The following is a 277,810-nucleotide window of genomic DNA, read 5'->3' as shown; positions in this document are numbered from 1 at the left end:
CCTCGGGGTGGGGAGCTTTGTGGGGCCCCCGGTTCAAGGGCACTGACCCCATTCAGGGGGCTCTGCCCTCCCACCCTCATCACCTTCCAAACACTCCACCTGCTAACCCCTCTTCACTGTGGGGTGAGCATTTCACTGTGTGAGTTTTGGGGGCACATCCCAGGCGCCCACCTGAATCCCTGGCTGCTAAGGAGTGGAGATGACATTCTGCACACAGTAAATTAGACTGAACTGAACCAAATCCTTTAAAAATTTTTATTGTATTGTTTCCATTGCCATTTCCCCTCCTGTGCCCCTCCCAGCTGTAATCACCACACCGTGTCCACAGTTCCTTTTCCTTTTTGCTCGACTGAACCAAATCTTTTTGTGAATTTCAAGTAAGTTTTCTTCTTTGGTAGAAATCTCAGATTTTTATTTCTATCCAGCAGCAAAGCCTACAGTCCACAGACTGAAAAGGAAGAACGAGTTGTGAGTGAGGCTGAGAGTGTCGTGTCCAGGGCCAGGCGGCCGTGTGCATTGCCTGCCGGGCCGTTAGCAGCGCCGTCCTCGGTCCAGATCCAGCTCTGCCGACAAGAACGCACGTGGATTTGGGCAGGTAACTGAATTTCGCAAGCCTGTTTTGTTGGAGAAGTAACATGGAGACAGTGCCGCTGTTTCCCGGGTTGTGGCGCAGAGGAAACGGGGGCGGGTGTCTGGAGACCTGGCCCCTTGAGCTCAGTCCCGAGGTCCCAGGGCAGGGGAACCAGCGCCCAAGGATCAAACGCCCTGGTGCACTTCAGCCCCCGGGGCATTCTGTCCACTGAGCCTGCGCCTTGCCCCTCACACCTATAGGCAGCCAGAGGGGTCCGGGCAGGGCTGGCTGTGCAGGCCCCGCCCACCGCCCTTGTGAGTAAAGTGCAGGCCCCGCCCACTGCCCTTTGTGGATAAAGTTTTACCGAACAGGCCGTGAGCACCGCCTTGCCTACTGCCCTTGCCTGCTTCTGTGCTGCAGTGGCAGCCTGACCCCGTGACCCGTTCTCGTTCCCTGGCCCCGACGGCACGCTGCCCCAGCCAAGGACTCCATGTCTCCCCGCAGGATATTGGGTGTCCCCCAATCCACACCTCTGTCTACGTTCAGTGTCTCTGGTGGTGAGAGAGGACCGGCGGTGATTACTCAGAGCAGAGACGGAATCGCCCCTCTCTGTTGCCGCCTGCCCCCAAAGCCACACTCTGCTCGGCCGTGTGCCCACAGGGCTGGTAAACTGAGGCAGAGGAGTGCCTGTCTGGTAGCTGCCCCTCTTCCTCCTGCCACTGAAGCTGCCCCTTGCTGGGGCTCGAGTCCTCCCAGGCAACTTCCCCTGGCCAAGGGCTCTCAGGCACCTGCCAAGATGGAGATTTGGGTGGTATTTTAACTTCCACTCTTATTTCCAGGGTCCTGACTTGATAAAGAGCAAATCAGCCTTCCTGACCCTCAGGCCATCACTTCTGCCTGCCCCCTGGGAGCAAACCCAACGCTGCGGGTGTCTGGCCCCCACCCTCCCCTCTCTCCCTGAATCAGTTTTCCGACGAAACCATCTACTCGCAGGGTGGGAGTGTGTGGGGCTTGTTTCTTACCTGGGAAGACAGTGATGTTCAGCTTTCAAATTCTGAGTGTGGGTACGTGTGGCAGGCAGCTGGCGCAAAGGACACACATAGGGGGCCCTGCTGGAACCTCGTCACGGGAAAGCCCAGCAAGAGGGTGTGCACAGTTGCACGTGGGGACGCAACAGCGGACGGCCCCACCTCACGGGACATTCCACAAAGTCCCTGATCCACACTCTTCGCCATGTTGAGGTGGTGACAGGGGGTGACACTGAAGGACCATCTCAGACAGAAGGAGGCCACACGCGATGTGGACAAGGGCCTCGGTGGAGAGGGGCGCAGGTCCCCTCAGAGGTACCGGTCCGGTCCCAGGGCTGCCTCGCTCCTGCCCACACCCAGCACTGGGGACGCCGGCGGTGGGGTATGGACACGCGGCTGCATTGCTCTTCTCCAAGACGACACGAGTGCCACACAGCGAGTTAAGGAACAGAGATGGTCCGGCCTCACTCCAAGTCTCCTTCTCGTCCAAGGGAACCGGACACGGGCGACGGGGGTGAGCTCCCGCACCTTCTGTGCGTTCACCTTGGTCGGGAAAATCCAAAGGGACCACTCGCATTTGCTCCTGCTTTGACTTCATTCTGGTGGAGCTCAGGTGCACAGTCACCTGCGTCTCCGAGATGGGACCCGGGTGGGGACCCCAGAGGGCACGGGGCACCCACATTTCTGTAAAACTCCCCAGGGCCCCCGGGAAGCAGAGGGCCGGTCCTGCAAAACGTACCCGAGCCTTCGGGGAAATTCCCTGAAGACTTGAAATGTGACCGATGTCAAGGTGATGGCCTGCGCATGGTGCCTAGGGGTGGGGAGGCCGTGGAAGCCCGGCCGCCGCGTGCGGTGGAGCGAGCGGAGCTGGAAAGGGCCAGCGTGGTCCCGTCACACTTGCTTGGTGGCCCTGGACCCCTGGAGCTCAGACAGGGGCCAGGCAGGCCCGGTGGTGCTTCTTCAGTCTTCGTCTCGTTCCAGGGTCACCCGCAAACGTGTCCTTTGCAGCTCGTTCCTGAAGCGGCGACTGTCCAACCCGACACTCGGTGCCCTCCTGCCGTGAGGGGCTTCCCCAGCAGGAGACACACCTGCCCCTCCTCCCGGGAGGCCCTGTGCCTTAGGCTCCTGAGGGGCCCACTCTCTTAGTCTCTGCCCCCTCAGACTTCTGGGTTCCCTCCTCATCGACACCCTGGGGCCCTAGTCCTGTCCCCTCGTCTCTCGCTGAGCACAGTCCCTGCCACGCCCTGTGTCCAGCGGTGACTCCATCCTCATCCAGATGGTGACGAGTCATGTCTGCCCACTAGGGCCATGTCTGCCCATAGACCAGGAGCTCCGTGATGGTGACCTGCCTGTCATAAGCAGAGCCCCCCCCGGCCCCCCCCCCCCAGTTTGCCTGTACCTCTGCCTGCCTGCTCACCCAAGACCCAGGTCACCTGGGCTGTGTTCTCACTCCCGGCCTCGCCCAGGGCAGGGGCCACACTCTGTCCTCCATGCTGGGTGAGCGATCGCGCCGCAGCCCCGCCGCAGGGCCTCTGCTGTGGGCTGAGCGGGACAACTCACTCTCCTGCCTTCTCCTCCCCCGCAGCTGCAGCCCCTCTCGCTCTGTCTCTGCCAGGGCCTTCCAGGCCCCTCACAGGTCTGCCCAGAAGTACCACCTGTGCCCCCTCTAGGCAGGGTCCCCCCAGCTGTGGCACTGGGACAGGCCAGTTGGCTAGAGCACCTGCCCGGGCAGACGGGGACGGGGCTGGGGCTGAGGATGGTGACGGTGCCTCCCTGCTGCCGGGGCTCCCACACCGCTCCCATGGGCGGTGTGGCCGGTCATCCAGGGCTGTCCCCGGCTGCACAGGATGCTGGAGGGCAGGAGGCGGTCTGCGGGTCAGCCACCCGATGCCCGAGGGCAGTCCTCAGCCCTCAGCTCACACGGAACATCGTCGACCCTCTGCCCCCGGGACAGTGACCAAGTGGCAGGAAGCAGCTTCTTGGGGGTTGTTGATGAACACCAGCTGTTCCTACGACCATGGAGGTGCCAGACTCTGGGTCATGCTTGTGGAATGGAATGTTTTAATTGAGATATTTATCTGAAATAAACAAGACTTTTCATAACATCTTACTTGCTGGAAAGTGAGGGTCCTGGAAAGCTTCGCAGGGTCAGGCACCGAGAAAATTCTCAGAACACCACAGTGTTCAGCCGGGAATGGGCAGTGGGGTGGGGGTGGGGGGGTAGGGCGAGCTCGGTGAGCCCCAGGCTGATGTCCTGGGGCGGGGCCTCCTGCTGAGACGGGTGCGTCCTGGGATGGGTGCTGAGCCCCCAGCCTCTGCCCACCCTCACCCTGGGCAGGTGCCGCAGGCCAGGCCCTGTCACTGGAGGCAACGAGAGGAGCTGAGGGTTCGAGCCATTACTCTCACCTGGGCTTGACACGCTGGGCAGGCTGGGCTGGAGGCTGCCGGTGGAAGTCGGCACCCCGAGAAGGCGCCCACGCCGCCTCGCTCCCGTTGCGAGCTCCCCCGGTCCCTAACTCAAACACAGCCAAGTGCTTAGGGTTATTGACACATAGTGGGTTTTCTCACGTTATTAGTGAAAAGCAAAGGAAACTTTGTATTGCTTGCTTAATGAGGAGCTATGACTTTGAGTAAAGGTCAGGTTTCAATGAGCTTCATGCTGTTTCTTCAACAAGAAATCAATAGAAAGAGACTGTTTGCCACCCGTGACTTGCTTTGAGCCACCTCGCAGAGCTGGTGGGGTTTTGTGGTCCACCCCAGGGAGCTGCGTGCTGACGAGAGGTGGGGCCGTGAGCTCTGCACTGGACATCAGGAGCGCTGGCAGCAAGGCCTTTGGCGGAGGGTGCTTGAGATACCCCCGACTGGGCGTTGTGTGGCGTCGGCTCTGAGGGACCTGTCTTCCTGGCACTGACTCTGCCCCAGGGACCGGAGGGTGTCGAAGGCAGGCCTGGCCGTGAGCCCACCCGATGGGCTCCTTCAGCTCCTGCAAGGGTCTGGTCTCCCTCGAGCCCTGGACACACCAGCCATGCTCCTCAGCCTAGGCTGTGGGTGTGGCTGGGCAGACACACAAACCTTGCCTGCCAATGACACCCAGCTCCCGGGTGACTTGCTTCCTCACCTGTGGAGCAGGGATGGCCTTTCCCTGGGTGACACAGAGGTTACTTCCTTCCGGGCTGACCCATACCCACGGCAATGGGTCCCACATACCACATCTGCCCTCAGGTTCTGGGAGCCCCGAGGACCTCATGTCCTGTGCCTCGGACTCTGAGGTGGGCTCAGAGCGGCTGTGGTGTGGGAGCTCACACATGCACACAGACCAGGGACCACTGGGCGGGTGGCTGGGGGCTTAGTTAATGGTGCAAAAATAAAATGCGTTTGAGACCGGGAGCTATGACTGGCAGTCTGTGGCAGGAGAGATGATGGGGTTCGGCACCCCTCAGTTTACTGACGGTGCTCGAGAACAAAGGGGGTGCTGGTTGTTGGGGTGACGCAATCTTTATTGTTTAGGGGAGCGGATCAGGGATGCTCCCAGCACCTGCCCTCGACTCCCAGCCTCTGGGCCCTGAGACGCTGCTGAGCAGGGTAGGGGGCTGGGGCGGGGGCAGGGGTCCTAGTTCCTCGGACCGAGTGTGCGGCTGGGCTCTGGCTCCTGAGATGCTGCCTTGCCCCCACCCAGCAGGCAGGACCAGCTGCACAGGGACGGCTCTGGCAGCCGGGCTCTGTAAATATTTAGGGGACATTGGGGCTGTCCGATGTGGGGCTGTTGCAACATCGCAAAATAAGCTAGAAATCGACCTGGTAAGTTCCCGAAAATCAGATGGCAGTGGCAGTGTGGGTGTGTGGGTGTGCGCGTGTGTGCACGCACAAAAATGCACACACATGTATCTGTGCATAAATGTGTGCATGTGTGCACATGTGTACACCCACATGCTTGCATGTGGACGCACTGGTGTGTTCTGCCACATACGTCTGTCATGAGGATCATCACTACCGCAGGGGCCTGGCATGGTGTACAGCAGAGAGCTATAGTGGGGGGCGTGGTGTGCAGGGGTGATGTGGGGCACTGCCCGCCTGAGCCATCACGGAAGTGCTTCGAGGCATGGAGATTGGGTGGGCTCAGGGATGAGTTTGTAAATCCCAGGGCACAATCCCATGTACTGATGTGTTAAGTCTCACACGCGCTCACAGCTGCATGGAGGCGCCATCTCCTGCCCACACTAAGCATGCGTGCACACATGCACGTCCCCACCCAAGCAGCTGGGTCCGGGGCCAGGTGTTGGGCGGCGGGCGCCATTGCTGTGGAGTTGGGCTCCGTGGAGGTGACTCAGCATCCAGGCGCTGGTGGAGGTGGGGCTGAGCCCCAGGCCTCCAGGCAGGTGGGTCGTCCCAAGACACACAGGAATGCTGCTTGTGGCTTCTAGAGGTTTCTAGACAAGGGGCAGGTCTCTCACTGTAATGCAGACCTTCCAGGAAGCCCAAGCCAGGCCTCCCTGCTCCCTGGCCGCTGTGAGGGGGTGCCTTGCCCACCTCCCCACCCACCCTGCTGGGGTGGGTGTGCAGCCTGGAAGGACAAAAGTGAGAGAAGCAAAACTGAAAGCCAGTCTGACCACCATGAACAACCAGAACTGAAGGGAAGCCCCTCCCTACAGCGCTGGGGTGGGGGGGCGGCCCCTGCCGTGGGCGCGTGCTGTGCTCATGCCCTCTTCTCTGGTGGTGGCGTAGTCACTAACTGACCTGCTGACCAGGACCCTGTGTGCACACACTTGCGTGGGCTTACGAGGTCAGAGGGCACAGCAGCCATGGCTCACCGCCTGGAGGATGAAAGTTAAGGTTCTCGCAGCCTCATCCTGCTCAGGGCTCTCAGCTCCTCCGGGGCTTTGGGGAGGTCCCAGACCTGCGGCCCCACCAGGCTATGTGGCCGGCTCTCTGCCCAGGCCTCCCTCAGCTCCCTCGGCCACGCTCTGTGCTCTGCTCCGTCCCCTGGGCAACCAGGGCACCAGGCGGGGTGGGCATCGCGGGGCAGTGGGTGGCAGCTGCTGGGGGCCTTGGCCTCTTCAGAGACCATCTGCTCCCCGTGCTCGCTGGCTCAGCTGGGCCTTCACCCAGACACGGGACGTGAGGCTTCAGGTCAGTCAGGGAGGCTGTGTGCACAGAACTCTACGTGGGGAACCGAGATCAAATAGGAACCGAGACCCTTCTCATACAACAACATTGCAGACCAGAGATCCAATCCTGTATTGACACACACACCACCCGGGGCCCCACACGTGGACTGTGGTTCCACACGTGACCTGCGGTCCCACACATGAACCACAGTATCACATGACCAGTGGCCCCACACGAACCATGGTCCCACACAGGACCCATGGTCCCACATGACCCGTGGCTCCACATGTGACCTGTAGTCTCATACGTGACCTGTGGTCCTATGTGACCTTCGGTCCCACACATAAGCTGTGGTATCACATGTGACCAGTGGTCCTACATGACCCATGGCCCCACACATAACCCATAGCGCCACATGTAAACTGTGGCATCGCACGTGAACTGTGATATCACGTGTGACCAGCAGTCCCACACGGCCTGTGGTCCCACGTGACCTGTGGTCTGCATGGGACACAGATGCTGGTCTTGGGCTGAACCTGGGTCAGGTCAGTGCTGCTGTCACCAGGGCTCGGCTTGTCCCAGAGGGGGGTGGGGCCACCAGGCAGCAGGCTGCTCTTTAGTAACTAAGTTACTGATGAAACTTTGAGTGACAGTAACCAGTAACTGATTAAAATACTATTCACGGTTACCAAAGCGGTTTCATACCCAGCTCCTCATCATCTGTCCCTACGTCCCGGCGAACTACGGTATTTTTATCCCCATGACACAGTGGAAGAAGAGGCTCAAAGTCACCCATAATCACACAGATGACTGAGGCCTTGTCTTTTGGTCACAGCCCTGAAGTGACATCCGTCATGACAGGCTGACAAGCAGAACAGTCACCCACGGGCTCAGCCAGAACACTTGGGAGGCCGGCGTCTCCTTCTCCGCCCCAACCTGTGAATGTAAACTGTGCTGCCTGAGCCGTCCCAAGTGCCTGGCCCACGTCATCAGGCAGCCCCACACCCAGCCCAGAGCACGGGTCGGCTGCTTTGTGGGGACACGGCAGGTAAACTGAGGTGGTGCCAAGGCGGGTCCCCCACTTCGGGGGACCCCAGGCGGAGGAGGACCTGAGCCCTGCAGGTTCACGGAGGGGAGGGGCTGTGACCGTTCCTGATGGTGCTGTGGGCAGGGCAGGGTGCACCACCAGCTCTGCTGTCCTGCCCAGACCCTCTGAGCCTACGGCAGCCACCCCCACATCCAGACAGAACCCCAGAGCTGAACTGCAGGAACACTGAACACGGTCTCCAAAGGGCCCTCAGCCCCCAGCACCGTCTGCGGGGGGCTTGGCCTCCTGCGTCATGCTGGTGGGTGGGCTTGAACCCATGGATGGAGCCTCTCCTGGCGCCCCTCCCCAAGGCTGCTCCCCAAGACCCACTTGTGGCCCCCTGTCTGCTCACACCCCTGTCTGCTTGTCCTCAGAGACAGGAGCTACCTTCTGGTTCCTGGCAGGCCTGTGTGCCCCCAGGACCCACCTGTGTCCCTGAACACCCTAGCCCTGAAGCCCTTCCTTTGGCTCGTCCGTGTCCCAGGTGGCACAGGAGCGGCTGGAGTGCTGCCGGCTGGAGCCTGCAGACCTCAAGTTGGGGCGAGTCAGTGAGATGTTGACTCTGAGTTAAACACTCAGCCTCAGGGAAGGTGGAGATGGCAGCCACGTCACCTGCAGCTGCCGCAGAGCCCGGGGAGGGGCTGGGAGAGGGTGGGGCGCGGGTGGCATCCAGGAGGGGCTGGCCCTGCCAGGGGACCCACCTGCCCCTCAAAAGGACAGAGCTAGGAAGTGCCAGCAAGCCCCTGGGTGGAGCCCGGCCATGAGCGTGCGGCCAGCACGGGCTGGGTTCCGGGGCGTCGGGGCAGAGCTGATCGGGTCCCAGGAGTCCGGTTGGTGGGCTGACCTGAGAGCTGCGGCTGCCGGAGCCTGGGTTTCCGGGCGAGCCGGCTGCTCAGAGCCCAGAAGCTGCACATCTCGGAGTTAAGAGGGAGACTCTGCTGGTGTGGTCTTGCCACGCGCCAGCCTCGTGTCTCTGACGTGGGAAGAAAAGCCCCCGCCCTGATTAGACCCTCACTGGGTTCGAGGGCCAAGCCTCTGCTGTGTAGACACCGTCCCAGGGAAGCCCCTCCTGAGCTGGCCCCCGCCCTGGTGAAACAGCTCGACCGTGCCAGTCTGTCAGGGTCCGGCTGCGTGGCCCTGCCACGTGGCCATGTTCCAGGTGGAGTGTTGCCAGTACCCTTTGTAACGTGTAAAGGGAAGGGGGCACCAGAGGCCGTGGGTGTCTGCCTGCAGGTGCCACTGGAGTCTGCCTTCCACGCAGCTGCTGGGCCAGGGCAGGTCCCTGCGGGGGCGTCTGTGTGACTGGCCCGCCTGCACGCAGTGTCCACGGCGAGTGCAGACGGCTACAGCTTGCATGGGGGCCAGAGTTGAGGCTTCCAGACGCAGTCCCGTAAGCTTCCTGTGGCCACCGCGAACCTTCGCTCTGCCCCTGGAGAAGGTGGTGGGGTGGAGGGACTGGGCAGAGCAGAAGGGAGGTGGGCAGGTGGGCACTCAGCAGCCAGACGACCGGCCACCTGCTCTTGCGCCTGAGTCTTGGAGCCACCTGGAGGGACCACCCACTCATCTTTTCTGTTTGTCCTGCAAGTCACATCCGTGTTGCGTGCATTCCAGAAAAAACCCTCTTCCCTCCTCAGGGCATCACGGTGCCTGGACACCCCTGTCAGAGTGGACCAGACGTGGCGCAGAGGGCAGAGGGGGTCTCTACTGCATTCTCAGCAGCCGGCGCGGCTCACCGCAGTGCTCCGTGGGTGTGTGCTGGATGGATCAAGGGACTTAAAGAAGGAGGGGGGGACGGGTGGACGTATGGTTGGATGGGTGGACACAGGGGTGGACGGGTAGACGTATGGATAGATGGGCGGATGTATGGACAGGCGGGTAGATGTGTGGACATTTGGGCAGCTTCACAGACACGGGGACTGGTGGGTGAGTGTGTGGGCCGTTGGTGGTGGGGCAACGGGTGTGGGGAGCTCATTCGTGCTGACCCTGAGGCGGCTCAGTCGGCTGAGGGACTCACGGCGGATCCTCACAGGCAGAGGTCCTGTCCCCCCACACACACGTGGCCACAATTCCCCTGCAGTTTGTCAGGCCCCTGCCCAGTGGCACGCGGGTGAGGAAGACTAAAGGGATCGGAAAAGGACAGACGGCGTAGAATCAGAGGCCATGAATGTGGTCCCACGGAGCCTGGCAGCGCTGCCGTTGGCCGTCCGAAGCCTGAGCTCCAGACCCAGTGAAGCTCCTTCCCACACGGGGGGCCCGGGAGCCTCCCGCTGGGACAGACATTCCACTGCCTCCCGTGGGACCCGCGGCCCTGGTGCTGGGTGCAGGGCCCAGTACCCATGAACTGATCAGGAATGAAGCCGCTTGCCAGGTCCTGCCGTGCAAGGTCCTTGGGGTGGCCACCCACGCCCTTGTCCGGGTCACCTGCACCCAGCACGACGCCTGAGCTCTGAGGGGGTCTCGGGAGGGGGTAGGGGGTGACTCTCTGCTCCTGCTGCTTTTCTAGGGAAGCCGGAGGCATCTCTGAGTCACAGCGCCACAGATCAGCGGTGCTGATTCCTGCACGGGCTGGAAGCCGAGTGTCGGGAAGTGAGGAAATAAGGCCACTGGGTCTCCGAGGGGATTTCCAAACACCCCAGAATTAGGAACTGCGTGCCATTTCAAGGAATGGTGGAGTTTTGCCTTGGCAGCGGTGGTCTCCCAGACGGTCATGCGCAGCAGCGCCCGCGGCAGAGCAGCCTGGAGCGGCTTCTGGCAGCCAGCTCCCGGCTCTTAGCGAGGAGGAGGCCCGTTCCTGGGTTCGCTGTGCTCCACCCACTGTGTTTACAGGACGGGCCCTTTAGTGTCGCCAGTCCCTAAGGCACGCTCGCCATCCTGCGTGCACGGTCGGCCTGTGGCGTGGGTCCTTCTGGCGTCCCAGTTTCACCGACGAGAAGACGGGCACCACCACGAGAAGCTGGCTAACTGCCAAGTCCCAGAGGAGGGGGTGTGCCGGGGTTTAACCCCCCCCCCCCCGCCCCCTGCCACGAGGTTTCCTGCAGGCCCCTGTCGAGGCGATTTCCAACCAAGGTCATCATGCTTTTGTAAAAGTGGGGCCTGCAGTTTCCCTCCAGGACACCTGGGGGTTAGTGCCCTCGGGAGGGAGACGGGGCTCCTGCTCCTCCCCCCCTTTACCTGCAGCTCTCTGTTCTGTCACCCTACTAACACAGGCCCCGGCACTCACAACACCCTTTTGTATCACGCAGTCACAAGCGCGTTGTTCTGTGACATGACACTCCTCACACTCGGGCACACCACGGGACATTCCAGGGGGCACCTTCGCACGTCTGTCCATCTCGTGTGAGGCATTTGATGGCGTCACTCGATGGTGGCACTCCTGCCGGATACTGTGTTCGGGTGTCTGCTCTCCTGTGCTCCTGGAGATGCGCTCGCACCCCCAACACCTGTCGGGCCCTCCCTGACCTCTGGCCACACCTGGGACCCTCCTGCTCAGCCCCTGAGGGGGAGAGTCCGTCTGTCTCCATGGTGCTGAGGAAAGAGGACCCTTCCTGCTCCTGCTGACCCAGGTGGGGGCCACCCCCCCCAGCACGGTGGCTGAAATACACGAGTGTCCTTCCTGGCCCGGGGAGGGCTCCCCAGGTGGCCTTGTCAGCTGGTCACAGTGTCATCTGTGGCCCAGGCAGGCTGTGTACCAGGGTGTGTCCCTCTGACCTGCAAGGGCCAGCGGACGCGCCAGCCCTGTCCCTGTGGACACAGGTGACGTCCCAGCACGGGTCACGCAGGTTGCTGACTCAGGCGGGGCGGGCCCTCTAGGTCCTCACTTACTGTCGTTTTCTGGTGGTAATAATGTGCTGTCATGCTCAGTGTGCACTGTCCTTTCCTGTCCCCATCAGGCAACAAGCTCCTGCTGCAGCGAGCCCCGTCAGGGACACGAAAGCCTCACCTCCTTCCTCTCCCCCCGAGGTCGCCCCCGGTCACCACGGCGTGCCCTGCACTCTTCCCTGTTGGCAGCGCCCGTGTGTTGCTTGTCTCCCTGCCAGCTGTAAGTCGGGACTGTCCTTCGGGGAGGAACTCCTGGGGGAGGGAGCAGCTTCCTCCCCCCCGGGACCCCCCTGTGCAGCCCCAGCCCTCACTGGTGTGAGCGGCTGCGTGACCTCCCGCCCATGGCTGGCCCTCCTGGTGTGAGCTGTGGTCTCTGAGAGCAGGTCCCGAGTGGCCTGGGGCAGGTGGGCAGGACGCTCCCTTCCCGAGACGGCACAGGCCGGCAGGTGGCCTCAGCGGGTGGGGCAGGGAGGTGGGGGAGGAAGCCAGGGGTGCTCTTCCTCTGTCTGAGAGGCTCCTGAGGGCAAACACAGTCAGGCCCTGTGAGCCCTTGAGGCCTCGGGCAGAGGCCCCTGCGGGCCCAGCTTGGCCTGTGGTTGGCACCTGCTCACCCACTGAGTCCGTCCATCCGTCCGTCTGTGTCTCCCTTGGTGCTGGGTTCCCGGGCCGGGCGGTTCTCTGCCTGCCCCTCCCTCCTCCTCTTCCTCCTTGTCCCTCACTCCTGTCTCCTGTCCCCCTCCCTCTAGGGCCTGTCCTCGTCACTAAAGAGCAGACAAGGACTGACCCTGTGTGAGCAGAGGCTCCCAGAGGCCACGGTGGGGCATCATGGCAGCTTGGTGGTGGCAAGGGGTTCGAGGAGGCGGCCTGGACCACCCCTGAGGAGGAACCAGACCTCAGAGGGGCACCGCCCAGCCTCCGCCCATGAGCCAGTCCCAGGTGCGTGTGTGTGCATGTTGGGGTGGGGGGTCTGCACCCCGAAGAGAAGATGTGGAAGAGTGGAGCCAGCGGCGGGGGGGGGGGGCCTCCGACAGGAGGAAGGAGCGTCAGCGATTCCTGGCCTTTTCTTCCTTGCAATCCAACAGCTTCCTAATGCAAAGCCCACACACACGCAAGATGAAGAAATCAGGCTATGTGCACACAAAGCGTCACGGAGGAAAACGGCTAAACACACTGGGTCGATTTGGGCACTTCCTGCAGGGTGGGGGCGGGGTCTGTCTGTCTGTCCATGTGTCTGTCCACCACAGAGCGCTGCACCCTCTATCCCACCGTGTGAGAGGGCTTTTTCACTTGGCACAGATCATAAACGGCTTTATAGCTTCCTCTGTTTTAGAGTAAAGTTGCGAAAGAACCACTTACATTTCACAAAAACCCACACAAAATGGGAGGAGCGGGTCGCATTCCTCAGCGGCAGAGCCTGTGAGAGGGAAGTCCCGCTCCCAGCGAGTGCGTGCGTGTGCGTGTGCGTGTGCGTGTGCAGTCTGGGCGTGCACTGGTGGTATCGAGTACACGTGGGAGCCAGCGCTGTGCTCCAGGACCTGAGAATACATCTGAACAAGAATGAAATTCCCGTTCCTGAGTGTCCGTGTGGCCATTTTTTGGACAGAGAATGCAGATTACAAGGAAAAACACATCTATTTGGTGCAAAAGTATTTTTGCGTACAGACAACTTTTGAAACATCAGTGAAGAAAATCAGTGCCTTCTGTTGTACCTGAGCCTTCAGGTGCTATGCTCTGACTTACCTGCTCTTTACCCATTCACTCAAGATTTCCCTGAATTGCTCTGTGTTACCTCAAAGAAAGTGGCACGTGAATCCAACATACAAGAACTTCTTCTTACAGCCTGAATTCCATGCATGAACAGACTTCATCTTTAAGACTTTAAATCTGTATCTAACACAAGATTCAGGGACCGAAGCGATGAGTGAGGAAGCTCAGCGGATGCTGGTTTTCGCTGAACCCCGAGGCCCAGGGAGCCCTCTGAGGAGGCCCCACCCCTCGGGAGGGGACGTTCTGCACCACTCCCCCCGCCCAGGCTGACCCCTGGAATCCCAGGATTCCAGAATTTTGTTTCATTTTACCAGAAACTTAGCAAATGCAGAAACGTCCGTTATCTGAAACCTCCGGAGGTCAGTTACTATCTTCCTGTTGACCAACCAGCTGCGAGTGTCCTCTTTAAAGCCTTCCTGACTCAGCTCAGGGCGCCCTTGGACTTCCCAGGACTTGGAAGTGTGGGCCACACATCCCCCTCCGAGGGGGGCACCGGGCATGCTCGGGTCCGCCTTCGCAGTGGGCGCATGCAGGGCTCGGCTCCCTTCTCGGGGGCTCTCACAGTGACCCTGAGAGTCTGAAGCCCTTGTACTCTTTGCCGTGAGACCCTTGGACACATAGGTCCAAGGCCAACCCATCCGGCGCTGGTGTGGGCAGAGGAGCCCTGCCGGTCTGCACCCAGGCTGAGGACAGGGGCGTCTGTGCTTTGAGCAGATCCAGGCCCTGGGGCCGCTCCCTGTGGTTTGCACACACCAGCCTCGCTCGTGTCCAGAAACACACCTTCTCCGTGGCTCGCATCACTCCTAGATCCTAGCACAGAGCTGCCTTGTGGCCCTGCCCACCCACCTGCTGCCCGCCTGGCCCCCTCCTGCTCTCCCCGGGGTCTCGGAGACCCCACACCCACTTGCTCACCAGACAGGGTCCCAGCAGGTCTCTGCCTGGGGCAGCTGGGCTGTGCACTGAAAATTAGCCTGTCCCTGTACGGGGCTCTCACACACTGGGAGATAAAAGGCTCGGGGCAAATACCGGCTTCACTTAATAAGCAGTGATCAGGGAGAAGGAGGGGGGAACGACCCAGCTCATTGTCCCCTTAAGGAGCAGGGCTGCGGGGCCTGATGGGTGAGGAGTCTGCTGGTATCCAGAGCCCTTTGGAGACACGTCTGGGGTGACTGGGGTGACTGGGGTGACTGGGGTGACAGTCACAAACCACACCTATTTTGAGCACGAACTCTTGCTGCTTCTTTCAGGGCGGGAGCCAAGGCCTGCAGGTCCTCCCTAGAACAAAACAAACAAACAGCCCCCTGAGTTGGGGGCGGAGCGGCCCCAGGTGGCAGCCCTTTGTCATGCTAATGTCCAGGCAGATTTCCAGGGTTTCCACCTGAGGCCCCCCCAGGGCTGGGGGGCAGGGGGCTGTTAGAGCCGCCACCCTGGAGCTCCCAGGAGACCGTCCTGACAAGGGGACCGGCTCATTAAAGCACCTGGTACATCTGCCGGTGTGACCATCTGCTTGTCACTCGTGAAGAACTGTGATTTCTGAAATCTTCCCTCAGTGTCCGAGTCCAGGAGGGACACTGAGAAGCTCCCCTGTCAGGTCCCCGGTGGTTACCCGTGTTGACGCCCCCACCTCACGTCCCAGGGCCACGTTTTTCATTTTCAGTTAAATAAATAACAAAAACACAGCCCCGACCCCTCAGTTCACGGGGTGCTGATCAGCGTTTCGTTCCGAGGAGGCTGCCCAGGTGTCAGCTCAGAGGTTGCACCGGATCTCGGAGAAGTGAACCCTGTCGGGGGCGGGGCATCGGGGCGTCCAGCGAACACAGAGCTTCCAGCACTTCGGAAACACGCGTGGCCCACTGTTCCTTGTCCCGCATTGTCCCGCCTCCCCTCACAGCCTGCCCTTAGGTCAGGGCCCGAGTCTGGGGCTCCGGGAGGGCCTCCTGCTCCGGCGCCTTCAGCTGAGCTGGTTCTGCAGCCCTGCTCCTTCTCCCTGCGCCGTCTGTCTGTCCATCTGTCCAGCCGCCGAGGAGGGAAAGGCCCCGGCAGCTGCACCCCGCGTGCCCCAACACAGGACAAGTGTCTGGCTGTAAATTAGTCCTGGGAAAGCATTTGATCAACGAGTGAATCAATGAAGTGAAGGTTCCAAATAAAATTTTATACCAATAAGACAAAATATTTCCCCCCGAGTTCACCCGCAGTGATGGGAAGTGACTCAGAACCCCATCCCTCACGACCTGACCCCATGTGCACCCCTGCCATCTGCTGCCGCCCTGCCGAGCTGGTGCCGTGTCCGTGGTCCGGGCGTGAGGCGGGGCCCCGCTGGGCTCTCCACGCGCCCCTCCCTGGCCGTCTGTGGGTGGGGCGCCTTTCACGTGCTGGCGGGGGATCCGCACTGCGCTTTTGGGAGGTCTCTGTTCAGGTGTTCGCTCTCTAAAAATCAAGTGTTTGTTGGGTCACAAACGCCCTTTGCGGGTCTAGACGTCAGCCCTTCGTTACATACGTGACTCCAAGTGTTTCCGCTGGTCCCACAGGCCCTTTGTTCGGCCGGCAGGGCCCTGTGGCGCGCAGTTCTCGCCTCGGCCAGTCGGACATTCCCGTTCCCAGCTCCGCTTCTCTGGTCCTCCGTCTCTGTGTTTTTCTGTGGTACTTTTGCAGTTTCGGTCTCACGTCTGGTCTCTAACTCATTAGTTTTTGCGTGTGCTGTGACTCGAGAGCCCCTTTGCCCCCTTCGTCTGCGTGTGGCTGTCCCTTCCCCCAGCACCGCCTGTTAAAGAGACTGTCCTTTCTCTCTGAGCGGACTTGACCCCTGTCAGAGGTCGTGGGGCCACATGCCCCAGGGTTTGTTTCTGGGGTTTCTGTGCCCATCCCGGGGGCTACAGGCCCGTCTCTGCATCGGCACCATGCTGTTTGGACGGCTGCAGCTTCGTGGTTGGCAGTGAAATCGGAAAGCGTGGGGCCTCCACCTTCGTTCTGCTTTGTCAGGTTGTTTTGGAGGTTCCTTGAGGCCCCCGTGACTTTTAGGGTGGATTTTCCTGTTTTTTGGAAAGCTGCCACTGGGATTTGGAAAGCCGGCCTCATGTGCGGGAGGCTCACGGAGCGGGTGCCCGGGGTTGGGGGGCTGTGCCCCAATCCCCGCCCGCGGACGGCCATGCCCTCCCCGTCAGAGGCCCCTGGACACGCGGACCCCGACCCGCACTCACCCATGTGTTTCTTTTGTTGTCGTCGCTTTTGTTTTTGTTGTTGCTCCGTTTGATTTATGCAGAGTCCCTTCAACCACCATCTGGAACTGCAGTTAAAAGACATTTAAAAAGGTCTTTCAAATTATTGTGTCTGAAACCCCCCAAGAGCATCCTGGGGGATCAAGGGCGTTTCATCTGGTTTTAATACCCCAACACAAATAGAAGTGAACACCCGTTAGCACAGCACTCAAGAGAAATTGCTCACAGGCCGTGTAAACCAGCAGGAGCCCCCCTTCGCCCAGCAGGACCCACGCTCAGGGTCGAGGCTCGGTGGGCCCCGGGGCCGTGGGAAGACCGGCCCCTGGGTCCCAGGGGAGGCTGTGGCCACGGGAGGTCCTGGGGAACCGTTGGCGCTGCCTGCACAGGAGAACTAGGGTGGCACTTGGGACCCCGCCAGCCACGGGGGCTTCTGCCACAGAGCAGGCAGCCCTGGCTCTCAGGGCCTCAGTTCCCAGTGGCTCTCAGGGACTGAGGACTGGCTCCCTCCAGCTTCTCGGGACACAAGTCCGCCATGGGCAGGCTGGCTGGGCTCCCCGTCCTCCGTGTGGGCTGCATGTGGCCCTGGCCGGGCCTGGGAGTCCCCCTCCGTCAGGGCACCAGCCAGGGCCAACAGGGTGGCGGGGGACCGCCCAGAGGCTTATGCCCCGTGGGCGAAAGCAGCTGCTCTCTGGCACTTGTGGGGACAGAGAGGCAGGCAGAGGACGGGAGCACGGCTGCTCACCGAGTTCTCACCACGTTGTTAGCAGCCCAGCCAGCTGGCCGTGGGTCTGGAGCAGACACAGGGTGGGGTGCCCTGGGGCCGTGGGGTCAGCACTGACCTGCACAGCTCGGGGCAGGGGGCATGATGAGAGCCACTGTGAGAGGCTCTGGTCCTCGGCCCATGCGGCTGAGAGCCTCTCTGCGGAAAGTGGACACGGGGCAAGAGGTCACTCTCTGAGGATGTGTGGGCCCAGGGTTTGCAGACTCACACCTCTGAGCCCACCTGCTGGCCCCTCCAGACACAGGCAAAGTGGGCTCTGAAGACACAGAAACAGCCGAGATGTGCAGGGAAGGAGGAGCCAGGACGGACGGTCTTCCTACACTGTATGCAGGGCCTAGGGCAGCTCCGTGAGCGGGTAAACCGAGGCTTGGGCCCACACCTCAGACGGGGCCTCTGCAGACACAGCAGGGTCAGGCTGCACAGGAGGGCCCTGGGGGGGAGAGGGTACTTCTGGGGTTTGTGACGGGGACTCTGCAGCAGCCACCCTGTGGCCGCCCCAACGGCCCCTCGGTTTCGATTTCGGGGTGTCTGCGCCTGGTGCCCAGCGTTCCCTGCCTTGAGGCCCAGGGAGGGTGCTCGCCGTGGGGACTTTCTTTGGGGTCTGATCCACTCAGAAGTCACTGCCAAGCACAGAGATCCTCCACGGGCCTGCATTTGGAACTGCACACCCAGGTCTGAGAAGGGGAGGTACAGGGTGATGGAATTCATTACTTTATTTTGAAGAAGTCCTCCTGGAGGGCCTGCGGTCTCAGGCAAGGGTGGTCGAGGCCAGGCCAGCCCCCTCTGTCCACCCAAGGCTGCCCCAGGGGCCCAGAGGTGTCCCTCCGAACACCCTCACGGGGGCATGACTAGATAACCGCTCTTGGTTTTTTTATTGAAATGCCTGAACCAAACCTACAGCCCCAATTTCTGTCTGTATCCCCTTGCCAGGCTGCCCGAGACAGCGGCGAGGGTCCCTCCCTCTCAGAGTGGCAGCCCGCTTCTGCGAGGCAGCCCATGGCCAGGGAGGAGGCAGGCGGACCCTGACCAGCAAGGCCGGCCCCCGGCCCCCAGCTCTCTGTCTGTGACGGGGCCTGAGGCCTGCTCGGCAGAGGCTTTGCCGAAGCCTCTAGTCTCTCAGTCCCTGGTTCCCTGGCCTTGTCTGGGGACCACTGGCCCAGAAGCCTGTAAGAGCCCCCATGCCAAGACCGACTCCGCCCTGTTGCCTGGAGCCCCTGACGCCCTCTGACTGACAGGTCCCTGGTCACTCTCAAACCTCTGAGGGCCCCTCCCTGCCTGGGGCAGGTACTGGACTTGGACACAGGTGAGGCCCCTGTCCAGCAGCCCCCCTGCCCTGTGGGCCCAGCCAGGACGCCAGCCTCCGCTGCTGCTCCGTCGGGGCTCCGCAGCCCGGGGCCCATTCGTGCTGCGCTTGGACATGCGACCCCACAGGACCCTCACTCCCAGGCGCCAAAAGACACAGGGACTCGGGACTTGCGGCCTCATTCGGCGTCAGAACCGACAGAGGGCCCAGCTGCCTCGCTTTGAATCCACGATGCTGTTTCGGCCTCCGCTGTCCGGGGCCCCACCCTGGGTGGCCCTGCACCGCCCCTGGCCTGGCCCTCTGCTCCGGGGGACAGAGGCGGTCACTCGATACTTCTCGATTAGCGGATTTCACAGAGGCCGGAACCAAGTCCTGAAGGAGGTGACTTATGTTCTCCAGCCTGGACGCTCCCTGGACAAGGCGCTGGGCCGGCCGGCAGCCCCCACGGCCCCCACAGCCCCCACGCCTGACGCCAGGCGGGCCTCCCTCCCCCTCCAGTGAGCTTGCAGGTTCCCGGTTCTCCGTCGGGGAGAGCGTGGTCTTGCCATCTGTGGGGACGTCCTGGGACCCGCTCGTGGCTGTCGGGCGGGTGGGCCCGGCTCAGCTGCTGCCAGGGCGCGCCCTCCACCCCGCACAGCTGCAGGCCTTTGATCTAAATCCTTCCTGGACGCAGCCGCCACTTGCAACAGCTTCTGACCGGTGTCGTGTTCCCTGGCGGTCAGTCACTGTGTCCTCGCTCCCACCAGGGCGCCGGGGGCCCCATGAGTGACGACAACACGTGGGCGTTTGCCTGTCCTCCCCACCCCCTGTGCTGAGTGCTGATGGGTTCCCCAGTGGTGGCCACAACTCATCGCTGTCAGCCTGGCCCTGCCTGCCCCCGGCCACTCTGTGTCTCCTGGGCGGAGCAGGGACCCTCGCCGCTGTCTCGGGCAGCCTGGGCCACCGGCCCCACGGGGGTGCAGACTGACGGGGAGGCGGGCGAGCTGGGGTCGGGGTCGGGGCTGCCTGGGCCCGGCTGCCAGCCCAGGCTCCACCTCAGCGCTTCCCTCTGGAACTTTCTGTGGTCCCTCTCAGCACTCAGTCCACTCCTGTTGCCCCGGAAACTGCACAGGCAAAGGGGCGAAGGCAGCTTTGGATGCCGCCTGGAAACAGCAGGACTGGCCCGCTGCCCCTGGACGGACCACAGGACAGGTCCACACATCGGTCCGTCTCTCCGTCTCCCTTCCTCCTTGGAGTCGCAGGCCCAGCCACACTGCGCTGGCCGGTTCTGCTGGGACACAGTGCAGAACGTGGACAGGCCAGGGGCCAGGTCTGGGAGCCTGCCCGTCCTGGGTTGTGTGAGCAGCCACGGCCGTGAGCTGGGAGCAGGCGTGGGCGTGGGGGCTGCTCCTTCCCGTTCGGGCCACATTCCCATCCCCTCCCTGAGCCCCACTCGGGCCTTCCTCGCCCCAGCCCCCAGGTCGTCTGTGGGCGACAGATGGCAGCTGCCTGCTGCCTTCCTCAGGAGTACGTCTCCATCAGCTTGTTCAGGGTGGACGAGTGACCGATTGTTCCCGCGCAGATGGCCCTGGAATGTGGGCTGGAGGGATGAGGGGCGTGACGTTCACAGGCACCTGTGTTGCAGGTGCCTGTGTTTGCTGTGAGGCCAACGCTGGCCATGACCCCCCTCCAGTGGCTGTCCCGACACAGAAGGCCTGAGTGCCTGGCGAGGTGGCACTCCCAGAGACATGCAGCCAGGTCACCATGTCTCCCTGTGGCTCCCTGTTGGTCATCTGCCTGAGCCCAGGCTGGCTTTTGGGAGCAGCCCCGGCCACCTTCCCACAGGGGCTGCATCGGGACCCTGCACCACCCCTCAGCCGGAGGAACAGGCCCCTGACCTCAAGGTGGGGCTGGCTCTCCCGGCCACAGAGCTGCATCCAGGCGGGGACTCCTGTGCAAAGGGCCCGAGGAAGGGCCGGCTGTGGCTGCCCCACCTCAGTTCTCCTCAGAACGCGAGAATGCTCTGCCTCCATTTCTTCTCCCAAGTGCATTCTCTTATTGTCTCCTAATTAAAAACATCTATTTCTTTTCAGAAGGCAAAGACACCCAGACTTTTGTTTTTCTTCTTAAAACACCCTGTCAAGGTGGGGAGGCGGCCCCCTCCTGGATCTCCTGACTAGACAGCGGGCTGCCTCCCCGCAGGGTCACCCTCAGCTTACTGGGCTGCACTTTCCTGCAACACGGCGTGGACGGCAAAACAAAAACGGGGTGAAATGGCCGAGTAGCCCATCGTGGGCGCAGGCTCCGGGTGGGAGGCAGGGGGGGCCATGGGGGAGCCCAGGGCACAGGCTGTTCATGGGCCCAATGGCCTGGGCGGCCCCGTGTAACACTGTGCCGAGTGCCTGGGACCAAGGGTGTGGCCCTGAGGTGTGGCTGTGGGTGCGGACACAGAGACGGACAGCCCAGAGCGTGGGGGACGCAGATGAGAGGGAGAGGCGGGTCCGTGCCACGTTCCAGGACTGAGTGAGGTGAGAGCCGAGAGCCCAGCGTGAGGCCTGGTGTTCGCCTCGCACGGTGCTGGGCTCTCGTTAATCCACCGCCCATACCGTATCTGACCATCACGTGACGCTGGGTTCTGATGAAAACTTACAGTAGATTGAAATTATGAGCCAGGCAGGGAGTCGAAACGAAACTCACACTGATAACAACTTGAACCTGACAGCCCATTGCTCCTGCCCCGAGGGCACTGTGGTTGCCGTGGGATGTGTCTTGGTGGGGACTGGGGACGGAGGCTCTGGGAGGGGACAGAAACCCTCTGCAGCCTACAGGCCGACGGACGCCCCCCAGCAGGGCTGGCTCAGACCTGCCCTCAGAGGGTTCTCTGCCACTTGCCACTGGCCCCTGTGCGGCCAGTCCTGAGCTGTCTGCCAGGGAGTCTGCTGGGCAGTCCCAGAGCCCCCGCCCCCAGCATGGCCTCTTAGAAACCTGGCTGTTGACCTGCCTCTCCGGGGCCGGGGGCCCGGGCCTCAGAGACGGGAAGGGGGGCCGGCCTCCCTGGACAGTGCATGGGTTTGCCCGGGGGCCGCACTGGCCCCTTTGTTGCACTTGGCATCACTGACCCTATTCTGTGCGACTCTGTTAATCAGAGAGACAATGGCTTCAGGAAGGAGGGAGGGCGGGGGCTGAGGCCAGGCCAGGGCAGGGGACACGGAAAGCGACGTGGGGGCCGGTAGACGGCTGCCACGCACAGGGGCGAGCGAGCCCCATGCCTCTTCAAGTTGAAGACGTCTCCGTCTCAGCCTCGTCCTGCCACTCTGGGGGACACCCCCAGGCCTCCAGCAGGAGGGGACCGGAGGAAACTGAACCCTCATAGGACATCGGTTCCCACTAAAAACAAGGCTGTGGAACTGGATGGTCTTATGCGTTGAGCTCATGGATGGAATGGTGTTGCTACGTGTCTGCTGTGCCCAGGTCTGCCAGCAGGCAGGCACGCCGGCCTTGGCCGGCCTTGCTGGGAAGGTTTCCCTCCCTGCACCACGCCGGAGATGGGCAGGTGCCGGGGCGTTAGGACTACGAGCATGGATGCTCCCTGCCTCAGAGAGTGCTTGGCGGGAGAGCCCAAGATGGCCTGGACCCAGGAAGGGGGCCAGGGACACTCTGGGAGCCATGAATGCCATGGACCACACGAGACAAGCACAGGGGGGAAGCCCTGTGNCCTGCACAGTGCATGGGTTTGCCCGGGGGCCGCACTGGCCCCTTTGTTGCACTTGGCATCACTGACCCTATTCTGTGCTACTCTGTTAATCAGAGAGACAATGGCTTCAGGAAGGAGGGAGGGCGGGGGCTGAGGCCAGGCCAGGGCAGGGGACACGGAAAGCGACGTGGGGGCCGGTAGACGGCTGCCACGCACAGGGGCGAGCGAGCCCCATGCCTCTTCAAGTTGAAGACGTCTCCGTCTCAGCCTCGTCCTGCCACTCTGGGGGACACCCCCAGGCCTCCAGCAGGAGGGGACCGGAGGAAACTGAACCCTCATAGGACATCGGTTCCCACTAAAAACAAGGCTGTGGAACTGGATGGTCTTATGCGTTGAGCTCATGGATGGAATGGTGTTGCTACGTGTCTGCTGTGCTCAGGTCTGCCAGCAGGCAGGCACGCCGGCCTTGGCCGGCCTTGCTGGGAAGGTTTCCCTCCCTGCACCACGCCGGAGATGGGCAGGTGCCGGGGCGTTAGGAATACGAGCATGGATGCTCCCTGCCTCAGAGAGTGCTTGGTGGGAGAGCCCAAGATGGCCTGGACCCAGGAAGGGGGCCAGGGACACTCTGGGAGCCATGAATGCCATGGACCAGACACGAGACAAGCACAGGGGGGAAGCCCTGTGGCTGCACAGGTCCGAGGGGCACAGGCCCAGGACGACGGATGCGGCGGGTCACAGCCTATTTTGTGTGTCACGCGTGGTGGGCACCTGGGCCCACACGTTCTCTCTGCAGCTGCGTCTGGGGACAGCACAGTTGGAGCCACGACACTGACAGATGGCCCAAAGCCCAGGTGTTTGCTGCTGGGCCCTAGAGAGCGAGCGTCTGTGACCCCGGAGAAGACCAGGGGACCCAGGTTCTGGGCCAGGAGAGGGTGTGAGCTCTGCTCGGCGGCTGGGCTGCCTCGGCCGCACCTGTGGTCTGGAGAGAGCCCTGAGATTCCGTTCACTCACCAACAGCGAATAAAACACTTGGAGTCAGAATGGCGACCGCTGCGGAGACGGAGACGCCGCGTCCAGTGAGTCTCTGGCTGGTCCTGCGTCTCAGGGTCAAGTGTGCTGACTCTTTACAGGGACCTGCGGGGAGCGAAGCGCGTGGCCTCCAGGGGCACAGGAGGCGAGAAGGAGGGTCTGGCCCCCCATCCCTGGCCTAACAACAGCCAGAGAGGTGGATGGGGCTCAGAACCTGCCTCTCGGCTCCCACTGCCCAGGGAGGTGAGGTCAGGGTTCAGAGGGGAGAGTGGGAGCTCGTCTGTGAGGGAGGGGGCAGCCCTGCAGAGAGAAGTTGCTGGAAGGAGCTTGGGGGCCTGGTGACACCTGCGATAGTGGGACACGCTCCTCGTCCATGCAGACGCCCCAGAGACCTCGGCGTGCATAGGCTGAGCGGGTCCCGGGACTCAGGCTCCCAGACTGGCTTGCGCTCCAGGAGGGGCGCGGGGCCCTGTGCTACCCAGGCCCAGTGCCTCCCCGAGCCGCCCCAGGGCCCCGGTGAGCAGGGGCTGCCGGAGGAGCCTGTCCGCACCCAGCCAGGCCACCCTCCGGGAGCTCGCCGGACACTCCCAGGTCAGGACAGCATGTTGGGGAAGTCGCAGGTGTCCAGTGACCAGCAGCCTGAGAAGTCAGAGTAGGGGCTTTCATGTTTGTCCTCCGGGAACCCGCTGATAATGACACCAGCGCAGTGAGACCAGGGCCTCTCTGGGGACAGGACAGGGCAGTGGAGGAACAGGTGGCTTTCTGCCCAGGGTCAGAAGCTCCTGGGCCGAGAGGAAGCTCATTGTCGGAGCCGGGCTGCGGGTCAGGATTCCAGGGAAGCTCCGAGCTGCTGCACGTCGACAGCTTCCAGTCGATGCTGAGATAGATTGGACCTTGAGGTCTGCTGGGCGCTGGGGACCTCAGGGAGGGGAGAGAGCCTAGGCCCCGGCCGACTGGCCTCACAGGGCAGTTTGCAGGCAGGAGGGGCCCAGGGCCCGGCAGAGGTGAGGAGGCAGTGCGGGGTGACCAGCCCCACCTCCCTGCAGGCACCCCAGGGCCAGCTGGGAGTGAGGGGCCCTGTGGGAGGAGGAACATGCAGACCGGGCTCCTGCCCTTGTGTGGCCGAGATGGAGACTCCTCGCTGGCTCGGGGACCGAGGGGATGGCCGGGCATCTGCAGGCAAGGATGCACGCTGGGAGCCAGCCTCCCCCAGGGGAAGCTTCTCGGCCCCCAGCCCCCAGCCCCCAGCCCCTGGACTGCCCCCTCCCTCCGTCCTAAGGAAACTCTGAAGGATGTCTGGTCAGCAGGGCTGTGTGACTGCAGGGCCGAGTCCTGTCCCTGTCACTTGTGTAGGGGCAGCAGTGGCCTGTCCTGACCTTGCCACACCCGAGAACTCCCCAGGCCACATGGTCGCTGCCGGTGTCCTGGCAGGTGAAACACGAGGCTGGTGTGAGTGGGCTCTGTCAGTCATGCTGCCTCCACCCCCTCCGTCCTCGGGGCCCACGGCAGGTGGGCGGTGGGACCCCCAGCACCCAGACTTCAGGCGGAGCTGGGAGCTGCCCCCATCGCCTGGGCTCTGCGGACCAGGGACTTCTCCGCTCTGTCCCCGGCTGCTCCCCAGCACTCCCTGGAGCACTGACCACCCAGGCTGAGACAAAAAGGGACAGCCCTGGGCTATGTCACCATCCCCTACAGACGCCGGGCTCCAGGCCTCCGTGGGGGGCCCACATGGCCGGGAGGCTTCACAGGCCGCCCTCGGACACACCCCTCGCCCTCCATTCCCTGTGCCTTGTCCAAGTGGCCCTGGCCGGGTGCACGCCCAGTGTACTGGGGGATCCGACAGTACGGCATTTTGCTGGGGTCCAGCTTCTGGTCCGGGCCACCCTCTCAGGTGACAAACCCCAAGTGCACGCCTCCCAGGCCCGTGTCTGTCCCCAGACTCCGACTCCACACCACTGTCAGCGTCCAGAGCCCATCGGGCATCCTTGGGGCAGGTATCACGGTGCACGCCCAGCCTCAGTGCCGGCTGCACTGCGGGGCCTCAGTTTTGGCAAGGAGGTGCTTCCATGCCGTAGTCTCCCAGGACCGAGTTGCCCCCCTCTTCCTGGACAGGGCCTCAGGGTCAAATGAAAGTCAGACCGGGCCTTTGTGACCTGCCTTCCCTTCCACAGCAGCCCGCCCTCTGTCCCCAGTGCTCCTGAGTCCCAGAGGCTCCGTCCTGATGGCTGAGGGAGGTGGCAGCTCCTAGTGTGGCACCGGATGCCAGGTGCCAGCAGGGGCGTCACCAGAGAGGGTCCATCTCACAGCAGAGTGGGAACCGCTCGCCAACCCAGACAAGTCCTGGCCACCCACTCAGCTGGGGCTGCTGGGCCAGCCCAGGTCAGCGTGCAGAGCTGGCACAGAGGGTCCTTGCTGAGCCAAGCAGGGCGCTCTCCTGACGGTGCCACCATGCTGCCAGGGAGGGTGGCGAGCTGGTGGCCTGGAATCATGTTGGGGCCTGATGCCCCCAGTGCAGAGGCAGGCCTTGGGAGCCCCAGGCCGAGGGGCCGCAGGGGTGCCTGGCCACACGTCAACTCAGCCTCTGTCCCGGGGGAGCCCCCAGGGCTCGGGTGCAGCGGGGCGCGGGCGCAGAGTGCGAGAGGCCCATTAATCACACGTTGCCGCCCCGCGAGAACAGGCAGATGGCTTCGAAGAACAAAACCTCATTAACCAGAGAGAATCCACATTCCCACAGAGGAGGGGCTCCCTCAGTCGGCCGAGCTCACAGGGGATGGCGAGGTGAGGAGGCTGCGTCCAGACAAAGCCCTGCAGCCGAGTGTCGGGGAATCTCGGGGTCTGTTGTCAAACCTGAAAAATGGCAGAAACACGGAGCCAGGCGAAGTGAGGCTGCTCTTGGGGCCGAGGGCCCAACGACCTGGGTTTCCCCTTCCCAGTCCCTCAAAGGTCCCTGCAGGGTGCGGCCCGACCTTGCCACTGGCCTGGCCTCCGTGTCCCAGCAGCAAGCACTGGCTGGGCAGCTGGCCCATCCTGGCCCACACGGCCAGGTGCTGGGGCCCCTGAGCCCAGCCGGCCGTCTGACAGGCAGGTCCGCAGGTGGTGCAGACCAGCAGCTTTCCGTCACCCGTTGGGAACATCCCGCCCAGCGCCCGAAAGGGGGGGAGGGTGCAGGTACTGGGAGACCCTGTTCCACCCGCACCTTGTTTGTCACCGATCCCGGCAGGGCATGCTGCCGGGTCCTAACTGCAGACACCATGGGGCACTGCGGAGAGGGCAGGCCGGTGACCGGCAGACGGTGATGACTTAGACACGCAAAGGTCCTGTCCCTGTTCAGGTTCATGGCGGGGCTGTCACCGTTCCTGCATCACCCTCCCAAGTGCACAAGTCCCCGGGTGTCCATGCTTCCGTCACGCCACCAGGAAAACAGCCCTCCATCTGCACAGGTGGGCCGGCTGCGGCTTGTGTGGAAAAGGACAGGAGAACAGGCTCCGCGTCCCACGCTCTCCTGCTCACAACCGCAAGCCCCCATTCGCCCCACCCTGGGTCGACACGCCGTGGAATTTATCTCCGAAGGTCCATTTTCATGTAGTTCAGCTCCCGCTCCAACTCCCCCAGTAAAGGGGTGGCACACTCACCACACGGCACGGCCGCAGGAGGAGCACCGACCGGGTCCCACTGGAAATCCCGCCTGCGCCCCGGACGCTAGACAGCCTACAACCGCTCGGGAGTCTCCCCCTCACCGGGCCCTGTGGGTGAGGTCGGCAGGAACCCCACGACCTCTCCCCTCCAGGGCGCAGACAGGGAGCGTGGCTGTCGTGGCCCCGGCGATGTAGGCGGGGTTGGATTGGAGACTTTGTGTAATTTAATGTGTAGCCTCAGCCGGTTCGTCACATCTTTAAAAAGTCGAGGTGTGTCCTTCTGTTCTTGGGCTGACAACACGCTGGGAAAGCCGCTGAAATGCCCGTGAGGCTCGCCCTGGTGGACTTACTGCACCGCCCGGGGAATGGCCAGGAAGATGCCAGGCCGGGCGGGGGGGAGCCCATCTAGGTTCCTGAGCCGCACCTGGAGTTCTCATCCCACCCCCCAGCTCCCGGCCCCGTCAGGGCATAACTGAGGGCTGACAGGTGTGGGCAGCGAAGGGCAGCATCTGACCAGTGTCACCGGTGGCCAGTGGCAGTGACCACCCAGAACCGCCACCCACACCGCAGACACTTGCACCCCTTTGGCTCTTGTGGGGTGAAAATCCAGTCTGGGCTGTGCAAGGCCACTGCTGGGTCCTCATAAGGTGGCATCTGGGGACTGGAGGGAGATGGGGATGGGGGCCCAGCAGAGCTGCACCTGGTCCTCCGAGGGGGCCGCCAACCAGCAGCCCGGGCTCAGCCTCCCGAGCAGATTTCTCTTATCGGGCGGCCACTGGCTGAAGTCACAGGTCCTGGAGCCCAGGGTTGTGAGGGGCAGGAGGCCTGGCCGGGAGTCACACCCCTGGGCAAAACCTCCGTTCTGCCAGTGGGCTTGCGGGGCAGTCCGACGGGACGTGGATGGTGGATGCTGAACGGGGCTGTCCAGCCCCCTGGCAATCATCACCACAGAATAGGCAGAAAAACCCCACGGGGGCCTTGGGGTCCAGGGTCTGCGCCCCCAGCAAGGACAGGCCAGTGCCAGGGCAGCAGGGCTGTGCCAGCCCCCCAGTGGGCGCTGTGCCCGGGAACCGACCCCGGGGACTCCTGGTGTCCGAGTTGCAGCCCTACTGAGAGACGGCTGAGGCCTCGGGCTCCCCCGAGTTGGCCACCCTTATGGACACGCAGTCTCCCCTCACCTGCCAGAGAACAGGCACACCTGAGGGCCCAATGCTTCCACCTCCTGTGGTTCCGGGCGGGGGAAACACATAGGGCTTAACCACTAACACGGACAGCGGGGGCATTTTTATTCAAACTGACCTTTTCTAAACAAATGTCGGAAAAGTGTGGGGAGTGAACCTCCACATGGTCACAAACGGAGGGCCTCCATCGCTCCTCCTGGAGGTGGTCGAGGCCCTGCAGCCACGGCACCCCTGCCCGCCTCCCCTGGACTCTGAAAGCCACGCCCCTCTGGGGAAGACGCCCAGCACACCGAACGCCACTTTGGGGACACGCAGGACGGCGCGCTTCTCACTGGCGGCCGTCTGGGACTCCTGAGCCCCCAGGTCCAGCTGTGACTCCCTCTTCTTCTTTTCTAAGCAAGTTAAACGCAACTGCGTTTCTTGTCCTGGTTAATTATTTCTCCTCGTTTCCTGCTCATCAATCTGCTCTGTTTGCCACCAGATCCGGCATTAATTCTGACGATCTGGATGGATGATAACAGGGTTCCTGTCGCTCTTCACACCAAACCGATCACTTGAAGTTCAAAAGCACCCTCGCTGCGCAAAGAGCCCTTTGTCTCAGCCTTTTCAGAGCTGCAGTTGGAGTGGGCACTCAATAAATTTTTGCCAAATTGATTTAAATTGAATTCCTTTTAATTGAACCCCGTTAATGGTCTTCAGGACACACACAAGACGTGTCCAATTAAGCTGCTCAGAAACCCACCCCCCGCCCTGCACTTGGCAGATGTCTGGGGCCCGGAGCCCTGAGGGTTCGCAGACGCACCCTGGCGGGCCCACGTGAGTGGGCTCCTTTGTTCCGAGCCTCCGTTGCAGCCCGGCCGCGTGGGTGTCCGGCGAGGGCCCGGTCCTGGGCTAATGATTCCAGCAGCCTCGGTGATTGGCGCAGAACCGTGGAAGGGCTGACATGCGAGGCAGCATCTTGAATTTTCCCCCAAGGCAGAAAGGTCGGCGATTAGGCTTGAAGATTAATTACTTGTCACTCCCTCCAAGTCCCCGGCCCAGGACACTCAGTCGCCTGGTCTGCAGGGTGCAGAGGCGCGTGGCCCTGGCTTGTCTGCACTCGGGGATGCTCGGGCCCGAGCCCCAGGGGCCCGACACACCCGTGTCCGCTTTCTGCCACACACAGCCTGACTGGCTCGGCTTTTCTTCTGTATTTACGCCTTTCCCAGAAACGCCTTTTCTGAGAGGACTCTGTGCCTGCCCCCCCTTCCTCCTGGAGTGTTTGCCAGCGTGGACTGTTCAAACAGCCCGGGGGTCTAATGGGCTTAGCAGCTGAGGCTGCCCGAGGGGTGAGGGGTGCATGGTCCTCGCTGTCCTGTCACACCGTGTCAGGTGGTGCGACCCAGCCCTGCACACGTGCAGCCCAGCAGCTCTGAGGGGAGGGATACAGGGGGTGGCAGCGGGGGTGTCCTCTGAATTCCTGTGGAGCTCAGGGCCCGGGCGGGGGCTGGGGATCAAGGGCAGGGAGGGATTCACCCTCCCGTGTGAAGTTGGCACCAGAAAGGCCCTCGGCCGCAAGGCGAGCCACAGAACTGTCCCCTGCACCAGGATGGGGGGATGCCCCTTCGAGACCTGCCTTCAAAGGGGGTCAGTCTTCATGGCTGCCGATCTCTTTACGAGATGGAATCTTAGAAACTGACCACAGGGAGACTCTTCTTCAGTGGGCCTGTCCCGGTGACTCGGAGACTGGAGGGTATTTCTGACAGCCTTCCTCCCAGGGGGCTTTCACGCTCTGGCTGGGTCTCCCAAACCACCTTTAGGCCAGGAGTTTCCCTCCTGGGCGCCGGTGGTGGGGGCAGCCCAAAGCCACGGCCCGGGGCAGCAGGTCTGAGGCTGGGCTCGGGCCCCTCAGAACATTTGTAAATACCTAACTGAGGGGAGTCCACAGAACAGAAAATCAGCTGTGCTCCAGGGAACGGTTTGGGGGCATTCCCCTTGTCCCCAGCACCGGGCAGTCGTCACCTTGGCCCAGTTCCGAGGCCTTTTCCCCGCCCAGAGGCCCCCCTGCCGCCCCCTCCCCCCCGCAGCTCTTCCCCGGCCTAGCCGCCCAGCTGCCCAGCCGCCCAGGGCTGGTTCCGAGGGCCCTGCAGAGAGTGAGTGTGAAGGTCCTGGTGCTCAGAGCACAAGTTCAAAGAACAAATTGCCTACGGTATCTTTTCTTTCTAAAAAAATGTCCACCTGACCTAATAATTCCAGATCTCCACTGGCCCGACTCCCACTGAACACAGGAGGTGGGAGGGTGAACAGAAGGAAGGTTTAAGAAGGTTCAGAGGACACCTGGAAGGAGGAGCCATCCGACCACAGGGGGCTGGACGGGCGCTGAGTCCGGGGGCGCTCAGGCGAGGCCCGGGGCCCGGGAGCCCTGCAGGACAGTGGGGCCGGTCCCACTGATGACCGACAGCAGCCACCACGGGACCTGGCGAGCCGGTTCCTCCTCACGGCCACCCAGCGAGACAGCAGGTACTGCTGTCACCAGCCTGTCCCCGGGGCACTTTTCTGAGAAGCAGCAGCAGTGGCTCTGGACCTGGCTCCGCTGCTCAGGATGCTGGATGGAGATGGAGGGGCTGCAGGTGCCTCAGGCTGGTCCAGCAGCCGTGTGGGGAGTGGGCGTGGGACCAGCTAAGAGGTGTGGCGGCTGCCCATGAGGAAGGCGTCCGGGCGCCCGGCAGGTTCAGGCCCTGCCAGGAGACGCACCGAGCCCTCCAGAGCTGCCCATGGCCGCCCCACGCCCCTCGTTCTCCCTGCTGCCCTTCGGAAGCTGACCGACCCCATCCACGAGAATTCCAGGGAACATTTCACTAAAACGGACCAAGGGAGATGTCATGTGATACAATGGATCCGGCCTCCCGGGTTGTGGCGGGTTGTGGTGGGTGAGCCCAGACTCTCACGCAGATGTTCCGTTCTCTCAAACTGGGACACGCTTGGGTTCCACTGCCTCTGGGCCTCAGACCCGGAAACTGGGCCATGCCCACATGCCCACGGGTCTTCTGCGTGTGAACCCCACAGCACCACCCACAGAAGCGCCCTGGCATCAGCCCCCCTACCCGCCACCAGAAGCCCCTGGTTAGGGGGAGGGGCTCAGTTACAAACTAGAAGAGTCAGCTTGTAACCAAGGGAGACAGGAGTCTCCGGTTCACTCCCCCTGAGTTTTGGGAGCGATCTTTCTGAAATGCGGGCGCTGTGCCCCGGGTGCTGCTATGGACGCTTCCCAGAGGCCCGGGGGCCACCGCAGAGTGGGGTCTGGACTGCCAGGGACCGGCAGAACAGCAGGAGCCTGGCTCCGTCCTGCACCCGCTGGGCTCCCCTCGAGCCTGTTCTTGTCCTGCACCCCCTGCCACCACCCACTCGGCCCAGGGGAGGGCTGCATGAGCCCCTCCTGCCCGGGGGCCTTCGGGGAGCGCGCTATTAGCAGCTTGCAGCCCCCTCACCACCCACAGCCTGTGCTTGCCCGTGGGACAGGATCTGCTCTCCCCAGAGCCACAAGCTGCCCTCCTGGGGAACCCCCAAGTCTGGTCCAGGGTTGGGGGGAAAGCCAGCAGCTGCCCTGCTCCCCCAGGGTCCCCACCAGAGAGAACTTGCCTCTCAACAGCCCCGCCCACCGCCGGACACCTTTAACCAGCCCTCCTGGAACTCACCTCTCGCTTTGCAAGACACACGTTAACATTTGGCGAAACACTCGTGTTCTTTTAAAAACAGTTGTAAAGACTCCTGCCTATAAATATTTTTGAATTTAACAAGTACTATTCAGTGAGTTTTTTAACAGCTTTATTGAGATGTAATTTACATGCTGTAACATTCACCCACTTAAGATGCACAGTTCAGTGGCTTTTGCAATGAGATGTGTGCCGCCGTCATGAGCTAACTGAGAATTTCCAAACCTCCTGGGAAGAAATCCTGCCCCATGAGCCCCCGCCACCTGCCCCTGGCAACCACCCAGCCCCTCTGGGTCTCTGCACGTCAGCCCCTCTGAACACCAGGCACCGGCGGAACAACCTACTACGCGGCCTTCGAGACTTGTTACTCGACATTTCTGAGGTCTGCCCTGCTGCGGCCAGCCTCGGCGCTTCCCACCTTTTTCGTGCAGGACAGTGTCCTTCAGGGAGTGTGAGCCCTGTTTGTTTCCAGCCCCCCAGCAGGTGACAGCAGGGAGCCATACACTCGACGACTTGAGGAGAGCCGTGAGGCAGGTGAGCCGGGACCGCAGTGATGGGTCCGGCTCGGCGCAGGGGGCAGGAGCTGAACGCCCAGCAGTGCAGACGGGGGTGAGGAGTCCTGCTGAGGAGCAGAATGGTGAAGCGTCTGGCCCAGACAAGGCCCCCAGGAGGTCTCTGAAAATCCAAACAGTTCCCTTCCACGTGGCCGCCGAGGCCTGGAACGGCAACACAGACACCCAGCGACGATGACGGGACCACAGACAGAACTTGCAGAGTTGGGGTTTGGTCACTTTGCATCAGACACCCCAGAGTGACACACTCATGGGAGACACCCAGCGGGAAAAGCTGTGTTCCTGGGCCACGCGCGGACGGATGAACACACGGCTTCACGAGACCATGGGGTGCTGTGGGCCTTGCAGGTGAGTGGTGGGGACGACACTCACTTTCGAGACCTCCCCAGCTGCTCAGGCCCCTCACGCCGCGTGGCCACCCCAGCACGCGGTGGCTCCGAACAGCAGGGTGGCTGTGTCTCGCAGACGTGGGGGCTCCATGTCGCGGGGGGGACGGCGTACCTCTCGCCTTGGCTGGCACCGCTCAGAGCCTGGAGCCGAAGCCGCCTGCAGGCTCCCTTGGGGGGCTGGTGTGGAGGTTTCCAGGCGTCTCTCTCTTCACAAGATTTTTCCGCGGATGAGCCTCTGGACGCGAGAGCTCCTGGACTTGTCACGCACCAGGCAGAGAGCTTGCCGGGAGAGCGCTGCGTCCTGCGGGAGCATGGGGTCGGCTCTGCCCGGTTCTGTCTGCTAGGACGCAGCCTCTGGGGCAGGGCAGGCGTCAGGCTCTGAGTCGGGCCCTGGGGGCATCTCAGGAGCTGTGGATGTGCTTTAGAGCCCCTGCCAGCTCTGTGTACTGTACTTCCTGAGTGCACTTCGGGACGGGGCAGCTGGAATAAAAAGAGGGTGGATTGGCGACAGGGGCGTGCACACCAGGAGAAACCTGGACTCACCAGATCGGGATGACCGTGAAGGTCCGAGGTCGTTCTGGACCCCGAGGGGAGGACATAGGGAGTCGTAGGGGGGTGGAGCCAGTGCGGCTGGGGCTCCTGGGGAAGGCGCGCAGGCTGCCTTCCCACCTGCAGCAGGGCACGGTCCCTGTCACGGCTGGATGTTTTCACGCTGGCTGGGACGAGAGGGCAGCACTCCCTGTGGGCCCCTGGAAGCAGCACTGGACACAGGGGATGGGGACGCCGCATCTGGGGACACTGCGTCTGGGGACGGTGTCAGCAGCACGAAGAGAGGGCAGCACACCCTGCAGCTGCCGGAAGACGTTGGGTTCTCGGTGTAAAAGTGGCCTCTTCCCTCTCTTCCCTCTCGGCGTTTCTCTCCTACGGGCTTATTTGTGTCTGCTGTTCGCTTCTGAGCCGCCACGTCTGTGTTTCACCATTGGAGGTGGCTCTGAGGGTCCCCGTGCTCGCCCTCCGCGTGTCCCAGCCGTCCAGGCAGGGGTAGCGTGGGGGTCACAAGGGAGGAAGAGCGTGTGGCCCGATGGCCTCCCTCCTGCTGTGCCCAACCATCCTCACACGTCTCGCCTGGACCTGGGTGGTTGGCCAAAGAGCAGCATGTCATTGTCCTGGGCTTGGTTTCATTGCAGACACACTGCAGACAGGGCTGCACACAGGCACACACATGTTGGCAGAGATGCACACACGCACACAGGGACACGGACACCCACCCACATATGTGCACACGTGTGCACACACGTGTGCACACACTGAGGTGCACACACATGTGTGTGCGCACACACAGACACACATCTGTGGGATCCTGGGTGGGACCCTAACTAATACGGGGCCAGAAAAAATACTTTTCGTTACCTAACCTCCTGTACCTTTACAATTCCTTTAAGACTAAATTAACATTGAATTGCTTTTAAATTTGTTTTAAATTTAATTTTACATTTCCCTTTAGACCGTACATTGAGCCCTGGCCTGTGTGGCTCAGTTGGTTGGGCTGACCTACAAACTGGAGCTCCTGACCGGCTCGAACCCAGTCAGACCCGGACGGGTGGTGGTTTGGCATTGGCCGGTCATGCGGACGCAGCTGACCAACGTCTCCCTCTCTCTCCCTTCCCTTCCCTCTCAAAAACCCACAAATAAATGAAAAATAAAAACAAAGTGCATAAAATGCAAATTAAATTATGTTCTACAGCTGAAACTAATATTATTTTATATGTCAATTATGTCTCAATTAAACATGCAAAGCAAATTCTTTTTTATGCTTACTTTTAAACTGCACACAGCTGTAAAACTGTGGCTCGCTCTCCCCGAGGAGTGGCCGAGCCCACCCGACTGCGGCAGAGGGTCCTGAGGGGCGGGCGCCCAGCCCAGGCCTTTGGAGAGAAGTGCAGGGCAGAGGCATTTGGTGGCTCCGGTGATGCAGTGACCGGACCAGGCAGCAGGCAGCCGAGGGCAAAGTGCCAGGACCCCTCTAATTTCTTCTCCCAGATTCACTTGCTGATCCCCTGACCTCCTGTGCGAGCCGCGGAGGTGTGGAACATGCAGCACTCTCCCGCCTCGCCTGACACCTTTTTCTCTGGACACCCGTGGACATCTCCGAGGCCACCAGCACCCGGGGGGCAGGGTCTGGGATGCAGCTCAGAGGCCTTTCCTGGAGACCAGAGCTGCAGAATCACAGCAACGGCCCCCAGGGGCTGTGGGGGCCGCTACTGTTTCTGAGAGCTTGTCTCTTCCACAGAGAAGCAACCTATACCCAGACTTCTCGAGGTTTCACCCCCACCTGAGTTCCCACCAGGAGGGCACGGCCAGAAAGGGGTGGTGCAGGTCGGGTCAGAGCCGGTGCCCCGGGACCCCGAGACCACACTAGAGGCCTGGGCGGGAGGTGGCTCTCTTGGCAGGCCCTTGTTCCGAGATCAGAGAGACATGGGGAGACGAACAGGAAAGGGCCGCCTTTCTTCTGGGCAGGGCCGTGGGGAGGAGGCTGCCCCCAGCACTCGCCGCACTTCCCTTCTCTCTTGTCTGGGAGGCCGCGCCCGGCTCCCTGGACCTTCCCGGGAAGGTGCTCAGAGCCCCATAAACGTGGCTCCGCAGAGACCCCACGGTGGGCCGGCCGGCTCCGCCCTGTCTCAGCGCAGTACCCCATCCTGAAAGAAGAGGGGTGTGTCGTCTAGGCCCTGCTGAGCCCCGTGTCTCACGACACCCACACAACCACGGCCCCCTGGGTTTGCGTGGGCGGGTCCCCTGCCGGTCATCCAGGGTGGAGGCTCCTCCCACTGTTTCCGACGTCAAGCACCAGACACGCCGCAGTGAACTGGCCTTGGTTGGGGTGCCGGGCCACGGCCCTGTGACCCCAAGACATGGGGGGACCATGCCAGGCCAGGGGCTGTGTGCTGGCCGGGCCCACAGAGAGCGAGCGTGGAATGGACTGCGCGTGGCTGCAGTCTGAGGCCTGGCCAGGACGCAGAGGGGGCGGCGAGAGCCCTCGAGTTCCTCGCAGGCCCCGGGGGTGCGCACAGACCTGCTGTGTCCCCAGCGGCCAAGGGGACTTGCCCAGCTCTTACGTCCCCCGTGACGGCTTCCAGAAAAGACACAACTGCCTCGGGGGCTGCTCAGACGGGAGGTGAGGTGGGGTCAAACCGGTGGTGGGGGCTGCGCCTCCTGGCAGCTCCCACTTGGCCTCTTACCTGCTCATGCCCTGGCTCCCAGGCCACGAGGCACCAGAGCTGCCCACCCACTGCCTGGTGCTTCACTTGGAGAGCCCCTGGTTGTCACGGGCTTGTGTCTGCAGTGACTCCCTGGGGAGAGCCCTAAGACGCCCTGGTCGTGGGCGCTCAGTCTTGGCCCTCCCTGCACGTGGGGGCCGGGTCTGGAGGTCCACTGCCCTGCCTTCACCCTGCCTGCCCGACGTGGGTGCCTCGGGCTGTCCCCACACACCAGCCGTCCTGTGTCTGGCACCCCGACACACGATGTGGGGGGCCCGTGAGACCTGCCTTATGGTCTGCAAAACACCCAGCCTCAGGTCCTGCTTCCTGGTCCCGAGAGCACGTCCAGGCAGGTCCCACGTCCCTGTGCAGGTGAACAGACACTGTCTAGCCCAGAGGGCGGTTCACGTCCTGGCTGGCAGTGACCCACAGCTCGGGGCCTCAGAGCGGAGTCTGTCACTCCATCCCCCAGAAGTGAGGGCTGTGGGTGCCAGCCCTTCCCTAAGGTGCCCCCTCTCCCGGCCCCCACCTCCCCCGTCCCCCACCCCATGAGTGGGGGTGGGAGGTGCAGGGTCACCAGAGGGAGCCGAAGAGGCTCAGGACACAGGGACCCCAGAAAGTGCAGAGATGCTCTCTCTGCTGGTCCTGGGCCACAGGGACACCTTCCCACGGAGCAGGGCAAGGAGGGCAGCATGTGGCCTGGACACACCTCACTTCCTGCCTGGGTTTCCCCATCTGTATCGTGTGGAGAGTGAATGAAGACAGAGCCTGGGTGCAGCGCCACCTGTCCACCCAGGGGACATGTGTCTAGGATGTGCCTGCGGCTGTGACGCAGGCCAGGAAGGCACGGGGAGCCCGCACTGGGAGCCAGGGAGGCAGAGGCCAGGGTGAGAGAACAGGTCCCTGTGGGAGCCGTGGCAGGTTCTCAGGGTCAAGTATTGGGGGCTGTGGGTGTTTTACAAATGAGGATAAATTTGCAGGACAGGACGGGGGTGGGTGACCCACCCAGGGCAGATGGTACCTGCTCGTTCATCTGAGTCCAGCTCTGCTTGCAGCTGGCCAGGTGCAGCCACGGCACTGTCCCTGCCCCAGTGAGGCCCTCTGTCCACCCCCTGCCAGTCCTCGCGTCCTATCTGTTTAGCCCAGCTCTGGTGAGGGGGACACTCCGTGCTTCCACAAGGAATCCCAGGGAGCTTGTCACCTCCTGAGTGACGGACACACTCCCGAGCTGGCTGGGGCGGCTGCCTGGGGCTGCTGAGAAGCTGCAGCTTCCTGTGCAGTCCTTCCTGTCCCTCCTCCCCGTCTCCGGGTGGTCCTCGCTCGTGCCCACGCCCGGGCACTGCCTCACTCCTGAGGGCAGGCCGGGCGGGACACACTTGCAGGGCCCGTGGGGGTGGCCTCTGTGTCCAAGGGGCGGCCGGGGGTCCTGTAACTCCAGCTCAGATGAGACATTTCTGGGCATTCAGGCTGCTCCCTCCCTGGCTGGCTGACCAGCACTTACCCAGAAAGCAGCTGTGGGGGGTGGGCGTGAGTGCTCAGCAGGGCTGCTCGGCAACCCCCCGCCCCTGTGCTCAGGCACCCGGAGGCTGGTCTGGGAGGGCCGGGGTCCAGGAAGGCAGCCCCCTGGCTGGGCGTTCAGAACGTCCCACATCCTGCCCTCCCTTCCCGCTCCATAAACTCCCTGCTCTCGTCCTCGGGCAGATCCGCTGCCCCCACCACCCCCTCTGCCTGGGTGATGGCGGGCGCTCCAGAGACTGCAGGGCACGAGCCAGAGACCCGTCAGCCCAGTGAGGCCGCGGACACGCCCCTCACTCTGTCTGCGTGGCGCCCAGCGGCCTGCCGGGCCCCCGAGCTTGGCCAGGCCCCTCTGCCTTGCAGTGTCGACGGGGCTCTGCTCCCATTCACCAAATAGTAGCTCCGACGAGAAAAACCAGGACGAGGTGCTGGCTGCCGGCTGGACATCCCCGCGGCTGGACGTCCCCGTGGCCTGACCTGAGGACGGTCCCTGCACCCTCCTCACGTCCTTGAGGCCTATGACCCCTCCAGGCGTCACCCATGAAAATCATGGCCTCGCGAAGCCCCTCTGGGTCTCCACGCTTCAGGAACAAGGAGAAAACTGCCTTCGCAATGTCCCTTCTGAGGTTCAGACGTGTCGGGAATTTATGGTTGTGGTCTCCAGGTCCAGGGTCGCCATGTCACACGCAGCATGACTGACGGTGTTCGAGAATGACACGGTGAGGCTCTCAGGTTGCCGCCTTAAGAGGGGGCCACGCCCGTCAGGATTTGAGAGGACGACAGCCTGGGGTCCCCGTGCCCAGCAGACTTTCCTTCAGCAGGAAGTGAGCTTTTCTTCCCGTCGGAGCTGTGGGGCGTCTGTGTCTCTGCCACGTGTAGAGTTGACAGCGCCCTCCGTGGATGGGAGGGGGCCTCCCACGCCCAAAGCACCGAGCAGCCGCCAAAGGGAAAGTGCTGGCCAAGGGGACCCTTGCCAGGGTTCTCGGACCTTTGCTCCAGGGCACAGCCCGATCACAGGAGGGGGCACCGGGAAGCGGCCCTACCCCCCAATCCCCCCAGGGCCCAGTGGGGTCCCCCTCGGCAGACTTGCCCTCCCCAACCCCTCATTAGCAGGAACACGCCTCTCTCACCCGTGGAAGCACGTGGCCATTTACCAGGGCAGAGGATGGCCTTCCACACCCCTGAGTAAGAGAAGCAAAGGGCCGAGGGGTGCAGGTCAGAAAGCCACTGTCACACACACATGCACACTAGTCACACACCAACGTGTGCACACACGGACACATGGACACACACATGCAGCCACTGGAGCTTGCTCTCTGAGGCCCTTCACAGCCGGTCCTCTGGGGGGACCCCGCTTCCCTCCAGGCGGGTGAGCGGCCTCGCCCCGCCAGCCGACCAGACGACTCCTGTGGACCCCAGACAGAGCCTGCGGGATTCTGCCGGCTGGCCGGAGGCGCACACCCCGCCAGTCGCTGCCCCGCGGCCCCGTCTCCCAGCGCCACCGCGTCAGGCTTCCACCCGCGGATCTCGTGCCCTGACCTGGCTCCCGTTCCCGTTCACCGTCTCGGCCAGTGGCACTCACCGCCCTGTGCCCCGTCCCCACTGAGAACCATCCCCCCCACTCAGGACACCACTGCCAGGAGAGGCTGGACGGGCCAGGGACGGTGCCCGAAGACCCCGGATGGCGGAAAGAGACACACAGCTCTCAGGCATGAAGCAAGTGCGAAGCTGGAAGCTCCTCCCTGCGCTTCGAGCTGCACCCATTTTTCTGACCTGTTACCAATGGGACGTGAGAACCAAGGACTTGCTGGAGAATCGCTTCTCCTCCCGCCCATGCACGGCCGAGGATTCCCTCGTGACCACAGCCCACTGGGCTAGTAAATTAGTCAGGAGGGCCCCTCGCTGGCGGCGTTATTTATTAACACCGTTTTCCGGGAAGGCGTGGAGGAGGGTGAGGACCGCTAAGTGGGGGGAGCCGGGGACGGGCAGGCCCTGCTGCTCCATCAGCCACCATCAATCATTACCAGGGACACTCGAACAGGAGGCTCAGTGTGGGACCCGAGGGACGAGCCCAAATAAATAAACAAGGTGTCAGAACGTGTCCTGGAAGCCTGCAGTGGTGGCCGGCAAGCCCACCCCCTTGTGGCCCTGGAGCGGCAGGAGGGAGCCCCTGGCTCCTCTCCCAAAGGTCACGCGAGAACCGGGGACCGCTGCCCTGCGAGGTGGCAGGAAGGTCTCCGTTGCCTACAGGTGACAGAAGACCTGAGAGGTGGCCCCCGCTTGCTCCACATCCACTCTCCCGTCGCTTCCTAGAGTTGTGTCGGCCGTCCCACCCCTGTTCCGGCGTGAGGACAGCCACGCGGCCACACACTGCAAAGTGAGGACGAGAAGATGCCCCTCCCGTCCCTCTCAGGCACTTGCACCCCGGAGTGGGGGGCTCACCTGTGACTCGCCCCCGCCCCGTAGAATCTGGCAGAGGGATGGAGGCGCCTCTGCAGGCACATCGTGCAAAGTTCTGCTGTGCTGAGATATTCTCCCAGTTGCTGGTTCTGACCCTCCTGCCCGTGACCCAGCTGGGCCGTGGCCTGACCCCACGCCCGGACCCTGGGAGGCGGGGGCACCAGCTGCTTCAGGCCCCACACCTGTGACCCCGTTGCACGGTGCAGGTGACCCACGCCCTCACTGTGTGGCCGCGCAGAGGGGCTGTGTCCGCCGCCCGCGGACTCGGCTCCAGGCCCTACACATGATTCCCTCACACCTCCCCCCACCTCGGAGCCTGAGCTTCGCTGCACTCGGCTCCCTCCAGCCACGGAGAGCCGGACGCCACGAGGGAGGGTCACGCTCTGAGTGGGCACGCCGAGCTCTGCATCTCTGAGGCGCCGTGTGGCGGCTGGGGGGCTGCGACCCAGGGCAGGGCTGTCTCGGACGCATCCCTGCCACCACAGACTTGACTCCCTCAAACCAGGTCCGAGCACAGGGGACAGATACGTGGCTGTCAGGGCCCGGGAGGGGGCACGAGGCTCATACTCTGGCTCCGAGCGTGTGGTGACGGCCCAGCAGGGGCCCCAAGTGCCCTCCTCAGTCTGACAACTGAGGTCCCCCAGTGTTGCTGGACCCAACAGACGGGTTTCCCAAAACAGAACCTGAAAGACGCTCACTCACACACCTCCCTGCGTGACGGTGTCTGTGGGACGAGCCCAGGTCTGTACTCCGCCAGCTGAACACCCGTGAAACCGGCTGAAACCCAGGATAAACCCGCTGCTGGGGCAGCTGAGGGCTCTGGAGGAGGGGCATGCAGGTGTGTGCACACATGTGCATGTGTGGATGAGTGTGTGTTAACATGAGTGTGTGTGTGCACGTGTGCATGGTGTGCACACGCTGGTGAGTGTGGCTCTGTGTGTGTGTGTGTGAAAGCGAGTGTGTGCCAGTGGGAGTCAGCTGGGACCCGGTGGGACCAGGTCGGGGGCCCTGTGCCCTGGACGGCCGCGCGCGTCAGAGCCACACGCGTTTGTCCCCAGCCGCCCGCCCGCACTTTGAAATTAAAGTGCACGAGATGTTGCTGTGTGAGTGTAAAGAGGAAGAAGCATTGTTCCTTTGAGACTAGGCTGGCTCTCTGAACGATCTTTCAGAAGTGAGTGTGGGCCCTGGCTGTTGTTGCTCAGTGGACTGAGCACAGGCCTGGGAACCAAAGGACTGAGGTTCGATTCCCAGTCAGGGCACACGCACAAGAGGCAACCAGACATTGAGGTTTCTCTCCCTCTCTCCTTCCCCTCTAAAGATAAATAAATAAATAAAACGTTAAAAAAATAAGTGAGTGTGTAAAAAACCCGTGAAACCAGACGCTGGCGCAGCGCCGTAAGCCGGAGGGGCCACCCCCACTTCAGTGCCAGTGAGGCTGGAGCCCTGGGGACGCGGTCAGTGCTGAGACTGCGCCGTGAGGCCCCACAGGACTGGGGAGGGTTTGAGCTCCTCTGAAAAGATTTGGCAGTAAGTATGGATGTTTTCAGAGAAGTTAAAATGTTACAGGAAGTCAGAGTTTGACTCCCCGCCCTCGTACTAACCAGCCAGAATCAAACCCCAGTGCGCGTGTGGCTGCCCAGGGGGCGGGGCCCAGGGACCGGCCACCGGCCACCGAGCAGAAGAGCAGCCTGGGACCCCAGTGATTCCCTGGCCCTGACACTGCAGGGCGACCGCTTGGGTCCTGGGAGCGCTTCCTGTTTGCTGAGCCCTGGAAAGGCCTTTCTTCCCCCTTCCCAGGCGGCCGTGGCTGGGAACGGGCAGGGCAGGAGAGAAGCAGCAGCCTGACCGGTGACCCTTGGTGACAGATTAAACAGGCGTGTAAAAATTAGCCGTAAGATAAACTTCCTGGGCCCCGGTGAGGCTCCCCCGACGCTGCCTGCCCTGACCCCCCGCCGCAGCCCCTGTTCCCATCACTGTCCCCGGAGCTGCCTCCTTGCCAGGGCAGCAGTGCCCAGGGTACCTGTGGGCGTGTGGCAGTGGGCGCAGGGAGCCCTGGGGCCCATCACCTCCCTCCAACCTGCTTCTTCACCTCCTGCGTATGACACTGGCCCAGCTGGACTTTCTGAGCCTCAGTGTCCCCTCTACGAAAGGGCTTCTGCCTTCCTGCCCCGCGTGCCCCCTGGGCAGGCAGTGGGGGTTGGGTGCTGGCTGCCTGGCTCCCCGTGTGCATCCCTTGGTTTTGGCTGCCCTCACAGAATGGCACGGACAAAGCCTGCAGTGGTACGAGGGCCTGGGGCCACCCCTGTGCCTGCCTGTCCCGCCTCCCTGTGTCCCTCAGGCAGGACTGCCTGGTGCCGCCTCCCCCCTGGTGCCTCACACGCACCTGGCGCTCTGCTGGCACCTCGGGTGCAGCCTGGGCTCACTCCCGCTCAGGCCTCCAGGGGCCCCTCACCCGTTCCCCCGCCCCCTGCCCACACGGGGGTCTCGTGGGACCTGCTGCCTGCACCTGCTCTCAGCACCAGTGACCGCGAGCTGAGGAAGAGCCTGTCTTGTTGTTTGCGTTTACTTGTTATTTCTAACTGGGGCGTCACTGACCTGGAACATCGTCCCCAGTGTGACCGGACAATTTTGGGAATGGTTGCCGCCTGCGTCCGGGTAACTCGATGTCTCATCTCTAAGGTGTGACGAGTTTACCAGTCAAGGTCCTGCTGACATCGCGTAGCCTCGTGGGTGCAGCCCTCCCAGCGTCCGTGGGCTGCTCCGTTGGAGGCTCCAGCTGCCTCACCAGGAGCTGCTCAGCCGATGGTGGGGGCAGCGTCGGCCGTGCTGGGCCAGTCCCCGCGCCCAGGCCCTTCCGGACACGCACGGGCCATTGGTCCCGTTTCCTCTGAGACTCAGGGACAGTTCCCAGGAGCGGGAGCCTTTCCCGGGGCCATAAATTTGGCGCTGCGGCACAGTGCCGGCTGGAAGGGCGAGCCGTGAAATCAGAGGCTCCGCGGAGAGGCCGGCTCCTGACCTCGCTTGGCCCCTCTTCCTGGTGTTGGGAGGAGGGGTGGGCAGCAGACACCTGGCGCTTCCCTTCGCTGTCCTCACCAGACCCTTTCCTGCTGGGATCGTGAGATGGACATCTGCACACATGTGTGGGGGAGGCGGCCACGCGGGTCACAGGCACACGCACACTCTGAGCACGCTGTCTGACCCTGAAGCTCGGGCCCACACCGGAGCCCCTGGGCGAGCTAGTTCGCTGAATCCCTCACGGGGCGCGGTGACCGGGACCTGGTGGGCCACGAGTGAGGCGCATCCCTGCCCGGCTGGCTCCAGCCGGCAGCGGACCCTGCAAAGTGCAGCTCACAGTGGTGAGCAGGTGTCCTGCCAAGCATGAGGGCTGCCACGGAGCACACGGAAGGAGCTGATTAGAAGACACGGACACGTGAGAGCCAGCTCTGGCACACGACGCCTGGCTTCAAGATCCGTGAGCTCGCACGAGGCGGGCGCGGCTTGTCCGTGGTCTCCGAGTTGTGACCTGGGGGCCAGGGCAAAGGTCAGGATGACAACTACCAACTCCAACAATGAGGTGGGAACTGAGAGCCGGACGGAGAAACGGCCGCGGGGCCCCGGCTGCCCCCGTTTCCAGCCGGACCCGACTTCCCGCCTGCCCCCACGTGGCGGCTCTGGCGTCTTTCTGCCAGAACCTCCCCTTTTGGGTCTTGCAGTGACTTTAACCATGTTTTCTGGGCAGAGCTCTCCTCCTGGCCATCGGGGAATTCCAACAGTAACAACAAATGTTTACCTTGTATTCAGTGTTTGGTGGCCAAAGCCAAACTTACCATTTTAAAATTCCAAATCCATTCTCCTCTTCAACCAGGAGATGAGGCAGTTCAGGCTAGAGCAGTGCACAGCGTCTGGGCGCTGTGGGGCGAGGGGCAAGAAGCCAGGCCCCGGCTCCATGAGTCTGCCCCCGACCTCGGCCGGGAGGTGAGCAGGACGGGCGGGCACTGTCCACGTGCAAACAGCCACCCTTGCCGAGCAGGGGCCATGAGCGGGATGGCGGCAAAGCAACGCCCCATGGCAGTGCCCGGAAAACTGCCCTGGGCTGGTTCCCGCTGCCCGGCCCTCTGCTCCCTCACAGGGAGAGGCCCCGGTCGCCGGAGTGGAGGACAGTGACCCACACTCAGGAGCACATTCGAGAAACAGCCCTTCCTTCCAGAACGTACACGTGTGCACACGCACCAGGTGGTGTCCGGAACCTTCTCCAGCCCGCAGCGTTTCTCTGGCTGGTAACTCCTCTTTGTCCTCAGCTCTCGGCTCCACAGCCTCCCAGGGAGCCCATGTCAGGTCAGGTGCCCATGGGCTCTGCCAGCTTGCAAGGCGACAGCTGCCCACAGTTCTCATGGCAGGCACACAACATGCTTGTGCACACATGTCCGCAGCATGCACATGTGTGGAGGCACACGGACACACACATGTGTGCACACATGCACCACACGTGTACACATGTGCACAAATGCACACACACAACTCTCTCTCACTCCTATCCGTCTTTGGCCTCTCTCTCCTTTGAGCTTGTCTTAGGACTCAGGGTTCTCAGGCGCTCCCACCGCCCTCGTGAGGGTCTCACACAGCGCGGCTTGCTGAGACCCGCGGGGGTGCGAGGTTGGGGGGTGTCACCTGCAGGGCGTGGCTGCCCACAGAACGGGAGTGGATCAGGTCCCCCCATGACTGGCAATGTCCACAGAGATGTAAGTTAAACTCTGGGTTTTGGTTATTTGTGTTTTGAAAGTTTTTTCCTGTTCATTCTGAGGAGTAGAAAAAGGTGATTTTCGTGAGTTACGACCGGCTGCTGTTACCATTAAAAGCAGCCCACACCCGTGCTTCCCACTTGGCTAGGGGAGCCGCCGGCACCCGGCTCCCTCCTGGTCAGTGGCACCTGTGCGCCCGTCGGTGCTGCGGCTTGCGCATGGCTGAGTGCAGGCGGACCTCAGCTGTCCCGTGGGGTCCCACGGTCCCTCACCTTGTCCACTTACGATGCCAGTGGGGCCGGAACCCTGCCTGTCCTGAGAGTGACATCAGCCCCGAATTCTCGGGCCTGGAGTGAGTGTGAAGCAGAGACACTGCCCACAGGTGGGTGACCGAACACCGGGGTTGCCCGACGAGTCACCTTCCACGCTTCTCTATCATCACCAGGGTCGGTTAACGTCGCTGGGCACTCAGCGGTTGTTTCTAGTGTCAGCGAGTGGAGGCAGTGAGACTGCACATCACGCCTCCCTAGACCCCACCAGGGCACAGAGCAGCCCTGTTTGGGTACAAGAAGTGCTCGAGGGAATATTTCGGATGTTGAAGGGAGGCGGCAAGTGGAACCCTCCCCTGCACATGGGCAGGTGGAGGCCCAGGCCACTTCCCACCGGGCAGCCAATGCTCCCCAGGGCCAGGCAGGCTGGGAAGACCTCGGGCAGGCTGCCGGGGGGCCAGGGCGTCACATCCCCACAGGAAAGAGGGGCTGTGACTTGTCCTGCCTCACGTTCGCTCCGAAATGACTCAGGACAACTCCCTGAGAGGTTGCAGCCGACCGCAAGCCGAGTCGGCACCTGGCCCGCCTGCCACCCGCCTGTGAGGCTGAGCTGGTGGTGGGGGTCACGCCGTCCCTTCCCCTGTAGGTTCTGGTGTGGCTGCTCGGCAGCAGCAGGAACCCAGCCATGGCCGACCACGAGGGCGCCTCCAGGACAGGCTGGCCTGGCCAACCCCGTGCTGCGGGCTGCTGTGCCCAGTCAGAGCCTCGTTCTGACCACCGACCGACAAGTGACCCTCAGACTCGGGTTTGTGTTGAGAAGCTAACAAGCCGTCAGGCATGGAATAGGAAGGAAAAATCACCCGAAGCCAGCCCCGCGGCAGCCCAGTCACGGCGGTGGTGGCCACCAGGTACGGTCCGTCCCCACCCATATGGCTCTGGGGGGCAGGAGTGCCCTGCCAGCCACACGTGGTCACGGCCGCAGTCTGGCTCCACCCGGCTCCCCGCCCCGCCCCCGCTCCAGACTCCCACCCATCCCTGATGCTCCCTCGTGCCGAGGAGCCACACGCTGTCCCACATGTGCACACGCATGCGTGTGCATAAATGGCGTGGACAGGGAGCATGCGCCAGGGTTTACAATGCAGAGTTGTAAACACGATGTTCACGTCTCCCACACGGAAGGCCCGGCTCCAGGTCTGCGGGCCTGTGGCCACTGGCCTCTGTCCTGGGCCCTCCTGGCCAGGAGGTGTGCCACCGCAGGCCGCCCCTGTGTCCATGGGGGCCCTGTCTCTTCCTCGGAGCAGGTCAGGAAGCAAGTGTCAAGGAGCCAGAAGATCCCTGTTTGCAACTCTCATGGAACCGTGGGCCCAGAGGGCCACGGCGGAGGGTGACACAGCCACAGAAAGAGGAACTGGCCTGCACATGCACATCCCATGGGTGTGCGAGGTCCCCCTGGGCCAGCGCTGTGGAGCCCACTTGAGTGTCATGGATCCCGCGGTCGGCTTCAGGGCCGCACCGGCACGGATGCCCCGTGGGACTGAGGCCGAACTTCCCCACTGGCGTGCGGCCAAGGCCTGTCGCCGGTTTCCTCGGCCCAGGACCCACTGCACGGGGCCTGAGTCGTCCTCTGATCACGTCTCAGAGTGTCTTGGTTTGCAGCCCGTTTGGGTGGCAACCAAGATGAGTTGCAACTTGGCTGGCACAGCTGCGAGCACACGCACTTCCAGGCATTTCTGCTGAGGGTTGGACCGTGGGTCCAGGGCCCAGCACCGCGCCCCGTCCTCACTCAGCGAAGTGCAGACAGGAAGCACGCGGGCCGCGGGGTGTGGCCGCTGGAGCTGGGCGCTGGTCCCGTGGCCCGGCTCTCCCAGAGGTGCTCGGCGTGCCAGGCGGCGTCTTCCACTCCCGCTCTGGATGAGGGTGCCGACAGGCAAAGAGGGAGGCCCTCCTGTCACGAGCTGCCGTGGGACATGCAGATCTGCACAGACGCAGTCACCAAAGCCAGCTGCCCCTCGCAGTGGGTGCGGCCAGGCTCCCCTGGGACTCACGCTGCTCCTGGGGTCCCGGGCCCGCAGGGCTCCCTGTTGTCAGCAAAACTTATGTCCTCGAGGTTGTGGGACTGAGGGTCCCATCCTTTGTCCTGCCGCCAGAGCACGCTGCCCAGTGCCCCGAGGCCCCCGCTGCTCCTGGCCAGCAGGAGTGCTGTCCGTCACCAGGCCAGCGGGTCTCAGACTGACCCTCAGCTGCAGGCCAGAGGGACTCTGCTCTGGGCGGCGGGGGCGGGGGGGCGGGGGGGGCAGCGATTAGGTCAGGCCTCAGGGATCACGTCCCTGTTCCTGGCTCAGCAGCTGGTTTGGACAGAAACTCCAAGCGGAGCCCTGCCAGCAGCAGGCGCGCTCTCACCGACCGGGGGATGGGCTGCAGAGTGCTGTCTCCCACGGTGAAGGGGCACTTTCACAAGCTCACGCGCCTCAGGTGGGACCCGGGGACGGGGGCTGGGGTCCCTGGGCCCCAGGAGGCACTGCTGCTCGGCGTGACTGTGCTTCTCCGCCACCCCCACGGCCAGGCCAGGGGTGTCGCTGCAGAAACTGATTCTCAGAATCCACAGCTTCGGAAACCCACTGCGGCTCAGCTGGGACGCCCACACAAGGGCGCCCCTGCCCCCTGAGCACTCTCACCCCACAGTGACCCCCAGAACTTGGCAGGTCACGGCAGGGACGGGGCTGTTCCCGCCTGTGGTTCTGACAGATCATTGCCTTGCGTGATGATGCTGAGGCCACCTGTGTGAGGAGCAGCCGGAGCTGCCACGGGACACGTCCGGGTCAGAGCCCTGAGCAGAGGTCCCGGAGGAGGAGGGGCCCAGGTTCCCCTACGAGGCCAGGGACACAGAGGCCAGCATGGGGGTCCTCTGTCCAGGGGCTGAGGAGGGGAAAAGACCGTGGTCAAGGAAGTCCCGAGGAAGGCCATCAGGGCAGGCCATCAGGGTGTGGGACGCGACACCGCGAATACTGACGAGAAGCCAAGAGTTACTGAGAGGACAGGGCGCCACTCGCCCCGCTGACCCTCCGTGCGCGCGCCCGGCCCCGGCAGCCCTGAGACTGGCAGGCGCAGCTGCGGGCGCCCCCGGCTGTCCTGGCAGATGTTTTAATCTGCTGTTCGAGGAGCAACTGCTGCTGGAACATCTGTTTCTGTTCAGCCGGCGGAGGCGGTTCGCTCGGCGCTGCTCCCCCCGCCCCCCGCCCCCCGGGGCTGCCTGCACCATGCTGGTCCCTCGGCTGGGGAAGGATTCACGGCAGGAGGCGGGACACACTCGCTGCAGCAGCGAGGGGCGCAGCTCCCTGAGTGTGTCCCTTCCGAATGGGGCGTTCACCGTCTTCACCCAGGAAACGTCGGGGAAGCACGGAGTTTCCGGAGGTGCTCGGTTCGCCCCTTCGCCCCAGGTGTGGGAGTGGTTCTCCAGCTCCACCCCCCGCTGCTTCCCAGCCCTCCTGCGCTGCCTCAGGTTCCGCCACGCAGTGGCCTGTGCCCCAGGAACACGATCTGGCCTCAGGGTGGCGTGGAGGCGGCCGTACCCCACAAGGCCAACCCCGAGGGGGACTCAGGCTGCTCCCCTCCCCGGCAGAGGCCTCATTCTGGCCCCAACCCACTCACCGCCTCAGCGTGTGAGGACGTACTTGAGTGCTGGGCTCGGGATTCACTCAGAGGGGCCTTTTCCTATTTGTCTCCATGTCCCCCGAATCTGGCACCTGCGAGGCAGGTGACAAATGGCTGCTGAAATAACGAGAGCTGTCCACACACGCCTGGGGGTGGAGGCACCAGGAGGTACTTGTAGGTTAGAAACAATTAGAGCTTATTGTTGAGAGCGACATTCCCACCTGGGAACTGGGCACCGGAGGAGAGAAAGGCACCGAAGGAACGCGTGCTGGGTGCCGGCCTCCCGCTGCCACACAGGGGTGATGGCCCGGGCCGGAGCCCCCTCCCCAACGCCCCGGAGTCACCTCCACTCCACACCGAAACGCTGGGGCTCAGAGTACAAAGCCACCAGGTGCCAAGGGGCATCGCGATGAGATTCCTCGGGTGAAGGGAAACGACCCAGGGCCGGGGGGGGGGGACACAGGCCACATTCCCCGGGAAGGGACGGTCCAGCCAGAAAGGGAAGTAGCCTGTCCACTAGCAAGGTGGCTCTGAGAGCGACTCTCGTGGACTTGAGCACTGGAGACTTGAGACCCGACTCAAGGGTCTGCCTCGAGATCCTGGCCCTGGTCTGCAGCCAGCCGAGGGCCGGCCAGCCCGGCCGGCATCCCCAGACCCCCGCTGTGGGGCTCGTTTTCCGTCCGGCTCTGTGTGTTGTTGTTCTTCAGTGACAAGCAACTCACTCTATCAGAAAATGAGCTTTTTAGGAACAGAGGGAAGGACAGCGGAGAGGCTCGGAGAGGGGCGGCGGCACCCCAGGCCAAGGGCACAGCCATCCCTGTGAGGGACAGCTCAGGACATCTTGTCACAGAGGGGCTGGGCCGGGTCACGGGCCCCGGATGACCCAGGCCAGCCCCTGCCCCAGCAGGCGTGCCCCTGGCCAGACACTGTCCCCTGGGCCACGACAGACGAGCACAGGAGTGGAGGCAGCCACTGAATGGGGACTTGTCTTTGGTGTGTCTGTGGGTTTCATTTTTCCTAGTGGCCCACCTTCACCGGCCTCTTCAGAAGTGCACGACATGTTGAAGATGCGATTTTGAAAAGCACTCCATCTTCGCCACAGTTGTTAGGGGGCTTGACCGAAGCAGCAGGAAGTCTTGGCAGAAAGCGAAGCCTGGCCCCCGGGTCTGGCTGGTCTCCCGGGGGGTCCTGAAGCGCTGACTGCACCGGAACCTGCCTCCTCGTCCTCGGGGCTCGTTCTCCGCTCCCCAGTGGCCTGCCCAGCAGTCGACCGAGTGGGTGGCACCCCCAGCCGTGAGGGAGGCGGATGGCGTGAGCAGCTGGCACCCTGATCTCTGTTTCCAGGAGCAACTCAGATGAGGACCCGACCTTGGCCTCGGCCGCTGTGTGGGCAGCTCCAGGGGATTACAAGTTTTGTTTGTTATAAAGTATTTAATCTGGTTAAATGAAAACAAATTTAAAATGCAGTTTTACTTAAATAGGTTTGAATAAAAATTGGATATTAAATGTAAGTAACTGATTTGCATTTCTTCTTTTTTATATCACTTCGAACGCTGAAAAGAAATGCATACTTTAAAACACAGTATATTTGAAGCTTTGTTTCTTTATGTTTATTTTTTGAAGTTTACTCAAACTTGGACTTTATAAATACAATTACATTTTGTGTCCTAACTAGATCATTCACGTCAGCAGAACGTAAATGACGTGAAAACGTTGATTTTTAAACAACAGACACTGCACAGGGCAGCAGAATGGGGGGCTCCTGCCCGGAGGTGTGCACGACCGGGACTCGGGTCTGCTGTCTCCGACGTCTTCTGGACTCTCACCGCAGGGCAACCCTGACCTTGGCCATTTCTCATCATCTCTGTGAGTGAGCGGCGTCCAGTGAGGAGGGGCAGGGGTGCTGACTTCGTGGTGCGTTCGCTCAGCTCCTGACCCCGCAATGTTCGGAGGGGCTCCTCGGTGGTCTCTGTGCGGCAGGGCGAGCGCATGAGGCGTGGCCTGGCGAGTAGGCGTGGCCAGCGCAGCGCCGCTGGTCACGTGCGCGATGGAAGCAGACACGGGGCGGGTGCTCCTGGGCAGCAGTTGCTGGCTGCTCTGGGGCCACAGGAAGGGACAGGAGGGCTGCAGGCCGTGGCCACCACTGTCTGGGCAGCGGCGCCCCTCCCAGTGGGAACGTGGCTGGGTTTCGTGGGCCATAGTCTCGGGGCTCAGTGTGCAGGACCCGATGGGGGCCCCGTCACACACGTGGGCACGTCTCCTCCCGCCCTCTTACTCACCAAGGCGGTTCACCACCGCCAGCTCACGGTCTTCCAGAGCCTGCTGTGAGATGGCACAGGCCGGCCTTGCTCTGAGAACTCACCAAGTCTGGGGGTGCGCCTCCCTGAGTCCAAGATGCTGGGTGCGCGGTGCCAACCTGGCCTCTGGTGGTGTGTCTGAGAGCTGGATGGTGTGGGTTTCCCCTGGGCGTATTGGTGGCTATTTTTTTCCCCGGGGGTAAATGATGTTAAGATGAAACGCATGCTTCAGAAATGTCCAGACTATTCTGTAGGAAGAAGCTAAGCTCGCTTTCTTTTCATGCTTAAACCAGTGGGACTTGAGAGCAGACTGGCACAGAGGGCACAGTGCTGGCCCCACGTGGCAGGGCAGAGTGGATGGTGGGGAAGCGGGAAACTCACGAGGGTCACCAAGGGGGCGCAGGCAGACGGTGATGCACGGTGGGGCTTCTGGGCCCCCTTGGCCCCGGCCTGTGAGATGCGTCAGCTGCCGCGGTCACAGAGCAGGCTGCACCCTCCACCTTGAGAGGCAGAGGGCTGTGTGTCCAGCTGCACAGGGCCCCTCGGTCCCCCAAGCCTGCGCCTCGGGGGCGTGCGAGATGAACGGCATGACGCACTGGCCCCGGGGCTTACCGGGCAGAACGTTGTATACAGAAGTCTCGCTCCTGCAGCCTTGGCCTCCGGGGTTTGCTCTGCGGGGTCATTAACTTGTCACATGTCACCCAGACAAATGCTGCAAAGTGGCCCCGTGTTTATGAAGTTGATACGTGGCTTGTAGGGAATTCCTCGGCGTTGTTTGCACGTGGTGTAAATATTTTAAGATTGCACCAGTCACAGGAGTCTCTGTGTATGTGACCCAGAGCTCTCTTTTATCCGGTTGGAAGGAGCAGCATGAGGCAGCGGATGTAAACTGTCCAAACAAACATTTGTTTCCTCCTCCAGCTGGGTGGACGGCACTACTCCCTCCCAGGCTGGGGTTGGGGTTGGGGCTGCGTGGGGCTGTTCTGCTGTGTGCCACGGCGTGGGGTGCAGCGTGGCCACGTGTGGTGTCGTGCGGTGTGGGGAGAGGTGTGTGGGGAGCGGCTCCTGGCTGCCTCCCCCGTGGAGCCGTGAGGATGCCAAGGGTCCATGTGGAGCCCTGGAAAGCTGGGAGGCCCCTCAGCAGAGGGGGCACAGAGCTTGGGAGGAGGCTGGGTCGCCTGGGGCTGGGGACACGCGCACTCTGGTGCTGAGTGGCCGGCCTTCACCTCTGTCCTCGGGTTTCCTCATCTCTGTGTCCCCTGAACCCAGAGTATGCCAGTTCTGTCACGGGTATTCTGGAGCAGCAGGCCGGGCCAGGACGCGGGGTGGAGGGGTGCGTGAGCCTCGTGGTCTCACGTCGGCGCCCGGTGTGGCCCATGCATCACGAAGCTCTTCACCACCGTGACAGGGGCTCGCTACGCAGGGGAGTCAGCGCACCAGGGTCGGCGAGGCATGCGCAGCACACAGAGGGAGGCCGTTGGGGGGGGAAGGCCCCACCTGAAGCACCCAGACATGAGAGGGCCGGGTGTGGGCTTGCGGAGGGCCGGCCGCTGGCCCCCTTCTGTCCCGGGGCTCCGACTAGCGAAGCTGAGACGCGCAGCATCTGGTGCTCCTGAGCTCGCCCACGGAGATCAGCTCCGAGGCTTCAGCAGCTGCAAAGGCTCCCTGGGAGGAGGAGGGCGGGCTGGGGGCACAGTGCCAGCCAGAGCGCGGAACGGAAACATCTGGAAGGCGGGCTCACGGCAGCATCTGGGCACTTTGCAGCAAGAGAAGCCGGTGGCCAGGAGCTGGGAGGGCGGTAGGGCAGGTGAGCTCCCACCATTGCATCCACCTGTGACGTCCTTACACATGCAGACCAAGGGGACGACCTCGGCCGACTGAGTCACAAGAAGAGTTGACCGGTCTTGTGCCACAACCTCCTCATCTCCCTTCTGTTCTCCCAACTGAGACGGCGCCACACCCAGTGGTTGGAGTGGTCATGGCCTGTGCTTGGCCGCAGGTGCAACCAGGCTGGCGGCAGCTCTCCGAGCACGTCCAGCAGGGGCAAGAGGAGCCCTGCTGCCCATCCCTGGAGCTTTTGTGCTCAGAGAACACAGCGGAAGCACTCAGCTGTCCACCCTGCCCTTACAGGCTGTCCCGGGCGGGACCTGGCACCCCCAAGGTCACATTCTCCCAGGGTTTGGTCACACACTTCACTCCTTCACCCATTTGTCAGGTTCTAACATGCAAGACCGTGTCCCAGCTTCCCTGTGACCAAGAGACAGTCATCTGCTTCCACCTCGAGGACAAACCTGTGTCGTCTTCCCCGGCAGCTCACACGTGGAGTCAGCAGGTCTGACCAGGGGCCGCTGGGATGCAGCCAGTATTCCAGCCTCACTCGGCCTGCAGGTGATGCAGCTTCCCAGTGCCTCAGGTTCCTCATCTGCTAAGTGGGCACACAGCAGCCGGCTGTGCGCTGGTGTCCTGAGTCCGCCTACATGAGGTACCACTGGTGTCCCTGCCCAAGGGCACCGTCCTCAGGCTGAGCACCTGCCAAGCCCCATGAACAGCCGTCTGTTCCCAGGTGGCAGTGACGTGGCTGTGCAGGCGCCTGTGAGATGGAGGGAGAGCACGGGGAGGGGACGGAGAGACACCTGTGAGTGGAATTTTGATTCACCATGAGGGCACTGAGTACGTCCACAAAGCCCAGCCCCCCCCCGGGAGCCCTGTGCGGGGGATGTCAGCCAGCCTCCTNCTGCCAAGCCCCATGAACAGCCGTCTGTTCCCAGGTGGCAGTGACGTGGCTGTGCAGGCGCCTGTGAGATGGAGGGAGAGCACGGGGAGGGGACGGAGAGACACCTGTGAGTGGAATTTTGATTCACCATGAGGGCACTGAGTACGTCCACAAAGCCCAGCCCCCCCGGGAGCCCTGTGCGGGGGATGTCAGCCAGCCTCCTCCCCTGGAAGGGGACCGTGATCTCCGAGGAAAGCCCCCCAGGGCCAGAGGGACAGTCAGGTTCTTTCCGCAGGAGAAAAGTGACTTGAAGAGGGTCAGGACACACTGTGGGCCTGTGCGCCCAGCGGCCACCAGGGGAGCTGCTGAGCGGGCCCACTTCCGAGGGCGCTTCGGGGTCCTGTCTTCTCAGCACCCAGGGCGCGAGGGTGGACCCACGCCCAGGGAAAGGCTAGTGACAAAGCTAAGCGGCCACTCGGAGTTGAAAACGAGGCCTGACTGCCCAGGACTGGACACGGCGGTCCGTGAACCGAGGCTCCAAAACGCCCGCGCTCGCTGCGGGGCCGCCTGCGTAGCCCTGTCAAAGGCGCGGTGCCCAGGGTGCCGCCAGGCTCGGGCACGTCTCTTCACACCGGCCTGGTCGCTCCCGTCTGGTCTTGTTCGGCGCCGTCTGCCCGCGGGTGAGGGATGTTTGGGCTGGAAACAGCAGCGTGTGTAAGCTGCCACTCCCGGGAGGCGCGCGCTTGCCACGCGCGCTCAGCCCGCCGCGCCCGCGCGCGGCCCTAGGTGACCAATGCGGCTCTCCCCCGGGCGGCCCGCGTCTCCTCTCACTGCGGGGTGGGGGCAGCAGAAGCACCTCACTGGTTGCTCCTGGGGGAGAAGCTGGAGTAACCCCCACCTGAGGGACGGAGGGACGCGGGGAAGACAGGCCAGGCTCAGGGAGGCTCTGAGGGCGAGACCCACCAGAAGTTCCCCTGTGAGCGCCGAGTGACCCTTTCTGCCGGGAGAGCAACGCTGTGTCGCCTCCCAGAACGGTGCGGGGGTGGGGCGGGGGGAGGCTCACTCTCCACCCATTCTCCCGCCGCAGGGAGCTCAGGCCGGGCAGCTGGACACGCAGGGCCTGGGGCAGCCCTGTGGGCAAATGCAGCCACCTTCTCCCCAGCACGGAGCAGGTGCCCCGGCAGAGCCGCGCTGTGGGTCTGCAGGCCCGCAGGCTCCCTGCCACTGGGCAGCAGGCTGGGGGACCCGCAGAGCCAGAAAGGCCTGCTCCCTGGCCCCCACGGAAACCCTGAGCTCCACCGTTTGGAGTGCCCCCGAGTCACGCAGGCATCGCGAGCTCACCCGGCCAGGTCGCCCTGGTGCTGCGCGGGCTCAGGGAAGCTGCTGGGGCCCTGAGGGTGGGGAGGCTGGGCTGTGGCTGCCACCTCTGGTCCCTGGACATGTCTGCCCGTGGATGCCATCAGGCGTCTCCAGGTGACCCTGCAGGATGGGACATCCCCTCGTGTCCCTGAAACTCAACCGCGAGGACTAGCACCAAGCAGTGGGCTGGTCTGCACCCTTCTGCCGCCACCTGGCTTCACCTGCGGGTCTGTGCCTGGGTGGCTGAGCGCTTGTGGGGCGGGGCCTGAGACCTGGGGCGGGGCCTGGAGTGCAGGGCGGGGCCAGTTAGACTCCCCAGCAAAGGTCGGGAAGGACTGCTGCCTGAAGGGCCCTTCTCTGGAGCCGGAGGTGGGCCGGGCGCCTTCCTCCAGGTGGCAAGTGCCCGCTTGTGCCCACAGCTCCTGTCAGCTCACACAGTCAGTAGGCACCTGGCTCGCAGGTTCCAGGAGAGAGTCAGGAGAGGTCGGGCAACCGTGCCCGACCGGGCTCATGTCCCCGCGGGACCGAGAGGGGCCAAGAGAGCAGAGCCGATGACCCACATGGACGTCCGGGCGTCCGGGCGTCCCCCCAGCCACCTAAACCCTGCGTTCACTGGCTTCCCGTGGTGTGCCCACAGGTCTGCGGGCCCCACCCCCGGGCACGCCCTGGGGCCGTCTCCAGGAGACGCCAATCTGACCTGGAAAGGTGACCTTGGGACCCAGGGACTGTGGGTGCCAGCCCCCTCCCCACCTTCTTTCTGTCCCCGAGACAAGCTCGAGGTCCGGCCATCAGGAGCCACCTGGGCATTTCTGGGACGGCTGCTCCACTCCTGTCCTCTGCAGGGGTGGGGGGCAGAGCCTGCGCCTGGGGGTATGTGCCCATCAGACATTCACCCTGCACCTCCCGGGGACAGCTGGGCCACCGGGGTGCACCTGCCGGGGCAGGCGCTGACCCAGCGTATGGGATGGAAGGAGACCCGTGAACATGGCAGCCGGTTCTCAGGCATGCGCTGCTTGTGGAGCCAGCGATGCCCAGAGGGTGTGGCCAGAAGCCGGACCCGCCTGCTGGCCGCCAGCACCCTGTGCCGCCCCGTGTTCCGAAGCTGCCCGGTGTTCACCCTCCGACTGGTGCCCTGGCTCGGGATCAGGGCAGACGAGACAGTGACTATTTCCTTGGTTTCCGCTGGTCCCTGAGCAATGGCAGCCCATCAGGCACAGAAAACCAGAACCGTGGTAGTGACCACATATCATACAGCCAACAGGGACTTGTCCTTGTCACTTGGGTTTTTGCTATTGCCCAAAACAGGGGAAAGAGATTGAACGTGGAGGCATGACTGTTTCCTCAGACCAAGCGGCCAGGTGTGGGGCTCGGGTCCCGGAATGTCGCCCTCTCCTTGTCACACCTGTAATGGGGACAGGAGACACGCGGAGCCGGGTCTGAGGGCTGTGCAGGCGCGTGGGTGTGACATGGGGCCGGGCCACACTGCCAGCATCCACGGTGGGGCCCAGACTGGAACCCACCCCAGGACACAGGGGGCACTGCCCGTGGCATTTCTGCCCACTCCCATGGTGCCAGCCCTGCTGTGGGCACGGGGACCTGTGAGGGCGTGGTCCCGGGGCCTCGCCCCCCCTGCAGCCTGGACCAGAGCAGACCAGAATCCTGTGCTCCACGATCGCCGGGCAGTGAGGCCTCCACACCCAGACTCATCACCGTCAGCCCCGGGGGCCACACTCGCCCTCCCTGTGAGCAGAGGAACCACTCTGGCTCCCCGGGTTCAGGGGGAGGGGACTGGGCAAGGAGTCCCTCGCAAGGCCCATGCCCTGTCGGGTAGCTTCACCCTGCTGGGTGGGGGAAGGGGGCAGCCCTGGCTGTGGTTGCAGTGGCCGTGCACCAGAGGGGCCAGCAGAGCCTACTCCCCGGGCCTCTGGGAAAACCCCGATGGTGTGCATGTGGGTGTCCACGTGTATGATGCATGTGTGTGCATGTGGGTTAGGAGAGGTGAGGGTGAAGGTGCGGGCCAGGGCAATCCTGGAGGCCGGCAGGTGCGATGCCGGTGGCTCGGGCAGGAGGCTGCAGTCCAGAGAGAGCAGGCCGGTCCCTCAGCTGGCGTCGGAGGCCGTCCGGAGGGGGTTCCCTCCCCCCACCCCCAGGGGGCGCTGTTGTCCACCAACGGGAGTCGGCCCACCACGCCCCAGGAGGGGAGACTTGCTGCCTATCGCGTCTTGGAGGCGAGACTCGGGCGGAAACACAGACTGGAGCCACGGGCCACGGCTCTGCGCTGATATTCTGGGGGCCAAAGGGGCGCCCCGAAAGGATGTGCCGACACCGGAGAGGGGTCTTCAGGGGCATCTGGGGAAACACAACATGAGGTGCGTGCAGCAGGCAGTGCCGGGACCAGCAGAGCAGAGGGCCCCGGAAGCTGGAAAAGGGGCGTCGTCCCTGAGAGCGAAGACCTGTCAAAGCCACGGCCGCTGAGACGCCCTGGGTCCTGGCAGGGGAGGGTCAGGGTGGCCTTGGGGGCAGCAGCGCGGCTGGTCCCCGGGGGGAGGAGGCGGGGGCAGAAGGCGCCAACACAGGCCCTGCGGTGAGAGGGGGTCCCCGCCCGTCTGCGCAGGGAGAGGAAAGGCCGCAGGCGAGGACGGGACCCACTCAGGAAGGGGATGCGTCTTCCTGGGAGGAGTAGGCGGCCCGCATTCCCTTAGCAACCGCCTTCCGTGTGGCGGCTGCGTCCATGTTACGAGAAAAACAACCCGGTTTCTTCAATAAAGGGACAGAAACTGCCGAGGATGGAGGGACGTGTCCCCCGAACACAGTGCGTAGCAGGTGTTCAGGGTCCGGTCGCACCTGCCCACGAGGGAAGGGCTGTGCAGGATCGTGGGGGCTGCAGACTCGGTCCCTCGATTGGTCATTCGCTCCGGCGACACGAGGTGAAGAACAGTGCGTGAACAGGACACGTGGGTGAGGTCCCACCCCTGTATCCTCGGGATTGATTGGCTGTGAGTCCTGCCCCTCCCCCAGCGTGGGGGCGGGAGCTGAAGCAGGCCCCAGGGCGAAGTCTGGGTGGCGGGCCCACTGAGTCTCTCCCTGCGCTTGAGGGCACGTGTGACCCAGTTCGGACAATGGGCCTACAAGGAGAGGGCTGACCGCTGCCTCCCCACCTGGCCTCTGTGTGGTCTTGGTGCCCAGGGCCCAGGCTCGCTGGTTCTTCCTCTTCACTGATCGGCCCCCACAACCCTCAACCCCCCTCCAAGGCCCTGGGGGTAGACCTGGCTGCGGAGGGGTGGGGGAGGGGGGTGCAGCAGGCGCTCTCACAGCAGGAGGCCTCCCATCCCAGACCCTGGTCCCTCCCCCACTTGGAGATGCAGCCCGGAAGGTGGGGGTACAGCCCTGGGGGCATTTGTCACCCCCACAGGGCTGGCTGGGCGTGGAGGGTGGTCGTCACAGCCGGAGGCCTGCGATCCGACAGGAGCGTGATTGGAGATGTGGGGGAGGGGAGAGGGGAGGGGAGGGGGCAGCGTGGGAGCCGAGGCGCCAGGACAGACATATTTTAATGAGCTCAGCTGTGTTCTTTGTGCCCGAGATCAATAGGCAGCAGTGTGAATGGCCATTGACGAGCAAAGGTAACAGCTGTTGAATGCGGTGGCCTGAGTGCGCCTGCCGCATTGGGCGCGGCTTGCTGCTGTTGGAGAGATTTGTCACACATGACAAAGTGACATCACAAGGCCCAGCCTGCAGGGAGACTGGCCTGCTCCGAGGCCACAGCCCAGAGCTGTGGGCGGCCCGGTCCGGAAACCAGATGAGGGTCTTTAAATCCCGCCCGTGGATGGTGGGAAGCAGGCATGCGGCCCAGCCACGCTCAGAGCCTGCAGAGGAGGGAGTCACCAGCCTCAAGGACGGGGCTCGGGCCCAGCCTGCTGTGTGGAGAAAGCAATTCCCTGTGAAACCCGGGTGGAGGTGGTTTGACTCTGAATGATAGCTGCTCCACCTCCAGCTCGGTGCCCCTCTGTGCTGCCGTCCCTCCGGGCGAACACCATCCTCTCTCTGCCCTTGAAAATGTGGAGGAAAGAATGGCAACCCTGCACAGACTGGCTTTGGGTCAGAGCCGCAGGGGAGGAGGGGCGGCGGCTCAGACCCGTGGCCGCACCTGGCACCAAGCTCCAGCCCGGCAGGTGTTCCTGCTCCTCGGTGAGCAGGTGCAGCGGGGGGCTGGGGGCCAGGCAGCGGTCAGAGCTGTCGTCCAGTGGGGGACGCAGTGCTGGGAGGTGGGGCCGACTGAGGATGGACCTGGGGCGCGGTGGGAGGCCCAGGAAGGGACAGACTTCAGCTAGGAGGTCTCGTTTCCGAACTCCTTACAGAGGCAGCGGGACCCTGTGTGTGTGCGCCAAACACCGAGGGAACGCCAGCCAGAAGGGGCGGGTGGATGGGCCGGGAGGGTCCTCCTCTCTCATTCGGGTTCCCTTCTGTCAGCTCTGGTGTGTTTACCATGGACTCGGTTTCCGGGAGGGAGATGGAGCCACACCAGCCACCTACGGAGACGCAGCCACAGCTGGGCTCCCTGCGGGAGGCATGTGGGAACCGCAGACGGGGGCACGTGAGCTGCCGAGGTCTCTGTCGGCCCCGCAGCCCTGCCTGCCCCCTACGCGATGCCTTCTCTGCCCCCATCCACTCCTGGCAGGGCTTCAGCCTCCGAAAGGTCCGGCCCCTGCCCAGTCTCTCCGTGCCTCCTTTTCATCTCTGCGGTTTTAGACACTTGATCCCGCGGGTACTGCTCCCAGGCCTCCGGGGTCTGTCCAGGAAATGTGTCCTGTGGGCTGGGTGTGGGCTCCCGGTGCCCACAGGGTCCCAGCTGTTCCTGCTCCGGTGTCCGAGGCAGCCTGAGATGCAGCAGCCCTTGGCATTTAGTGATCTAACTGCACCTGGCTCACAGATGCGCAGACTTCGGGGTCAGCAGGGCGGTCCCCCCCGTCCACTTCAGGCAGCATCGGACAGGCTCTCCCTGGGGACTGGTGGCAACATCCCCTCCCCTCTGCCAGTGAGAGGCTGGAGGTGGGGACGCAGGAGCTGGCAGAGCACCGGGGACTCAGGTGGGACCCGGAGGTGTCGGGGACATGGGAGCCGTCCTTGGGGACCCACCCAGCGCAACGATCAGTGAGGTGGGAAAGCCTGTCACAGGCAGGTCAGCCTTGTGGTGACGGGTGACCGACAGCATGTGAGCGAACCGGCTGCGGACAACTCAGAGCACCTGGGCCTGGGGCCGGGGAGGCTGGTGCCCGCGTCGTCACAGGGAGACGGACACGCCTGGCCAGGTGTTTCAGCCCCCTGCCCGGGGCAGCCCCAGCATGCCGAAGTGGGCTGTCAGACTGCCGGGTGTGGGGTAGAGCCCAGGGCAGTGGCCACCCTGTCTCTGGGCCATAAGTCTGGACAAGCCGGGGGCCTGGCGTCCCCGACCGCGGAAGGGCTCCAGAGCTGATGGCTACGGCCACTGGGGAGAAACTGCCGAGAGCCAGTAGACGAGACTCTCACTGTCAGCAGCTGAGACTGGTGCCAAGCACTTGTCTCGCTGTCCAACAGGCCAGGAGTTGTGACGGTCGCTCGCTGAGCTCAGAACTCAGTGTGAGCAGTGCTGTGTGCCCGGGAGCTTCTCAGCCTGCAGCCCTGGGCGCATGCCCCTTCCCCCCCTCCAAAGCTAGAGGCGGCCAGTCGGTGGTGCTGTCTCAGGTGGCATCTCTCTTACCCCCTCTCCTGCCACCCACCCCTCGCGGGGCCCCTCGTGACCACAGGAGGTCACCCCCACAATCCAGGGGCACCTCCCTAGTTTGGGGCCAACTGACAGCAGGGCGTCCTGTCGGGACTCTGTCTCCTTTGCCAGTAAATCGACGCCTCCCAGGGTCTGGGGGTTAGAATGTGAAAGTGTTTGGGGCCATTATTCTTCCACCCACACATCCTAGAATTTTTTTTTTGAGGTGAGATCTCTTAAAACCTCAGAAGGAAAACTGTCTGTGACGGCAAAACCAGCATCCGAGAGCCCCGAGCCTTGCGCCCGCAGACGCCCCACGGCTCCCCGGCACAGGAAAAACTGCAGGCACCCCCCATACGGGAAGACGCATCTCAGCTCAGTGCGTGACAAAGAGTAAGTCGGAGCCTAAGTTTTTAGGCTTAAAAAGTAGATTTTTCCCAATTTGCTGTGTGCTTATTTTTATAAGCCCACAAATTTTTACTTACACACAGTAAAACACACTTCTTTTGCACAATTTTAGTTTAAGTTGACGAAGGTTTTTACACTCAACGGGGTTTCTTGGGCTGGCTTTGTGGTGGGCACCGAGCTCAGGGGGTCCACATGTAGGTCCACACGAAGTCTCTTCTCAGAGCAGGGCACACTCAGGAGGCGCCACACGGAGGGTCCATAATGGCACCTGGAGGTCTGCCCCCACCTGAGTCCCTGCGCAGAGCCCGTGACCAGGGGCATGCATGCCTGGAAGGGGCTGCCACCAGGGGCTTTTAGGTCTCCCAGGCATCTTGCCACCGCTTCCCCATCTCGCATGTCCACGCTGCACAGCGGCTTCTCTCCTTGAGCCTCCAGGTCCAGCCCCCGCCCGCCCCACCCCCTCCCCCTGCAGCCCCCTCGCCGCACTCAGCCTTCACAGAGTGCAGAGAGCGAGGGCCCGGCTCACGGTGTCGGGAGTTGGCGTGAGGGAGTGTGGTGGCCACTGTGACCCCTGATCCAGGCCACAGGCACTTTTGACACATCACCCACACGGCCATCCCGCTCTCGTGTCCCCCAGGGGCGGCTCCCCAGGACGAGAGGCGGCTCCCTGAGACGAGGGGCCTCGCTTCAGCCTGCCCGCCTGGCCGAGCGCGACGCTCCTGGTGTCTGGGTTAAAGTGGGAGACGTGCGGTTCTTTCTCTCGCTTGAACTCGCAGAAGCTGTGGCCGGGTGACTGCTGACCGGCCGGATGCCAGTCCCCTCGGGTCTCCGGGACCAGGGAGGCCCAAAGGAGGGAGGGAGAGGGGTGGCTGGTCCGTGGGGCGGTGGGCAGGCACTCAGCACTTACGGATTGATGTGAATGGGGGAGGGGAGCGACATTCAGAGGCCCTCGGAGCAGTGAAGTCCAAGATCGCTGACCACAGACAACCTGGACAAAAAGGCAATCAAAATGTCTGAAATGCTGAGGAATTCCCACCATGTGGCAGAGCCATGTGTGAGACAGACCTGCTGGACATGGGGTCGCTGTGACCACCAGTTTATAAAAGTGCAGGGGAGCAAGGTGGGCACTAGGTTACGGACCCCGCAGACATGACCCCTCTGGGCCTGGGGGACTCTCTGCAGTCCTCAGGGCTGGGGGGTGCCACAGACCATTTCCACACGGGGGAGGCAGCCACACGGGGCAGCTGAGGGGATCAGGCAGCAGCTCTGAGTCCCTGGTGGGAGTGCTGGGGGCGGGCTCCAACCTTAGCCGGACCTTAGCAGAGCCAACGCACGAGAAAGGCAACAAGAACAAAAAAAGATGGAGAAAAGTTCCATTTGGACAAGCTCACCAAGAACGCTGCAACTGGAAATTCTAGGGGACTTTCTAAAATGCTGTCATAATTTAAAGCTCATCTTGTTCCAGAACATGTTTGCATTTGAGTTACGTGTGGGACGGGCCTCATGTCTGTCCCAGGACATCCACTCCGGCCTGCTCACTGAGACAGAGGCCTGTGGGCACCTCATCTGCCAGACGGGCGGTCACCCCTCCCTGGTGGCTCTCCGGCCTGGAGCTGGTTGCCAGGGGAGGTGCCGTCCTCTGCCCTCAGGTCCTGCGGCTCCCGAAGCCTTTCCTGTCGGGCACCTGGGTCCAAACCTGCCTGACTTTTCACTTTGATCGCTTTGTTCTCATCCCACCGCACACTCCACCAGCCCTCTCTCAAGTTCACTGCTGAACCAGCAGCCCTCCACCGTCTACACCACGACTCTGGCCAAGCCACCAGAGCTGCGGCAGGGATGGGGGTGGGGTGCTGGCTGCTCCTTCCATGGTCCTATCGTTCCTGGGCACCTGTCCCTCCCACCCCCACCTCCAGGGGCCTGGGCCTGCCTTCCCTCCTCTCCCTCGGATTTCTGGAAATCTTCCATGTCTTACCCATGGCGGAGATGGAGACACCAACTGAGAGCGGCTCCAAATGAGGGGAGAGCCAGCCTCCTGTCTGCACCCGTCTGTCCTCACCGGTGCACTGGGGACCCCCTGGTGGAGTCTGACGTTGGGCATGGAGGACCATTTGCGGAGCCTGGGCTGATGGGAAAACAGGATGGGGAGTCTGGGCGTCAGCAGGCTCACGCCCTGGGGCCAGAGCGGCCAGAGCCCTGTGTCCGGAGCTGAGGGACAGAAGTAGGATGTGGAGGACACTGCCCTGCAGGGACAGGCGGGTGGGCTGGTGGGGCTGGGAGGGTCTGGAGCCCGTGAACACGAACGCCAGGATAGACGGAGCCGCGGCAGGCGGGGACACAGGGTCAGGACAGGTGTGTGATGCATGATGATTCCAGGCGGCGTGGCTGCGGCAGGGACGCCGTGCACACAGTGAGTGGAGCAGAAGCTGTCACCGCAGGACCAGAGCTGGGCCAGGCACTCTGCTGCTCTGGGGGCCACTCACCTTTCCAACAGCCCTGAGCTCCCGGGGTGCCGTGTCGGGAGGTCAGACGGTAGGCTTCTCTGCAGGGAGCTGAGGGCGGTGGGGGCGGGGGGGGGGGTCTGGTTGAGGCTTCAGCAGCCCTGCGTGGGCCTGGTGGCCCGGTCAGAGACCCTGTGGGCCTGGCTCTGCCAGGGAGATGGGTCCGTTTGCCACCAGGGTTTTCAAACTCCGTCTTCACACACGGCCGCAGCGAGTCTACTCCCTGCCGTGCCTCGTGCGGGCGAGCTGCTCCGGGTGGCAGGTGCCTCTGGTGGCACGCGCCTTCCTGTCCAGGCAGCGTCTGTCCTTGTCCCCCTGTCCTTGGAGAAGCCAGGCCAGACTTGACACCTCGACCTCCAACTGTGTGTGGGTGTCGTCACGGAAGCCGAACTTCCAGCCTCAGGAGAGTGGTGCACTGTTTCCGTGTGTCGAATGCGTGGCCACGTGTCTGCAAGCGTGGAGACTGAGGGGACAAGCGGACAGTACCCGTCTGGGGCCCCGTCTGTGCTGTTGTGTCGGCACCTCGTGTCTTCCAAGGGCGCAGGGTGGTCACACCTTGCGAGATCCCGGGACACAGCCGAGCGAGCACAGACTTGGGGCAGACGCAGCCCTGCCGGCTTCCTGGTGGTGCCGGCTCTCAGGAAGCCATTTCCTGTCCCTGCCTCCCACCTCCGCCCGGCTGCCCTGCCCTGGGATACCCAGTTCAGTCGCCTGGGCTGCTCTCGCCCCACAGTTCCCGCAGACACTCGACCTTCCTGGGAGGATGTCACTGTCCTGATGCCACTCCCTGGGGTGGGGGCAGCGACCTGGTCCGGCACCGCTGTCCCTGTCCCTCCAGTTCAGTGCTCTCTCCGGTTGCTCAAGGGCCAGCTTTCTGCTCCTCGCCCTGTTCAGAGCTACCAGGGCACCGCAGTAGACGTGACACAGTGAGGGACCTTGCACAGGGCTCTGTTGGTAGCTTCTGTCACCGCGGGCAGTGCTGGCTTGACTCTTTGGCAGAGGGCAGTGCAAGGCTTTGAAGTGCACGCCACCCTACGCAAGTGCTGGGGGCTTCACAGAAGACGGTGAACGTTGGGCGCCTGTTGCTGACCCCGGGCGAGCTCCGTGCCCCCTGTGAGACTGGCACCACTTCCGACCCCGCTGGGGGCACCGCCCTGTCCAGCCACTTTGGGCTTGGGAGCTCCGGGGAGGGGAATGCCCTGTTTAACAGGCCTCGGTGCGGCAGCTGCCCCCACCTCCCTGGTGAGGGGTTCAGTGCCGCTGCTCTGCAGACGGACAAATGCCCCAACTGTCAGCGTCCTCAGGCCGCTCACAGGCCCCTCCGTCCCTGACACACGCTGCATCTTGGGATCTGGGTGCTGGACGTGGGGCGGTGAATGGATAGGTTCCAGCACAGCGTGGGCTTTGGTACCTGCAGAGGCAGAGAGGAATTCGTGGGGCGGAACGCCCGTAGACTGCTCCCGTGAAGGAATGCGCCTGGAGGTGGAGCTCCCGGCCGCCACTGAGTCATCACTGAGCCATCATCTGCGTCTGCAGGACTGACAGGTGACAGTGGCCCCAGGGGTGACACGTTTCAGGAAACAAAATGGGCTCGGCTTCGGCTCAGCCCTGCTTGGGCACTCTGTCACCATGGAGACCGGCGAGGGCAGGTTGGGCCGGAAAGCGGGCATCTGTGAGTGTGGGTGGCCTACCTGCTCACCTTCCTGTTTATTTTGTTTTGGGGAGGATTTGAACAGTGTGCACCTCGTCCATTTAAATTTACTGGCAATTTTTATCCATTCTGCCCACCTGCCTGCACACCAGCCTGCACCCACACCCACACACCTGTCTTTGTTGGGAAGGATGTGATGCTGTGCTTGTGCTTCCTGCATTTAAAAAACACATTCTCTTTCAGATTCAGGGAAAACCATAGCTTTTCAACAACGGCACAGCCGCACCAGCAGCTCTGCTTTTCTGATGTAGTTTTTTGTTCAGCCAGTTCGAGGCACCGCTTCGGGGCGCCAGGCTCGGCCACAGGGAAGGTCCCTATGCAGCCAGGGCCTTGAGCCCCGCCCCCGCCCCGCCCCCGCCACGCCCCCACGCCCCGCCCCCACGCCGGCACAGGGTGGGTACGCGCTGAACTCCACAGGGGCTGGTCCAGAAGCTGCTGTTGGCATTTGTTGTTTGTTTTATCTTTCAGCGGATCAGCAAAAGTAGAACCATTTTTTTTTATAGAGGCTGAGAAAGATAAAACTCAGCAGTATAAACTTAAGTAAAATAAGGTTAGATAAGTATTTCCTCACCATGGTAAAATACGGCCCCAAAGGGAATAACTGCAAAAATAAAAGAATTGAATAAGATATCAGGGTATGAAATTTACACTGAGAAACCAATAGCTTTAGAAACTCTAACACAAACAACTGCCCCCATTTAATGGGCCAAAAACTCCAGATAAACTAAAGTTAGGACCTGTAGGGGAAGCATTTTTAAATGCCCTTAAACGTTCATATAAAAAATCATACCAGGGGAGACACACTATGCGGCTCATTAGGAAGAGTCGACGTCTAGAACACTGACTTCTCCAACTTCTCTGGTAAGTCAATGCCGTCTCCATGGAGGGAACAGAAACCCAGGCTTTGCCGCACCTGTGTTTTCATGTCTGCTGAGGGGCGAGGACTGGGCGGTCTGACCCTGGGGTTCAGACGGACGAGGAAACAGACAGGAGCAGACGGAAGACCCTGCGATGGCCGAGTTGTGGGAGGAAGGCCCCTGCCAGCTCCCAAACTGCACGTGAGTCCAGACCGAGACATGGCCATGCCAGCTCCCGGGCAGACGCACAGACGATGGTGGGCAGCACAGAGGGCGGCAGCGGACCCCAGAGTCCCGGGAATCGGCGTCGAGTGAAGGCGCCTCTTGGAGATGCAGTCAAACTTGGCCGGGGTTTGGGGGCCTGGGCTCTTGGTTCCTCCCACTGGAGTCGAGTCCCTGAGGAAAACCCCCTGGTCAGCTCCAGGTCAGTGACCGCCGAAGCCCTGAGCGCTCCAAGGTTAGGGCTTTGAGCTAAGTGACAGCTACAACGCACTGGAGCAGACAGAGACCCTGTGTCTACGCCATGCCTTCTGCCGGGTGGGTCGCCTGCAGTGGCTGCCGTCCGTGCCCCTTACTATGGAAGCCAGCCCGGTCCTGGGCTGCCAGCCAAGCTCTGTGCACCGTCATTTCCCCTCTGCTGCCTGCTGGCTCTGCTGCTCGTCTCCTGACCACGGTGACTTCTGCATCCCGAATGAAACCGGGCCTGCCCTCCGGTAAGTTCTAGAACAGGTGGGGGTGGGGAGAGAGCTCTGAGGGCCACATGGAAGATGCCCAGGGGATGGGGGGCAGTCAGCTGTTGCCTCCCTGGCTCTGGGTGGCACCGTGTCCACTTGGACCCCCAGGGGGTGCGGATGGCTAGTACCTGCCAGGTGATGCTGAGGAGCAGGGCCTGGAAATGCCAGGTCCTAGGTGCCTAGGCTGGGGGGTTGGCCTTTGCTCGCAGGACAAGGCACAAAGCAGGGCACCCAAGGGGATTCCTGCCAGGCAGGGGGAGGAAGGCCAGGGGAGGGACGCAGTAAGGCCCCCAGGACATGTGAACAGTGATGTGGCTGGTGTCCTGGGGGCCATCTGGATACAATGGACTTTAAAGGAGGCCACCGTTTGTCCCTGTCTGCTGGACACTGCACCTCCAGGCCCCGGCCCAAGTCCCTGCGACTTACACCTTCCTGTTTGTCCCCAGTGGGTAAACATGACAAGGCAAATGGGCTGCCGCCCCCCCGCCCCAGCCTGACAGCCTCGTTCCGGAGTGCGTGGGGCCCTGCTAAAGAAAGCCCGCCACGCCCTGCCACCTCCAGCACCTCTCCATCTGTGGGTGAGCGAGTGTCATCTTAGAGACACTCAGGCCCAGGGCCAGCGGATGGATCCCTTCCTGTGGGGAGATGGAGGGACAGACACACGCAGAGCAGCCCACACCCCAGGCCAAGGTCTGGTTCTCCCCCCACTGAACCCTCGCCTGGTCCCTCTACTCCTTCAAAACCAACTCTCCCGCTTTGTCAGTTCAGCCCCTTGACACGTGCTCCTCCTACTCCCCACTGATGGGCCCTGCCGAGGTCGGCCCCGGCACATACAGCACTCTCTCCTGTTGCCTGGCCCAGGACATCGGCTCTCCGGCTGCACTTTCTCCCGAGGGGAGCCCCCACTGCCTCTCGCAGCGCTGCGCTCTGTCCCCTGGGGCAGAGGGGCCGTGAGCAGGCCGTCCACATTCCCGGCCCCTCTCGCTCAGTGTGCCCTCTGACTGCGGAGCCCACGGGGCCCAGGGCTTGCTCAGGCCCTGTCCCGTCCCACTCCCAGGGCCTGCCTGTGGCTCGTCCTTCCCAGGCTCCCATCCTCGTCCCTCTTCTCCGGTGCAGATCTGTGGGGTCTCCTCTGGGATGACACCAGGTGCCTGGTCCTGGCCGCAGTGGAGGGAAGGGGAGCCAGGAGCAGCCGCGGTGGCTCCCAGGCTCCCCAGTGTGGCCTGCCGCTCCCCACGGACTCACGGACGCCATCTGCCTCAGGGGTGCTCCCTGACGGGAACAGTTCACGAGGGCCGTGAACCTGGGGCACAGGTGACCTTGCGGGGGATGCTCGTGACGGCGGGTCTGGGCCCACCGGCCTCATAGACTGGAACCGTCGGTGCAGCTTGGCTCAGTGGCCGGCTTCTCTGACCTCGCCCTGAAACACCCTTGTTTTGGAGTGAGCACCGGACACGTCAGGGGGCTGCCCACCTCCGCCCCGGGTGTGATCTGGTCGGGCGGCCTTCTGTTCACGCCTGCCACCCTGGCCCCAAACTGGTTCACCCGGGTGATGCCCCCTCCCCTGAGGTCCCTACTGACTTCAGAGGCACCGGCTGCCGGACGTGGCCTCAGCTGACGTGCAGTGACTTCATTGTATCAGAATCGCTCGCAGTGGCCACGGACCAAGCAGAGCTCGCCCTGCCCCCATGGGGTGGCACTCACACCCCGAGTGGGTTCATGGGGGTCCCGGCTCTGCAGTTGGTAAGGGGGACAGCGGCTTGAAGACAACTTCCACAGTGAGTCTGTGCCCGGACGCTCTCCCCCCAGAAACCCCTCGTGTTCCTTCAGACAGACAGCCTCCCCGTGCGTCCTGTCCTCTGAGCCGCGTCATGAGCTGACTGCCCAGCACAGCAACCTGGCGGCAGGGGCCCCACGGGCCCTGCAGGGCCCCACCTCACGCACCCACAACTGGCCCGCCCTCCGAGCCGGGTGGAGCTGGACAGTTGTCGCCTCTCGCTGACAGCGAACCAACCAGCGGGCAGTCTCCACTGCAGCGAGGCCTATCTGGCAGCAGTGGAGCGGGAAGGAGCGCATCTTCCAGGCTTCCTCCAGCAGGCTGGTATCGGTCGGTGCCTTGCCAAAGGGCGCCCCCCGGCGGCCGGCAGAGAAAACGCAAGCACGGAGTCCCCGCAGCTCCTGCGGAAGGTATACAGGTCCCAGGGCATCGCTGGGAAACCACAGGAGCCTCGAGTCACCGTGGGTTTCACCATGGGCGGTATGGAGCCTGTGACCCGGGGGGCTCTCCTTACACACCCTGCCCTGCGTGCGGCGGCAGGCACCGGATGCCCATGGTGAGGAGCGCAGTACCATCCGGATCCCACTTCTCAGGGGGACCTCGGGTCCTCTCAGCTCTAACTGGACAGACAGCTCTAACTGTGGGGCGGAGTCGCCCAGGAAGGCCAAGGGCCCAGGGGCTGCGGGAGCAGCTGGCTCCTCCGGCCTTCACGGCCTGGGTCTCCCCTGGCCTCCCAGCACTGCGTTCTCCCCAACGCTGGTGCTGACCGCGCCCAGCACAGCCCTCCTGGCCACGAGTTGTCCTCTCCTTCCGGCTGCAGCTGCTCCTGCTTTTAGAACCTGTTCTGCGCCCCAGATGGACCCCCGCTGCCTGGCTCACCGTTTCTAGAACTCTCTCCCACATGGCTGCTGGGCTCGCCCCACAGGTGTCCGGTGGGGGCAGAGACAGGCTGGGATCCCAGGGCTCACCGTCCACTGGGAGCAGACCCGCACGCCAGGGCGCAGGCTGTCGGGTTAGGGTGTGTCTTTGGGGACTGAGCAGGGCAGCCCGGTGCTTGGTCCCGAAAGACAGCCTCCTGTTCTTTGCCCACTTCCTGCATCTCTTGCAGGACGGGCCAGACGCTGCTCCCAACGGAGACGTGGAGCCGGCCTGGTCCACGCTGCCAGTGAGCTGGGGCGGGCCAGAACGTGTCCCACCCCCCACGGCAGCCCATCAGGAAGTGACTGTCCCCCCTGACCCGCCTCACCCACGCATGTGCCGAACGGCAGGGCCTTTCTATCACCTCAAATGCCCCTTCTAACACGCTCAGCATGGCCAGAGGGAATATGTCTTCACAGAAAAACGGTAATAAAGACAGAAGACAGGGCAAAAATCGTATCGTTTTATACAGACCAATGCTGGTTCAGTGGGACTCATTGATTGGAGCTGAAGGGCAGGAGGAAGTGTCCGTGGGCACGGTCACTGCTCACCACAGACCAGCATCCTGAGTGGTGAAGTCCAGGCCGCCCGCCTCGCCCATGAAGCCGGGCCTCCCGGCACCCGAAAGGCGACAAGCTGACAGAACGTGGCCCCTGGTGCGCGGATCGTGGGGGACATGGCCTCATGCAGGGGGACCGAGTGTCCCAGGAACTGCCACTCTGCATTTCCAGTCGGCCCGCCGCGGAGGTCTGGTCCAGGCGGGGCCCTGACTTCCTGGGACCCTTCACTTGGGTTTCCCAGCTGAGTGGACCAGCATCCGCTTCGTCTCACTGAAAGCCTGGACCTTCAGCAGCGCTGCATGCGTGAGCGCCACCACCCTGCCCCACTGGTTCCTCCCGCCGCTGCTCTGCACCTCCAGGTTCTCCATGTACTGCAGCAGCGCCTTCAGGAACCTGCTCAGAAAAACATTCAGCGCTGTAGTCCTCGACGACGTGGAAACAACCGCACGCTCTCTCTTCCTCTGTGTCTGCGAATCCGAGAAGAAAGCATGCACACGAGCGGACAGAGGACACAAGTCACGTGGCGGCGGCCCCTGCAGAGGCTGTCACTGGCAAGGCGGGTGGGGCCCAGGAGTCCCACGCTCCCCGCCTTTTCAGACGTGCTCTCAGGTCTGGGCCGGGCCTGTGTGCACGCTAGGCCTTAACGTCCCACGTGGTGGTGAACCGCCCTCCAGGTACCGAGAGGCCCGTGTCCGCCCTGCCCATCAGCTCTCACCCTCCAGGAGGGGGGGTGCCCTGGGAGACCCCTACTTGGAGACAGCTTGTGGTCTGTGTGTCCTTAAAGGTCCCACCAACCGCCCACAGAGGGCGCTCTCTGATGGGGGCGGGGCTCCTGCGTTTTCTGAGCTCTGCTCACAGCCCCCAAGTAGTTAGTCCCCTGAAGTTCACACGGACTTCTGAAGCCTTGGACGCGCTCTGAGAAGTTGGAAGAAGAATGGACGACTGCCCAGACTTTCCTGTCACGTGAGCACTTCCCACCTGAGAGGGATTTTCAGTCAAGGGGACAGTGCATCACCTAAGCCACCCTGTCGTCACACTGGGGGAGCTGGCGGCACCTGGGCATCCTGCTATGCACACGACGGCCCGAGAGCTGCCTGCTGCCCTCAAGGCTCAGAGCCAGGGAAACACAGGGGCCCATGGGAGCAAGAGGCGGCTGCCCCTGGACACCGACCCGTGGCCACATCACGGGGCTGCCTCTGCGCTGGCATCGCTGCCTGTGAAACCTGTCACACGAGGGGTGTCCTGCTCTCAGACCCAGACCTGGGCCCCTGCCGAGTGGGTTCTCCACAGTGGGGGGTATTCCCCGTGAAGAGCAGACTTGGTTTTGAGCCCTGACCCTGACCCTGACCCTGACTTGGGGTGTCTGCACGGTGTTCAAAACAGTGGCGGCGTTGGCTCCCCTTGGGGAAAGATGGCTGGACGCTGCCAGGGCCGCCCAGTGTGTTCTCCGGTAGGTCGCCGAAACTTTTGGACGAACAGCGCACAGGGGAGGCTCTTGACGGCTCTCGGGCTCCATGAAACCCGTGAAGACGAGGGCAGGGCCAGGCAGGCGATGGGTCTTTCCCTTCACCCTCACCGCGGGGGGGTCTTCTGTTGTTTTAGGGAGAGAGGCAGGGAGGCAGGGAGACAGCGGTGCGAGAAGCATCGCCCGGTCGCCTCCCGTGTGCGGCTGGGCCAGGGGTTGGATCTGCAGCCCGGGCGTGCGCCCTGACTGGGACTCGAGCCCACAGCCCTTGGGTTACAGGACGCACCAACTGAGCCACAGCAGCCCGGGCAGGCAGTGGGGTTTTTAGAAAATCGCCAGAGAAGAAAACCAAGGGGAGCACCGACTGTGCAGTTCCCAACACTGGGCGCTTGCCCGGTGGGCAGGACGCACGCACCTGAGGTACTGCTGGTGCTCCCGGGCCGTCTTCCCGAGCACCTCCCGGACGCTGAGCAGCTCCAGAGCGACCAGCAACAGCACCAGGGACAGCACGGGAGACAGCAGCTTGGTGCTGGAAGTGCACAAAAGAAGCCGCGGTTGGTCAAGTGCAATGGTTTTCAGTCTCACAGAGGAAACGGTGCTGCACCAGCTGGCCCTTGTGTCGAGAGTCTGGAAATGCAAGCTTTTCCAAAGAGCCCTCCACGCCTGCCGCCGTCTCCCCAGGCGGCACGGCAGGAATGCCCGTGGTGTGCGGGGAAGCCCCGCTGCCCACACCTCTGCCCCAGTCTGAGCCAGAGGCCCCTGCCTCCGCCCTCCTCGACATAACGCTGGGACCCCAGACCCCCGCACGCCCCCTTTTCTCTGCACCTGTCAGCGTCTTTCTCGCAACCTGATGGGCAGTGGCGCACACGGGAAGAGCCGGAGGCGGCTTCCGTGTGGAATGGGCCCCATGCCTCTGTGGCCCCGAGCAGCCCTAGTGGACGTGAGATGCCACCTTCCCCGTAGCACTGGCAGAGGCTTAACACCAGGCTGCCAGGGGAGGAAGTGCCGTCAGGAGCACCCTCTGCAAACTGCCGGGCGGAGCGCGACCCGGGAGCAGAAACTCCGCAGACACCGGCCAACTCAAAGCCATGGGCATCTGTCCAAAGCGGCCATGTCCTGAGGGGGCCGTGCCTTCTCGGGCCGCTGGCACGCCCCGGGTGACCTGCTGTGACGTTTGCGCTCCAAGTACTGGTTCGGGCCGAAACGATGGCTGCGTTAAACTACGCCCCGTAACTTTCTCTAAAAGAGGCACTTCTTCTGAAGGGAGAACCCAACCTGCATCCGAAGGCGACCCCTGCCCCGGCGTGAGCCTCCCACCTGCTCAGCATGCGCAGGAAGTTCCGCCTCTGCCGGGAGCGCAGCGCCTTCTCCGCCCACTGCCGCTGTCTCTGCTCCAGGGAGGTGGCCACCTGCAGGGCCACGCAGGCGCAGTGGGAGCTGATGCCTCTGAGCAGGGTTAGCACCTCCAGGGCCGCTCTGGGCCAGAACAGGGTTGGGACGCGGATGCTGCAGAGCCCAGGGAGCAGCTGGGGCCACCTGCGGGTCAGAACCTGTGGCTGCTGGTCGCACCACAGCCACCGCCTGGGGCCGCCACGCCTGCACCTGCAGCTAGACTGGATCCGGGGAGCGGGGCCAGCTCACGCCTCCTCTCGGTCACTAGTGCCCCGGTAATCACAGCTCAGGCACAGCCTGCGCAGGCGTGACCGTGGCTAGCAGTCGCCAGGCAGACGGGTGCGGGCACAGAGACCCCACACAGGCTCCCCTGTGGCTCCTCTTGGGGAGCAGCCATGAACACCGATGCCACTGACACGCCCGTCAAACGTGCCGAGGAGAAAGCAGCTAAGCTTTGGACCCTGGCCTGCTCACCCACTTTCCAGCGGTTTCTGGGGTGGCACTTACCTCTCGACAGGAATGTCTTCCAAGTCACCGAAGACACGGTGGTTCTCAGGGATGTGGCCATACAGTTCACCCATGATTTTTATAATTAAAGAGTTGCAGGCGCTTATTTCAGAATTCTCTTCTAACCTGAAAAATAGAAAATATTTAAGTTACACGACAGTAACGAAGATGACCAATTAGTGCCCATGCAAATTAATACAGGGTCCGGCACAAGTAACGCCCCTCTCTTAGCCCCAAACCTTTTATTCCAAAGTCACAAGCACGTCATTCTGTAACTAAGCAGTATCCCGCGTGAGCACACCCTGTGACATTTCAGGTGACACATCCGGACCACAGCTGTGAGTCATGACACCCCTGTGCTCACCCGACCAACCACGCTCCAGCAGGCCCTGCCCCTCCAGTCCCTGGGTCCACGTGACTGGGTTCTGGGCAAAGCACTTCACCTGCCACTTGGTTCTCCTAAGTGTGAGCTGAGGAGCCGCTGCTGCAAGCGGTGGGGGCAACAGAGCACTGCGTGCTGGAGGTAGTGCGCTCTGCCGCCGGCTCTGCGACCTGAGTTTCTCCCCAGCCCCACGACTCTCCTATGAGCCAGACCCCGTGGCCCCACGGCCTCCCTGTCCCTGCGGGGCGTTCCCCCACCTGGGGCCTCAAGTGCGGCCACTGACGACCTCGAGGTCTGCACCTCGTCGGGGGCGGCTCACCTGGCTGCTTCCCCCCCGGCTCCGTTGGGCAGAGGCGGCAGGGACCAGCACCGGATACACTTCTCACAGCCCAGCACCTGAGAGCAAAAGGTCTCTGTGCTTGTAAAGGTTTAGGGTGGAGTTCCAGAAAACACTTTCACGTTGTCACAGGCGCTGCAGTCACTCTGGAAGCGTGTCTGTGACACTGTAACAGGCCCTACACTTGAAAACAAGGCCGCGGTGTCGGTTACCCACTGTCTCCAGGTAGGAAGGGCAGGGTGGGTAACGTCCAGAAGTTCTCCCAACGGCCCTGCGGCCAGGCTGCGAGGCGAGTCCCACCGCGGCCAGGGCTGGGTTTAGTGGGCAGCCAGTCCCCAGCGGCCGACAGAGGGTGCCAGGCCGTTGGGGGGGAGCTCTCCCTGGGGAAGCCGTGGAGGCCGCGGCCAGCACTAGCTTCTGCCATGAGGTGGGACAGCAGCATCCACAGCCCACCCCAAACACTGGATGCACGGAGGGCAGGGAAGTTAGGTGGCTGCTGTCGGCACCACTGAACGTAGTGACTCGTGAGGCAGCCGTACACACCCGAGCCATCGCCTCGGAGAGGAGAGGGTGCGAGAGCTTCTGCTAAACAAGCAGCAGGTACCAGGTGCAGTGAGAGCCACAGGAGAACTCGGTGGCCTGAGATGTCCCCATGGGGAAGGGGAGGGGTGGGGCAGGGGGCGGGAGGCAGCAGCTGCAGCAACAGAGCCTGGTGGGGCTGAGGGACGGACCCTCCCTCCCGAAGCTCCTCTCCCTCCCGGTCGCTCTGACCCAGGAGCCCTCGGGCAGGCGCACGTGTCCTCCCCGGGGTCAGGGGCGGGCTGGAGGTCTCGGGAAGCTCAGACTCTGCCAGGCCAAGTGCAACAACCGGTGCGTCGCCCCAAGAACCCGACATGGCCCACGGCCGAACCCCTCACACCACCTGGGCGCGGTGCCCGCAGTGTGCCCGTCTCTGCGTGTCCACCGAGGAGAGGCCCTTCTCCCTGGTGTCCCTGCTTGTCAGTGGTTGCTAGGCCAGGGCTTCACAAGGCGCCTTTCCCCTCGTCACCTTGGCAGACGACCCCGGGCCTCTGTGCCGACCCCACAGCGTCTGGCACAGCACGGTTTCCCCGGTGAACTTCCGAGCCAGCGTGGGCCCAGCCTGCCTTGGCCCAGGGGCCACCTGCACGCTTTGCACTGCGCAGAGTGAAGCATGACCTAAGCCAACGTCCAAACTGGAGCTGCCTGGCAGGAGCGGGTCACGTTTTTCTGTTTGCTTGTGAGTAAACAGGGAACGTACAAGGCAGCAAAAGCTGGTAAGAAAATTTGACGTTCTTCGTCACAGACGAGCAGCCGGTCCGGGCTGATGATAACAATCGGAACAGCCCGCCAGGCACTGTCCGCAGTCGCCCACTTAGTGTGAGAGCCACCCGACCACACATATGCCACTGTCATTTCAGCTGCGGCACGCGGAGCCCACAGCTCAGAAGGACCGGAATGCTTGTGGCCGACGCCACGCAGCTGAGCCAACACATGAGGCCAGGGACCGAGTGACACGCCCCGGTTAGGAAGCCAGATCTGCTGCCCCCAGAGCTGCCGTGACAGGGCAGCCTGCCCCTTCAGCCTGTGCAGCAGGGGACGGGCACAGGCCCCCTGCCGAGTGGCCGCTGCGCAGCAGGGCTGGGTCCTTACCTGCTTCCGGAGCAGGGCCGCGGGGTGGAAGCGGGCGCTGTAGGCTGCCGCCGTGCGGACCAGTGGCTGCACCGCCGCTCTTTCCTGGTTGAGAGGAAACAGACAGGAGTTACTGCAGCTTTGGGTCTGGCTTCCTGTTCTGTCTCGTCCTGAGTGTTTCCAGCCTCGTGGGAGCCCGATCTCCCATCATTTCCCTTCATGTGACCCCACTGTTCTTTAGAGAAGGGGTAAGGCGGTAGTCCCGTCACAACCAATAAAATGGCTTTAAACGAAGCCACAAACAGCGACAAAAGGCCACGCCCACTCTCGTCCACAGTGCAAGATGACCAGAAATAAACGACAAAGAGACCCTAAACATTTGGAAAATTGAACAGATCCTCCTAAAGACAGCATTAAACATTAAAAAATCAATACAGCCCTGGCTGGTGTAGCTCAGCGGATTGAGCACAGGCCTGTGAAGCAAAGGGTCACCAGTTCGATTCCCAGTCAGGGCACATGCCTGGGTTTTGGGCCAGGTCCTCAGTAGGGGGCACACAGGAGGCAACAGCACACTGATGTTTCTCTCCCACTCTTTCTCCTTCCCTTCCCCTCTCTCTAAATATAAGTAAATATATTATTTAAAAAACCCAATACAACTGAGAGAATTACGTGGCTCTGAACGTGTAACTGCTAAACACACAAACCCTGGAAAGAGTGAAAACGCCATCGAGTGCAGCCGGCACCCCCGGGAGCGGAAGGCCCAAGTCAGCTGAGTGGAGACCAGGGGAACGAGGGGACGGCGGAGGGGGGCGGGGTCAGCGGCCGTCCTGCGTGTGAGCGGGGAGTGCCTAAGTGGCCGCCAGTTCACCCCAAGTCCCTGAGGCCGCACAGCGGTGGGAGCAGGGCGTCCTGAGACAAGGTCACAACATGCAGAAGGCGCCCTTGGGGTCCCCATGTGGGGGGCAGCCAGGACCCATGGCAGGAAGGTCCAGGACGGTGCAGAGAGCCAGGCACCGCTCTGCCAGGGGTGACACCCGGTGGCTCCCGAGCAGAGAGGCCCCGTCTGCCCGCTGCACAGAGGGCACGGTGAGTGGGCGGCCTGTGGCAGCCACTGGTGCTCCAGGGCCCGTCAGAGTGGTCTTCCGGGGGCAGGCGCAGGCTGGGACGTCTCCCTCCAGTGGAGGGCGGGACGTGGGAGGCGGAGGAGTGGGGAGAGGAGGACCCCGGGCCTAGCGCCCCGGTGGGCAGTGGCGGAGGAGCCTGCGGGGAGCGCGCTGTCCGCGCCCACAGCGAGCCGGCCGGCGCTCCTTCCGGCCTGTCCTCCCCGCCCCCTGCCCACCCCCACCTCCCCTTCCACCAGAGGATTGTTTCTGCCTTGCTGGAGTGGCGAAGCGGCTTTAACGATACCCACGGCACCGAGCATCTGAAAAGCTGAAAGTATCAGTAGCACTGTAACCTAAATTATTTACGTTACTTCCGGAAAGAATTAGTTTCCTGATGGACACCAATACTGCACCCCACCAATACAACAGACGTCGGTAAAAACTTCCATTCTGAATACTCAGTGAGTCCTGTTCCCTAGTCTGGTTCTTCAGTTTGCAGCTTCCCATACGAGCGTGTTCTTGAGAAATGGGGTAAGTTATTCCAGACCAGGTCAGCCGACTTACTTGCTGCAGAGGGCAGGGGTCCCATGCACATCTCTAACCAGTTCACACCCATCTGTCCCCAGGGAGGCACGCTGCCAGCCACAGAAATTAGGGTGGCGAACAGTCAATCCCATTAAAAATGAGCTCTCCCTCTCCGAGCTGAGCGACAGCCATCAGCTTTCTCCCTGGCACGGTACCTTCAACTCTGACGCAACATCCTCACCCAGGAACCTCAGCAGAAGCACGATGGAGAATGACAGCGGCTGAGCAGCTACCCCCTTGGGGAAGCTGGGGAAGCTGACCTCACCGTGGCTCAGGTGGTCTCTGAGGCGAGGGCCCTCCTGGTGGTTCAGGAAGTCCCAGAGAAACTCCTTCCAGAAAGCAGATGGAGAAAACCGGCTGTTAGTGGTCTCAGCAGAGGGGAAGGAGGCAGCAGGGCCCCACCCAACTCGGTTAAGGAGCAGAGTGCAGACAGGAGCCAGCCTCAGAGAGGTGCAGCTCCCAGCCACCGGGCTGCAAAGAGCCAGCTGAACTCTCCTCGGGACCCTGTCCCCGCTGCACCCCACTGTCTCGGGCAGGGCTCTCCCGGGAACCCCTCTCCTCGCCGCACCCCGCCACCAGGGGCCAGGCTGGAAAGGAGACTGAGGAGCCTGGTGCCCAAGCCCTAGCACAGAGCTGCGTGGGCGCGTCCAGTGCTAAGTGAAACTCACCCTTTCTTTTCCTTTTTAATTTTTACTTATTGATTTGAGAGAGAGTGGAAGGGGGTGGGGAGGAAGAAAGGGGCGGGAAGAGAAGAGGCACCGGTTGGTTGCTCAACACGCCCATGCGCTCATTGGTTGATTCTCACCCGTGCCCTCACCGGGATTGAACCTGAAACCGTGGTAACCAACTGAGCTACGGGAGGTGGGAGCAACGCACCCTTTCCCATCGTCACCTCCTGCGAGGGAGAGAGAGCTGCTGTGCCTGCGTCTGGGAGCCAGGCCTCCGAGGCAACAGAGGACCCCCCCCTGCCCCGGAGCTAATACAGCCCTTGTTTCTGCCCCCCACACCCCCCTCAGGCACCCTCCTTTCATCTGCTTCTCTCTGAACAGCCCAGTCCTGGGCCTGTCCTGCAGGTCTGAGGGGAAAGCGGCTGACCCAGGCAAACTGCAGAGCACGGAGGCGTCCCAGGTTCAAGATGGAGAAGGTGCTGGCTAGGAGCCTGCCACCCTGATTTCCCGAGAGCGGGAGCGGGCACCCAGCCCGCGTGCGGGTCTGCGCGACACGGCAGCGTCACGGCCCGCCAGCCCGGTTTGGAGGAGCGAGCACAGAACTACTGACGGTCCAAGGAGTTGCCCCAGCACCTTCGTGAAACACGAAACAGCGATGCCACGGCTCTGAACGGTCAAGGACCCCCCTCCACCCAGCACTCTCGCCTGACTGACGCCGCTGCCTCCCAGAGCACAGTCCACGCCACCAGCCGGGCCACACGTTGCCCGGGCGGGGGCCGCTCGGCCATGGCGCCCAGGAGCCGGGCCTGAGCCGCCAGCACCCCTGCTGGTGCCTGCTGCAGACACGGCGTGGCGATGTGGACTGGGACCGTGCGGCAGCTCAGCAACTCTGTGAGCCTGGCACGAGCCACGGAGCCTAGGCCGGGGTGCAGGCTGCGTTGGGGACCGCTCATCACCGCACACAGACGAGAGCAGTGGACGGAGGAGTCTGACACTTTACCATCGCAGGCTCTCCGAGGAGCAGAGGGAGCTGGTTGAGCTTGCCGTCACTCAGGTGCTTTGCCAAGATCTGAAACAGCACAAACAAATTCCGAATGGCCCCACGAGCCCCACGAGGGCCGGATGAAACAAGGTCGCACAGGCCGCCAGGACGCTCAGGGGGCTTCTCTCCACCTGCTCGGCGGCCTTAAGTGCATGCAGGTCCTTAATTGTGTGGGCATGTCTGTGTACGTGTGTTCAGGCATGTGTGTGTACATGTATCCACACGCACACACCTCTATACTGCACGTGCACATTTCCAGACACACACACGTGTTCTCACGTACTTGTGTGTGCCTGTACACATGTTCGCTTGTATGTTGGTGGATATAAATGTGTTTGTGCGTATGTGTGCACGTGTGTTTACATGTTCTTGTACCTGTGTGTACTGGTGTACGTGTGTTTGCATGTATACGTGTGTAAGTGTGCCTAGTATCTTCCAGCCACTTCCTGAGCCACACAACACTGGGACGGTGGAACCGCGGCCCGGTCCGACCCTACACCCGCACTCCCACAAAGGCCTGGCTGTGCTGCCTGGTCTAACCCCACAGCACCAAATGTGCACTTACGAGTGGTGAACCGTTCACCTGATAGAGCAGACTGCAGGTAAGCACGTGACCTCCTTATCCCTGCCACCTCTTCACTGAGGACCCAATAACTACCCGGAGGCAGCAAGGCCTAGATGCCTGCACCCCCAGAGACCCCCCCTGCTTCCTCCGCAGGCTAAGTCCAAGGTGCATGGGAATTACCACCCAGGACGGAACAAACAAAAGCCTTTACACTCTAGGAGTGAGAAAAAATGTTTCCAATGGCAATGTTACCTTCTGAGTCCCACCCCCAAAGCACGCAGACCGAGTGCGTCCATGCGCAGTACAGTCTTGCAACAGCGGCTGGTGTGCAGTTCATGTACAAAACCAGGAAGCAAAGCCCTCCCACCCGACTGGCGCGTCTCTGCACGGCCATCGCAGCTCACAGCATTCGCCCTGTGCCTGCTGGTGCCCTCTGATGTCAGAGCACTGGCCTCTGATAACTGCAGAACCTGGTGAACAACATCGGGCCTTGATTAGCCCGAAAACTACATTGAACCTCCCACAAGGATTTCGGTCTATATGACTGTCAGTGCGCCCCTGCAAGCCCGGGCGTTAGGGCCGATCTCGAATTTTGTTTTTGTCTGAAGATACCTTATAACTTACAAGTTTACTTACTTCGTCAAAGGTGGTGTAAAGAGCTGTTGACTTCAGAAAAGGAAAGAAAAGAAAAGAAACAATTAAAGCAAAATACAAGCACAATGGTACTTTTCAAACCAAGGAAAACACTACTACATGGCAACAGATACGAAACCCTTTGGAAAACAAGGCGTCACTTTGGGAAGAATGTCTGGACAAAGCACGCGGCATGTAAGGACAGGAGAACGCAGTGGGCCTGGCGCTGCCTGGCTCAGACGCCCTCGCAGCTGTGGCCCCACAGCCTCGCAGACCACCGCACACACAGACAGAGCCCCTGCAGGGGGCCAGGCCGCGCAGGGAGCCGGGACACCAGGGTGCCTCCTCCAGCCCTTCCGGGTGCTGTCAGTGGGGAGTTCAGACGCAGGCTCTGGCACCCTCTGCACCCCAGGGCGTGACGCGGCGACCCGGGGGCTCAGGAAGACTGCACGCATCACGGGAGAAGTTGGCACTTTGCGGGGGCCGGCTATCACGAAGCGTTCTTACTTACTAAGGCTTCATAGTGCGTTTTCAACCACACGTCATCAAGTGCTCTTCAGGACCCCCGACTGTGCCGGTGACTCTGGAGCCTGTGCCTTTGGCTCCCAAACCCGGTCAGTTCTACACGTCCGGGGGCCGGCCGAGCACACCGAGCACGCCCGCACAGAGGCGGAGCTTCTCGTCTGCCCCCGTCGGCTGCGTGCAGGGGCTTCTCTCTTCCGCTCCTGAGTGGCAGGAGCGCCTTCGCTCTCACCCCTGAGACCTAAAGCTCCCAGGAGCTGAAGTCTCGCGACCTTCAGGCCTCCCGTGGAGCTCACACGGACCCACTGCCGTGACGAGCTCTCAGTGAGAACAGCAGCGACCGCCTGGCACTTCCCAGTTTTACACAGTGTGTTCACATGCGCATCGCCTCGCAGATAAACCGACGCTGAGCTCTCTCTAGAGAGAAGCCTCGGTGGACATCTGAGATATTCCTCGGAAGTCACATGGTCTGCAGGCACAGTCCCACACTTGTGCAGTCAAATGGCACGCAACCCGACGGACTCACACTGCACAGCCATGCTCCCCTGGCGTCAGTCCCCAGTGGCTGTGCTCCCCACCCAGGGTGCCAGCTCCTTCTGCTGCAGCTTTGCCACACTGACTCAGCACAGCCTGCGTGACAGGCTCTGGGCATCAGCCCCGGGGGACAATGTGAATGCCCCCCTCTCAAGGAACCTGCACCAGAGAGCTCCACAGAGCACACAGGAGGCCACGCCAAAGTGCGTCCACATAAAGCAGCAGGAGGACCTAGACAGACAGCACTCCCGGTGGCCATGGTCACGGTCTCACAAGGTCGGGCAGGGGCGGGGGGTAACCAATGAGGAGAGCCATGTGGCTCAGGAACTGAATAGTGGGGAGCCAACGCACCAGGGAAATCAGGGGGAAGAGGCTGGAGAGAGCCTGGGCTGGACGCTGAGACCCTCCCACACTGTGTTGAAAGCGTGAACCTTGTGTGTGAGGCCCTGGGGTGCCGTCGAGGCTCCCGAGCAGGCGGGACACAGATGACACAGGCACACTCATTAGTTGGGAGACAGGCAGTGGCAACGTGAGAATGGGCACAGGAGGGAGGGGGCCGTGAAGACTGGCTGGCAGGCCAGCCCAGGTGAGCGTGAGGAGCAGCCAGGGGAGGCTTCAGCATCGAGGAGAAAAGGCACAAAGTCTGACATGAGCAGCGTCAACGGGCAAAGCTGATGGGCAGCGTGGAAGACCCAGCAGCCGGCCACAGGGAGCAAAGTGTAGGCAAAAGCACAGGAAGCACCAACGTGTGGGGCCAGAGTGACAGGGAAGGTTGAGGACAAGAGGGAAATTGCGGGAGACAAACAAGTTTCTTTGAAATAAAGCCAGTTTGAGACGCTGGGCGAAACCCACACGAAGATTCTCAGGACACCCCAGGGGCTGAGAGGCAGAGCCTGGGGACACGGGGCCCGAGTGCTGTCCAACTGCTGCTCCCACCGCGGCGACATTCTGAGCGTGCCCACTGCGGCGACATTCTGAGCGTGGCTGTGGGGGCTCCATGGGCAAGTGCAAAGACGGCACAGGACTGGGGACGGGACTTGGAGGGACATCAATGTAAAGGGGCTCCAAGAGGAAGACCAGCTGGGCAAAGAAATGAGGAAAGGGGGAGGGGCTGGTGCTGCTGTTTGTCCTGTGCCCAGGGGCCCCCTTTTCTCGCCTGTGGGCTCCCTGATGGCTACCCAGAAACAGGGTGCAGCTAGGTTTTGGCCACAAGGAAGCCATGTCCTTAACAAGGACCACCCCATGGGGTGGCAGCGAGGTGCCAACAGCTACAGCTACGGAGAGAGAACACGAGTTGTGAGTTTTCCGACACGACTGAGTTTGGGAGACGATTTGGGAATATTGCGGAACTACCGAAAACAGCCGGAAATACGACAAACACAAACCGTGAACAACCAAGAGGAAGAGGAAGCGACCCAAACACGGGAGCTTGTGGCTAAGAAGCTCATCTGACGCCGACACGGACGTGCCTCTGGGAGCCGGCGGCCAGGCCCGGAGAACGCCACGCTGCCATCGCTGCCAGTCCCCACTGGCGTGCACGCACCTCGGCCGTCAGGAGTCTCTTCGGGCACTTGTTGACGGCGGCAAACACGTTCCGGAGGCCGGCCTCCAGCTGTGTCAGCAGCAACACGGTGCAGTCAGCAAACCTGCGAGACGGCAGGACATGCGCGCCCTGGCCCCTCCACCTCGGTTTGGCGTTCTGCAGACACACGGCCGCGTGTCCCACACAAGGCCGGGAGGGGTGTCCCTCGCTCCGATGACACAGAAGGAGCATCAGAGTGGCTCCAGACCAGCAACTGTAAAGCTTCCCAGGGTCTCAGTGTGAGATGGGCCTTTTTAGGGGCCTCAGTAGGAAAAGCGTCACCAAAATCTGCTTGATTCGTTCCCGTCTAAACGCCCCCGCACCCCAGGGCTTCGGCGGTCCTCAAGGTCGACACGTGGCTCCATCAGCAGACGTGACAGGAGGGACCGAAGACCTATGACCTCCCGAGGGACATGCATGCTCGCCCGCCAGGGCCCACGAAGGCAGCAGCCCTGGCCCCCTCCCGGCTCCCTGGTGCGCTGACACCGGACACAGAAGAACTGGGTGCGCTTCACAAAGTTGGTTCTAGAAAATGGTCGCCCCCAACTGCTCACAGCACTGGCCACAGGATGCCAAGACCTTCCCCTCGCCGCACCGGGTGTGTGCCTGGTGAGTGGCCCTGCTCTCCAGTCAGCCTGCGCCGACTAGCTAGATGCCAACAGCAACAAGGGGCGGGGGCGGGGTTTGGGGAAGGACCCGCCCCCAAAGTTTGGTCCCCACCCTGTAACACCACCTTTCCTTTACCTGTGGGACTTGAACTTCATCAATGCGACTTCCCAATACGGCAACATGATTTTTAATATGAAAGGGGACTTCTTCATCGCTTCTTCCAACACCAAAAGTGTCTCATCAGTAGCCTCTGCAGAACAACAGTGACTCAGCGCACAGCCTCTCCGACCCACCAAGTCCTACCCACTGCGGGAGTGAGGCCGGGGAGCCCCTCTCCTGTGGAGGTGAACTGCCGCCCCCAGGACCCTGTGCCGGCCGAAGGCAAAGAAGACCACCCTGAACCAAGCCCCGCTGCAGGTGACTGCAGAGGCTGGAAGGCAGCAGACGTGGGCGGCCGCACCTCCCCAGGGATCTGGGCTAAAACATCCTGCAGAGGAGTCCAGGGTTGACCAGCTGAGCACACGGACCAAGAAAATGTAACTTCAGAAGGTGCAGGAACCGGGAGTGAATGCTAAGACAAACTACAAACTTTGGGAGCCTGTGACATGTCAAGGCAGGTTCATCCTTGGTGACTAACATCCCAGCGGGGGGGGAGGTTGAAAATACAGCAGCTGGGGAGGCCGTCCTGCCAGGGGTGAATGGGAAATCTCTGTACCTGTCCCTCACTTTTGCTATAAACTTAAAACTTTAAAAAAAGTCTTAAAAATAAATACGTTACTGGCAGTCCAGACCATGAGAAGGGCCCACAGCACACGCAGGCCAAGACTGCGAGGGCAGCAGGAGCCACTCTGTTCCTTCCCCAGGCCTCACGGGCAGACATGGCCCTCACAGCACGGCCACCAACACGGAAAAGACGAGCTTGGGGCAAACACAGAGTCAAACTGCTCTTTCAGAGTTCTGGCCGCCCACCCACACAGTTTGGTGAGCTGCTGGGTCGAGGGACAGAAGGAGAAGGGGCGGCAGACCACAACGTTACTGGCACCATCGGCACGGCACCACGAGAGTAAGTGGTGAAGAACAAGTACGCGGCACAGTGGTCCGAAGCCACATGTATGTGAGTCCATGTGGGGGACAACCTGAATCCACCACTCACACGGACCCACAGATGCCCCCCGACAACCTGGGTCACAGCACGGAGAGGGCGGGCCGTATGCCACCTACGGAGTTCGAGTCTGGGTGCCACCTGTGGCTTAGACACGTGTATGGAGATGCACTCGGGACGGTGCCAACTGCGGTACTTGCCAGGGAAAACCAGTAAATCCTCGGACTCCGTAAGAGTGAGGAGGGGCCGAGGGGCCAGCGTGCATCCAGTCCGCTGAAGGTACGCCTGCAGCAGCTGACCCAGTCCAACCGTCAGCAGCACCATCGTTGAACAGTACCTGGTGGGAAATGCCAGAAACCTGCTAAGAAGAACTCAGTCCTGAGTACAGAAAGCACCACTTTTAGGAGAAGTTCAAACTTAAGAAAGCGAAGTGAAGTGGTGCCGTGTCGGTCGGTCAGAAGAGACTCTCAGATGCCCGTGAGCTGAAACTGTGGTGATGTCCCCCCGCCAGGCAGCTGGTGTGTGTGCACGTCCCCCGGTCCCCCGCTGAGCCGCCCTCAGGGTGCCCATCAGCCTGGCAGGACTGTCGCCGCTGCAGGGGCCCTGCCCCCACTTCCTTAAGATACAGGAGTCTGGGTGGTGAGAGCGCAGACCGACAGAGTCTGGGTGAGAGACGCACTTCGGCAGCAACCTACTTGGCAGGCACCTCCCCCGGCGACGCGAAGCCGTGCCACAGGACGTTGCGCAGGTTGAGCCCACTCGGCGAGCCCACGAGGACGGTCAGCACCTGCATCTGGGCAGGGGAGGGACGCCGGGGTCAGTCAGGTGAGTCGTCATTCAGATGCTGAATAAGAAAAATGTTCTCCTTCTTCCTCGGAAGGAGCAGCACCAGGAGCAGCTTGGTTAGTGTGGCGCCCCCGTCACTGCTGCCGCCGAAGTAACGGGCACCACCACCGTTCGCTGAGCGGTCGGCATGCACCTGTCACCCTCTCGCCCTCAGAACAGCCCCTGTGAAGCGCCAGGGTGGCACTGTGCAGATGGGAGGGGCTCAGAGAAGCAACCTGGAGGGCAGGCTGAGGTCTGTCCCGGGGGTGCTGGGCATTGTGGAGCCTCGCGTCTCCAGAAAATGACACCAACCACCACTCAGCACAGAAATACCACTGGGGGGCACGGGCACTTGTGCGGTGGGACAGGAAGGGCCCATTGGAGAGGCTGAGCCACTGAGACACTGGCTGGCCTCCCACACTTGAAGCTCCCGGGTCACCTCCCCTGTCAAGTGAGAACACACCCATGACAGGGACCCTGCACAGGCACAGTTACGAACATGCATTTGTGCTCGCGGGGGCCTCCGGGTGTGCAGCATGCACTTCCAAAGGGACTGAGGAGACGGCAGGGCCCCGACTCAGAGAGCACAGCGCCAGGTCTAAGAGCCACGCCCGTGGGAACCCGTGAAGGAAGGAAAGCCCTCTCCGTGCCCCTGACGGGGGCCCTCCAGTCCCGCCCCCAGGTGGAACCCCATAGAGATGCTTCTGTGCCACTGGAGGACCTCACAGCAGCTCCCCATGCTGCTTCAGGGCTGCTCGCACGGGAGACCTGGACCCTTCAACATCAATCGTCAGTGACTCTGACAATAGAGGTAATTTAATGTTGCTGATTTTAACTGAACGTTAAGTTTATTTAACTGTTCACACCGCCCGAGCAAGCAGAGACTGGTCATCTGGGGGAAGCTGTTGCAGGCCGACAAGAGGGGGGGCACGAAGGATGGGTGGGGCCGAGGCACTCAGTGCTCGTTTGCCATGTCCATGTGGTGGCCAGACATTTGTACCCTACCTTCCTCCGTCCCACACTCTCCACAAAAAAATTAAAAAGTAGAAAAACACAGAAAGCGGTCCTCAAGATGACAAGGGGTGAGGAAGCCCTGAAAAGACTGGGAAGCTTTCCTGAACCCTGGAATAACTCAACAAGCCTGCAAGGTGTTATTCAATTGTTGCAAACATCTTCTGGCTGAGCAGGCTCCCTTTCCAGGCGTGCTGGCGCCTGGTCTTCCTTCCCCTTGACCCTGCCTCTTCCTGGGGCCTAACGGTCAGCCTCGAACCGTGCTGGCCGTGGGCCAGCCGGAAGGTTCTGGCACAGTACGGAGCTCTGCAGGTGTCCTAACTGACCTTTACACTCTGTCCACCACAAATCTGTAGGGTTGCAAAGGGCATAATCTCATGTTAAAAATACTGACGTTTCAGAATAAAATTGTAACGTCCGTGAAGAGGGAGAATATTGTTCCAGAACAAGTCAGTGTTACAGTCATCACACTAAAGTAACGAAAGCAGTGGACATAAATGTAAAGCGGCCCAGCCGACTGGCCGAGGCCGTCACACCACTCGGCTGAGCGTCCAGGCTCGGGAAGGGCAGGGGCGTGTCTTCTGGCTTCCGGAGCAGCAATTTTCAAAGGAGAGGTGGGAACAACTGTGCTGAAAACACTGGTATACCTCACTTCCTCCCATAATCGGCAGCTGTTTCCGAGGAACAAAAAGGCAGCTACCTGAACCGCCGCATCTGCCCTATGAGCGCGGCCCGCGAGCTTACCACAGGCTTCCCAAAGACGTCGGCCAGCTCCTCCGAGGCCAGCAGGTCCCGCAGGAGAAAGGGGCACTCTTTCCCAACCAGCAAGAACACCTGGAACCCAAACAAAAACCGCGTAACGGCTGCATCGCAAGGAGCCGAGTGACGCTCAGAAAAAAGCGACTCACGCTGCACGTTTCCACAGACGTGGGGAGGGTGACAAGTACTGGGGACACCCGTGTGCTCACTTCACAGTCATCCAAAAGACAGTAAAACCTGTGCCAGGTGAGTGCCCGTTATGGGGGAATGGCAATTAAAACCAGGGGGTCTGAGGGCGAGAATGGAACAGGCGACTTTCACCCGGACACTCTGAAGGCCTGAGGACGCAGAGTTCTTGCACGTACGTCACCCAAGGCCCGCTCCAGACAGGATGTCAGCTTCATTAAGCTCAGAGAAATGGCAGGAGCATGCCGACTCGCCAAGGCATCACAGATTTCTGGAAATAACTGTTCAGGATAAGAGGCATGTTAGAATTTATTGGCTGAATAAGAAATGTTTCTCAAAGTAACAAGACTATTCATAAAATTCAAAGCTCTAAAGATTTGATTGTCATAATTTGTACTTAGAATATTTGACTTTCTTGGAATCGGTAAACATTTTCTGCATAAGTATGACAATATCTAAATAATGAAAATGTACTATCTAAGGAGTTCTTTGACAGTCCTTTATTTAAATGTTTACTGAAAGCAATAAATGTGGCCTAATTGTGAACTGAAACGCCAAATACTCTGACCTACATCTCATTTCCCGTTTTGATTAGTTCCTAAGGACAGTGCCACTGCAGAGGGGGAGGCAGTGACCCTTCCACACCGAGTCACAGGTCGGAAGGTTTGTGACCGGACATGTTAGGGTTTCTGCCGCACTGTGGGGGTTTGATGTGCCAAGTGTGACGGCGGGTTTGCGTCAACCAACCAACCAAAACAAGGTGCGGGCCCCGAACAACCACTCTGTCCATGACACCTTGCACCAGGCCCAGGCCCCTCTGCTCTGTCCAGGCCTTTCTTCTCTCTGCAAAGGCCCACCGGACTTCTGTCCCAGAACCAGCACCCACAGACCAAGCCTGTCCTGACACTGCGCCCCGCACCACCCTCGGCCACAGGGCTTGCTTCTCAGCTCAGGCTCGGAGACACTGAAGGGCAGCCCTGGTTCCCCCCACAGGCCTCTCGGCTTCTTCACGGTTAGAGGAGGCACCTTGAGGAGACCCCTTTAGAACTAGAAAGTAATAAAGGTTTCTAAGAGGGACTGCAAAGGCGGACCTCCGGGGAGTGTGTCCACTGGAGCCAGGGTGTGTACTGAGTCCCAAACTGCTCCTCGGTCAGGGACAACAGGTGTGAGTGGATGGCTTCACAGACAGGCCCCAGCAGCCGCACGCTTTCCCGGAAATCCAGACCCTGGGCTTCAAGGGGTGAGAAAGCCAGTCAGTGTCACAGCCCAAGGCACGGGAGGCGCGTGTCAGAGTCATCAACGAAACAGTGCTCTAATTACAGAATTTCCACAAAATCAATACCTGTCTAGAAGGGAACAACAACAAAGATACACCTACGTTGGAAATAAGTGCTTAACTGATGAGAGAAGAAAAATATGCTACCAACAGAGACTTTGGAAATACAGAACAGTTCACACAAGAGAAAAAATATTTTTTTCAGTTCCTTTACCTGTATATAAGTTTTTACAAAATCAGATTCATTCTGTATATGTAATATTTTAACTTGAATTTTACTTAACATTGTTAGACTGGGAAATTTCCAATGACCTCAGTTACTTTAGAACATATTTACATTACGAACTTCTTAAATATGCTTGGGGCTGAGTATCCAGATGGTTCATGATCAGAAAATGGAAAAGGGTAGGTCCCCTCCTGGCCACTGAACTCTCTCCTTCCTGGAGCTGCTGCTGTTACTAATCCCTTGCATATTTAGAAATATTTACACATATGAAAGCAAATACAAGTATATGATCCTCCTTTTTTCTCTTAGCAATGTGGCTCGGAGATGCTGATACCAGAAAGCTGGGCTCTCATCCTTCTTCTCTGCTGCCTAATATTCCTCTGAAATGGTCATGGTTTTCCTCACTGATCCCTGCTGCCTGACACATGGCTGTCTCAAGTGCTTCGGTCTTCCTAGTGGTTACAAACGACATGGCGAGGAGACCTGCACGCCCACGCTTTCCTGTCTGTAAGTGTGCCAGTCTTATAAACTCCTGTAACAGACCTGCTGGGCTAAGCACATTTGCCTGTCATTTTTAAAACTATTGTTAAAAATCCAGGGCAACCCCCTGCTCCAAAGCATGCACGCAAATGGGTGGAAGAGATGTAAAACAACTGTGCAGTGTGTCACTGGTCATTCATCCCTAACCCACGACTGGTATTTTCTCCCCTTTTTGGCCTGGACTGAGGGCCTGGAGCTGAGACCCGAGCCACCTGCAGCCCGCTGACCCTCGCTGCCTCCTGACCTCTCACTGCCACAGGAGGTCTTCTCAGCCTGGTGTGCCCGAAACTCTCCTGTGCCTCTGCAGCCTCATTCCCTCTCTTCTCACCCAATGCCTTCCCTCTCTTGAGTCAGACCAGTTTAATAACATCCTCTGACCAAACAGTGTAATCGTCAGAAGGGGCGTCTCGCACGTCAAGCCATTTCAAACGGAAAGCACGACAGAGGCCTGAGGGGCGGAGCAGGGGCAGACCTGGTCCTGCGTCAGTCACACACTCTGTGATTGTCCGCCAGCACACTTCCCCATCCCGAGTGACAATGCTATCGATGTCTCGGTTTTCTCTGAGTTCAAAGCCGAGTGTGCAGATCATATCATAGACTGAGGGCGAGAGACAGGTGGTGAGAGAATCTTCTAGTGCAATCTGAAACAGAGAACGTCAAAGATGCTGTTTCACAGAAGCAAAACCAGAGGAGCACTAATTATCCATTTAACATGAGAATATTCTAAGTACAGAATATACTCAGGTATAACTACTGTTAACACTGGATTTTACAAGAACTGTACGATCAAAACATTGTGATTAACCTGGCTGGTGCAGCTCAGTGGATTGAGCGCAGGCCTGCGAACCAGAGGATCGCAGTTCGATTTCCAGTCAGGGCACATGCCTGGGGTGCAGGACAGTTCCCAGCAGGAGATACACGAGAGGCAACCGTACATTGATGTTTCTCTCCCTCTCTCGTTCCCTTCCCCTCTAAAGATCAAGGAATAAAACCTAAAAAACAAAAAAGCCATTGTGATTAGATAGTAATTAAAGATCCCTGGCTGGTGTGGCTCAGTGGATTGAGTGCTGGCCTTTGAACCAAAGGGTCGTGGATTCAATTCCCAGTCAGGGCACACGCCTGGGTTGTGGACCGGGTCCCCAGTAGGGGGCGTGTGAGAGGCAACCACACATTGATGTTTCTCTCCCCCCCTTCCTCCCTCCTTTCTCCTCTCTCTAAAAAGAAACAAAGTCTTTAAAAAATAAATAGTAATTAAAGATAACTTATGTAAATATTTTCAAATAAATGATGAAACATTTAAATTTTATTTAATCATATTTGCTAAGCATGAGTTTACAAACACTCAAGTGTTTTAGGGATAGTGCACTATTTTCTTCCTTTCTGCCCCAAAGTTACCAAAATAAGCAACTTTTTAAAATGGGGAAAGGAAAAGCAGGAAATCAAGCATAATGAACCAACATGGAAAAAGCAGCAACCCACACTGCTTCTCCATGAAAGGTCCCCATAACCATCCCACATTACACCAAGGTCACCTGGGCCTTCCACATGCTGGCTCAGGTTTCGAGGTGTCACCTCTAACATTGGTAACAAAGCCCTGGGGAGCTCCCTAAGCTGGCAGCTGGCCAGTTTAAGTTCCCACCCTGCTCAGTATCTCCCTGCCATGCTTCCTGTCCTCCAGGGGGTTCACTTCTCTTGGCGCTGGTGCAGTGCCTGCAGGCCCAGCAGCTGGGGAGCTACCCCAGACAGCTGCACGAGTCACTCCAGGTTCTCTCTGGCTCAGCGGAGCACTGCAGGTAAGATGGCAGGGAACATGGGACTTGCTTCTGCAGCCTGGGGACTTCCTGTCCACTTTCTGGTCTCTGCTGTCACCCCCCTGCACCAGCAGCTAAGTGGTCTGCAGGTTCCCAACCTGTTCAGGCCTGGTGTCACCCTGACCCCACCAAACCCTAGAGTCCAGTGTGTCCCCTCAACAGTTGCTTCCAGATGGCCAAGCAACTCCACCTCCTCCTCAGAGACCTGAGCTTCAGCTGTGAGGGACCCTCCTCTTCAGTTCTAAGTTGTAAAACCCCACCCCTCTTCCGTGGCCCCCTGGTGCTGGGGGAAGGAAGTACTGCTTTCTGCGGTGTCACCACCTGGTTTGGAGAGATCTTATCCTTATCCAGTTAACTTTATTATTACTTTTTAAAATTTTTGGACAGAGGGGAAGGGAGGGAGAAAGAGAGGAAGAGATACATTAATGTGTGGTTGCCTCTCACGTGTCCCTCACCAGGGACCTGGCCTGCAACTGAGGCATGTGCCCCGACTGGGAATTGAACCAGTGACCCCTTGGTTTGCAGGCCAACGCTCAATCCAGAGCCACACCAGCCAGGGCCAGTTAACTTCTTGGTCCAAAAACGAGTGTGGTTTGTCTCCTGACTGACACAGAAACATAATACTCTAGGGCTATGTTCACATCAAAAGGGACTCTGCAGTCTTAAAAAGCATCCAAACTCTAAAGGAATGAGTTGCACCCCTTTGAATCAACAAATATTAGGTGCTGCAATACTTAAAACTGTCCGTTGTGACAGATGCCGTCCTGTGCAAGTTACAAGCCCGCCTCTTTCCCACTGGACATGGAGCCCCCATGACCACATACATGTGTACAGGTGCCTGCACCAGCTTTGCCCTGTACTCCTTTGGGACTTCAAAGTCTCGATCAGGGCAGCATGGGGTTGTGCAGACACACCCTATTTCGGACCAGAAAGGCTTAAATTTAATTCATTCTCAGAAATTTTGTACCTCTTGCCTTGAAACGGCTATCTCTTGCTCAGAACGTGTCTGAGCCTCAATTTAATTGCAAAGTGGTGCAAAAATAGTATCCCCTTCCAGCACAGCAGGCATTAGAGATAATATTTGAAGAGCATCCGGCACGCAGTGCTAACTAGTAGACACATCTGAAGCTGATGATAGATGTCTGACAAGTAACTGCGTGAAGGGAAATGAATAAAATCCTTATTTCGTGGCAACAGCATAGAATCCAACAGCATAGGACCTACAGCCAGCAAGGTCCTTGTGACTAAGTATTTTGTGGCCAAATTGGCCTAAAAAGGTCAAAGATGACTTTAGTGTGCAAGTGTGAGCCACAGAGGCCGTTGCACGACGCAGGACTGCCCACATTACATTGCTTGGTGTACGACACAGATGGCCGCTGTGGGAACAAGCAGCAGGTGACCTGGCTCTCGGCGAACAGCTCCAGGTCCCCGTAGCCACCAGGCTCTGCCCGCGTCCGAGCACCGGCGCCCCGCCCTTGCATGGCCTTTACACCAGGAGCGCAGAGGGGAGTCGATCCGGGCCCAGGACAGACCCGGATCGACTGGTTGGGTCTGCGCTCTGGGGTCGAGGCAGGCGCCCGCCCTCAGGCTAGTTGCCGACGAAGAGCCGGCGTGGCCGACCAGACTATGCCCCAGCTCCTGAGGGCGTCGCCTACGGCTGGGATCTGGGCGGTCACTGCCGCGCGCCCCGCCGAGGGGACCTCTAACGGAACGCGAAGGAACAGCCCCCAACCCACTCTACCTCCATGACTTCCGGCTCCCAGCCGCCGGCGCCGCGAGATGACGTTACTCGGCCCCGCCTCCTCCGGGCCGCACTCTCGGCTGGAGCGGCGCAGGCGCGAGCCTTGAGTTCTCGCGGGAGGCGGCCTCGTCGTTTGTGGGCGGTGGAGACGCGCTGCTGGGCGTGTCGCCGAGGAGGGAGGGATGGAGAAGCGGGGCCGAGGGGGGAAGGTTCCTTCGAACCAGCCCGCTCCGCAGCCCGCGACGACGCCTCGGAAAGACAGGCGGCTTAGCATGTTCGAGAAGGAGTCTGTGAGTGCGCGGGCGACGGTCTGCCCTACCGGGAGGCAGGCGTCCCCGGTGGGGAGCGAATGCCCGCGCTGGAGCGGCGCGGCCGTGGCTGGCGGGGCCGCGGTTCCGTAGCTTAGAGCGGGCGGTCCCACGGAACCTTAGCGAGAGCCTCTCCGGGCTTCCTCGGGTCTCCCCAGCCTCCCCAGAAGGCACGTTTCCTCGTCACCGGAGCGGCCGGAGTTCTGCCCAGACACACACGACGGCGGTGCGACGAGTGCGCCCCCGCCCGGACACCGTGCGCAGGCCGCAGGCGAGGGCGCGCTGCGTGTAGGGAGAAAACCGCCGATTTACTGAGCGGAACAAGGAGATGCTCTGAGGTTAAAGACAGCCGTAGACTCAGTGGTTGAAAAATGTGTCCCTTAACGTATTGTCTAAAACGGATGGAAAATGCCATTCGGTTCTGCCTGGCGGTGTAATGCCAGGACTTCTCTATGACCGTAGTTTGAAAACCTGTGTTGTAATCCAGACTTTATTTTTCATTGACACTTTAACAGAAAAGTAATTTTTCCAAGGACACAGATACATATGACCCAAGGATAAAGCTGAGACTAGGAACTGCCCCGTTCCCTCGTCCGTAATGGTTTCTTCTGAAACTGCTAGAGGACGCGCAAGTGACAGGAAGGGGGGAGAGCGCGCAGAACGCTGACTGAAGGCGCTGAAACAGGGCAGACGAGAGGAAAGGACGAACTAAGGGAGGAAACGAGGCCACATCTGCACAGCTAGGGAGGCCCAGCAGAGCGAGGCCGCAGACCTTGGCCGGTCGTGTAGTGCCTTATCGTTCATGCCCCCAAAACTGCTGCATTGCCCGCGCGTAATGGCAATGTCTGAGTGTTGAGGCAGCGGAGGTTCCTTTCATGCACTTCACGCCGGGTGGTGAGAAGGACCTTGAGGAGGGAGTGGGCCCCACTCCCAGAGGAGGAGGTGCCCAGCTGCACGGCGTGTTTAGGCCGAAATCTGGAACCAAGGGGACGTGGACCAAGGCAGTTCTGAGTTATGTGATGTGGCTGTGATTATTAACAGCTGTCTTTAAAATCCAGCTTTCAGGGGTAAGACGTTGGAAAGGGCCCGTAATTAGGGAGAGACTAAGAAAAGTAACACGACTGCTCACCAGCCACAACTGAGGACAGTGAGTGCACCAATGCCTTGGTTCTAACTTGCTGGCCGCTGAGGATTCCCCTGTTGCAAGCATAGGAAAAATTCGGACCCACAATTTAATCCGTGTAGAAATATTTTGATATTGTATGTCCTGCATCCTTTTTCCCTCCTTGTAGTCGCACCTCAGTTTTCACTTGTAGAGTTAACTCATGCTCCCCTGGATGGGGGTTTGGTGGGGCTGTCAGTCACTGCTTTAATATTGTGAAGATGAGACCAAAACACGGTTCAGTGGATGCCTTGTTCTGTAGTTCAAGGAGATGGTGGAGAATAATTCAGAATGAGGGGGACAGACTGGAATGCCTCATGTGCTGCCTGGTCCTTTAGCCTTTCATTCTGTGGGACTCCTTCCACTTCATTAAGTTTTTGCTTAACAAGAAATCAGTTCCTATAGCTTGCAACCAGAGATTCCAAAACCTTAGATTACCAAAAATTGGAAACTTATAACCCTTGTGTACATACATTTGAAAACCTTACATTCTAGCAGGTAGCAGTTAGAAATGCATTGACGGCATGGCCAGGCTCACGTTTGTGCTGGGATTGTAACTGGGCTCAGTGTGGGCAAATGCTGTACAATAGGTTAAGTAGACCAGGTTTTATTTGAACAGTGGTCATATGTAAAGCCTGTTCTGACTTTCAGAAGTGATCACAAAGATCCTTAATAAAGGTAAGGCGTTCCTGAGGAGGACACAAGGAGGAAATGGCAGAGACGTGAGTTTCCAGCAAGCCAGCATCTCCTGAGGTGTGCCCTGCAAACTACACCTGCGTGTCCTGTCCTCAAGGGAGGCTGTACTTGGGAGCGACTGTCACTTACACAGTGTGGCTGTGTCCCTGAAGGATATTGTGTGTGGGGGGGAGATAGTGATTACCCTGGGAAGAAGCATTCCCTCAATGAAAATGGTAACGGCTTTGTTTTTTAAGTGGTTTAGGTAGCTAATAATGCCTCTTCCTCAGCCCAAAACAAAGCAGTTTGACAGAAGATGGAAACAGATTTATTTCTGATGAAGTACTTCTAGCAGCCAGCATGGAAAAACGAACTCCTATGAAAAGCTACTGAAAATAATGCAGAATTTAGGAAGCAACTGCTTCCATTGGTTGGCTGTAAGGCAAGGCAGGACAGAGCCCTCTGAGGGAGGAGAAGCAGGGAACGTGAGCCAGGGCAGGGCAAGGGGCACGACTCAGCAGAGCACAGGGTTGGAAGAGAGCTCAGCTGCCAGTGCCTATGGAGGGCTTTCCTCGGGTCTCCTGTCTCAGGGCCTCTGGACAGGAGACTGCCCAAAGGGGCAGAAAAAGAAACCCTTTGTGGCACCCAAACTAACTTGTGTTTCCACTAGCAAGAGTGGAAACCCATGTAATCAGAGGGCACTGGTTAGTGTGCTGGGTATGTCATCTCAGGAGTGGGGGGTGAGAATAGCCTGATCGTGGATTCTTCTGGTCCGGCCTGTCAAAGCCGAGAAGCAGGCCTCAAGAAGATGAAACTTTCCAAGTTACTGTGTTCTAAACAAAGGCTCGGGAATGCAGAGGGGACTGCCAAATGTGCAGCAAAGAAGGTAGAATTTCTGCTTGCTGTCACAACTCAATATTAGCAGACCTACCACAAAGCAGGAAAATAAAATCCAAAATGAGGACAAGAAACGGTAAATGCACCCAGAAAAAAAAAGATAGAATTACTATTGGAGGACACCAAAGTAGTTACTATAAAACAGTTGTATTACATAAGTTTTATTAAATTAAAGCACCTACATAATTATTAAACATCATTACAACCTGTATGTTCAAGTCTGTAGAGAAAAGATTGAGCATATTAAATCCAAATCAAACTGCTGCAGATGAAAATAGGATGTCAAGGGATGTAAAGTAACAATTAGCAGATCTGACACTGCTAAGGATTAGTGAATTTAGAGACAGCAGTGATAAAATCTAAAAAAATTAGGATATATCAATGAGATGGGGAAAACCTCAGGCACAAATTTTATTCTTATATTTTGAGATGAGAGAGGAAAGACAAAAAAATACTTGAAGAATTAATGATGTGCAATTGCCAAATTTGTTGAAAGCTGTAACCCCACAAATCCAAGAAGCTCACTGAAGTTCTAGTAAAAGAAACAAAATTCTGCCCAAAACCAGTGATTCAAAAGTTTAAAAGCAAATAGAAAACATTTAAAGTACACCTGAGCCCAGATGAAATGGCAAGACTTCTCACTAGAAAAAATACAAGGCAGAAGACATCGAGTTACCTTTCCAGTTTTGAAGATGCTGTAAAGTACATTTAAAGGGACAAACACCACCAGCCCAACCCTGACCTGTGGGGCTCCACTGGGTGGGCTTTGTCCTGCACAGTGAAAGGTGGCCAGCTTCGAGACGAGGCGTGGGCCTGGGTGTCAGGTTTGGTCCCCATGTATGAGAGGCACCCGATCCATGTTTCTCTCTCACGTCAACTTTCCTCTTCCTCCTGCTCATCTGCTCTCTGAAAATAAGTAAATAAAGTCTTTTAAAAATACCAACCTAGAATTCCATACCTAGCGAACATATCTTCCAAAAATAAAAAATACTGAGTTTAATTCATCAACAGACCTACACTGTCAGAAATGTTAAAGGAAGTCCTTTCAACAAAAGGAATATATGAGATACAAATTTAGGAAGGAACAGAAAGCACTAGGAGTTGTAAGTTGAAAAATGTATAGATTTTTATTATTTTTAAATTTATTAAAGATGATTGAGTAAATCAAAAGTGATAACATCATTGATTTTAAACGACATAAGCCAGAGAGAGGTGGAGGAGAGGAAGGACGTACCCTGTTGTATAAGGACTTGAAGGGAGCTTGTGGTGAGGTAAAGACACACTACAGGCCTTGAACCACCACAGGGAAAGGGTAAAGCTGGTGGTTTAACAAGTGACAAATGGAATCCTTAAAAATAATTCAAAAGAAAGCAGAAAAAGTACAGGGAACAAAAACAGACGGGACAGATAGGAAACAAATATTTCTAGAAATGTTTTCTAGAAATCATGGTAACCTCATTAAATATAAAGAGCCAAATTAGAATTCAGAGATTGTTGGATTGGTTATAAAAGCAAGATGAAATTATATACTGTCTGCAAGAAACACCTTAAACACAAAGGCACAAATAGGTTAAGGAACGAAGAGGATGGAGAAAGGTGTACTGTGTGAACACTAATCGAAAGGAGGCTGGAGTGTATATATTAATACCAGAGAAGGTGCAGTTTTAAACAAAATTATAACATAAATAGGGCATTTTATAATCAGGGCAGTTCATCAGAAGGACATAATCCTAAATGTTTATGTACCTAAGCTTAGAGCTTTGAAATACAGAAGGCAAAAGTGTATTTCTTGCACAGACATCCATGATTACAGTTGTAAATTTTAACATGTCTCAGTAATTAATAGAATAAGCAGACAAGAAGCTACTAAGTACTGTAATCCAAGTACAACTATGGGTGCTCAGCAGAACACTGCAACTGCAGTGGAATGAGTATTGTTGGAAGTACACATGAAACGTTACTGAGATACACCATGTCTTGGGACATGAGATAAATTCCAAGGACTTTAAGTGGGTTCAGATAATGTAAAGCATATTCTCTAGTCACAACGGAATAAGGAATCAGTACCAGGAAAACATGGAAACTCATAAACCATCTGAAAAGTCAATGATGTGCTTTTAATATAACCCATGGGTAAAAAGAAAAAAATACCCTAAACTGAATGAAAATAAAAAATGTTTGAAAAACTGTTGGGCCCTGGCTGGTGTAGCTCAGTGGATTGAGTGTGGGCCTGTGAACCACATGATCGCGGTTCGATTCCCAGTCAGGGCACATGCCTGGGTTGCAGGCCAGTTCCCGGCAGGGGACACATCGGGGGCAACCATACATTGATGTTTCTCTCCCTCTCTCCTTCCCTTCCCCTCTAAAGATAAATAAATAAAATCTTTAAAAAAAAGAAAGAAAGAAAAACTGTTGGATGTAGCTAAAGCAATACCTGAGAAAATGTATTGTTCAAAATACCTTTATTAGAAGGATTTTAAATCAGTATTTCAACCATCAGCTGGAATTAGTAGGGGAAAAATGCAAACTAAAAGCAAAAGGAAGGAGGTAATAAAAACAGGTGGAAATTAATAGTGAACAAAAACATTAGAGAAAGCGAAACCAGTGATATTTTGGAGAGAATAAAGTTGGTAAACTTCTAGCCCAGAGGTTGGCGAACCCAACTGGTGGGTCAGATCTAGCTCACAGCTGGTTAGTACAGCCCATAAGCTAAGAAAGGTGTGTGCATTTTTATAGGGTTATTTAAAAAGAGGGAGGGCGACGGGGGAGGAAGAGAAGAGGGCTGGGGGAGGGGAATTGACAGAGACCATATTTAGCCCACAAGGCCTGAAATACTAAAAAAGAGGAAAAGTTTGTCAACCCTTGCTCAAGCTAGGCTAATCAGGAAAAAGTAAAGACAACTCAGTACCAAGAGTGACAAGGGGGAAATCACTACAGACCCAATAAATGTATAAAAGATCAGAAGAAAGTACTAGAAATAACAGGGTCATATGTTCATCAACTTGGATGAAGTGCACAAATTACTTGAAAGACCCATTGGGTGGATTTGGGTGCCCCTGGTTTTTGTATGGTGACTTTACCCCGCACCTCAGTGTGAGTGTGTGTGGAGACAGGGTCTTTAATGACATGATGGGGTTAAATGAGTGTTAGTATGTGCCCTCCAACTCTGTCGGTCTCATGTCCTTGTGAGAAAAGATGAGGACAGACCAGGGCTGAGAGCTCAGCGTAGGGCTTTCCCGTGAAAAGGCCGCATGCACTAACAGGCACTGCGAGGAGCCAGTGTGCAGGGGGAAAGGGCTTGTCGGCCAGCTCAGTGGTACTGGAAGCCCCACACAGTGAGGCAGGAAAAAGAAAGACGTGGAATCCAGATTTGGTAGGAAACAGTGGAACTACCATTATTTGCGTGTGACATGTTATACAGAGAAAACCCTAAAGACTCCACCAAAAAGCTGTTGTACCTAACAAAGCCAGCAAATCCAAAGCCAATCTACAAAAATCTGGTGTGTTTCTGTGCTCTAGAAGTGCACTTTAAGAAGAAGGAATTAATTCCACTTCAAATTGCATCAAAAAAGGATAAATATCTAAGAATAATTGAGAAGACGGACAACCCATTCACTAAAAACTGACATTGATGAAAGAAATGGAAGACGGGTGTTGGGCTGGCCAAATAGTTCCTTTGTTTCCCATATGATGGCGGTGGCGCTAGTCCCCTTAGTTGTCTTTTGTTTGGTTTTGTTTTTTATTTTAATTGTTCAAGTAAAACGCTTAGTTGTCTTTAACTGGAAACAATTTTGTTAGATTGTATTGTGACAACTTCAAGAAACACTAAATATTAAGTGCATTTAAGAAAGACATCAAAATTGGTGAATTTTTGTGCAGCCACTTTAATACTGAAGATGAAAAAAGATATGGAACATTTTCAGTGTATTTTACTTTACTAAGAAAGGTAAAAATGCAACTGAAATGCAAAAAAAGATCTGTTCAGTGTATAGAGAAGATGCTGTGACTGATGGAACATGTCAAAAGTGGTTTGCAAAGTTTCTTGGTACAACTGACATTCTGACCAAACAACCCTTTGCTGTGGGGCTGTCTGATGCATTGGAAGGTGTGCAGCAGCACCCCGGCCTCTACCCATAGGCAACATACTCAAAATATCCAAATCAATAAAGTTATTGGTGAAAATTTAAAAATGTGTGTTTTATAGAAAAAACCGTAATGGACTCTGGCCAACCCAGTATATGGAACTATTTTTAGAAAAATCAAGAGGTAATAAACATTAAAATGAACAAACTTTTAACATCTGGTGCAACAGTATTGCACAGTAAACTCCTAGAAACAAAATGTGCCTTTACGTCATCAAAAGGGAGCATCAAAATGACACGTAGAAAACAGAGTAGTGTGTGACATAAAGAATCGCTTGGAAAGAAAAAATTCTTATATAAAGTCAGAAGTAAAGCGTATTCTGGTTAGAAAAACTATTAAAAGGTTATGAGGTTAAGTCTAGTTAACACTGTTTGTAAAAGGCATCACAAAGCTACTACCTTCTGGCCCTGACTGCCCTTTAATGGGTCCACCACCCAGCCGCCAGCACGACCTTTGAAAAGAATTTGTAACATCAGTCACCTGCTTGGGCCTTCCAATGGCTCCCCACTGTCCTGGGAACAAAGTCCAAGCTCCCTCCCAGGTGTTCTGCACAGTCCCCGCAACCCCCTTGGTCGCCTTCCCTGCCTCCTCAGGCTCGTCTCACGCCACACACAGGCGCGTGCACCGAGCTCAGCCCTCTCTCTGGGCCCTGCCTCAGAGGGCCGTCTCCGACCATTCCGTTCAGGTGGTCCCTCACAGCCAGGTTCTGTTAAGTCACGTGACTTATTTGGGGAGCAACCGCCACTACTCACACTAGGTTAATCGTCCCCTGTGCTTGTTCCTGCCATCCCTCAGCGCCCCCCACTAGCACTGCTGCTCCCCGCTGGGTTTCTGAGACGGGGTGAATGCAAGGGCGATGGCTGACACCTGGCCACAACGATGGAGCTCACAGCCGTCATTCAGGGCCCAGAGCCTTTGTCTGGACAGGGTCAGGCACTAAAGGATTTCCTTAAAGCATGTTGCCTGTCACAGAACGCACGAATGTCAGGAAGCACAGAATGATGTGTGCACCAATGTAGTGCACTTACTGCTCAACTTTACACTTAGGAAAGGATTCTCTTGGTGACTCTGTCATTTATTCAAAGATGAAGTGAAATGATTAAAGTTACAAGGAGACAATGAAGAATACTGTTTCATAACCTCAGGGCACAGAACAGGAAAGGTGCCCCGTGTACACGCGTCTCCGAGCCACCTGGCCACTGCCTCTGGAGGACACTGTCACCTCTGGTTCATTTGCACCTTCTGTGGATATTCTGAATGTGTTTGCAAACTTGTGTTCATGTGTATTTGTGTTTACAGACTGTACATGACAGCTAGCTAGGTACTCTTTTCTTACCAAATTGGTAGCAAGGGGTGAGTCAGTCCACCTGGGATTTGATAACGACATTGTCATACAAGCGGGTTATGATGCGTTTCCCATGCTGAGTCAGCCTCTGCCGTCCCACCGGGGTGGTGAGTCTAAACTCCACCTTACTGTTTGAAAAGCGACCTGCCCACCTGTCTCCCAGTACGCGCAGATTTTGAAAGAGAGGCTGAGAGATTCGCTGCATGAGGTTCAGTACGTGGAGCCCCCGCTGGACGACTCCGCCGCTGACCTGGGCAAGGAGTGGAAGAGCGCCTTGGCCAGGCTGAAGTTCGCCAACACGTACCGGATGGAGCCGCCGAAGAAGTTCCGGGCCCATTCCGTGGAAACCAAAGTCCAGCGGATACTGACGGTAGGCGGGCAGACACACCCATGGAGCGTATCCCAGCTTCGGGGGGGTGACGTGCCGTGCTCTCGTGCATGGCAGTGTCACCTTCCTGATTGGTCTTTCCGTGGCCCTTGCCTCTGAAAATGCAGAAGAACTTTGTAGTTGGTGATCTCCACGTCGGTGCCATGAGCTACCCCACATGGGGCCGCGTGGTGGTGTTTCATTTAGCTCTGAATTACCCATAATTATTTATCCCTGTGGTTCTACATGTCTCCCATGGGTGCAGGGATGAGTGACCAAGGACACACGGAACCTGCCTGTGTGTGCATGTGTGCGAAAACGGGTTCCTGGCTGTGCCCAGCCATCCTCAGACGGGCCCCCCTCCCCCACCTGGATCAGCTGGCCACCATCGGGATTTTCCTTCTTCACACCAGCTGGGGTGTGGAGTTCATCCAAAACAGTTCTTTGAAATCAGGCACATGACTCCAGGCTCATTCGCAAGGCTTCCCCACCCCACCACACTGGCAGCAGCCCTAACATTAATGCCAACACAAATTTTACGGCGTGGGGGCCTGGAGGCTGCATGTTCAGACGGAGAGAATCCCCTTCACCACCTTTCCTGACATAGGACCAAATCACGGGTTTTCAGTCACAGGAATCAGCTTGAGGACCACCTGTTCTGCACCCCCTTTCTGTCTTTGGTCTCTATTGGGGGCTGGGGGAGGCACCTGGCAGCCAGAGTTTCTGATGCCCAGACCCTGCTGGCGCTGCACCCAGCCTGGCCCCACAGTGGAAGTGGCCATGTTGGAAAATGACCCCTCCAGTCTGTAAGACTCACTCCTTCAGTGACGGCTGGTGTGAGCCCGTCGCTGGGGACAGCGTAGGTTGAGTTCGGTTTGTATAAGTGAGGACTGCCTCTTTAACTCTCAGTGGATGACCTCTCATCGATGCTGAGGAACGCTGAGGCGACTCGCTCTCACTTCCCCTAGCATCACAGACGCAGCTGCGTCTCTGCACTGGGCTAGTGGCCGTAGGTCACATTTGGTGAGGGTGTCAGCTCCCAGCTTTAGGAAATGAAGAAATTTCACTCAACCTAGTAATACAGTAAAACACTCGCTGATTACCTTCTTCTCTGACCTAAACCCTGACTGTGAGCCTGTGTGGTGCAAGACGCTACGTTTCGGTGTGTCTCGCCCACAGCCCTGCCACCGGGCCTGAGTTCAGACCCACCTAATGTGGTAGGGGTTCACGTCATATTTACGTGTGACGACTCAGAGACTCTCATGGCGTGATGGGGCCGAAAGCAGCTTGCTGGATGTCAGGTGGATGGCAAGGGTCTCAGGGCAGGGGTCTTCCCCTTGAGTTGCGGGAAGACTGAACATCGTTCCAGACATGGAAAGAGTGTATCTTTTTAAAAAGATTTATTTATTAATTTTTAGAGAGGAAGGGAGGGAGAAAGAGAGGGAGGGAAACATCAGTGTGTGGGTGTCTCTCATGTGCCCTCACTGGGGACCTGGCCTGCAACCCACGCATGTTCCCTGACTGGGAATCAAACTGGTGACCCTTTGGTTCACAGCCCACGCTCAGTCCACTGAGGCACACCAACCAGGGGGGAAATAGTGTATCTTCATAGAGCTGTGGGTGTCTTCCTATAGGATGTGCCATCATTCATTGGAAATAGAGCCCTTAAGGCCCTGGCCAGTGTGGCACTGTGGGAGCGTCGCCCTGTGTACCAAAAGGGGTGGGGGTTTGATTCCTGGTTGGGGCACGTACCTAGGTTGTGGGCTCAATCCCCTGATGGGGTGCCTGTGGGAAGCAACCAATTAATTGGTGTTTCTCTCTCACATCAGTGTTTCCCTCTCTAAAATCAATAAACATATTTCAAAAATGTTTAAAGCGCCCTTAGGGAGATAAAATGTTAGGCAGAGTCAGAAGAGAGGGGATGTTGCCAAGTGTCCAGAGGCTAGAGCCACAGCCAAACGCTGGAGAGAAACAGATGCTCCCAGACCCAGTGTTAGACCCGGGAGCACTTGGGACGGGAACTCAAACAAAAGGGCCACCTCCTTGGTGTTACCTGAGTGTCGAATTAGCTAGGAGCCCGTGTGTTGTCACTCAGAGCCCAGGACGTGGGTTAATTTATCCCTGGTGCAAGTCAATTATTCTGGATCATGTGCATCTGCTCGCCAGCTGGCCGGTGTGGCACTCCGTGGCCACACGTGTGTCCCGGCTGCACACCAGCCATCAACACCCAGGATGAAAAACCCTGGTTTCCTTGGCGTTCACCCATCAGCCACAGGAGGCTGCAGGAATGAGCGCTGAGTGGGCAGCCACAGCGAGGAACTGCAGAGTGGCAGACTGATGGCAGGGGGCCGGGGGAGGTGGGCAGGACCAGTGCTACGCTGGGGCGACGGAGTCTGGGCCCTGGCAAGCCCTGAATCTGGGTTTTAGCAAATAGGTCATTTTTAAAAGATCTATTTCCTCTACCTGAGAATTCCCAGGGTGTTCTGTTAAAATTCCTCTTGCGTCTCCTTGGTTGTTTGATAAGAAGAACTTACAGCTTAATGAAGAATAAGTGAACATAATTAAAAAAACCAAAAGGAGTTTTCTTCAAAATTCTTACTGAAATAAATGGGTAAGCAAAACATGCATTTTATATTATTTGGTGAAAAAGTTATATGTATTACTTAGACAAATGCTTTTTACTGGAATCTTTCGAAAAGATTTGGTTAGAAAATTAATTTCTACAAATTTTTTAAAGGAAAGTCTTAAAGATGTCAAGTATGATGATAAAGTCTTCTCTCGTCTGTCGCTTGAATTAGCAGACTGCATGTTGTTAGCGGTCAAAGAATTTGGGTACCAGCGCTATAAGTTCATTATAAAGGTGTTATTTATTCAAAAGACCGGCCAGGCAATAAACGTAAGTAAGTAACCCGCCGATCCCTGTCTGTGGCTTAGCGCCTCTCTGGCCTCTCTGGTGGCTGGGGCGTCTCTCCCTCAGCCTTGTCACACGGGCTGTGACGTCCCCACAGTGTGGCAAGGCCTGGTGGTGCTGCGGAGTGATGAGATCACTGTGCCCCATTTCTGTGCTTTTCCTGTAAATTATTTGAAAAATACTAACCTAGAAACGACAGCTTCCTATTACTGGTTTATTAGGTTGTACAGATAGCCAGTTTCTCAATGGTACTTGTTTCGTACCATTTAGCAAGTAAGCAGTGACTTTGTTTTAGGTAGGAAAGGGTGTTAGGCATCACTGAAGAAGTGACAGAGTGACAAGGCTTGGGCTTGCTCCCCAGCGGTGCTGGCCCCAGTCAAGGGGGCAAAGCGACGCGGCTCACAGTCTGAGGAGGTGAAGGGAGACGGCGGGACAGCTGGGCCCATGTCTCTGTGGTGCGGCCTTTGCTGGGTTCCCACCCAGATCGGGGGTGGCGAGACCTGCCTGTCAGGGCGGCTGGGAGGGCCCAGTGGGACTGGTGGCGTTGAAATCCTCCCCGTCTTCTCCAGCACAGAGTCCCCGGTACGCAGCAATGGTTATTGTTATTTACAAGTAAGAATGCAGGCCCACAAGGCGGGCAGGGTGCCATCTGCAGGAGCTTGTCTGGACTGTGTCCAGGAGAAGAGTCCCCACCTAAGGGATCGGAGGCTCCTCAAGGGCGATTAGTGCTCCAGAGAGGACGTCCAGGCTGGCAATGTGAGCGAGCGACTGAGTGACTTGCTGGGGTTGCAGGGACAGGGAAGACCCCTGATAGCCGAAGGGTGAGGAGAACCCGGCTGTGCTGGGGATCTGGCAGAACTCCCACGGAGAGGAAACTGGGGGTGTCCACATGTGAGGGCAGGGGTGCATGAGTGTCCCCCAGGGAGGCCACGGTGCCTGCCAGCAGTTGGGGGTGGGATGCTGTGTTTGCAGTAATGTCACCAGCACTACAAGCCCCCCCTTCCAGCCCCCCCGCCCTGACCCTGGATTCGGGAGCACGTCCTTTGTTCTTTGTCTTTTCCGTTGTTCTCACCAAGGTGCTCGCAGCCACCTGGCCACTCACTCAGCTGGGTCTGGGCATCCCAGGGGATGCCTTGGCCCCGTGTCTGACGAGTGGTGCTGGTGGCTGGTGGGGCCCTGGGCTCTCCACACAGGAGCCGTCACCCCCAGGGACTGAGGGCCTCCTGCACACCAGGTCTCCTCCCAGTGTTCCTGGAAGGTGCGGGCAGACAGCCTCAAAGGCCTGGCTTGGGACATGTGCAATGCCACATTCTTTTGCTCAAAGCAAGTCCCGATGCCATCTAATATCCAGAGCAGGGAACAGCCTCAGCCTCTTGATGGGAGAAGCCAGAAATGGTCTGCAGCCGTCTTAGATGCTGCACAGAAAGGTGGGCCCTACTCAGACCACAGAGGGCTTTGTCAGCAAAGCCCAGCAGTGAGGACCGACTCTGGCTGCCTGCTTGTATGGTCAGTGCCCTTCCTCCATTTCCAGACAAGGCCCTGACACATTTCCAGTTGAGATCGTCCGTGGGTGGGGAGAGGAGCTCCTCAGGATGGACTGCAACACTGCAGGCCGCCCTGTGCACAGGGCTACTTGACCCCACCTATGACGGCCGTCTGCTGCCGCAACCAGCTGTGGTGAAGGAGAAGCTGGGCAGGGACATCACTTCCGGGTCTCCTCGGGACAGGGCACTTGCTAAATGCAGCTTTCCAACGTGCGGGTGCATCTTTAAGAAACCAAACTTGTGCAGACTTGAAAGTCACTTCTTCACATGCTTAATCTAAAGTTAAGTTTTAAAAATGCCTCCAGGTCGCCAGCCAGTGGATCTGGGACGTCGCGTGGGACAGCTGGGTCGCCGTGAAGCACGAGACGGAAACCTACATAGCATTGGCCTTGGTATTTGCTCTTTACTGTGAATGACTCGTCCCGGACAAGGCTTGCTGCTCCGCTTCTCAAACACGGAGTCCACAGACTTGTGCGTCTCTGCAGTGTTGATAGGCTGTGTTTTTATCTCCAGCTGACCTGTCTTGGTTGTATTCTTTTAACGAGTAAAAGCCGCATTTTTACCTTCATACTTCCAGTTATATTTATTAATACTCCATTACCTGACAATATTAAAAGATATATTCACATGTGAATACACGAGTGATTATAGTAAATTATAGTATGGGAAAATTATCATTCTTGGATTCAAGATAATTGTAATTGACTATAGGAAATTATGACACAACCCTGTAAAGTATCAAATTAAGTAAATGTTCACATAAATTTTGGAAAATGTGTAAAGGCAGAGGTCTTCTGAGTGGCATTTTAATACATTACATGCATTCTTTTGAAAGGAGTGAATGACCAAGTTTTAAAGAAAAATGTGAATATATTTAATTCTGCCCTAACTAGTGCCCCACACCCCAGTCAAAATGCTCATGGATGTGTGGTCTTTCTATTTGTCAGTCAGTTAGGCTCTTTTTAGATGCCAGATCCAAAGACCTAATATAATTGGGTTTTTCTAAAGAGGAAAATTGTGTTTCCCAGCATTTGATCAAGGACCCAGATTCTTTCTGTCTTCTCGCTCTCCCCACAGACTTCTGTGTGCCTCAGTGTGAGTTGGTAGGATTAGTCACGTCCCTGTAGCTATACTGGTTGTCCACTCCCCGGGGGAGGCTGGGGCTGGTCTTCCTTGAACACTGGCCATGAGAAGACAGTGGGTGCACTGTGATTGGCGCTCTTCTGGCAAGGAGGCTGGGCTTGGGGGAGGCGCCGCCGCCGCCTGTGACGATCCATGCGATTTTCCTCGCGATACAGTCACGTGCTGCATGCAAAGTGGTGCTGTGAAATGGCTCCGTGGGATTAAACACAGTGAACACTTCCCGTCACCCCAGGACGTGCTGCGGCGCATTATAGCCGCCCACAGCACCCAGCACGGTGACGTGCCGCGCAGGCTTGTGGACCAGGAGTGCTGGGCTGTACCACGTAGCCCAAGTGTGCGGTGGGCCCTGCACGTAGCCCAAGTGTGCGGTGGGCCCTGCACGTAGCCCAAGTGTGCGGTGGGCCCTGTATGTGCATGCTGGTGTCTGCACAATAAAATCGCCTAATGACGCATTTCTCGGAGCGCAACCGGTCTGCCAGCAGCACGTGTTTGCAGAGGCAGCGGGTGGAGATGCTGCGGGTCTGGCTCCAGACCAGGGTGATGAAGCAAGTCCCATGTCTGGTTTCCCAGTGCCTACAAAAGTTATATTTACACTATACTCCACTAAGTGTGCAGTAGCATAACGTCAAAACAAAACAAAACGACGTAGTTAGTTAAAAAACACTTATTGGTAAAAAATTGCTGACCTTCAGCATGTGAGCCTTCAGCAACTCGTGATCTTTTTGCTAATTTGGAGGGTCTTGCTTTGATGTTGATGAAGACACAGCTTCTGCAAAGCACAATAAAGCAAAATGCAACGAAGGGAGGCGTGCCTGCACTCAGAACTTGAAACACCATGTCAAACTTCATGCTCAGTAAAAATACCCATGACTGGAATAATCTAGAAACGGGAAGATGGGAAGGGAAGGGGGAGGAGAGTGTTCACTGAGGTGTCGTAATGACTGGATGATCCAGGCGACACAGCAGAGACTCCATAGTCGCAGTCCCAGAAGTCTTCGCAAAGGGAGTGAGCAGTTGCTACTCTGCTGTAGAAAACATAGCAAAGTGTTTTTTTTTAAATTTACTTCAGATGGAAAGGGAAGGAGAGAGAGAAATATCAATGTATGGTTGCCTTTCCTGCATCCCTTGCTGGGAACTGGCTTGCAACCCAGGCATGTGCCCTGACTGGGAATTGAACCACGTTCCTCTAGTTGCAGGCCAGCACTCAGTCCACTGAGCTACACCAGCCAGGGTACATAGCGAAGCTTTATAATGAGGATGAGCCAATCCACAGGGATGATTTGGAGCCCTCATTTGCATGAGGACAGACCAATCAGGGCCCGGGGTGGAGACCTGTTTCTATAAGCCTGTTCCCTCTGGCACTGGGCAGTGGGTTTCCATTGACTACAGGGGTTTCTGAGCACAGACTGAACACCCGAGAAGATGCTGCATCCTCCTGAGGCTGCGCATTTCACAGCAGGGCCACTGCTCCATCGGTGGTGACACTGCCAAGCCACCCCCAGCAGCTTGTGCTGTGACTGGACTATTTGCACTGTGCCTGGAATTGGGGTCTCTGTGGGTGTTGAGTGGGCAGGTTCTTGGCAGGGAAATGGGGTCTTGGTGGAACCGAGAGCCCAAAGTCTAAACTGGGTGCATTCGCAGGTGGTGCCACTTTGGGACTGACCCTAGTGGGAGGTTAGGAGAGGGCCAGCCGGCCTGTCTAGGTGGCCATTTGCATTGATGGCCCTGCCCGAAGTCATCCTCTGTTTCCCAACTTGTTTCTGCAGAGCATAAGCAAAAATAACGAGTGAAAGGGAAGCGTACTGGCCCCTCAATGCAGAACGTTCCCCAGTGCCCCCAAAGGAGTCGAGTTCTGACATGTAAAGTTTGTGCCTCTAGGTCACCCTGAACGAGTTCCTGGCACCTTGTCATCACAGCTGTGTGCCATGCGTTAAGGTTCAGTTCCTGAGTGGGTTTTTTTTTTTTTTTAAGATTTTATTTATTACAGAGAGGGGAAGGGAGAGAGGGACCACGTGTGGTTGCCTTTTGCGCGCCCCCTAGTGGGGACCTGACCCACAACCCAGACATGCGCCCTGACTGGGCTCAAACTGGAGGTCTTTCCGTTCACAGGCCGGTGCTCAATCCACTGAGCCACACCAGCCAAGGCTGTTTTTGCTTGTTTGTAAATGAAGTCCCAGAAGTGACTAAATGCAGCCTAAAAAGTTGGATTAATAATAAATTCCGTTCCAAAGAAACAGCTCCCATTCTCTGGATGCCTTCGAGGAGCCCACCATACACAGTGCCCTCTACAGGAATCCTGGAGTTTCAGAATTTCTCCCCACTTTACAGATAAGAAAAGAGGTTAAGAGATTGTCAAGACTGTAGCGAGTATGGAGCCAGAACCCAAACAACAACGTGGTCCCCAAAGTCCTGTGGCCGCTGCGGTGTCCCCCCGTCGGACCCGCGTGAGGAAGCCTCCTGCAGGCCCTCGGTGGGAGCTGAAACTCCAGCTACTGCATAAACCACACCCCAGCACAGACTCCCAGATGCAGGCGGAATTTCAGCTGCCTTGACGCTTTACGATTTGCGCACCCGTCGCTGTGTCTGTGGCGAGTCCACATGTTAGGGCAGGTGGCTCACTAGCAGAGCCAGCGGAGAACAAAGGCGGGCGGGGGGCGGCAGTAAGGGCTGGAGCCACGAGGGACAGGGCGGGAGCCTCCCGGGCCGGCGGGCGCGNCTTCTACAAAAAAAACACGCTCCATTCATTTTTCTTCAAACAAGTAGACATCCCTTTTACTCAGGACAGAAATCTGGGCGCAAACAACAACAATAACAACAATTCCACCGCCACCTTACCTGTCATATGAGAAACATCTGCCCAGGAACAAAGCCACACTGGCGCGCCAGAAGGGGACGCTGGACTGCCGCTTATTCTTCCGGGCTGGCGACGACCACTTCCGGGGCGACCGCTAGCGAGGCGGAAGTGCGGTTTCCTGGAGGCGGCTGTCTCCGGACCGGCAGAAAGAGGTTCCCGTGGCGCGGGCCGGGCCACGATGGCGGCGGCGGCAGCCGGGACCAGGCGACGGCGGCGGCGGAGGCGGCGGCGCGGGGCGCTCGGGCTGATGGCGGCGGCGGCCGGCCCCGGGACGGCGCTGTCCCCGCGGCCGTGCGACAGCGACCCGGCCACTCCCGGAGCGCAGTCCCCGAAGGTGAGGAGGCGGCCAACGGCGGCGGGCGGGGGCTCGGGCGGGGCCGCGCTCTGGGCGGGCGGGCGGCCGGCGCGGAGGGCGGGAGCGGACCGTGGGGACCCCGGCCCCGCTACCTGCCGCCTGCCTGTCGCCGGGTGCGGACAGCAGACCCGCGTCGCGGGCCACCGTTTTCCGGCGCTGTGTGCGTCGGAGCAGATTCGGAGCTCACTTCCGGAGGCCGCGGACGCACCGACAGCGGGACGTGCGGGCTCGGGACGAGTCTGCGGGTCCGCGCGGGCTCCTCGCGCCTGCTCGGAAACGTCCTGAGGGTCAGGACTTGTGTACTAGTATGGAAAGACGGGGTCCGAGGAGGAGCTTAACCCCTAAATTCGCGCACAGCCATCCTGATATGTTCGGTGAAGCTGCTTAAGTGTAGTTTGTACTGTTTTCAGGAGGTAAAATGGTGTAGTGTCTTTAAAGCCAAAGACGAGTGGAGAAAAATGAAGACGAGCAGAATGTGCTGCGTTAAGCATTCTGCTTTTAAAGTGTGTTTGGTGTGACGGAAGGTGGGGATGCAGGAATTTCAGCTGAAGGAAGAGTTGTGCACCGGGAAGGCGGCGGGGCCGGCGCACTTAGGGTCCGCTCTTCCCGGAAGTCTGGCGTCCGCGGGGTCGGGGGGGGGGGCAGTGCTCGCTGCCGTGGAGCCAGGCGCTCCCCCGGGGACTCCGGCGCCCCGGGCTGCGGGTGGGACCGGTCTCTGAAGGGCTCCCAAGTGCCCGGCCCCACGCGTGGCTGTGAGCGAGTTGCTCGGCGCGCCGCCCCGCCCCGCGGGGCGTGACGCTGGCCCGGCTCACGGTGCGCACGCGCGGGCGGAGGGCTCGTCTGCTCGCCGGAGCCTCAGCTTCTGCCTTCGGGACGGGCCGGGACACTGCGTCCCAAGCGGGAGCAACCGGACTCGGGGCTGATACGTGCAGCGGCCTTAACACATGCACTTTCGGTCCATGCAAATTGTTTTAATTGAATTGTGTCCCTTCAAATATTAGGAAAAATTGGTAAAGCTGACTAATGTTCTTTTTAGCGAAATGATGCGTTTGCCTAGAATCTGTAGTAGTTCAAACACTAGGTACAAAATTGTGGTTTCAGCTTTTTTAGGACATTGCATTGTTAACTTTTGTCTCTTTGAGTATCTCCATTTTTTAGTCAATGAGAATGTAAACAAATTGACAGAAATCCTTAAAACCTCAGAAACAAGTAAAATAGAAAGAAATGACACTTGAATGCTTAAAAGGAGTTATACTTCAAGTAGTGAATATGAAATATTTCCGTTGTGACACGGTTAAATGCAAATCTTTGAAGAATAGATTCAGCCTGTTCTCCATCGCCTACCTGGTTGCTCGTCCTAATAGGAGCATTCAGAGCTCTTTAATTGAGTGCTCATTGTATAGGAACTGAAAAGGAAAATGAATATTCCGTGTATTTTACTGTTTGGGAAAATCTGAGTAAATTCCTAAGGGTTGGAGCCGTTTGAGGCTTTCCGATTATCACCATAATCATATTAACTGACTTCTAACGGGCACTGACTATTTGTTAGACCTTGCTTTTAAGTGATTGCTCTGCATTGACTGCTTTAACCCTTGCCTTGGCCAAGGTCTGGAGGAGCCATTATTGTCTCAGTTCTACAGAGCAGGAGCAGCTCACTGAGGATACCCGCTCAGCCAGTGAAGGGCAGTGCCCGGAAAGACCCGAGGCCCCAGCTCCGGCTGCCTGTCCAAAATACCGTACGAGCTCTCCGTGCTCTCCTGCAGGGTTGTTTCCCCTTTAATATGTAGCAAGAGGGCCATGGTATTTAACAAAATATTAGTCTTAGCAAGCTACGTTACCTTGAGTTTTGTTTCTTCTTAGAACTATTTTTAAGCCTTTTACTCATTAAGCCTTAGCTAATATGTGAATAGACCAATTTCCTAACACTTTATCCTTCATTTATCTTCTTAACATAACGGTCCATCTTTCAGCCAGGATAATCATTGTTACAATGGATAATGTGAGTTCAGTTTTTTTTTAAGCCTCTCTTTCTAGTTAAACACTAAAAGATCTATGTACATTTTTTGTAGCTGAGGAGGAGGGTTTGCTTTAACTTTAGAGTGTTACAGCAGTTTTATGTGTTTGTTTGAACAAGGAGGCATTTAACCGGGTTGTTGTGTTGGTTGGTAAGGAAGTAAAAGTAGATTTAGAGTTAGAGGTTAATTGAAAGGTTTTTTTAACTTTAATTGTGTTGAGAATCAGTGTTTAGCTCTTCCTGGGTTTCACCCATGCCACATTCTTGGCCCTTTTTAAAATTATCGGACAAAGCTAACACTATCTAACCAGGTGTCCTTAGAAACTCTTGGTGTTGAGCCTTTTGACAAGTTGGGGAGATACCTTCTTTCCTTATTATTCCCATTATTTTAAAAAATCTTTCACATATTCAGGATGATAATGAAGATAACTCCAATGACGGGACCCAGCCGCACAAAAGGAGGCGAACGGGCTCAGGAGACAGTTCCAGGAGCTGCGAGACCTCAAGTCAGGACCTCAGGTACCGGGACCCCTGCTCCGTGACGCCCCGCATCAGCGCCCTCCTCTATTCCCCTTGGCCCAGGTGCAGGCAGTCCCAAGCGGCTGCAGGCTATTTCTTGTCATGTTTTATGGTGTGACACTACAGTGGCTTTTGCTCCCAGTGCAATTCAATTTTGTAAAGATTTTGGTAAAAGACAGGTAAAGTGACCATCTTCCTTGTAGTTCAGTGGCATTAACTGCATTCGCAGTGTGGTGTGGCTGTCACCACCGTCCATTTCCAAAACTCTTTTCCTACTGGGAACAGAAACGCCGTGACCGTCCAGCACTAGAAGTTTCCATGTCCCCCTGTCTCCAGCCCCTGGCAACCTCCACTCTACCTTCCGTCATTGTGACTGTGCCTTTTTCAGGCATCTCCTATGAGTAGCGTTTTCATTTTTCTCCAAGGCTGAATCACATCCCATTGTATGGCTATACCATCTCTGCTGGTGCGTTCGTCTGCTGACGGCACCTGGCTTGTTTGCACCTTTGGGCCATGACTCAGCCGGGTTTGTCGGCCAAAAGTCGTGGCATCAATTCACCAGCAGGAACCCCGGGTTCCAGGGTCAGTGAAAGGGGAAGCTATCCAGTGCGGGGCACACGCGGTGTTTTTGTTCTGGGTCACTGTTTCCGCGTAGTGGCCGCTCTGGAAGGTGTGAGGTGCTGTTGCCGTGACTCTGATTTGAACTTCGTCAGGCCTAACAACGTTGAGCATCTCATCATGTGCTTCTTGGCCTCTTGTGTATCTTCTTCTGACAAATGTCTCCTCGCGGTTTTTGTCCATTTTTAAATTGGGTTGCTTATTTTTGATTTTGTTTTTGAGTTGTAGGAGTTTTTAAAAACGTATTCTGGATGTTAAGCCCTTATTAGATACATGATTTGCCAGTATTTTCTCTTGTTCTGTGGGTTTGTTGTTTCATTCTGTTGATGGTGCCCTTTCATGCACAGGTGTTAGATTTTGCTGAGTCCCTTGGTCTCCGTTTCCTTTCTGTTGCTCGTGTTTTAGTGTCAGTTGAAACCCATTGCCTGTTTGAGACCAGGAAGATGTACCTCCTGTGTGGACTTCTAAGAGTTTGCCAGTTTTAGTTCTTATATTTAGGTTTTTTGGTCTGTTTTAGAGTTAACTTTTGTGTGTGACATGAGGTAAAGGTCCGGTTTCATAGTTTTGCATTTGAATATCCAATTTTGATACTCATCTTTGAGAAAACTGTTTTTTGTTCTTTACTTTTCACTGGGTAGTTTCATGAAATAGTGTCCCTGTCATCCTGCCACTGTCATCCATCGATGACAGTCAGAGGTTGGACCCCCCTAGCCCTGGAAGCCATGGTCTGTTTGCCACTCAGGCCTGGCATCGGTGGGCAGCGCTCTGCCACCATCGGACAGCTCCACCCCGGGGACAGCGACCAGGTGGGGTGCACGGCCCTGTTCACTGAGAGACGGGACTTTCGAATCCTGCCTTCGCAGCCTCCTGGGGCTCACTGGGCTCCTTGGGACGGTGCAGCCGTGGCATCAGGCCTGTGAGGAAGAATTCAGAACCAGCGCCTCCGGCCTGTTGCGGCCTGACTGGCCTCTTAAGCTCAGAAATGCCTTTGGTTCCAACACTTGTGAGCGTTGGTTCTTTACGTTACGTGGAAGGTGGTGTTGCCCTCGTCCCTTTTGTTGGGAACGTTCAGCTGGTTGTCTCTTCCACCCGGCTGCCCTGTGCTTCCCTTGGGTGGCACAGGAGACCCTGGCAACTTCTTTGTGTTGCTACATCACACAACACTGACCGAGGACTTACAGAAGTAAAATGGTTTTTCAAAATCCTTGAAAATAAAAATGCTTACCACGCCGTAGAAGGAAGCCACGTGGAAGACCTAACACGCACCTCTGTGTCTAGCTTCAGCTACTACCCGGCAGAAAACCTGATCGAGTACAAGTGGCCCCCGGACGAGACCGGAGAGTACTACATGCTCCAGGAACAAGTCAGCGAGTACTTGGGCGTGACCTCCTTTAAACGGAAGTATCCAGGTACCCACCCAGTCGTGCTCTGTGGGACAGATTAGATCTCCCTGTTAACCAGTAGCATCTGTGTCGTAGCTCGTTACCTTGTGAATGTTGAGTGTGGATGACTGACAAGTCACCCTCCTCTGCTGGCAGGCTTCTGTCACCCAGCGCCTCTCTCTGCGTCAGCTTGTCCTTTCGCTTTGTGAACCGATTTAAAAGCAAAACGAGGAAGATTAATTTCCTGGGAAAAGTTTTAGAAAAAAATCCATTTGCACCAATATGAGCTGAGGATTCTTCCGATTCTTCCCGTTGCTCCTTGCCCCGAAGCGCGGAGACGGCTGTGCGAGCCGTGGCCACCCTGAGAGTGGCCGTCCTTCCCAGTGTGGGCATCGTGGCTATGTCTCTTTCTGACTTTGAATTACCCGGTTTTCAGTTTCATTCTAACTTTTGTTTCTTGAATTTGTCAGATTTTTTGTGTATTCTCTTTAACAGTACTTGGCGTATGTAATGTGAAGTCCTTTATAAAATCCACGAAGGTGCTATCTTTTTAATAATTTTTAAAAAGTAACTTTAGCTTTTAAAAGTTTTACAAACGCATGATGTTACAAACGCCAAGACCATTTTTAACAGTCCTTGCTCTTGTTTTCTTTGGAGACCTAGAGCGACGGGACCTGTCCCACAAGGAGAAGCTCTACCTGAGGGAGCTGAACGTCATCACAGAGACCCAGTGCACACTCGGTAAGGCGGCCGGGGGCGCGGGCTCTGCCAGCTGCGTGGCTGTGAGGGCACGAGTGTTCCTCTTTGTTGAACATTCGTGAAGCAGATGGACTGATGTTATGTGTGGTTGCTGTGAGCCTGCAAAGGAGACGGATGCACAGAAATGCCGTGTTTCTAGTGACGTTCACAGCAGAACTGTCAGTGTGTGTGTGTGTGTGTGTGTGTGCGCGCGCAAAGCCTGTCTGGTGCTTCTGGCAAGTATTGATCCTTGCCTCTTAAAAGGCAGATTTTGTTCAATTTTTGGTTTTGAGTGGTTGTGTCCACGTTCTGTTTGTAACTTCACAAACATTTAATGCAACGCGGCTACTTCTTAACGTGAGGTGAGGGCAGGGGTCTCAGCCGTGCTCGCTCTGCCGCTCGAGGGTCCCAGGTTGCCCGTGCGGCCGTTGTTTGCGGTTGACGCTCCCGGTGGAGTTGAGATGATCAGATTTGAGGATGAGGACTGGAATGTATTTGGACTTCTTTGTTTTTTTCGCCCGCTATTCTGTGGTGTTCCCAGAGCTAGTGAGCGTTATCAGTTGTTTCTGGTAACGGGATGTGTGTTTGTAGCACACAGAGTCTCAGGAGAGAAACATTCGGTGAGTTGATTTCTTAGCCTTTGGAAGTCTGATAATTTTTTAAATTGACTTCACTATGAATTTCTTTTTATTATTTTCAAATGCATCAAAACATTTTGCTTTGATTGATGGGAAACATTTGAAGGGCAGCGTAGTTTGAAGGAAAGGCAGGTTTTAGGAAGTGGCTCTGTTTACTGAGCCTCCGCCGGCTGCCGCCCCCCCCCCCCCGTGGCCCGCACCAGGGCTGACCCCCCCCGTGGCCCGCACCAGGGCTGACCGCGCTGCGCAGCGACGAAGTCATCGACCTGATGATCAAGGAGTACCCGGCCAAGCACGCGGAGTACTCGGTGGTTCTGCAGGAGCGGGAGCGCCAGCGGGTCGCAGACCACTACAAGGAATACTCGGTGGGTGTCTCGGGGCCGGCGCCTGGGGCCTGGGGCCTGGTTTGGGGGCGGCAACGCCGTGTGGAGGCGCATGTGACTCCCGACCGTGGGGTGTCTGTTCCAGCAAATGCAGCAGCAGAGCACACAGAGGGTTGAGGCCGGCAAAGTGCCCGAGTACATCAAGAAAGCTGCCAGGAAAGCCGCCGAGTTTAACAGCAGCCTGAACCGGGAGCGCATGGAGGAGAGGAGGGCCTACTTCGACTTGCAGACCCACGTGAGGACCGCCGGCCCCGGTCCCCCGCCTGGCCGGCTGCCGAGCAGCGGGGCCCTTCCCCCAGAGCTGGAGACACCGTGTCCGGTGGCCTGCCAGCGCTCAGTTTGCCTGAGCGTGTGCATGTGTGGGGGGCGTCTCTTGCTGTCTGGGGTACGCTGATTCCTGCTGTGTGCCCCGAGGGTCGTTGTCCGAGATTGCCACGTCAGCTCCCTTAGTTCTCTCGGCTCTGTGAGGCTGAGACCAGCGGTGTCCCCGTGCCACAGACAGGCAAGTCGAGCAGCAGAGGCTGGACTGCAGCTGGGGTCACAGTGGTCTCAGTGTGAGAACACTGTCCTTCCTCCGGGCAATAATGGCCGTGGGGAGAGTCAAGCAAACCCCACCTGCAGGATGGAAGTCACCACTGTTCTCTTGGGTGGCCGGCTGATCCTGACGTCTCCTGGGTTTGGCTCTTTGCAGGGTGGGGTGGCCGTGTGGTGAGATTATTTTCCTAAAGCCTCGATTCCCGGCACGGGGTCAGCCTGTGTTTCTCCGCGTGCTCGCCAGGTTATTCAGGTGCCCCAAGGGAAGTACCGAGTGCTGCCGACCGAGCGCACCAAGGTCAGCTCCTACCCAGTGGCGCTCATCCCCGGTCAGTTCCAGGAGTATTACAAGAGGTAGGCGGCCCTTCCGCTCATGTTCGTCCCTGTTGGCTGCGACTGAGGGAGTGTCCTGTGTGGGGGCCTCCTGGAAGGCCAGCTCTGTCAGTTCCTCCTGGAGGTGCCTGTGGTCTGCGCCCAAGTCCTCAGTCCCTGGGCTCTGGTGAAGGGCGCCCTTCAGCCGAGATGTGGACGTATCTGGCGGAGCTTGGCTGGCTGCACCCCAACCGCCCACTCCCCGCCTAGCCTCTGTGTGTCTGGGGCAGGTGCCGAGGCTTCTGGCTCCTTGTGCCCCAGGGCGTGGTCCCAGCAATGGCCCTGATGTCCCATGTGCAGCCCCAGCCCTGCAGGCTGCAGTCTGTCCCCACTCGAGGCTCCTGACCGCACGGCAGGGGAAGCAGGGCCTGCGGGGAGTGGCGGAGTGCTTNCAGCCGAGATGTGGACGTATCTGGCGGAGCTTGGCTGGCTGCACCCCAACCGCCCACTCCCCGCCTAGCCTCTGTGTGTCTGGGGCAGGTGCCAAGGCTTCTGGCTCCTTGTGCCCCAGGGCGTGGTCCCAGCAATGGCCCTGATGTCCCATGTGCAGCCCCAGCCCTGCAGGCTGCAGTCTGTCCCCACTCGAGGCTCCTGACCACATGGCAGGGGAAGCAGGGCCTGCGGGGAGTGGCGGAGTGCTTCTTCCGCAACTGTGGCCTGCGGAACTGGAGTCGGTGCCATCGGGGTCCCTCTGTGCCCGGGTCTCTGCCTCTCCTGCCGCCGTAACCCTGGTGCTCCTCGGGACGGAGACCAGCCTTTCCAGACTAGCACTGAAAGCAGAGCACGGGAAAATACTATTCGAAGGTTCAGCTTAAGTCGTGGGTCAGCACGTTTTAATTTTCTAAGTTCCTGGGTCAGCAGATTACTAAACGCAAGGGGCCAGGGTCCCGAGCCCTGTGGTTTCGGGTGCGACATCTGGGTGGAGGGAGCGGCAGGTCCGGCACCGGCTCCTGAGCGGGGTCCCAGGGTGCACTGCAGGGAGGGCGGTCGGCAGGGCACAGGCCGGCACACCCTACACATACTGCACAGGTCGGTTTACGTAACTTGTTCCCGAAAGTTCGTTCCTAACTGACGTCGAGGCCCAGGCTGCTGTGGCTCGTGTGTGTCCGCTGGCTGATCACGTCCTCACGCTGCCGCTGCGTCACGTGGGCAGCAGTGAGCTCACGTGGGCCATGGCCGTGGTCCCCGGGGCGTCTGTCTAGGATTCTGTCTTGCTGCAGTTTTGCCGGTGTCTGCCGACATTTTCATTTTGGTTATTTCCTTGGGTTTAGGGTAAAGGAGAGAGGCAGCATTTTTGGATGATTAATAATCAAATGGATGTTTTACACTTCCAGTCTTGGGAACAAACATTTAGGCTTTTTGCTTATTGCCCCTCCTCGACCTTCACAAGGAAATGTTGTTTTCTGCCTCTGGTCCTTCCTCACAAGTACTTGGGGTCGACTGGGAAGCTTTCCAGGCTGCTCCCGTCGTCGGGGAGGAGTTGCCGTGTTTGGCGATGAGGGAAAGCCGAGCCCCGCTCTGAACCGCAGGTACTCCCCGGATGAGCTGCGCTACCTGCCGTTGAACACGGCGCTCTACGAGCCGCCCCTGGACCCTGAGCTCCCTGCCCTCGACAGTGACGGTGACTCCGACGATGCTGAGGACGGTCGGGGCGAAGAGAAGAGGAGAAATAAAGGCGCCTCGGTGAGGACCTTCACCCCTCCCCTGGCATTTTTGCTGATTGCTTTCCTGGGATGTTATGTTCAACCTGTGTCACCGTCCTCTTTTGGGGACAGGACAGTTGCAGAAGATGTCCAGAAAACGTGCCCCGAGAGCAGTTACTCACTGTGGCCATCGGTGCAGATGAGCTGGGCATGTTTGTATTTGCACTTGCCTGTCAGCACAAGTGGCCAGGTCACAGCCTGACACTGATCTTCTCGGTGTGGGGGAGCACCTTCACTGGGGTTCCTCTTGCTTAAGGAATAATTTTGGGCTTCCTGCAGGACAGTGTTCGGGTCACTGGTCCTCTGTTGTGCTTGCTGGCGGGTTTTCCGGATGATTTTTTTTTTGGCAGCAAACTGCAACAGCAAGTCATTGGGGGAGTGAGTACGGCCAGGACGGGAGGGGGCAGACCTGGGGTGGTACCGGGCTCTGATTTGGTTCAGCTTGGTGGCGGGCCCTTTGTCCACTTTGCTCCTTGACCAGCCTGAACCTGACAGTTTGCTGCTGTCATGTGGCAGGGCATCGCTTGGTCGCCGGAAGCTTCTGAAACACAGTTCGTGACTGTGCGTGTTTTATCAAACGAGATGCTGTCACATGGGTGAAGGGGCGTGTTGTCTGGTGAGGGGGTGAGGCTGGCGACCTCGGCCCCCCACGCTGCCAGGCACGATGGAAAGTGATCCTGCCCTTCCAGGCAGTGGCATGGTAGTCTGTGCACAGACCAACGAACGATTGCCGTAGACGGCCTCTCCGACACCCTGACGGGACTCACGCAGGACCCGACTGGGTGCCAGCACAGCTCAGTTAGAAAGCAGTGTTCCTGGGGTGCTGACCGTGCCTTTTCTGGGTGGAAATTAGAGATGCATCTGACATCCACAGTGGGGGGTAGGTTAGATTCACGTGACAGAAACTCAGTTCAAAGACCGTTTGGGATCACGTGATGGGATATGTGCAACACAAAGTACCGAGACATGTTTGCACACCTGCACCTGGAATCATCCGTTTTTGTGTTTTAACTGGTGAGGGTGTGCACGGGGCGGGAAGAGCGGGCGGCCGTGTCTGCGCGAGCCCAGGCGTGTACTGCGGGGGGGCAGGGTCATGCTGGTGGCCCCAGTGTGGATAGCCTGGTGCTTACATGAGCATAATGTTTTCATTTTAACTAGAAAACTGAAAGTTAAAAAGTGAGCTGGGTGATCAGATGCTGAACTCCTAAACTTGGAGCCTCTGAAATGTGTCTGATGTCCAGCGACCCAGGGCCACCCTGCATCGTCTGACACGGAAGCCGGAGCGTGTGCGGCCCTGTTTGTTCAGTGGCCCCTATTACTCCACCAGACCCCCGCACGGATCCCAGCCTTTGTTTTCAGACAGCCGAGGGCTCTGCCGTGCGACCTCAGCCCTAGCCGCAGCAGCCCGAGGAGGCTGCAGCCCGAGGAGACGGCCCTGCCCTGTGGCCTCGGCCGGGGGTGGAGCTTGGCTTTGACCTTCTTCCACCTCAGTCTCCACTGGAGAGCACGCTCTCCTGTTAGAATCACCTTTCTGTGTTTGAGTTGGTGGAACTGGAAGGAGTCTTGTGAATAGTGTCTGTAGTTTCAGACTCAAACCTGTGTGAATTCCAAGAACACTTGTTCCTTTGACCTGCAGGACAGCTCCTCGGGCCACGCGTCCGAGGGCGAAGGCCTCCCCGACGGCCAGGAGGAGCCGCTCCAGGGGCGACCCAGGCCCAAGGACAGAGCCGTCACTCCCAGGAAGGATGCTGCCAAACGCTCTGGACTGTCCAAGTCAGTTCCCGGGTACAAGGTAGAAGAAAAAAGCCCCTGACTCAGCTTCCTTCCTGACCAGCTCTCTCCCTGACATGTTTTACCTTTGAACCTCCGAGTGGCGGAGCCCCTGCCTGCCGCGCCTCTGGCCTCTGCCCTCTGTCGGCCCCTCCGCTGGCTCTGTCTCCTGGTGGCGCTCTCCCTGCGGCTGCGGTTCAGCTTCTCTTCCCCGTATGTGCACATTTTATCAGAGGATTTGTTTTCCTTCTAGGTAATAACCAGGCAAGTATGGGTTTTTAAAGGTTATTTTATAGGCAGAACCTTGTACTTGGTTTCCGTGGAGTGACGGTCGCCGTTGTCAGACCCCTGAAGGCCTCGGTGTGCGGGCAGACGGCACATGCTGGTTGCGCCCGGCCGGGCTGCGGTGCTGTGGTGCCTTCGCAGAGGAGGGTCTGGGTTTGATCTCGGAGTCTAGGACCGGCTTGCCCAATCCAGCTCAGTCTGACGGCCTGGATTTAGGAAGTAGTAAAAACTCTGATTTCCACAGCGAGGCTTGGTAGCCAGTCCTCGGCAGATGGGCCGCCGTATGGCACTGTTTCGCGAGGGCCTGGGCTCTGATACTCCAGGTAATTTTTTGATCTGGCTGCTCTCAGGGGACTGTCGGCCATGTTGTTGTTCGCCCCGTTTCCTGCCGGCATCGGCCCCCCTGCACGGGTCAGGAGCCTGCACGTAGGGATGTGGGAGCGTCGCGGTGGGGCGGGGGTGGCTGCGGCTTTACGTTGTGGGCAGTAACAGCAGAACAGGCAGTGTCTGGGTCTGGGATGCGATGGCGTTTTGGAGGCACGTGTAAGAGTGAGGTGCTGAGAGTTTTGTGGAGCAGAACAGCTAGTGTGGGTCGGGTGTCGGAGCTAGGACTGGGGATGGGGAGGGCCGGGCCCAGGGGGCTGCAGCCACGTGCCTTGCCACGGTGAGGGGCCCCATGTGTCCCTCCAGGGAGAAGGTGACATGGTGTGTGCACACTGGGCTAGAAAACGCCTTTACACAGTCAACCCAGAACTCGTGTTTTCCGGCCCAGGGTGGACAGTCAGGCTTCGTTCAGTGGGGCTGGCCTCCAAGGGTGTCAGCAGGCCGTAGCTACTTGATTTGGGGGCCTGTTTTCACATACATAGCTTATCTAGTTTTTTAAACTAAAGATTTAAGTCCATGCTTAATAATTAAAAGCAAATGAACTCCAAAGATAAAGTTCTAGAAAGTTCGCCTGGCCTGTGTCTCCCGGTGGCTGCGGGGTGCTGGCTGTGGCCAGGGTGAGGCTGGTGATGGATTGGGGGCTGGAAGAGGATGTGGAAGGGCTGGAAACGGAGCGCTTCAGTCCCGGTGGCGCCTCCCCACGGGGGAGACCGCAGGCCACTACGGGGCATGGCGTTTGGAGGACAGGCTCGCAGCCCATGCACCGAAGACGTGTCGGGGCTTCGCAGTGGGGACGGCCAGTGCTTAGACATCCTGCGTTAATGTGAACGTGTTTATTAAAAGCTGACCTCTACGAAAATTATTAATAAGCCGTGATGTGCCTCAATATTAGGGAACTCCAAGCTGAAGGTCGTAGATATAAATGTTCTAAAATACGGGAGTCAAGGAAAGTGATGTATCTAATGTCGTGTAGGAGAGTTTAGGTTACATTAACCTGAAGTCGACGCGCCATTGTCAGGGTCTAGCCGCGAGGTCTGTGCTGTGTCTGTGCTGCCACAGAAGCCTCACTGCTCTGTGGTTGTTCTTGAAGCAGGAAAACGAGTGTACGGGGAACCTTTCATTTCAGATGCTCAGAACCATTGGGACGAGTGCTGTTTCTCTGGCCCCAGTGAGACTGTGACATTGTGGCTTTTAAAGCAAACTTGACTGTCTCCGACAGACATGCCTAGGGCTCTGTCCGTCAATCCTTGGGGGGCTCTGCACACACTTCCTGTTCCCTTCCCCCAAGTCCGCAACCCCCTGAGACTAGCTTCCCAGCCTGCTGCGGCTGCCGTCCCCCGTGCCAGGTCCTGGTGCGGATGTGCGGCTCCCGATGGAGTGCCGTGCACCGGAAGGGGCCTTGCGTTTTTGTCCTGAGCCCTGGCAGCACCTCAGGCAGTGCTGGGACGAAGCACATCTGTCCACTCTCCCCTCTCTCCGCCTCTCTGTCCACTTCTCTCTCCCCTCCTCCCCCCTCCCCCCTTCCCCCTTTTCATCCAGATGAAGAACATTGGGTAAGGAAAATTGTAAGTGGTTTAACAAAACGTGCTTTTAAGCTTAGATGTTAAACCTGGAATTTCCTTGGCGTCACAGGTGTCTCGTGTATTTTAATGATTGTCGAACTTGAATTGATCTAGAATGTGAATGACTAGTCTTGTGTTTTATTCCTTTTGATTTTTGTAAATGATCTCCTATGAGGAGTTCTTTTTAGGACTTAATGTCGTGTGTTACTTTCCTGATCTTAGTGGGAGATGATAAGAGCACTTAGTGTGCCAGTACCTACCTTCAAGTACAAGTGTTAAGTAGGTGTCTTTCACATTCGGCACACGGACGTAGCCCATGGGTGTCTCTCATTGCGGTGGACGGAGGGGCAGCTTCCGGCTGCGCACTGTGGCAGTTGCAGACCTAGCGTGACCGAACTAGAGCTTGGACCCCAGAAGTGCACTTCCTAGCTGTCGTTACTGAGGTGGAGGAGCCAGGGGGACCTCACACTTAGCACATCCCAGGGACAGCGGAGGGGCAGCGCTCCAGGCCCGAGGGTCAGAGCGCGTGGCAGGGCCCTGCTGCGGGGGAGAGGGGGAGCACACGCAGGAGATGCACACTCGGGAGATGTAGGTTAGCTCACGTGCAGTTTTATATGTATGTCTGACTTCACGATATTTATTATTTTGTAGAGATATTTGTGACTGTTTAGAGTTACTGTTTTTATTATATTTATGTATAAGGTTGACTTTTTAAAATAAATAAGCCAAAAATTATTTTTGAACGCCTCTGTCATCTTTTGCAAAGAAAGACAATGGAACAAGTAAAAGTGCTGAAGGAATTGAGAACAAGGTTTTCAGGCCACAGGTCTTGGAGGCGGCAAGACATTGTGGAGAGGGGGCTTCGTGCAGGCCTTTCTGGGGCTCCGTCACCGAGGAAAGGGAAACGAAGGCCGCATGTGGCCAGGCTGGCGTAAGAGAGAAATTGAGTAACTCTGTTCCGACTGATTTTTCTCTCCGTCCACCTTGTGAGGCCATGGCCCGCCTCATGCTGGGCCGTGGTTCCTTTGCACTCTGCCTGTGACGTCCATGTGCACAGAGTGCAGGGGGCGTCGTTCCATCAGGGCCAAGGCCGCGCTGTGTACATGTCCCTCCCCTGGTGGTTGCAGGCGCAGCGACCCCCTTCCACTTTGTTCTACTCCATGTGTTGCCAGTGTTTTTTCAAAGCCTCCTTTGGATTGAGATGTTTTTAATATGAAAAATGAACGGTACTCCAAATGTAAGGATGTCTCTGTCTTTTTTAAGTGACACTTTTTTTGGCTGAAAACTTTGATTAGCGTCTCATACTGAATGCTGTCTCCATAAGCACGGGCTCTCAGGAAGGTGCTGGGCACACAAAGGGAATAACGCCTCGGTTCCCACTGACACAGGTGCACGTCTGCATGAGCCGTCTTTCAATTAAACATGGTAAAACCTTGGTTTTGTAACTTAGATTTTGTGGATCTGGTTTTGCAACTTTGGAAAATATCGGTGTAAACAAAACCGGTAGATAAACTGCTTAACACTCTCTCTCCTAATGAGCCTAGTTGGATTCTCTTCCGATTAATAGCATTTGGGCATCACGCTTAGTCGCCCCCTCATGACACAGCTCTCCCTACACCTGTGCACAGAGGGCACTCCCCGGGAGTCCTGACACGGGGTCCCCGTGGACGGAGTTTCAAAATGGAACCCGAGGCTTAGCAGGCCACTGTGTGTCGGGGGCAGAATCAAGTTACGTCTCTCAGAAAGGTCCTCGTTAGCCAGTTACCGAAAGTAAAGACGAGGCAGAGCAGTGAGCAAGGTCCTCTTGCCCCCGCCCTGGGTCCTTCTGGCACGAATTCATAGCCCTCTTCTGCCCTTCCAGCCCAAGGCCCCTCCCAATGCCCTCTGTGGAATCTGTCTGAAGGGTAAGGAGTCCGGCAGGAGAGGCAAGGCCGAGTCACTCATACACTGCTCCCAGTGCGGCAACAGCGGTGAGTACCACGCGCCCTCTTGCCGCCTTCACCACCCTCGGTCTGGTGCTGCGCCAGCTGGCGCTCTGCCAGACGTGCACCAGAGAATTACCGGTTGTGCAGGGCAGGCGGTGAGGTGTCGGTGAAGGCCAACGTTTTCTTCCACGGTTTCTCCCTCTGGCGGTTAACCGTTGTGGCTGCTCTTGAGAAGTCACAAAGCCACGAGCATCTCATTATGCCGTGTTAAGTTGAAAGTTCCTGTGTGAATTGGTGACTCCTACTAACACTGGTTTTGGTTTAGGCCACCCTTCTTGCCTGGACATGACCATGGAGCTTGTTTCTATGATTAAGACCTACCCCTGGCAATGCATGGAGTGTAAGACGTGCATTGTGTGTGGACAGCCCCACCACGAAGAGGAGATGATGTTCTGTGATGTGTGTGACCGAGGCTACCACACGTTCTGTGTGGGCCTCAGTGCGCTCCCGTCAGGTAAACGTGGCAGCGGCGGGCCTGCAGCTCCGCGGGGGGAAGGGAGCCCCCCAGGCGTGCTCTCTGGCCCCCCGCCTTTTTTGCCTGCATCCCCCAATTACAGGACAGAGGCCATGCCAGGGACCCAGTCTGAGTTTGGGAGTAGAGCTTGATTAAAGAATGAGCCTGTTTTTCTGCTAAAATAGCTAAAGCAACAGCATCGGTTTGATTTTATTTCTATGCTGTTGATACAGAAGCTTAACACAGTGAGTGCTGTGCCTCTGTACACACCAGACCAGGCTTCTGTGCCCTGGGGCAGCATGACAACCCTAGGGAACTAGAAGAGGAAGGAGACCCAGAAGGATCAATCTGTAGCTTAGCCAAAACATGACATGCACAATTGTGTAACATTCGCACTGACTTGCAGAGTTAACACTATGTGATGCTTTGTAAAGTAACATTAGGACTAAGTTTCTTGGGAGTCACTAGGAAGCAAGCAACTGAAACAGTGGTCTGGAGTCCTGCAGGAGCTCAGACTGAGTGCGCCAGGGCACGGCCATGTGCTGTGTCAGGCCTGGGAGCCGGCCCGATGGGTGCTGGGACACAGTTGCCAGTGAGCAGCAGAGAAAAGGGCTGAAAATAGGCGAAGCTCAGGAACAGGTTTTGTAACGATGTGTGTTGCTGACACCTGGGAGCACAGTAGTGTTGGGATTTCAGAAAGGATTCCACTTCTAATGGCCCATGTCTTTGCTCCGGGCCTTTAAAAGACACAGCATTACTGTGCTCAGCCCCCACCTGAGTGTCACGTGGCATCAATCCCGCTGATCACCTTCCCACCACAAATGCACAGGAGTGTCATTAGTGATAGCTAAGGACGGAGAGCTGAAGGGGTTTAAAACTCAGTCCTCCGTGAGTTTCACTGTGTATTAACTAACAATTTTTCTCCTAGGTCGCTGGATTTGTGACTGTTGTCAGCGAGCCCCCCCAACACCCAGGAAAGTGGGCAGAAGGGGGAAAAACAGCAAAGAGGGATAGTTTTATGGCCCCAGTATTGTGATATGCATTTAAGTGAATTACTTGGTGCCAATTTACAATTCTCATTTTTATGCCAATAAAAGATTTTTGAAGTTAACTATGTTCTTAGCATCTGCAAGTTGATTTATTTTTGTTACAAGCTACTTTTACCCTAGGAACCAGTTTCAGGGAGAGAAATAATTCAACTTAAAGGTTTTTTCTCTGTAACTCAGCTTCTATTGGCAACTTCGTTTGAAGGAATTACACCCCCTCCCCCCCCCCCATTATTTTCCTAATCTCTGTTGTTTCTGGGCCACCCTGGGGACCAGCACAAATTTATTTAGTAATGGAATAATTTCCCTAGGCAGCCAAAGTGGAAAAAACCCCAGGAGTGCCAAGACCGAGTGGCCGGGGTACAGCTGTCCTCCCCTGCGTGCGCGGGAGGCCTGGGTCGGTCCCGCAGGGGTGGAGCCAGCACCATACTCCAGACCCGGGATCCCGGCCTTCAGCATTTCTAACGAGTGGAAGGACGCTGCCACCGCCTCTCCGTCTGCTCTGTGCACCCGCAGGGAAGGTGCTCTGCTCCACTCGGATTCCTTTCCTGCAAACCTAAGCCACCGCAGTCGTCCTCTTGGCACCAGACAAGCTCATCAGAACCGAGTTCAAACGTTTTATTGTACAGACTCCTTTTACGGGAACTTTCATCTTTGAAGGAAAACAGATCTCGAACAGGCTGCTGCTCCTCCTCTGCGGTAACTGAGGTAACAACTGTATGGCTTTATTTCCCATCCCCCAACTGGAGAAAGTACGAGCTTCCAGCCAAGTACGAGGAGCCCATTTAAGGCGCAGGACGGCCACCCGCATAGGTTCAGTGTCACTATCCAGGGCGTGCTCCAACCATCAGAAAAGGATTTCAAGGACCAATTTCAAAAGACTGATGAGAACCGTCCAGAGCACGGACTCCTCCTCCCGGGGCGCGCCCTCGGGGTCCTGTGCGTGCTGGGGGCCGGTGCCCGCGCCGTCCGTGGGGGCGCCGTCCCCGAGCGGCGCCGTGGTGTCCAGGTACACCTTCATCTCAAACTCGCTGTCGCGGTGGGACGGGTGCCCGTACACGCCGATGCCCACCGGGCGCTGGAAGTGCGCGGGCACCGCCACCACGTCGCGGCCGCAGGTGGCAGCCTGCAGCTCGTAGTCGTCGAAGCTCGGGAGCAGCGTGCGGTCGGACACGTAGAGGTCCGCGTCGCCCCGCACGCTGCGCATCGCGAGCACGATCCTGCCCTCGTGGTTCAGCCGCAGGTAGCTGTAGTTGCCGGCGCCCACATGGCCAGGGAGGACGTGCAGCAGGACCCATTCCGCCGGGACGTCCTCGTCCTCCTCCTCTGAGGCGCCGCCCCAGGACGCCGCCCGCGCCGCCAGGAGCAGCAAGAGGGCGCCCTTCCAGGCGGCCGTCATGGCCGGCGGGGCAGGCGCGGGGGCCTCACCCGCTCGCCCTGCAGAGAAGCCACCGGACGCGCCGAGCGCGCTCCGGGTAGCGCGGCCACATCGGGGGCGTCCACCGCCCGTCGAAGCCTCGGTTGCGGGAGGTCGCCGGCGACCCGGGGCGGACGGAGGGGTCCGGCTGAGCAACGGTGAGACAACGAGGGGAGCGGCCGGGGAGCCGAGAGCGCGGGTGGCGGCTTGGCCCGGGACAGGCTCGGGGCAGGCGGCACGCGCGCGCGGCAGCAGGAGGGCAGCGCTGGTCTCCTGTCCCAGACGCAGCGCACCGCTCCGCACAGGGCCCACGGCGGGCGGCGCGCCGGAAGACGAGGAAGTGCGGTGGCGCCTGAGAATGAGACAAGACCCGGAAGACGGGTGAAGGCAAGGAAGTGAGGAGTAGCCGGAAGTGATGGGTATCCGGGCTCTCGCGAGAACAAGGAGAGGGACCTTGCGCTAGGCGGGGTTGTAACCACGGCGACGGGAAGGGGGCGGGGCGCAAGCACGAAACTCGGCGAGTTCCCGTGGATTGCGCTCCCACCTCAGGCTCTCCAGTTGAGAGACTCGTCTGTAGAGGGACCCTCATTCCGCGCTCCCCTAGACGGAGCTCCCCTCCGCGGGCTCTGCGCGAGCGACAGGTGCGCTGAGGGGCCCCATTACCTGCTCGCTGTTCCTCTTGAGAACGTGGCACGGGAGTCGGCGTCTTTCAACGGGTTGCAAGTTCGCCCGGAGGGGATTGTGTTTACGCGGAATTGGTGTTCGGGGACCCCTACTGAAGGGGCCACTGAAGCGGAGATCCCGACGACAGACGGTGTGCAGTCTAGGGTCGCACCGTTGTGCAGCTTTCAGGGCTTGTGCTTGCTTCGGAACCTGCGGGGTCACTTGGGCGGACACTGGTGGAGTACAGACACCTAAACACGCAGGGAGTGGCACGCGTGGGGCTGAATACAGAATTGTCACACCTGTGGTCACCAGCGGTGTGTGGCAGTAGCATGACAGCCTTAGGCTGGTTGACACTGCTCTCTGGCTGAGGATGGGGTGGCACTAGCGGGTCTCCCATTGCTCCTGCCAGAAGGATCTGGTGCCGGTTCTCGGCGCGACTGCCCTGTACTCCCCGGCTGACAGAGCGTGTCGGGCTGGAGAGCAGAGAGTGGGCCCAGCACAGGGTGGCCTCTGGGTTGGCGTTGCATCCCTGAAAGAAGAGGCGAGTTTACAGCCTCCGCGTCCTGCTGCCCGGAGCGGATGGTTTGTGCTCGCCTAACAAGCCACGGCACCAGAAAGGGTGGAAGCCACGGTTTGAGGGCTGAGTCCACGAAGTAGGGCATTCCTCAGCCAAACCGACAGAGAGAGGGGGTTGATTTTTCAGAAATTAAAGCAGCAAAATATAACAGTGCTATCTTTAAAAATATTGACTAACTTGGGCAAGAACTTGAAGGCAAAGTATAGCTGGGCACTGTTGCCACCCCTCTGCCATCAGCTGCTGCTCTGTGTCAGGAGCTCTGCCCTCCGCACTGCTGGCGTTGGGGTGTGGGGAACCCTACGTGTTCTCTCGCTGGAGAGCAGACCATGGAGGGTGTCACCTAACCTTTTACCACGGAAGTTCCGCATGTTGCAGATCAACCTTGTCCTGTTTCCTAACTCAAGAGTAAAACTGCCCAGGCCTGGCTTGCTTCGCTTCCGAGAGAAAGACTTGACCTTTCCTAATCACGTGGCGGTGATTGGCCCTTCCAGAAAACAAACACCTGTGCACACACGTGTTTTCAGGGGGAAAACCTGGAAGGCGGTGCATGGTTTTCACCAGTGGCACCGATTGAGGAGCAGAGAATGATTATGCTTTTTCCTAGTGTGGATTTTCTAATTTTGTACCATTTACAGGTGCTGCTTCTGTATCAACAAAAGGGCCTTGGACGTGCAGTCTGCAGGTACCTGGGGCTGCTGTCTGGTTGTGCTTTCTGACACAGCTTTGAAACAATGGCCTCTGTGGCACCTGCTCGTCCAGCCTTTTCCTGCCATGCGTGCACACAGCCTTGGATACACTAGCATCTCACTGGAAACCGACTCGAGTGTAACCTCTCAGACGTGCTCCTGGGCCCCTGTATGTCCGCCTGGTGCACTGGCCGGGCGTAGGAGTGCACAGCAGGGAGAGTGGCCTGAAGGCGAGTCTAAGCTTCTCCCACCTTCTTTGAGTGGCCTGAGCTGTGTTGCTTTTGTCAGTGTGGCTGACGACCCCAGCTGGTAGTGGCAGTGGCTGCTGCTTCTCGCACAAGCCCTCGGGCAGCCACGGGCAGACACGACTAGGGCATTTCCCTCCATGCCAGGGCCCGGAGGCCCCCTCCTCCTGGGGTTCCCCCTTCCTGAGTGCTGCCGGTCCCTGTGTTTAGCCAGTGAGTGGAGGAAGAGAAGAGCGGACTGTGCATGGGAGGGTTTTACGGGCTGGGTTGGTAGGCGCCCACGTTACTTAGGCCCCCAGACTCCCTGTCCCTGCTGCCCTGGCCAGCCCCTCCCTGCAGGGAAGCTGGGCCTCATGGTTTCCAGAGGCAAAAGGAAAGCTCAGTGGTCAGGGGAAGCAGTGGTCCTCTCCTGGCTCTGTCCTCACATGGGGTGGGCAGTGAACTCTCTGGGGTCTCACCCCGAGGGCCCCACCCTCCTGACCTCATCGCTTCCCAAAGGCCGCACCTCTGTGTACTCTGAAGATTGGGGAGTCGCCATATGTGTTTGGAGGGAATGGGACATTTTAGGTGGTGGTGTGTGTGAGCAGTTAATGGCAGCTCTGGGACACTTAGACACGAGTGTTTTAGCTGCTGTGTATTTTCTCGTCACTTGAGGTTATTTTCCACCTCTCTGTGCACTCTCACCCCCACCCCACTCAGGCCCCCACACCTTGTCCCAACTGAGGGATCTAGCCCCATGTCATCACAGTGGTGCCAGGCCACCCCCTGCCATGTCTGGGCACGAGCTCCTGTCCCCGTGCGTGTGTCCTGCAGGGTCCCCAGGGTGGCTGGAGCACAGTGTGCAGACCGCTGAGCCCTAGACTCTGTTATCTCCAGTTCCGTGCCGGTGGGGAGATTTTTCTCAGCTAATTATAGTGAAAATACTCCATTGCCCTGCACATTAAATTCTTAATCACGATGTTAGATAGCACATGGTTTTGGGTGAGGCCTCAAAGCAGGCCGTGGGTGACCAGGGCCTCTGCTTCTAACGTGCCAGGCTGGGCCCTCTCTTTTGCCTCCAAAAGGCACACATGCAGCTACTCGGGGGGCCAGCCTCACTGTCTTGGAAGAGCAGAGGGTTCCCGGTCTCCTCTCTCCGTCTCTGGTCTCACCCAGCCTCCTGGCGAAGGGGGATGAGGGTCCCGGGAGCCTTGCACGCAGCTCAGTGGGCCGCCATGGCGCTGCCGTTCTCTGGAAAGAGCCGCACCCAGAGGCCTGGCTTGGCACTGGGAGCCAGCAGAAAGGCAGTGTGGGAACGGGGTGCTAAGGTCCCTGGGGACCCTGCAAGGAAGGGCCAGCCTTTGACCCCGGGGACACCAGCACCGGACAGGGACACAGACATAAGCCTTGGCACCTTGGTCCAGGTGGGAAGGAGGAGAGACACTTTAAATTCCGATTTAGGTCCCACTTTAACACACCGGGAGATAAAGGGGTTTTGGCTGGGGACAGGGCACCAGGACTGGGTGGGGGGTCGTCTTCCTCTTGCCTGGGTACCATGAGTCCATGTGCTCAGCAGACCAGGGTGGCTTGGGTTCCTTCTGCAGCGCCCCTCCTGGCTGTGTGGTGATGCGGTGCCAGGTGTGGTACGTGGCCCCAGGTGGCAGGCTGGGATGCCAGTGGACTCTGCAATTGTGGCCCCACCCCAGAGGGTGCTACCTGGGAGCCAGGGAGCCAGGGACAGGCAGGGACTCCTTTCCTGTGCCACCGTGGGGTGCCCAAGGCAGGCAGGGGCAGAGACTCGAGTCTGGGTGGGGCGACCCCACTGCTGCTGCCATCTCTGAAGAATGTCTGACTTGGAAAGAAAACACCGACTTTGAAGGCCTGCTGTGAGAATTAGAGGCTGTGATACACTTGCTGATGTTCGTAAGTGTGCGTGCTGACATCTACAGAAGTGACTTGTGGACTGTGAACTGGTTCAGAGTGGCGTGCTTTCCCAGTGATTGTGCTCAGCTCTGCAGGAATCACGGGGGTGACCCAGGCAGTTGGCGTTAAAGTAAGACAGCATTTTGTCACAATTTTATGTGTGCATCCTCAAAAACCTTTTTAAAGTCATACGGTTTTGCACGTGGCCCTTGGTTCCCTGAGGTACCTGATGTTTCTGAGCAGCAGTGGGCGCAGCCAGGGGATGGCGCTCGCGCTCGGGGACCTGCCCCCGTCCGCCGGGCAGACAGGCCCCTGTGCACTTCAGCCCCTGTGAAGGGAATCATGGGAGCTTTGATGCCTTGGCCATTTTGTTTTTAGCGTAAAGCTCACTGCCTGGCCTGGGCAGCTGTAGAAAACGTCAGCAGAACCGAGCTGGAGGAGAGCTTCCCACGTCTGACACACGTGTGCTGTGTTGGTGTTCCCAGCCTGGGCCCGGGGCTGCTATCTGCTGCTGTCACCTGACTGGCCCTGCAAGCACACGGTCCTGTGCACCTTCGACTACTCAGGGGCCTGCGTCTGTGCGCCCGGCTGTCGGGGTGATGGAGTGAGGGGTGAGCCCCCGTGTGACGTGGCCTTGGGAGGGTTTGTGGACGTGGGGAGCTCCGCCAGGGTGGCCCCGGCTGCACAGGCCCCACTCCAGCGCTGCACACCAGAGGCAGGCTGCTCCCTGTGTCCCTGCAGGGCAGGTGGGGCTGAGCCTGCGAGTGGTGCGCCGCCACCCCGCCCCGGGGCATCCGGGGGCCTCCTTCCCCGGGAGCGGGGGGGGGGGGGGAGTCTGGGTGATGTGCTATGTGCTCCCATGAATAGTCATGCACACACGCCTGACGGCCCAGCGTCTGCCTGGGGCGTCACCCCCGTTTGTGTGCTGTGCTTTCAGACTGAGATGGAAGAACCACAGACTCTCTCTGAGAGGCCCCGTGGCGGCGGGGACATAGTCACCGAGACCCGCCTGGCCGAATCCTGGCCCTGTTCTTCACCAGTGCCGCTGGCCTGCCATGTGCCCCTCTGTGCCTTCCCTGTGCGTGACCGCGGCCTCTGTGTGTGGAGCAGCGTGGACCCTGTGGGCCAGGTGCGCAGCCCCAGGGACCCAGAGAACCCTGTGTCCCTCTCCGACCCGAGACGCCGGGGCCATCTGCCCTCCGTGGGTTCCGCTGACAGCCAAGGGGAAGACGTGAGCACATCTGGGGCGTTCTGTGAACTCGATTTTCATAAAATGAGCTGTCCAGATCCACCTCATTAAAGCAGTTCTTCAGAAAGAACATGAGCAAGAATAGGTTCATCGTAACACAGGCAGGACTACTCAAAATTTTATAGATTTTTACTATTAACACATTTAAGGGAATTTACTATGTTTATCGCAGGCTCTTTTCCATCAGAGGGAGAGAGTTTTGAGAACATCACCTTTTTAGAGTGGTTCGTGACTGATGTAGTGATTTGAGTACTCTTACTAAAAACAGGTTTCGTTGTGCAGAAGGGCAGGTGGATCCTACCAGCTTTGGCGGCTGAGTAACCTTTGCCTTCGCTCTGGGCTTCGGGGGCTGGAGGGCTGCGGGCGTGGCCTGTAGGAGTCCAGCTGTGTTAGCTTCGAGGCCGTCTGCCAACCTAATGGCAGTCGCTTTGCTGATGGTGGGGACTATCTGTCACTGACAAAGGACATGGGTGCTCTGGTCGTCCCCCTGAGTCTGCAGCTCTGCGTGCAGGCCCTTGGCCGGGTCTGTCCTGCTCCCGCAGGGAGCCATTACATGCTCAGAAAGCCGTGCCCCAGATGTGGAATGCACATGTGTGACGAAGCAGACACAGCTGGGCGACCGGCACCTGTCACACACTGCTCATGCCTCTCCCCCCTGAAGGGACACTTGTGACCTTGGGCCCGTGGGTGTGAGTTGTTCTGCTGGTGCTCTGTGTGCGCAGGGCACATGTTGCGTGTTCTTCCGAGCCGGGTCACTCGTTCGCTGCCATGCTCGTGAGCCACCTCCATGTCTGCTGTCCCGGCTGCCGCACGTTCCGTCGCATGCAGTGGCTGCGCTGGCCCGCCTGCTGTTGTGGGTGCTTGTGTGGACTCCACAGTGTGGCGGCCATACACAGTCTTTCCTGTTCTGTGTGTGCTTCCTGTGTCCTCGGGGGCTCCCGTCTCAGTCGGGGGGCTCCAGGCACTCTGCGGGGGGGCATGTCTGCTCTCCACATGGCGACCAAGATTTGCCACGGTCTGCATCCCCGCCCACACGTGGGCCTTTTCATTCTAGCCCTCCAGTGCGCACAGTGCTGCTTGCTTGCGATTTCTACTGTCCTGCAGATTAGTGACATTTCACGCTTCCTCCTCCGCGTACTGGCCATTTTCTGTTGGAGTATCTTTCTCCTAGTGATTTGGAGGAGTTCTTTGTGTATTCTGAATATGAGCTTATGGATTAGTTAGCATTTCCTAAAGTTTTGTGTGGGTGGCATCAGATGACATGTACTCTTGTATGGCTTCTTTCAGGCAGAACAATTTTTTGAGACATTTATATTATTGCATGTATCAATAGTTTATTTTTTGTATTACTCACTGAGTAATACAGCGATCCCTCCCCTATCGTGGGAGTTACGTTCCAGAGACCCCCGCAACAGGTGGAAATTTACAAAGTAGTGGCATTTTATTTTATTATTTATATATATTTTAAAGCTTTATAAACCCTTCCCACACTCCTGTAAACCTTTCCCACACTCTTATAAACACTTCATGTGCCCGTAAACACTTTCTACACTCTTAAACCTACGTAATTTCAACAACATACAAAATTCCGTGTGGGCACTCATCAGTGAAGTACAGTACCGCAGAATCCCACGATATAGCAAAAAGTCTGTGATACAGACTTAGATACAGATTTTTAAAGAAACCCACAACAGTGAAGCCGTGATAAGTGAGCCGCGATGTGATGGGGGACGACTCTGTCCCGCTGCACGGATGCACTTCAGCTGGCGGTTGACTTTCTGTCAGAGGACATCGGGGTCACTTTTACTCTTTTGTGGATGAGGGCGCTGCAAGTGTCTGCACATCTTTGGTCCTGGGAACGTCAGCTTGGCCAGGTGGGTGGGTGCACAGGGCTCTTTGAGGCCGGGGCGCCTGTGCCGGCCCGGCGCCTGTGTCGGGGTGGTGCCTGCCTGTCCCACGTCGCCGAGAGCGGCGTGCAGAGTTCTGTGACTGGAGCTTGTCTGCCCCTCCTCCCGCGGCGCTGCTCCGTGGGACTTGAAGCTGTTCTAATGAAGCACGTCGACATTCAGTGTTTCCATGTTCAGTGTTTCCATCTTGGTGACATGTTTTCATAGGTGCTGTGAAGTCGCATTCTTTCTACCTGGTAACAGCCCTTGCTTTGAAACGTTGGCTTCTGTTTTCTTTTTTTTGCCTACTTTTTACCGCTTTTTTTGTGTTTTATTTCTTTTTCTTTTTCTTTTTTTCAGTGTGTGGTTGCCTCTCATGTGTCCCCTACTGGGGGCCTGGCCTGCAACCTGGGCATGTGCCCTGGCTGGGAATCGAACCGGCGAGCCTTTGCTTCACAGGCCTGTGCTCAATCCATTGAGCTACCCCAGCCAGGGCTGTGTTTTATTTTTTTAAGAGCAGTTTTAGGTCAGCTGCGCAATGGAGAGGAGGTCACGGAGAGTTCTCACTACCCTCCCTCCCTCTGGGACGTCAGCTCCCACTCTCCACACTCCTTGCCAGGGGCCCATTGTCACAGTGAGGAGCCCACACTGCCGTGCTGGCGCCGCCCAGAGTCCATGGGCCCCCGCAGGCCACTCTCGGGGGTTTGGGCACGTGCGAGATGCCGTGTGCCCCATCTCAGCACCAGACAGAGTACGTTCACTGCCTGAAACCCTGCTGTGCTCTGCATGGTTGTTCCCCCGAACCCCGAAGCCCCCTAGGTCGCTGCTGGCCTCTCATTGTCTCCGTGGTTTTGCCTCTTCCAGGATGTCACGTAGTTAGAGTCTTCAATATGTCCTCTTTCCAGATGGGCTTTTCTCTTGGAAACACGCATGTCAGGTTCCTCTGTGTCTTTTCAGGGCTTGATCGTTCATTGCTTTTCAGTGCTGAATGGTGCTCCTTTTTCTGGACGTGTATGGTTTCCTCGTCCGTCCAGTGCAGAACACCTTGCTGCTGTTGAGTGCTGGCCTTTCCGAACACACCTGCCGTGAACATCGGTGTTCAGGTCTCTGCAGAAACAGGCTCTCCACTCCTTCGGGCACATGCCAAGGAGTGTAACTGCTTGGCCCCCCCAAGAGTCTGTGCAGGTGCACGAGAAACCGCAGGCGGTCCTCTGACAGGGTCATGCCAGGTGGCATTCCCAGTGGCAGTGGAGGCGGGGTCAGCCGCGCCCATCCTTGCCAGCCTTGCTGTGTCAGGGTTCAGACTCAGATCCTTCCGACAGGTGTGGGGGCGGGACCCTCCACTTCGTGTTCTTCTTCTCTGCTATCTTCTTTCTTCATGGCCTCGGACACTCTCTGGGGCCTGAATGCATGCATGCCAGGTCTGCAGTTTTTCCTGTGACTCTCCCCAGAGCTTGGCACCACGAACAGGCCTGCCGTGAGTGGAGGGGCGCTCTCCCAGGCCCGAGTTGGGTGCAGCCCTCCACTTGGTCCGCTTGCCATCTCTGTCCTGTGCACAGCAAGCCCACAGCGCCCCCTGCGCAGACCCCGTCCGCCGCCCCAACTCCCTCCCATGCCCCTGCTGCACTGCCTCCCTGGGCCGAGCCACCAGTGTCTCAGCCTGTGACATCGACTCTCTTGCTGTCATCCCTCCCTGCTGCGTGTCCACTGGCCCAAGTCTCCATCACTGCCTCTTAGCTGAGGCTGTCACAGCACCTGTCTGGGAGTGGCTTGGCCTCCCCTGTGTCCCCACCGCAGTCTCCCTCTGCACCTGCAGCAGTGTTACGCCTCTGCCACGGACGTCTGGCCACCACTCCCTCTCCCGCGCGTTTTTGGGGAGGGCTCCATGCCAGCTCCACAGAGTCGCCAGGCCACCTGTCCAGCTCCACTGTCCAGCTCCAGTCCACCACAGCGCAGGTGCAGCCCCCCAGAGCCCCCTCCTCCGGCCCGGTCCTCATTACTCTCCGTAGCCGCAGTGTTCACCCACCAGGTCCTCTCCTGGCATGTGCTCAGTTACTAAACAGTGGGCCAGTGGGGCAAAGGGGAGCCGGTCACTTCCCTAGTGCGATCATTTAGCATCGCACGGGCTTTAATGAGTGAACATGTGAAATCGGTACGTTGGGAAAACTTAGTCTATTTAATTTCTTAGCTTTGAGGTTATGCTGCTATGTTCTTTTGTTTGCTGCCTCTAATCTGTGGTTTTTGGTGGATTTTTAGCTTCTGGTCCTCAGAGGACACCGTGACCCAGTCACTGCCGTGGCGTTTGGGAACACAGGGAACCCGCTTCTGGTCTGCTCTGCGTCGCAGGACTGCGTCGTGACGTGGAGGCTGGACGAGTGCAGAGAGCAAGCCCGTCGAGGTCAGTGCAGGCTTAAAACATTTGGAAGACACTTACCCTTAAATGGACTGGGTAACACAAGGGGTTTGTGTCCCCGTTTGACCCCTGTGACCTGGAGGGGAACCCTGTGTGGGGACTGTGCAGGCCATGGACCGTGGCCACGTGAGCAGCCAAGGTCTTACGCTTCGTGGGTTTAACCGTCTGCACTTTTTCCCTTTGAAATCTGTGGTTTCTGCGGGACTGCTGACACGTGGGCGAGCTGAGGTGTTCGCTCTTTCCTTACAGGGATGGGGGGCGCAGCACAGAGCAGGACACAGGCAAGAGGCGGTTGTGCCCTGTGGGTGGTGCAGTGGAGGGCGAGCTCTTGGCAGAGGTGCTGGCAGCCGCGTGGACCGGCCCCCGGGGTGTTGCTGAGCTGGGTGACAGGAGCTCGGGGGAGGTACAGTGTAGGTGGGGGGGTGGGGGCCTGGGCATGAAGAGCGTGGCCCCGCCGTGGAGCCGGGGTGGGTGTGGGGTCAGGGTTCGGTCAGGTGGCCACTAAAGGGCAGCGGGGACCGCGTTGCGGACTGCCATTGGAGTTTGTAGGGTTACTTTAAAACCAAGTAATTTTAGGCAATGGCCCATCCCGTCTACCTCCTTCAGTTGGTAGTGTGGCCACTCTGTTACGAGTGCGTCACCACCAGTACCTGCACACACGCACGCACAGTACATGCACGCACACACGTGAACACATGTACACACACCCTAGAAGACAACACACATGCACACACATTGTGTACACCTGTAGGACACACACAGAAAGACACATATTGTGCACACACACCACACAAACACGCGCATGCAGCACACACACAATATGTGCATGTGCACACACGTGGCACAGCACCCATTCATAGCACACACAGGCACATATATAGTAACACATGTACCACATGTGTCCTGCTGCACAGCACTCACACATGGCATGCATGCATATAGTGACACCTGCATAAGCACACACACGTGTTGCATGCACAAGTGCACGTGCATGTCCAGTGAACCTTGTGTCTGGTATCTGCTCCCCACCTGGGTCTTTGTAAATAGACGGCTCTGGCCAGAAGGGGCGGTGCCCCCAAAGCCTCTCTCTGAGTCTCTGGGGGCCTCACGCGGACGCTGACATGTGGCGGCTGCTCCCAGGAGGGCGGGCGGCAGGAGCCCCAAGCCTGGCCTGGAGCTCTGGAGCGCCCTGGGTCCCTGCTGGGCGGGGGTCAGCACAGACGCGCCTGCACCCCTCTCCAGGGCTGACGGGGAGGGTGCCCTCTGTGATGGGCCCATCTGGGCCGTTCCAACCAACTCCCCACATTTCTGGAAAGATTTTTGTGTTCGCTGTTTTTACTGCTCTCAAAGAGCTGGAGTCCGGGGAAGGCCACTCATCTGCGGGTGGCTACAGAGGTCAGTGACCGCGGCTGCCCCACCTCCGATAACCAACATGATGCCTGCGCCCACAGGGGTGGATCCATGCGGCACTGTCCTGGGTGCCCCGCTGGGAAAGGTGCTGTGTGTGAAGTGCTGTCCAGATGACCGGGTGGCCGCGGTGTGCACCGGCAACCAAGTCCTCCTGCTGGACATCGAGGTGAGAGTCCCCTGGGCGGGTGGGCGGGGCTTCTGGGGCCTTGCTGTGCCAAAGTCTGCTGGAATGGTGTTCTCAGCCACTGTCAGGCAGCAGGACACAGCTTTATGCCCCCGGACTCATGGCCGGCTGGAGGCATGCTGTGGAGACAGGTCACCTGGGGCCTGGAGTCACGCGTCCCGCTCACAGCTGTTTGCCTGCGGAGGGTTTTTGGGCCGTGGCCAGGTGACAGGACACAGGTTGAGGATGTGGGGTGTGACGTGATTCTGGTGCCGCACTGCGGTGGGCTGGGTGGTGCACCTGGGAGCACTTGGGTCTCTGCAGACTGACTGGGAAACGCAGGCTCTCCCAGGGCACGGTTGACATCATGAGTGACGTCACCGGCCAACAGCAGACGAGTCCTCCGGCTCAGGGGCCCCCGAGGCTTGTCCTGCCAAGGCTTGGGGCTGGAGCTCTAAACATCAGGTGTTTCAAGGAAGATGCCAGCTCAGGCTCCGTGGAGGCTGCCCGCTTGGCTTCCCTGTTACGGCCCCTGCCCAGGGCCCCGCACGCTCGTGCGCAGCCATCTGATAGGGGGCCCTAGGTGTGTGTGCACAGAGAGTTGCATCGGGAGGAGGGTGGTGTGCATGGTGTTTGAAGGAAGCTGCCTTGGGTGAGATGCGTGGCGCTGTCCCCTGCAGCCGTGTCAGCGCATCTGCCCCCGCCCCCACAACCAGGCCCGGTCCGTGCTGGCCCAGCTGCGGGGGCACCGGGGCCCTGTGACCGCGGTGGAGTTCTGTCCCTGGCGGCCACATGTTATCATCTCTGTGTCGGAGGACAGGTGCTTCAAGGTAAGGGGGAGCTCGCACACAGGACGGGGCTTGACCAGCTGGGCGGTGGCGCAGTTGTGTGGGGCCTCGCGTTTTGGTTGCTGCCACGTCCTGCGAATGGTTGCCATCCTGACCTTCGGTCTGATGCTTTGGCTGGGGTTGCGGGTGGGCTGCGGGAAGGTGGGGCGGAGCTCCCAGCACGTCCCCACCCCCACAGGCCCTGTGGGCTCCAGTCGGCTCAGGCCCTCCTCCCCCACGCCGGGGCCCTGGGGAGGAAAATGTCAGTTTTTCTGCAACGTGGTTCCGAGGGGCAGAAACCACTTTCCAGGATCAGTTGGGCTCCAGGATCAGAAGAGAATAAATTAGAATTCGAGCTCAGGGCACCATGTGTCGGCTGCTTAGTCAGCGTCATGAGGAGCGTGGTGACAAAGGGCCACTGCGGTTGTGAGAGAAAGAAGAGTGGAGGGGATGTGCCCTGTGGTGGCCCAGTGTGGGGAACGCAGGGTCTAGGCCACCTCGTGGTCCCCTCCAGGCTGTGCTTGGGGCAGCCAGCTGGAGCAGGTCCTGGCCGGGGCTCACGCCCCTACCCCTGCTTCCCCAGCGGCCGTGCTCCGCCCGCCTTCCTGTCCAGAAGCAGCGGAAGTGAGCAGCCTGATGCTGCTGGTTGCCTCCCGGGTGTCATGAGACTCGAAGGAGTGGGTGTGGGAAAGCCCCGAGTGTGCCTGTCACAGAATGGACGGCGTGCGAAGAGGAGGCATGAGGTGTCAAGTGCAGGCCGCGGCTGGCTGCACCCCTCGTCCTCGAGAGGCAGCGAGCTGGGGAGGCTCCCCTGGGCCTTGTCTGGGTCTCCCAACCCCACAGCTTCTTACTTCTGGAAACTCCGTTTTTTTTCTGACATCTCTTGTGTCTGCAGTTTTGTCATATGTAGTCATTACAGTGAGCGCTGCTCTTCTAGAAACCTTTTACGTAGAGTGACTAGTGCCGGAAGTGGTAGCGCACGCTGCAGGGACGGCGGCAGTGTTGCGTCACTCCTGAGAAGCCCGTGTCTGTCCGAAGGTCTGGGACTGCCTCGCGGGATCCTTGCTGTACAGCTCGCCAGTGCTCACAGGTACCTCTCCCGGTGACGCCCCTTCGTGGGCAGCTCTGGGCCACCAGGCTCCCCGGCGCCCGTGGGACTGGAGACAGAAACAGCTGTTTGCCCCAACCTAGAATTCTCTTGTTTTCACGGGCAAGTGTGGGCGTTGCTTGGAGCTTTGCAAGGTGGGAGGTGAGTGGTCGGTGCTGCCCCGGGAACCGGCCCAGCACTGCACTGTGGCAGGGCTGCTGACACTGCCGGGGCCGGGGCGAGGCTGGGGGCGTGAACTGCCTCCGCCGCCCAGGCAGGAAGCACTGGTCTGGCTCCTCATCGTTCCTGGTCACCGCCTGCTCTCCTCACACTGTCCCCCCGTCACGGCTGACGTTGCCCATGGTCCCTCACGGGGCCGGAGGCTGCGAGGGGCACACGTGTGGGTCTCCCCGGGGCGGGCGCCACCGCAGGGGTGGCACAGCTCTTCTGCAGGGCACCCCCCAACACCTTCTGCGACTGGTGTCCCGGCGCCTCCCTCTCTCAGGTGCGTGTTCGTGCCCAGGACCTGGGGCGGCCGTCCTGGGCGGCGATTCGTGAACAGGGCTTTGGGAATGTGCAGGTGCCTGTCACCTGGCGGAGGGACATCCTCCCTAAGGTGGCTGATCTGCGGGAAGCATCCGACACTGTAGCGTCCTGAACACATTGCCAATCGCAGGGACAAAGCACATTTCTTGGAATGAAATTGGAGTTATCTTCCTGAAATTATGTGGAAGTATTTGGCAAGAAAACCATCACAGTCCTGATTTTGATGACATCCACAGTGTTTTAGGGTGTGGGGTGTTTTAAACTATCTGTTTATCTCGACTCTCCTTCCGAGTTCTCGGCAGTTTGGAGTCAGAATGTGTCTGAAGTGAAGGGTGTGTCAGGCGGCTGTTTCAAACAGACGTCCACTCCACCGCTGTCTTCAGCACTGGCCCCACGGTCCCCCGTCACGAGCCTCTCCGGAGCCCCTCTGCGGGGAGTGGAGAGCCTCCGGGACCTGCTCCGCACTCGCCCTGGGCTGTGACACTGTCAGGGGTCGGGGTCAGCTGGGAGTCCCCTGGACCCCGGCCGGCACCCATCCCCCATGCTCGCTGCGACCCCCTTAGGCCTCACCGGGTTCCCCCTCGCTGGGAAGCTGTCACCGGGAATGGTGGGAGCGTGGGTCGGAGTCAGTAGCACGGAGCCCTCCGCTCACACCGTGTAGGCGCCTCGGAACCTGAGCGCCATCTGTTCCCTCCGCAGCCGCCCCTCTCCTGAGCCTCTCCGTGGACGAGCAGAGCCAGCAGCTGGCTGTCGGGTGTGCCGAGGGCCAGGTGAGGGCACAGCCCCCGCCGTCCAGGCCCTGCGGCACTGGCCGGCCCCGCCGGAGCCTCTCCCGCAGCCTCCCAGTCAGCCTCGACTCTCCTGAAGGGTTTGAGGACATGCGGTCTTTTTCAAAACTTAGATTTTTAGGCGAGTGATTTAGGGTCATTTCACAGAGTCTGGGTCCTGTTCTCTTTGTCTGTTGATGGAATTTGGGAAGGGGGTCCCATCAGGAAGACCCTATGCTCCCCCCCCCCGGGACTCCCCTCTATTTCCGCCCAGAACAGTCCCTTCTGACACTCTGGTTACCAAACGGAAGGCGGTTGGTCCCATACCAAGAAGTTCTTGGTGACACCAGCTAGGTGTCCCCGACATGATCGGCCCCCACTTCAGGGCCCATCCTGGGAACCTGTCCCCCAGGTTCCCCCCACTTCTGCCCACGTGTCTGTGAATCAGAGGGTCCCCCAGCCCTCCTTGGCTTTGACTGATCCGCCGGAGAGGCTCACGGGATGCAGGGGAACATGTTCTCACGGTCGCCGGTTTGCTCTATGTGAGCTGCCATGTACCACAGAGACAACGCACCGGGTGGGGCTGGGGTTCCTGCCCAGACTCCTCTGTCCCATGGAGGAGGGTGTGTCAGCCTCACTGAGGGGTGTGCTCGCCAGCCTGGGCCCCATAATTTCGGGATTTCCTAGAGGGTTCACCACACGGGTACCTTTCAATAAATCGGTAGCCTTGGCGACTGAGCCCCAGCTCTGGCCCCTTGCCCTCGCAGGAAGTCTGCAGTGGCTCGGATGTCACCCTGGCAGCCAGCCGTCCCTCAGGTCACTGTGAGCCTCTCAAAAGGCCCCCAGGGTTCTTGGGACTCTGTGCTGGAACCAGACGTAGTGTGTGTGTCCTAGTGTGGGAGGCAGTGTCCCAGCGAGACTCTTAGCGCGAGGTGGGGGGGCTGTTTTCCTCTACGGTGATGTGGGAGGTGGGGCGGATCGAGGTATCCCAGGTCTCAGTGTCACATGTTGGGAGGCAGAGCAGGTCCTTTCAGGCCGAGCTCGGGGAGGCGGGGCCTGGGGACGTCGACACCCGCACTAGAGGAATGCTTTCGCGAGCGTGCTGGGGGTCAGGCCCTGGCCCTGGGCAGAGGCTCAGAGGGCGCCTCGGACCCCTAGGGCCTGGCCTTCTGCCGGGGCTGCTGCTGGCTCACTTGCTCGTGGGCCTTCTCTCCCCGCTGCCGGTCCAGCTCTGTGTCTGCAGTTTGGTGGAAAGCCACTGTTACCGGTGTGTGACGCGCGTCGACCTGAGGAAAAGGGTGGAGAGCTTTTGCGCCAGGACAGTCGGGCCCAGGCCGTGTGGCTGGCCAGGTAATGGGCCGAGACTCTGCCCTGGGCTCTCAGAGCAACCAGTCCAGGGTCCCACATGGTGGGTGGGGCAGGGACGGTGGGGGGGAGGGGGCTGTGTGCCAGAAGGTGGCCGTCACAGCACCAGGGGTTGGAGGTGAGCATTGGCCAGCCACTATGGCTTCTCCGTGCTCAGCACGCTGGTGCGCTTGCTCACCCTGGGCCCCACCATGGCTGGGCCGCCGCCCACCGTGTTCTCTGGGCGCTCACTGTCGGGTGGGCTCACCGGGTGGCCCTTGCTCCCGTGTCTGCCCGCCTGCCTGCAGCCGCTGCTGCCGCTGCTGGCAAGCGTCTGACTTTGCTTTGAGTCCAGCGGATGACCCTTGCAGGTGATCTGGTCCGTTGGTTTTCATTGTACAGCACAAGTATCTTTGCTGACCTTCAAGTTGCTCGTCATTGTTGTTCTCCCAGTTTAGTTGGTGTTTGCAGATGGCTTTAAGCCATTTTTAAAAAATAGGTCAGGAATCACCTTTACTCAATATGTCCATTTTCCCTACTGCTCTGCGTCTCGGCTCTCAGTAGTTCACTGTTTGTGGTGTCGGCACCATTTGTTACCGCTGTGTCCCGCCCACCCTCACGGCCGTACTGCGGGCCGTGCACCTTCACTGTGCTCTCCGTCCTGAGGAAGCTGCTCCTCCCCCGCGGCCCCTGATGTCCTGGTGGGTGGCCCATGTTTCTGGCGACACCTCTTGGGTCACCAGTGCCTCTGCTCCCAGAGGGCAGTGAGCTTCCCTCCGCAGATGCACCGGGGAGCGGGGACGTGGTCGACGCGACGCTTCCCGTGCTGGGCCTGGCGCGCTGTGACCTGGCACGCGTCCGCGGTCCTGACTGGGGCCTGTGAGTATGCCGAGGGCGGGGTCACAGGGAGGGAGCCTCTTGGGTTCGGTTCGTTTTGTGGGGCATGGGGAGTGATAATAACTGCAGCTGTTCTTAGGGTTGCATGTTTTAAGTTTTAAAGCTGGTAAATTCGATTGATCATTTTAAATGTACTTAATAAAAGAGATGGGACTATTTTAATTTCACTCATAAAATCCAGGTGGAGCTTGACCTTGGTAGTCAAGTATCTGTTGCTCTGAGTGTGGCCTCCTCTTGCTCTGTCCGCCATATGCAGAGCCACCTTCAGCGGGCGTGGTGGCACCGAGCCCCTCCCAGGGACCCAGCTGCATGCAGTCCTGCAGAGGCTGTGGCACTGGCCTCTTGTGACCTCAGAAGCAATAAAAAGGTCGCAGATCTGAGTTGAGCTGGGACCAGGTTATGGCGTTTCCAGTTACTTGCGTTCACTGGAGACTAGGTTCCCATGAAATCCCAAATGATGTTATTTTATTTTTTTATTCTTATATCTTTAAAACACTTTATTTATTTTTAAAGAGAGGGGAAGGGAAGGAGGAAGAGAGAAAAACATCCATGTGTGGTTGCCTGTTGTAAGCTCCCTACTGGGGACCTGGCCTCCAACACAGGCATGTGCCCTGCCTGGGAATCGAACTGGCAACCTTTGGGTTTTCAGGCCAGCACTTAACCACTGATCCACACCAGCCGGGGCCCCAAACGGGTTTAGCAGCAGCCTGGTTGTGGGAGTTACAGGTCGCAGGTGACAGGAGCCAGCCACCTTCCACGGCACTTACAGCCCCGTTGGGCCCGCGCGGTGTGCTCTGCGCACGGCGCACTGCGGGGAGGCTCAGAGGCCCCGCAGCACTGAAGCTGCAGTGAGGCTGGTGCGTGTTTCTGTCTCTCTCCTACGAACAGCCCCTCTGCTGAGAACGCCAGCTGCCTGTGGATTGGGAGCTCCACGGGCTCCTTTGTGCTGAACTTGGCGAACTTTGAACTGGAGGCCGCCTTGCGTTATGAGGGTGAGATCCAGGTTCTAACTCCCTTCGGTGCACCTCTCCGGTCCCGTCAGGGTTTTTCTGACTGTTCTGGGGGAGCCGGTTTTAGGGTTAAAAGGCTGTCACTTGGGCGTGAGGGCCAGGTGGGCGTTGTACTCTCAAAAGTCTGCCCCTCTTGGACAGTGCTGGTGTGGTCTGCGGAGGTCCAGGGACGCGAGTCTGGTTCTGCTGGTCCACTGAGCCCTCTCCCCAGGGTCATGGCTGTGTGGGACGGCCCTGGCCCTTGGCGATCATCTGTCTGTCTGTCCCAAGGCTCCTCCCTAGGACGTCAGTGCCTGCTGTGCCCAGACAACTCACAGTTGGTCCAACTGGAGCTGTGCCGGCTGGGTCCACGTACCCTCCTTTCCAGTCCTGCCCCGCCCCCACCATCTGCCCACCCAGCAGGAGGGATCAGGATGCTCCCTCCTCCCTGTCAGCAAGGCCCCCTGTTGGGAAGGCACGTGCCCGGGCCTTCCCTCTGCCCCGCCTCTCCACTGCACCCCCTGCTGGAGTTCCGTGTCCCCCTTCTCCATCAGGCTCTCCAGAGACAGGCCCTGCTGCCTCGGGGCCGTGGGGCTGGGACAAGTCAGATGGGGAGCGTGGCCCAGGCCCACAGCCCCTGCTCACGGGACGTCACTCCTCCCTCGTCTCACTGTTGTGCTTCCCGGGCCTCTGCCAGCCTGGGTCTGGGCCCCGCCTCCTCCTCCCGCTCCTGCCCGCCCCGCTCACCTGTGTGTGTGTGTGTGTGTGTGTGGTGGGGACACTGTTCTGTCCCCGCGGCGGCAGCAGGAGCAGCTGGGTGGACGTGTCACTGGGTGGTCAGCTCCCCTTCTAACCCCCTAAACATTGCTGCTTTGTGTCTCTTGCTGAAAATCAAGATTTTAGGAACCTCAGCATTCACGTTGCTGGATCCTGTGCGGTGACAAGCAGCGATGATAAGGTTAATCCTCCCCACTTAGCCCCTGGGAGTCTGTGGGTGTGTCTGTACGTCCATCCGTCCGTCACGTGAACCGTGCTCATGTCTCCCCATGAGCGACGTGGGCTTGGTGCCGAGGTCTGTGTGAGGAAGGTGTGGAGGGTCTCAGGGCCGTGCAGACCGCCCTGATCGTCCAGCCCTCAAGCCATCGGTGCTGGGCACAGGTTTGCCGCTGACAGAGCTGCGTGCGTGCGTGTGGGGTTGGATCTGAGCCTCCGTGACCAGGTCGCAGCCACCCCCTTGTCCCGCTCCTCGCAGGCCTTCTGCTTACTCGCCCCCATGTTCGGGGGGGCGACCACGCTGTTGGAGGTCGACCTGGCCGCTCTCGTGAGGTCTCAGCGGCAACCCCTCCCGGGAAGGCCTCTCTCGGTGCTGCCCAGGTGGGTCTGTCCCGGGGCTCTGCTCGGGTAGGGGCTGCATGCGGGGCTGCCGGAACTTAGTGCAGTGTGACCTCCCCACTGCACCAGCTTGTTTGGAAGGACTTGCTGCTGTGTCCATCTTGTTCACGCGAGGTGGCTCAGGTTATGTCCGTGTGAAACACTGCCCTGCTCCAGGAGAGGGTGTAGGTGCCGTGCGGCACTGTCACCAAAACGCACATTTGTGTCTTGGAAAGATAGGAGTGAGCTCGGCAGGTGTCCTCCAGGTGTTGCACGCTCATCCCCACATGGACTCGCTGCTGAGCTGTGCTCACGGCGCGTGTGTCCTGGAGACGGCTCCGGCAGGTGCGCCTGCTGCCAGTGCAGTTTCCTGTTTCATTTCAGCTCCTGTGTCTCACCAACCTCTCCTCTGTGTTCCGGGACTGCTGCGGAGAGACGAGCCAAGCCGGGCGGCCACAAACGCGCCGGTCAGTATGGCGCTCTCCGAGATGTGGGAGCACAGACATTTCATGCTCCGTGTCCAGGCGTTGGAGGCGTCGCGTTGGTCTGGGTTCGCGTGTGTCCTGCCCTTTCATGACCTCAGGTCAGGGAAGGTGCTCGATGCGCTTCTCCCAGGCCGGGTGCGCCTCCAGGGGGCTCAGTGACTGTTCAGAGCACCAGGGGCTGTCGTTCCAGGGGCCGGCCCAGCGGTGGCCCATGGTGGCCACTCAGTGACGATTTATCGTGACATTGTTTCTCGTGTTCTTGCCTGAAGAATTTAAAGCGAGTCCTGTTGACGTCACATTGCCTCACAGACTCGGGTGCCTTTCCAGACACATAGACAGTCCTTCCCAGGCACGGCACACAGCCCCAGCTGGCAGCGCCCTGGGCGTCCGGGACCCCGGAACACTCTTCTCGCACACCTGTTCCCACTGTCTGCTCTGAGAGGCGTCGCACAGGCCTGCACGTTGCTCTCTACACGGGAGCACTTGGCAACGTTAACTCATGTTGTAAGATGGTCTTCATTCCAGGAAGCGTCAACACGGACATCTTTATTCCCTCCAGCGGCCCACCCAGAGTCTGGTCCGCCTCGAGAAGCCTCGTACCGACCTGGCCAGGGAACACCAAAGGTGCCCTTCGGCCTTTGTCCTCCCTGCCCCTCACGTCATGCCACACCATACCGTACCATGCCATCTGTGCCAGCACCTCACCTCATACCTTGTCATTGTCATGTCCCTTCAGAGGCCATGTCATCCTGTCACATCCCCCATCACACCTGCCACGTCACCACACACGTGAAGCACCGTGTCACACACACTGCATGGACCCCTTTGCCGCTGGCGTGCTGACCTTCAGAGCGCTCTATGGTGGCCGGCATGCGTGGCAGCCTTTCCGGGGGAGGCGGGTGCAGACCGCTGGCGTGTGGGCGCTGAGCCCTCCTCCGCTGGGGGTGTCGCAGGGGCCGTGGGGCTGGTGTGAGGAAGGCTCTCGGCCTCGTGTGTGTGTGGAGCGGTGCCAACGCCCCCAAGGCCTGGAACCTGCGGGCTTCTGTTTGGAGAAGACACCGCCCCCACCTGGGCTGGCCGTCGCCTTCTCCGGACATCGGCCCACGGGTTTCTCGGGAAGGTGCCACCGCTGTGCTCGTTTCCAGCTGCCCCCTCGTGGGCCGGTGCGGGCCACGCCCACGTCCACGTGGTCTCTGCTGGGGATGTTGTTCAGGCACCAGGTTTGAAACGACCGAATTCCTTTGTTTTAGTTTTTAAAGCAGAGCTGTTTTTAGAATTATTCTCCATGGCGCCGTCATCCACTCTCCCAGGTTATTTTATGATACAGGACGGAGCATGCCTACCGAATACCAAGTGTCCAACCCATGTCCCCACAGCTGCTCGAGGTGCCGTGCGGGACCAGCCCCTGGTGCTCCACAGCTCCGTCCGGTCCTCGGGCTACACAGCCGCCCCGCAGTGAGTGTCCCTCGGGCTGTGCGCGCGTGGGACACGTGCCCCTGTGGCTGTCGGGGCTCAAACGCCCGGGTGTGCCCTGCGGGTGCCCCCCCTGGGACAGGAGGCCGGCACAGGCAGCAGGTGGAGGGGGGCCCGGCGGGGGGTCCCAGCCTCACAGTGGCAGCAGCTGCCTAGGAAGCGTTTACCGGGAGGGTCCCAGGTCCCAGCCTGCCGTCGGCCCTCCGGCCGTGACCTCGCAAGGAGCATGTCACTCCCGACCACAGTCCCGCTCTGTTGCTCTGTTACCCGGCCGTGGAGCCCCTGCAGGGCCTCCTGCTGCAAGATGCAACACACTGCCTCCCCGCTGCTACTGCAGACTCGAGTCTGTGTCTGCTCCCCACGTGTTGCCGGGAAGCCGGGGGGTCACGCAGTCGGGGGCAGGTTGGGAGCTGGGCAGGCTCCCCAGGGCTCCCCGCTGCCGACAGTCCCCACTGACCTCATGCCTTCCATGCACCTCCAAGTGTCCCTGGCCTCCCTGTCACCCCTCCTGCCCCGGACGCACCCCGGAGGCCATGGGGTGGGGCTAGCACAGAGCCCTGGCCCCCCTTCCCCATCCCCCCAGCTTTGCTCCTGCTCTGTGGCTGGACCACTGGCTGTGTGGCCAGCATTTCGTGTGTGGGTGAACAGCACAAGGTTTACCCTCCAGGGTTTCCAGACCCCAGTCCCCTTCCCTTCCCTTCCCAGCCCGACCTGACCAGTGTCAGTGAGTGACCGGAAACGGGTTTGTCATGGACGTGGGGCGCCAGTGGCGTTTTTGCACGTATGTGCTTTTCCCTGGATCTTCTAAGAAGCTCCGAGCTTGTCAGAGCCTGACATGCAGTTTTCCCACAGTGCCGCTGCGTTCTCACGGAAGACTGCTGTCAAGGGCGACCGGGACAGGTCTTCAGGGCACAGGACCACGCACAGGCGGTACGGAACCCCATGGCCCCCCCGTGCAGGCCCAGGTGACTTGACATAGTCCACCGAGCTGTTTTGGACAGTGGGGGCCTTATGTACATACTCATGCTTACACGGACACACGTGCACACCCACACATGTGTGAAGACCCTTCAGTCAAATTTAATTCTGTCGTATTTGTCATGCTCAGACATGCCGCTGCGTTACCTGCCCCCAGCAGCTTTGGGACACTGAACTTTTGTTACAGTCGGCCTTTAGGATGCTCTGCAGAGGACGCTTGTCCATGGTGGGGTCCTTAGGGGGCCACTGGATGGGGGTGCCGGCGTCGGGGGCGGCCCAGACCTGGTCTCGAGGGGCCAGCGACATGCTCACGGATGCTGGCACGCCCTTCTGCCCTCAGCCCTGCCCGGGCGCGACCGGCTCCGGCTCCACGCCCGACCCCGACAGGGCCAGCCCAGCAGTCCCAGCCATTGGGTGGATAGCAGGTTGTGCGTGGGGGGACTTCACCCCACATCAGGTGGGCGAGGTCTGGGCTGCAGGATCTGAAAGGTCACTCACCCCGGCCTTCGTCGGTCGGCCGGCCCCCGGAGCCCCGTTCTGCCTGCAGGTGTGAGCAGGCACCAGTGCCGCCCCGCCCCCCAGCTGTGCTCCTCGGGGGTCGTGGCCGTCAGGCTGCCCCCTGGAGCGTGGGCCCTGCTCTGAGACACAGCCCCATGGCCAGGCCCCAGCTGCTCTCCTGGAGACTGGGGTACAGGGCCTGGCCCTCCAGACCCAGCCACCCCGGGTGACATGGTGACTCTTGGGGGCCTTTTGTAGAGAGGGTGCAGGCATCTGGACACCTGAGCGTGAGGCTGGAGGGATGGCCCTGTGTGCTGTAAGGCAGGTGTGTGGACACGTGTGGGGATGCATATGGGAATGTGTTCCTGAATAAGTGTGGATATGTGTGCAGTTATGCATGTGGACACGTGTGGGCAGGCACAGGCGTGTGTGGATACTTGTTTGAACAAGTGCGAGCACAGGTGTGAACGCATGTGGGCGGGGTGCACGTGACTGACACATGTGGATACACATGCATGTATACATGTAGATAGGCACACAGATGTGGTTGGACAAGTGCAGGCATGTGCGTGGGTCTGCGTGTGGGTGTGTGTATAAATGTGTAGATAAGCGTGTGACACATGTGGGTGAGTACGTGTGCTTCCTGACCGCAGCTGCCCTTCCTCTGGCTTCCTGCTGTGCTCTGACCATCACCGTGTTTCTGGGACCCGTGGTGGCACCATGTGATCATGTGGTCTGCAGTCTGTGTGTGGGTCTGGGGCCCAGAGTGGGGAGGGCGTGCGAGGCCCCCCCAGCCCGCTGCCCTGGCCTGGCCTGGCCGCCGCCCCGAGGCTGCCCAGCAGGCTCCTGCCCTGAGTAGCGGGCAGGGAGACTGTGTGGAGAGGCTGCAGGGCCTGCTGCCCTTGCTCCCAACCCTGGGAGTGCGGTGACGTTCAGGGGCAGGGGCCGTTTGCTCCTCTGTGTGTGGTCCATGTCACGTGGCCCCTGGGCAGGGTCTGAGCTGGGCAGTGAGACGCTTCCCCTGGGGACCCCCCTAGCTCTCAGGTCTCCGGGTTGGTTGGTGGTGAATACGATACATTCTGGATAATTTGTGCTGAAAGCACCAGCATCTGGGGCACTGGGAGACCCAAGACTACTTTAAAGAGCTGTCCCATCACTTTGAGAGCGACTGTGTGCGGGCGTTCGCGTGTGACGGAGTGAAACCAGGCAGAGGTGGGGAAACCCTACCATGTTGATTTTGTTTCCCACCTGACCTTGGACCCTCTCTTGGCCTCTGTGTTCGCTTATCTTCCTTCAAGCGAGGAGTACCCTTCGGAGAAGTCCGTGCCGACCGCACTCCGCAGGCAGCTTGCTGTCCCCCAGGGCCCGGCCGCCGTGTGCTGCATTCAGTTCTCAGGTACTGAGAACACACTCAGGTATCCAGGGAGGCTCCGCTGCAACTGGGCTTCACCGACTCCCGGTGGCCTGAGGCTGTGCAGCAGGGCCTGTGCCTCGATGGACTAGGTGGGGGTCTGAACTCTCTCCCCACCCCCTGAGTTAGTGGGGCTGGGGCAGAGCCAGGCCTGCCCCGGGGGCTCAGGTGCAGGCTCCCAGGTCTGTACCCCTCGTCCCTGCGTCCACTCTCCTCACCTGGCATGTGGGCAGGCCTGGCAGGACAGCCTGGCAGGATGGCTCCCGGGGAGGAAGGGCCGGCTGAACAGACAGCACCCCACCCTGGACACCGGTCACCAGGTCCCAGGGTGGGCGAAGGAGAGCACGTAGGAGATGACGCCGCTGTCCCATCTGCACTGCTGCTGCTCCCGCAGCCGTCTGTCCTCGGGGCACTGAGACCCCTGTGTCAGAGGCCCCTTCTGGCAGCCAGCTCTGTTCTGCATGAGGTGGGGGAGGTGAGGAGGCAGCTGCACCCTCAAGGGCGTGATCAGCCTTGGGCCTGAGGGGTCTAGTGCATTCCTGAAGGTTTTCAGGATTGGCAGCTGTGCTAAATTCCCTCTGTTCTTCATGCAATTCCAGCCGAAGGCATTTTAAAGTGATTTCAGGAAACTAGATCTGTAGTCTTTCCAGTGCACTAACACCCTCGTGACATTTGACATGCTTGTTGCTCAGCGTGTGATTGTGCGTCGAGGGTCCTCCGGTTTGAAGGTTTATTTCTGTCTCCTCTCAGGGAAAGGTTTAGACGGAACTGCTTAGCCAGAGGTGTCACTGAAAGGTCTGCCGGCGGGTGGCTGGGTGGCACGGGGTTACGTGGGCGCCCAGGGTTCAGGGTACGGCCACCTTGCTGTGCATCCTGGCTCCTAGAAGGAAGCCACGCAGCCTGCTGTGCCAGGGCTGGGCCGGCAAGGAAAGGTGGGCCTGCTCCTCTCGGGAGCTGTCGCGTCCTGAGGCAGCGCCAGGTGGTGCCCCCCGAGTTCTCTGCCTCTCCTCCTGCAGGCCCGCCTCCTGGGGGCTATGGTCCTAAGGGCCTCTCTTGTTTTCTCGAGCAGGAGATGGGCGGCGGCTGGCCTGTGGCCTAGCCAACCTCTTGTTGCTGGTCTCTGATGCCGACCTCACTGGGACACCTGCTGTTTTCTCAGGTAAACCGTGTCCAGACTTCAGTGAGTGAGGATTTGCTGGCCAATCTCTTTGGTTGTTAATGGCTGCAGGCCAGTTTTGTTTCCTTAAAGACAAGCACAGAGCAGAACTGGGGATGAGGCAGGGATTTTAAAAGCTGCATTCTGTGGAGCCCTGCTGCCAGGAGAGGGTGTCCCCTGGGAGCTGGGAGCTGTGGCCAGTGCCCTGATGGGGCCTGCAGTGTTGGGTTGGGAGTGAGGCTAAGTTGGGCTGCACCACCATTGGCACACTGCGGAAGGCGGGGGGGCGGGGGGGGTTGCGCACAGACACTGCTGTGAGTGCAGAAAGGTGCGGCACCTTTCAGCGAGCCGGTGTCAGACCAGCACAGCCCTGTCCAGTCTGTTGCCGTGAAACTTCCTGACCCCACTGTGGGCTCCACCCCCACCCTCTGCCCTCTGCCCCCTGCCCCCAGTGCCGCTTGCTCCTGAATCTGTGTGGCAGACACAGCGACCCCAGCAACCATAGCCCAGGGAAGCCCCCGTGTGTCTGGACTAGAGAGGTGGGGCTGGGGCAAGAGCAGACGACCACGCCTGCGGGGACAGGTGGCCCCGGAGTGTCCCAGGCCCGTGGCTCCCTGTCCAGGGCCATGTCCTTGGAGGGGTGGCCCAGCACTGGGCGTCTGGACAGTGTGTAGCACCCCAGCTCAGAGCTGCTGGGGTGGGCGCCCCAGGGGACCCCGTGGATGCCAGGGACTCCAAGTGTGTGTCACTCAGTTGCTCAGCAGTTGACATAGGTGGCAGGCAGTCGTGTCCTCTGGAGGTGGCTTGAGGTGTTTCGTAGCTGGGAAAAGCGGCCTGCTGACTTCAGGAAACGCAGTGATATTTCAACCCTCGTTAAAACAAGGGCTTGGTTTCTATTTTGGGGAAGGGCCCTCATGCCCCAGCCCTGGCAGCAAATCACAGCCGTGAGTCAGCCTGCGAAGGAGGGCTGGCCTCTCAGCTCCCAGAAGGCAGCAGTGGCAGACCGGTGAGGGGCCCAGCCCCAGGGGCCCACCCAGGACCGGCCCTGGGTGGGGGGCTCAGGGCAGGCCCGGGGCCCGTGTACCCTGTCTGTAGGGCTGATCGCTTGTCAGGGGCAGCAGGGAGGGAGGGGAGGGCCAGGGTGGGACTTGGGGCTGCAGCGGACCTGGACGAATCGGGCCGTTACGTGCCGTGACTTCCCTGGGTGTCCCTGGATGTCCCTGGGCCACGTGGCCTCGCCCACTCTGTGCTGGTGGCGGGGGCTCACAGTGGCCTGACCCAGTGGCCCGTCCGATTTCTTGAGCAACCGCCATGTCAGCACAGGCAGGTCCTGCAGCCCAGCAGCCGGGCCTTCGCTCCCTGGGCCGAGAGGGCGGCTGCACTGGGGCCTCCAGGCCCCTCGGCAGTGGTGGCAGTGGTCGCGGAGCCCCGAACCCAAGGTCCAGAGCAAAGTCAGGCTGCCCTTCCTGGCGTCTTACCAGCTAAGCCCCAGAGGTGATGGCACTCCCAGAAGTGCCCACCAGATGGCGGCAAAGCCACTCCGATGGCAGCTGGTTCCCAGCCTGTCCCAGAACTGCCACGGAGCCCTCTGGGATCTGCTGGCTCTGTGTGGTTCTTCCTGTTCCCTGACTCTTGTGGCTGGGAGACATGGAGGCTCATGGAGTCCTCAGGAAATGATCGGGTGTGATTCCCACATGGCAGCAGCCGGGGCCAGGGCTCGGGTGGAGGCCCTGGGGGCGGCAGGGGGCCCGCAGCCATGGTGGCTTATTCTCTGTGGCTTCCCTCACGGAGTCCGAGTTGTGGGCACTGCAGGTGGTGCTGCCCACGTGTCCGTCACCTGGCTGTGCAGTCTGCAGGGCGCCCGCCGCCCCGTGGGCTGTAGTTGGTTTCTCTGTGATGGTCAGGGTGGGGGGCTGCACTGAGGGTATCTGGGCCTGGCCTCCCAGCCGCCCGGCCCTCAGATATGACTGGCTGGCATGGTGGCCGCGGACGTAAGGGCCACGGTGTCTGAGGGACCCACTGCCTGGTCCTGGAGCCTCCTTTGGCTCCACTTCCGATGAGATGGGGAGCCAGCGGTGAAAGGGGAGCCTGTTTCCCGTCCTCCCCTCCAGACCCATGGTCTGCTCTGCGTTCCTGTGCATTTGAGGAGCTGGGTGGTGGGGGCCGTGAGATCAACCATCTGGGGGTGTGAGAGTCCCCCAGGGCAGCGCCATGAGACCGGCCGCTTGGCCAAAGCTCCTCAGGTTCTTCCCGACAGTCAGGTTGCGTGTGAGCACGCTCAGCAGCCCCCGTGACGCTTTCCTTCTGCAGCAAACGAAAGCAGTTTTTCAGAGCGCACTCTCAGGACCCCGCAGGCTTCTGTGTGCTGTATGAGGCTCTTCTGCGGTTTTCATCTTTTTGTTGTTCTGCTGCAGTGTCCCCATTTCCCCTGTTACTCTGCCCTGCCTCACCCACCCCGCCTCCCACATCCAGTCCCCACCCTCCCACGTTGTCCTTGTCCCCGGGCCCTTTACCATGTGCCTGGACTCCACCCTTCCCCTTCTTTGCCCTGTCACCCCCACCCCTCCCCTCTTGTCGCTGTCGGTCTTTCCCTGTTTCCGTGCCTCTGGTTCTGTTTTGCAAGCTTATTCATTTTGTCGACTAGGTTCCACTTACAGGTCAGATCGTATGGTATTTGTCCCCTTCTGCCCGGCTCATTTCACTCAGCATAATACTCTCCAGTTCCATCCATGCTGTTTTAAAGGGTAGGAGCTCCTTCCTTCTTTCTGCTGAATAGGATTCCACTGTGTAAATGCACCATACTTTTTTTGATTCACTCCTTTTCTGACGGGCACCTAGGTTGCTTCCAGCACTAGGCTATTGTAAATTGTGCTGCTATGAACATTGGGTGCATGGGTTCTTTTGAATTGGTGTTTCAGGGTTCTTAGGATATAATCCCAGCAGTGGAATCACTGGGTCAAAAGGCAGTTCCATTTTTTAGTTTTCTGAGGAAATTCCATACTGTTTTCCACAGTGGCTGCACCAATCTGTGTTCCCAGCAACAATGCACTAAGGTTCCCTTTTCTCCACATCCTCCCCAACACTTGTTTGTTGATTTGTTTATGTTGGCTATTCTGACCAGTGTGAGGTGGTATCTCATTGTGGTTTTAATTTGCATCTTTCTGATGGCTAGTGACGCTGAGCATCCTTCCGTGTGTCTCTGGGCCTCTGTATGTCCTTCTTGGAGAGGTGTCTGTTCAGGTCCTTTGCCTATTTTTTAATTGGGTTGTTTGTCTCCCTAGAGTGGAGTTGTGTGAATTCTTTATATAGTTTGGAGATCAAACCTTTGTCCAAAGTTTTATTGGCAAATATGTTTTCCCAAACGGTTGGCTCTCTTTTAATTTTAATGCTGTTTTCTTTAGCCATGCAGAAGCTTTTTATTTGATGAGGTCCTACTTCTTTATTCTTCCTTAACCAAGAAATGACTTGACCTAATGAATGAGTAGAAGATTCTTTTAAAACCTGGTCTCAGAAGCACATGACTTTGAACTTCGTATTTTTAAAAAAAGTGCATTTTGGGAACATGTTCTTCAGAGACCACCAGAAGCCTTACAATGAAGTCACCGCCTCTGTGGGCTTTGGTTCCATGGGTGTCACCTCGCCTTGACCCCAGTCCTTCCCTCCCATCTGTCCCCCGCCAGGTCACGATGGGGCCGTGAGCACACTGGGCTGGAGCCACAATGGCCGGTGGCTGCTGTCTGCCTCCCAGGACGGGACGCTGAGGTTGTGGTCTGCGCGCAGCAGGGAGGCTGTCCTGTGTCTGGTAATTGTGCCTCTGGGGCCCCGCCCTGTGCCCCAGAGGTGGTTGGGTTGTCACAGCCGCAAGGGCCGACCTTGACCCTCGGTGAGGAGGCTGGGAAACGGGGCCAACCAGCCGGGTGCTTCAGGGCACTGACAGTGACGGAGCGTTGTGGAGGGAACTGTTGGAAACCTGCTCAAGATTCTGGCTTTGACAGAATCCTCGATAGTAACTGTCTTTGCTGCCGAGTTTTAAGTCTTTCCTTCTGGTTTGTGATGGCTGCCCCCCCCACGCTGGTGACAGGAAGGACTGGGGGAGCAGGCTGAGCCGAGACTGGCAGCATCTGTGCTCGGGGCATGGGCAGACGCTGCCCGCCGAGAGCAACGGCTTTTCCGAGGCGCCGTGTGCTCTGCAGGGCAAGGACGTGCTGGCGCGGCCCGTGCGTGCCGCCCAGTTTTACCACCTCGACGCCTTCCTGCTGCTGTCCGCGGGCCCCGAGCTGCTGCTTCTCAAGTACCACGTGGACACTCCCCAGGATGAGAGGAGGAGGTTGGTGGCCGGCCCTCCTGGGCCTTCTTCTGTAGTGGAGGAAGCTGGGCTTCGTTTGTGCGTCTCGGGCACGAACGTGGCCGCGTGGCACCGGGGGCGCAGAGAGCTCAGCCAGACTCCTCTCCCAGCAGGTGGCTGTACCTGCGTTCCCAACTGTGCTCGCTGGGCAGTGCTGGGCACAGCGTCCCCCGGCCTATCACTCTCAGACCTTCACCCCCGAGCACCGGCCTCGGCTGGAAGTGGCCACTAATCCCCCAAGCCCTAGGGCTCCAAGTACAGGACCTTTCCGTGTGTGGCCACAGGCCATGACACCTCTCACCAGGCTGCTGTTCCCCCAGGTGGTGGTGGGACTGGTGGCTTCGGTCTGCACCTGCCACTCCCTGGGCCATTTTACTGAGGGGGCCACGCCACCAGCACCTCCACACTTCTGGCCCTCGGCAGACCCTCCCAGGGCCGCACTCCTGGCCCCCAGCCCTGGGGCACTCTTGCTGTTGGGTTGAAATGAGTGCTGACTGACAGCGTGACTTAAACCGGTGTCCCCTCCCCGCCCCTGGCCCTCAGAGCTGTTTTATCTTCACCGCTGCAGCCCCTCGAGGGTCCCGCCCACTGTCCAGTGTTTCAGCCCCGAGGCCTCCCACATCCTGTCCCCTCTCACAGGACCCGCTCTCTCTCCGATGTGCCTTCCCTCCCCTCTGTGGTCCACCAGACTCCGCAGCCCCCCTTCACCAACTGCTCTCTGTGTTGGTGGCTGTCCTGCTCTCCCTGGGCTCCATCCCCACACCTGCAGCGTCACCCACTTTGTCCCTGGTGTCCCCAGGGGGCCAGTGCTCTCTGAGCTGCCCCTCTGGTCCCCTGTATGTGGGAGTCCTGTCCTGCACCCGCATCACCCCAGGAGCACCCATCGGTGGGCCCAGACCCCATGGGGCACCGTCCTGCCTGTGGAAGGCGTGGTCAGCGGCCTGGTTCATCCTCACGGAGCCCCTAGCAGCTCAGCAGCTCAGCCCCTCACCTGCCTGTGCCCAGACGCCAGCCCCGTGCTTCCCCACCCCCACCCCCGCTCTCCGGGCACTGCTGACCGGCATTGTCAGGGTTCAGACCGCAGCTTACCAAGCCTTTAGGAAACATCAGGAGAGCATGTGTGAATGGAAATACAAACCCCTTTATCAGCGATGGGATGTCTCATTACATACACAGAATGACTTCAGAATCAGGAGAAAGGCCTGCTGTCTCATGGACAGCGGTGAGTTATTGGGGCTGCATGTAACACAAGTTTTTTCATGACGTTTTGCAAAGTGAGGTCAAGGTAGCTCACGTTCGCTCAGAGCTGTGAAACATGATTATTAGGTGACGTGAAAACTTGGTTTGGTTTGGCTGGTTTACGGGTAGGATGCTTGGTGGCAGTGAGGTGAGCAAGGCTGCTGACGGTCTCCCCTTCTCTCCAGGTACAAGCAGAGGAGCAGATGCAGCCCCGTCTGCAGGCTTCCCATGGCGGGTGCTGCTGAGATCACCTGCCTGTCCGCTGTCAACGAGTTCTACTCCTGTAGGCTTTCTCCCCGAGCTCCGGGCTGTGCGCCGGTCCCAGGGGTGGGCGGGGGCACGCAGACTCCGAGGGATCGAGTCTAGGTTACGTCACAGGTGCGTCCCCACGGGGAAGAGCCCTGCACAGGGAAGAGCGGCACGGCAGAGTGTCTCAGCTGCGGTTTCTCCCGGCAGCGGGCGGAGCAGAAACGCCCTGTGGCGAAGTTAACGCCACACCCACACGCGGGCTGGGAGCTGCTGCCCTTCAGTGGGACGTCAGGTTGGGCCCAAACCCGTGCTGTTCTGAGGTTTTGTGGACGGCAGCACCCCTTTTAATTAAAAAGCTTTGATTTAAATTTACTTAAAAGCAAAAATCATAACCTTTAGGAATTTATTTTGTAGCATTTTAATTTTTCAAAGCCCCGATTTAGAGTCTTTTGAAGAGTTCTGTTGCTGAAATTTCATAAGGACTGGCGTTAGGGGTTAAAAGTTCTATTCTAGTCTTTAGATGTTGCTGTCTAATAGAATACATCTATTACGTATGTTCTGTTAGATAGTGTTATCTTTGTTCTAGAACCTGTGCTAAACACCGCACGCCACCACCGCCAGGTGGGACGTGTCGCTCTGTCCCTGCAGCCGTGGCGACAGCGACTCAGCATCACGCCTGGCACTCGTCTGCGGCGCACACTTTTTGGTGTTTTTGTGCATTTTTTCTGCTGTGTATACTGTTCAGCATTCTCAGCTAAACACAGGCAGTTGGGTAGTTCTGGGGGTGACGTGACCCTAAGTTTGTGCACTGTCCTCACATACTAGTTCCCTGCAGTTGGTCACACCCCCAGTGACGTGTCCCCTGCTCAGTTGGGCAGCCTGGGCCCCGTCAGCCGCCCTGCCAGCTGGCCCTGCAGGCTCTGCGACGACCCTTTCAGTGCCGTCTCCTGAGCCCACTACCTGCGTGTCCGCCAGCCATGCTGCCCGCCGCCCCCCTCGGCCCTCGATCAGCTGTTAGGGGAGTTCGTGGACTTCCACCTCCAGAGCTGCTCTACCCCCAGGGCCTCCCCCTTGTCCTCAGCAGTCCCCCAGGCTCCACGGGCACCTGGAGATGCGGGGCCAGCTTGGGGCGTGGGGCTGGGTCTTGTTCCACACCAGCCCCTCGACCCCCGGGGCAGCGTCCCCTCACTGAGTAAACAGGACCTGAGAGCACCCCTAACGTGCCCTCACAGACCTCGTGCTGGCCGCCGGCCGGAACCGGGCCCTGGAAGTCTTTGACCTCAACGCCGGCTGCAGCGCGGCCGTGCTCGCGGGAGTCCACACGCGGCCTGTGCACCAGATCTGCCAGAACAAGGTGAGTGTGTCGCTCGTGAGACGTCACGCTCTCGTGTGGAGCCGGAGCAGCTCCGCTGCGCTGGAGGCGAACGGCTGCCCATCCTCGCTCGTTCCAAGCCTCGGCGTCTGACACGAGCAGGTCTTCGGGTCGCGTGGGACGCTAAGGCTTGTGTGTGGGTCTCGGGCTGTTTTAAGGGCCCCTTTTGGCCTCACTAGTGACACGAGCTTGCTTAAATCTCACTGAGGGCGTGGGTGTGCCCGCACCCAGGGCCTGAGGGACGGTCACACGGGGTCTCGACAGCCAGGCAGCCTTCCTGCGCCCACATCTTCCGGGTTTCGCGTGTAGCTGCTCCGCGTGGACAGAGAAATGGCTCCAAAACACCCGCCACGGAGGGTCCAGGCTCAGGGATGGAGGGGAGCATGCGGATGAATTCGCGTCTTGCAGTACAGCCCGGAGCAGCGGCCCCGAAACCTCCGAGCAAACGCGCTCGGAGGCGCAGCTGCAGTTTTGACTTTGGCGTGTTCGGAATGGCTCGCCACATTGAGGGCCGGCCTCCCAGTGCCGCCTGAGGTCGCGTCGCCCTGCAAGGGCATAGGTTTTTAAAGTGAAGTCTCGCTGAGCGGGCGCAGAGACTCATCCGCAGTCCCTGGTTCCCTGCGTGCTCCGCTGGGTAACTGCGGGAGAGAGAGCGCCCTCCCGGGCCTGCAGTTCGCGCTGCCCTTTGGATGCGCGGGCCTGGGGGGCGGGGCCCGCATGGGGCTTTGGGGGGGCACCTGCAGGGTGGGTCGTTTGCTCCCCGTCTGGGCCTCTGTCTCCTTGGATGGGGGTCTCCCAAGGCATCTAGCTTGACTGCTTTTCCCGTCTGTGTCCCCTCAGACTGATTAATTAGGACATTTCAAATTATGGTACGGGAAGGTTTTCCTGGTTTATATGCAGAAAACACCAGCTTAGGGAGTGGTGGAGAGAAGATCCCGTTGCTTTCCATACTCGTGCAGAATCGCCGGCACGGACACGGACGGAAGGATCGGAAACACGGCATGGCAGGGCCTCAGGCGCCCCCGTGGGGCGCGTTGCGACTATTTACTGGGTGGGCTTCAGGGGCCCAGTTCTGTATGTCAGGGGCTGTGTGTCCGCCGCCGGAGACCCAGTGTCCTCCCGTCTCCCTGCACCTGACCCCTACACCCTCCCCACTGTGGGGACGCTCGATGTGGGACGCTGCAGGGCTCGCTGGGCCGGCAGACACCAGTGCACTGGGTGTTCCAGCACCTCTGAGGGCCCAGAGTAGCGTCCGTGCCGGGAATCCGCTTGCCCGGTGTTTGCTGGCTGGAGTGACAGCTGCCTGTTGCCACCGGGAGAAGCAGGTGTTCGTGTTTGTGTAGGAGTCAGGTGCACCTGCACAGTTTCTGGAGGAGACCAGCTAGCGCACGGGTCTCGGGGTCGAGGTCTGACCGGCAGCACCTGGAGGTGTGCAGTGTGCTCTCAAGGTGCAGTGTGTGGTTTGTGCAAAGCTGAAGCTCTGACAGGTGCTGTCTGAAACGTGCTGGTGGAGTTGAGCCCCGGCCAGGTTTTCTAGGCTCCTCTGGGCCCTCAGCTGCTGCAGCTCAGGGAGAGTTTGTTGGAAACGCCCACTGTCACTGGGCTTGAGGGGAACCGGCCAGCCTGAAGGTCGGCGGGAGCCGTGTGCCGTGGCGGCCCCTTCACACGCGTGTCCTGCCGACTGCTGGCACGTGCTGCCTGCATCTCTGATGCGCTGTGGCCAGTAAGGTCACGGCTCCCTCGTCCACCTGGTCTCTGAGTTGTGGCCTTCGTCTCCCTCAAATCTGCCTTAAATCTGCTGGTGACGTCGGCTCATAAAACCACGCTGGTGTCAGGTGTCCAGCTTGCCAAACATCACCTGCATGTCATCCTGCACCCATCACCCCAAGTGACGCCTCTTTCTGCCTCATTTCCTCCCTTTTCCCGCCTCCACCTGCCCCCTCTTTCCCTCAGGCCGTCCCCACGTCGGGCCTGTGTCCGTGTGTCACAAACACATTTGGGGGCTTTCTGCTTTGATCCCTTCACCTTTCTCATTGCTTTCCTGTGTGGACACTGGTCTGCTACCATCTCTGTATAAATTCCTGTTTTATTTTTCTTTTGCTTGTCCTCTTCTTTCCGTCCTTCTGGGGTTTACTGGGAAGCCACGAGAACTTGGTCTGCATGGAAGCCTCTGACCGTGTGCGCTGCCACCCTCTGGTGGTGGTCAGCCCTCCGGCACCACTGGGAGGCGTGGGCACCGCACGGACCCCACTTCCCTGCTTGTCCGTCAAACCAGAGTTGAGTTTGTTCCTTTTGTGCTCAGCCTCGCACATTCCCTGTGGCTAGGAGACCACCTCTGGGGGGTTGCTAACTCTGTGCGCTTGCTGGTGTGCGGCCTCAGGGGCCACCGGCTGGCCCAGCTTTGGAGCAGGAGGCCCTGTTGTGTGCAAAGCAGCTCACCTGGAGGTGGGCGTGAAGTGGTCTGCGCTGCACAGGTGTGACAGAGGGACGGGAAGGGGGGCTGTCTGACGCAGAGCTGGGACTCGACGTGTGTTGGTTTGCTATTGGGTTTGTCTGAGTCTGTGTCTCCGGTCGTGGGGAAGCTTCCCTGCTGGCTGGGGTGCAGCATAGGCACAAATGCCCTGAACAGACGTTGTTACGTCTGCGCTGATGATGCGGGATTCTCAACGGAGAAGGAAGGAGATTGTCGCGAACCGTAAGATAGTTCCGTTCTGGAGCAAATGGCCGTGTAGACAGAGTGCAGTCAGCTCTCTCACGAGATGTAAGTCTCACTGTTCATTGGTGGCAGCAGCCTGGGGGGCGGTGAGCCTGCCGCAGCTGGGGCAGTCGGGGCACACGCTGCCTCTCACCTGGCTTGTCACAAGGGTCTCGGGGCGCGATCGTTGACAGATTGCCAGCTGGAGTGGGACCCGTCTTTGACAGCCAGTGGTGGAGACTGCCGTCTTGGCGGTCTTTCCCGTGTGTGTCTTTACGGGGTCCTGAGGCTCTGCAGGGCGGAGGGCATCAGTGAGCTCGGGGTGGGGCGCACCGCCGGCAGCTGTCCGCGTGGAGGGGTTTGGGAGTCCAGTTACGAAACTGGTACAGAGAAGAAACAAGTTTCCCCTGACGTCTCACTTCAGGCTCAGCTGTGCAGCAGAAGCACGTGGTGAGCGTGAGTCCAGCCTTCAGGACACGTACCGCCATCTCGTCCTTTGCTTTGCAGGGGTCGTCCTTCGCAACCCAACAGCCTCAGGCGTACAATCTCTTCGCCACGACAGCCGTGGGTGACGGGATCCGACTCTGGGACTTGAGGACCCTGAGGTGAGGCCCGTCCTGTGCGGCCGGTGGCAGCCAGGATGGGGGTGGGGCACACGCCGCCATCGTCCGCACAGAGCACTGCATGCTCACGGTGGCAGGCGCATCTGGTGTCCTTTTTCCGATGTGACGAGGCTCCTTTTCCAGACTTTTCTTTACCGAAGAAAAGACTGCACGCTCAGCGGGGCCCACACTTGCCGGGGAGGGAAACGCAGCCTGTGCGCTGCCCTGCCTGGGCCATGGCCCGCGCGTCGAGAGGCCTAGGGCAGCCATCGGGTGCCGTCACCCGGCAGTGGCACCTGCTCAGATTTTGCCCTGTCCTGGAAGAGACGTTCTGGCGGCCAGGTTAGGCCAGACGACCAAAACATATTCTTTGTGTAACAGGCGGAGTAAATACTTTCCCCTGCTTACATGCGAGGTGGGCAAGGTGGGCTTACAGTTTATTCTCGTATTGTCATTTGTTGGTCGTTGTGTCATTTACTTGTATCGTTCATCTTTCCCCTACGGACAGGTGCAGCCCTACTCTGCCTGCCCTGCATGTGGGGACAGGCACCCACAGGAGCACAGGCAGCCGAGTGTCCATGCCCTCCCGTGGAATGGGACGGGCAGCAGCCCTGCGGCTGCGGCTGCGGCTGCGTGGAGGGGGCAGCCGCCGAGGGCGCCTGGGTGGGGTCATTGGCTGAGGAGCCCAGCGGGTGTCGGCACGTGCGGCAAAGGCGTTCTTCACGCAGCCCTGGCCGTCCCCAGAGGTGACGGCAGTTTTTTCGATAAAGCTGGCATCGATTTCCTGACAGCTTTTTTACCAACAAACAGATCTTACACAGCACTTTCTGTATAGTTGGCTGTAAGGCTTAACCTGCCTTGATAGAATGTTGCACCTCCCAGAAGTTTTTGAATCATTGACTTAAATAATTTATAATTTTAAAAAGTTATTTTATGTTTTTAGCAATATGTTTATCACTTAATAGTCTTCACATATAAAGCGTTTCATTAGTGTTAGCTCGGACCTCTGAGGAATTATGATTCTGGAAAGTCCTGTGATTACTTTAGAAGACCCTTGCCAAGGGCTTAATATCCTCACATATAAAAATGATCGATCTCACTGGTTTGTCCATTTTTCTGAAGGAAAGGACAAGATTTCTTTGTCCCAATTTGTGTTAAAGATGAAAAATGGTTTTCTCCTGGTGTTTCCTTTATTTCCCCACAGGTGTGAGCGCCGATTCGAAGGCCACCCCAGCCGCTGCTACCCCTGTGGCATGGCCTTCAGCCCGTGTGGGCGGTTCCTGGCCAGTGGGGCCGAGGACAGACACGTAGGTGCTGGTCACTGCCTGCAGGAGCTGGCCTCGATGCGGGGGGCAGGGGGTTGGTGCACGTTGGTTGAGATGGGAGTGGGAGTCACAAGAGTCTCACACGTGAGCGGTGTCTTACCGACAGCGACGGGAGGCAATGAGAGGCCAACGGGGTGTGTTTAGCAAAGGGCAGAACTTTAAGTCCTGTCCCTGCTTCATTCCTCACTCGTGCATTTATTGTTGTGAGAACTGCTTGCTGAGTGTTAAATACTTTCTTTGAATTACCAGAAAGCAGCACTCATAATGAAATACTGCATATCTTACGATAGATTTGGAACATGTACTGACTTGTAGAGCGGTTTGTCCTTCACGTGTTTGAAAGGCCCGGTGCTAGTGCCTGTGGCCACCATGGTGAGTGACTGCAAACTCGGCAGCCCAGGTGGCTGGGGGCTCCGAGGGGACCAGCCCTCCCTGCTGCCACTCCAGCTGCTGGCGGCCAGTCCGTGGGGTTCTCAGGCTTGGGGCTTCCTCTGCCCTCACAGGGCTGCCTTCCCTCCTACGGCCCGAGCCTCCCTCTCCTCTCGCAGAAGTGGACCCTGGTCCCCGGACTCCCTGGGTCCTCCACTCTCCTTGGTCCTCAGCTTCCAAAACCGGCAGAGATCCTGCTTCCAAATGGGGTCCACAGGCAGGCGCTGGGGTCGGGACTTGGACAAACCATTTTGGAGGGCATTATGCAAGTCATTCCCAGTCTACGAGGGTTGTAGAAACCAGAATGACTCCCAGAAATTTCCAAAAATTCAAGGAAATCATAACGTTTATTTGGAAATATTCACCTTACAATTTGAGTCACATTTGCTTTCTGAAATATCTTATTCAGTTTAACTGGTGAGAATCAACTTTAAGAACATCGAAACTGTTTTATGAAACTCTTAAATAGGAACAGTCATTCAAAATTTTACCAGCTCGTAACCAGTGGGGCTCCGTCGCCATCTTTGCCACCTGTTGGGTCATCGCTGGAGTGGGGCCTTGGGTGGGCGCTGCAGGTGCTTTCAGAGACAGCCATGTGTTCTCAAACTTGAGTGCCATGCTGCTCATTCATGATTTGCCAATTTATTGAAGCAACCTAAAACATTAAAATGAGTAACATTTCCTTTCTTTCTTTCTTTCTTTCTTCCTTTCTTATCTTTAGAGGGGAAGGAGAGAGGAAGATAAACATCAATGTATGGTTGCCTTTTTGTGCATCCCCTGCTGGGAGTTGGCCCGCATGCAACCCAGGCATGTGCCCTGACTGGGAATCGAACCGCGATCTTCTGGTTCGCAGGCCTGTGCTCAATCCACTGAGCTACACCAGCCAGGGCTACATTTCTTTGACAATATGAACTATTTGCCACTATCTTAGATATACTTTTTAAAAAGTATATTTTACTATTATTATTTTTGCAATTTTGAATAAAAACTGTGCCAACACCACCACCACCATGAACAGCAACAAAATTGTGGAAGTTTTGGTTTTTCCTCTAAATTGTTTCTCTGCATCCAGTCACATACCCATCCATGTATTTTAGTCAATCCACCCATGTATTCAATTAAATTGTTTTTTGTAATATCTTATTACATACAATAACTTCCTGGTTTTCAGGTAGGATATAAAACCCTCAGTTGCTCAAACACACCAGTGTGTTGCCCAGGAAACCCCGAGACGGCCTGAGTGTGGGCTTGTTCTGTCAGAAGCCAAGCGTAAGCCAGCGTGCCCACTGGTTTCCTTGAAATTGTGGATCCCTGTGTTTTAATTCATCATATGTGAGTGCAGCTTGGCAGTATAATGACTGAGATCAAGAGTGTAAAGGTACACAGACACTGGAAGCAGGAAGCCGGGAAATGGAGCCGGCATGAGAAGACGTAGGTGTGAGGCGGACTTGAAGGCCTGAGGCGTTGCCAGTGGTCACGAAAGGCATCTGATGACTGCGGCGTCAGCCTGCGCGGAAGGCGTCCTCCTCTGAACCCGGGTGCCCCTCCTAACGGAGTTTCAGAGGGTGTGAAGCAGAAGAATTGCACTGTGGTCTCAGACGAGAGAAATGCCCTCGGTCACAGCAGAAGGTTTCACCAACGGCTGGGAGGCCGGTCCCGGCCGGCCACGCCGCGCAGCACGGCCCGCTGGCTCTGCAGCGTGGTGACGAGACCACTCCAGAGAAGCGTGCCTACTATTCGGATGAGGCCCCACAGTGTGGTTGCATATGAGCTGAACTAAATTGGGAAAACACAGACTTTAACAGAGGAGCCGAAGCAGAAACACGAGCGCTCAGAAGTGAAATTGCTGTACAACAGGAGTGTGTGAGGCAACCACACACTGATGTTTTTCTCCCTCTCTCTCCATCCCTTCCCCTCTCTCTAAAAATAAATAAATAAAATCTCTAAAAAATAACCAAAACACAGAGCCTAGCAACTGTTGGTGCACTGGGTCCCTTACACAACCCACATTCTGGGAGCAGATGGCACTGAGCCCTTAGAGAGCAGCCCTGGGACCCTGCTTCAGACAGTAGGGCTAGGGCTTTCCCATCCGATTGGAGCTCTGCACCTCTGACCAATCCCAGTGGCTCTATTAGGACCAATGAGGGCAGTGCCTTTTGGGCCAAACTGTGAGGATTTGCAATCCTCATTTGCATGAGGACAGACCAATCAGGGACCAGGGGCAGGACTCCTGTGCACATACACAGGGGAGTGGTCCCCTGGGTTTTGGGAACTCACTTTAGACCTTAGACCGGGGTTTGTGTTTTCCTGGCTGAGCTGAAAAGCCCAAGCAGAGTGGAGCTGTGTAGCCAGGGGGGCGCTAAGCTGCAGCTCGTGGGCTCCGGCAGGACCGTGCCGCCTGGCAACTGAGCTGTTGGCACTGAGTCAAGCTTCCTCCTTCACCGCACCCCAAGCTGGGGAATCCTGTTGGGGGTAAATTGGCACCAATGACCAGCAATTGAGAGGCTGGGATATAAGATTTTATTCCTTTCTTAAAATTAATCATGAGATGTAAGCAAGTGTTTAAGACTGTTCACAGTGTGGTGGAGTCTTGTGACAGGGGAATGAGCATAATGATTCATCAATGTAGGAACTCTGAGAGGGAAAAGAAATTCATTGTTCTCATAAACTCACTCTTGTGACTTTCGTGTTCTGTCCATTATGTGAGGCCCGCTGCGGCAGTCACCCAGCAGACTTCATCTCTAACAGTGGGCTGTCGACTGTCCCAACACAGAGAACCTGCTGGTTCTGTCTTCCAGGCCTACGTGTACGAAATGGGCTCCAGCACCTTCTCCCACAGACTGTCAGGACACACGGACGCCGTCACTGTGGTGGCCTTCAGCCCGTCCGTGCCCCAGGTATGGTCCTCCTGCCTGCCCACAGGTGTTCCGTTGTATCTGCCAGTCTTGGTTCCGGGGGGCCATTACAGTATTTAAGATTCACGCCAGTTTTCCTTGCGTGCATGGACACGGATGTAGGAGGTAGGCCTTGGGGAGAAAGAAAAGTCTCGAAGGCTTTCTTCGACAGAGAAAGTGTTTGTCACTCCATGCTGGCGCACATCTCAACCGAAGTCCAGGGAGCTGTGGAAAAGCCTGTGCACAGACAGGTAGCACTGGGCGCCAACACTCCTTAGCGCCGAGGGCCGAGAGCAGGACAAGTACAGAGTGAGTCAGGGAAGGACTTGGATAAAGAAGGACCGTGAGTTCAGAGACTTACACTTCAGAGTGGGGTGTGAATCGGTCCTGCAGAAGGTGAGTGGTCTCGTGTTCAAGTGCAGAGGAAGACTTTGTGCGGAAGATGTAGGAAGTGTTAAACAGTGAGGATCTGGGAATCTCGATTCTGTTTTGTCCCTGTGAGTCCGAAGCTGCGACCCGGAGAATGTCGTCATCGGGTGTCTGTCTGCTGCTGCCACGGCACGTGTAGAGTTGCTCGGGGAAACTGGGACGCTGATGTGCTGAGTGCCTCTTTCTCGCGAAGACTGGGTTGCGGCTCGCAGGGTGTGTGCTGGTGCCCGGCCCAAAATGTCTCTTCCTCTTACCGTGAACGTGGGAAAACATCTCTTCCTCCCTTGTGGACTGGGAGTGACGCACAAAGCTGCTCCTGCCCTGGGCCTCAGGGCCCTGGCCGGCACTGCCCACGTTGGTCCCTGGCCCCCTGCCGACCAGCAATTGGGCGACCCCTCCCTGGGCCCTTTGGGCAGCATACTGTTCAGGACAGAGGTGTGACAGCAAGCTGCCCCCATGCTGGCTGTCCAGGAGTTTTGTCTGATCATGGTTATCAATGATCTGTGGGAAAGAGCAACGGTTCCTCTGTGAGGGTTCAAGGTTGGCGAAGGTCTTTGTGTTTTAGGGCCACGTTTGTTTAACTTTGAGAAAGATGTGACCCTCTCACCAGCATTTCTGAACCCCAGGCGTGAACCCCAGAACGCATCTCTTCCTGTTTGGCCTGTGCTGTTCTGCTAGGTCAAAGGGCACCCAACACCTAGTGCTGTTGAAAATTGTGTCCGTAGAATCAGATGCCCAAGTCAAGCTTCTGTTTTAAAAAATATACATTGAGTGATGCATTAGGACAATGTGAATTTTTTTAAAAGATTTTTATTTTATTTTTAGAGAGAGGAGAAGGGAAGGAGAGAGGAAGAGAAACATTGATGTGTGGTTCCCTCTCAAGTGCCCCCTACTGGGGACCTGGTCCAAAACCCAGGCATGTGCCCTGACTGGGAATTGAACTGGCGACTCCTTGGTTTGCAGGTTGGTGCTCAATGCACTGAGCCACACCGGCCAAGGATGACATTTTTATTTGTGAAAAAGACCCTTTGAGTCCAGTGCAGGCATGTTAACATGGAAAGTGCCTCTTCAGCGCCGGGGACGGCTTTGTGTGCTCTGGAAGCACAGGGGGTGCAGGCGGGTCCCTCCAACAGCGAGGTTTCTGGGCCCAGATTGGTGCTGCTCACCTCTCGGTGGCCAGTGTGGTGGGCACCTTCTCCTGCCCTTCCTTCTGCCCCAGAGGAGCCAGCCCGGGTCCCAGCGTAGGCTTACTTCCATGATAGTCGCACCGAACAGAGACGCAGGACCATGAACTTGGGTTCCTCTGAACCTGGCAGATTGCACGCTTCCCCCTGCTCACTGTCTTTCTGTTTTCCTTTGTGTTGTGAATTTCAGGCGACTTGCAGACTTGAACGTGTGCTTGCAGAGACAGCCTGTCATCCTTAAAGTCCCTTTTTCCTGGCCATGTGCTGGCCCGGCCCTCTGTGGTAGCTAGGGGTGCTGAGTCCCCGCCTAAGGGGGCGTTGGGGGCAGGGAGCGAGTGCAGGTGGCACGCTCCTGCTGTGGGGCCCTTCCTGCCTCAGAACCCACCACCCCGCTGGAGACGGTGCTCTGGAAAGTCCAGGAGCCTGGACATGTTTAATTAATAACATGTTTAATTAATATTAAACTTCAGTCTTCTAATGATTGATTGAGGGGAAAGCTTCACTTTGGTATAAAATTTTACCAAAAAAAAGGCTTTGCGTTTAAGAACCAGCCTTTGCGCCCCGGCCCTGGGGGAGGGGCGCCACCATCTCTGCCGGTTTTGGCTGCTGCCTGGCCCCAGCCTCCGGGCAGACACGCACTGCTCAGGTGCACGGCCGTTCATTTCCCAGGCCCCGGGCCTCTGAGACATCAGATGGTGCATCAGCTCAGTGACGCTGAGCAAAACTGGCCTCGTTCTCTCTAAATACTGCAGCTCTCACGGGTGTCCTTCTTAGTGACGCAGCACCGGACAGGATGGCTTTTCCTCCTATCTAAAAATCTCTCTGCGTTGAAGCATGGTTGGCAAACAGCATCGTCCTGGCCTCAGGCGTTCACCACGACTCTCCGTCTGCACACCTGCGGTCTGGCCCCGTGATGAGCCCGTTGCCCCCGCTCGGCTGCCCAGGCTTTTGTTGCCTTCCTAGAGACTGTTTCTGGTGTCGTCTCCAAGGGCAACAAGCAATCCCTTAACACATGGGCGGAGGACCTGCATGGATGCTGCACGTGTCCCGAGCGGACACGCAGACCAGCAGATGCAGGCGGAAACGCTCACCATCACTAGTCACGGGAGAAACGAAAACCACAACCACAGCGAGGCGCCACCTCACACCGGTCAGAATGCCCGTCAGCTATGAATCAACGAACTACAGGTGCTGGCGAGGCTGTGGGGAAAGGGGACCCTCGGGCGCTGTCGGGGGGGTGCAGGCCGGTGCAGCCGCCATGGAAGGCCGTGTGGAGACACCTCAAAAAACCAAAAACAGAGTGACTCTGGGGGCCAGGATTACAGCTTCTGGGTGTGTATCCTTCTGGATTCAAACCGACAGCCATTCGGCTTGTGTCTGCGGATTTTTACGGGCCGTGCTCAGAGGGCCAGGCAGCGTGCGGAGCGTCCGTAGGTTGGCAGGAACCTGGATCTGGCACGGGAAGCCCACCACGGTGCTCCCACGCATGTGCATGAGGTGACAGGTGCCCGGGCCGGCCGGCTGAGGTCACAGGGAGACTTACACTCACCAGAAGCGTGTCAGGATCTCACAGTACTGGTCAGGGCCAGAGGACCTGGGGCGGGGGGCGCAGGCAACGTTCCAGAAACCGGGAGAGGTTGGTCAGGGCCACACCGGGATCAGCGACTCCAGCCGAGTCCTCCCTGGGAGCCCAGCGGTGTGGGACCCCCTGTCCGCGCTGGGACTCCATCGGCTGCTCGGCATCGGGCTGCTGCCTGGGCCCAATCTGTGGCGCCCTGACACCTCCCTGGGGAGGGGGACAGAGCTGCCCCCCACGGTGCCCGGCGCAGCAGGGGGACAGGTGGGCCTGGGAGCGGTAGGGCAGCAGGAGCCCAGCAGTGATCCGCAGGGCCCTGCCCCATGACCCGCCGGCAGGGCAGCCGCTCTTCTGCCGGATGCGGGAACTCGGACTCGGCCCCGTGGACCTGTCTCCCATCTGCCCACCCCCAGCTGGTGTGGAAAACTCCTTACCCCCTTCAGAGGTGCCTTCCAGAATCATAAATTAAGGCACCCCAAGAACTTGGAAAATAAGATATTCTTTTCTTCGTGGTTAGGATTTTAAACTTTAAAGGGAAAAAACTATTTTGATAAAACTTTAAGTTCTTGAAAATCAATGGGAGGAGATTTCTGCTACCACATCTGTTTGAGCAGTTTTTCCTGAGTTTCAATCTTGCCTTTTGCTCTTGAATGTGTTGTTATTCAATCACACCTGACATCGTCTGTGGAAAAGAGCCTCGGAGCCCTGGCCAGGCTTCGCCCGGTCTGGGCACTGAGCACCCGATGTGCCCACGATCACTGCTGAAGGCAGACCATCACTCCCCTCCGCCCTGCGTGCACCCACGGCTGCCCACAGGGATTTAGCTGCCCCTGTCTTGGCCGAGTTCCTCTTGTGTTTTGTGGCCTCAGTTTCCTCCACCTCTGAGTCTGCCATTCTCCCCTGGGGCTGCCTTCTGGACCCCAGGTGGCTGGGCAGCCAGCGCCCCCTCTGCGGAGACTGTGGGTGTCAACGTCTCGGTCCGGTTGTGGGCTGCTGGTGAACCACTCGTAGAAGCCCTGAGCTGCACTGAAAGGTGCCGTGGTGCCGCCAGGCCCCTCTGCAGCCTTTGCCGTGCCCTCCACGAGTTCCCTCACTTTGCATCAGTCGCCTGTGGTCTTTGGGCCGGGAGTGGCCTTGCCTGGCATCGCCTGGTGGCCCGTTGAGCAGAGATGCTCACATCACTAGATGTGAGGGGCTGCGGCCCGCCCCCCTGCATACCCCGAGGAGGCGCCATCCACGTGGTCCCGGTGATCTCCTCGAGCCTGATTCCAGCCACTGTCACTGCAAGTCCCGGCCTGTCACTCAACGCCCGAGCTTTCTGTGTGCGCTGTGGAGCTGACACACACGGTCCATTCTCACAGGATTGCTTGGAAATGGAGGGCAGTGCTGCAAAAGACGGCCGGTGTGATTCCAGTCGCCCTCGTGCGGCGTCGTTGGTGCCGGGGACACGGCTCCCACGTCCAGCGAGCTCGCCCGAGCTTCCGTGAACAAGCAGCTAAGAGAACCTACTCCACCCACTTGAACATGGTTATCATTGTGGACATTGGCGTGCGGTGCTGAAGTGTTGACAATGGTGTTAAAACATCATTTAATCAAAAACATGAGTGAAGAACAGAGAGGCCAGCTCAGGGAGGGAGCGGGTCAAACACCATCCCTCACCCCCTGGGGGTGCCTGGGCTCCTACACACTCCAGAAATTTCCAAAAGGTGCTTAATGGCGAGAAAACACGCGACTGTCCCCCGTGGAGGCTGTGGGGACAGGGACGTGGTCGGCTGTGGGGATGAGGTGGAGCAGGAGGTGGTGGCGTGCGGCGCCAGACTGGAGCTTCCTTCCCTGCCAGCGCGTGGGGACGCTGCCCCCTGTGCCCCTACACAGAGACGGTGCGGGGTGGGGGGGCGACACGGGGACCAAGGGCTGGCACTGGGGGTGGTTCTTTGCGGGCCGTCCGCCGGCTTGGCCAGGATGAGCCTTGGCCGAGCGGAGAGCTCCCCCCCCCCCCCCCCCCCCCCCCCCNCCCCCCCCGCCCCCCCCCCCCCGCTTCCACCTCGCCCACTGCACCCATGTCTGCGCTGCAGAGGGACCTGTGACCGGCCGCGGCTCGTTTCCGTTGCAGCGCCGTTTCCGTGGGCCTGCACATTGGGAAGGACGTGGACGACTGATGCTAGAAAACAAGCGAAATGAGGACAGGCCGTGTTAGGCCCTGACCGACTATGGCAGCAGGGTTGCTTTTGGAGGGAGGCCTGTGTGGGTGGCCAGGAAGTCAGAGGGCAGAGGGCGCCGCTGCTTTGTTCAGAAGCTGCGTGAGCAGCTCTCAGAAGGGCGATTGGTTCTCTGATCCCGGAGCTGGGGCCACCGGCTCAGGGCGGCGTCGGGGCGGGCCCAGGGTGGTTGGCGTGTTGTCTCCCTGTGGCTCACAGGCAGCAGGCAGCGACGGTGGGTGTGGCCAGGTGCTGGGCCCCCGTCAGGCCGGGTCGCGCCTGTGGCCCACGGGAGCCAGCTCCAGAGTGTGGGTGGGCCACGGAAGCCCCAGGCTCAGAGTCGGATGCTGCTGTCCTCACACGGCCAGGCTACTCCTGCCCTGTACAAACCGCTGTTCGTGTGTGTGGCAAGGCACACGGGAGTGCCGAGTGACATCCACAGAGACAGCAGGGCGGGCAGGGACCGGCCTGGGCCCCTGGGCTGCAGCTGCCGAGTGGCCAAGGGTCGCCGTGACAGCCCCGTGCTGCCAGTGGCAGGAGTGCAGCTGCGTGTGCTGCAGCGCTGGAGTCGCGGCCACGGAAGATGGTTTGTGTTCTCGGTAATGGCCGTTGAGCTAACTTCTGGCGTGGAAGGTATTTGTTCCTGATGGCCTGGCAGGGCCTCCAGCCGCACACACTGCGGTCATGGCAGAGGAATGTGGCGATGGGCGGCGATTTTATTCTGCTCGGTTTCTTTGTGAGTGATTTACAAGCCCAGCTTGAAAAAGCCATGTTGAAATCGGTTAGCTCTGCTCACACATGTCCCATCAGCCCAGAATTGCACAATGCTGGGAGGGCGCGCGTCGCGGACACGGCAGCTGGCTGTCGGTTCAAGGGCGAGCCGTACGCAGAGAGCAGCCGGGTAGCACGGCAGAGGGCCACATAGCACCGTCCCCGGGAGAGCCCCGGGGGTTCTGCTGCCTCTTCTCAGTGGTTGCCAAGTGGAATCTTAAAAACGGTGACTCACTCACTCAAGGAGCCTGGTCCAAAGCTCGCTTCCCTCACTGACTCCCCAGAGAGGAGCCGGAGCTGGATTAGAAAGTGGATCACACTCCTGCTTTAACGGGCGAGGAGTGGCGTGAAGAAAGGTCTCTGTGTCAGCGCAGGCCGTGGAATGCGCAGCCGCCGAACGGGAGGACTACCCTTTAACTTCAGGGATGACACTATTTCTAGACACTTTCCCACATGTTTAAAGAAACAATGTATACCATTTTATTTTATTTATTTTTTAAAGATTTTATTTATTTATTTTTAGAGAGAGGGCGGGGGGAGAAAGGGAGAGAAACGTCCATGTGTGGTTTGCCTGTCATGGGCCCCCTACTGGGGGCCTGGCCTGCAACCCAGGCATGTGCCCTGACTGGGAATGGAACCGGCGACCCTTTGGTTCTCAGGCCGCTGCTCAATCCACTGAGCCACACCAGCCAGGGCATAAAGAAACAATATGCACCATTTTAGAAGGTAGAAAAGTGCGCACAAACAAGACAAAGCAAATAAACCAAAGGAGGAAAACGCCAGCTCTTCATCCTCAGCTTCCCACGTGCAGAGGCCACTGCTGTGAGTGCGCGTGTACGAACTGGCAGGTTTCCCCCGCATGTGCCTGAGCGGACATGTGGGGCGCCCGCACACGCGTGGGGAAACAGCATGCCGTTCCGGGTGCTGTCTCACTGCTGCGCACAGGACGTGTCCGTGTTGCCAGCGCACAGGATGCTGTGATGGCCGTCCTTGTAGACACGCTTTCTGTGCCTCTGCGGTCACTTCCTGTGGTGGTTCTCAGCCTGTCATCGTGAGTGGCCTCACTTTCTAACACTTTTGCTAAGTATTGCCCAGTTGTCTCTGGAAGGTTTCGCTCAACGCGTATCGATGTGTCTTCTAACAGAAGGTGAGAAACGTCTACATCGAACAGCGAAGACTCTTACGCTAAAATAGTTGTTACCCAGACCGCAGGCCCCTCCCTTTTTTCTGTTTTTTTTTTCTCTTAATAATTTGAAATGCTGGGTCCTTCATGTAATATCTTGTGCCTGCTTCTTGACATTATTTTCCATTTGGACAGAGTCCACCAATTTCAATTATGTACCTTTATGATAACTACACCTCAACTGCCCTGTTTATGAAGGTGTACTTCGTTGTTCTTGCAAATATAATCATATGCTAACTCCCCAGTGTGTCCAGAGGCATGGGAAAGCCCTGACGCCCCTGCTGTGGCCACCAGCCCGCATGCTGCCGCCCGCCCCTCTTCCATCCGGCCCAGCCCTTACCCACAGGTCCCACCGGAGCGAATCCCAGCCAGGGTTTCATCTGCAAATGTTTCGGAACACACTTCCGTTGGGTCTGTTTGCTGAAACATCATTTACGTGACTTAAACGTCACCGTCTTTAACCGCGGTGCTTTTGGCTTGAGTGCACTTGTACGTCGTGCAGCCAAGTGCCCTGTGTGTTTCAAAAGGATGCCCCTCCCTGCCCCGGAGAAGCCCCCACCTGCTGGCAGGCAACCCCCCCACCCCCGCACTCCTGCCCCAGACAGACCAGTCCACCCCGTGTCCACAGCCTCTCCCGTTCCAACCGTTGTGTGGACGTGGCCTCTCACAACCTCTGTCTGTCGGGGCCTGGCACCTGCCGCTGAGAACAAGGGTTTTGAGGTCCGTCCTCCTTGTAGCATGGCCAGCACCTCCCTCCTGTTCCCAGCTCAGAGCTGTTTTGCCGCACGGGGAGGCCACCCTTAGCTTGCCTGTCTGCCGAAGGGCCACACTGCTGTGGGGTTTGGGGACAAGTCTCTAAACGTCTTTCCAGATCCGCTGTGCGGGCACAGACCCAGCGGCGGGTTTCCGAGCCACATAGCGATTCGGCCTCTAACTGTGGGAGGGACTGCCACACTCTTCCTCGTGCTGCGTTATTGGACACTCCACGTGCAACGCGAAGGGCCGCCACACCTCCGCACAGCCAGTGACCGCCAGCGCTGGTCATTTCCTGTTTCCCTGCAGCCGCTCTGAGGGCTGGGAAGCGGTGTCTCGGGGCTTTGGTGGGCGTTTCCCTGATGGCGGGTGACGTTGGAGATGACTGACGTGCTTCTCGGCCTTCTGTGTGTCCCTAAGTCTTCTTTGGAGAAATTCTTTTCTGGGGGAGACATTCTGTTCAAGTATTTTGTTTATTTTTAAGTTGGGTTCTTTGACACTTACTGTTCTGTTTTAATAGATCTTCACGTATTCTGAGTACTAGACGCGAACCAGACATGTAGCTGACCTCCATTTACCCCTTTGGTGGGCTGTCTTCATTTTCTTTACGGTATTCCTTGACACACAGACGTTTCCATCACGATCAGTTCAGTTTATCTGTGTTTTGGGTGCTTGTGGTATGGGTGTCATTCAAAGACGCGTTTGCCAAAGCCAAAGTTACGGAGATTTACCTCTGTGTTTTCCGGCAGGAATTTTGTAGTCTTAGCTGACACATTTAGGTTTTTGCATTAATACTAAGTTAGCCAAAATGTTCGTGTTTTTCCCATAAAATAAAAGACACATTTTTCATTTTTACCAATAACATTATTGATTTGGATATTTTGAGTGTGTCAGCTGTCTCCTGTGTGGCGTGACATTGATTGTTCTCGGTGAACGTCTCGATCTGACCGCTGTCGACTCCGCTGGTCCACCCGACCGGGGAGCACCGTCCAGCGAGGAACCTCCAGCAGGAACTGCGCAAACCACTGCCGACACGTTCAGTCGGTACCTTCTCCATGCACTACACACACCCTCATCTGTGTTTCAGTTGTGTTTTTATCTGTCTTGAAATAATAAAGTGCAACACACCAAAAATGTGTATTTTCTTCCATCTTCAATATTAAAATGACCGCAAGAAATTCATCAATTTTGATAAGTCTTTTTAAATGCGCACTGATATGACAGCTGTCACGATACAATCTAACCAAATAGTTTCAGATGCCGTTAAAGACAACCAAGTGTTGCTGGGTCCTTCTTACAGCAAAAACCAAACGAGTGCTCTGGCCACCCACGCAAAGTGAGTTAGGGGCCCGCGTCCATTGTTCCCTGTGCAAACACAGTTGTTCCATCCCATTCGTCCCAAGGACGATTCTTTGCCTCCATCGAGTGGCATTGGGACCCTTGGTAGAAGTCAGGCGACCGTCTGCTCTCCGGTTTCTGGGCTCCCAGTTCTCGTCCACGGCTTCACCCGTCTGTCTCTGGGCGCCCGCCGCCCTCAGAGTCTCGGTCGTCTGTCTCTGGGCGCCCGCCGCCCCCAGAGTCTCGGTCGTTGCCGCAAGTGCTGAAGCTGGGAGGTGTCCCCAACTTCGTTCTTTGCTGCGACTCTTCAGGGCCCTTGCATTTCCATGGGAGTTTCAGGGGCAGGTGATGTTTTTGTGCCTGAAAAATAAGTCGGGGGTTTTGACTGCACTGAATCTCTAATTCAGTTTGGGGATTTTACTGTTGTAATGATAGTGTTTTCTGTTCCATGAATACAGGGTATTTTTCCACTTATTTAGATCTTACTTCATTTTCCACAGCAACCGTTCATAGTTTTCATTGTACAGGTCATGCCCATCTTTTTAAAAAACGAATTCCTGAGTATTGTATTCTTCTACATGCTATCGTAAATTGAATTGTTTTCTCAATTTAATTTTGGAATGTGTACTGCTGGTTTGTAAACATGCAGCTAATTTCTGTTACACTGATTTTGTGTCCCGCAGTCTGGACAAGCTGTTTTACTCCCTTTGGTCACTATTTCTAATGGATGTTTGGAACTTTCAATATTAAAACCACATCGTTTGCCAATAGGTAGAGTTTGATTTCTTCTTTTTCATTCTAGATGGTTTTCATTTCTTTCTCTTGTCTGACTGCCCCGGCCACTGCGGGTCTCCTCGGCGCCTGGTCTGCTGGGCGTTTCTTCACGTTTTTCCCCTGCGTCTGTGGAGGTGATGGTGTGCTTTTAATCCGCCGACGGGTGTGTGACGGGAGTTGATTTTGTGTGTTCTACCAGCACCACACTCGGGGGGGGGGGTCCCCGCTGGACCCCCCGTGCGGCCCGTCCTCTGGGGCCGCTCTTGCCCTCCTGCACGTTGGCGGAGGACTCTCACGCCTCTGTTCCAGGGTGCGGTTCCGCTACCCGTCCCCTCCCTGTGGTCGTGGCGCCCGGCCTTCCGATGGGGGTGCTGGCCTCGCGGGAGAAGTTATGAAGTGCTTCCTCCTCTACTGTCTGGAAGAATTTGAGGAGGATTGGTGTTGATTCTCCTTTGTTTTAGCAGAATCCACCAGAAGCGGTGTCTAGTTACCGACCGTCTCTCGTGCACGGAGCTCCCGCCCGAAGAGTCGCCGCTCCTCCCGGACTGACGGAGGCAGCATCTTGTTTTCCAGGGGCGCTTGTGGGAGTGGGGTGGAGTGTGTACCGGGTTTAATTTTTACAGACATTTGGATACCTCGTTGAGAAGATTACACCTTATCTGCTGTTCTGCAGTCTCCCTCTCTCCCCGCCCCCTGGCCAGACACCTGGGTTTGTACTTCTGCCTTGAACGCTCATTGCCACTTCCATTTTCATGTGGATTTTAAATGACCTGTAACACCCTTGGGACACCTGGCTGGGATTGAACCACGTGAGCGGGGCAGTTCCGGAGGAACCTTGGCTGTGTCGATTCCTCTGGCCCACACACCTGATGTCTGTCTGTCTGTCTAGGTTTCCTGTCCCCATGACACAGTTTTTACACTCTTCCAAGTGCGAAGTCTTACACACCTTGTTAGCTCTCTCTAAGTTTTTATTTTCTATATTTCATGTGTATATGGAAATAAAATGGATGTTTCTCCATTGATTTAATGTTCAGTAATCTCGCTACACTCACATTACAGAAATACATTAGAGTCTGTTCTACAGACCACATGATCTGTGACTAACGAGAGTGTCATTTATTTTTACACATAATCTGTGGATGGCGACAGTGTGATTTCTGTCTTCGCAGTCCCTCCCGGTTCACTTCCCCTTTTCCTGCCCTGGCGGAGCCCTCCGGGGGGCGGGACGCTGCTGCAGCCTCGGGAAAGCCCTCGGCACTTCATCGGGATGTGGGATGTTTGTCGCAGGTTTCTAAAATTGGTGCTCCTTTTTAAAATCGACTCTGCAGAATAAAAAGTCCCCTTTTACTTCTTGTTTGCTAAGAATGGATGCTCAGTTTAATGCAGGCCGTGTTAAAATCAGCTATTGCAATAACCAATGTTTTCTCTTTTTTCCTGCCAGCTGGGGAGGTTCAAATGACGTTTTTAGTGTGCTGAACCTGCCTTTATTCTCAGAATTAACCCAGTTGGCAGTAACGTGTTAGCCTTTGACTATGCTAAGGGGCTTCGTGTGGCAGTGCTACTCTGCATTGAGAAAATTTGCGCTGTTGTGCTCGAGTGGGTGTGTGGACATGCAGACATACGCAGACACAGTCTTGCTAGGCTTTTGTGGCGAAGGCGTTGATTTTGTTTTCTTTTTTATTCATCCTGAAATAAAGTTGGTCTTACGTAGAACTAGAATTTGCCAGAAATCAAATGATGCGGCCTGCCTGGTGGCCTCCCTTGTCACTCATCATGCACCCCCCCACCTGACAGTGAGGAACCACTGGGAAAGGGGGCTTGGGGTCCATACCAGGGTGTGCCCAACCCCCACTGGCACACTCTGGCACGGGGGCGCTGGGCATGGTGAGAGCTGCCTCCTCACCAGGCCTGTTCCGTGCACCCAGGGGTGGACACCTGACGTGGAGCCCGCAGTCCCCAGTGCGTGGTGACAGCACCCCTCAGCCTCGAGGACGCCCCCGAGGGCCTGGCTGAGGGCCATGCGCTGCTGCTGCCAGGGCCTCCCTGGGCCCGGGCTGCCTCCTGCAGTTGTTGCCTCTGAGCAGACAGTGAGCGCACATCCCGAGTCCAGGGCGCCTTCTGGGTGCTGCGTCTCAGATGTTTAAACGTGGCTGAAAATGTTTTAATGCTTTTTCAAGAGGTGAGCACGCTGTGGCCGCCTCTCGTGAGCCCGGGAATCCGTGGGGCTCTTTGACAACTCAGTGTGGCAGAGAGGTGCCGGGCGAGTTCTGAGGCCGAGACGTTGAAGCCCAAGCAGCCCCCGCTTGGTTTGCTAGAACACCCCCTCTGGGGCCCCGAGCCCCCGTGGTCCCTGCTGGAGAGGCAGGCCCCGTGGAGCCGTCGGGGACTGTCACCGTGCTGCTGGGTGCTGCAGAGTCACGGTGAGACCTGCTTGGCTCTTGAGCCACCATCATGAAAGACAAGAAAATGGTTCACATGAAACCGCTCAGTGTCGGGCGGGGGGGGGGGGGGGGNACTGGTGTCAGCTCAGCAAAGGGCTGCGGTATGCCCACGAGGCATCCGTACTCTTTCCGCATTTCCAGGGTGCTCTCGATCTCGGGGTGGGGGGTTTGCTTTCCTTCTCAAGGCTCATGTCCTTTAGGGCTGGGGGCGATGTCACCTGCCGCTCGGCACTCCAGTCTTCGTTTCCTATGTGTCCCTTTTCTGTCCTTCGCAGTTTGTTCCAGATGAAGAGACTCCATGGGGCCCACTGGCTGGGCGCGATGCATCTACCCACTGTTTCAGAGTCTCGAGTCTGCCCTTAACGTGAGTGCAGAGGCCACTCGAGCTGCCACCTCGGGTGTCTGTGGAGGGAAGACAAAACATGGTTCTGCTGCCTCTCAGTGTTGAACATCTTGCATTTGTAGCCTTTAAACACGTTTTAAATCATGTCTTCGGCATCCGGCTTGTGAGCGCCTGCAGGGCCCGAGGCAGGGGCTGCGGAGGGTCTCTCCGGCCATTGCCGACCGGCTCCTTGCCTTGCCACCCTGAGCTGCCCCTGGAGTGAGGTGACTGAGTGGGGGGTGGACAGAAGCTCCTCTGTCCCCACGGTCATGCTGCTATTTCATAGACTTGCTCGAGTTTGAAGTTTGATTTTTTGTCATCTAGTATTCAAATTGGGAGTGGGCTTGCAAATGCTTCTCACCTTCCCGTGTTTGCCTGTTGGGGAGAGAACGGGAGCTCAGGCCTCAGGTGACGCCCGTCCTCGGCCCCACGGGACAGCGGCTGGAGTGGCTGCTGCCCACTTCACCCTCCCATGGTCATCGACTGTGGTCGTGGTCGTGGTCATTGATCACGGGCACCATGGGTCCCTCAGGTTCGGGAAGGCAGTGCAGCTGATGTACAGAGAAAGCTCCCTGGCGGGTTCCTGTGTTCCCTGTTGCTTTTTTTGTGCCAAGTGGAAAACTGGCTGTGAAGAATCTGGTGTTGGGCGTTTTTCTTTCCTCGGGGGAAAGAAGTGGCTGAAAGGAGCAAAGACTCAGTGTCGGGTACTTTCGTGATGTTTAAAGACCGCAGCTTCAGAGTGACTTGCTTTGCTAATCTGGCAGTGAAATACGGCAGCAGCTCACTTGGCACTGTGCCAGAACCTCGCCGAGGCCTTGGCGACGGACGTCCGGGTCCAGCCAGGCGTGCGTGTGGGGTCAGCGGGGTCGAGGAGAACGGCGGCCTGAGGCCCTGGACCCGGACTGAGATAGGGCTCCCTGTGGGGTGATCTGCTGTAACTTCTGAGGCTTTGCTGACGTGCGGTCTGGGAGTGCTGCACCTGGGGTGATGTGCTGTCCCCGAGCCTCTCTGAGCAGGGCCCAGTGTCATGGCGGTTCTGCGTGGATTGCCCTGCACTGCGTGTCCACAGCAGGGACACGGGCCCTCGCTCTCTGTGTCTCTGGTGTGCAGGTGCCAAGTGTGTCTGTGGTGCCGCTGGCTGGCACAGTGTGACGCCCTGGGGCGCTGCCTCTGTCCCGGTCACGGCCGCTCCCCACACCCCCACCCACCCGCCAACTTTGTGTGAGCCGGGACCGGGACGCGGCTGGGCTGCACCGTGGCTTCCCTGTGGACGTAGGTCAAGCTTTGTGTCACGTTTGGGGGCCACACAGTGTTTCCTGCTTTCACCAGGAGCTCCTGCCACTGGAGGAGGCCTGAGCGGCTGCGGCTGTGGCGGGCGGGCTCCAGAGCCCAGGTGCAGAGACCGCGGCGGGCTTTGCTCTCTGCCCACGAGGAGGACGGGGTTCCCGCCTCCGGAAGGGGTCTGGGAGCCTCCGAGGCCACCCGCACCTCTCCAGGCCTTCTCCTCCAGGATGGAGGGAGTGCGGTGGCCGCTGGGTGCAGCCTCCCGGGGGCTGGCTCCTCCCAGGGCTGGCCACGCCCCTGCTGGTGTGGTGGCAGAGGGGCGCCTCCCCCTGAGACACACCTTCCACCTCTGGCTGCCCCGCCCCCTCCCTCCTTCCAGTGATTGGCCGAGAAGGATAGGAAAGGAGGGAGCAGGGCCGCTTTGGTAGCCACCTGTGTCTGCATTAAGTTTCTTGAGGAAACAAGTCAAAGCCCAGAGTAGAGTTTGGAAAATCAAGCAGGAAATGGAGAGAGTAGTGTTCTCAGAACTCGTGCCTTAGCTTCCTTTCAAAAGCCCTGGACGGCGTAGTGTCCAGCCGGACACTGTCTTGTGTTATCAGGCCTCAGCGGTGGCCATCTGTGGACACCCCCGCACGCCAGCAGACAGGCCGCCCAGTGGCCTGCGAGCCCCTGTAAGAAAGACGCAGTGTCATCGCGCCTGTGAGCGTGGGGGGCGGTCCTACTCGCCGCAGGGCCAGAGAGCCGGGGGTCCGTGAGGCTGCGGAGCCTCAGGGCGCACGCCGGCCGCACGCACTTTGCTGGCGCCACTGCTGGGCCACCTGTGAGACTCCCACTCTGAGCACACAGGCTGCAGGTGCCTGGCCAACCCACACCCGCTGTACATTCACCTGTTTCACCTGCACTGGCTGCAGTCAGGGTCCCAGCACAGCAGGCAAGCGAAACGCAGGGTCCCCGTGAGCTTGTGTCTGGCCGCCTGCCCCGGCTGCCCAGCCTGCACCCGTGTCCTGTGGAGTGTGCCACCGTGTGGGGCTCAGGCGCGGCAGAGCCTGGAGCCGGCCGCATCACGGGCCTGTGAAGAATGCAGGTTCCGGGCTCCACCCCATCCCGCCTCATCAAGGGGGCCGGGCCCAGCGATCTGCACTGTAGCTGCCCCGAGCACTCTGACTGCAGGAGCCCCTGTGGGCAGCTCCAGGGCTGGGGCCGTCCCAGCCTCGGGCCCTGCGGACCCTGGGTGAGGGTCAGCCCAAGTCCCGCGCTGCAGCGGTGGCCAGGCCCTGGAGCTGTGGTGTCTCAGTCCCAGCTCTGCCACCACCGGGGAACCCAGGGCTCGGGCTCGGGGGTCAGGGCGCTTGTCCGTGCCCATCACGCACCCGTGGAAGGTGCTCCTGCTGCTGCCCGGTGTGCTGCGGTGGGTGCGGCAGGCAGGGCCCACGGGGAGGTCATAGCACTCACGTCTCTGTCTGTCTGTCCCTCTGTCCAGAGAGACCTCGTGAAGAGAACGTGACCCGGCGGCTGAGAACTGCGGTGTGACTGGTTGGAACACACCAGGGTGTTAGGGGTGCTCTGCAGTAGCTTAACGAGCAGCGTGGGGGGACGAGGCTCCCAGGAAAGTCTGCCGGGCCGGGAGCGGCACTGCCTCTCGGCACCTGCTCTGCGGGGAGGGGCCAGCTGGGCAGCGCCGTCCTTGACGGGATCTGTGTCCAAAGACATGAAAAGCAGAGGCAACAAAGCAGTTAAGATAATTGATTTTCATGAATGCCTTGACAGAATGGGAACAGGGGGAATGTGCCGCCGCCCCCCCAGAGGTCACCAGCGTTGTGACTCGGCGTTCCAGCGGCCGTGGGAAGTGCTACCCCGAGACGTCCCTGAGATTCCGCCGCTTCCCGCATGGGCTTGGTCACGACCTGCCCTTCCGCTCCGTCCACTCTGTCTCTCGTCAGATTTTTGACGCACGTTAAAATAAATTTCACTCCAATCTCTCTGTATCCAGCACTGGTTAACCTGTCCCCGGCATTTTAAACCCGTTTGTCAGGAAGCCCTTCCTCCCAGGGCCGGCAGCCGCGTGCGCCACCCCAGAGGCAGGGCAGGCGGCCCAGCTTTCCGCTTCACAGCTCTTGGCTGAAGCCTCGCGTAGGCCGGATGGATCCAGGTTGAAAGTAACGGGAAAAGGGTGTTTTACGACTGTGCTGGTCTTTCACTCTGTGAGGCTCCGGGGAGCCTGGGCAGGCCCAGGAAATTACAGCAGGCGTTAAAAATGCACGCGAGCCACATGGGCTGGGAAGGGGGCGCGTCTCAGTTCGCCTTCCCCCAGTCAAGCCCTCTCATCTTCCTTCCAAAAAAAGGAGCAAGGACCGGAGCAGCAGACGACAGGCGCGGTGCGTGGGAGGCCCCCGGGAGCCCCGGGAGCCCCGGGAGCCCCATGCCCTGGACTGGCCCGCTCCTGTTCCTTCCCAGGACTGTCGACACTGCGCGCCTGTGTGGCAGCGAGGCTCCACCAACCCATAGGAGCGTTGGCCGCTCACAGGTACCTTCGCAGCTTCGATCCGAGTTTGTGTTTTTCGATGAAGCTGCGCCCATTGTGGCAACTGGCTGGACAGGACAGAGGCTCCCTCAGAGCTGCTACCTGCAGCCGCAGCTCTGGGACCCTGGCTGCTGCCGCCGCCACCATCGTCATCCGAGCGTGAGCTCGCCTCTCAGGGCTGCAGACCTGTGGCCAGCAGGACAGCCCGGGTTCGGCCCATGTTCCGAGGAAGCCAGGACATGTGGGGATGGTCTGACCCCGTCCTCCGCGAGGCTGTGTGGTGTGGGGTGGTGTTTCGGGGCACCTGCCACGAGTGGCTTTGTCGTAGTTGTTGTTGCCATGGGAGAATGTTGATGGCTTGACCCCAGTCACCTCTTTCTGCGGATCCTTAGCTCCTCTCCGAGGACGGGCAGGACAGCAACCCCACCAATGTCCGTGACGCGTGACCCCACGTGACTCTGGGGAGGAGGCAGATGGGGCGAAGGTCCTCGTCACCTCATCGGCACAGAGATTACCCTGCATCGTTCGAGTGTCCTGGGGGGTCACGGGGGCTCAGGAGGAAGCCCGAGGCATTGGGAGAGAGACGTGATGTCGCTGGCTTTGAGGGTGGAGGAAGGGGCCAGGGCCCAGGGTCAAGGCCAGTCTGCTGCAGGCCGCAGCCCTGCGGACCCCATGGTCTCCGCACAGGGAGACCCATTCTGGACTCTGACCAACAGGACTGGGAAGTGATTTTTCCGAGCCACTGAGTTTGCGATCATTTGTCGTGGCGGCAGCAGGGAGCAGCCGCACGAGCACGTGCCCAGGAAGAGACGTGTGACAGGGCGGCCCCTTTCCAGAACGTGGCATGTGCCTCACGTCCGGGCAGGGCTGTCTTGGGTTAAATGCCGCCAGACGTGCACGTCTGGGGTCTTGTCCCGCCGTCTGTCTCCTCCACTTGCACAGCCAGGCCCTCGAGGGCAGCTGCTGCCACAGGCCTGCCTCCTTGGGCTCCCACCCCCTCAGGCTCCCACCCCCTCGCCCGCCAGGCGCAGGGCCCGGGGTGGCTGGGGTATGGCGGGAGCGGCCAGGTGGGTGAGGCCCTCCTCCTTGGGCAGCAGCTGCTGTGGACGTGTGGAGTCCCAGCCCACCCTGCCTGGCGCTCCGACACACCCGCACCGCCTTCACGGCATTTCACAGGGCGCTGGATGGCTGCCGTGCAGTGTGTCCCATGTCCCTGCAGCGTGCCAGAGACAAGCTCCCACGGGCAGAGTGGCCAGCTCTGGGGTTGCCAGCCGACCCCGCAGCCTCTTGGCGTGGAGGCCGTAGCCACGCTCAGGACGCAGGGAGGACGCAGTCGCCGGATTCAAAGCAACGTGTGCTCTGGACCCTCCTGTGGCTCCTGCACACGGCGCGTTCCGGGGGGACGAACGCACCCTGGTTCTGGGCCAGCCAGCTCCGAGTCACGCGGGACGTCCCCCCCGACAGCGAGGCTGCGCGGACGGGGCCTGTGACACGGAGTTACTGGAAGCCGGTGGGGAGAAGCCAGGGCACAGCCACAAAACGTTTCCACATGTTGGATCAGCAACTTTGAACGGAGTGGAAATATTTATCCTGGATTAGAGAGCTTTGAGGAGGAATGAAACTACAGAACTTAAATCTTTGGAGCGCGCAGCCTTGGCTGCACACTGGAGCCATCTGGAGAGAGTTCAGCCCTGCTGCTCAGCCCAGCCCAGGACGCCGAGCCGGCTGAGCAGGAGGGGGCCCAGGCCCGGGTCTGCGTTGGGAGGCCGGGGTCGGGGCTGCAGCTGACGGGCGCTGCAGACAGACGCCTACACGCCGAGGAGGCGCGCATTCGTCCTCGGGGCGTTTCTCTCCCGAAACCCGTGTGACCAGACGGGTGGTCGTCCAGCTGAACCTGGAAACGGCGGCGTGTTCTCCTGCCTCTGGGCTGCGTTGGCCCGCAGAGCCTTCAGATGAGAGCCAGGTTCAGGCTTTTACTCCAAAGTAAACCTTCTGCTCTCTGCCTGGGTCAGCGTGCGGCCCCGTCGGGGGGTCTCTGCAGCTGAGGGCTCCATGCAGCTTGGCTCTGGGAGGCAGCTGGGACACCCACAGGGGAGGGGGATGGGGCCCCCGGCCAGCTCTGTGCCTGTGCGGATGGCTTGACGGCTCTGCCCCCGTGTGAGGGGCAGGACCCTTGCGAGGGACACGCTTGCCCTACGAGCTGCTGCGCCGTGGTCTTCCCCTGAGCCGGCGTCCAGCCTTCAGCACGGAGGCGCCAGGCCGCCCACATGGCCACCAGCCCTACGGGTGATGCCAGCACCGAGGAGTGACAGGGAGCCCACACAGGTGACTGCCTTTCACCAATCAGCCTTCCCTGATGAGGTCCGATCAAGGCTCTGACAGCCCAGCGTCGGTGACAGCCTCTCAGAAACGGTCAGCAGTGACATCTCACGAGAGAGCTCGGGGACGACAAACCAGGGCCCAGGAGTCAGGTCAGGTCTGGGTCTGGGAGGCAGCCAGTAACGTCTTGCAAGGCAGAGTCTGCGGCGGCCTCAGAGGCAGCCAGAGCAGCGTCCTCCGGGCGTCGGCCGGCCAGCCCCACTCCTCTCCGCTGTCTCCACCGTCCGCTCGAAGGCCTTGGCTCCCGTGCTCCCGTGGGGCACGGTGCCATGTCAGCCTTGACTGACATGCCGTCCTGTGCTGCCTCCTGGAGCACCCATGGTTCATGCGGCTCGGCTGTGTGAGCCCCAACAGGTGGTGTCCCCTCCCCTGCCCCCTGCAGGCCCCAGGGTGGCGTAACCCCCAGCTGTCGCTCCCCTGCAGGAGCTCTGAGCGGGGCTGCACCCGTGGCTGGATGGGCCTCAGCTCCGCCCTGCCCTCCACAAGGCAGACCTGGCGGGGCTCACCTGAGCCCCACAGCAGCCAGGAGGGCGATGCTTTCGCCCCCAGTCCCACTGCAGCCCAGATGCGGGCTGTCCTGGTCGATGAAGGAAGGAAACAAGAGTGAAAGGCTTGGAAGAGGAAGAGACTCATTATTTGCACATGATCCAATTCATTTAACTGGAAGTTAAAATCTAGTTTCAACAGTCAACACACCAATAATAATGAACTGAAAATAAAAACGAGATTTTCTTTGTGGCAGCAAACAAGACCGAAAGCATTTGGGAGCTCAGCTGAGAAAAGCTGAGTGGGGGAGGAAACGGTAACCTTGAGTGAGCTGTGCAGACCTGGATCCGCAGTGTCCCGCGTCCTCCAGACGCACGCCACCGCTCGGCGCTGCTGGGTGACGCGTCTTCACCAGCTGCGCATTTGTCACACTCTTGATCAAATCCCAGTACGGGTCAACATGCTCACTCCAAAACACATATATTGGGAACGAATAGATTTGTAGGAGGCTGATCTAACTTCACGGTTTCTCCGTTAGGTGAGAGATACTTCAACACCCTAGAAGCCGAAACGATGTGGCGTTGAGTAAGGGTCTAAAACAGAACCAGAAGGACGGACCAGAGAACTCCGAGGTGACCAGTGTCCCTTTGGGGACAGTCCACTTAAGTATGGCACCAAAAAGCAACGGGAGAAAGGTGTATTATTTGCCACACCGTTTAGGAAGAATGGCTCTCTATGAGAAAAAGCCAACCCGTATTTCTGTTGGAGCCTGCGCGTACCTGATGACGTAACCGCAGACGCACGGTGAAGCTGGGAGCAGGCAGGGGGTTACAGGAGAACAGCTCCGTGATCTGGGCCTTGGAAAGGCCCGTGAGGCCAAACTTGAAAGTGATAAAACATGAAACAAAATGTTGGTCCGTTTGTTTCCGTCAGAACTAAAGATTTATTTTCCACGAAGGACTCCATGACAAAACTAATGGCCAGTAACTAATAGTAGAATCTAAAACTGAAAAACGAGTCTGGTACGAAAACGTGGACCTGGATTCGCAGCCCCTCAGAGTTGCCGGCGCAGCGTCCCTGTGCCCCCCCCCCCCCACGGGACCCTGTCTGTGCATGGGGCCAGCGTGGTGTCCGCTGGGGGCCCCTCCAGTGCGGCAGACATGGGAACAAGCCCAGCGAGTGGGCAGGGCTGTGCATGTGCGCTGTGTGGTACGTCTGTGTGTGCCTCCCGGACGCGCTTTGCTTTCTCAGAGACGCCTCGGTGGCCCCGGTTCCAGGTGACCCCGGCTTCGGTTCCTTGGGGTGCCTCCTCTTCTCCAGTCCCTCTGTTCTCTTCTCCTGGAACCACCAGATCCACGTCAGACCCGGTCACCCGGCCTCCTCCGTGGTTTGCAGCCCGCCAGCTCGCTGGGTTGGGGCGACTTCCCCACGCCCGAGCTCCAGGGCACCTTCTCTCCCCAGCCCTTCCCCGCCGCTCTCACCGGAGCAGCTGCCTGCCTCTGGGGTGACTCAGCTGCTGCTTCTGCGTTGGCTGTGGTTCTTGTCAGTCTTCGGTTCTTTACAGCAGCACCTTATTCTGTGTCTGTAACTGGAAATGACACGGGCATTCGGGCTGCCTGTCACTACGAAACCCAATAAGCAATGACAGTGATGGAGTCTTTTTATGGGCACTTTATTCAGACGGCCGGCGATCCGAGAAGATGGCGGGTTCCTACCCTAACAGCCCTCTTCCTCTGCCTTTCCTGGTCAGCTCTTCTCTACGGGGGGCGGGGGAGGACAAACAGGGTGCGGCCAGGGCTTTGAGATTCAGAAGCTGCAACACTCCTGTTCCTTGGGGGGGTGGTCGTCTGCTCCCCTGGAAGACAAAGGCCCGGGTGCCTCCACTTGTCCCCAGGCGGTCACCTCTAGCCAGTGCCCCAGGAGGCCAGCTGTTTTCCAAGAGCCGGGACGGGCCTTACCTGTGGTTTCTGAAACAGACGCTTTAACATACACACTACTTGCTAGACTTACAACTTTTTACCTTAAGCTGAAGCTTTCCAAGTCTCAAGTCCCCTATCATGTCATGCCTCTGCCCGTCCCCGACACGTCTCCTTCAAGGCCGTGTCTGAGGGCTCTCTCGTCTGAGGCTTGGGGAGGTGCTCCAGGCACAGCGGCAGCTGAGCCCCAGGGCTTCTCATCCGTCACGTGACTCTCCCCTTGTATCACAGGACGAACTGCAAGGCGTCGTCAACTGTCCTGCGTGACTTGGGGTCATTTCCTGCCTTAGGCTGAGAGAGCCTGGCCTCCCCTGGGCACCTAGGGTTGGGCTCGGGGCTCCCCCCGCTGCCTGCAGGCTCCTCAGGCCCAGCACCCTTCCTGGCCACCCCAACCACGGTCAGCCTCTGTGTCTGCCAGGCCATCAGAGCCCTGCCCCCGCCCGCCCTCCGTAAGGACAGAAACAGGACCCACTCCAGGCCGACGGAGGGCGGCCTCGCAGCCTTGCCTCTGGCTCCCCGTCTCCCTCCCCTCCCTTTCACACCTGCTCAGCAGTGCAGGTGGACGAGCCAAAGCCTCGGGGCCTCGTGTGTCACCGCCTGGAGTGCGCCCTAGGCCACAGTGGGCTGAGTGCCTGCTCTGGTGGGACCTGCACTTCCACTGGGATGGGGTGGCCTCCTTCTGTTTTAGGAAAGGAGCCCCTGTTCCCCACAGCGTGTTCATCAGCCGCACTCCCCTCCTGGGGACTACTGCCCATGTGGCAGGAGCCGGGAGCCTGAGCCCTCCGCCCCCTCGGACCAGAGTGTGAGCTGCAGCCCAGGGGCCGCAGCTGCTGCGGAAACCGGGCGGCCGCAGCGATCCAAGGGTGTTGGGGTTTTCTGCTGTTTACTTGTTTTGTTTTTTCTGACCGTGGGGGCCAGAGAATGAGAACCACATGGTTTCTACAGGGAATGAAGGGTGAGGACGACATACATCACAGGTGCTGACAGGCATGTTCTCGGGATGCTGTGGCTCCCAGATCCGTGTTTGTTCCTCAGCTCCTTCGGGCGTGCCAGGGACCATGTGACAAAGGGCCTGTCCTCTCTGCCCATCCAAGCTGGTCCTGGCTCCCGCCACCCGGCCATTGGCCCTGCCCTCTGAGGTCTCATGCCCCCCCATTGTCCGCCCCCCCTGCAGGAGTTGTGGGGTCCCCTCACCCCGTGCCTGCCTACCTTTGGTCCCCCGGCTCCAACAGCCTCGTGTTATGTACCTTGGCCTCTCTTAAGCCCCTCGTGGAGCTCGTTCCCTGTCTTCCTGGGGCCCGTCATCCACGCCACTCAGGCCGCCTGTCCCCCTGCCTGGTCACAAACACACACCAGGAACGAATGGGTGGAGTGGGACACCCACGCCTCTGAGGAGGCACAGAGGGAAGGCTGCTCCCTCGCGGCACTGTGGACGGAGAGGGTCCCTGCCCCATCCTCATGTTGTGGCCCTGAGCGAACCAAGGCCTAAACCAGAGGTCTCACTGGCCCCATGACCTTGGCCCTCCTGCCTTGCCCAGCTGAAGGGCTGACGGCGGGCCAGGAGCCTAGTCTGCTTAGCTGGCCCAGCAGGAGGTGGGAGGGTGGGAAGCCACCTGTGGCCGGGCGTCCTGAGCAGCAAGGATGGGTGGGCCTGGCCATGGAGGGGATGGGCCTGCAGGGGGCCCCAGTGCCAGTGAGGAGCCCGAGGGCTGGGATCTGTCCCTCTACTCCTGGGGCTGGGCATTCAGGTCCGTGAGGCTGTTCTCACACACTGTTGGGTGTTCTAGAAAGTGACTGACGAGCTTGGCCGCCAGCTCACTCAGCTGACCGGTCTCCCGGTGATGGGAGGTGGCCAAGGACTTACCGCATGCTTGTTTCCCTCACAGCTCGCCACGGCCACCTTGGACGGCAAACTTCAGCTGTTCGTAGCCGAGTGACCACTGACCTGGGTGGAGTCCGGCCCACCGATGTGAGGACGTCAGGGCTTGGACGGGCTTGGAGTCGGCCCCTGAATAGCCCAGTGCATCTCTGGGCCACACACCTCTGAAGCTCCTCCAAGGGACCCGGCAGCCTCCCTTCCGCACAGAATGTGGTGGGGTCAGAGCGGGTGTTCTTCAATAAAAACAACCTCAAGTTTGTTGCACGGACCAGACTCTGCAGAGCGGGGCATCACTTGGGGTGGTGCTGGGCCTGCCCAAGGCCCTGGTTTTGCTCAGTGAGCCGGCCTCTGCCCATGGGCTCCGTCTTTGCGTGGTGCTGGCCGGACCAGCAGGGCTGGGGCCTGCTGCCTCCTCAGACACAGCTGCCTCTGAAGGTCCCAGAACCAAGTCTTCCCAGGACCCTGGCCAACAACGTGGGTGCCATCCCGGTAGGGCCTCTGGGGGGAGACCCAGGGTCACCCATCCCACCTGGGAAACGGGTGGGGCTCCCATCTCTCCGGGCCTCACAGCTTCATCCCTGCTGCCTCCTGGGATGCCGCCTGCAGTCCCCCGACCCCCGGAGAAACGTCAGACCTGGATTCGGGGGCTTCTCCTGGGGTCTTCACATGCCACCCCTGAGTGTGCACACTTGGCCTTGCAGGGTTTCCAGAGGCAAAACTTAGAGCAGCTCGTTTTCATTTTTCTGAGATTTAGAGTTATCCAAACATCTTTATCCACTTATGTAATAGTAACTACATTGTTAATTTATTTAACACTAGTTAAAATAGGTAAATAAAGCAAGTTTTAGGGCAAGAAGCCCATACACTCTTAACAGTCTTAATTTCAGTTACATCATTTAATTTTTATTTTAAAATGTAATTCTTAATCGTGGTGAGACACATGTAACATGATCACCATCTTAATCAGTTTCACATGTGCTGTTTGGTAGCATGAACTCCGTTCACGTGTTGTGCAACTGCCCCCGCCCCTGGGAGGTCCTCGCCCCCCACCCAGCAGCCTGTCCCCACCACACCCTCACGCCTGTCCCCCGCCCGTCCCCCAGGCAGCCTCCGGGCTGTGCTGCCCCGGGACTGCCCGGGAGTGGACTCACATCTACGCCGCATGCCCGGCTCCCTGCGCCCCAAACAGTGTCCTCCTGGCTCATCCGTGTTGGAGCGTGATTTCCTTCCTCAGCCACACGCCCGTGTGGGGCCTGCCACGTTGGCCTCCACGCTCCCCCAGCAACGCCGCCGCTGTGCCCGTGGGCCCCCACGTGCCAGTCGTTGGGGGCAGAGCCGCGCGTGGCCAGCTGCTCGGACTCTTCGCGGGGCCGCACAGCCGTTCCCCCGCAGCTGCTTCCCGCCAACAGCACCCAGCACTTGGCGGCTCCTGCCAGCTTTGCGGCGACTTTCACAGGAAACGGCCGTTTCTGTCCATCTTGTCTCGATTTATTTAGGTTTTTATCTGTTTCTTGTGAATGTTTTATTTTAAAACAATTTTAAATTGTTGCCTTTATTTAAATATAAATATTTAAATATTTAAATATTTAATTTTAAATATATTGCCTTTATTTTTCTATGCATTTTCTCCAAAGCAAGTCACAATTCCAGTTATGTTAACTATGAGTTTAAGAAAAAGAAATTTAAAGTTATTTAATGTACATGATAACAGCTGACTAATAACTTAGGCGCACACACACAGTGAAGGTAAATGGTGATGGCGAAATAATATCTTTAAAGGCCTCGCCTATGTAAGGACTAGATGGCGAGGACCTGGAAGAGGCCCTGAGTTGGAGGAAAGCCCATCATCCAGTCGGCCTCCCAGGAGGCGCGGAGAGGCTGCGTGCAGGGGGTGGAGGGGCTGGGGGGGCGGTGGGACTGTGGTGGGCGGGCCGCACTCAGGGCGGGGCAGGCGGCAGGTGCTGGGCTGGGCTGGTGAAGGCCGGGGGGCGGGGGGCGGGGGGGTGCCGAGTGCGGCAGTATGTGCGCGAGGCCACCGGGGTCGGCCTTCTGAGCTGTCCGCTGTTTTGGGGCGCTGAGCCGTGTGCTGCGACAGCGAAGGAGCCGGTTCTTGTACGTCCGTCAGACGCCAGAGATGTAAATAGCGTGCTTACGGAGAACGTTCGCTTTTAACTGGCTGCACTCCGTGAGCTGGTTCGTGAGATAATCCTGTGAGTCGACAGGCGTCCCTGTTACTGGTTTTCCTGGACCACGAGTCTCTCTCCTGAGAAAGCCCGTCCAGGGCGTCCTCTCCACCTGTGACATCCGCGGACGCAGGCGGGCCCCACGTGTGTGCGAAGGAGGTGCTGCCCTGGGCTTGTAACTGCCCCCTGCCCTGCAGAGCCGCTGAGCTGCTGAGGGAGCTTGGCCACAGGCTGTGGGTCCCCCGGGGAAGCGCAGGAACTGGGAGCACTGGCAACAGTGGGGCTGCAGGGGGGACCAAGAAGATGGGAAGTGAGGTCCCAGGGTGGGGCCAGCTCGAGGGAGGGCACCCCGAGGAGGGGAAGAAGCCCTAGGGCTGCTTCTCCGGAGGCCTTTTGGAGAGGGGACAGCTGGGGGGCAGTGGGGATGGGCCGAGAGCCCAGGGGCCCTGGAGGCTACGAGAGGCCACTGTGTGGCCACAGCCAGGGAGCTCAGAGCCGTCCTGCGGTTGTGCGGGCAGGCTGACCGGCACCCCCGCCCCGATCCCCGCACAGGACGTGCGAGGTGGACGGTCTCCACCTTACAGGCTAGCACTGCTCTGTGTCGCCGGCCCAGGCTGTGCGCCTGGACGGCTGGGCGGACCCCCCTGGTGCTGGAATGGGAACGGCCCACCACGAGGCACCCGTCCTGGTATGGCACACCTCGGCCCCCCGTGCTCCAGGGGCCACGGAGCAGGAGTGTCCCACGGGGGGGCGGGTGGTCCGAACGCCCTCCGATCAGACAAGCCTCGTGGGCTCACCTGGGACTGCCGTGGGGAGGCATTCCTGGCACGCTCAGAGCTCGTTCCTCGTCATCGGCACAGCAGACTTCATGCTGCAGGTCCCGGGAGGAGGCGCCCAGCTCTTCCTGTCGGGAAGGTGCTCCCCAAAGAGCCCTGGTGAAGTGCCAGGCGGCTGACCTGTGCGAAGCGCTGCCCCCACCTGGAGGAGCAGCAGGTCGGGGTGGGACAGGCGAGCAGGGGTCTTGCTGTTGGCATTATTAGATGGAAGCATATAAAGTCGCCAATATTCAACTGTTTTTGATGTACTGAAATGGCAGAGTGGGGCTTTCCAAAGAGGGCTATAGACACAAAATTCTATCTCTCCTCCCTCCTTTTTTCCCCTTTCACGTGTTTTCGGTGCCAACTTTGCTCCATACCCTGACTAAAAACAACTCACTCCACTTGTTTCTTCCTGGCTAGATGCAGTTTTGCTGCTATTAATAGCTTTATGGTCCAGTACTTGTCCCTTACCTGTAGTTTCACATACTGTGGCTTCAGTCACTCTCTGTCAGCCGTGTTCCAAAATATTAAATGGGAAGTTCCAGAAATAGACAGCTCATACGTTTTAAATTGCACGCCATTCTGGACAGCGCGACGAAAGCCCACTGGGACATGACTCACCCCTGTGTCCAGTGCCCCCGTCTGCGGGCTCCCCCGGCCTCTTCGACCCTTGGCACCCAGCATCTGGGTTGTTGGATGGCCCGACGGAGGTGGTGGCGTCCCAGCCACCCTCGTGTCACCTGAGTGGCCCCGAAGCACAAGGGCGGCGATGCTGGCGGTGCAGGTGGCACAGAGGCGGCTGGGAGGTCGCGGCTGGGGCGTCACCCCTGGGAAGGTGAGGGTTCTGGACGTGATGAGGAAACGGGCACATGATGGGGACGCTGAGGTCTGCGGCAAGAGCAAGTCTTCCACCCGCGCAGCTCGAAGAAGAACAAGCGTTTGGTGCTGGTGTTGCCGCAGCGCCTTGCACAGCAGTGGTCTCGGCAGAGCTGGGGGGCGGGGCCCGGACTAAGGGTGCGACGCGGGGTGAGACACGGGGTGAGGGCTGTTTGACCGACCGCGGCATGTGGTGCTAAGAAGCCCTGAGCCTGGATGGTGGCTTCTGTCAGAGGGTCCCCTGAAACAAATGAGTGACAGAGTCAGGAATCATTTTGGACTGAAAAATCTAAAAGTTAGTGGAGGGGGGAGGCCACACTCACATGACTCTGATTGCAGTATATTAAATTTATGCCATTATCGGTTACCGTTGTTCATCTCCTGCTGTGCCTGACTTACAAACTGGACTTTACCACAGACATGTGCATATGGAACAGGCGTGGTACATGTGGGGCTGAGCCTCCCGTGGTTCCAAGCACCCCTAGGGGTCTCAGACATGTCCCCCGGTTGAGGGCCACCCACCCTGAGCACCGTGCAGCTGGGGACGGTCTGCGGCCGTGCCAGGAGCTGTGGTGAGCTGACCGCAGTCCGGGCTCCAGTGGGGGCTGCCTCCCTGGGCGCAGCTGACAGGTGAGGGGATCTTCGGGAGGAGGCTGTGAGTCACTTGGGGTGCAAGGCCTCAAGCTGTGACAGTGTCTCCCACGGACTGACCCCAAACTAAATCTGTGCGTTGCATGCGTGTGGTTCGGGGGAGGTTTTCAACAGGGGCCGGAAAGTGAGCCCATGCAGTTGAAGGCCCTTCCTCTTCTGGCCCGCGAGGCTGGGGAGAAGACACAGACGCCTGGGAGCGAGGGCTGGATGGACGTAGGGAGTTCATACCACGGGGAAACCACGCAAGGCTGCCCAGAAACAAGGGTCCATGATTTTGAACCTAATGGTGAAAGAATTGACGTTGGCTTTGACGGGAAGAGTGGGGAGGGCCGGGCAGGCAGAGGGGCCCCTGGGGAGGGAGCAGCACGTGCGTCCCCGACCTGGAGCGCAGGGGCAGACGCGCCCAGGGAGGTCGGGGAGACTTCCTTTCATGGCCAGCAGAGGCCTCGGGGATCCATCTGCTGCAGTCGTGTCCGGGACAAATTCACATCTTCGTGCAATTGCTCATCCCCCACTGGCCTCAGAAATGGTCGTCACTCTTTCTTCAGGGGCTCGGCGGGTGAAGCCCGGGCCTTCCTGCCCAGCCCCACCTCCGCCAACCAGGCGTGCCGGCTGCAGGGGAGACCAGCCCGGAACTGTGCGGGCACCACTGGGATGTGACCGGGGCCTCGCAGGGCAGGGTCGCTCCCTGTGTGGCTTGCAGCAGCAGCCCCTGCGGAGAGAAGCACCCCGTGGAGCCACTCGGTCCTACAGTGGCGGTTGCCCGGGTGGTCAGCAAAACTAGCTCCTGGCAGGAAGGAAGGAAGGTCGGGGCATTCGACACTGAGCGACACTGAGCGTGAGGCCACGCGGCCTCTTCCCTCCAGAATGTGAGATGATGCCCACCCAGGACCCCCGGGGTGACGCTGTCACTCCCAGCTGCCTCACTCCCTGCCCCCGGGGCCGGGACTCCTCGCCTCAGGCTCTCCGGCGTGCTCACGGGCCAGACCTTCGGGGACCCCGCCCAGTGGCCGCTGTGAGAGGGCCTCACCTCTCCCCGAGCTCCTGCCCCAGGGGCAGCTGCTGGGGTGCCTTCAGGCTGTTCTCCGGCCGCCGCCTCCTCTTTACCCATGACCTTTGCCAAACATCACAGCCTTCTGGGTCCACAAAGCACCTTTTCCGTAACTGACAAGAAAACACCGAACTTCTGGCTGAGAAGCTGAAACTCCACTCTCTAACCTGGACACCCACACGCCCGGCGCTGTGACGGAGGTGCCCAGGCATGTCAGGCCACGTTCCGTGGGCGTCGCGTCAGCCCTGGTGTGCATTTCAGATGGATGAGAGAGGCCCAAACAATGACCGTCCTAAGTGAAACCACATTGCTCTCTCTTCTACTGCGAAGTAAATAAAACACCATCTTTCTTCCAAAGATATGGACGGAATCCATGGCTTTTGCTGTGGTGGTTTAATTTTTTTAAAGGTTGACTTTTTAATTTTGTTTTACTTTTTAAGTATATTTTGTTGAAATGGGATACAGTTGCCCCATCTTCCCCTACCTTTTATTCTCCTCCTCCCTGCACCCCCTACCCACCAGCATTCACCCAAGTTCATGTCCGTGGGTCGTACATAGAAGTTCTTTGGCTTCTCCGTTTCCTATACTATTCTTACCCTCCCCTTGTCTATTTTGTACCCGCCACTTGTGCTTCTTACTCCCTGTACCTTCGCCCCCATTCTCCCTGCTCCCCACTGATGACCCTCCATGTGATCTCCATTTCTGTGATTCTGTTCCTGGTCTATTGTTTGCTTAGTTTTTTTTTAAGGTTCAGTTGTTGATAGTTGTGAGTTTATTGTCATTTTACTGTTCATAGTTTTGATCTTCTTTTACTTAGGTAAGTCCCTTTAACATTCCGTATAATAAGGGCGTGGTGATGATGAACTCCTTGAACTTGACCTTACCTGGGAAGCACTCTATCTGCCCTTCCATTCTAAGTGATAGCTTTGCTGGATGGAGTCACCTTGGATGGAGGTCCTGCCACTGGGTGGCCCCTCAGGTTCAGGGGGGTGTCCCTCAGAGGCCACAGCACACACTCCCCATCCCTGGGCCTATGGACCTGCCCTTCCCCAGTCTGTCCTGCAGTTTTCTGATATTAAAACTGTTATTTCTTAATTTGAGAGAGAGCGAGGAAGGGAGAGAGACGCTGGTTCACTGTCCCCTCATCTATCTTCCTTGGCTGTTTCTCGTTGGCGCCTGACCGGGGGTCAGCCTGCAGCCTGGGTGCATGGAGGCCGCTCCTTCCCATGGGACCGCCCAGCCAGGGCTCCCGGAAGCTTCTTGAAATGACCCAGGACCACACACAGTAGGAAGCGACTCAATGTCAGTTGCAGGGAAGTACCATCCTGAGAGGACGTCAGGCGGGAACCGGGGACATGGCGGGGGGCAGGCGGGCGCTGTGGTCATGGCAGGATCGGAGCTGGGGTCCCGAGGACAGGGCAGCCTGGCTGCTGGGCATGGCTGGGTGCCCTGCTTCCCTCCCGCTGTGGCTGGCGGGCGGGGGGTAGGTTTTAGCCACTGAAGCAACAGAGACGCGGGTTTTAAAGAAAATGTTTATGGAGAAATAAAGAGGGAGCAAAAACAGGGTTATTTGGAGCCTGTTATAAAATAGCCAATAAACATGTAAAGTATTTTTATACCTGAAATACTTAAGGCTAGAAGGACAGTATAATTTCAGTGTTCTCCAAAATATGAAAAATTATTCTCAGAAATTTCTTCACACTCTTAAGTAGAAGATACATCCACTAAAAACAAAGAAACATACTGAGATATAAATGAAGCTGAGATATAAATAAAAGGTTTGTAGTAAAACCAATATCACCGTATTTTTTAACACCAGCGGGAGGCCAGCGAACCCTGGTGACCGTGAAGCCCGTGGCCCACGGGGCGCCAGGCTCGCGCTGCTATTCAGACTGGGCGGCGGCTGGGAGGCGGGCGGGGGGATGCCTTGCCGGACATGGGCCGGGGTCAGAGAGGAGAGGTGTGCGTGTGCTGCATCTGCAAGGGTGAGTGCATGCGCGCGCACCCATGACTGTGCACCCACGTGTGAGCCCGAGTGTGTGCTCGTGAGCTTGTGTGTTAGTGCGTGTGTGTGACCACGTGTGCCTGTGTTTGTCCACGTGGGAGAGGAGAAATTCACCAAAATCAATACCGGAATACTTACAGCAAGACAGAGGCCAGTAAAACATTGCGAAGAGAGCAGCACGTTTTAACATCCCACCAGAAAGCAAACCCACTGCAACCAGGGCGCGGAGAGTGGCTGGCCTCTCCCACGACGAGCTCTGGGGGGTGCGGGGACAGCCGGGCCACCTGGCCGCGCACCCAGCCGAGGGGCTTGGGGGCACAGACGGCAGGCAGGGAGGTCCGCCCTGGTGTGCGCATCGCCAGAACAGTCTTGGGCAGAAGGCCCCAGAAGAGCTGTTCTGCACACACTGGCCCTGGCAGGTGGCTGCTGTGGCCGAGACGGGGGCTTGTTTGGGTTCAAGTCTAAAAACAGGTGCGCTCTCCTGTGCGTGGAAGACAAGTCGATGATCGAGCAGCAGTGAAGGCGCCACGGCGGCTGCGTATCCCAGACCTTAGTGCTGCTGGTGGCCACGAGAGGCGGGGGCGGGTGGCGGCAGGGTGTGGTCTGGGGGCAGCGGGTGGGAGGGGCAGCCGGAGGCCCCCCCCCGAGCGTTGCCAGCCCCTGAGCCACCTGTGGCACAACAGGACGCAGACCTGCCCCCAGTGCACAGCTCTGCTCCTGGGGCTCCGTGGATGCGTGATTTCCCCCACCTTCCTGACCTGACGGGGTTTCCCGATACGTCCTTTGCTTCCCCTCCCCCTTGACCAGGACCTCCGTCTCCAGGCTGCTCTCACTGCTGTGCAGGGTGCACCGACGTCAGGCTGCCGGAGGCTGGACTGGAGGCCACTGGACGAGTACACCTCAGTTTCTGTGGGCTCAGGCCGCCACCCTCTCGCCAGGGACATGAGTCTGCCTCCTCTGCGTTCCTGTTTCCATTCGGATCCCAGATCCCAGTGGCACATTCTAGAATCTGGTGCCCATGGGCCATGGCTGCTGCGGTGTGGGACCAAAAACTTGGGGCCCCAAACCCAGGTTCCGCCTGCCCCTTTCACCCTTGCCAAGGGCGTCCGGTCTCTCACGGCGCGGACGTCGCCTCGTTCGGAGCATCTGGACTGACGGGTGGAGGTGGGAAGTGTGTCTCAGGAACAGAGCACCCACTTCCGGAACGGCTGCTTTCAACGTTTTGGATAATGGTTCACGCACAGGCCTGTCATCAGAAGTTTCTCTGACCAATCACACTGACTTCCTAGGGGAAAGAAAACTGCTGCAAAGAAGAAAACGAAATTAAAGCAAGCACAACTGTACATTTCCCTCTGAAGCGGGACACCCCAACCCCCTGCCCTCCACGTGGAGGAGTCTGGGGCGGGGCCCCGGGGCCCTCGGCTGAGGCATCCTGGGAGCTCCCAGCTGAGCCCCGACTGTCCCTGGGCACCACAGGCAGGGTGAGCGTGAGCATCTGACCCCGGAGGCCTATTGGGTCGTTCGTCCGGGCAGGCGGGGCCTGTGGCTCCAGATTGTGGCGCGTGGTGGCCTAGCGGGGAGGGAGGGCGGGAACAGCCATGCTCAGAAAGGCCCCTGCTCTCTTGGGGGGGTCACGTGTCCCCTTTTATTCTCCCAGTGACGTTCCGTCTTTCTACATCCGCACAGTGCGCACAGTTCACGACGACAAGGCGGGCCCCCCTGGCTCACGCTTCGGTGCCTGCTGGGCCACAGCCCGGTGCCTGGGAGCAGGACTCGGGCTTCCCAGCTGACCCCAACCAAATCCCTCCTGCTCTCTGACCAGCAATCTGTGCAGTTTCTCTCCAAGAGATCTGATGCACATCTTGTAAAATTCAGGATTCAAGGTGTTTGCCTCCCAAAAGCATGACCCAGTGGGTCTCAGATGGGGCGGAAGGCGGGGCCTCTGTCCTGGGTGGGGCCGTGAGGCCAGCTTCCCCACCCGCAGCCAGGGTGGTGGCCGCTCCCTCCTGGGCCCGGGCTCCAGTCTCGGGGGTCTTGCTGGCCGACGCCAGGCCCCGGCCGACTTGTGGGTGAAGGGCCAGGGCCCTCCAGAGCTGCACGTGGACGCCCCCAAACAGAGACTCGGGAGAAGCCCGGGGGCTGCGACCTCGTGGTTCTTCAGCCGATGCTCCGAGAGCGAGCGCTGTCGCAACCGACCGGCAGTACTGACAGAACCGTCAGAATTCAAGCCAGGTTTGTTCAGTGGGAAAACAGACTGAGGCGAAAACTCTAACCCTAAATGACAGTGACATCAGTGAGAAGCAGCGCCAGGGGAGAGACAGATGAAAAACATAATTGTATCTTTGTGGTGATTTTAACATGATGTGAAAAATAATCTGGGGAATATGAGCATGTGGAGATGAACTGACTGTGTATGTTTTTAATATTTGAGGAAAGGCTTTGGGGTTATTGTGGATTCTTTGTCTGAAGTGTTTTTCTGATACACATTATTAGTGAAAAATAAGAAAAATGAAAAAAGGCCGTTTTGACGTTACGTGCCTCCCTAATTCCCGGAAGACGACATCAAAGCCGGGCCGCTCGGTCTGGCCTGTCCGGTGTCCCGCGGGCAGGGGGTCTCCACGCGGGCCCTGCCCTGGAATGTGGGTGTGGCCCGAGCAGCAACTTCCCAGGGAAGTGAACTGTCTGTTCGAATTTTCCTCACCAGAAACCCAAGCCATTCCTTTCACAACAAAGCCATCCCTAGCAGAGCACATTCTCCAGGGTTTTGGAGAGAGAGAGAAAAAATGCTTAGAGGCAAAATTTGGTACAGAATCTGAAGCCGGAGGAGGACGATGACCCTGCTGCCTTGGAATGTCACAGCCCGGCCTGGCCACGCTCTCCGGCTGCAGAGGCCGATTGAGCTCTTGTCCGGTGGCCAAGTGTTTTTTCAGTAGGAACTGCACAAGCCCTTTCTTGAGAAGTGGCAGGGGGCGCAGAGAGGGCTGCCTTCCACGGGGACCCTCGGGTGCCGGGTGCGGCTCTTCCCCGGAGGAGTGAGGCTGGGCCTGGGGCGCTGTCTCAGGGTACGGTTGTCGGTGAGACCGGGGTTGTCCCCTGGGGTGAATCAGTGGGAAAACGAGAAACTAACTGACGAGCGTGAGAACATCTCCCACGGTTCCTCGTATCTTTGCCAAGTCAAAAGCAACCACCTCCGGTCTTCCGGAACCCCGTGTGTCTTAGGGGACACAGCTGACACCACAGGAAGAGGAAGGGGTAAACTGGGACATTAGGAGCATCCATGCATCGTACTGACCGACAGTGGGAAGAAAGCAAACAGGTGAGACGCACATTTGTACCCAACAGCATCCGCCCTGCAAACCACTCAGCCAAGGGTAATGGACCCGGTTTAAACGCCGGGTGGCGGTGACGCAGGGATGTCAGGGCAGCGTGTCACGTGGAGGGTGAGGAGATGGCCCAGGCCGCTGGCCCTCCCTGGGGGCCAGAGGTGGAATCCTCGCCAAGGAGAGGCTTGTGCTCTCAGCACGAAGTCCATGACCAAAGGGATGGAAAATGCCAGTTTTGGAGAAGACCGATTTCTGCCAGAATGGCTTTTCAAGAAGAGAAACCCAATTCGGCTGGTGCCTGAGCTTCGGTGTTCAGTCAGCACCCTGGAGGCGCGGGCTGCTGGGGGCAGGAGGAGGGTGTCGGGAGCCGGCGCCTCGGCCCCTCGGGCAGGAGCCCACCGGGTTCGAAGAGACGCCTGCCGCCAGGACCAACACTCCCTCGAGGAGGAGGTGCCGCTGGGCTCCCAGCTGCGGTCTGCACGGAGGAGCCGCTCGAAGGGCAGGGCCCGTCTGCGGAGGCACCCCGTGGCGTGACCCGGGCAACCGGCTGGGGGGGGAGAGGCGTGTGTGACTCGTCTGACCCCGGCTCCCCGCGGGTTTCTGTGCAGAGAGGCAGGCGGTCGGAGCCGGGTTGCCCATGCGCTGGAGTCCGGGGCCTGGATTGGGCTGAGCAGACGCAGGGCGGGGCTCACCTGAGACCCAGCACCCTCTTGGCCCTGTCTTCCCATGGCTCCCTGCTCTGTGATTAAAATGAACTCGACAAACTCTGTGTTTTGAGCTCTGCTCGGCATGGGTTGTTCAAAAGTCTTCTTTATAGGCTTTTAGCGTCTGCAAACGTCAGCCCTGGAACGGTCACCAGCCAGCTGGCGCTGCTTCGAGGTCTCCTTCCATCGCACCGAGAAAGGGCTGCAAACACGGGTGTGGAGGGCGCGGTCAGCGGGCAGGCTGCTGACCTCCCTGGGGGTCATTCCACTGCAAGGTTAGCAAACACATTTCCCAGCTATTTTAACAAAAGTAAGGTTTTGAAAACAGAGATGCAGAAGCTCAGAACAGGAGCCCCCCTGACCCTTGGGACAGCGAGCTCCCCGTCGTGAAGGGTGGACGGACAGACAGACAGATGGAGCTGCTGGGTGGATGGTCTGCAGGCTGGGACCGCTCCCGTGTCGGCTGCAAGACGGGACGGTGTCTTCACAGCCGAGACCTGACCGCGGCCTCACTGTTACTGAGTTTCTTCACCACCGGCCTATGCCCCCGAGCCAACACACTGCCTGGTGGTGCAGCGGCTGAGGCAGGGTGTTGGGGTCCCCACACTCCTACACGGGGCTCGGGCGCGGCCCAGGGGCAGGGCGGGCAGACCCCAGATGTGTGGTCGTCACCTGGGCCCTCGGTTGCTGTGTCTCTTTTCCCCCAGAAGGTACTTGTTTGCTCACTGATGCCTCTTTTCACCAGATAGACGAGCTAACTCAGAGCTGGGAATGGTCACTCACACATCCCGTAGGTTTTCAGTGCAGTTGGGCACCTGCGTCTTTGGGCACTGACAGGCATGCGTGAGCGTTTCCTCCCCCATCCTGGGTTTATGATGCGTGAACAGGGCAGGCCAGTGTGGGGTCACAGCCACCGAGGACACGCCGCTCAGCCCGGTGGGACCCAGGAATGTCCAACACGGGAACCCAGAGTTTCTGCCGCCGAGAAGGAGATACCACTGTCTCCCACGAACATAACCCACCCATCAGGGTCCTGGTGTGGCCAGACGGCCAGGGCTGATGTGGGGGACCCAGCCCCCCAGGCCCGAGTGGAAGCTCATGCTCCCTTCCGAGCCAGACGCAAGGACCCGGAGCAACACGGTTGCTCCTTTGCGACGGCGCCATCAGGATGGAGCCTTTCGGCGCGACTCGGAGTGAAAGCCGAGAGCAGCTCTCTGCCGGGCACCCAGCTCGTGTCCCAAACAGGGAGAAGCCCCACCGGCTGCTCAGGGAGGGCCGGGCCTCCGGGGGCCCTGTGTCCTGTCAGGGACACACACCCTTCTCCTCCCACGGGTCCTGTTTGTGCTTCGGGTGCCGGGAGGTCACCCCACACAGGGGCCCTGACTCGCCTTCGGGGCAGCAGCAGCCGCTTGGAGGAGGTGAGGCCCAAGCCAAGACCTGAGGGCTGGACGGACGGGGCTCAGGGTCAGAGGGTGGGGGCCCTGCTGACCGGGTCTAGAGCCATAGAACCCCGGCTGTCACGGGTCAGGCAGGGTGTCTTGCTTGTTACACCAGAACTGGCTGAAGGGATTAGAATTAGGGATTAGGACTTCTGACCTTGCAGCTGGTCAGGTGAACACAGCCAACCCGCAGCCCTGGGATGACGTGACTCAGTCATGTGACTGTGACTCAGACCCTGGATGACAGACATGGCTCCGGACCCCGGTGCTCCTGCAAGGACGGCCACTACCAACCCTTGAAACAGGACTTCTAGCCCTGGACTCGCCATTTGGCCGGAAGACAGCGACTGAACTGGGGGTGCCGGTGTCTTGGGTGTGCGGCCGGGTCTCTGCCCACCTCCAGGCCCGGCACCTGGAGGCTCAGCCACCCGCACAGGACTCCCTCGCTGTCCTGCTCTCGGCTGCGGGGCCCCGGGCCTGGTCCGACACCGCAGGTCTGGGCAGCTCTTCTGGTCGGTGGCCCCTTTCCTCGCAGGACTTGGCCACACTCCCGTGAGGGCAGCTCCCCAGGCAACCACGGCCCCCGAGGAGGTGGTGACAGCGAGATTTGTCAGGTGGGAGGGACAGTCGCCTTGCTGTCCTCGGAGCCACTGTCCCACAGTGAGACAGGTGTGACGAGTCCCTCTGCCCGTGCCACCAGGCCACCACACCGTCCAGACAGCCTGCACCAGGGCACCCAAATGTCACGGGCGCAGCCAGCGTTGGCAAAACAAGCCTCAACTGTTTTAAATCACGTGAGGGCCGAATCGGAGTCCTAGAGGTCAAGTTCGTCAAATAAAAGTAAAAGGAACGTTTGTGGACTTGAGTGTTTGCTTTACTAAGCAATTTATCATGGAATTATTTTGATGAGTGAAACCCTTAAGTGCTCTTAAAATACTAATTAGTACTTTTAGTTTAAGACTGCATCTGGCTAACGTTCATTTCCTTATAGGTTTGCTTCCAAATTTCTGTTAAAAAAACCCAGGGAAACAGAAAAGAAAACAACAAAAGCTCAAAAATGTGCTATAAACAAAACAGCCATTGCAATTTTGTAAGATCCTGGGGCCAAGTTCCCACAATCCTGGGCCAGGAGTCGGGTTCAAGTTTTAAAAACCCAAAGGTTTCCCTGTTCTCCAGCCTCTGAAACAAACGGCAACACCCCTGAGGGGATGGGCGGGGCCCGGCCCCGTGTCCCCCTCCCTGAAGCCTGGGTCCTCGTCCCACGAAGGGGGGATTAGAATGGAGGCAGAAGACCAGCCAGAGGATGCCGTGTGTGTGTGTGTGTGTGTGTGTGTGTGTGTGTGTGTGTGTGTGTGTGTGCTCTTGAGGGGCCGGGGCCGGTGGAGTCCCAAAGGCCCACAGGCTCCTGTACTCAGGCATTTTAAAGTTACCATTATCTATGGACTCTGGCACTTGAAGCGTTTTTTTCTTTTGCCTTAAGTTTGAGAGTTGCACGCAGGACTTGGTGAAGACCCCGCCTCAGGCTGGCAGAAACACACGGAACAGCCTCTGCTCCCTGGGACTGGAAAGTTTTTCTAGCCGTTGGGCCAGAGGGAGACTTTTCTGGCTCCAGTGTGAGAGAGCGGCCAGGCTGCTGCCGCGCAGACCGGGTTTGCCGGGGCTTCTCCCGTCTGGTCTGAGTTAGAAGCCATTTCCCATGGCAACAAAGGCGCCGTGAACCGCACTTCATACGGCGTTACGAGGGGGCCTCTTTCCTTAACCTTTATAAGTTGCTTTGTTTTAGGTTATCCTCTTCGAAATGGAGCGTTGGGTCTTTTCAGCTAATTTAGACTCATATGTTAATGCAACATTTTCTAAAATAACTCCATGGCTCCATGGGTTGGGTATCATCCTGCAAAGTGAAGGTTGCTGGTTCGATTCCCAGTCAGGGCACTTGTCTGGGTTGCAGGCCGGGTCCCTGGTTGGGGGCTTGTGAGAGGCAACTGATCAGTGTTTCCCTCTCTTTCTCCCTGCTTTCCCACTCTTCATAAATAAATACATAAAATCTTAAAGAAGAAAGACACGCTGCTTTTTCCACGTGTGGTTTTACTCTAGTAAACAGCTTCTGGGTTAAATGGCCTCTAACCTCTGCTTCTCCGTATCACATCCTAAATTTCTGTCTGATTAGTTCTCCACTCATCCCAGGACAAACCCCAAACCTTTCGCTTGCTTTCTAGTCTGTGGCAGACGCTCTGTTGTGACTTCGCGGTGGCCACGTTGCTGGGGGGCGTCGCGACCCTCGGTGGTCTGAGCTTCTGCAGAGGCGAGGTGCTGGCTGTGTGGGGGAACCGGGAGGCTGGGGGCGGCGCAGAGGGCCCTGCAGGGGACCAGCTTCCCCGCCCGGCCCACCGGCCGCCCAGCTCCCGGACTCGCGACCCTGCTGGTGGGAACGGAAGTGGCCGCCCAGCCCTCGGGGCCTCTGATCCCGAGCTGCTCGCCCACACACAGCCGCAGCACCTTCTCCGTGAAAGTGTCATTTCTTCAATTCTTGGAAAAGAAACTATGGAGATGGAGAGTGGTCACTCATCGTAGCAAGTCTGCGAACAGGACGTTAAAATGCCATCCGTGTTCTGCTCACTTCCGTGTGTCCTCTTCCTTTCCCACCTCACTGAGCGTGGACTTCGGCGTCTCTCCACCGCTGGGACGGTGAGCCGGCTGCCCGTTGTCAGATGCGCCATGAAGGGGAAGGAGGAAGACACGGGGCTCCGCAGCGATCGTCACCTGTCCCCTGTCCCCGCACACGTCTCTGCCTGAGTGCCCGGCACCTGCAGCTGTGACCCAACCAGACGGTCAGAGCCGTGTGGCAGTGGAACCAGATGCAAAGGCAGGAATTCGGGTGTTTGTGGACAGCAGACACCACGAACACGGAATTCCTGCAAATCCAAGAGACATGCTCCTCCCACGACCTTGCGCCTGTGCCGATGACAAAACCGTGGAGGCCGCCCGTCCCTGGGAGGGCTGGACTCAGTGACAGCAAAAGCCATGGTTTGCAGACACTGTGGTTTAAAGTGAATTTTGTAGGCACACATACACGTTGTATGTGTGTTTTAACACGTGATAGGCACATGTGTGCATGCGTTCTCTCTGGCAGCTGACCGCAGAGTCTGAAGCCGGACAGCTGGGCTCAAGTCCCAGCCTCACTCCGCTTGCGAATGCCCTGTAAGAGGTTCGAGGTCAAACCTCTTACAAGGATTAGACGTGTAAACACTGCCCTACGAACATTTCATCTAACGCCAGAGACCTGGCCTGGCCCCCGCTGTCCGCCCGGTCGGGCTCCAGCTGCTGGAAACCGGCGCACCGAAGAGTCCTGCTCTGTGGTGCCGACCCGAGGCCAGAAGGGTCACGGGTCGGAGTCAGCAAGTCCGGCAGCTGCTCACCGAGGCTGGTTGTGAAGACCGCAGGAAAAATAAGCCTCCCGGAGAGCCGTAGAAGTGGCCTCTACGCTGTTTACATAGGACAGTAGGGGTGGTGTCCCTTGCTTTCTGTTCCTAAGCAGAGACGTCCTGCCTGTGTAAATCCTGTCTCACGAGGCCCAGGACAGAGACGTTTCTCTGTGGTTTGCTGTTCCGCGCAGAAACTTGGATTTAACAAACTGTTCTCTTTTGTCTGACGGGTTCAGAAATATGGGCTATTGATCCCATTTGTTAGGGATACTTTGGACGAGTTATCATTGATTTGTAGTGGTTACCTGAATTATAATGGCAGTTTTTTCACGTGGTCACTTCGTGCCTACGTCACACATGCGACTTTGACCAGCTGCCTGGGCGCTGGCCGAGTCGTCTGGGGGAGGGTCATGGGCTGCGTGCTGTTCATTGGGACGCTGGCGGCTCCTTTTCCGAGTCGTCCTTGGGGCGCTGTGCAGTCAGACCCGCACCCCGTGAGGAGCCACGCACCACCCCGTGGGGTCGGAGAAGAGGAGCGTGTTGTTGTCGGCACGAAAAGTCTCCACACCGGTACAGTTTGCGGGGGATCCAGCCACTGCCCTCAAGTAGACCAACGTCCGCTGAGGAGGCAGCGTGAAGACGCTGACTCTTGGGGGTCTGTGCGCTGGTCCCACGTCGTCCAGCAGGGGGTCGCACCCACTTCCAGAACCCGCGTCCATGCACAGCTCTCAGGGAGCGGACCCCCCTGGGGGGTCGTGTTTCTGCGCATGACCAGACCCATGGCCCTCAGGGTCCGAAGCCCGGCGAGGGAGAGGCACCTGCTGACGGTGCAGCGGGGCTGTGGCCCTGGTCAGAGTGGGCTTCTCTGTGGCTCCTGGTAGTTTTCTTCCTTGCGACCACCCACACCTGACCTCCCACCACAGAGGAGCTGAGTGGGCAAATCGAAGTCCTCGTCAGCATTCGGGGCCTGCGTGGGGACGCTCACACATGACATGCGCCTGCCCCCCACCATGGGCCATGGCCCCCTCGCCCACCACACGCCACTGTGCCTGCCCTCGCTGGGCCCCCTGGGGCCGCTTCCCCATTGCCTGACTGGTGCCACCTCCCTCCCGCCAGACCTCCGACTGTTCTCGCCCATGTGTCATTTCTGTCCCACCCCGTGCACAGTGGCCAGGTGCGTGGCCTGCGATGCCGCCCCTCCGCCCCTCCTGGGACGGTGTCCTGTGGCACGGAGCCCAGCCCGGGCCCAACCTGCACAGTGTGCATCTGGGTCTCTTCGACCTGCTTTGACCTCCTGGCACCTCCGACCTTCTAGGCTTTAAAGTCAAGATCAAAGAGTCAGAACACAACTGTCCCCCCAGGTGGGGGGCAGACTTCAGCGGTGGACACTCTGTTCCTGTACTGAGGAGTCACTGCTGACCTGCGATGTCGAAACGGGGAAGTGCACTCTGGGAACTCCCCAGCAGTAATGAATCGCCAGAGATAAGACCCACAAAGAAGATGCGTAAAACTCAGATGCAGCCGTTTTCATCAGCTGCCAGCACGAAAGCCCCTTTCGGTAAACAGGCAGCGTGTTCTCAGGGGAGATCGAAGCGCAGACACACCCCCTGGGCAGCCCAGGAACAGCTGTCCCCATGGAAGCACCCGGAAACCTGATGTTTGCCTCCCAGTCTCGCCTGGGCAGGGGGCTGGGAGGAGCTGAACCCAGAGCAGAGTTGGGGCTTCTGGCAGCAGCCTGACCAGGTCCTCGGATTCGAGGGTGACCGTCCCAGGACTTGCCCCAGGGCAGGGACAGAGGGCAGAGGGGATGGAAATGCAGTTATCCCTGAGTGGCTGTCATCGCCCTGTGACCAGTTCATTACATGAAGTGCGAACAGGGGACAGCAAGCAGCTTGAAGTGGCCGTTTTCCCCATGCAGGGTTCTGGGGGTTCGGACCGAGTGAACCGGTTGCTCTGGTGTTGAAAAGAGCCACATGTATTAGACTAGCCACAGTTTCACGTTGGCTTTCAATTGAGCCCCTCCAGTCTCCAAAAAGCCCACCATATGTCTTCTACTCCTCTTTCCCATCTGACTCAGAGATGCCCTGGGTTCGGCCTACCTGTGCCCCGTGGCGCGGCCACACAGAATGGAATTCGCAGCTTGGAGCGGTGGAGAACACCGAGCATGCAGGCAAGCCGTCGACCAGGGCTGGCCGACCCAAGGGCATTTCCACAAGGGCTCGATTTCAGGCTGGACCAAGACGCTGAACGCTTCCTCCTGAGCCCCCCGGGTCAGCTTGAAACGGAGGAAAATGCAATGTGCGGGTAGACAAGCCCTGCAGCTGCCGTCTCGTGCCCCCGCAGCCCAAACCCAGCGTGCAGGTGAGGGCCCCGCACCTGCGCACTGGGGCTGGAGCACGGACCTCAGGGCACACCGCACAGGGAGGGGGAGGGGGGCGCTGTGTGTGCGAGTGTGTGCACGTGTGTGCGCGCCTACGCTGCGTGTGTGTGTTCCACACACGTGTGATGTTTGCATACCGTGTGTACAAGTGTGTGTTTGTGTGCCAGTCTGGACCTGCGCATGTGTGTTGTGTGTATGTTTGTTTGCTGTGGGCTGAGTATGTGTGCCTGCATGCCTGAGTGTGTGTGCTGTGTGCACGACTATGTGTGTTTGTGGTGTGTGTTCAGTACACAGGTCTGTGTACATGTGTGTGTTCATGATTGTGTGTGCGTGTGGGTGTGCTCTGAGCGGGTGAGGGAGCCATTCCTTTCCAGCCCAGCTCCCCAGGAGGTCAGGGGCCGGGGACTCAAGTGCCACCCCATAGAAGGCTCTGTGGCTGAGGGGCTCCCCACCGGCAGCAGTCCCACACAGCTCTTCCCCACCCTTGAGCTCCCACGGGGGTGGAGACGCCCTGTCTGCAGCCCCGTTTTCTGTCTGGGAAATAGTCCTCTCACCCACCGAATCTGTGCTGAACTATGTCTGTTGTTTAAAATAACCCACAAAATTTTTTACTTAGAACATGAGAGGAGGGACCTAAGAAACCCGAATTACCTTCTGGGCGGCGGGCCCCTTGAGTACAGGCTTCCCCCACTGGGTGAGTGTTTTAGGAACACTGGGGTGAGTGCACCAGTGCACCAGCTGGCGTTGTTGTGAGAGGCTGCATTTGGCTGCACTGAATTTTTTGGAAGACTCAGCGCCTTTGCTCGCTTCCTGATGGATGATTTACAAGCGCACCTGCCCACACCGCACTGAGCGTTCCGCAGTTTCTGACCAAAAACGCCAGGACCCGGGTGCCCCACCCTCCCTATTCATCGGACCTCTCTCCAAATGACTGTATTTGTTGTTTCCCCCGATGGAAGACGCCCTCAGAGGGAATCATTTTGCCGACGTGGAAGAGGTGAAACGAAAAACGGCAGGAGCACAAAACGGCATCAAAACCAACGAGTTCAGAAACGGTTTTGAGCCGTGGGAAAAACGTCTCAATGGGAGCGTGAAATGGAGAGCGCTTTGAAGGCGACTGAAGCTTAAGTATGCGGGAATAAGCACAGAGTTTCTCGTCAGTCCGGCATTTGGGGGTCCCCCTTGCATGTCTGCATGTGTGTGCGTGTGCCAGACTCCCCGTTTTGTTTTTTTCCAAATCTGCCTGTTAATATTTGGTGGTCTCCAGTTTCTTCCTTGTATTTTTAATTTATCTTTTTATTCTTTCACATGTACTTTTATCTTCTTCATCTGATAGTCCTGCCGTCGGAAGTCCTCAGGGGTCGCATCTGTTGTTTGCTCTGCAGGCTCTTGGTTGTGGCAGCGTGTCCCTTGCGCTCGGTCACCCTAGGCTCCAGGCTCGGAAGAGCTGCTGGGCGTGGGAGTCCAATGGCCCATGCCCTGCCTGTGCTCCTACGGAGAGAGCCGGCGTCCACTGGGCCACGCCTCTGCTGTCCAGGGTGGTAGTCACGGCCAAGCGTGGCCACTGAAGCCAAAACTAATTAAAAGTAAACCAAGTAAAGTGACACCACTTTGCACAGGAAGGTCCCCAGTGCCCAGGGGGCGCAGGCGGCCGAGGGCTGTCAGTGGGAGCCCCAGGCCAGCAGGCAGCCTGCAGTGACACGTTCTTAAGTGGACAGTGTGTCTTCCGAGGAACTCATGTTTGTACAAGGGGCTGAGTGCCAAGCGGTCGGTGGAAACCAAGGCCTCAGATTTCTGGTGAGGGAGGCGTGGGCCCCAGTGCAGCTGAGGATGCGGGTCCACAGACCCTGGGAGTTTCCTGTGTAATATCTTAGAGCTTAACTGAGCATTTAAGAATGCTGGTTCTACTTCAACTAGCTTTTTGAAGTATTTTTTCAGGACAATTTTTTTGAAGAAAAACGAGTTCCCTGCCACCTCAGCTGAGCGCAGGTTTGGCATAAAACGCATCATGGCCAGAGCAATTCCTGACCTTGGGAAGGGGAGCGCACCCCCCCGCTGTCCCCCGCCGACTCCCCTCCTGCGTCCCCTCTGGTCCACAAGTGTCCCCGGAGCAGCAGCTATGTCTTCCTCAGCAGCTGGTACCCGTCCAGCCCAGAGGGGCACTGATTCACACTCTGAGTTTTAGCATTTAAGGCAAGGGGGCTCAACCTTCTGGCGTCTCTGGGCCACACTGGAAGAAGAAGAGTTGTCTTAGACCACACATTAAATACACAAACACTAACAAAAACTGATGCGCAAAAAAAATCTGGTAAACGTAAATTTACCATTTTGTGTTGGGCTGCGTTCATAGTGGTCCTGGCCTGCTGTGGCCTGCGGGTGGGCTGGACACCTCGTGAAAGCACCGTCTGCACACACTCTTCCTCTGGGGGCGCGGTCGCTTGAATGAGAGGCATCGGCGCAAGGCCTCAAACAGGCCACTGGCCCAGGGACCCTGCCGTCCCCGCAGTCTGCTTCCCGGGTGGCAGTCCATTTGCCCTGAGGTCTCTGTTGGGGAATTCGCCCCACGTTTCCAAGAGCACAGGTCACCCACCGGGGAATCAAACTTTCGTGTGCAGAGTTTGGTTTGGAGACAGTGCAGTGTCACCCAGGGCCTGTCTGCTGCTCCAGTCCAGCCCTGGCGCTCGGCGACCCTGAGGGGCGACCCTGAGGGGCACCCCTGGGAACCACCATGTTCTGTGCTCACCTCCGACTCGCTGGACAGAGACTCCTTCCACAGAAGCCACAGTGAGTGTTCTCAGCTATGCTCTGAATATCTTCAATTTTAATAAAGAATCTGTGACACGTCGGAAGATGTTTATGGCAACACCAGCAAACACACCTGGGGGGGTCCCAGGGGGCTCCGTTGTGATCCCGTTGCTGGGTGGGCTTGTCACCATTGCTATTCCAGGACTTTTGGGTGTGGCCTTGTGGGATAAGGGAGTTTAGGGATGATGTTTTATTCTGTCATTTTCAATATTATTTAGAACCGAGTTTCTTGGCATGGGGTAGAGAAAGCCCAGATGTAAGATACAAGAGGTCCAGTCCAAACCCAGAATTATAAGTGTAACTGGCTACATCAGAATAAACTCATGAATTTTATATTAAAAAAAGAGCCCTCTCACTTTTTCCACTTAAATGGCCTAAAAATAGTGCTCAGTGGCCATGAGCACCCAGACCAAGGTTCTGGTTTGTTACTCGCCCCTGGAACTCTGAGGCCCCTGGAACTGCCAGCCCCTGGAAGAAGCAGCTGGTCTGGACATGGAGTTGGAACCCTGGGCCTGGGCCCCACGGTCGACACAGCCAAGGTGCCCCGCATGGCTGGCGAGGCCGGAACCCCAAGGGCGCAGGGTCCCAAGTGGCCGGGGGCGGGAACCGGGTCCCCTGAGGGCAGTGAACTCAACGAACCTCGCCCCGGGGAGCACTTGGTTCATTTGCCCATGATATTCGTCTCAAAAACACAGCTAATTGTTCCCAGTGGGAAGAAGAAAACCCACACCGTAAATAACGTGGCAGTTCCCATTCCTTTCTCGTCCTGTTTGAGGTTGAACAACACATGTCCATGGTGCGTGTGGGTCAAGAAAAAATTACAGGGGAAATGGAGCTATTTTTAACGGAATGACACGAAAATGCCCCAGAGCAGAAACAGCCCGCCGAGCAAAGTAGCAGAGACACAAGCTGGTTCCTTGGAATAGCCAGCCATGTTGACGGTCACGTGGCCGGGCTGACAATAAAATAGTTTAAATATCAGGGGTATCGGGAACGAAAATGAGGTTATCAACAAAGACCTCACAGACTTTGAAAAAGAATATAATTGGATTTTAAGCAACTTCATTCTAAAACATTTGAAAACAGGTTATCTGGATAAATTTCTTGAAAAATATGTGCCAAAATTACAGAAAATAACCAAAAATTCTAAATAGTTCTATAGCATTTTTAAAAAGCAAACGTGCTATTTAAAACCATCCTAGCGAGAAAACTCTAGTTCCAGGTTGTTTTCCTGAAAATTCAGCCTCAGTCGTCCTCATATTTTTTCAAGGAGACAGTGAAAAACATTGTCCCTCTCATTTTCCAGCATCACTATGACCCCGAGCCAGCAGACACCGGGTCTGTCGGCGCCCCACTGGGGACACTCCACACCCCGGGACTGTGGGAGAGAAACGCCTGTGACTCAGCCACTCCGACTTCGGGGCGTTTGCTCCCACAGCCTGGGCTGGGGAAGGACACACGGTTCATTAGGGGGAAGGTGCCATGCAGTTTAATTAATCGGGATAAAACAGTCTCTTCAACAGGTAAGGGTGGAGTGACGGGGTATCCCTTTAACAAAGTGAAATTGGACCTTTTTTGGTGTCACGCCACAAAGTAAACTCAAGATGGAGCATTGACCTAAAATAGAAAACCTAAAGTTCTAAAATTTCCAGAGGAAAATGTGTCCATGACTTTACAAAAGGTGAAGATCTCACAGGAGGTCACAGAAAACACTAGCCAGAAAAATTATTAACTGGGTTCGATCAAAAGCAAAAGCTAACGGTTCCCGGTCGGAAACGGCCCTTTGAGGGAGCAAACCACGGACGAGGGCGGGACGAGGCGGGCCCACTGCGTCGAGCTGGGACAGACGCTGCCTGTCCAGACTGCGCAGAGAACTCCCGGAACTTAACGATAAAAGGACGGAACCCTCCACGCAATGCGCAAAAGCCCACACTGGTCACTGCACGGAAACGACTCGGCAGCCCCTGCCCTCAGCCTGGTGTGCACCCACGTCCGTCCCCACGCGCCTTGGCTCGCCCCGGGCAGGACGGACGTGGTTATGGAGGCTCATGGTTTTCCATGTTGCTCATGTGAGTGACACGGGTGGTGTCCCTTTGACACGTTTTCTCTGGCTCTCACAACGTGAAGCCAATGGATGCGGCACCATGTACATTCAGGATAAATGACAGCATGTGTCCACAGGACGAGCAGCACAAAGACGTTCCCCGCGGTCCCCTTTGTAACAAGAAGGACCTGACGCTGCAGCCGTCACAAGAAAACCCACAAAATACAGCAGATGTGTCATGAATTCCGCTTAGCAACAAAGAGCAACGACTACTGAATGTCAAAGCTTTGCGCAGAGGGCAGGAAGCCAGCCCAGAAGTGCGAGCCCTGTCGTTCCACTCGTGCCAGCGGCTAGAAAGGGCAAGTGTGGCCGTGGGGACACACGCGCGGTGGCTTCCTCTGAGGGGGGCTGAGTGGGTGGGGTGTGGGCCCTTCCTGGGGCGGCGACCGCACATCCCCGAATGGTGGTGTGGTGTCTGCAGGTACGTGTGTTGTTCACGACTGGACAACTGTACTTAGGACCTGTGCATCGTGCCACTTGAGAATTGCGTCCCGAAAGTTTCCGGCAGATTCCCTTTGTGTCTGCCCCGCGGTCCCCTCTGGCACAATCGAGCACAGCAGGAGCCCTCTGGGCGAGGCCAGGGGAGGACCCTTTCCTGGGTCTTCGCCACGAGAAATGGGTGATTCTGGCAGATGAGGCCTGCAGACACGGGCCCCGGCCCCTGTGCCCAGGCCCTCTCTGGTCATCGAGCTCCTGCTCCGGCCACACTCTGGCTGCACCAGGGCTCCCGGGCGCCGCTGGCACTGCAGGCCGTGGCGGGCCCTTCCTCGTGCCTCCAGGGCTCTGCTGGGCCATGAAACGTGGTGGAATTCCACTTTGTTGTGGTTTCATTGATGTCATGGTGGGAGTGGCTTCCCAGTGTGCGTCAGCTGGAAGCTGGAATTGTTGGGATGATGTATTTTATTCCAGGAGCTCTGTACAGTTTTCCGGGATTTCCTACCTTACCGAGCCCTGCTCTCGTTTCATTGACGTGGCATCTGGCAATGTTGTAGCTCCTGACGAGCGTCAAACCACCTGCTTTTCCAAGGATGCTGTCTACGGACTGAAATGGGAAGGCGTGCCTGGGGGTTCCAGGCAACCCTCGAGTGACGGAGGATGAACTGCGGGACCGCGCACACGCAGACCGTTCTCAACAAACGCCGCGAATGTGTCTTCTCCTCCTTGTGAGTCCCATTGTGACCTTGTCTTTCCTCTGGCTATTACTGTGAGAACGTTATTGTGAGAACACAGCATACAACACAAAGGACACGTGAAATACGTCATTGCTACAGCTTCTGGACACAGCGGGCTCTGAGTGGTCTTGGGGGACTTGAAAGTGATGCTCGGGTTTCCAACAGTGCGGTGGGCTGGCCGCCCTCAGCCCTGCATCGTTCGGGCTTCCCTGGGTTTGAGAACCAGGTGTCTGGTCCAAGGTTCGTATCCACACCCACAGAGCTCTATCAAAACTCGCAGTGAGAAAACAAACAGCTCGTGTAAAAAGAGGCAAAATATTAACCTGACCTTCCTCCCTCAAGCCGCACGGCCCACGTGTAAGCACCTGGGAGCGCGCCCGCAGCACTCGGCACCAGCAGCGAGCCCGGGAAAGCCCCCCTGGGGGCTTGGTCACGCAGTGCCATGCCCGGGGCGTGGTCACATTCAAGGCTGTCTGCAGCGAGTGCTGGGGACCGTGTGCAAACCAGGACACTCGAGCACTGCACTGGGAATTGGACACGGCACAGCCCGTCCGGAAGTCGGTGTGCCGTTCTCAAAAACTCCCACCCAGAGTCAGCCATTCCGCACCCTGGACTTGGGCTCTGAGACGGGGAGGCCTGTGCCTTCACAGCCACTTTAGCTCCAGTCACACGCCAGAAACAGCTCCGGGGTTTACCGGAAGGGGGAGGGCAAGCCCACCGGGGTATCCTTTTAGAGCGACCGCTTGGTGGCCAGCAGGTGGCCCGCAGCGCCCTGTGCCTCCCAGACGGTCACTGAGGGCGAGGGAAGCACAGCCTCACACATGGTAGGATGTCGTGGGTTCACAGCTGCTGGGACACAGGCCGCCTGTGGTGACAGAGAGCATGAGCGGCCCCCGAGGACGGAGCTGGTGGGCCGGGCCCCATGGGGAGGCAGCAGTGCGGGGTCTGTGGGGGGCAGGGCACATGGGCATCACCCTGATGGTGCCAGGCCAGAACTCATCGGGCTGCGCACTCCTCCTAGGTGCCCGGTCTCTGCTCTTTATCACAGCGACACACTGGTAACGGGTTTAAAATGGAAAACGGAGTTGTACAACGCCGCATGTGGAGAGTCTTTGAGACTGAGGGTCCGGATGACTTTGAATTTAGTTTTACGTCTGGCTCTAGAGATCACGTCTCCCTGTGTCTGCCCCTCGAGGCCCAGACTCCCAGGTCATCAGCAACCTTGGAGCCACAGGAGACAGCAGCCCGGACCTGCCCGATGGCCCCGGGGCCCGGCCACCGGCAAGCTGACTTGGGTATCCTGACTTAAGTTCCGTGTCAGCTCCTGAGCCCTGAGGTGGAGTGGCCCTGGCTACATTCTCACGAGACCCGACCGAGGGGCCCAGGGGCAGACCTCAGACCAGCCCTCATCCCTTGGCTCTGACCAGCCAGCTGCCAGCACCGCCCGGAGCCCCTGCCCCGGCGCCTTGTGATTGTGCCTAGTCGAACCTGTCACTTGTCCCCTACGGGGGAGTTGGTGCGTTTAGTGCAGGGGTGTCAAACGCGTTTCTCCCAGGGGCCACGTCAGCCTCGTGGTTGCCTTCAAAGGGCCAAATGTAACATCAGGACTGTGTACAGGTAATTACTCCTCAACTAGGGGCAAGGAGCTCGGCGCTGCCACCAGGTGGAACAAGGTGCTGGATAAAACCAGGTGGACGGCCGGGTTTGGTCTGCGGGCCTTGTGTTTGCCGCCTGTGGTTTAGAGCGTTGGTGCCTCGTCTCTCTATCGGCCGATCTGATATTCAACTCCTCTTTTTCTTCTTATGCTGCCAAGTCCCATTCATACCCTCCTCTGGGCCAGTGCAGGCTGGGCTTCTGGTAACATCTAGAGGAGAAGCATCTGCCCATAGGATCAGCAGCAGTCAGAGGTGGCCTGCAGCCAAGGCCACCGGCGTGTGTGTGCTGTGAGGGTCCTGCCCTCCCTCGCTGCGACAGCTTCGGCACGCCTGTTTGCCCAAACTTGTCCAACTGGACTCTGAGTGCTAGCATTCTGTGGTCTGTGGAAGACACCCCAACACCCTTTGTTACGGACAGCTAGTCTCGATCCTACCCTGGGTGCCCCGGGTCGTTGGGAGAGCTGTGGATTTAAACAGCCGCACGGAGCACCGTGCCGGGAACCTCAAAGAAAGGCGTAAATCACCTGTGTGCTGAGTCCCAGCTGCTTCTTCAGCCTGGGGTGCGCTTGTCCGTTGGGCTGTTTCAGGGGGATTCTGAGACAGATCTGTGTCATATCGATACCTATAAAAATTCTGAAATTGTGGAAGTCTCTCCCTCCCTCTCTGTCTCTCTGTTTCCATGAAGGAACCGTGCCGTAGAAATGGTGTTGATAGGCGGGCAGAAATGATTTAAACTGTGGAAAAATTAATGGGAACAAAGAGTGAATTCTGTTCCGAGATTCTGATCCAATCCACCTAACTCTAATTATCATCCTGCAACGAAGGATTAAAACCATCTGATCTAGTCATGTTTGTAAAATGCCCTTATTAGTAACCACATTGAGTGTTTTAATTGTCTTTTAATAATCATTCAGCACTAAACTCCCCCTTTGAAGAGTAAGTTTCACACTCAGATGTTGGATGTGAGTGAGCTGCGTGGGAGCAGCCATCACGTGGGACATCCGGAACATTCTGTGGGACTTTCCTCCCCGGGCACCCGCCCCAGAGGCCCAGGATGGCTTTAATTATCGAGAACACAGGCTATAAACTCTCAAACTCTGATGAAACGGGAGAACGTTCTGCGGCAGCTGCAGACGAAAGCCTGCCCGTGGAGATGAGAGGCGGCCCTGAGTCACCCAGCAGAGGGCCATCTGACCACACTTCCTGCGTGTGCACATCAGGGCTCTGGGCAACGGCCGCCCCAGGTCCCCAGAGGCCCTGGGGTGAGCACGGGGGTCAAGGCCACGGCAGAGTGGCTCCCCGGGTGTCCTGCTGGGAATGGGCTCAGTCCCTGGAAGAATCTCTAAATCCGACAACCCAGAGCACTGCAGAAGTACACTTCCCCATCCTGGCCCACGAGGCCCTTCCGGTGCTAGGGGACCCCGAAGGTGGCCTGACCGGAGAACAGGGTGCCTGTAGTGAGGCCTTGGGGGCTAATGTTTCAAATGGGGAGGTGACAGGTTATAAACAAGTCAAGGAGACTTTCGATTAGGAGGAGCCCATGAGTTCATGCTTTGAACACCTGCCCTACTTCCATGCCTCCAGGGCGTGGAAACCCTAACTGACCTGACGACCCTGTCCTGGGGTGAAGTGGATGAAAGGAAGCCTGAGGGCCAGGTCTGGAGCCCTCAGAATGACACCTGTCCCTGGGAGAGGCCCCACTGCTGGGGGAGTGGTGACCACGAGGGAACCTGGGGCCACCTCTCTGCAGGCCCGGCCTCCAGCGGGAGGGCCCCTGCAGAGCCAGTGGGCTGGTCACAGCTCCGGAGATGGCGTGAATCTTATTTCCATAAAGACTGGAAATCTTCACTGTTTTTACGTTCCTCTGGTGGACTGTAAGAAAGAAGACACTGACTAAGAAAGGCTCCCGGTTGCCCATGGGGCTCCTATGTGAGAAAGCAGGGCCTTGCCGCCATTTCTGTGCAGGGAACCCCCACACAACCTGCACTCAGGAAGCAGCCGGCACTGAGACGCCCGTCCGCACTGCTCCTGCCATAGAGTCTCTGGGATCCTGTGCCAGCCAACAGGACTAGGGCTTTCCCATCCAATCGGAGCTGCACAGCTTTAGCCTCATTAGCATCATCACTGACCAATCAGAGAAGCTCCATTCTGACCAACTGGGACGGTGTCTTTTGGAGAGATCAGATTGGGAGAATTGGAGTCCTCATTTGCATGAGGATGGACCAATCAGGCACCAGGGGCCAGGGCTTCTGTCTACATAAGCCCACGCCCCTCGCGCTCAGAGTCACACCTGAGACTGAAGAGCAGGTTTCCCTGCTCAGCTGAAACAGTGAAGCTGAGCGGAGCTGCCTGACTCCGCTCAGGGGCACAACTGGAGGGGCACAACTGGAGCTGGGTAGCCCGACGGTGGTTGAGCTGCAGCCTCTGTGCCCAGGGCTACATGGCGTCTGCTATTTTCACAGCTGTGCTGCATCGGGATTGAGCTGTTTGCGCTAAACGAAGTTCCTTCTTCACCACACCCAAAACTCGGGGTTTCTTTTGGTGGTGAGAGACGCCACCAGCCATCAGGTGACACTCTACTATCTCCGAAATGGGTGCTCTCCAAAGGCTGACTAAACTGCTCAGCACTATTTCCCTGCACTCAGCCTTGAACTGTCACGCAACTTGGAAAGTGTTGGCCAGACCTGGGACATCATCCTACAAGGGGCAGAAATAACCAGCTGTGACTATTGTAATTGATGGCAGCTACCGTCTAGAAGGACGGCCACGTTGCAGGTAAACAGTGGCCTGACACATCCTGAGAAAAGCCTGTGGGTTCTCAGAGTGGGGAGGGGGGGTGTGGTGGAGCATCCTATAGGTTCTGAAAGAGGATTTCGGGTGAACGGGGCGTGAGATGCTCACATGGCAGAAATGAGGGACGTCGCCACCTGCTGGCCCAGCCCTCGGTGCAGGTGAGCGGTTGGGACTGGTGGGGGTCCTGGGAGCTCAGCCGGCCTTGTCTCCCTTCCTGGGAGCAGGGGGCAGTTTTCCCAGGGGAATCTGCTTTAAGCTGAGCCTTGAAGGGTAAGGAAATGTCAGCCAGGAGCACAGACTGGGTGGGGAGGTGTGGAGCGGAAGGCCCCGGGAGAGTGTGGCCCACAGTGGCACTTGTAGCGTGCTGAAGGGGCAGCAGGAGGACCAGGAGCAGGGGTTGTTGGGAGAGCTGGGGTTCTCTAAGGAAGCTGATGCTCATCTGGTGGTCAGTGAGGAGCCACCCAGGGTGTGCAGGCACAGACGTGGTTGGGGCTGGTTTGAGCGGGATGTTTTAGGACAATAAATAACCCTGGAACCAGAGTGGGCAGAGCTCACCTGGACACAGGGACAGTCACGACGACTTAGGATGACTACTCTACCATTAGCTTCTGATCCTCTTGTCTTCACTGACTGCACAGAAGGGTCGGTCACCTGGGGGCTGACAGGTGAGCAAAGATGCCACTGAAGCCGGCAGTGCTGCCCGGCATGTTTGTGCTCAGGGCCATGATGCTTTTGGTTCAAGACTCTGGGCTCTGCCGCCAGACAGGCTACATTCCCACGTGGTGCCGCATCCTCCAGCTGTGTGGTTTGATCAGCTGGGTTAATCTCTTGGAGTCTGTTTTATTTTTAAAGACTTGATTTGTTTTTCGAGTTGAAGGGAGGAAGAAAAAGAAACAGATCACTTGCCTCTTGTATGCACCCTGACTGGGGACCAAACTTGCAACTCAGGCCTGTGTCCTGACTGGGAATCGAGCAGGCGACCTTTTGATTTGCAGGACAGCCAGCCCCCTGAGCCACACTGGCCTGGACAGAGGTTCAGTTTCCTCAGCTATTTGATTGGAGTAACAACCTTCACCAGGGCAAGCACGGATGGAGCGTGGGTACGTGGAAAGGGGTAGTGGGGGCGGGTTCTCCCCTTATGCGTGTGTGCCCTTGTCCTGCGTCTCTTTGAGGAAGGAGGCCTCCCAGGGCAGCCTGGGCACAGGGCTACAGGGTTGGGACTGGGACGCACTTCGCGTGAGGTCCATCGAGGGAAGAAGTGACATTCATGCTGCCATCGCCTGTCCCAGGACCCCCCGGGAAGGTTTCGGAGAAGACAGTGCGGTGCCTTGGTTCTCTCCACAGTGTCATTTGTGACGGGACATGGAAACAGAAGAGCTGGGGGCTGGGCAGGTGGGTCTGGAGGTGCACAGAGCAGGTTGGATGGATGCGTGGGGTCTGCACACGGGCTCGCTGGGAGGACACGAGCCAGCACACAGACCCCCGAGCTGTTGGAGATGCCTCTGGACCCGGGGGTCCTCTTTCCTCCAACTTCAATGTGATGTGGCCCGCCCTTCACGGTGGTGAGTCCACCCTTCTTGTGATTGGTCTGGAATTCAGTAGCATCCACTAGGCTGCTTGCTAAGAGCATCCTCATTTGGCCAAAAAAAGCCCAGACTAATGGTGCTGCTGAAAAACAAACTTCGCTTAGAGGACCCGGTCCTTGACTGAGGGCTCCAGGTGCTCGGCCGGGAAGGGAATCTCGGGGAGGAGGCAGAACTGCGTACAGATGGGTGCAGCCTCTGTGGGTAGGAGGGCGGGTCCCTGGGGCGCACCTCACCTCAGGCTCTGCACCTGCGGGTCAGCCGACTTGCTAGCTCTGCTTTTCTCAGGAATAGGAAGAACCCTGGCTCTTTGCCTCAAGGGAGGTCAGACATCTTGGTAGCTGAGCGTGACCTTTAGATCAGCCCTAAATAGGCTAAAGAGTTTTATGCCCCAAGACAGCAAAGCACTCAGGAAACATTCTTGGGAGCATCCCAACCATTTATTTCCAGAACTTGTCACAGGGTTGCAGACAGGCTCTCAGGTGCCCCCTGCCCACGTCCATAGGGTCGCCAGCCCCTGGGGCCACAATGCCCTTCAGGGGTGTGGGGTGCGGGGGACGCAGCTGTCACTGTCCTGGAGGAAGATGAAAGGGAAGGCCCACCCACTGGAGGTGCCTCTCCACTGGGAACATCCCTGTCACCACACTGAAACCAGAGGGAAGCCGACAGGCTCATTTTGAATTCCAGCTGCTTCTCAGGCTTCTGAGAAACAGCCTTGACCCCGTGGCTGTTTTGAATGGATGTGTAGAGGGTGGGTGGGAGGCGGCCCTGCCCTGGAGAAATGTGAATGGGGATGAGTTCCCTTCCCTTGCTTATCCCCAGGGCCTCCTCCATGCCTCTCCCTCTGGGAGAGTCGATGCTCCCTTTGAGGGAGCGGGGGCGGGGGGGGGGGCATCTGCAGCTGGGCTGGGAGGGATGCAGGTTCTCTGGGGAGACCCCGGTCCTCCAGGGTCCTTCTCTCCTTGCTCCTCAGGAATTCAGTTCCCAGATAATTTCAGTAGACATTATGGGACAAATGACAGCCCCAAAGGCAGGCAGGTCCTAACACCGGGAACCACTACCTTGCATGGCAGGTGACATGGAAATACAGCTCCCGAGATGAGGTGATTCTGGACCATCCCTCCCAGCCCTGCCGGTCATCTCAGCTCCTTGCCAGAGGGAGGCAGACACACCTGACGGGGGAGGAAGGGGTGTGTCCCCTGGAGCAAGACCCATGGGGTGGGGAAGGGGCCAGAGGACGGGCTGGAGCCCGGGGGCTTGGGAGGCTGGAGAGGGAGGGAAATAGATTCTCCATCAGGCCCATGGGGAGAGCTCCATTTTGGCCCAGGGATGCTGGTTCCAGACCGCTGGGCCTCCAGGGCTATGAGAGAACACACGGGCACAGCTTTGTGGCCCCAAGTCCAAGGTCATTCATTACAGAAACCACACAAAATGAATACGGCAGACGAATGTCTGCTGAGAAGAAAGATCACAGTTCTTGGCTCCTGCAGTGCATGTGGCCACAGCGCGGGGTTCTGCTGATGGGCTACGTGTGAAAGCATGGCTTCCTCTTCTGGAAAGGGGCCTGGCTGTTCCTCTATGCCCTTCCTGCCTGGGTGGAATCAGTGTCCTCCAGGTATCAGCCGCCATCCTGGACCTCAGGCGAACTGGGGAGTCGACTGCACACGTAGTGGGTCAGCAGGAGAGTGTGAGCCTGGAGTGGAGCCCGGGGCGGGGGGGGGCCCAGCCTAGCCCCCCACCAGGGTTGGATGTGAAGGGTGCGGAAGTGGGGCCCTGTCTCAGCCCCAGCACCGCTGGCAGCCTCCTCTGCTCTCAGCCACGACAAACAAATCACAGTCCTTCCAGAAAGCTTCCCTGCCCACCGCCTGCAAAAGGTCCTGCCAATTAGTTCATGCTTCTGTTCCTTGCTCACAAATTCTTAGCACACTATCGGTCATAAATTGATAGGAAGGAAAGAGTCTGATGAGTTGAATTTACATTAAGAACCTTCTGCCCTGGCTGGTGTGGCTCAGTGGATTGAGCACTGGCCTGGGAACCAAAGGGTCGCCAGTTTGATTCCCAGTCAGGCCACGTGCCCGGGTTGTGGGTCAGGTCCCCAGTAGGGGGCGCACGAGAGGCAACCACACATTGATGTTTCTCTCCCTCCCTCCCATCCCCTCTCTAAAAATAAATAAAATCTAAAGAAAATCTTTATGTTGGAAGAATAAACACATTTGCCATCACGGCTGCTCCTAGGTGTTACATTTCAGGCTGTAGGACGAGATCAGTGGAGTGAGAGGTGAGGCTGCTCCCCCTGACCCTGCCGAACATGCTCCGTCTTCTGTGGCTCCCAACCTTTGGCCCGAGGGGACTTGAGCAGGACAGGTTCTTGTGCCTCGTTTGTGTTTTCGGGGTTTGTGGTGGCTCCGCCTCAGGCTCACTCGAGTTTGCTTTGCTCTAAGTGGCAGGAACCAGGGCTTTCTCTGTCTACATCCAAATGCCCCAACATCATCCCTGCACAGTGTCTTACGGGGGTGAAGGCCAGGGCCTGACTGTTCTCCCGTGGGCCGTGGCGAGACGTGCCGAGCTCACGCACCCGAGTCCCGTGTTCCTCCTAGCACCCTGGCGCTCTCCGGGGCTCTAGCGTGGTTTCCCAATGCTGCACAGCGGGTGGAGCTGGGTCATGCGGGGTGGTGTGTCTGGCCAGGGACCTGGCAGCACTTGTTCTGCCCGCCTGGGGTGGAGAAGGGGAGTGGGACCTGGAGGGCGGCTCCAGGAAATGTTTTAGAGAGGGGTATGGTTTGATCGTGTACAGCTTATCAACACGTCGGCGAACACGCTGGGAAGTTGGTGCGAACAGGCTCTGTGGCCTGCTCTGTGCCGTGCTGTCCTTAATGAGCCGAAGTCAGGGCCTGTTCCTTCTCTCGGCTTCTCGCCAACATCCCTCCAGCTCCAGCCAAAGTCCGGACGTGCAGAGGGGGATTGAGAAGGGCCACGAGGACAGAAGGTGAATCCTGCACATGGGCTGGCGTGAACGTGGAAGCAGATACTCTACTCAGATCTCGTTATCAGAAGGGCTCCAGCAGGCGTGTTGGCTGCCTTCTGGAGAGGACTGGATCCTGGCCCAGCCGAGCACCCGGGGGGGGGGGGGGGGGCATTCTCGAGTGGATGTGGTCACACGGGCTGATTGACTGGATGTGACCCTGCAGAAAGATGGTGAAGGGGGCCAGTGTTTTTAAGCGCATTTGCTTTTTGCATTTTCAATGGAGTAAAGGATTTTTTTAAAGAAAACATATACCGTTCTTGCGAGACTTTATGCCTTTGAAAGAAGGTTTAAATATATCTTTAAATATCCTGCGAGGTTTATTGTTGGAAGGGTGCTTCATGAATTGGAATCCGGAGGTGCTTCAGAAGCTGGATATTTTTACTGGAAGGAGTCGGAGTTTCAGAAGTCACTTCAAGTTGTGCATTTCAAGAGGCTGAGACACATGTTGTACAAGTTTATAACCCTCAGGACACTTGGTTCGTGTGTGGGCGTGCAACAGAGGAAAAGTGTGGCGTCTCCGCAGGCCTCGGGGCAACGAGGGGGAAAGCCTGACTCTCGGCAGGTGTCCCTCCAGCAGCCACGCCTGCCTCCTGCTCCTTGGCTTTCCTGTGCTGCTTTATTGGGATGACCCACATCGTGAAAGCCCCTTGGGAGTTTCTGGGCTTGTTCATGCTGAGCAGGTGATAAGCAGGTGTGTGGCGGTGCAGTGTGGGCCATGCAGGCGGAGCCACTGTGAGGGGACAGGGCTGTCCACACCTGCCCTAACCCTGCCTCTGCAGAGGTGGCAGCAGCACTGCTCAGAGGCCCAGGGGACTGAGGACTCACGCTGAGGCTGGATGGCTCGCTGCTGTCCTCGGAGTCAGGGACAGAAACAAGTCACACGCTGTTAGAATGTCTTCCTCCTTTTGGCCTTGGGCTGGAGGGCGTGCCGGCAGATTCTGGGGCATGGCTGGGCTGCTGTGAGACCTGAACCCTGTGGCTCTCCGCCGTTTCAGAGGACACACAGTTTACAAAGGACGCGGAATGTCCGGCTGGAGGCACACTGAACACGTGTGTTGTCTCCAGCTTCTCTCCGGATCCTGCCCTCTGTGCCCAGACTCTGGGCTCTGCTGGCTCCGTTCTACAGGACACCCAGGTGTGACAGACATACCGACATTTTGCTGGAAGAGAAGAGAGAACAAGGTTAGAGGCTGTTGAGAGTGAAATGAGTGTCACAAAAGTATCCCAGGGAATGAGAGAGGAAGTCCCACACCGGGTGGGGGCCTCTCCGCCCGCCGATGGGTTGTGAGCATCAGCTGCCCGGTGGCCCAAGGCTGCCTGCCTCTCAGAGTAGGGGGAGGGACGGCCCAGGACAAGGACCCCTTCTTCCCACTGGGCAAGGCAGGGCAGGGGCATTGATGGTCTGATTTCTAACCATAGTGACACTTTTTGCTTCTCTGTCACCTGGCTCAGACCTGCTTTGTCCTAGACTTTTTTGAGTCTTACAAGATCAAAAGTGATGTTGGCTCTCTGCCTTATGTGACCCATCCATCAGAGGCCAGTGACCAAATATAAAGTGTTGATTCCAGAGACCAGTGTTCCCGACAAACTTCGGGGGAGCAGCCATTTCCTATTATTGAAAATACCGTTCTCCATGGTGGCTCAAACACAGGACGTCCACCTGACCTTATCACGCTGTCCACCTCACTGACACTGGTGGGAAGGAGTGCCAAGACTTTCTGGACCGGCTGTACAAACCCAGTCCTGCAGCCTCATGTTTAGGGACCTGGTGGAGGCTTTACACTAAACAGACACCTTACGTGTTAATTCGAAGAAACAAAAAACCAATTTCTACTCACAGACGTTCTGAACTCCCTGTGACCCTTCTCTGCTTCCATTGCTGGGGTCCCCCAAGCCAGTCCTGCCCTGGACCGGCTCTGACAGAGCCAGTTTTGGGGGGCTGGTGCCACACAGACACCTCAGAAACGCCCACTAGGCTATCACCCGTCTCCCTGGGGGGAACTTGGCATAACTATTAGCAGGAGACATTCTGGGGAGCAGTGGGGTCCTGGCAGGTGCACGTCGGGGGAGGTTCTGTGTGCTGGGCCCACCTCACTCCACGGGCCTGCACCTGCTGGTCGGACTTGGCAGAGCTCATGCCCAGGTCCCAGGCTCCTCGGCCGCTGCCCCACGGGTCATTAGTGCCATTAGATGCGCTAATTTGAGCAGTACCGTCTAGTGAAATCTTACTACGCCTGGTGGCCGGCTTCATAGGTTATTTTATAGAACCTCAGACGATGTCTGCTAGATGGGGTGGCTCACGTGCTTCGACCTACTCAGCTACACCTGGCAGTCAGTGTGGCTCGGCCCAGACCGCGCCGCTGCTCCTGGGTTCGGCCGATCCGTCCCCAGCCCACAGGTCTGGAACTCTGCAATGCTGCCTGCTGCTTATCAGTTGGGAAATGAAGACCTGGAGAGGGAAGTTGTTCCAACTTTTCCTACTCATCTGGCATGAAAAATTTATCCTGAGCATAAACAGCACGAGCCTTGCCGAGAAAAACAAGTGATGGCATTGTGGGAATTTAAACATTTGATGGAGACTCATTTCTAGACACTGGGTTTATGACAACTGGTAAAGCTGATGAGTCATTCCACTGTGTTTGGATTTAGCATCAATGTTGGGGTCATATAGGAAGTTGCAAAATTAATAAACTTAGATAAAAAATCAAACCATAATTTTTTATAGCTTCTCGATTGAGTGGGAGCCAGGATGTTTTTACAGGGCCAAGAACCAGGGTCGGGGCCAGGCACGGAAGGTGGGCTGCGATGGGCTGGCTCCAGGGCACTCCAGGAGGCAGCCACTGGTTCTCAGAGAGACTGCGACGCAAAGCCACCGAGATGGAAGTGTCTGGTGCTTGTTTTACAGGTACAGTTTCATGATCAGGCTTGGCGTTGGCACTGGTGCACATCACCAAATCCACTTGAACCACATACTGGAGCAAAAGTCCCCTCTTCGCTCTTTGCTGGGGCCTCCAGGGACCCAAGCCCAGCCGCCCTCGCAGAACCAGTCCCGGGCCTGCCCCTGTTGGCCCCAGTCCACGGCTGACAGTGTTGTCCCCACCTTTGCTGCCCGCCTTCCCATGGGGTGGGGGATGCAGAGAGGAGGGCTGTCCCAGCGTTTTGGTAGATGAGAGAGAGAGAGAGAAGAATCAAGTAAAATCAGAAATGGAAGGGGAGATACTACAATTCACGCCACAGAAAGTAAAAACGGAAGCTCATAAGGGACCATTATGAACAATTACGCCCGACTGAGCGGGATAACCCAAAGGTGGGGTAATTGATCGAACCATACAACCTTCTCAGCCTGAATGAAGAAGATGCAGATTCCTGGACGGATGGATAACAAATAAGAAGATTGAATTCATCTAAACCTTCCGACGGCAAAAGCCCTGGACCATGCGACATCACAGGCGAATTGGAGCGTTAGCTCCAATTCGTTTGCTGAGGAACTGCACCCCTACTTCGTAAACGCCCCCAGAGTGGAAGAGAAAACACTTGCAACACTGACACCAGCATCGCCCCCACAGCCAACCAGGCGGAGGCGCCACAAATGAGAACAACTTCAAACTGAGGCCCCTCCACAAAGCATCAGCAGACCGAGTTCTTGAGCATGGTGAAAGGGTCACACACCCTGACCAAGGGGCGTTTCACCCCGGGCCCAAGCATGGCTCAGCACGTGAGAATCCTACACCCATCAGCAGGATGAAGGACAAAGATCACACGAGTGTCGCATTATGTAGGAAAAGCAGGTGATAAAATGCAGTGGGTTTCCAAGTCAAGCCCCCCCATAACTTACGTATAGAAAGACTTGACCTCAACACATGGAGGTACGTGTGAGAAGCCTACGGCAACCATTTTCACGCTCTTCCCGCCTGTTTAACACAACACTTTGAAGTCACAGCCAGGGCGAGTTGTCAGGAGAAGATCACCTGAATCAGAAAGGAAGAAGTAAAATTGCCTCTGCAGATGGTATGATCTTATATGTAGAAAGCCCTAAAAACTCCACACACACACACACACACACACACACACCTGTTAGAACCCATCAGTTAAGCATAATTTCAGGATACAAAATCAACATATAAAGATCAGTTGTGTTTGGATACACTAAAGAAATTACTTGAAAAGGAAATTATGAATAAAGCCCCATTTATAATATGGAGGTGAGCTAAAGTGGATTTACAGTTGGGAGTATGTGAAACAGAGTTTATTCGTGTATTATTTATTAACTGCATTTTCTGTATGAACAACTGTAAACCTACTTTTGCTCAACCCTATAGAATAAAAAGATAAAAAAAAAATAGCCCTCACTAGTGTGGCTCAGTGGATTGAGTTCCAGCCTGTGAACCAAAGGGTTGCCGGTTTGATTCCCAGTCATGGCACTTGCCTAGATTGTGGACCAGGTCCCCAGTAGAGGGTGCAAGAGAGGCAACCACACATTGATGTTTCTCTCCCTTTCTTTCTCCCTCCCTCCCCCTCTCTCTTAAAATAAATAAAATCTTTAATAAAATTGTTAAATAAAAATTGACCAGATTTTAAGATTTCTAGAATTAGCCATAGATACATGCTAGATATTAGGAGAAATAAGAAATGTAAGCAGTGAAATTCCAGTTAAACTACCATTTTTGTAGGCTTGGTTTTAGTCCTGGACACCCTGAAATCTTTTTTTTTGACCAAGTTTTCCTTAATCTTTAGATCACTATCTTTACTTTTAAATGGATAATTTCAGTTAAGGACATGCGCATTACTACTAGCTGGTTAATACTGTGCTAGGTGCTTCATCATATAAATTAGTAAACTTTTAAAAGCTAAATTAATTAAGAACCTCTCATATAGGTTTTCTCACTGCTTTTCTGATTAACTGCACAAAAACTTTTGATCAGAGAAATTTTGTATTTTATTTTCCAATAGCTTCAAAATCTAAAGACTAAAAGGCATACGATAAGAAACACATTCGGGTCAACCGTGTACATGCTCCCTTCACCCATCAGTTCAGAGCTGCTGCCTCCCGCACTTCTAACTGGGAGTGGTGTTTACACAGCCCATACTGACCTGTGCCCCTTCAGAAACTCCGCTCCCCAGAGGGATCCTTTTCTTACTTTTTTTTTGTAAATCTTGGCTCAAGTAAGTTGGGATGGCTGGTCTTATGTCTCCACTTGACTGGGCTGCGGGGAGCGCAGGAACTGGGTGAAACGCTCCCCCGGGCGTGTCTGTGCAGGTGTTTTGAGTGGGATGAACATTCGTGTCTGTAGACCGGTGAGTGCAGTGGACGACCGTCCTAATGAGGGTGGGCCTGACCAGTCAGTTGAAGGTCTGGACAGACTGAAAACACTGACCCTCCCCTGAGTATCAGACAGGCTCCCTGCCTGACTGTCTGAACTGGGACATGCATGGGCTTTCCTCCGCCTTCCACGCTCCATATGGAACGTGGGCTCTTTGGGGACGTGGAGCTGCAGGGCTTTAGCTTGGCCCTCAAGCGTCAGGTGCGCTGCGTCTCCGGCTTGCTGGCTGGGCCTGGTCAGCCTCCGTCACGCTGGAAGCCGGTTCCCCGTGACAGAGCTGCCCCTGTGTGAACGGTGCAGGGGCGCCTCCCTTGGGAGAGCCCTAATGCAGAAGGCTTGCGCAGTACTTTCAAAAGCAATCCACGGTTAGGGAAGACGAAGGCCCTGCGCCCATCTTGTGAGGTCGTACAGCCTCGGATGTCTTGCAAAACGTGACGTTATTCGTGACCTGCAATGGCATTGGAAGGAAAAGGCATTTCCACGCTCCCGGGTGGTTGCCCTTATAGGCCTGCTCCATGTCGGGACGTGCCAGCAGGCTCGGGCACGGTTCGCCCTGCAAGGCCGCTGCCGTCTGCCCCGAGCACTGAGTTCCGCAGGAACGCGGCACACGTGTGCCCATAGAGAGGGACCCGCAGGTGGCGGGTGGGCGCGCCTCCCCGTCAGGTGTCCGCGCTCCGATTCCTGCCTAAGGACGACGGTGCTGCGTCACGTCGGGCACGTGGGTCTGCCTGTGAGGCCACGCCCCCCGTGCCCTCTCCCAGCACGCACGCCGTTCTCACCCCCGCCCCGCCCGCCAACTTCCAAAGGACCGGGCAGAGCAAAGTCCTCCTGCGTGCGGTCCAGTCCGGGGAGCGCCGCGCCGCAGGCGCTGAGCCGCCTGGTGTCCGCCTCCCTGGGGTTTGAGGCGAAGGAGAGCAGCCGTGCCCTGCGAGTCAAAGCACAGACGCCTGTGCAATGGAGTCCTCTTTAAAGGAGACGGAACGCACTCTCCGGTCTCGCGGTCCCAGGCAGCGTTTGCAGAACACAGGTGACCTCACAGGTGGACCCAGGCACAGCCGGGGTCAAGTCCCCTGCAGAGATGGCTGCAGCCACCTACCGGAGGCTGCCTCACCATACGTGTCGCGCCCCGTGCCAGGTGGGGGGTAATGCTCAGCCGGGGCCTGGGGGTGCACCAGCTTGGAGTCTCCCCAAGGACGGGCATGCCTTCTGAGGAATTCCAGGGGTACTGGCTGGCTGCCACAGGAAATGCCCCCAAACTGCCGTCTGGTGTCACTGGTGTCCATCTGTGTGCTCTCCGTATAGCCTCAGCTCCGAGAACCTTCTAGAGTCGGGGCTGCCCGAGTCTAGTCCTCCCTTCCTTGGTGGCCCACCATGTCTGGGCCCGAGGTCTTCTCTGCTACACCCCCAGAATCCCACTCACCCCCTTGCGCGTGCAGCACCCCCAGATTTTCTCTTGGACTTTTATTTCCTCATTAGGTCCAGGCCCTTCCTCGAACCGCGTCGCCTCCCAGGACCCCTGGCTCCCTGCCCTGCTCCCCCAGTCACCCCCCACAGTGCAGGACTGGACGTGCACCCTCTCTTAGTACGTGGTCCCTGTGGTCTGGCTGACTTGTCCAGCGGTGACTCCCTCCTGCCCTAACTTCCCTGCCTCAGGTCACGCTTGCTGCGCTAACCCCCATGCCGTGTGCTTGCAGGAGGGCCGTGGGGGAGGGGTGTGGGCACCTGCTGCACCCCAGCCACTGTCCACCTCGGCCTCTTCAGACCCAGCTTCCTCTTCCTCATGAAGGCTGATGGGGTCCCGCAGCCTGGCCCTGACAGGAACGCCCTCATCCTCCCAAGACATCAGACGGGTGGAAGGCACGCCTGTGGTCCCCACACTCTCAGTGGCACTGTTCCCGGGCTGAGGGTCAGCCCGAGCGACCTGCCGCCTCCCACAGCACCCTGCAGCACGCAGACAGTGTGGGGGCAGGCAGGGGCCAGCCATGGGGGCGCTGGGAGTGGGTTTACTCTCAGGACAGTGGGGGTCCCTGGGGGTCTCCAGCAGGGCTGTCCCACAGTGCCATTCATGTATAGTGACCTCTGGGCACTGTGGGGAGGGACAGGCAGCTTGTGGTGACAGGGTGCCCCCCCGTGTGGGCTGCTGGCATTCCTGAGTGCTTCCCCACACGGGCCCCATGGCTCTCCCATGTGCCAGTGAGAAGACACTCGAGTCCCCTGTCTTCCTGTGCAGGAGGGCTTGGTCAGCTCCTGGGTTCTGAGCAGGATAGGAGCCATGGGCCTAGAGCCTGCTGTCCCGGGGACTGACTGCCCCACCACAGCCCACAGAGGGACAGAGTCGGTGGTCACACTGTGTGCAGTGGTGGACGGATGTTAAGCCTACAATGGGGCTTGGTGGGGGCTGCCCCACAACGTTGGGGGACCAGGGTTCTGGGGAGACAAGTTCTGGGTTCCTGGGAGGTGGTTGGAAGCACAGAGGGCAGGCCCCGGGGTAGGGCCCCCCAGTGCCCAGAGCACTGTCCTGGGCCAGCCTCCAGGGTGGGGTTTGTGCTGATAATTACGCCCATTTCACAGGCAAGAATGAACACCAGGCCCAGAGGGGGCGGGCAGCTCTGCAGCTCTGGCTGGCAGCCGGGTTCCCGGCCCATCCCACCACGAGCATCCATCCCCTGTCTGGGGTGGGCTGTCCATCCCCACATCGCCCTCCCTGCTGGGGACCCTGTGGGCTGGTGCCTCTGCCCTCCCTGGTCCCAGCTGCCAGCCTCTGTGTGTGAGCTGAGTTCCCACCAAGTGTGGATGTACCGTGACCTCACCCACTGGCTTCCATCCCCATGGGCTCTGTTCAGGAATGTCCCCCTCCTGCTGCCACCAGCCCCAATGCGCTGGCCTGGGAGTCACACGCTGTTGTTTCTCTGTTTTCGGTTATGACCGCACGCGTTCCTGAATTCCCCCCTTCCAGAGGAGGGGCCAGAAAGCCCTTCTGCTTACTCACAGTCTCTGGGGAGGCGAAGATGGAGCAGATGCCCTGAATCAGGAAGTTGCACGTCCCTGCACCTCCAGCTCTTTGCTCCAGCCCTCGGGTCCCGGAGCCTGTCCATTGTCCCCATGGCTCCTCCTGGCCCCCGTGGAGCACAGCCACCCATCTCCAGCCTCGGGGACGTTCCTGGCCCTCCCACCCCATCTGCAGCAGTGCTGATGTGGGCACTCAGCCTGGGTGCTGACCGCAGAGCCCCCTCCCTGAGGGACCTCATGTGCAGAGTCCTGTACCCTCTGCTGTGGCATGACCAGTCTCTGGTCATGACGTCCTCTACCCCACACCGAGGGCCCCCCCCAACGTTGCACAGTGCCGAGCCAGACCAGGAACACTGTCGCTGTCCTGTGGGCCCAGCAGCTTCTGGCTCCAAGGAGCAGGCACACCAGCCCGATGGCACCTGTGGGGTGCGCAGGGTCACGCATCGGGGGTGTCATGAGGGCTATGCACGTCCTCCCAACGCCTCAGCCTGCATGACACTGCCCACCCATGGCACTCGGGAGCACCCTCCACGTCCTGCCTGCATCTGGCCCTCCCTCACTCCGCTCCCCTGGCCCCACTGGCCACTGCAGGCTCCTCCCTCTCCTCCGGCTGGGCTGCTGCTCCGGCGGAGCCTGACAAGGCGTCCTGAAGCCAGGCGCTCCTCCCTCAGCTCAGCTTGGTGCGTGCAGGTCGGAGGACCAGCAGGCGGAGACACACTCAAGTCCCTTCACTGGCCCCGAGAGAGGGGCCAGCCTCTGGCCACAGGGACAGCTGACCTGTGAGCAAGTTAAGGTGAACCGGCGAACTGCAATTATTGGCTACAAAGTCTTTTAAGGGAAACTGGGTTATACAGTCTTCTCTGGAGTGTGAGAAAACAAAACTTTAGTTGGAGTCCAGGTTTTTTCATTCAAATGACGATGTTACCACCAGCTCGCTGACCGGAGGGAAGATGCATACCCTTTGAGTCGGGTGTCTTTCTGTCATCAGAAATTGATACCATCCATGGTGCCCATGACAAAAAGGCTTCCAACACCATGAATGGGAGGCGAGGACTCTCCCCCTTGGCAGGTGCAGTCCTGGGCTGGGTGTGGGGAGTGCTAGGTCCCTCAGCGAGGTCACAGGGCCAGGTCCCAGGCTGGCTCAGAGCGAATTCCACGCACACCCTCTGACACATCCTTGACATGCAGCCTGACCTGTCTGGGGCCAGGCATGTCTGACCAGCCCCCATCCCCGTGCCCGCCCTCTGCCCGCTCTGCCCTGCGTGAGCCTGGGCGAGGGCAGGAGTCAGCTGCTGCCACTGTCTCCTCCCCCAGTGTTTGCACCACCGCACACCAGGATGCCTGCTGAGTCCGTGGTGGACGCTGATTCCCTGCTGGTGGTTCATGCCCCTGGAAAGTGGGGGTCACATGGGTCTGTTGGAGTGTGTCCCACAGGCGGGCTGTGCTGGTTGGGAAAGGCCAGCCTTGTTTCGGGCAATGGGAGGCACCGTTGAAGTGGAGAACTCGCATTCTTTCTTTGGCCGGTTTTATTTATAGCATGTATTTCCTGACAGGAGAAAAGCCATTTTCCTCTGTCTGGCTCCTCCTCTGTGGTCCTCCTGCGAGGAGGAGGGATTGAGGAGGAGGGATTATGTCATTCCTTCGAGGGAATGAATTAAGCGCGCTGGAGAGGGGATCAGCATATAAAGCCATGACTGCTGCCAGAGGCCAGTGAGCCTGCCGCCCGCCGCCTGCAGAGGGCCATCCGTGGCCCCAGCCCAGCCCAGCCCACCACCACCCCTCACTCCCTCCCAGCCCTGAGCGGCCCTCTGCAGCCTTCTCGCTTACTGGTAAGACTTTTTTTTAAAAACTTCACCAAATCGTTTCATTGTAGTTTAATTTTTGAAGACGTGTCTTCTGATTTCTGAGAAGAGAGAAGGAAATTGTGAATGCAGCTTTGCAACTGAAGGCTGCCCCATGCCTGTGACAGCCACGCAGGGCACTGTGTCTCCGCCGGGTGCTCCGTGACTGCCACGGGCAGTGGGGATGCTGAGCCCTTGCTCGGCTCCTGCAACGCACTCACGATGTGTTGCTTCACAAATGTCCCTGCCAGGGGACCAGCGCACATGCTACAGAAGTTTGCACGTTGGTGTCTGTTCTGGGAGGGGAACCACGATGAAGGAATCCGGAAAATTGCCGAGAACTTGAGAAACTAATCAGATTGTAGAGACTCCAGCGGTAAACATGACTGATAGCTGAAAATAGGTAATAAATAATAATACATGGGTTAGAAGGAGCAAGTCCTTGGAAAGTGCCCGGAATGCAGTCTTACAGGCGGTGGAATTAGCATATGGAAAGGCCAGTGGCTGTCAGGGCCAGGTTGGGGCATTAGCACGGGAAAGGTGGCCGGCAGGTGGGGCTGCCCCAGCCTGAGCGGCGCTGGCCCGGCTGCTCGGTGGGGAAGCAGTTATCTGTCTGAAAGTTGTTTTTGCTGTGGTGCCTGATACAGAAAGAATTTTAAAAGATCTTCAGGCGTTCTCAGGACACTCAGTGGCAGAAGGTCTTTGGAAAAATCTCTTCTGGCAAAGCCGGCACCATGAACACCGAGTGTGGGGCTGTGGCACCCACAATGCCAGAGCCTGTGTGCCAGTCACCGTGGCATGTGCCACTCAGTGGACCAGCCCGGCAGCCAGGCGACATGGGATGTGGCAAGGCTGTGTGGCAGGGACAGACCCTGGCACTTCTATTTTGGGAAGCCCAGGGTGGGGCTGGTCAGAGCTGCATTCATTCACTCTGCAGAAGCCCAGGCTCTGGGAGCCAGTCTCACTGGGAGGTTAAGTTTCTGGTTAAGAAACTTAACCTCCATGTCAGGCAGAGGCTGTCTTTCCCGAGGCATCCTTGCCTGCTGTCCTCAGTGCAGAGGCGCACATCCAGTGGGCGCACGAGGGCGCAGGACAGGCCCAGGGCATGGGGACCACGCTGTGGAGCCCACAGACAGAAATGTCTCCTCACGGCCCCTGGTCCTCGTGAGAACCCCACTGACATCATCTGTCACGGACGCCCATGAAGAGTCCCACTGGGAGCCTTCTGGGTGGGAGCCCCGCCAAGGCACGTGACCAAGCCTGTGTCTTCACTGTGCTGGATGAGCCCTCGCAAGTTCTGACAGTTCCATCTGCCCTCTGGTCCCGAGAGGTGGGCATAAGGGCTGCAGCTCCTGCCCCGGCTGGGGAAGCCCACAGCACACGGCAGTGTCCGGTCTGGGCGCTCGCCCCGGCCCACTGCTGCGGGGCTGTCGGCTGCAACAGCCAGTTAGTTCTGGGACTGCTTTTGTGTCAAGCAGGCGTCTGGGCTCCTGGCCCTCTGGGGGTCCCTCGGTGCAGGAGCCAGCTCTGCCACATTAGCGAACACTTCGGGAGAGGCAGCTCCCGGGGCCTCTGCAGCCCCGAGCCACTCACACACTTTCGTATCCTGAAGGGGAGAGGAACTGGGCCTTGGTGCCTGCACCCAAGGGGCCCAGGGAGCCCAGGCCCCGGCAAGGAGGCCCCACAGGGGTTAACGTGCAGCCGGCTGCCCGCCAGGCCTCCTGACTGCTGGTGCAGCCTCTGCTGAGCCAACTGAAAACCCCGAGAATGGAAAAACAGGCCTGTAGGAAGAGAGCCAGGCAGAGTAAAACTCCTGAGTGGGATGCTTTGCTTTTTGTAATTATGATTCTCCAAATTAAGTTCATTGCTAACTAAATATACGGTTAATGTTTATTCTATTTAAGTTATGCACACTATTTCTTTTCTTGGCTATTCCCCACAAAACGCCCTCAGCAATCACTCCCCCATGCCGTGTCTCCCTGACGTGGGTTCCCGGGGTTCCAGTCCCCACTGTGCTTCTCCACGTAGCCCTGCTGGGGAGGAGCCCCACTTTCCCCCCCCCCCCCGTAAGCTGGAGATACTAATGAGAACAGTGTCTACCTCTGGGGTCCTTAGGACGATGAAGTAGCCCAAGCATCCGAAGGTGGTTTGCACAGGGCGGTCGGCAGTCCTCTCAGCAACCGCGAAGGATGCCAGCTGAGAAGCACACTTCTCATCGTCAAGCCTTTAATCCCTGCAGATCCCTCCGTTCCGCCTTTTGAACACAGACTTCTGTTCAGTGGTGGCGCACAGCGAGAGTTCCTGTCTGCCCTGGAGGCTGCGTGTGCTCGGCACCACCAGGCTCTGACCGTCCGGCTGCCTGCCTGCCTGCCTGCAGGGCTGTGCCGAGGACCGGGATGCTCTGGACGCTGGTCCTGCCGGCCCTCTGGGCCTTGTGCGGTGCTCAGGGTGAGTGGGGCCCCGGCGGGGGGGAGGGTTGAGGGAGGGACGAGGGGTGCACAGCAAGAGGTTCGTGGTTGGAGTGTCTGACCTCTCAGCCCTTTTAGTAACTTCGTTTTGAATAAAGTCTTGTTTGAGTCCACACAAAGGAATGACGTATATTTGGAACATTCAGGTATTAGAGAAAAATACGTTTCCACCCAGAAGTATATTTTTTCTGGGCACATCTCAGCCCTATTTTTCTATAAGTCGTATTTCCGACACTCAAAGTGTTGGGTGTTTTGTAACTTCTTTTCATTCTGCCTTACTTCCTCCTTAAAAATGTGTTACATTTCCCTAGGTCTTTATTCTTCTATAGCATAATTTCCAATGCCTGGATAATATTCGGTCAGAAGCTAAACTAGTTTTTTTGACCAGTTGCCACCTACATGGTTACTTTATTTTTACTAGTATAAACGATGCCACAGGCAACACTTTTGTAAATAAAATCTTCACCAGGATTTCGGATTATACTGGAGGATATGTTCCAAAAGCAAAATGGAATCAGAGGTTTTAATGATTCTAAGGATTTGGGATCTACGTGCAGGTAGCCCTGCTGAAGGCGTTTGCCTCCCCCCTCTCAGCCCCATGCAGCACGCTGTTCTCATTTACCACATTAGACGTGGGGTTAGGCTTCGTTTCAACTCTCTGCTCAGTAAATTATCTTGAATTATTTGAACCGTTACAATTTTGGTAGGTCTGACAGCTTTTCTTTCCAGACAGCAAGCTAAACCTACACGTTTAGAGCTCTGAGGCCCGCTGTGGTCTCAGATTCCCGCCCGGAGTGTGCGTGACAAACACAACTGATTTTCCACAGGCCAGTGCTGTTGAACTGTCTCCACGAGAAAGAGACAGACAGGCCAGGCTTTCTGAAAACACAGGGGACAGGCTAGGGTGCATTTCGCGTCTAGGATGTTTTCTGGGCATCACTCCGTGGGGAGACAGGTGTATGATGTCCAGACCCGGGGAGCAGGAGTGGGAGTGGGGGAGCCCAAGGTCCAGCTGGGGATGAGGTCCAGACCGTGCGTCCGGCAGAGTGCAGGAGCCTGCTCTTTTCCTCGGGAAGTCCTGCTGGGGAGTGTCGGAGCAGCACAGAGTGGTGGGCGCTGGAGCGGTTGGTACTCTGGCCGGCACTCCCGACCTGTCTAACCGACCAGCCCCTGTTTCGCCGACCCTTCTCTGAGCAGCATTGGAGGGAGAGGAGAGTGGACTCACACCGAGGGTGTAGCACTGCACCTGGTGGGGTGGGAAGCCACGGTACTAGGGCACTGTGTGGCCTGGTTCACTTCCTGGCACACGAGTCCACCTCTGCTGCCCACCGGAGGGAAAGGGCGCCCCTGCGGGCCCCGTGCCCACCTCCTGTAACCCCTGCTCTGTACCCCTGTGCAGCTGGCGAGCAGGACGAGGACACAGCCTTTGACCTTTTCAGCATCAGCAACATCAACCGGAAGACCATCGGGGCCAAGCAGTTCCGGGGGCCCGACCCCCACGGGCCGGCCTACCGCTTCGTGCGGTTTGACTACATCCCGCCGGTGGGCACGGCGTACCTGGGCCAGGTCGTCCGCCTCATGCGGCAGAAGGAGGGCTTCTTCCTCACGGCCACGCTGAAGCAGGACCGCAAGTCCCGCGGCACGCTGCTGGCCCTGGAGGGCCCCGGCGCTGAGCACCGGCAGTTCGAGATCGTCTCCAACGGGCCGGCCGACACGCTGGACCTCACCTACTGGCTGGAGGGTGCCCAGCACGTCCTGTCCCTGGAGGACGTGGGCCTGGCCGACGCCCAGTGGAAGAACATCACCGTGCAGGTGACGGGCGAGACCTACAGCTTGTACGTGGGCTGCGACCTGATCGATAGCTTCGCGCTGGATGAGCCTTTCTACGAGCAGCTGAAAGCGGAGAAGAGCAGGATGTACGTGGCCAAGGGCTCTGCCCGCGAGAGTCACTTCCGGGTATGTATGCTGGGGGCGGGGCTTAGGGTGGGGCGTGGCCTGGGGCCGGGCGAGATAGGCAGTGTGGCGCACACATGTGCACACACATGTGCACATCTGCACACACATCGCATTCCCGCACACACCATGTGTGTGCTCATGCCCACGCAGTTGTACACATGTGCATACCGCAGACACCGTGCAGTGCACACACATTCACACGATGCATGATGGTGCCTACCTATGCCCACACAAGTGCTCACACCAATACCACACATGGGCACACAATGCACACACAGTGCACATGCAGAACCAGGAATAAGCAGAGCCAGTTGTTGCAGGTGCACAAATGGTCCATGAATTTTCAGAAGGAAGACGGACTTGGTGACCAAGGAACAAGGCCCAAGCACCTGCCCCTGGCAACCCCTGGTTGACTGAACCTGCTCCCGAACTCTGCTTTCTTATCGAAATGACACAAACAAAGGAACAACTGTTTATCAGGGGCAGTCACTGATCGCTTCGTGTGCATCTTTGCTGAAATAGCTTCTGGAGGAGAGTCCTTTTAAGGCTGCAGGCGCTTGGAGTCCTCAGTGGAGGGTCAGGGCATGGTTCTCGTCCAGATACCTCTGTCTTCTTTGGAAACAAGTGTGTGTTTAGACTCGGTTATTGGAGTGAAAGGCGTGCAGATGTGCCACCTGTTACTGAGTTGATCTCTGGTGGCCAGGGTTAGGGTTGAGGGCCAGGGAAGGCCCTGTGGCCCATGGGTGACCCATCCCATCGGGCAGTTGGAGACACTCTTATCTCTCATTGCCATGTCTGTGGCCGGACCAGTGGAGGTTTCCAAGACCTTTGCCAAATGCAGTAACCATGTGGGTCTCCTGCAAGGGAAGAGCAGCCAAGAACATGTTCAGGAGACACGGTTATCTGTCCGCCTGGGTCCCCCTCCCTTCCCTGCTTTTTACATCAGCCACATGGCCTGGGTCCTGCCTCTCCCAGGTGACAGGTGCAGGGTGGCACCTGCGTGGGTGGGCGCACAGAAAAAACGCTCTCCAGTTTCAAGTTTGCCTCGTGTGTTTCACTCTGTTCTCTCACCCCGGCCTCAGACCCTTGAGGTTTGCTCACGGTTGCCTCTCTCTCCTTGTTACGTCCCCAGGGCTTGCTGCAGAACGTCTACTTGGTGTTCGAAAACTCTGTGGAAGACGTTCTTAGCAGGAAAGGTTGTCAGCAAAGCCAGGGAGGTAGGTGTGTTTTGAACAACGTATTTCCCATCTCGGATGGATTTCTGCTGTGTGTGGTGTGTGTGTGTGTGTGTGTGTGTGTGTGACTGTGGGCTAGTGAGAATTTAAATGGAAACACGGGGTCTGGCAGCAGTAATGCCGCAGAGTTGGATGGGAGGGTGTGGGAGTGTCTAGCACGAGGGACAGCAATGTGAACATTTCACCTAAGATGTCATACAGTGTGCTTGAGTGTGATATGTTACAGAATTATATGCTCACAACTTTGTATAAAAGATTTTTATGTAACTACAAAGGGGCGCTATTTGTGCTGGACCCTGTATTGGAATAAATTTCGCCGGTCATCCTAGACAGGTTCCATTATAAAATCATACAGTGCTTAAAGGACTAATGTAGAATATATTTTAATCCAAAATTGTCCCTTTACAAGGGACAATTGTCCTTTTACAAGCCAAAAAACAGGTCGCTGGCATGTAACACGATTTTAAACATACATGAAGCTGCCAGCCTGGGAATGGGTGGGGATCACCCTGAGGACCGACGGATGTGGGTCCCAGGCTCTGTGGCGCGTCCTCACACGGCCACAGCGGCCCACACGGCGCTGTGCCAGCCCACTCTTCTGGCCCGCCTGCTTGTCGTGTCTCCAGTTCCCATCCAGCCACCAGCCGGCCTCTCTCCAGCACTTAATCTGCAAGGCCGACTCTGCTAGCCCTTTCCACGAAGCGTGTCCCGTTGCTCGGTCTTGCAAACTCCGCGTGAGTCAGGCGTGTACTCGCTGCTTGTCCCGGTGCATGGAGGTCCCCACCTGTGAGCAGCCAGGCTGGCCAGCACCTGGTCTGAGCGCCCCAGAGGGGAGGTTCTTCCCACCACAAGCCATCCTCACTGAGACTGTGTCCCCATCAACCCGAGATTGTGACAAACGCGCTGTGGTGTCTGTGGGTCTCCGTGCGAGACTTGGGTGCCCTGGCCCCTGAGCGTCAGCGTGCTGCGCAGGCGGCTCCAGGTCCCTGGCGGATGCTGGGGTGTTCCCGTCTGCATGTCCGTCAGCGGCTGATTAGGTGAAGCAGAAGGTGGGGCAGGGAATGAAACACTGGTTCTCGGCCAGTGAGTGGCAAGGAGGACGCCTCAGGCCTCCTGAGACTTGGGTGCTCGGTTCCCGAGTCCCCATTTCCCGGGGACACTGTAGCTTAGACTGAGTCGTCATATATCTGGCCCCGGCTGAGATGCCAGCACCCCGTCCCTGTGAATTAGGTCGTTGTCTTTTTGGGCGTGTGGCCCTGACAAAGCAAAACACTGCAAAGCTAAGACAGTGAAGTGACAGCCAGCACTGAACCCTCTGGGGCAGGCGTGGGCCCTGCTGGGGGCCCTGGGGTTGAGTGAAGCCAAAGGGCCTCAGAAATGGGCTGCCCGCCACGTGGGCACAGTGCCCTGACATGAAAGGACAGGGAGACTGCCACCCACAAGGGAAGGAGAGTGGATGTGGCCCCGACTCTGGTCCCATCCCTGCACCAGCCCAAGGCTGCCCACTGTGCCCTTCTGAGGCCCCTGGGGCGCTGTGGTAGGACCCCCAGGACCTGCATCTGGTGGCAGCGCATCGCTGTCAGTCTGATCCTACAGTGACCCCCCAGTGCGGGCCCCGTGGTTCCGGGCAGTTCTAGGATGGAGGGGGCAGCACACGCTCAGCACCAGTGTGGATCACACTGGGGAGGAACCAGTGTGATGGCCGTCCCCACAGAGTTGCGGCATTTTCCAGTCATGGCTCTGTGGCCGGGTGTGTACGATAGGGGCCAGGGGAGGGCACTGAAAACAGGGACAGTGGCTGCAGAGTGGATGTGGCAGTGGCTGAGGGGCCGTCCCGCCTGGACCCCTGGGTGGGCAGAGAGGAGAGCCCCCTGGACTGAGGTCACAGCAGAGAAACTGTGTGTTAGGGACAAGGGGACGATGTCCCAAGGAAGTCACCTCTTTAGCACAAGGACAACAGAATCCACTTAATGCAGAAAAGTAGACAAAAGAAACCAAGTTTTGGGGGACAGATGGGGTGCGTGAGGAGTCGAGGGCGGTCAGAATGTGCAGAGAAGGTGCGACTGGAAACCAGGAAGTTCGCTGGTGTCTCGCTGCCTGCGCTCAGCTTGGACGGGGGTGGGGGGTCTCCCGGGCTGGCTGCACGTGTCTGCTCAGCTGGCGGGGGGGTGGCTTCGGCGTGGGGTCAGAGTGGGGTCATGAGAGGGGCCATGAGGGGGGCAGTCCCCCTGCAAAACATCAGCTGTAACTGTGCCTGGTACGCATGGGGGGTGATGTCCCCATGGAGACGCATGCGGGTGGCCTGTGTGCAACCCAAGGCCGGTTCTGACCAGGCTCGGCTTGTGTCCCCTCAGCGGAAGCCAACGCCATCAGTGAGGACACGGAGACACTGCACCTGAGCCCCGTGGTCACCACTGAGTACGTGGGCCGGAGCGCGGAGAAGCGGCCCGGGGTGTGCGAACGGTCCTGCGAGGAGCTGGGCAGCATGGTCAGCGAGCTGTCGGGGCTGCGAACCGTGGTCAACCAGCTGCACGAGAACCTGCGGAAGGTGGTGGGTGTCGGGGGTGCGCGGGGCCCCAGGTGGCGGTCAGAGCACAATGCAGTTCTAGGACACTGGACAGGCGGCCATGGATTCTGAGTGAGATCGAGTCGTGGGCAACACGTGCTCTGAACTGGGTTTTCCGCTCGGGGACAGTTCATCTCACCAGTAAAAAAAAATAGTTTTGTTTACAAGACGATAGTTTTATTTGGAGGCTGAAGTGTGGTGGTGAGGGCCACAGACGTTTGATGGGCAGGCCTGTCTGTGTCTCGGTGTGTCAGGAAGGAGAAAGGTATCCCGAGGGCTTTAGGATCTGGGGTTTCAGGTCGAGACAGGAAGCTGGCAGTACCGAGACCTCACACTGCTGCCCACACAGCCACGACATTCAGGCTCCAGGGGACGTGAGGAAGACAGCGGGGGTGGGGGGTGGGGCCCCCTCCTGTCCTGTGCAGAGACACAGCTGGTGCCCAGCCCTGCCCCACTGCGAGGGCCAGGGTGCTGGCTGGGGAAGCACCCAAGATGAAAGGCAGGTTTGTAGTCCTCCACCATGAGCACGGATGGGGTGGGGCAGGAACATGCACGGGCAACCAGCAGTGAACACGTCGCACGGGAGCCTGTGAGTGGGTGGAGTGACTGTGGGAAGGGACGTCCATGAAGCTATGCATTTGACCTCGGGTGTGAGTTGGCCCAACGGGGCTCTGTGGGGATCTCATACCCTCTCCCTCCACGGGCTTCACATCTTGGCTCTGCTATCCTCCCCACCACTGGGTCTGTGCCTGGGTGGGGGGAGCTGTGGGTGAGGCGACGTCCTTCTGTCAAGTGTGGTGACTGAACACTGGGTGCACCGTCCATCCTTAAGCCCTGCTCTGGTTTTCCAGTCAAACGACAACCAGGTGCTCTGGGAGCTCATCGGCGGGCCCCCGAAGACCAGGAACGTATCTGCCTGCTGGCAGGACGGCCGCTTCTTTGCAGAAAATGAGACCTGGGTTGTGGACAGCTGCACCAAGTGCACCTGCAAGGTGAGGCCTCGGTGTCTGCACTCTTGGGGGGTGTGGGAACAGGCCACCCCTCCTCAGCCCCGCAGCGCTGCCAGCCTGTGGAGGTGGCCTGGAGCCAGGGCATCCTTCGCTGGCTGTAGGGATGCAGGGCAGCCAAGAGCCAGAGCCATGGAGATCCAGCTGCAGGTACGGCTGCAATCAGCCTCACTGCTTTGCACACAGAGGAATCAAGATCCAGGGAAGGGGAGTGACCAGGCCAGTGTCACCAGGCAGCTGCAAGCAGTGGGGCTGGAGCTGCCAGGTGTCCCTCTAGTTGGTGTTGAGGTCCACTCAGCTTTGTGAGGGCCACAGGGCTTGGCAGGGGCATCTGGGGATGGCCTGTCACTGTCCACTTACCGGCTGGTGGCTCACTTAGCTTCTCCCCCGTGCTTCATGTCACTCGGTCTCCAATGGTGGTGACTTCGAACCCTGCCACCCCCCCCCCCAGCTGGCCGGACCGCCCACTGCAGGGAAGGCGCAGTGCGGGGAGCAGGTGGGGGATGCAGGGGGCCGGCTCTGGGCACCAAGGACAGGGGTGATCCCAGATCTCGTGGCAGTCTGGTCCGCGGGGTGCAGGTCCCTGCGGACGCTCTCAGTCTAGCTTTGAGCCAAGGCGTGTTTTCAAGCGAGTGTCACATGAGTGACTTCCTTTATTGCAGAAATTTAAAACCGTCTGCCACCAGATCTCCTGCCCACCAGCGACCTGTGCCAACCCGTCCCTGCTGGAAGGAGACTGCTGCCCGTCCTGCTTCCCCTGTAAGTGCGGCCACCGCGGCCTCGGCCTTGGGGTCCCGGCGGCCTCCCTCCTGCTTGCTCAGCCTTTTTGTCAGGGAGGGTGAGGCTGGGCTGTGCCTGCACAGGGACGCTTTGCCCACTGTCCGCACTCGCTGCTCAGAGACAGGCACACGTCTGCGAGCCCTTGAATTGAGGACCGAGGTTCGGTCCCCTCCTGATGGAGCCCCAGGAGCCACTGGGCACAGAGAACCCGACTTGCACTTGGAGAGTAGCCGCCCAGTCAGATGCAGCCTGCTGCTCTGGGTGTGTCGCCAGGAGGATGGGCAATCTTGGCGATACACCCTTTGGAGAAAAGACAATTGGAAATAAAACAAGCAAAAGTCCAAGACCATTGCCCTAGTGACAGAAACCTTCCCATCCCATGGACACTTATATGGGATGGAAGGAACGAGCGTGCGCAGCCCCAGCATATCCGCCTCCCAGCGCTGCTGCAGTCGGGCTGCACTGTTCATGCCTCGGTGGCTCCCCAGGGCCACCCTGCTCCGTGGACACCTCAGGTCCCATTCCTCCCGTCAGCTCCAAATGTCCTGGCTTGTTGGTCACTGTTTTTCAATAGTGATCTTCACATTCCTGGTCAGGCACTTGGGGTGGGCACAGCTGCTTCCTGGGCCGTCAGGGCTCTGGGCTGGCGTCTCCAGCCCCAGGCCCTTCTGTCCCTCCACCTCTGTCCCCATGAGCCAGGCTCCTGCGCAGGGCAGCTGTGGGACCTGGTAAGGGGGATGGCCGGCCAGAGGGCCTCCCTCCCCCTGGAGGCCAGGATGTGTGTCCCGCACTGGGCGGGTGGGGATGGGGTCAGAGAGGCTCAGCTCTGTCACGTGACAGTTTGGAGCAGAGTGTCACTTTCAGGGTCTCAGGTGTGTCACCTGTAAAATCTCGAGGGATGCTCCTCGCTCAGGGACTGTGGTTGACAGGCTGTGTCACAGCTGCACAGCCCCCAGCAGGGTTGGCGGGAACCCGAGGGTCCCAGGAGACAGGGGTTGCGCGTCACTGAGGGCAGGTTGCTCAGGAAGGGCCAGGCCAGCCTGCTCCGTCCTGCCCGGTGGGACCTCTGACCTCAGCCCTTCATGGCGCCGCCCCCCCCCCCCGGGGGGGCGGTTCAGTGAACTGTGCTCCACTGTTTACTGGAAAGACCTTTGAGCTCAGTCACTGCCTTTTCTCCCATTTAGGGACTGAAACCTTATTTAAAAAATTTTTTTGCAGGAAATTGCCTTTTTATGTAACCCGTTCCAGTTGAAACTCTTTGGAACTAAATTTAGTGACCTGCAGTTCCAACTAACAATTGACAGTTTTCCCGTGTATCAACCAATAAGCAGAGGTTTTTAAGACTTTATACCTGTGACAAAGCCTGGCACAGTGTGACATGGTGCCCTGAACCCAGCACTCAGACCAAAGGTCCCTGGAGTCTGGTCCCCTCGTGTCCCCATGGAGGCTGGCCCCACACACGGCCCTTCCCGTCCTGCCCCAGCAGGCAGCCCCTGACTCTGACCTGGGACCAGACCCGGGAGCCCATGCCCATCCCCAGGGCTGCCTCCTTCCTCGGAGGTTAACGCCCCGTCCCAGGTCACGTGCCTGTTGCTCCTGTGCCTGCCTGTCACTGGGCGGGGGTGCTTGATGGGCCTGTTTCCTGCCCCGCAGTGGATGGTGAGGAGGGCTGGTCCCCGTGGGCCGAGTGGACCCAGTGCTCGGCGACCTGCGGGCCTGGCACCCAGCAGAGAGGGCGGTCCTGCGATGTCACCAGCAACACCTGCCTGGGGCCATCCATCCAGACGCGGGCGTGCAGCTTGGGCAAGTGTGACAACCGCAGTGAGTGTCAGGGTGCTGGCTGTCCCCATGTGGGTGGGTCAGCGTCCCTGGGCCCTGGGCCTTTGGGTTTTGGAGGACGGCTGCTCACGGCCCTTTGGGGTATGCAGGCCTCTCTGTCCAACTGCTCCAGCTGGGCCCCTCCCCCCAGCCTGGGCGACACTCGAACTTGGGGCTGGGTGGCCCACTGCTGATGCCGTCTCTTCCCTGTGCCAGTCCGGCAGGATGGTGGCTGGAGCCACTGGTCACCGTGGTCCTCCTGCTCCGTGACCTGTGGGCCCGGCAACATCACCCGGATACGGCTCTGCAACTCTCCGGTGCCCCAGATGGGGGGCAAAGGCTGCAAGGGTGGCGGCCGAGAGACGAAAGGCTGCCAGGGCATCCCATGCCCGGGTGAGTGGGGTGAGGCGGGTGGGGGCAGGCCCGTGGAGTAGCCGGGACCAGGGGCCAGGCAGGTCCACAACCCTGTTCAATCCACAAAGGCCTGGCAGGCCCGGGCGGTGAAGGGTGTCCTGGCCCCTTGCTGGCCTGTCTAGTGCACAAAAGCCACAATTAATCTGCCACCAGGGGAAATGACCAGACCGGGAGCAGTAGGTGGCCCAGAATAAAGTGGGTCAGGACAGGGCTGGGCCCACGTCCGGACATGTGTGGGGTGAATGCTTTCACAGCTTGTCATGCATTTGTCCTGAAGTGGAAGGGGGACCATTCACAGTGAACTTCAATGTCACACACCTTGATGTCTGTGACAGAGGTCACCTACAGTCCCTGGTCAACAGTCCTCAGCTTCTAGACACCAAGGTGGTGTGACTTTTCCAGAAATAAAAACCAACCACTGGGATCCCATCCTCTCCATCACCCCCTGGCCTTGGGCCGTGAAAGGGCTTCCTGCCAGTTTCTCCTACCACGTTGGAGACCCCAAGTCACTGGGCCTCCCCTCACGCCCCCGCTGGCAGCTCCACCCTGATGCAGTCCCTGCTCTCCCCCTGCAGTCGACGGCCGGTGGAGCCCCTGGTCCCCATGGTCTGCCTGCACAGTTACCTGCGCGGGGGGTGTCCGGGAGCGGACGCGGGTCTGCAACAGCCCGGAGCCCCGGCATGGAGGCAAGGCCTGTGTCGGCGAGGTCACGGAGCTCCAGATGTGCAACAAGAGGAGCTGCCCCGTAGGTTGGTGCTAGCCCCACCCCCCGTCCCCGCCACCCCCAGACCCCGAGGCACCACCCAGTCCCTGCCCTCCATCCCTGCAGCGGCCCCTGGCCTTTCCTTCCAGGCAAAGGTAGAGGAAGATGGATTGTGGGCAGGCAGAGCCAGCCGTGCTGGGTGCCTCTGCGTTTTTACATGCAGGCTGCTGCCGTGTGGGGCACTTGGGCCCATCAGTGCAGGAAGCCCAGCCGCGCTCGTGACCCAGGCCGTCCCCCTCGGATAGGAACCCCTGGTGCCTGTATGCCGCGAGCCTGTGCCCAGGATGTCCCTCATTCCCTCAGTTTCTCTACAGCCACCCGAGGTGTCTGATGAGCCTGGAGGCCTTGGGCATAGCCAGGAGCTGTCCTGGGTCACAGGGGCGCTGAGCCTGAGGCAGTGCTGAGCCCAGGGCAGCTGTCCCACCGGCTGCCTGGCCGGCTGTGGTCCTGACCTCTCTGCCTTCCCACACAGATGGCTGCTTGTCCAACCCCTGCTTCCCAGGGGCCACGTGCAACAGCTTCCCCGATGGCTCCTGGTCCTGCGGTGCCTGCCCCGTGGGCTTCCTGGGCAACGGGACCCACTGCGAGGATCTGGACGAGGTGAGTGCCTGGCCGGCAGGGTGTATGGCAGGACCAGCAGCAGCGGGCTCACGTCTGCTCTCCCTGCAGTGTGCCCTGGTCACCGATGTCTGCTTCTCCATGGCCAGCAAGTCCCCCCGCTGCGTCAACACTGACCCCGGGTTCCACTGCCTGCCCTGCCCACCGAGGTACAAAGGGACCCAGCCTTTCGGGGTTGGCCTGGAGGCGGCTCACACAGAAAAGCAGGTGAGCAGTGGCCCTTTCCGTGATGTTCAGCTCCCATCAGCCAGAATCTGGGAATGTGGTGTGGGGGAGATGGGAGGAAAAGAGCGACGTTTTGGTGATAGCTGCTGTCTGCCAGCGGGAGCTGACCCTGGTGGCATGCCATACTCAGGGGTCATGCATAGGATCCTGAGGACCAGGTCTCAGGTTCTGATGAGTCTGCAGCTCCATGCGGTCAGCAGGGGCTCAGACGCATGCTGGCCACGCTCAGTGCAGCCACTGAGCTGCCTCCAGGTGGCTGTGGAAGGAACCAAGTCCCGAGTCTCTGGGCACGTCCCTGGTGGGGGGGGGTCCCTGCTTGGGAAAGCACTCCCCCACCCCCCACTCCCATGCTGCAGCCCTGAGTGCCCGGCCCTTCCTCCCAGGTGTGTGAGCCTGAGAACCCCTGCAAGGACAAGACGCACAGCTGCCACCGGCACGCAGAGTGCATCTACCTGGGCCACTTCAGTGACCCCATGTACAAGTGTGAGTGCCAGACGGGGTACGCAGGCGATGGGCTCGTCTGCGGGGAGGACTCGGACCTGGACGGGTGGCCCAACAAGAACCTGGTCTGCGCCACCAACACCACCCACCACTGCATCAAGGTGAGGGCACGGTCAGGCCTCCGCGGACAGGCCCCTCACCATCTCTGGCACGTGGTCGCTTTCTTGGCGGCAAGAGTGAGTGACCACAGATGGGGCCTGGCCTCGCACAGCCAGGGGCCGGGGGTCTGCGGTCATGCTGTTGGCAGTGGCTCGCTCCCACCGGAGCCGCCTCCAGCTGTGGCTTCCTTAGTGGTGGCCGCCCACCCCCCCCACCTTGCTCAGGACTCTGGGTGTTTGTCCCACTGCCTGACTTACTCCGACAAGGACACGTCTGTGTGCCCTGAGCCTGCCTGGACGCTCTGGGAAGTTCCTCCTTTTAAGACCCCGAACCCCACCCAGCTTGTGCCATCAGGGGTAACACTCACTTGTTTGCTGGACCAAGTGCCATTCACAGGTTCCAGAGATCAGGGTATGGCCTGTGGTGGGGGACCCGTTGCTTGGTCCACTGCACAACATGTCCCAAAAGGTTTTGGTGCCATTTTGTATCATACTGGCTCAACTGCGACAAAAGCATCGTTTGCAAACATCCGTTCACATGGCATCCAGGCTGGTTCATTCTCATGGCGCGAGTAGTCAGGTCTCCGCGGCGGTCTTCTCTTTTGGCCCGTCTTGGTTAGAGGTGGGAGGTGCTGACGGAAGTCCAGGCAGCTGCCTCTAAAGGGGTCACTCCCCCTGCCCCCTGCGAGCCTGGGCACCCAGCCAGACAGTCCCGCCACCAGCCAGGGAGGGGTGCTGTGCACGTGACCGCTGGCAGAGTTGCCGTTAAGGGCCAGCTGCCACCAGAGCATCGTGGCGTGGATAACGGACCGGCCCGCGATGCTAAGATGCTCACTGGACACCTTGCATTTTTTCACTTTTGTGGAATTTCAGACAGGGATTTAGTCACTTAAAAAATGGCACAGAACAATTCTCAGCTATAATGTGTTTTAAGTTTTTTTTTTTTAGAGGGAAAAGGAGGAAGAGATGGAGATAAACATCAATGTGTCATTGCCTCTCATGCCATGAGAGGACCTGGGGACCTGGCCTGAAACCCAGGCATGTGCCCTGACTGGGGATTGAACCAGTGACCCTTTGGTTCGTAGGCTAGAGCTTAATCAACTGAGCCACACCAGCCAGGCCCAACTATAAATATCTTTATGAGGGTGAACAGGTGCCAAAGCGGACTGTGAACAGAAGCCTTGTACCTGATCGAGAGGCTCCTTGCATGTCTTCCTCGGCAGTGCCCGGGCAGCCCCCTTGTACTCAGGGCTGGGGTTGAAACTGGCTCAGACGTGGGCTCGGGGCCCAGCCTCTGTGGAGACGTGGACCAGTGTGGGCTGTGCTGACCTACACGGTGGCCAGCAGTTTGCGTCACCATGATAGAGTCGTAGGCTCTACTGTCCACTCTCTGCAGGTGTTTCCCTCGGGGGCTGCTGTCTGGGCAGCTCAGTTTGACTTACAACATAGTTGGCCTTGTTCTGCACGTGCCCTGGTCCCCTGGATGAGCTGAACCAGGGGCAGTGACCTGGAGTTGGAGCCTCGGGCTCTGAGCAGTCGTCACGTCACAGGGTCCCTGGTCCAGTCCTCCTGGCTCAGGAGGGTTGATGTTGTGGGAGCTTTCCGGTGGATGGGTCGAAGATCGCCGGGAGGAGAGGGGGCGTTGAAGACTCCGTCCTGGTCCACATTTTCCGAGATGACGGTCCCTGATCAGGTGTTCGGCAGCCTCCCAGGCTCCCGGGCTCTCATCCTCATCTCGACTCCGTAGGAGTCATGACGTAACTCCCGGGCAGCCCCAGAGAGGGAGCTCTCTTGCTCTGTGCTCAGGGAGGACGGCGCATGATACCGACCTCTGCGCTGCCCCCCCCCAGCTTCAGTTGCCCGTTCGCCAGAGCACAGGGCTTCCGGGCGTGTTTCTGTAACTGCAAGCTTCCTCTGACTGCAGGACAACTGCCCCCTGCTGCCCAATTCTGGACAAGAAGATTTTGACAAGGACGGCGTTGGCGATGCCTGCGATGACGATGACGACAACGACGGTGTCAGCGACGAGAAGGTCAGTGGGTGGGGGCAGGGCTGTGTGAGCTGAGGTCCTGGGGTTCAGGAGCAGAGGGCTCCGCAGACGGGCACTGGGACTGAACAGTTGCTGCAGACTGTCATGACGGACTCTCCTGCTTGTCCTTGTCAGAGGACACTGGTCCTTCACGGGAGGAAAGGGACCAGCCGGAGCGCCGGCTGTCGGGGGCGCTCAGTGAGATCTTTTGAGCAGTTTACTTCTCACTGCCCAAAAGAGACATGCGGGCCCTCCTCCCGGCAGCTGAGGCTGTCCCTGAGACAGTGCGTGACAGATGGTGCCCCGTGGCAGGGTTCAGGTAGCACCATCTCTGGGGAAAGTGTTCGACAGGTAGATGATTTGGCTTCGGTGCCCAGGCCCTGCAGGGCCAGGCTCCCACACCGACCCCCTGGCTCTGTCCCACGCTTGCTCGTGCACCGACGTGCACAGGCCTGTCTTCTCCACCGTGAGGCACAGGGTGTATCATCTCTGCTGTGGAACTCTCACGTCCCTGCAGGGCAGGCATATACGTCGTGGCACAGGGACCTGACATCAGGAACGTGCAGGGTGGGCTCGGTTCATCTGCTCAGACTGCGTCTCTCACCAGCTGACTGGTCAGCCAGCCAGTGTCCCTGTGTCTGAAATTCTGTTCTCGCTGCTTCGCTAGGACAACTGCCAGCTGCTCTTCAACCCTCGCCAGTCTGACTATGACAAGGATGAGGTGGGAGACCGCTGTGACAACTGTCCGTACGTGCACAACCCGGCCCAGATTGACACGGATCACAATGGCGAGGGCGACGCCTGCTCCGTGGACATCGACGGGGACGGTCAGTGTGGCTCCGCCCTCAGTGGGAAGGGTCAGCGGACTTCTGTTGGGTGTGTGTTGGGCGCACTCAGCTTCACTGACACCCCAGCGGATGCCTAGATGATCCTCTGAGGGTCACCATGGAGTCCGCCTGCCTGCCTGCCTTTCTCTATGGGACGGTGAAGGGGCCGCCGGCCCCAGGGCCACCCTCAGAACATGACAGCCAGCTGTCACGCTGGCTCTGGTACCTGTCCTGGCACCTGCTCTGCAGCGCGCCCGTCTGGAGCTCCCGGAGCCCAGCTCCCCCCTCACCACCCTGCGCTGGGGCCAGAGTTGGCCTCTCTCCGGGTGCTGGACAGCCACCCGGGGAGCCGCCGGGCAGACTCGGACTCCTGCGCTCGCGTGCAGCCGCCCCTCGGAGGCCATGTCCAGAAAGCCTCCCGGGCGAGCTCTCCTGTGAACAGAGAGTTGAATGCTAACAGCAAAGCTCTGGTGTGTCCCCCACGAATCCAATCGCGCTCCCGCTGGGCCGCATCTCTAGCTCATTTCCACTGAGCGGGCGCTCGGCTGTGAGCGGCTTCCTGCCACTGGGAAGCGGGCTGCTTCGCTAACCTCTGCCGCCTCCCGTTGCCCCTCAACCCTGCAGATGTCTTCAACGAGCGAGACAACTGTCCCTACGTCTACAACACGGACCAGAGAGACACAGATGGCGATGGCGTGGGTGACCACTGCGACAACTGCCCCCTGGTGCACAACCCCGACCAGGTGAAGGGCCGGGTGTCCCTGGGTGGGTGCGGACGGGGCTTCGTCCGCCGCAGAACTGCAGGCCCCATGGGTCTCCATCAGCTCTGCCATGCCTGACGGCACTGCCTCTCCACTCATTTCAATTGAAAACATTCACTGAACTCCACACACAACTCTCGCGCCTCGGTGGCCCCTGGCTGAACTCACAGAGCCTCTGCTGTGTGGCCATCTCATCACCTCTGCATGTCCCTGCCTCGGTCTGGCGTTGCCTTTGGAGGACGTGGTGTGGCTACACCTCATAGGGCCCAGGGTGGGCAAGGGTGGGCTTGCAGCCACGAGCCTGTGAGACAGTGTACCCTCGTGTTGTGATTTGTTAGCTGCTGTGCCGTGTCCCATTCGCACAGTGGTAACCCCACTTGCCCCCCGTGTGTTGTCCCGGACGATGTCAGAAAGGGACTAGACCCCGCTGGTTTGCTCCAGTCTTCCTTAGGGGTGGGAGCTGCAGGGAGGGGCCGAGGCTGGAGGGGGCCGCCCCAGTCCCCCCGCCGTGTGCAGGCTGTGGCGCGACTTCGGGGCCCAACCCCCTCCACAGCGCAGCTGCTCGCATGGGAGAAGCTGGTCCAACCCAAACGCCGTGGGTGACCCAGGCTGGGACCTGCTCCCTGGACACAGGCTCAGTGCTGCTCTCCCCCCGCTCTGCCCCCAGACCGACATGGACAATGACCTTGTGGGAGACCAGTGTGACAACAATGAGGACATCGACGAGGATGGCCACCAGAACAGCCAGGACAACTGCCCCTACATTGCCAACGCCAACCAGGCTGACCACGACCACGACGGCAGGGGTGATGCTTGCGACTCGGACGACGACAACGATGGGGTACCAGACGACAGGGACAACTGCCGGCTCGTCCCCAACCCCGGCCAGGAGGACGCCGACGGTAGGTCAGGGGCCCAGACACTGGAGCGGAGGCCGCCTCTGGGCATCATCCCACTCAGATGTGGGTCCGCGCGTGTCCATGCATGTCGGGAAGAGCTAAGGCCCAGCCTTGGCTGGGTGTTCAGCACTTTCGCTGCAGAACAGCCAGGGGCAGCCAGGCCGACGCAGGGGCCCGCCGGCCCGGTGCAGCCTGGGCACCCTCCCGGGAGCTGCAGGAGGGAAACGCACAGGCTCAGAACCCCCCAGCCACTCACTCAGGAGTGGGTTCCCGTGGGGAGACCTGGGTTTCTCCCAAGAAGGAGGCTGGGGTGGGGGGGTGGTGTGTGCTGACACGCATGGGAGACCCGCTGTGGACTGAGGTTCGCGTGCCCAAGTGTGTGCTGCTGAGGAGGGAGGAGGATGGCTGAAGTCTGTGAGGGGAACTTGGCACCCGTGCCTCCTCCTGAAGCAGCAGGCACTCACATGGGTCAGTAGAACCAGGGACTGGGCGCTGTGCAGGGGCAGCCTCCTGTCCCCTGTCCCCCAGGGGACTGTGGCCCACCTGACCCCTCCCATCACTCACTGGAAAGTGTGGTAAGAAGCCCACATCTCCCGGCGGACAGCCGTGTGCAGGGCATGACAGCTGCTCCGAGTACAGGGTGATAAGTACCCAGAGACACAGGCAGGGACACCATGAGAGGCGGGAAGAGATGTTCTGGAAAACCCCGAAAACCTCACACTGGTGTTGGGCCAACGACTTGCCGCCCAGGTGTCCTGCAGAGCCAGCTGAGAACAACGGCAGCCCGCTGTCCCCAGGGGACGGTGACACCGGCAGGCCTGGCTGCGGTTACTGGGCCGAGCGCTGCAAAGATCAGAGCATCCGCCTGCACAGCACAGGCGCTTCCCTGGGCTGCCGCAGAGCCGAGAGCTGTTTCCTCAGACACTGAGAAACAACTTTCTTGTTTCATGCTCCTCTGTGGTAACAGGTGACGGACGGGGAGACGCTTGTAAGGATGACTTTGACAACGACAGCATCCCGGACATCGACGACGTGTGTCCCGAGAACCACGCCATCAGTGAGACTGACTTCAGGAACTTCCAGATGGTCCACTTGGACCCCAAGGGCACCACTCAGATTGACCCTAACTGGGTCATCCGCCACCAGGGCAAGGAGCTGGTGCAGACGGCAAACTCCGACCCTGGCATCGCTGTGGGTGAGCTCCCCGAGCCTGGGCATCATCCCGTTGCTGGGCTGGGTACCCCAGCTGCGATTGGAGCCACAGGAATGGGACAAATGGATCCCTCTACGGCATACAGACCCCCTGCCTGAGCACACGTTGGCCTCTCCTAAGCCCCTTACATGCCGTTTGCAGGAAGCCACCTGCCACAACATTTTAGAACTCGGGCCACAAAGTCTCGTGCCAGGCAGGGAGGCTCTGCCGCAGCTCTCTAGGTCAGACCTGGAAATTTGAAATCCTTGCGCAGCCACAGATCCTGAGGGTGGGGCGTTCAGCTCAGTGGGTCCCCAGAGCTCCATGGGGCTGGTTCCAGCCACCTGCGTCTCACGGCCACTGTTCCCTCTGGCGCCCAGGTTTCGACGAGTTTGTGTCTGTGGACTTCAGCGGCACGTTCTACGTCAACACTGACCGGGATGACGACTACGCTGGCTTTGTCTTTGGCTACCAGTCCAGCAGCCGCTTCTACGTGGTCATGTGGAAGCAGGTGACCCAGACGTACTGGGAGAACGAGCCCACCCGTGCCTACGGCTATTCTGGTGTGTCTCTCAAGGTGGTCAACTCCACCACAGGCACCGGCGAGCACCTGAGGAACGCGCTGTGGCACACGGGGAACACGGCGGGCCAGGTGAGGGGTGGTGTACGGGGACTCCAGTTCGGGTCTCGGGGAGCAGCCCCCGCCCGCCGGGGTTTGGCCCATCGTAACTCAGAGGACAGCCATCCGGCTGTCTCTCCCCGATGAACACACCACGCTGGTCCTTTCATGAGCACGACTGGCAGTCCTCTCGCCAGCTAAACAGACTCTGGCTTCTGCTAGAGACCAGGGGCTGCGCTCAGGAAGTGTAGGGTCCGGTGTGCGGAGCCGTGCATCCCTCCCGACGGGATGGGCACCTCCCCGTCCTGGGAGGGCTTCCATGCCGCTGTCTGCACCATGGACGTGAGTCCTCGGGGTTCGTGGGCAGAGCAAACTAACTAGTTTCCGTGTGGTGTTGTGAAACCATGCTCAGGCCTGAGGGTGCCGACTGAGCTCACGAGGGGTGTCTCCCCCCAGGTTCGGACGCTGTGGCATGACCCCAAAAACATCGGCTGGAAAGACTACACAGCCTACAGGTGGCACCTGACCCACCGGCCCAGGACGGGGTATATACGGTGAGCACCCCACGCTGCTGCGCTTCTGCTGGTAGCTCCCACGGGGGAGGCCACGTTCCCATTGGCCGCACACGTGCACGAGAATGCAGACAAGCCCGGCGAATCCTAACCTGCGCACGTTCTGGATGCTTTGCACTTGAACTCCTTCTCTCTTCTGTCCCAGATCTTCTGCTGCTGGTCCCTAATCAGGACAAAAACCAAAAATGAAAACAAAGTTCTTAAAGAGGAAGTCAGACTCGTCCCATTAAAGTGATAAGGAGGGTGCTCGGCACCTGTCCTCCAAGGATGTGCGCCCCCAGTGAGGGGATGGGGGCGGCTAGGTGCTGCGTTGCTGCAGAGTCAGCATGTACAGTCACGTGGGTTTCTGATATGTTAGTGGCTCCATTGAAAATACACCTGTGCACAGAATACACGTGAGTGTCAGTCCGACTAACTGGTCCCTGTAGTGCGACAGCACTGGCAGTGGGTTTTCAGTGAAGCCAAACACGACGACTCAAGTGTAGGTGTCCTTGCAGAGATAAGCCTAGCTGGCAAGCACACGATGCAGGTGGCGTCTTCACAGACGCGCGGCGTAGGACTCTCCCCATAACCCATGATGGGTGCAGCATGCGGCTGGGTGCCCAGGGTCACGTCTCCACAGTGTGTCCCTGCTCACTTGCTCCAGCACTCCCTCTGACCCAGGAGGCTGGTGGCACCAGCCCTGTCCTTGCATGTGGGTGGAGCCTCTTCTGGCTTTCCTGGGGCTCCTAGTTAGTGGGGACACAGCGGTGAGCTGACGCACCTGTCTCGGTAGAGGGAGTGTCCCCAGCTTGGTGGTGTGGGCGCCTGGAGGGCGGAGGTGATAGTGAAGCCACCTGCACTCAGACCCGGTGACAGGGAGTCACAGGGGAAGGAGACCGGGACAACACAGAGTCCCTGTGGCTTGTCCTTTCCTGAGCCCATGGTCTCTTCCATCCCCTTTCCTCGCCCACAGGGTCCTTGTGCATGAAGGGAAGCAGGTCATGGCGGACTCCGGACCCATCTACGACCAAACTTACGCCGGCGGGCGGCTGGGCCTGTTTGTCTTCTCTCAAGAAATGGTCTATTTCTCAGACCTCAAGTACGAGTGCAGAGGTGGGTGTGAGCACACACCAGGCAGAGAGTGGGGAGGAGCCCCCGCGCCTGTCCTTTCATGGTGGTGCCAGGGCTGGGCAAGGAGCTGATGGCTCGTGGTGAGTGGAGGTGTGTTTGGGCAGCTTGACCTGTTTTTGTTTGTCCATTTTGGATTGAGTGTGATGCCTTTCATAAGACACACGCTTGGCAGTTTCTCAGGGGCCCACCTATCCACTCATTGCTCTGACCCACGGCTTCCTGGGTGCTCTACACCACAGGTGCAAACACAAGGCCCCCGGGCCAAACCTGACCCTCCACCTGGTTCACAGGTGCAAACACAAGGCCCTTGGGCCAAACCCGGCCCTCCACCTGGTTTCTATCCAGCAGCAGTGCCCCTCTTGCTTAACTTTCAAGGAGAAGTTACATGCACACAGACCTAAAGTTACATTTGACCCTTAGAAGGCAACTGTGAGGCTGATGTGGTCCCTGATGAAAGTGAGTTTGACACCCTGCTCTGCACTTTTGGGCCCTTAGGGGAGCTTTAGATAGTGAGCCTGTTAAAGAAAGGAAGAGCGAGGAGGGGAGGTTCACTTATCTCTCCACTAGGGTGCGAGAACCAAAATCCAACACACCTGGGAGGGGCCTGCTGCCCTCTGGTCTAATCCACACCCTCCTGTGGGCCAGACACACGCCCTCCTAGAGAGATCCGTGAGGCTCGGAGACGCCACAGCAAATCCGCACGAGAAAGCCAGATGCCAGCCAGGTGGAGGCAGGCAGGAAACACCAAACTCTCAATTTATCCTCTCGCACCTGGTGATTTTCTCCTCCCATTAGGCAGGCTTCCTCCCTCCTGCATCCACATATCCATCCAGCCTCGTCGTGACATCCTTTTTTAGATCAGAATCATGGTATCTTAGGTCGCCGCTAAAATAGAACGTCACGGCGCTGCGACCCCGCCCCTACCTGCTCTCTGTCCTCCGCAGACGCGTGATGGGGCCGGCCACCTTTCCCGCACGCACTGCACATGCCGGCGCCCGGACGCCTCGGCCACCCCGGTCCTGCAGCTTCTCTCGCTTCTGCACCTTGACCTTCACTCCGAGGGGCTCTCCCCCTGCCGTCATCAGCCCCGAGGGCACACACCAGTGGGACCCAGAGATGAACTCCGACCCGGCGCTGGAAATGGCGATGGCGCCCGAGACTGTGTGCGCGGGACCGCCGACACGGTGCTGTTTCTTGTTTGCCTCACAAGCACGACGCTTACGTATAAAACGTGGTTCCTTTTGGGCCTGTGTGCGCCTGCGCTTGCCGGGGACGTGGTGCGTGAGGCGCCGTGGGCCCCTAAGCGGAGTGACGTCACACGGCGCTGAGAGCCGGAGGTGGCGCTTCGGCGGGGTTCCGGCCCGCGTGCCGCTGCTGTTGGTCGAAGAGCACAGACCGCGGTTCGGTCCTCGGGAACTTGCTGTCAGTCCGCGGAGGCGCACAGACGGGTAACCAGCGCAGAGCAGTAGGAGGCAGCCGCAGCAGGCCTTCCCGTCGGGGGAAGCCTGGGCTTTGTGGTTTGCGTCCTGGGGGGAGAGCACGCGGTGCGCGGGGCGGAGGAAGTGAAGAGGATCGGGAGTTTATCGCGGGCCCCCGCTGCACCCCAGCTCCTTGTTCCCGCCAGAGGCCGCTGGGAGGGCACGCGTCAGACCGCGACGTGGCCTGGAAACCAGCCTGGTCCCCGGGAGGAGGCCGCGCCACTCCCCGCGGTCCTGGCCGCCCCTGCTCGCTTTCAGCCCCGTGATCGCCCCGCGCGGGTTTCTCGGAGGAGCCGGGCTCGTCCGGCTGGGGCAGCTCTTCCCTTCCTGCTAGTAGTGATCTGCTTTTGCTGTCAGACACACGGAGAATCCACAACTTTTGTCTGAGCGCTCACATGCCATACGTTTGCTGCTTTTTTTGCGGTTGATTTCTTCGTTTTGCTGCACTTGCTGCTTTTTGCGTGGACCTGCCTTCCTGAGACGGCAGGGTCGGAGACGCCGTGCCCGGCGAGGGCGGCGAGGGCGGCGAGGGCACGCGTTCTCCACGTCGGTGGTGTGGGGTGATGTGAATATTTAGAATGTACCATAGTTTTTGTAAATTATTTATGTTCTTTTAAACAGATTTCTCGTACAGATTGATGAAACGCCATCTGTTTTGCCAAAGACTGTAAATATTTATTTATTTGTTCACTTGGTCAACATTTCGCCGCAGACACCTTGCATTCAGCTAGAGCCTCATGTTTATACTTTAAAGATTAAAAATAGAAAATAAATTGTAAAAGAATTTTCTATAAATGAATCTCTCTCTTTTTTTTTTTTAAAAGAGGGGTCTCTCCCCGGGCGTGGGGGGAGGGAGAAACCCCAGCCGGAGGCCTGCTGTTTTTGTCCTGGGATGTGAGCACGCCCTGCGGCCGCTCTCGGGGTGACCCGTGCTTCGGGTCCTCCTGCCGTGTCCCACTGTCAGAGGGGACCCGCAGCCACGCCCAGAACTTTAGCAGGCAGCCCGGGAAAGGTCCAGGGAGACGTAGCAGCAGGAGGGGCCCTCTCATCGGCACCGCTGCACCCCAGCTCCTTGTTCCCACCAGGGGCCGCTGGGAGGGTACACGTCAGACCGCGATGTGGCCTGGAAACCAGCCTGGTCCCCCGGAGGAGGCCACGACAGCACTGGCGTCTGGGAGTCTCTCTGCAGGCCCCAGGGCTCTGGGGACATCTGAGAATAGGAGAGCAGCGCAGGGTGAGAGGGATTCTGGGGCAAACACGTGCGTTTGGCTAAGATTCACAAGTGAGTCAGGGAAGCCACAAGGCCAGGACCGGCCGTCCGACCTGGCTGGGTTGGTGACACGGAGGGAGGAAGAAGCTGGACCTCTTCCTGCTCTCACTTGGGAGCCCCTGAAAAATTTGGAGGGGAGAGTAGGGGGAGTCACTCCTCGGGGGGACTAGACCAGCTGCTGGGAGGGGCTTGGTGGCCGTTTTACCCATGAGTCAAGAAAATGGTTAACAGCGATGTTTAGACACCAGGCATGAAAACGAGATGTGTCCTTCCACACGTTTGGCATTTTCTGTCATTTGTTGAAATGTACTGGCTTTCTGACTGCTGGGCCTGCACGCCTTGGATGGCCAGCCAGGACCGCTGCTTTCTAGGGCTCTCCATCAGCACGTCTGTGCCCTGACCCAGGAATGAGGCCCCCGGTGTGTGATGACTTCAGTCACAGGGGCTGCTCTGGCTCCTCTCTGTCTTCTGTGCAAGGTGCTCCCTGGAGCTACAACCTTCAGTGTGGCCCACGAGCTGCATGCAGGGACAGGGACAGCGGGGACTCAGGTGTGGAGTCTCCTGGAGGACAAGCCAACTGGTCCTTGGGGCACTCACGCTGTCAGGCCCAGGAGCGGGTGATGAAAAGATAGAACACTCTCGTTCACGGGACCCAAGGTGTCTGTGCCCCGGGAGGGTTGGGGGTCCAGGAGGGACTCGCTGCAGCCTGTGCCCCGCCCCCCTGCAGGTGGATGGGGGCCCTCCCAGGGTCTTAGTGCACGTTAGCATCCCACTCAGGTTTCCTCCATCAGTCCGAGTTTCCCCAGGTGGTGCTTTGGCCACAGCAGCAGTATGCCTGGAGGGAAATGGCTCCACAGCTCCTCTCAGGTGGCCAGCCTGTGGAGTAGGGACACAGACGCCTGCAGAGTGCGGTTCTTCCGAGGGTGGAAAGAGTCTGTGGAGGTTTAGGGGAGGCGGGCCCTGGTATTTGGGGCAGTAGCAGGGGACTACCGGGCCTTTTTGGGGACAGTCTCCAGCCTGGCCACACCCAGCCCCGGCCTCGGGGCAGCCCCTTGGCAGGGAGCCTGAGGTTTGAACACCAGAGCAGCTCACTGCCAGTGCAGCACAAGGATGCCCGCTCTGGGGACTCCCCAGGCATTCCTGCCAGCAGTCTGGGCCCTCTGACCCTCACTGACCCCAGGCAGCACGCCTGCTGGGCCCCCTTAGGGCCATGTGTCACCTGACCCCTTGGTGATCACTCGGGCCCTGAGAGTGGAGGCAGGGCCGTGACCACAGCTGCCCCCCAGGGTGACTCATTCCACGTCTCTTGGCCATAATGATGCCCCCAAACTGACTTTGCTTTTTCCAGAGAATGACTTGTTCACCCCATACACACCCAAAGCATTGTGTTGTAGCTTCCAGCCCAGTCACACCCTACTACTGATCTGCCTGACACAGCTTCAGAGAGAGGACGTCACACAGGGCCCCCTCGAAGCAAGGCCTGTGAGCAGGGCATAGACATTCAGCCCGTGTGGTCCCCGAGCCTGCGGACCCCCACCCCCGACTTTCCTTTTGCCCACAGGGTTTTTCTGGAGCCTGACTTCAGGCTAGGGGGGCAGTCTGCCTTTAGGAAGACTGGGCATCCACAGGGGTGATTTGGAAAAACAGAAACAGAGATGAGACAACTGCAGAAAGAGGAGGAAGTGTCAGTATGGTGAATGTTGGCTGCACTTGCCTTTATGTGCTATTTCTTTACTTTCAAGTTGCTATTTATGATACACACAAGCTCCTGCTGTTCGGTGAATTTACCTTCTATTTGTGAAAATTGTTTAGTTTGTCTTGGTTGGGACAGATCACATTTGTTTTTTCCTATTTAAAAACTGGAATTGTTTTCTTTTATACGGTTTCAGGAACAAATCGCATTGTTAAACAAAAATACATGGTATATAGACACAATGCAAGCTACTCGGACTTAAACAGTGAAATGCTGTCTTTTGTGACAACGGGGAGGGACCTTGGGACTCGCACACCGAGCACAGTCAGAGAAGTCAGGAGTGCCTGATTTTGCTCCGGTGTGGGACGTGAAACTGAAACGGACAAACAGACAGACAAATGCAGACCCAGGCGGCAGTGTGGTGGTGACCGGAGGGGGGGGGCAGCAAAGGGGAAGGGGGTCAAACTTGGTGTGGGAAGGAGAGTTGAGTTGGGGGGGGGTCACACAGGGCAACATCCAGGTGACGCATCATAGGACTGTGCACCTGAAACTTAATGTTATTAACAATGCCACCACAATAAATGTAATGACAAAAAAGAAATGTGCTAACTGTACTTGTGTATCTACCATGGACGGTTCAGGGATCTATACTCGACTCGGTATTGAACGTTATGCACGCGCACACACATACGGCGTGCCACCAGAGACAAAACTTCGTTGTTAGGAGCAATTTCCTTGGAGGGTCTTATCTTGCAGATCGGAAAGCTGCATTTGAGTTGAAGCGTCCAGCTCGCTGGGATGAGGAGGAAGGAGGTCGGCCTCAGGCTCTGTCATCTGCGGAGCTTCTCCCACGCTTGCCGCAGTGAGCCTGGGCCAGCCCTGGAGAGGGGCTGGCGGCCCGGCTGAGGCCCAGGTCCTGAGTCCCAGGAGAGGGAGGCATGTCGGGGGCTCTGGTCGGCAGTTCCCGAAGCACAGTCTTTTGTGTGTGTGTATGTGTAATAAATACAGATTTGTTTTTTTTAATCCCATTCATTTTCTTTCTTTGTTGTTCGAGTACAGATGTCTCCACTTTCCACCCACCACTCCCCCCACCCCTAGCTACCTGCGCCTCCCACCCCGACACATTCTTGTGCGAGTGACCTTTTGGGCTGTCGCAGGAGGTTTGAGGAAGAGTCTGGCATCTGACTGTTCCCAAGTCCTTTGTGACCATGCAGAATCTCCTCTCATTCAAAGAGCTTCATAAGCAATTTATTTTAGTTCCCAAGCTCCTTTCTGATGCCGTATCTTTTTGGGATTAAAGAAACGGGTGTAACCCTTAAACTTACACAATGGTATACATCAATTATAAGTCTCAGAGCTGGAAAAAATGAGGATTCAGCAAAGTCAGAGAAGACGAGGTCAGCGTGAAAGGAAGCAGTTGTGTTTCTGTGCACTTTTGCTGAGGAACGGGGAGTGAAATTAAGAAAACAGTTCCATTTATAACAGCATCCAAAGTAATAAAATACCTAGAGCTAACTTCAAGCAAACAGGTGAAAGACTTCTAAAATGAGTAATGTGAAACAGCTGCTGAAGGAAATTAACAGAAAGCAAAATAAGCGGAAAGACCTCCCGTGTTTATAGACGGGGAGATTTGATATTGTCAGGGCGGTGTGCTGCCCCTGTGAACCACAGGTGTGGTGTGACTTTCATCACAGTGCTGACAGCCTTGGTGCGGACATGGAAGAGAGAGCCCTCAGGTTCGTGCCCGCTTCTAAGGGCTCTAGAAAGCCAAAATAATACTGGAAAATAAAAACAAACTTGGAGGACTCACACTTCCTGATTTCAAAACTTCCTACAAAGCTACAGTATCTGGGACAGGGTGGTGTTGGAATTGACAAAACAGGGCACAGAGTCCAAAAGAAACCACACAGTGTGGCTGAGTCACTGTCTTGACTGGTCCCAAGACTGCCCCGTGAAGAAGGAGGAGTCTCTCTGCTGCCGGCGGAAACTGCGCTCTCCTGTGGGGTCATGAGGAAAGCAGCCCGAGAACGCATGCGTGGGAGACTGTGGCGTGGCAGGGTGGTTTATCCATGTGGAAGGCGGCCCCTGGGTTTCCAGGGCCCAACTCCCTCCGTCAGTCATGGAAAAAGTCCCACCATGTCCTCAGCGAGGCCAAACCAAAGGCCGGGGTCTGGAGCTTCTGTTTCATATTAAAGCTGAGTCCTGTGGACCCCACACTGTCTGCTGCGGCCCCCACGGCTGCTGGACCCACATGGTTGAGTGTTTTCCTGGACAGTGCCCTCAGCGGCGCCCCCTGCTGTGTGGGCATGAATCTGTAAACGCGCAGCTTCCTGGCTACGCCAGCAGGCTCCTGCCCCCAGTTCACTGAGCTCAGCATCTGAGTCCCTTTGCTCTCTTTCTTGCCAACAACAGTTAACCCCCCACGACAACATTTCCACTCGTACAAGAATAAAGTTGACCCCTACTTCACACTGCATGCAAATGAACATAGAACAAGCCACCTAAATGCAAGAGTAAAACTATAAAACTCAGCGAAAAACATGGGTAAATCTTTAAATTCCCTCCCCTTTCCTCTCTGGTCAGCATCACCCTGCTCTCAATTTCAGTGTCTTTGGTTATATTTTGCTCGTTTGTTTGTTTTGTTGATTAGGTTCCTGTTAAAGGTCATATGGTATTTATCTTTCACTGCTTGGCTTATTCTGCTCAGCATAATGCTCTCCAGTTCCATCCATCCCGTTGAAAAGGGTATAATCTCCTTCTTTCTGCTGCATAGAATTCCGTTGTGTAAATGCACCATAGCTTTTGGATCCAGTCATTTACTGATGGGCACCTAGGTTGCTTTCAACTCTTGGCTGTTGTAAATTGTGCTGCTATGAACACTGGGGGGCATAGGTTCTTTTGGGTTGGTGTTTCAGGGGAAAAGGGTGAAGGGTTTGCAGGAGCAATTAAAGCAGACACATGGACAATAAGGGGGGGTGGAGGCAGGAGGGAGGTGAGGAGGGTTGGGCTGGGGTGGGGGGGAAAGGCAGAAAACTGTACTTGAACAATTTTTAAAAACGTGAAAAAATAAATTAATTAAAAAATAAAAACATGGGCAAATCGTCACATCTTGGATTTGATGACAGATTCTTAAATACGGCACAGAAGGACAAGCAGCAAAGAACCAGTAGATAGTTGGGATCTCTCAAAATAACATCCGAGTATCAAAAGGGCACAACCAAGACAGCGCAGGGACAGGTTACTGAGCGGCAGGAAATGCCACACATCAGGCGTGGGAAAAGCCTCTGAGGTCCAGAACATGCAAGCAACTCTGACGGCCCAATGACAAAAAGGGGAAAACCCAATTTAAAAAGTGGGCAATGGACTGAGAAAGACATTCTTCCCAGGAAGATATATTGTTCAAACAGACGGTGAGCACAGGGAAATATGCTCAACGCCACTAGTCACCAGGGAAACGCAAGGCAAAGCCACAGTGAGATACCCCTTCACAGCCGCTAGGACGTCTGCAATTAAAACCAAGTAAACAGGTGTGAGCGAGAACATGGAGACTGGAACAGACCACCGGTGGGGACGGGAGGGAGGGCCAGCTGCCGGGACACAGGCTGACGGTGCCTCCTGCACCTACAGGTTGGACACCGGAAACGCTCGGCCTGGTGGCCCAGCAGTTGCGCTGCCAGGCGAACACAGAGGGTCGGAAAGAGTAACTCCCCCAAGTGCTGGTTCTCAGCAGCGATGCTCAAACGCACAGACATGGAGATGAGGGGAGCGTCCATGAGCTGGGGAACAGATAGCCCAGCTGTGGCAGGTTTGCCTAGCGACGTGTTCCTGAGCCGTCACAGGAGGAAATCCCACACGGACGAGAACAACGGACCTGCGTGATGTCACAGCGTCGGTTCGGAACATTCAGAACTGGGGCATCTGCAGCATCACAGTGTGGACAGGGGGTCCAGGCCTGCACGGCAGGTGCAGACAATCGTTTGATGCACAGGTGGCAGACACAAGGCCTGTGGCCGAATTCAGGCCTCCACCTGGTTTTATCTGGCCTGGCACCTTCTACCCAGCGGCAGCGCTGAGCTCCTTGCCCCTAATTAAGGAGTAGTTACAGTTACACAGTCCTGAAATCACATTCGGCCCTTGGAAGGTGACCACGAGGCTGATGTGCCCCCCCCCGGGTGAAAATGAGTCTGACACCCCTGGTTTAATGGCATGGGACTTTCTTTGGGGCGATAAGAGCATTTTGAAACTAGATCGAGGCGCGATGGTACTACAACGTTGTGAGTGCACAAAACGCCACTTAGTTGCCCACCTTAAACTGGTGAATCTCGGTGTTCACAGCTGCCGTCGTTCTCTAACGCCAACGCCTCCTCCCACTCCAGCCGAGCTCCCGCTGCAGGAGAAGGAGGGTAAGTAAAGAGGTCTCTATACCACAGTTCCTACAAAGCAGACTGCCCGCAAATCTACTGGTGGTAAAGCACCGAGCAAGCAACTGGCTACCAAAGCCGCTTGCAAGAGTGCGCCCTCTACTGGAGGGGTGAAGAGACCTCATCGTTACGGACGTGGAACTGTGGCACTTGGTGAAATTAGACGTTATCAGAAGTCCACTGAACTTCTGATTTGCAAACTTCCCTTCCAGCGTCTGGAGGGACACATTGCTCAGGACTTCAAAACAGCTCTGCTTTTCCAGGGTGCAGCTATCGGTGCTTTGCAGGAGGTGGGTGAGGTCTACCTGATCGGTTGGCCTTCGCAAAGACACCAACCTGTGTGCTGCCCGTGCCAAATGGGGAACAACTGTGCCAGAAGACGCCCAGCTGGCACGCAGCGCAGGTGGGGAACGTGCTGAAGAGTCCACTCGGACGGGAAACATTTCCTTCTTTAAAAAAAATTCTCATCTTCCTGTTATTGGCAGTCCTGAACGTCAGATATTTTTTTCCACAGGGTCAAAAGTTAACCAAGTATATGATCACAAGTGGAAAACGGGACAGAAATCAGGCGTTGGTGGTTTTCCCATTTTCACTTGTGTGTGAATTTTTTAACATAAATGCGGAGACATGAATCACTAACGCAAGTCAAGATGTTTCAGTGAACACATTTCAAGCAGTTCAGCTTTATAACAATATACATAACCCTGTTAAATTTTTCTAGACAATGCCAACATTTGGAATTTTTAAAAACAAGTAAATTTCTTATTGATGGCAACTAAAAAATGGTGTTTGCAGCGTTTTTACCACACGGTGGACCCCATCCATTCCCTGCCCTTTCCCAACCGAGTTGCCCTCCAGGCAAGTGGCAACTTTTAATGTCGTCTGTCTCCTGTAAGTTTGCTACCAAGATGCATTAAACTATTAAAAAAATAAAACGGTGAATCTTATGCTGCAGACATTTTGTCTGCATTAAAGAAACAGAGAGAGCATGACCCGTGCACTCGCAAACGCACTGGTCGGACAGACCGGCGATTGGGGCCGGCTCAGGGTAAACGGCAGGTGCGGCAAAACAGCCCGAGAAGCATGAGCCCCTTATCCTCTTGGGTTTGTCTCTACATCTGTCTCCTGCCCGCCAGCCCCGGGGCGGCCCTCACACCGGCTCCTGTGGAGCACAGGCTCAGAGTCAGGGCAGCTGCGTTGTGACCAGGGGCCTTGCTTTCCTCACCTGTAAGATGGGATGATGGTGCCTCCGGGCTCCATGGCCGACGCTGGTGGGACTCAGGTGGGCCCCACCCTCAGTGTGCAGGGAACGAGGAGGGCAGAGCAGGGGCTGCCTGGGCCACCCTGTCTTGGGAAGGACTGAGGCGGGCAGTGTGGGGCCCTGGGTTAGGTCTCTGCGTTTTCCCTGGCTGGCCCAGCCTCCCCTGAGTGGGCAGCCCTCCCTAGGCCCCCGAGCCCGCCCTGTGTGACCAGATGTGCCATCAGTCACAGTCCTGGGGGACCGGGGGCTGCTATCCAGGCCCCCAGCATCTGCTCACACAGATGGGCCTTGTGGCCCCGGCTGTGCTCCTGCTGGCCAGCCTGCTGCTTTGCCCCGCGCCAAAGGGCCTCGTGATCGGGAAACCCAGAGGATGGCACCGATGCCCTGGAGTCTGCAGGAGGGTCCCGGGTTGCTGGAGGAGGCCCTGCATCACGACTCGAGGGAGGTGACAGCCAGAACCAGGGCAGGAACGGATGTCACATGCATGTGTGTCCCCATCAAGCCCCAACCTGAGCCCAGACAGTGGGGACCCCCCATGTCAGGGAAGATGTGGGTGTGGTTCAACCCGGTCGTACTCGCTCTAAGGAGAAAAGGAGCTCAAGACCCTTTGCTGAGCCCACGGGCCTGGCCCAGTGTTGGGGATGGCGCCAACCCCGGGCTTCTCTTAGCCAACGAAAGTGAGATGGCCAGAGCAGCCCTCAGAGCAGAAGGCAGCAGAGCCGACAGTGCTCCCAGTGGGCGCCACAGTGGACGCCCACAGCTGAGAGCTGAGGGGAGCGGGGGATGGGGAGGAGGCGGCCAGAGTGGAGCCCCTGTTCTCAGGAAGGTCGGTCACCAAGGGGAGGAGAAAAGCCAGCGGTTCCCTAGGCAGCAGCCGATGGCACAGGAGGATGGGGTGCCGTGAGGGGAGCGGTGGAGGAGGGTCCGAGAACGGGAGGCAGACGAGGCGGGGAGAGAGAGCCCTCGGACTCGGAGCGTGCAGCCAAGGGGCTGCGCTGGGAGCAGTGCGGGTGCCCGAGCCTGGAGACGGGAAGGCGGCCTGGGTCCGGGGCAGAGAAAACCCGTCGGCACTCAGGAGGGCACCGTGAGGACACGCCCAACCTCAGTGCGCCCAGGACTGCACCCGCAGCCTGTCCTGTCTCATTCGGGGGCATGGTGACCTGTATTTCAGGGTCCCATCCTGGGGTGACGGGTGGGCTGGAGGGCAGGGAGACCCAACCTTCCACGGAACCCGAGGGCGAGCGGGTTCCGAACAAACTGGGAGTCAGACGTCGGAGATCCTTGAGGGGGGGCGGGGCTCAGGCCAAGCAGGGCTCCCTCTGGCGTCCACACCCCTCCCTCCGCAGTTTGCTGGTTGCTTAGATGTTGAGCAGCAGAATGGCGAGGAGGAAGCTGCTCTGGAACCCACTGCAGGCGGAGTGGGGTCACAGTGCAAAAGCCGTCGGACCGCAGACGGAAGGGCCCGAGCTCTGGCGCCCCCTGCACCGGAGGCAGAGGGGGGCCGGTCCGGGTGGGTGGGGCCGCCCCCCAGACACAGACCCTGAAAGGGGCGGGTCAGCGCTGGAAAAGGGGGAAGGGAATGGGTGCGGGGCCAGGACCCTTCAGGTCGACCCCGAGACTCTTGGGCTGTTTGCACGAACGAAAGTTCGCCTCCGCAAAAGGCCAGCGGTTTTGTAATAAGAAGCACAGGTGGCCATCGCCCCTCCGTGTGACCGTGGCTCCGTCACTGAGGACGACAGAGACTCAGCTTTCTGGTCCGCGCGGCGCAGGTGACGCCCATGCGCCGGCAGGCGCTCGAGGCCTCGCTTCCCCGGCCGCCCTCCTCCGCAGTCCTGGGTAAGGTCACACTGACCACTGGGGGCGGGGCGGGGGCAGGGGGCTCTCAGAGACCCCACCCGCTTTTCCGGCAGCCAGGAGTCCAAAGCTTGAGGTTTCGCGCTTTTTCCCGTATTGGGGCACCTTCAGGGACGGCTGCCGCCATTTTGAGTGCATTTTGAGTTCAGGTCTCCTTTGTAGCTGAACACATGGCAAGTGTCGCACATTTTACCAGGAATGATGCAGCATCCTCTCTAAACACACGAAACACTCAGAGTGTTTTGTATGTTTCTTAGGCTTTAAATGCAAGCGCCCCCGCCCTCTCGTGCGGATTGCTGGTCGGACGAGCTCAGAGCCGGGAACAGCTGTGCCTTGCTTGCCAGAACAGGTCAGCAAATCCTTTGTGGTTCCCTTAATGGCCGGTGGGAAAATATCTAGGTTTTACTGAATTATGCAATGACAAGTTTCAACATTTACCTTAAATCCCTCACAGTAGCTTCGTCAGACACCAAATTCCAAGGCTCCCAGAGAAGTGCGGTTGCCATGACTCAAGCTCAGGAGGACCCGGGTGCCTGGGGCCGGTTGTCGCGGACACTCACCCAGCACACGGAGTCCCTTCTGAGACTGGTGACGTGGCAGAGAGCTGGCCAGTCATGGCGGCCGGGAGACATTCCCCACTGTGGTCATGGCCAGTACAGCTCGGGCTGATGAGGCTGGGCAGGACCTGGTGCACACACATCTGCATGCCAGGGCCCGTGGACATGCAGACAGGGTGACCAAAAACTTGACCCTGACCTTGTCCCAGGAAAGCCTTTGCTGGTGTGTGTGAGCCCTGGGTGGGAGTGGGGAGGGCATAGCATCTCACAGAGAGGGAAACAGGCAGAAACATGTCCACGCACAATGTTTGAGGTGTCACTGGGACATGGACCGATGCTGCAGAGCCCGTCCCCTCGTCATTCAGCAAACCCTCCCGTGGACCCCATGGCTAGTTGGGGGCATTCGGAGCTTTGACCTGACAGTGTGAGGTCCTGCACCCTAATCTCATCGCCACTAGAGGTTGCAAAGCAAACAAGTGTGCCCCCAAAGCAGAACCCTTCTATTGGGCCTCCTGTTTGTGGGTCAGGGCTCAGGGTTTGTGTTTCCATGGTCACAGGAAGGCCCCCCCAGCTCAGGGTCCTGGCCTGACCTCTGCCCCTGTGTAGAGACGGGTCCTGAGCACTGGTCCCTGTTTAGGGCCACAGTCCCTGATTCCCAAATCGTCCTGGCTGCTCGGAGAACTGGGCTCCTGGGTGTGAGCTGTCTGCCCCGCACCCGGCAGCTCCTGCAAAGAGCTGATACTCAGCAGATGATTAAAATAAATGGTGGGCAAGGGAGCGGGAGAACCAGCGTGGCACCGTCACAGGTATTCCTGCGTGAGGGGAGGCAGTCCCAGGTAAGGCACCAAGAGTCACACCTACGGGGACACTACATCGTGGCCGTCTGGGACTCAGGGCCCCTCTCCCTGCCTGCGAGCTGCCCCACGATCTGTAAAGTACCAAGGAGGCACAAACGGCGTTCAGGGAGACTCGCCTACAAACATCCTGGAATGGCCTGAAGAGCCACCTGTGGCTGTCAGGTCCCTGCCTGCCTCTGTGGGGCTGCGGGCCGAGCTTTCTGGCTTCCTGGCCCCCAGGGAGACATCGCCTTGAACTGGCATCCTGAAGCGCCAGGGCTGGCAGATCTGTGAGATGAGTATGCACCAAAATATGCCGAATGACCCCTCTCCACACGATGCATTCTTTCTAGAATAAGCAAGCATTCACTGCTTTGGTCTGGGTTGGAAATTATCTTCTGCGAGACAGATTTTTTGGCTGAAATAGGATCTTTAAAGATTCTCAAATGTTCGTGTTGTCATTTCTGCGTTAATTGAATTAAAATGGAGCCAGCGTATCTGAAAACTCACACGATCTGAACTCAGGAGGCTGCTCTGAGTGGTATCATCTGTTTACACTCATCTTCCTCACTGGCAGGAAGGAGAAAGAGCAAACCGTCCTTCAGTCCCAGGCCCAAGACGGAGGGCACCAGGTCCACAGCAGGAGGTCCCCACAAATGTGGTCTCTGCACATTTGTGGGGACCTCCAGTGGCAGGTCTGCTCCTCCACTGGTCGGTAAAGTCCCCCAAACCTCTGCATTGAGGTTTTCAGGTCCGCGCTGTCAAATGCACGCTGATTTGTGGGGCCTGGGGTTTCCGGTCGCAGCCTGTGGACGCCATGCCCAGGAACTGCCGTGTGCAGCACTTACTGACGTACACACAACAATCAGAAGCAGAAAAGACAAAAACAAAATACACAAATTGTGAAAGCTTCCGTTGAGACCGCCACACGTTTCTCATGTAGTTATTCAGACACTTGTCCCTGTGCTCATCCATCCGCTTACTTTTTAAATATGAAATCTTTTAAAAACATTTTATTTATTTATTTTTAGAAAGAGAGGAAGGGAAGGAGAAAGAAAGGAAGAGAAACATCAATGTGTGGTTGCCTCTCACACGCCCCCTACTGGGGACCCAGCCGCATCCCAGGCCTGTGCCCTGACTGGGAATCCAACTGGCGACCCTTTGGTTTGCAGCCAGCACTGAATCCACTAGCCACACCAGCCAGGGCTCTTACATTCACTTCTTGCCCACTAGTGTGACAGTTGTTGCAGGTCTACGTGTGACGTCGGCTTTTCATTCTCTCTCTCCCACTCGATTTGGGAGCTTTTCCAAATTCTAGCCCCCTGCTTAGTGTTTCCACCCACAAGGGTCTAGGGGGTGTCAGGCCCCGGGGAGGGGGGCACTGGGGTTGGGGTCCCTGCACAGTGAGGGGAGGCGAGCAGGGAGCTGGGCAGGAAGTGCATGGGGCAGGGGGCTTCACTGGGTGCCCCGTCTTCCAGGTTAGAGGGTAGATGCCCTCACCTGCTGAGAGTGACGGGTGGGAAATGGCGAGCCTGGGGGCTATAGCCGTGTGTCGGAGAAAAAGTGGGAGGTAAGAGTCGTGGGCCAGGTGTCCTTCCCCACCTTTGCCAGCGTTCTCCCCGGAGCTGAGGGTTCCCAGACAGAAGTCTGAGGCCAGACTGTTTGTGGTCTCCTTTGAAAACTCATGGGTTCCTTTTCCCCTGGAATTTCAATGACTTAGTCAGAATATGTCTTGGTGTAGATCCAACAATATTGTGTTGTTTCCTGCAAAACAGTCATGTTTTTCTCTGTAGCTTAATTCATTATTATGGAAAAATCTTCCATCACCAAGTGTTTCTTCCCTTTGTTTTTACTGCCTTCTTTTCTCCTCTGGGACCTCAGGTGGGATCCTGCGCAGGGAGAGACCCCCCAGAAATTCCAGCACAGCGGAGCAAGTAGGGCAGGTGCTGGGGACGGGGGGAGTGAGAGGGTGGCCAAGGGGCTGCCCGCGGGTGAGGACGTGTCCCGGGGACATCTCCATCACTGGAGAGAGTGGGAGGGACAGGCCGACAGATGATCACATAGTAGCTTTTAACTGATGGAGAAAGAAAGAATTGTTGGTCAGCATCATGACACGTCACTGAAACAGGGTCCGATAGCGCTTTTGGGGAGGAGGCGAGTAGGGAAGCCCAGGCCTCAGCCAGCGAACAAGGCCGCAGACCCAGGTCCGCCCACGACCGCACACCTGCGCCGCTGGGTGCCCCCCGTCACGCGGTCCGTGCTTCCCCCGGCCTCGCGGGAAACGAGTGTGAAAGACCCTTGCGACTTCTTCAGCACGGAGCGATGCTGGAGTCCTCGACAGATGGAAACGCACGGCTCCGAGCGCTGTCTCCACGAGACCCGGTGACTCCAGCCCACCTGACCACGGGTGGGCGTGGGGTCGCCTCTCTGAGCCCTGTGGTCACACCCTGCTGTGGTCCGCAGCTCTAGGTGAAAGGGGGTCCCAGAAGAGCCTGTCTTTCACCGGGAGACCGCGGTGTTTTGGAGTCCTGACAGCAGAGAGTGGCTGGTCCCTCGCGGCCCACGGTCCGTGCCCCAGTCCCCGCAGCCCAGGCCCCACACCTGCCCCCAGGGATGAGCGGCCACGGCTCGCCCCAGACGGCCGCATCACCGTGAAGTCCTCTTCCCCCTGAAAGCTGTTTTCCAAGGAGAGGCATAAACTAATCCAGTGATTTGTCATAACCCAGTAGTATTTATTTCATTTTTTTATCCAAAGGGGGAAACATTCTTTAAATGTTATGAAAGGTTACAGATACGGTATTGAAAACAGATGGCAACGTGATGTGTTCTCAGGAAATTACAAAACACGGGGCGCAGGCACGCATCTAACCGTGTGATTTGTCCGGAGAAAACTGCCGAGCATCTGCCTGCTCCTAACTCACTTCGCAACGGAGCCGACCCCTCCCTCCCCCGCCGCGCGCCCACCGCGCTTCCCGTGCCGGCGCCGGCAGGACGGGCGAACGCGCCTGCGCTGCTACCCAGACACTGCAGACGCGCATGTGCACGCGGAGGACGAAGATGCCGATTAAGAAGGGCTCCCGGTGGCCCACGGGGCTCAAACAGGAGAAGACAGAGCCTCGTGGCCATTTCTCTGCAGGGGCCCCTCACATAACACGCGCTTGGGGGGCACCATTAAGCCGCTCGCCTGCACCGTTTCCACTGGCGGAGCCCTTAGAGAGGAGCCCCGGTTCGTGTGTCAGCCAACAGGACTGGGGCATCCAATCAGAGATACGAAGCTATGACCAATCAGAGCAGCTCCATTCTGGCCAATGAGGACAGTACCTTTTGGGCCAATCAAACTGTGAGGATTTGGAGTCCTCATTTGCATGAGGTCGGATCCATCAGGGCTTAGGGGCTGGGACTTGTCACTAGAAGTCGGCTCCCCTCTGACTCCGGGTGCACCTCCCTTCTCCACCCGAGGCTGGAGCCTGCGAGTCCCCGGGTGACTCACCAGCGCAGCGCAGCAGAGCGCAAGGCTGTCTAGCTGGAGAGGGGTCTGGCCCCAGGGCCTCCTCACCGCCGTGCAGTTTCGTATGGAATAAGGTGTTCTTCGCTGCACTCCAAGCTGGGGGCTCCTGTTGGCGTTGAATTGGCACGAGTGACCCAGGGTTGGCGCTCACCAATCTGACATTGGGCTGCACAGCTGCCGCTTACTTCCAGTCTCTTTACAGGAACCCACTCCAGCCCCGTTTTTCTGTTGAACCTGGTCATGCCGACGCCCCCTCCCCCGGGCCTGCCTCCTGCTCCAGGGCGGCCTCCTGCGACGCCCCCTCGCAGCGTGGTGGCTGGTCTGGTTGTCCCGGGTCTGCAGCACCAAGGTTGTGCACTGCTTCGGACCGCTGCTCCGCGGGCCTCAGCACGGGGCCCTGCGTGGAGGGATGTCTGGAGAGTCGCTCGCCCCGGGGAGGCCCACTGGGCACCGTGCTATGTCGCGCGCTGCCGTGTGAGGGTCGCAGGTGCAGCCGTGAGCAAGGTGCTTGGGGTCCCTGTCCTCATGCCAGTGGGAAGCGAGTCAGGGGAGCTGAGTGACAGTGACGGAGCCGTGCACGCAGCGGGAACTCCAGGGTGGGGGGGCGGGGCAAATCCACAAAGAAAAGAAAGCCCAGTGAGGAGATGAGGGTGAGCCAGGGTGGAGGCAGCAACAGCGAAGGCCCCACAAGGCGACGGCGTCTGATGTGGAGTGGGAGGAGCCGCAGGGACGAAGAACAGCGTGGACAGCGGCCTGCGATGCTTCGGAGCTCCCCCCCCCCCCCGCCCCATGCAGTGCGGTCCACGCAGAGTGGTCTGGCGACTGTGAGCAGCGGCAGGGCTGGTGCGCGGTCAGAGTGACCCGCCGCATAGCACTGGGGGCGCAGAATCCGAGGGCGCCGGGCTCTCAGTGAAGTTGGAACAGGCAGCTTTTGAATTTTGCATTAAAATTGCTCAGCGTTTTGTTTTTCTCGAGAGAAAGAAATGGCTGCACAAGGGGTGTTTGGTAAAAGACTCTGCATGATTCCTGGCGGTTGGGGGTGAAGTCGGCCCGCTGCTGGGGTCCAGGGGCCACCGGGGCCACCGAGGAGCTTCCAGGCCTGGTCCCTTCCAGGCCTGGTCCTGGACGCTTTTGGTGCCCGTTGTCCCTGCGTCTGGGAAGCACACCTCCCCCGCGGGGTCGACCAGAGCACCGCAGGGGACTTTGGGAAGCAACGCGCCTCAAATGGGCAATTCCTGGTGGGAAGTATCCTTTCTTTTCCCTCTGCCCCGCTTTTATTTTAATTTTTTTAAACCACTAAGGCTGGATCAAAACAAAGTTGTGGCACATCCAACACACTCTGCAAACAGCGAGTGGATGGTGCTTTCTTCGTGGTCAGCGCCCAGGTTTCGCCTGGCCGCTCCCAGCAGTTTAGAAACAAGTTAAATGTCTGGCTTTCCCATTTTATTTCTGATACTTTGACAAATCCTTTAAAAGTACCTTTTGATATTCTGCCTTAAAACAGGATTCTGATGCACAGGCACTCCTCCTGCCAGTGTCCCGGGACACACGGTGGCACTCCCCGGCGGGTTTTCTGCCTGGTTTCGCGGCTGCTGCTGCGGACTTTGTTTCTGCCAAGTTCTCAGTTCGTTACTTGCCTGCGATACCATGTTATGCAGCCCCATGACTTCCAGCTCGTTCAAGGGTTCTTGTGGAGCGAGCAGGTCTGACCAGCA

The 277,810-nt window shown here is 58.5% G+C and overlaps 6 protein-coding genes across 8 annotated transcripts; 4 read left to right on the top strand and 2 right to left on the bottom strand.

Moving 5' to 3' along the window:
- Positions 1-70,191: 70,191 nt before the first annotated feature.
- Positions 70,192-93,414, bottom strand: ERMARD (ER membrane associated RNA degradation). Of its 3 annotated transcripts, XM_037064786.1 has the most exons (18): positions 93,359-93,414; positions 90,279-90,447; positions 88,856-88,995; positions 87,944-88,045; positions 87,564-87,653; positions 85,679-85,776; positions 85,184-85,320; positions 84,017-84,131; positions 83,234-83,336; positions 80,638-80,667; positions 79,395-79,463; positions 77,882-78,055; positions 76,060-76,143; positions 74,371-74,447; positions 73,670-73,795; positions 73,088-73,306; positions 72,186-72,299; positions 70,192-70,698 (listed from the first exon to the last, which is right to left on the bottom strand). In XM_037064786.1, the coding sequence occupies exons 1-18, from the start codon at positions 93,362-93,364 to the stop codon at positions 70,530-70,532; spliced, it is 2,022 nt and encodes a 673-aa protein (XP_036920681.1). In that variant the 5' UTR covers positions 93,365-93,414; the 3' UTR covers positions 70,192-70,529. The 3 variants fall into 3 exon arrangements, with proteins under 3 accessions (XP_036920681.1, XP_036920728.1, XP_036920804.1); XM_037064833.1 differs by lacking the exon at positions 93,359-93,414 and having other exon boundaries at positions 88,856-88,990; positions 90,279-90,354; XM_037064909.1 differs by lacking the exons at positions 88,856-88,995; positions 93,359-93,414 and having other exon boundaries at positions 90,279-90,361.
- Positions 93,415-93,530: 116 nt separating this feature from the next.
- Positions 93,531-107,430, top strand: DYNLT2 (dynein light chain Tctex-type 2). The gene is made up of 4 exons (XM_037065031.1): positions 93,531-93,648; positions 102,052-102,258; positions 104,993-105,151; positions 107,016-107,430. The coding sequence occupies exons 1-4, from the start codon at positions 93,541-93,543 to the stop codon at positions 107,124-107,126; spliced, it is 585 nt and encodes a 194-aa protein (XP_036920926.1). The 5' UTR covers positions 93,531-93,540; the 3' UTR covers positions 107,127-107,430.
- A 3,476-nt stretch (positions 107,431-110,906) lies between these two features.
- Positions 110,907-127,514, top strand: PHF10 (PHD finger protein 10). Its single transcript, XM_037064584.1, has 12 exons — positions 110,907-111,041; positions 113,489-113,595; positions 115,492-115,622; positions 116,253-116,336; positions 117,203-117,336; positions 117,440-117,589; positions 118,133-118,242; positions 119,790-119,943; positions 121,600-121,755; positions 125,826-125,934; positions 126,215-126,403; positions 127,332-127,514. Exons 1-12 carry the CDS (start codon positions 110,955-110,957, stop codon positions 127,415-127,417), a joined length of 1,497 nt encoding a protein of 498 aa, XP_036920479.1. The 5' UTR covers positions 110,907-110,954; the 3' UTR covers positions 127,418-127,514.
- A 538-nt stretch (positions 127,515-128,052) lies between these two features.
- On the bottom strand, positions 128,053-129,208 carry CUNH6orf120 (chromosome unknown C6orf120 homolog). Its single transcript, XM_037064664.1, has one exon. The coding sequence runs from the start codon at positions 128,846-128,848 to the stop codon at positions 128,297-128,299; it is 552 nt and encodes a 183-aa protein (XP_036920559.1). The 5' UTR covers positions 128,849-129,208; the 3' UTR covers positions 128,053-128,296.
- A 51-nt stretch (positions 129,209-129,259) lies between these two features.
- On the top strand, positions 129,260-192,814 carry WDR27 (WD repeat domain 27). Its single transcript, XM_037064484.1, has 26 exons — positions 129,260-129,507; positions 133,321-133,553; positions 133,880-134,071; positions 138,334-138,475; positions 139,942-140,066; positions 140,780-140,893; positions 141,929-141,980; positions 143,223-143,293; positions 144,520-144,640; positions 145,393-145,513; positions 146,420-146,523; positions 147,417-147,478; positions 147,773-147,894; positions 148,276-148,358; positions 149,753-149,831; positions 150,702-150,779; positions 152,624-152,721; positions 153,806-153,895; positions 157,573-157,694; positions 158,086-158,219; positions 159,662-159,759; positions 160,958-161,079; positions 164,300-164,397; positions 165,599-165,701; positions 168,947-169,045; positions 192,604-192,814. The coding sequence occupies exons 3-26, from the start codon at positions 133,886-133,888 to the stop codon at positions 192,652-192,654; spliced, it is 2,475 nt and encodes an 824-aa protein (XP_036920379.1). The 5' UTR covers positions 129,260-129,507; positions 133,321-133,553; positions 133,880-133,885; the 3' UTR covers positions 192,655-192,814.
- A 46,094-nt stretch (positions 192,815-238,908) lies between these two features.
- THBS2 (thrombospondin 2) lies at positions 238,909-260,534 on the top strand. Its single transcript, XM_037064376.1, has 21 exons — positions 238,909-239,204; positions 240,624-241,180; positions 242,313-242,397; positions 244,770-244,966; positions 245,833-245,973; positions 246,651-246,747; positions 248,422-248,589; positions 248,803-248,979; positions 249,576-249,749; positions 250,236-250,363; positions 250,433-250,588; positions 250,990-251,208; positions 253,130-253,237; positions 253,902-254,061; positions 254,686-254,804; positions 255,490-255,724; positions 256,689-256,916; positions 257,294-257,565; positions 257,989-258,086; positions 259,060-259,199; positions 260,162-260,534. Exons 1-21 carry the CDS (start codon positions 239,153-239,155, stop codon positions 260,167-260,169), a joined length of 3,519 nt encoding a protein of 1,172 aa, XP_036920271.1. The 5' UTR covers positions 238,909-239,152; the 3' UTR covers positions 260,170-260,534.
- Positions 260,535-277,810: the final 17,276 nt, after the last annotated feature.

The sequence above is a fragment of the Sturnira hondurensis genome, unplaced genomic scaffold (genome assembly GCF_014824575.4).
Source record: "Sturnira hondurensis isolate 20B ecotype Veracruz unplaced genomic scaffold, ASM1482457v3 Scaffold0000167, whole genome shotgun sequence".
Taxonomy (NCBI): Eukaryota; Metazoa; Chordata; class Mammalia; order Chiroptera; family Phyllostomidae; genus Sturnira; species Sturnira hondurensis.
The sequence above is the reverse complement of the archived record's forward strand: the minus strand, read 5'-3'. Positions and strand labels throughout refer to the sequence as shown.

Excerpts from the sequence above, each read along its gene's own strand:
- DYNLT2 (XM_037065031.1), top strand. The coding sequence starts at position 93,541 with ATGGAGAAGCGGGGCCGAGGGGGGAAGGTTCCTTCGAACCAGCCCGCT. Across the intron at positions 102,259-104,992 it reads AAGTCCAGCGGATACTGACG|GAAAGTCTTAAAGATGTCAA; the intron begins GTAGGCGGGCAG and ends AATTTTTTAAAG. Across the intron at positions 105,152-107,015 it reads AGACCGGCCAGGCAATAAAC|GTCGCCAGCCAGTGGATCTG; the intron begins GTAAGTAAGTAA and ends AAATGCCTCCAG.
- ERMARD (XM_037064786.1), bottom strand. Across the intron at positions 83,337-84,016 it reads ATGAAGTTCAAGTCCCACAG|GTTTGCTGACTGCACCGTGT; the intron begins GTAAAGGAAAGG and ends GCCGTCTCGCAG. Across the intron at positions 80,668-83,233 it reads AGAGACTCCTGACGGCCGAG|TCAACAGCTCTTTACACCAC; the intron begins GTGCGTGCACGC and ends CCTTTTCTGAAG.
- CUNH6orf120 (XM_037064664.1), bottom strand. The coding sequence starts at position 128,848 with ATGACGGCCGCCTGGAAGGGCGCCCTCTTGCTGCTCCTGGCGGCGCGG.
- THBS2 (XM_037064376.1), top strand. The coding sequence starts at position 239,153 with ATGCTCTGGACGCTGGTCCTGCCGGCCCTCTGGGCCTTGTGCGGTGCT. Across the intron at positions 251,209-253,129 it reads CCACCCACCACTGCATCAAG|GACAACTGCCCCCTGCTGCC; the intron begins GTGAGGGCACGG and ends CTCTGACTGCAG. Across the intron at positions 255,725-256,688 it reads CGGCCAGGAGGACGCCGACG|GTGACGGACGGGGAGACGCT; the intron begins GTAGGTCAGGGG and ends CTGTGGTAACAG.
- PHF10 (XM_037064584.1), top strand. The coding sequence starts at position 110,955 with ATGGCGGCGGCGGCCGGCCCCGGGACGGCGCTGTCCCCGCGGCCGTGC. Across the intron at positions 111,042-113,488 it reads CCGGAGCGCAGTCCCCGAAG|GATGATAATGAAGATAACTC; the intron begins GTGAGGAGGCGG and ends TCACATATTCAG. Across the intron at positions 116,337-117,202 it reads AGAGACCCAGTGCACACTCG|GGCTGACCGCGCTGCGCAGC; the intron begins GTAAGGCGGCCG and ends GGCCCGCACCAG.
- WDR27 (XM_037064484.1), top strand. The coding sequence starts at position 133,886 with ATGGAAGAACCACAGACTCTCTCTGAGAGGCCCCGTGGCGGCGGGGAC. Across the intron at positions 150,780-152,623 it reads CACAGGACCACGCACAGGCG|CGAGGAGTACCCTTCGGAGA; the intron begins GTACGGAACCCC and ends TCTTCCTTCAAG. Across the intron at positions 152,722-153,805 it reads GTGCTGCATTCAGTTCTCAG|GAGATGGGCGGCGGCTGGCC; the intron begins GTACTGAGAACA and ends TTTCTCGAGCAG.